At 40.2% G+C, this 259,029-nt stretch overlaps 2 protein-coding genes across 3 annotated transcripts; one reads left to right on the forward strand and one right to left on the reverse strand.

Moving 5' to 3' along the window:
- Positions 1-27,463: 27,463 nt before the first annotated feature.
- On the reverse strand, positions 27,464-34,968 carry mrpl53 (mitochondrial ribosomal protein L53). The gene is made up of 3 exons (XM_062980232.1): positions 34,813-34,968; positions 32,443-32,555; positions 27,464-28,879 (listed from the first exon to the last, which is right to left on the reverse strand). The coding sequence occupies exons 1-3, from the start codon at positions 34,911-34,913 to the stop codon at positions 28,749-28,751; spliced, it is 345 nt and encodes a 114-aa protein (XP_062836302.1). The 5' UTR covers positions 34,914-34,968; the 3' UTR covers positions 27,464-28,748.
- Positions 34,969-95,807: 60,839 nt separating this feature from the next.
- Positions 95,808-232,489, forward strand: pag1 (phosphoprotein membrane anchor with glycosphingolipid microdomains 1). Of its 2 annotated transcripts, none has more exons than XM_062980234.1 (7): positions 95,808-96,167; positions 210,326-210,530; positions 216,231-216,282; positions 217,371-217,467; positions 219,035-219,627; positions 223,111-223,170; positions 225,448-232,489. In XM_062980234.1, the coding sequence occupies exons 2-7, from the start codon at positions 210,406-210,408 to the stop codon at positions 225,796-225,798; spliced, it is 1,278 nt and encodes a 425-aa protein (XP_062836304.1). In that variant the 5' UTR covers positions 95,808-96,167; positions 210,326-210,405; the 3' UTR covers positions 225,799-232,489. The 2 variants fall into 2 exon arrangements, with proteins under 2 accessions (XP_062836304.1, XP_062836305.1); XM_062980235.1 differs by lacking the exon at positions 95,808-96,167 and adding an exon at positions 184,236-184,810.
- Positions 232,490-259,029: the final 26,540 nt, after the last annotated feature.

A 259,029-nucleotide genomic window follows, 5' to 3' on the forward strand; every position in this document is an offset into this window, starting at 1 on the left:
TGTTCCAGGAACATCATCTCCCCTGAATTAGCCGAGGGATTGGGATGCGAAAGAACGAACCTAGAATCCCCAATAGCTTTTTCGCAGTTGGACGGATCCACAGCATCGGGATCGTTAGCTAAGTACAGTGCCGAAGATGTAATGTGTAAGATAGGGAGTTGGGAAGGAAAGGTGTCATTTGTGATATCACAAATAGCCAGCTATAATGTTATACTAGGCATGCCGTGGCTGGGGCAGGCCAACCCGCAAATCAACTGGGAGGATAAGAGCATGATCTTCAGGATGAATTTGGAAGAAGGGAGCCAGGAAGTTGAGAGGGAGCCAGGGAAAAGGGGGGAGGAAGACTCTATCAGAATAGCAGAACTGGCAGATAAATTACCCCCAGAGTATCGGGATTTTGTGGACGTGTTTGATGAGAAGGAAGCAGACAATTTCCCACCGAAGCGGAGAGTTGAAGTGAAAATAGAGCTAGTCCCAGGAGCAGAGCTTCCCAAGGCAAAAATATACCCGATGTCAGCTAGGGAAAAGGAGGAACTGAGAAAATACATTGATAAAAACCTAGCGAGGGGTTTCATAGAGCCTTCAAATTCCCCTCTAGGGGCGCCTGTGTTGTTCAGGCGGAAAAAGGACCAAACGCTGAGGCTCTGCATTGACTACAGGGGCCTAAATGCAATCAGTACTGTAAATAAATACCCCCTACCCTTAGTGAAGGACTTGATCGCCCAGTTATCGGAAGGACAGATATTCACTAAATTGGACTTAATTGAGGCCTACCATAAATTGCAGATCAAACCAGAGGACAGGTGGAAGACGGCCTTCTCCTGCGCATTCGGATTATTCAATTATCGTGTGCTCCCCTTCGGTTTGTGCGGGGGAGGGGCCGCGTTCATGCAATTAATCAACGAAGTATTGCATCCATTGTTGTACAAGGGAGTCTTTATTTTTTTAGATGACATATTGATAATGTCTCGAACTAAGGAGCAACACGTAGAACTAGTCAGGGAAGTCCTACAAAAGTTGAGGGAAGCGAAACTGTATGCGAAGCTTGCCAAGTGCGAGTTCAATAAAGACCAGATAGACTTTCTGGGGTATAGGATTTCCTCCCAGGGAGTGGCGATGGACCCTGCGAAGGTGGAAGACGTGAGGGGGTGGGAAGCCCCCAAAACACGGAAGCAGCTGCAATCCTTCCTAGGGTTCGCAAACTTCTATAGAACATTTATCAAGGACTTTGCGCGCCTCACTTTGCCATTAACGGATTTGTTAAAAACTAAAGGCAGGGGAGAAACAGCCAAAGTGAAGGCCCCAGGGGCCAAACTGACATGGACAATAGAATGCCAGGAAGCTTTCGAAGCCCTTAAAAAGCGTTTTACTGAGGAACCTGTCCTACAGCACCCTGATATGTCTAAGGCCTTTGTACTACATTGCGATGCGTCAGACCGGGCATATGGGGCAGTTCTGCTGCAGAAAGACGAGGGGGGGAACCTGAAGCCATGTGGCTATCTGTCAAAAAAGTTTAGCGATACAGAAAAAAACTGGCCGATTTGGGAGAGAGAAGCCTTAGCGATTCTAAAAGCACTAGAGTGCTGGAGACACTTTCTGGAAGGAAGTGGAACACCGTTTGAGGTGTGGACTGATCATAGAAATTTACAGTATCTGAGATCCCCTCGTAAACTATCAGCGAAGCAAATTAGATGGGCCCAATATTTCAGCCGTTTTGATTTCAGACTCAGATTCTTCCAGGGGAAACATAACATACTCGCTGACGCTCTCTCTCGGATGCCTCAGCACGGGGGAGGAATTCAGGAATCTGAAGGGAGCCTGTTCCTAGATAAGCAGTGGGGCCTGGCAGTACTAACTCGAGCACAAGCGGCCAAAGAAAACAAACGTACTGCCATTTCCACGGGGGGAGGAGAAATATGGGAGGAAGAGTTGAAGCGAGCGTATGGAATGGACAAATGGTTACAAACTAACAAAGAAAAGGGAGAATTGTGTGGGGATTTGGTGTTTGTAAATAAGAAATTGTATATTCCTGAATGTTTAAGACGAGAAATGTTAAGGAAGTGCCACGATAACAAGGGTGCGGGTCATCTAGGCCCCACCAGGACTATTAAACTGTTGGCCAAACAATGCTGGTGGCCCGGAATGAGGAAAGACGCCAGGGGGTACGTCACGCAGTGTGAATTATGTGCAGAGGGAAAAACACCACCGGGGAAGCCCCAGGGGCTATTGCAGAAGGTGGTGGAGCCCATGAGGCCATGGGAATGCGTGGCCATGGATTTTGTAGGCGAACTACCCCCCAGCAGAGGCCACAGATACATTTGGACAATATTGGACCTATTCTCAAAACAGGCACACTTTGTGGCCCTGCCAAAACTCCCCTCAGCTGAAAAACTTGCTGATTTGTATGTGAAGCATGTATATCGCCTACATGGGTGTCCCGACAAAATAATTAGCGACCGGGGAGTCCAATTTACTGCAAAATTTTGGGGAAAATTCTTACAGCTGTTAGGAGCAGAAAGGAACCTGAGCTCGGCTTTTCATCCCGCAACCAACGGGGGAGTCGAACGCACCCAACAAACACTGTGCCAATTCTTGAGGATGTACACCAATTATAGACAGGATGATTGGGCGGACCTTCTACCGTTTGCTGAGATGGCTTTTGACGGGGCCGTACATTCGGCCACAGGTCGTGCCCCATTCGAAATAGTATACGGACAGGAGGTGGCACCTTTCCCCAGGCTACCCGAGTGGAAGGAAGGAGAGGGCCAGACCGACAAGGAATGGCCGGCCAAAATTAAGCAAGGGTGGCAGACCGTGGTGGAGGCATTGCGGGAAACACAAAAGAAGTACAAGCTCTTTGCAGATCGTAGGCGCCGAGAGGGGGACAAATTGGGCGAAGGGGATCTGGTTTGGCTGAGCACAAAAAACCTGAAATTGGGGTTCCCATCTAAAAAATTGGCTCCACGCTATATAGGGCCGTTCAGGGTAGCAAAAAGAATAAACGAAGTGACCTATGAGCTGAGGCTACCCAAGGACCTAGGAAAGGTACACCCGGTATTCCATTGCAGCCTGTTAAAAAAGTATAAAGGAACTCTGGACAGCGGAGAACAATAGTTGTGTTTAATCTTTTCCTTCCAGGACGAAGGGGAGGAGGACGCCATGTCAGAACCCTGCTACTAGAGCCTGGATGTGGCTCTGAGTTTCAGGGTCACTGACATTGATAAGACACCTGCGGCTCAGGACTCGGAGAAGAAACGGCTGCTGGACTTGGCGGGGAATTTGCGCGGGGTTTTGCTGAGCGGGAAGAGACTTTTCAAATGAGGGGGAGGGTATATAAAGGATGGTTGGCCGGAGCCTCCCATTCTTGGCTTTTTTGATGTTCATGTTTCCTACAGTAAAAGTTACACTGAAATGTTTGGATCTTTCATATATGCAAAACATCCAAGTGAATAAAGTTTGTTGTGTCGCACTTACTCAATGATACAATTAATACGAGTCACTAGGGCAGGGCAGGGTGCACACATGTTATGAAAGGTGATCGTGGGTGGGGATAACACAACATCCTCTCCCCCATTACTTTTAATTGCCTTCAGTCACATTCTCTGGTACCAGCCACAGATGGATCTGTGGGTGACAACAGCCACTCCTAATTCAAATTCTGCTCCACTTTCCAATTCTTCCCTAGCCCTGTTGCTTGTCTTATTGCTAAGATCCAGAAATCTGTTCTTTTTGTTGTGCTTTCAAGTCATTTCCGATCTATAGCAGCAACTCTAAGGCAAATGTATCGCAGAGTTGTCTTGGCAGGTTTTGTTCAGAAGAGGGTTGCCATTCCCTTTCTCTGAGGCTGAGGGTGCAACTTACCCAAGATCACCCAGTGGGTTTTAAGCCTAAGCTGGGATTCAAACTCTGTTCTCAAAGTCGTAAGTGACTCTGTACCATAGAATGAATGCCAATTTGATACCTATGTAACTGCCATGGTTCAATGCTATGGAATCCTGGGAGTTATAGTTAGATGAGAAACCACATTCTTTGGCAGAAAAAGACTAAAGACCTTATAAAACTACAAGACCCAGGATTCCAGAACACAAAGCCATGGCACCTGAAGTGATGTCAAACTGCATGAATTCTACAGTGTAGATGCACCTGAAGTCTGACCCCCCCCCACACACACACACACTTTAACTGTCAAAGCCCAATGGCATGGAATCATGGGATTTGCAGTTTGATGAGGCAGCAGCACTTTTTAGCAGAGACGGCTTGCAAAATGAGAACTCCCAGGATTCCACAGCATTGAGCCATGACAATTCAAGTGCTGTCAAACTGCATTAATTCTACAGTATAGACACACCCGTAGTCCAATGCTCAAATCATACAAAATAGGTCAGAATTGGTAAGTGCATGATCTCGCTATGGATCTCCTGAATTGAGCATCCCCTGTCCCAAGCTCAAATAATGCAGTGCCAGTTTGGCTTTTATATTTCTCTCTGCTGTCCTTTCTGCATCTGGGACGTCAGGTGGATAGCCATCTGTTGAGGGTGCTTTGAATGCGATTTCCTGCTTCTTGGCAGGGGGTTGGACTGGATGGCCCATGAGGTTTATTCCAACTCTACTATTCTATGATTCTAGGTAATATTTTTGTCTGGACTGGGATGCATTGGGATGCGGGGCCCTCAGTTCTCTTCTCCCCCCTCCCAATCATCCAGATATCCATTTTGACCAGAAGGTAGTCAAGCATAATAAATAGTGCCATTGAATCCAGCTGTCTTGCACACTATTGACCTCAGGGTGCCTATACACTGTAGAATAAATGCTGTTTGACACCACCTTAACGGCCATGGCTCAGTGCTATGGAAGCCTAGGAACAGCAGTCTCTGGCAGAGAAGGCTAAAGACCTTGTGAAATTGCAACTCCCATAATTCCATAGCAATGAACCACGGTAGTTAAAGCTATGTCAAAAGCGATGTCTTTATTTACTGTCCTGATTTTAGTAGGCTGTTAGGAATTATGGGAGTCCAAACACCTGGAGGGCCAAAGTTTGCCCATGCCTGCTCTGTAAATAGTACTATGGCTGGGATACAGGCCAGTCTTCTGGATAAATTGATGATTCAATGGAAAGCAACTGCATGGCAATTCTTTCTTATAACACCCATCCAAGTAATTAACTTTTGGATTAAAGATGCATAGAATCTAAATTAAGAAATTGTGTAATAATATTAATATTGTTTATTTTACTGAGTGTTTTAAATGAGTATGTGTTTTATTATGTGTTTTAGTTGTAACCTGCCTTGAGCTGTGAGGAGCGGCAGGTAAGAAATAAAATAATTGTTATTATTGCTTCATTAATATTGCTTTCTGACCATGTGTATCTGTGTCCCAAATATAAATATTTATCTAATAATAGGGCTATCCTGTAACATAGCTGCAATATTGGCTAAATGCTTCCTTTTGCAATTTTGCACTGGATGATATAATTCATTTAAAGCTCATTCACATGCCCTTTTCACTCCACCCTCCAGGCACGTAGAAGCAGGAGCCTGCTTTACATTCCTGAATCCATCACCACCCAGGTGATAAATTACTTGAATGAGCAGAATGAGTCTGTCTTTGCAGATTGACATTTATGTGCTTGTATGCTATATGGTAGTGGCTGCCTATACAGCAAACTGATCCACATATTGCTTGTGTTTTAACATAGTCACCATGTGCTGAGAGATGGTATGCACAGGCCTTTGAAAATATAAAAAATGCTAGGAAGGACCAGTTCCATTTTTTGATACCAAGTACTGATAGCTCACTGTGTGAGTGGGGAAAGGCCTCATTTTGCCATTTAATTCAAGGTAAACCTGTTGAGACCATGGGCTGCAATGATTCTTTTGGGTTTATGAGTCTAATCCACTCTTTGAAAGTATCTAAGCAAGACGCTACATCTTGTGAAAGTGAATTCCAAAAAGTGATATACTTTTGCCAGGAGTGGGAATCATGTTACTTTGCAGATGTTGATAGTTTACAGAATCAAGCTGATCTAACCAGCATAGCCACTGCTGGGAATCATCATCCAAGAACATTTGATTCCAGCTTCTGCATTAGGTGAAGTGTTTTCTTCTGCCTCTCCTGCCTACTGTCAATCAAATTTATTGTTTTGCATCTAGTATTTGGGGGGAGGGGTAAAGGAAGAGTCTGCCTATCTATCTTTTTTTTAAAAAAAATTAATTGTAGACACAATTGAGAAACACAAACCTCGATAATGAAATTCCATTTAAATTTTCACTCAATATAATTTATCTTATTTACTCAACCTTACCAATCCCAATTCCACACTTATCAACCACTTGTGTCCCACAGTTTTTTCCCCCGCCTCCCCCTTTGCCCCCCATCCAGAGAACAGTGGTATCTTCAATTCCAGCATTATTTGGATTGATCAATCCTGAAGAGAGTGTGATTTAGTTTTTTATATTTTCATTTTCCTTTCACTCTAGCTATCAGAGTACCCCATTTCATGTCCCAGTTCTTCTTACAGCATCCTGTTGTGTATTTCATTCGAGCCATTTTTAATTCCCGTTTTTCCTGCTCTTTCCAGCCCAAGGCTACTGTTGCTTGTTTTATTATATATGCCCATTTGTGCTGCCCTTGCCCTCGATTTTCTGAATAAAAAATCCCTTTTATTCAACTCCACTTTTTGCCTTATTAGTTCTTCCATCTCTTTATTTTATTATAATTTTTTATATCTTGTCACAGTCACATCACATCTACATAAAAGAGCCAGTTTTGCCGCATTTGTGCCAACATAATTTTGACGATGATTTAGTTATATGGGCTAATTTAAGTGGGGTTCTATAGCATTTGGTCAATGTTTTCCGTTTTGTCTTCTAGTCCTAATATGTTGAATTAATCCAGTGTTCAATGTCTGACTCATTGCTGTCTAAATCCTCTTTCCATATCTCGACAAATGTTTCAGTTTATATTATTTTTTCATTATTTTCTTATGTACGAAATCCATCAAACCTTTCTTCTTCTCTAATTTCCATTTTAATATCTGATCGAAATCTGTTTCTGGGCTTTCCTTTTTCCTTCACTCTATTATCCTTTGTTTCAACTCATTCCATAACAGTCAGTTACTTTGTCCGCACTGGTCTTTTATCATATCCCATTCTTCAATTGTCCCATCTGGATTTAAGAGGTCACCCATCAACCTCATTCCACTTTGCTTTACATTTTTTATCACTTTGCTGAATATCTTTTTATTATCTAATATCCCTATTGGGAGTGTATCTATTTTATTTATAGGGAATTTATTTTACCATTTCCCCCCACATTCCATGGAGGAGATAATTGGACCCCCTTTGATTTCTTTTGAAACCTTATTGTCTACCCTACTCTTCAAACACAGGCAATGGTCACAACCATTTATCATTTTCTCTATTCTGACCCATCTTTTTGAATCATCAGGGCCTAATTCTACCAATCTCATTAGTTGACAGGTTTCAAAATAACAGTCTGTCTATCCATTTATTCATCTGACTGTCTATCCATCGAATACCCATATCTCTTCTAAAGAGCTCAAAGTGGCATATATGGCTCTTCTTCCCATTTTTGCCTTCACAACAGCTTTGTGAAATAAGAGAAATCATGACTGGCCTAAAATCACTTGTGCTTGCTTCAAGTAGGCATTTGAATCCATCCTCCAGCACTTTAACAAATATTGCACAGGTTTCTCTTTTTTCAACACAGTGCATAAATGATTTTGGACTGTTGTTGCTGCTGTTGTGTGCTTTCAAGTCATTTCTATACCCCAGCTTCAGGCGGCATACCTCTATAGACATGAAGCAGGGTTAGCATAAAAGACAAAATTGGACCTCTCCTCATTCCTGGTAGAGATACTGAACTGAATGGCAACTGACTCACCCTTCAGTGGAAGACAAGATCAGTGTCCTCCAGCAGACCAGAGGGGAGCAGGTTTATGGGATGGGTTGAGTGTTCAAAGCACGCTGCACATAGCTCTGTTGCTTCACCTCATTCCACCACTCCCTATTCCTCAACATTTGCCACCTAAAGTGTCTGCCTCCCTCTCTGTAATAGTATGGGTGGCCTTGTAAGAGACTGTCCCAATGGGCAAGGCTGCAGTTTTAGATCTAAATGTAATTTCTACTCTCAACTAGAGTAGACCCTTTCAGTCAGTGGGATTTATGTTACTGTTCAATACTTGCTGTTATTGTCTTCAGGTCATTTCAAAATTATGGCAACCGTAGGGTGAACCAACAACAAGGCTTTTGGGGGTTGAGAATATGACTCATCCAAAGTCACCCAGTGGATTTCCATGGAAAAGCACAGAATTGAATCCTGGTTTCCGGAGCCATAATACCTATTCATTCATTCTAGGTAGGACTAACAATTGGCTTAGACCTTAGTCTTTTCTTCTCTTTATGAAAATCTCCCAATTGCTTTGTTAGGAAGGTGGTCCAAATTCTTTGATCATTTAGACTGCAGATTTAACAATACTGGATTCTTGCTGCACATAATATTTCAAAATTGTTAGTAGCATAACATTTATATTACTTCCTTGCCTAACAATGAACAGTATGAAAATGTCTTTATCACAACCTTCACACACTCAGTTCCACTGAACAATCCACCATAACCTTAAGTTAGTCACCACTAACTGATATCATGTGTGTGTGAATATACAATGTTACGACTTTAGGCCCAATAAAAGAGAAGAAATTTTAAAAGAAGAGACATTAATAAAGAGAGTTTTTATAGTTAAGTCCCAAATGAGAGTACAGAAATACAACTAGTTGTTCTAATACATACTCTTTTTTAAAAGGTTATATCAGTCCTCATCTCCACCAGGTCTTAGTCAACCATCCAGCTATCTCCAAACACTATGCATTATAAAGGAGATAGATACTAAGGACATATTGTTGCTATAGTTACTGGCAAAATTGAAGCTAATCATGAATGGAGGCTTATGTAGGATGATAGATGGCATCATCATACCCTATTTAAATAGTGCTGGGACTTCAACCTTGTTAGCCTTGGTTCCCCAGTATCATTGCTGAATATCCACCAAGCTACCCTGTTCTGCAGCATGGTAGAGTAACACATGACCTTTAAAATGGTACAGGATTGTAATTTCCATCAGCTTTAGCCTTTTCTACCAATAAAGAAGATTTTTTTAAAATCAGGAATGGGGAAATATTTCTGTCTCCAGATATTTGGATTTGCAAATCTGATCAACCTCACCCAGTATCACCAATTGGAATAGGTTACTGGACTGTAGACCAAAACATCTGGATAGACAAAAGTTCTCTACCTCCATTTAAAAATTTGGTTGGATAGTGTGTGTGTGTGTGTGTGTGTAGATTTCCATGCTCTTCATGTTCCTAACAAGGCATCTTCATTTACTGCCATGGATTCTAGCTGTATTTATGTTAAATAGCTTCTGAATAATGTGGATATTTGAACCTTTTGACTCTCCTTCCCTCCCTCCCAGCTTCCTTTTAATTAGTCTCATCACTCTTGAGAAATTTCCTCTTTTGAAATGTCATGCAATTGCTTTGGACATCCTTGGCAGTTTTCCATAGATCTACATGCCAATATTTAATAGCACTGTCATTGCTTTCCTCAGTAGGATAACTTTAGGCAACATATGTGCCCTGCCCTCACTATTGTTGTTTCATTTGTTGTGCGCCTTCAAGCCATTTACATCTTATGGAGACTTTAAGGTGAGCCTATCAGGGAGTTTTCCTGACAAGATTTCTTCAAGGGGGATGCCATTGGTTTTATCTGAGGTTGAGAAAGTGTGACTTGATCAAGGTCACCCAGTGGATACTGAGTGGGAATTCAAACCCTAGTCTCCCAAATCCTTGTTTGAAATATAAACCTGGCTTCTGCCATTACTGCTATCACTATTTAATTTCTGATGCTATGGTAGTTTCTCTTTAAAACAGGGCTCACATGTAGCTTTTAAAAGTGGTATCATGCAATAAGAAGTGTGATTCCTACTTTAAATAAATCAGGTTTTTCCTACTGAATCTCCAGCAACTTCAGCAAGAGCAGAAACGTGAAATCCCTCCATTAAATTGTCACTGACATTGTCCAACTCTGATTTTAGCTATCTCATCTATTCGTTGTGAGCAATACGTGTATTTTCCATGTGTCAAAGGAAGTAGACTTAGCCTATGAAAGCTTCTGCTCTCTTAGTCTCCAAGTTACTACAAGATCCCTTTGCATGGAAGCATTTTTCATTGACACTATATAACATTTTGGATGACTTCCTGTCCATTTTACAACAATATTTACCTGAGAAATGAGGTAGATAATAGATACCACTTAGTGTCTCCAGCAGGCATTTCTGGAAAGCTGCCAAGGACATAGCTTTGCTGAACCTGCATCCTTTTTTCTGGAAGTCCAAATGAACCCAAATAAATGCCACTACAATTATTTGCCCCTCTGGAGCAATGCTCAGGGGTGTAATGCAGTCAGCTCACAATGATGCATAAAGGGAGGCTCCTTCAATGCTTACTGCCCCATTTTCTCACAGTAGGCTGTGCACACCCATTCTTTAATAAGATCAGTATAGAAAGTTCCATCAGCATGGAAAACCCCACCAGCATGGCCTCAGTCAGGTTTTCATCAGGCTATGGGCTTAATCAATATTTGATAGCACTCATGGGCCAAATATTCTATACCTTTCACATTCTTCTAGTCCAGGGGTTCACAAACTTTTAAAGCCACTGAGCCCTTTTTGAAGGAAAGGTTTCCTGTGAATCTCCAAGAAACCTTTGGACACTGGGGCTGCACTGCATGTCAAAATTTGACAGATGGGCCGGCCAGTGGCAGATGGATGGAGAATGTTTGTGTGAACTAATTGAAAAAACATGAAAAAATTCCTATGCAAACTGCATATATCTCATTTGTAGTGCAAAAAAGAAAGAAAGAAAAATACAATATTTAAAATGATGAACAATTTTAACCAACATAAGCTTAACTGTATTTCAGTGGAAGACCCAAGGGGCCACCCAGAACAACCTGCTTCTGCTTTGCAGGAAAATCCCAGTCAAGCGGCACCTGGGAGGCCTCATAGGCCATGCTGCTGGCAGTGTGACAGAGGCCTTGTGCTTCCTAGGCCGAGGGAGTGGGTTGTGTGTGTGGAGCCCCTGCAGAGCCCCTGACTGTGCTTTGCAGAGCCCTAATGGCTCTGCGGAACACAATTTGAGAACCACTGTTTTAGCATATGAGACTCTCATTTCTTGTAATATAGCATGCAAACATGGATATGTTAGGAAGCATCAAATCACAAACACACAGAGCATATATTCTCAGCACTTGAAGGACAATATGAAATAATCATAGGGCACCTGGCATAGGAAAAGGTGTCTCCACTGAAGCTTCATCACCAATCCTTGTTTCCACAACAAGCCATATTTTTCAAAATCCAATTCTCACAGGGGCAGAAAGTGGGGTGGAATCTTCTGAACACTTAGCAAAACAAACACTACAGAAATGTTAACCCCCATGCTATCCAAAGCATTATATATATGGCTGGAGTTACACTTTAAAAATGTACCTGTTCTGACTTAAAAGCAAATTCAACTTAAGAACAAACCTACAGAACCTCTCATTCGTAACTTGGGGACCACTTGTAACTCCCCCAAGTCCTGCTGCAATACCCCAATACTAGATCATACTGTTTATTGTGTATGCTTTCTGGTTGCTTTTCGTTTGTTTCCTGATTGCTTAATGAAACATAGTTTCCAGGCTAAAGATGTTTTCTTGATTTTGAAACAATTGGACTCTTTAACCCTAATTCTTGTTACATTTGGCATACATCTGGTATTCCAAATAAAGAAGCATTAAAAAAAAACAGAAGAAGGCTCCATTCAAACAAACAGCCCGGAAGAGTAGGTTATAGGCGTATATGCACCATAATTCTTCAGCCAACATGACAATTGTTGAGGGATGCTGGGAGTTGAAGTAATTTTTTTCCAAGCTCTGAACATGACAAAGTAGGAAAGTTACTTTTTTATGACAGCTGCCTCGTATTTCCATATACTGCAATCTAAACACAAGTTTTGCCTTTATTTGCCTATTCACACACACACAGTCTGCCAATAAAATCTTTCCTTAGGCATTTCACTCAATGCATCTGAAGTAGACTCAAGTCTATGAAAGCGTATGCTACCAAATTCTTTTTCTTGGCTAGTCTCTGATGCTACAAAATGCCTTTGCATAAGGTAGCCTAGAATTTGGGAAATAGATAAGAAGTAAGAAAATTAACTGGGAAACCACTGCAGAGAATGTCTCACAGCTAGCCCGTTGTCATAGGATGATTATGGGAATAAAATAGGGTCTGGGAAACGTGTCACCTTGAGTTAACTGGCAGAAAAACAGGCTATAAATGCACCAGATGAAATAAATATATGGTATGAATCTTATATGGATTTTGTTATTCTTATCTTTTAAAAATTTAGAATATTTTGCATGATGAAATACTAAAACAATTTCATTGATGTATGTGTGCATGTGCTCACGTACACACCAAGGAAGTTAGACTGATAAGGCTATAAGCAAATACCCCTATTTCCAATCTTCAAGGTTTAAACTCACCTTCTTAGCCTTGCAAATAAACACAGAAACTCACAAAACATTATCAAATGGTTTCCTGAACCTATGTAGAAAATGAGCTTCAGCATTATTTTGGCAACCTATTTATTTCCTTTGGTTAGGCTGTTAATTGCACAGCTGAAGCACAAACACATAAACTGGCCTTTTTTCTAAACCATTACAATGGTAGGCGTGGTAATGCCACTATTTACACAGTATTCATTTAAACCAGATTTGAACCACTATAATTGTAATGCATCCCTTCAAGGGTTCCTAAGAATTAATTCAAACGTTGGGTGTTAATGCTAATTATTTACAAGAATATTTTAAAGGCAAATTTACAAAACAAGGGTTCTAATGACTGCCTTTGAATAAATCATAATTATTAAATGTGTACAAGTTTGAAGTCTAGATTAGAGGAGGCCAAATGGCTGCCTTGAAGTGCCAAGTGGCCCTCGAAGCTCTTACTACCGCAGTTGTTTTTGCAGTTTTCAGTATTCTCCACTTGCCCCTTTTCTGCCCAAAATTTATGGATTACTTCGCCTAGAAAGTTATAGAAGCAATCCACCTTTTAAAACAGATTGTGTGTTGAGTAAAAGATTCCACTCTTTGAACTTTTACAAAAACATTCACGGTACATTTTTCAAAATTAGAACTATCCTCTCATCACTTTCGGGTTTTAGAGGTGGGAGCAGAATTTCTGGCTCTTGCAATAGATAGTGGTTTGAATGTTGGGCTATCAATCTGGGAGTCTAGGATTTGAATTCTCAATTAGATGGATGATTCTGGCTAATTCACACTGCCCCAGCCTTAGAGAAAGGCTGTTCTGAATAAATCCTGTCAGAAAACCCCTACAATAAAATTGTCACAGCATGAAGGTAAAATAAACATCCCCAAGAGTGTCCCACAAACAGGAATTTGCACAGTTGCTGATACCAGACTAGACAAGAGCACAACACAGTACTTGCCTAAAATTTTAGAGATAAAATTCAGTTTCTGGATAAAAGCTAGGTGCTTTGAAAGAAAGGCTCCTAGTGCTACCATACAAAAGACATTGTGTACCCTTCTCTTCACTTTCCTCCTTGCTGTATTTGTTCCTGGAAAGAAAGAGGAATGGAAAAAACAAAGACCAAACAACACATTTGCAAATGGAAGACAGCTATTTCTTTCTATATGTTCCGACTGCCCCAATTTGGCAAGAACAGTCTCTCTCTATTAATCCTTTGCCATCCCACTTTTTCAACTGCATTAAAATGTCCTGGGTTTTTTTCTCTTCCTTTTTTTCATTTGTCCTCAGTTTACTTCATTTGCTGTAAGCTGAGTTCAAAGTGCAGAAAAAATGTTTTCACCCCTGGTCATTCTCTAAGGTTCCTTGGACACGTTTCCTAGTTTTCATTTGTGAAATGTTCGGAAGGTATACATTTCTGGGAACACACACAATTAAAACAATGAAGGAAAACTGCAGGATAAACAATTTATCTGGAAGCACTTGAAGTTTCCCAAGTCAACCCATCTTTTTAAAGGTTACTTTCCTGGATTCACTTCCAATTTGACATCAATCATTTGTTTGGCAGTCACTCTTCATGTATTTCTAGAGTAGGATATGGTGTTATCAAACATTGTTTAAACAGCATAAAAAGAAGTGAGGGAGGCAGAGAAAAAAAGAAAGGCAGCCACACCTTTAAAACTAACTGGTTTTGATTTTAGCATGAGCTTTCCTGGATATAAACACACTTTTTTAGATATAGTATCATTTTAATTAAGGCCTCGGGTATAAAGCGTGGGATACATTTTTAAAAAATCAGAGAGTTTTTTTTTCATTTTCAAAAAGTAGGACAAAGGATGTAATTTGCATTTTTCTGTATCCCACAGTTCGGTAATGTAAACTGTAAGAAGCTAATCAGAGTTTGGAAACATCAGGTTTTTAAGATTTACCAGTGGCCATGCTGGCTAGTGGATTTCAGGGATTGTAGTCCTAAAGACAATGTTCCAGGTTTTGCATACAAAACAAGATGGAGGTTCACAGTAAGGACATTTTATGGTTTTGATCCTTAGCAGATGCCAGAATTGTGAAATAAAAAAGTAAGAGTAGAAAAGGCGTTTCCCTTACATTCGACACTTGTCACATTCAGGAAAGTCCATGGAGTATAGCTAGCCGGTGGCAAGGATGAATCGGAACATGAACACCTGACATTTCTTGCCAGTCCACTTCTAAAAAGGGTGTGAAGGCTTGCAATAATCTCTTATTATTATTATACTTCATAATGAGAAGCATTTCACATTAAAAACAGTCATTAAAGTTCCTTTTTATGAGCCTAAAGATTTAAATTGGGAGGCGCTGGTATGAACTTCTAATCTGATAAGGGTTTGTGGAGCACAGTCAGAAGACTTAACTACAAACAAGATGTCTATGATTTGAATCTTGCAGCTCCCATGAATTCACTTAAGAATCTTAGGCAAGTTTCTCACTTTCAGCTTCAGTTCCTTCACATGCAACGTAAGAGATGATAATGGTTTAACTTAAAATGTTGTCCTTTTTAAATAGATAAATCAACAATGAGTATGAAACACCTCTTTATACTATATAAATTTGGAGCAATATTTCTCTCCTTCCCGTTCCTTCTAGTTTTCCCGCACATAACAAGATCATCCTTTTTATTTATTAGAATCAGAGTTGGAAAGAACACCAAGGCTTATCCAGTCCAACACCTTTCTGTGTAGGAGTGCACAATCAAAGCACTCTTGGAAGACGGCCACCCAGCTTCTGTTTAAAAACTTCATTTATATCTGCTAGTCCATCTTCAACTTAGGTTTCTACACACTCCTGCAAAAATTATTCATGTCTGGCACAGGAAAACCAACAGTGTATGCATTGTTTGTCTAAAGATGTACAGTAGTAATAGATGTACAGTACAGCAACAGGTCTTAACATGAAACGTGAGATTTTTTGTCTCCATTTCCTTATTTCTTTGGGTTTGCTGTAAATTACAAGTCACAGAGTCTTTGGGTTTGCAATTAATTATCAGAGTCACAGACACTGTATGACATGAACCAGAAAAACTAGGCCTTTGGTTAATACAAGCTTTGACAACACAAGTTACTGTCAGCAAAATAAGAAAAATCTTGTTTAGGCAATTCTGAAATCAGGAAGTAACCTTGCTTTACTTGAAGCAATGAGACAAGAGTCTTTTGTGATCATTGTAATCATTCCCACTGATAGTTAATTCAAGAGGGTCAAATGTCACCTTGGAAGCAAAATTGCTGATATGAGTTAAGTTAGTATTGACTTAAGATGACCCTATTAATAAGATACATGCAAGAGGTCCTGGTAGTAAAATGGGGTGTTGAAACATAAAAGTATAATCTTCTACAGATTCCCATATACTTGTAAAATAACAGAAAATGTTTGAAGACCCCCCAAACATGACAACTATATATTCCAGGATTCATGGCATGTTGATGGTAGTTGCATTGATAAAGAAAATAATTTTGGACTAAGAAATTATCCTGTCTTGATTAAGAATATTTAAAATAACTTTCTATCTTTTGTTAGCCATGTGAAAGCTGATACGCTGTGCTTACGCATTGTTAGATTCTAGAGCTTTCCATTATGTTCTTCCTGGAGATAATACTTAAAGAAGCAACTCAACTTGTCTAGAAAAGGGCAAATAAAATGATCAAAGGTCTGAAAGCCAAGCCCTATAAGGAGTGTTTAGTTTGAAGCTATATGTATGCTTAGAGAAAAAAGGGTTGAGAGGAGACTTGAAAGCCATATTTAAATATTTGGAAGGCTGTAATGTTGACAAGCTTGTTTTCTAAAGACAAGGACACAGAGCAATAGATTCAAATTGCAGAAAAAGAGATTCCACCTAAGAACTTCCTGGTGGTAAGAGCTGTTTGGCAATTAACTATGCTCTCTTGGAATGTGGTGAAGTCTGCTTCTCTGGGGTGTTTTAAGTAGAGGCTGGATTGCCATCTGTTGGGAGTGCTTTGATTGTGTGTTCCTGACCAGCCAGCGGTTGGACTCTTTCAATTCTATGATTCTAGGTCAATTAGTCCTCTTTGGGTTGGATATCTCAAAATGGCTATAGCCATGTCTGTATTTACTGGAAAACATGGTTTAAAGAGCTCTGAAGGTACACCAATGAAATCCAGGGGGCCCTTCCACACAGCCATATAATCCAGAATATCAAGGCAGATAATCCACAGTATCTGCTTTGAACTGGGTTATCCGAGTCCACCCTGCCATAGAATCCAGTTTATTTATTTATTTATATACAGCATTTATATTCCGCCCTTCTCACCCCGAAGGGGACTCAGGGCAGATCACATTACACATATAGGCAAACATTCAATGCCTTTTAACATAGAACAAAGACAAACAAACATAGGCTCCGAGCGGCCTTGAACTCATGACCTCCTGGTCAGAGTGATTCATTGCAGTTAATTGCAGCTGGCTTGCTCTCCTGCCTGCGCCACAGCCCGGGCCAGTTCAATGTGGATTGTATACAGCTGTGTGGGCCTGGGAGTCCTTTGACAAGTCCCAGGTGCAATAGGGCCACAACTTAATGGCAGTGTTGCTTTGCTGGTTCCATGGCCCAAGTCTAATGTGACCTCACCAGAATTGTGATACCACCAGCAAGCCACTGGGAGAGGGCTTCCTGCTGTCAGTGATACAGTAGTTGGGCCATTAATGGTGTGGACATGGCCCAAGCCAGCTGCCAACCTCTCCAAAACTGTGAGGTCACTCCAGGAGCTTACAGGAAGCTATAGGAATACATGCTACAGCTTCCTAGAAGCTCTGGAGAGAATCTTAGGTTTCTTTGATGTGGGTTAATGGCTGGATGCAGTAGATGTGGTGTGCATCTGAACCATGTATCATATGGATTCATTGCAGCAACTGGGTGGTAAGCCTACATTATTTTGGCCATGTAGACACAATCTATGACAGCCAAGAAGAACCAAGTCACACATTATAGGTGGTCCTCTTGATAGCTTTCAAATAAGAACAGTTAGGACTTTGATGTCCTTTTTTCATGAAATAATTTGGCCGATTTACTACCAAAGCATCTTCAAAACATTAAACTTGAATCTTTTGTATTATTCTTTGTTTTCACAGTAAGTAGAAAGAAGTTTACACAGCTGCATTTAAAAATACTAGGTGCTGCTGAGAAAATATGTGCTCCATTTTCTATCCAGGTCAGTCAAATCACTTGGATTTCAAACTATTTGGGTTACAGTTCTAAGTACACACTTCCAAGGAGTCCTAGAGATCTCAGTAGGACTTCCTTCTGAGTAAATACACATAAGGGATCAGTTTGTTCCCGAGTACAGCCTATTTTAAGTACATAATAATTTACAGAAGGTTGTGGAAATAAAACTAGACTGTTGAACCATTTGTAAATGACTGTGAGATATCTTTTAAAAAACCCACTCCAAATTATGAGGGTTCTGAACCCAGCAAGGTCTGTGAAGTAAATTGAGTTCAGTATTATTTCCAAGATAGTCATTCAAGCATTAGTCTCCTGAATCTTTATTACGAGCTTTGTGTCAGTTTTTTTCAAAACAAGTTGTTAAGCACACATAGGTTTGAAAACAGTATCTGATATATATGCACACACACACACATGTCAGAACCCTGCTACTAGAGCCTGGATGTGGCTCTGAGTTTCAGGGTCACTGACATTGATAAGACACCTGCGGCTCAGGACTCGGAGAAGAAACGGCTGCTGGACTTGGCGGGGAATTTGCGCGGGGTTTTGCTGAGCGGGAAGAGACTTTTCAAATGAGGGGGAGGGTATATAAAGGATGGTTGGCCGGAGCCTCCCATTCTTGGCTTTTTTGATGTTCATGTTTCCTACAGTAAAAGTTTCTGGTGATATCACAGAGAGTCTCGTGTGTTCATTCAGGAGCGGCTGTGGTGAGCTGACACTAAGCCAAGAATACGGACACCATCCCGCTGTAGCGGTGAGGTGTAACATGCAAGTGGAGGATGAAGAGCTCTTGGGCGCAGGAGGAGGAAGGTCGGAAAGGGCCACTCCCGAGCCGGACGCTGAGTTCCACCAGCTGGCGGCCCTGGCGTCATCCACCGCTTATGCCCAGCCAAATGGGGTAACCCAGAGGCGTGGAGTGGTGCGGGGAGACAGCACCGGAGGAGAGGAAGGTTCACCTTCCCCAGGCCCACAAAGGATGGTGTTTCTGGAGGAGAGGATGTCGGCGATGGAGACCACCCTGGCAGTGATGTCGAGGGCGATGGAGCGCCTGGCGTTTTTGGCGGAGCCAGAGAGAGGAAGGGAAATTCGGGCTGGCTCAATGTGGGACGTGAGCGTGGGAAGCAGCCAGGGCTTTGCAGACCTCCCAGCACCGAAGGGAAGGGAAATGCGAAAGGAGCCCGGCGCCCGGCCCAAGACCCAAACAAGCCTGACGCGGGTGGAGGAGAGCGACGACAAAGGGGAAAAACCTCCGAGAATCCCAGCTACGCTCCCAGCTGAGACCCTGGTGCCCCTGGCGAATGCCGGGCGTGGCACAGGGCCAAGAGAAGCAGCAGCGGGGCCCACTGGTCCGCAAGGGGGCTTGCGACGGGCGGAGAATTGGGGATTGCCACCACAGGGACCCCTACCGAGACGAGAGGAACTAAGGATCGAGTTTGGGGGAGAGTCCTCTGAACTGGATTTTTTCCTGACAACGGTGAGGGGCTATATGGAGGATAATGCTCACACTTTTAGAACGGAATCCAGCCGGATACGGGCCATTGGTGCAGTGTTGAAGAGGGGAGCGGCCAGCTGGTACGTTCAGCTGCACGCGCGGCGCGACCCATGTCTGGGGTCACTCCGACGCTTTATGGGGGCCCTGGAGACCCGTTTCCGAGATCCACTGGAGCAGATCCGGGCGAGGGAGAAGTTGAAGACCGTCTCCCAGGGGCAGAGGTCGGTATCTGAGTATGCGGAGGAGTTCCAATGCCTCGCCGAAAAGGTGCCGGAATGGTCTGCAGTAACAAAGATAGAACTCTTCAAAGAGGGTCTCAGGCGGGAGATCCTCTCCTGGGCGGTGCATCGTGATGAGCCTGACACACTGCGCGGATGGATTCAGCTGGCGGGGCGCGTCGAGACATCGCTGGCCCAGGCGAGGAGGCACCGAGGAGGGCTACAGCAGCGGCCGCAGATGAAAGAGGGGAGCCGGAAGGAGGGATCAACCCCAGCCGGGAGGAGAACGGAGCCGACAGGGAACGTGAGCGCCAGCAGGAGTGGCTGCTTCGTGTGCGGCCGGTTGGGCCACAGGGCTGCCGAGTGCTGGCAGAGAAAAGGGGAAGGCGGAGGCCAGCCCAAACCAAGAGCCGTGGCAGGAAAACGCGCCGAGGAAGAACCACCGATGAGGCACCACTCGGGGGGGTTGGTAAGTCAGGACAAAGCTATGATAGTGGTCCCCATTCAGCTTGAAAATGGCAGCAAACAAGCAACCTGCAAAGCATTTGTGGATTGTGGATGTTCCAGGAACATCATCTCCCCTGAATTAGCCGAGGGATTGGGATGCGAAAGAACGAACCTAGAATCCCCAATAGCTTTTTCGCAGTTGGACGGATCCACAGCATCGGGATCGTTAGCTAAGTACAGTGCCGAAGATGTAAAGTGTAAGATAGGGAGTTGGGAAGGAAAGGTGTCATTTGTGATATCACAAATAGCCAGCTATAATGTTATACTAGGCATGCCGTGGCTGGGGCAGGCCAACCCGCAAATCAACTGGGAGGATAAGAGCATGATCTTCAGGATGAATTTGGAAGAAGGGAGCCAGGAAGTTGAGAGGGAGCCAGGGAAAAGGGGGGAGGAAGACTCTATCAGAATAGCAGAACTGGCAGATAAATTACCCCCAGAGTATCGGGATTTTGTGGACGTGTTTGATGAGAAGGAAGCAGACAATTTCCCACCGAAGCGGAGAGTTGAAGTGAAAATAGAGCTAGTCCCAGGAGCAGAGCTTCCCAAGGCAAAAATATACCCGATGTCAGCTAGGGAAAAGGAGGAACTGAGAAAATACATTGATAAAAACCTAGCGAGGGGTTTCATAGAGCCTTCAAATTCCCCTCTAGGGGCGCCTGTGTTGTTCAGGCGGAAAAAGGACCAAACGCTGAGGCTCTGCATTGACTACAGGGGCCTAAATGCAATCAGTACTGTAAATAAATACCCCCTACCCTTAGTGAAGGACTTGATCGCCCAGTTATCGGAAGGACAGATATTCACTAAATTGGACTTAATTGAGGCCTACCATAAATTGCAGATCAAACCAGAGGACAGGTGGAAGACGGCCTTCTCCTGCGCATTCGGATTATTCAATTATCGTGTGCTCCCCTTCGGTTTGTGCGGGGGAGGGGCCGCGTTCATGCAATTAATCAACGAAGTATTGCATCCATTGTTGTACAAGGGAGTCTTTATTTTTTTAGATGACATATTGATAATGTCTCGAACTAAGGAGCAACACGTAGAACTAGTCAGGGAAGTCCTACAAAAGTTGAGGGAAGCGAAACTGTATGCGAAGCTTGCCAAGTGCGAGTTCAATAAAGACCAGATAGACTTTCTGGGGTATAGGATTTCCTCCCAGGGAGTGGCGATGGACCCTGCGAAGGTGGAAGACGTGAGGGGGTGGGAAGCCCCCAAAACACGGAAGCAGCTGCAATCCTTCCTAGGGTTCGCAAACTTCTATAGAACATTTATCAAGGACTTTGCGCGCCTCACTTTGCCATTAACGGATTTGTTAAAAACTAAAGGCAGGGGAGAAACAGCCAAAGTGAAGGCCCCAGGGGCCAAACTGACATGGACAATAGAATGCCAGGAAGCTTTCGAAGCCCTTAAAAAGCGTTTTACTGAGGAACCTGTCCTACAGCACCCTGATATGTCTAAGGCCTTTGTACTACATTGCGATGCGTCAGACCGGGCATATGGGGCAGTTCTGCTGCAGAAAGACGAGGGGGGGAACCTGAAGCCATGTGGCTATCTGTCAAAAAAGTTTAGCGATACAGAAAAAAACTGGCCGATTTGGGAGAGAGAAGCCTTAGCGATTCTAAAAGCACTAGAGTGCTGGAGACACTTTCTGGAAGGAAGTGGAACACCGTTTGAGGTGTGGACTGATCATAGAAATTTACAGTATCTGAGATCCCCTCGTAAACTATCAGCGAAGCAAATTAGATGGGCCCAATATTTCAGCCGTTTTGATTTCAGACTCAGATTCTTCCAGGGGAAACATAACATACTCGCTGACGCTCTCTCTCGGATGCCTCAGCACGGGGGAGGAATTCAGGAATCTGAAGGGAGCCTGTTCCTAGATAAGCAGTGGGGCCTGGCAGTACTAACTCGAGCACAAGCGGCCAAAGAAAACAAACGTACTGCCATTTCCACGGGGGGAGGAGAAATATGGGAGGAAGAGTTGAAGCGAGCGTATGGAATGGACAAATGGTTACAAACTAACAAAGAAAAGGGAGAATTGTGTGGGGATTTGGTGTTTGTAAATAAGAAATTGTATATTCCTGAATGTTTAAGACGAGAAATGTTAAGGAAGTGCCACGATAACAAGGGTGCGGGTCATCTAGGCCCCACCAGGACTATTAAACTGTTGGCCAAACAATGCTGGTGGCCCGGAATGAGGAAAGACGCCAGGGGGTACGTCACGCAGTGTGAATTATGTGCAGAGGGAAAAACACCACCGGGGAAGCCCCAGGGGCTATTGCAGAAGGTGGTGGAGCCCATGAGGCCATGGGAATGCGTGGCCATGGATTTTGTAGGCGAACTACCCCCCAGCAGAGGCCACAGATACATTTGGACAATATTGGACCTATTCTCAAAACAGGCACACTTTGTGGCCCTGCCAAAACTCCCCTCAGCTGAAAAACTTGCTGATTTGTATGTGAAGCATGTATATCGCCTACATGGGTGTCCCGACAAAATAATTAGCGACCGGGGAGTCCAATTTACTGCAAAATTTTGGGGAAAATTCTTACAGCTGTTAGGAGCAGAAAGGAACCTGAGCTCGGCTTTTCATCCCGCAACCAACGGGGGAGTCGAACGCACCCAACAAACACTGTGCCAATTCTTGAGGATGTACACCAATTATAGACAGGACGATTGGGCGGACCTTCTACCGTTTGCTGAGATGGCTTTTAACGGGGCCGCACATTCGGCCACAGGTCGTGCCCCATTCGAAATAGTATACGGACAGGAGGTGGCACCTTTCCCCAGGCTACCCGAGTGGAAGGAAGGAGAGGGCCAGACCGACAAGGAATGGCCGGCCAAAATTAAGCAAGGGTGGCAGACCGTGGTGGAGGCATTGCGGGAAACACAAAAGAAGTACAAGCTCTTTGCAGATCGTAGGCGCCGAGAGGGGGACAAATTGGGCGAAGGGGATCTGGTTTGGCTGAGCACAAAAAACCTGAAATTGGGGTTCCCATCTAAAAAATTGGCTCCACGCTATATAGGGCCGTTCAGGGTGGCGAAAAGAATAAACGAAGTGACCTATCAGCTGAGGCTACCCAAGGACCTAGGAAAGGTACACCCGGTATTCCATTGCAGCCTGTTAAAAAAGTATAAAGGAACTCTGGACAGCGGAGAACAATAGTTGTGTTTAATCTTTTCCTTCCAGGACGAAGGGGAGGAGGACGCCATGTCAGAACCCTGCTACTAGAGCCTGGATGTGGCTCTGAGTTTCAGGGTCACTGACATTGATAAGACACCTGCGGCTCAGGACTCGGAGAAGAAACGGCTGCTGGACTTGGCGGGGAATTTGCGCGGGGTTTTGCTGAGCGGGAAGAGACTTTTCAAATGAGGGGGAGGGTATATAAAGGATGGTTGGCCGGAGCCTCCCATTCTTGGCTTTTTTGATGTTCATGTTTCCTACAGTAAAAGTTTCTGGTGATATCACAGAGAGTCTCGTGTGTTCATTCAGGAGCGGCTGTGGTGAGCTGACACACACACACACACACACACACACACACACACACACACGAGGGTTGAATGAAAAGTAATGCCTCCACCTTCATAACTCCTCAACAGATGGCAGTACTGCAGGTACTGGCTTGTTCAGTAGACTCTCCTTTATAGTTCCATTTGGCGGAAAGCCTTAGCATTGAATGGTTGTGTAGTTAAACTGTGAAGTATTCAACCCTGCGCAGACGGTCAGTCAATACGACTTAAGCATAGTGCAGTCAGTCACTGAATTCTTGACAGCAGAAGGTGTCATCCCAAAGGAGATTCATCAGAGAATGCAAGCTGTTTATGGTGATTGTGTTGATGTGAGTACTGTGTGTCATTGGGCAAGTAAGTTTAAAGATATTGAGGTGGGAACATCTGACTTGTGTGAAAAACAAAGAGTTGGCTCTTCCGATAGCCAAGCAAAGCAATAATGTGACCCACATGTTCTTGTGAAATGCTGATTAAGCTTGAAATTTCTCTCTTAAGTGATACGACGATCATCCTGAATCAATCTGTCAACTTTTTGCTTGTGAAACTCAGTGGTTGCTGTCACAGGACGTCCAACTCTTTGTTTGTCATGCAAGTCAGATGTTCCCACCTGAACATCTTTAAACTTACTCGCCCAACAACGCACAGTACTCACATCAACAAAATCACCATAAACAGCTTGCATTCTCTGATTAATCTTTGGGGTGACACCTTCTGCTGTCAAGAATTCAGTGACTGCACGTTGCTTAAGTCACATTGACCGACCGTCTGCACAGGGTTCGATACTTCGCAGTTTAACACAACCATTCAATGCTAAGGCTTTCGCCAAATGGAACGGTAGAGGAGGGTCTACTGAACAAGCCAGTACCTGCCGCATACCAGTACTGCCATCTGTTGAGGAGTTACGAAGGTGGAGGCATTACTTTTCATTCAACCCTCGTGTGTATGTGTGTGTGTATTTCTATATATATATATTTCTATCTATCTATCTATCTATCTATCTATCTATCTCGCAGTCTGGGGGAGGCAGTGTAACTGCACCATAGGACAAAACCCATCTTTTCCTTTCCAGTAATGTGGAAGTGTTCCAAATGCTGCAATTGGTGAGAAATATAGGATATGGCTTTACATCAAATCAGACCATTGGGCCATCCAAGTTCAGTACTAGCTATCACCAGAGGCATAGAAAGTGACAAGTGATTCTCAAACTTTGGTCCTTCAGTTAATTTGGACTTCATCTCTCAGAAGCTCCTCTAGTCAGGATGTCCAATGATTAGGAATTCTGGGACTTGAAGTTCAAAACACCTGGAACATCAGTTTGGGAACCATTGACTATGGCAGCATTCCCGAAACATGGGTCTTCCAGATGTTCTACAACTCAGATCCAAGAATTACAGACTCCTGGCTGGGGCTTCTGGGAAGCTGAAGTCCAAGGCAGTTGGAGGACCATAGTTTGGAAACCTGTGGTTTAGACCTCAGGAAGCCTCAAGGACTATAGGCCCCAGATGACCTAGCTAAAGCAGTAAGGATAGCTGGGAGATGTAATCCAACCACACCAATAGCATCACCCTTTTGTCCATCACTGATGGCTCTCGAGACAGAATTTCTGCCCCTCAGGGATTAAACTTGGGTCACTTTAGATATAAAACATGTACTTCTCCTGCACACTCTGACATATAAAATGGTGGGCTCTTGTTAATTTATCCCATTAAGATAATACTTTCCCTCAATGGAATTAGGAAGGAGTAAAGGAGCTAGCTATACACAGCTAATGGCCAAATTTGTTTCTGCTCCTGCTTTCTGTTAATATTACTTTGCCCCTTCTACATCCAGAGTTAAGAGAACTCCAGTCTATTGAATACTGGCCATACTGGATGGAGGATCCAGGGAGTTATAGCTCAAAACAATTTTTCTAAATGTTAGCAGGAGGCCGTTTTCTTTCAGTATTTTGAGACCAGCCTCGACAGTCCCAGACATAAGACACAAACACCAAACCACAAGGCCATTTAATACTGGGAGAATAACTGATGTCTTAGAGCTTCATACTAAACCAGCATTGCGTCTGTTGTCGACCGCGTTTCTGGGGGATCGGGCCCCTTAAGGAGAGAGCCGATCCGGTCCTGAGAGAACGGACCTTGGCGGAGCCAATAGGAGAATATGAGCCGCAATACAACCTGGAGCCGAAATGAAGAAAGTCCGCCAAAGTTGAAGGAAAATCCGCCAAGGAGTCTTTATTGAGCGATTCAGCTGAAAAGGACACTAGTAGCGATCATTCAGTCTACTAGCGTATCATCCATTCAAAATAAAGCCATATTTATACAATGTTTCAGTCTGACAGCCCCTTGAATTTCCCGCCCCGCTCCCCCCGCCCATCTGATTGCGGATAGGCTAGAAGGTCGAACGAGGCGGGCTTTCGTTTCCCGCCTTGCTCTGCTGGCCCATTGGAGAGCCGCTTTTTTGTCCCCACTCGGGCCAATCAGAGAGGAGAAGGCGGGAGTTATTGAAACAATGAAATGACTGAGCAGGAAGGATCGGATTAGTCCTTGTCCGGCCGAATTCTAAAGGGATTAATGACAGTCATCAGGGGTTCCTGTCATGTACACTGATTTCAGATATGCCTTGAGGTGTCAAGGGGGGGAGTAAGGATGGGTGGCAATGGGCTCAGCAGGGCGTCTTCCTGAGACGTCCTGGTTTTCCCTTTGGAGGAGATATGACAATGTTTGCCTTGAGGGCGAATCACCTTTTATTCGGCGACTCAAGTCCTATATTGTCCATGCAATCTGATTCTGATTAGGTTATGTGGCAGCGGATTAACCTTTTGTTTTGGGGAAGGTAAACCTGGGTCATAGAAGCTGGGGTTCATGTTGGGGTCAAAATATTTCCCATTTGATTTCATGAATTGACAATTATATGAAATAAAATGAAAAATAAAATAAAGTTGGAGCGTAAACCCAGCTGGGAAAAACACATATTTTCTGGGGATCCCAAAGAGTACAAATACATATAGGCAGATGGATAGATTTCAAGGAAGTAAGGGAGAAACCATAGAGGTGGGTTACATTGCATAAAGGGGAATCATGGATGATATAAACAATTGAAAACATTTGATAAGAACGAGGTTTACAACATCTAGGGAACCCAATATGGAAAGTCATAGAAGTGGAGTTCTAGCAGCATGATTTCACAATTCATGAAGTTAGCCCAACGATTAGAAATTCATACAACAGTGGGTCATGAGGGTGTCCAGGTACATACACGAGGAAAAGAGTTCATCTGTTGGTGGAAGGAATTCGTAGAGATGGCATGGGGAAGAGGCACATGTGGGTTGCAGTCTTTGGAAGTATAAGATTTCATAAGTTCAGGGGTAGGTCTGGGGAAGAGTGTTCTTCTCCTTCATAAAATTATGAAGGTATGAATGAAACGTGGAGGGCACCCGTCCGGGCACCCCCTGGCAGCTGTAGAGAGGGTGAGGGTCCTTGGAGAACTATGTCTCCCCAGCGGGAGAGCGATCCCCCCATCCCCAGTTCACAGAAAGGGGCTAGGGATCTCCTAGAACCATTCCGCGGATCGCGGGGAGAGGAAAGTCCGGGATAAGGCTGGAGGAGAGCAGTCCGGCTTGAAAAGAGCAGTCGGTCCCGTTTGACAGTCAGCTGATGAGGTGCCGAAAACTGGACCGATTTCGGTTCCGTTGGTGGTCTTCGAGTCAGGAGCCTTAGAAAGGGTTAGGACTAAAAGAGGAGCGTTCTAGGGGTAATTTTGATAAAGATATGAGCCAATTTGTATCGTCCGCCGTATTAATCTATGGCGGAGAAACCTCAGCCGGAGTTAAAGGGACGGGTTAGTGTGAGAGAGAGAGAGAGAGATTTCATGCAAAGGAAGGAGTCAGAGAAAGACACAAAATAACCAGATAGAGAGTGTTACTGTTAAAATAAATGCTACTTTTATTGGGGGATTTGTTACATAGTTCAGGGAAGGGGAAAGTGAAGAAGAAAAAAAAATCTTTTAATAATAGTCTGCTGCGGTCCCGTTCCGTTCCTTTGGTGATGGATCTGCGGAACCCTCCGCTGCGGGTTCAAATTAATTTGAAAGCCGGGGTTTCGGTCATCACGTCTGGCTCAAAAAATACATAGCTTTGTCCTATTATATAAACCCTTAATGTTTGATTCCTTTTCCCCACAAACAGAGTAATTAGATCTCCTGTGGGAATAAAAAAGGACCCTCCTGGGCCTATAATAAAGGGGAGGGCTTAAAAGTATAGTAAAATTGCTCCTTAAACTCTGAAGGGTAAAAAAAGAATAATCAGGGCCTTGGAGCCACAAAATGACCCCTGAAGAACTGTGAATTGCCCACAAACCACACTTTCCTTACCCTTACATCTGATGAAGAGCTGGGCATTGTTAGAAAACAAAGTAGAAAATAAAGCTGCCACTATTGCACTTTATTGTTATGTGCCTTCAAGGCAACTCTGACTTATGCCAACCCTGTCACATCACATTTTATACAGCATTTTTTATAATTTTGTACATGAAACAAAGTGTGTGCACATTGAACATGAAACAAAATCAAGGTGTCACTTTTGGATTTTGGAAAATTTTGTAATTTTGGATAAGGGGTGCTTAACTTGTATGGTCAATTAAACAAACAAATGCTCATATTTGGGGACAATCAGATTTAATTGTAGGACAGAGCCCTTGATTAAATTAATTTTCTTAAGGGTACTCAAAATAAAGAAGTTACCAAACACTTACATAACAAAGCAACAAACTGAAACCATGTGATAGCTACAGTTGTAATCTTTAAACTAAATTTGTCAAGATCAAACAAAGGCCACTGGTTCTAAAGCATATAATCCGAGGGTTTTTTTAATGACATTGTGAAATTCTGGTAGAAATAAACTAGTTTTCTATTAGGCTTTCATCTGTAGCCTAAATTAATAAACTCTTAACATTTGTGAGCACAAAAGAGTTAATCAACTCGCTGGGCTCTTTCCCCACCTGAAACCAGTATCAGATGTTTGAACAATAACTACATTCATTTTAGCTTTAACCAACATTTCAAAGAAATCATGGTGTTATGAGTCAGACCTTTCTAGCTTCTGTCTTTATTCACCCCAAGTTTCCTTCAGTCATTGGCAAAGTCCTTTCCATCATCCAGAAAGAGGAAGTTACAAAACAGTTTCCATGTATTGGTGTTATGCCTCCTAACTATTCATTTGTTAGCTTTCTTTTGGGACTTCTCTTGTAACACAAGTTCCTTAGCAGTACATCGAGAGTTGAATGCCTGCAACATTTCTCGGGTTGTTAGGTTGGCTCCTTTCATAATCAGTCTGTCACCGTCAGCTGTAAAGAAAACATAATAATTTACCCCACAAAAGGATAAAAGTGAAGCAATATCTGTTTTTACAATTGTACAGATTTGTGCACTTGAACTATTTTCAATATTTTATGATCATTGTAATATTGGTATGGTTTTCTAAAGCTGCCATAAGTATATTTGTGACTCCCAGTCATTCTTTCATCATACTTTTCAAAATAAAAAAAAAACAGAGTGAGAGATTGTGTGTGCACACAATGCACTTCAGCAATGTTATCATGAGTAAATATTAGCAGTCTCTTGTGCCGCATTCAAGTAGTTGCACGTGCCTGATATTAAGACAATAAGGAATTTGTCGGTTTGAACAATATCAGTTTCTGGTTTGTACTGATCATGCAAACAAGTACAGTCAGCCCTCCACATTTGCTGAGGTTAAGGGTACAGAACCCCCATTAAAGTGAAAAAAAATCAAATAAAGAAATTGCTATTGTTTTTACTCAAAGGAACACCTCTCTAGTAATTTCTAGGGTGGGCATGGGCAAACCTGGGTCCTCCAGGTATTTTGGACTTCAACTCCCACAACTCCCATAATTGTGGAGGTTGAAGTCCAAAACACCTGGAGGGCCGAAGTTTGACCATGCCTGTTTTAGGTCTTTCAGCATGACTCTATGACCAACGTCCACTGGAAGCTGACCACAGAATTGTGCTGGAAGACTTAAAGATTCCTAATGAGAACATTTTAATCAAACCTGTGAATAACAGTATGTAACAAAATTTGAAAAAAAAATCTGTTCCTGGTTTGAAAGTGTTTTCTGTTTAATTGTGTAGTACTTTGAAAGTAGTTGTTATACTCCAGAAACTTCATTTTTGTGGCTGCCACAAACAATGTTGAATTGGTTGAGATTCTATGGGATATTCATTGAAAAACCATAGCAAATGTGCTGCAGGATGTCCCGCAAAAACAATGTTTTTTGCAATTTAATAAACTTTTCCCATGTTTTTATGATAGACTCAAATAGGAAATGACATTTATAACCCAGGAACAAAAACTGTGTTACATATTGTAATCAAATCCGCACAAGTCAAAACCACAAATGCAAAAGGATTCTCAATCTGTAGGTCCCCAAGTGTTTTGGCCTACAACTCCCAGAAATCCTAGCCAGTTTACCAGCTGTTAGTATTTCTGGGAGTTGGAGGCCAAAACATCTGGGGACCCATAGGTTGAGAACCACTGGTATATATCAATCACATTTAAGATGTAGAACTCAAGAATACAGATAGGAGCAAAATTAAACTAAACAATTCAAGGTTGATTTTATTCAGTATGTATCAGACTTACAAATTTCTGATATCATGAAAGCTGTTTTGTGCCTTCAAGTCACCTGTTGACTTACGACAACCCCATGAATTTCATAGAGTTTTCTTGGGGGTGAGAAGTGAAAGATAGAAATGCTGTAATAAATAAATAAATAAAGATGCCTTTGCCCATTCCTTCCTCTGAAACATATCCTACAGTACTTGGAATTCATTGGTGTCTCCCATGCAACTCTGGGAGCCTCCAAGATGTTAACTCTGTTCAGCCTCCAAGAATAGATGGGAGCTGGTGCCTTTAGGGCAGAGATGTTGAACTAATAGCCCTCCATTTTTCAGACTCCAGTTCTTAAAAGTCCTAGCCAGCTTGTCAAATGGCCAGGAATTCTGGTTACAGAATGGAGCTGGAGCTGAAGTCCAAAACACTTGGAAGGCCAAAAGTTTGACACTACTTTAGGGTATTTAGGCCTTCTCATGGAATATACAGACATTCAACTACAATGACAACAGAATGCCTATTCACAGTGTCATTTCTATAGACAGACAAGCAGCCCATGAACCTTCTATCCTGCTGAACTCAGCAGGATCTATTTTTTAAATAAGGACATACAAAATTACAAGCACAGACACACCTACTTATTACAAACACAATGGACTAAATCTATTTGCTAACAAAGACCGCTGAATCAATTAGATATACCATACATAATTGTTGATTTGCTAACTGGAACTAGTAATGGGACAACCTGCACTGCATCCTGACATCACCACAACATGTGCCTCTCATCCAAATACTTGTTTAAAAAGATCTGCAGCCACATCCTAAATCTCCAACTATGGTAGCTTCAATTATATTGGCTTCTTTAAAGTTGCAAAGTGCCATCTAGTGGTATTAAATGAGATAGACACAAGAAATCCCAATCCCAGCTTCAATCTTTCAGATCTTTCCTTTTGACATGACAGGGCAGACAATGCAGAAAGGGACAAAAGGCAGATTGGAACATTGTTACACAACACAAAAGAGTGAGTTTGTGCAACAAATCCCTGCTAAATGAAAGAAAAGGAGGCTGTAACCAAGAGGAAGAAAGTTTTTGGGTTTTTTTGTGTCAGAGTTGCTTCTGGAGTGAGAAAATTGGCCATCTGCAAGAACGTTGCCCAGGGGACGCCCAGATGTTTTTTGATGTTTTACCATCCTTGTGGGAGGCTTCTCTCATGTCCCCGCATGGAGCTGGAGCTGATAGAGGGAACTCATCCGTGCTCTCCCCGGGTGGGATTTGAACCTGGCAGCCTTCAGGTCAGCAACCCAACCTTCAAGTCACAAGGCTTTTGTCCCTTAGGCCACCAGAGGCTCCAATGACAATTTAAGTGGCACTTAATTTAGTCATGACTAATTGGATGTATCATGGAATTCAAGTACAGTAATGAAAAACAGTAGATCCTGCAGTTCAGTGGCTGAAAGCAGTCATCTCTATAATACTGGTGTGCTACAGAAAGAGCACAAAGAGCTAAAGTCACACTAATGAGTGAGATCTTTTATTTCTTAATGTTTGAAAGAGTTAGTGGCCACCTGGAGGGCTAGAGAATGATTCTGGGTAAGATGGGCAACTTCATGCAGTCAGTCTTGCATGTCTGGGCCACAAATGAACTGCCACACACATTCTACTGCCTGTTAGAGAATGACCACTTCCAATTTGTTCGGAAAAAAAACTAGCGAAAGGAGGAATTTTGGTGTAAAGAAAAACTGTAACTTTGACTACATCTATTGTCAGCCATGGGGCCCCTGGTGGCACAGTCTGTTAAAGCGCTGAGCTGCTGAACTTGCGGACCAAAAGGTGCCAGATTCAAATCCCGGGAGCGGAATAAGTGCCCGCTGTTAGCCCCAGCTCCTGCCAACCTAGCAGTTCGAAAACATGCAAATGTGAGTAGATCAATAGGGCGGAAAAGTAACGGTGCTCCATGCAGTCATGCTGGCAACATGACCTTGGAGGTGTCTACGGACAATGCCGGGTCTTTGGCTTAGAAATTGAGATGAGCACCAACCCCCAGAGTCGGTCACGACTGGACTTAACGTCAGGGGAAAACCTTTACCTTTACCTATTGTCAGCCATTCACTTCTAAAATGTAGTATCTGTTCTCAGAGCATGTGGCTTTGTCTGAAGATTGTGCTTTTTTGTGTGGTCACATTGCTGACTTTAAAATGGGTGACTAGTGCCGCAAAAATGGTTTGGTAGTCAGACCACCCCTGGACTTGGGTTACAAAACAGGGTTATTTTCTTACCAAATGTGACGTCAATTACTGGTTCTGATCCATCGTGTTTTATGTCTGTTTTCACATCACAGTTGACATTAGATGTGTATGCTTTCTTTACATGCAGGCACTGAAGGAAATTTCTGTAAAGAGTTTTTGGAAATACAGATCAATTTCATCAATTACCTTGCTTACCAACTATGCTCTATAATATTTTGATAGAAATGCAAAATATAAATACAGAGGTTTTTATTCTAAAGATGGTATATAAAAAGAAATTGGTTATTGATCACTGGCGTACATCAAAGAACAGACCCAACAAAGCTTGAAACACAATGAATTAAGGTCAACAATAAGGAAGATGTTAAAATATAATAAATTAGACCTCTGTTTAACGCATGGAAATAGGAAATACAATTATCATCTCCACTTTCTATTTTTATATGCAAGTAAGAAACACTTTATGAGGCATTAATCTTGTTTAAAGCGAGTCAATAGATTGGTTTTACTTATTTATATGATGCTTTTACATTCCACCATTTAGCTAAAAAGGATTCCAGAAAAGGCTACAATGATAAGATAAATGATTATTTTAACAGTTGTTAAGTGTATTAAGGAATTTGAATTGGCTGGTTTGCTTAATTCTATTTTAATAATTGTATGTTGTGGATTTTCAATTGCACTGTTTTTAAAATGTTGTGAGCTGCTTTGCGTCTCAATTAAGAGATAAATGCAGGATATAAATAAACATCATCTTCATCATCACACAGCTAAAGCTGGTACTGCACAAGCATTTTAACAAGGAAAATTGAAGGGGGTGCTATGATTTTTATGTTTTAATGAATTTTAACTGTGAATTTTAATACTGTTGTGTTTATTTCTGTAAAAACATTCTTTTTAAAGAAAGCTTTCAGATGATGGATTTATTGATATATATTATGGCATTCAGATAGCTTTTAGGAACCTTTGGTTTTAGGATTTTATAGTTTTATGCTCATATGCAGGTTTTAATGTTTTTCAGCATCGTTGAATATCTGATTTTTATGTATTGCTTTTAATGTTTGGATTGCTTGGGTTACTGTGAGTTTTCTGAGCTGTATGGCCATGTTCCAGAACATTCTTTCCTGACGTTTCACCCACATCTATAGCAGGCATCCTCAGAGGTTGTGAGGTTGTATTATTTGTATTTTATAAATGCTGTTAGCCGCTTTGGGCCCTTGAGTGGGGAAAGGCAGGATAAAAAAATGCCTAAATGCAAAAACAATAACAATTTATAGTGGGTTACAGCACGACTAAAACACATGATCATCATAAACATTATATAAAATACACACATTAAAATGAATTTCTATAAAATACATATATTCAAATCTACAGAACAAAGATTAAAATATAGTGAGCATAAGGCTGCAGCATAAAGTATCACAATTTCCCTTACACACTTATAGTTAAAGTGTGGCCCAGAACACACTTTAAAACAGCCTTTTGTATAGTAGGGTTTCTGTGTATTTAACTTGTGAGGTTCTTTACCACCAAAAGACTCATTGGAAGAAAAGGCTGCATCCACATCTGTTCAATTATTGCCTGCCCTGAAGCTATTAAAAGCCCCTCTATTTTGCTTTGGTCAGACCTCACCTGAACTCACATTGTGTGCAGTTCTGGGCACCATGATTCAAGTGAGATATTGACAAGTTGGAAGGTGTCTAAAATGATCAGAGGTCTAGAGACCATGAATCCCAATGAAAAACGTCTTAAAGAGCTGGGTATGTTTAGTGTGCAGAAGAGAAGGCTGAGAGGAGACTTGATTGTCATGTTTACATTTCTGAAAGGTTGTCACAAGGAAGAGGGAGCAGACTTGTTTTCTGTGGCCCTTGAAACTAGGACTCGGAGCAAAGGGTTCAAATGACAGGAAAGGAGATTCCAATTGAATATGAGGAAGAACTTCCTAACTGTAAGAGCTGTTCAGCATTGGAACTCTCTGCCTCAGAGTGTAGTGGAGACTTTTAAACCAGTGGTTCTCTACCTTTGGGCTTCCAGGTATTTTGGACTTCAACTCCCAGAAGTCCCAGCCAGCTTACCAGCTGTTGGGAACCACTGCCAGAGGCTGGATGGCCATCTGTCAGGGGTGCTTTGTGCTTTTCCTGCGTGACAGGGGGTTGGACTAGATGGCCCATGTGGTCTCTTTCAACTCTATTATTCTATGAACTAACCAGCAGTATGAGGCCTAGGAACATTTCAGGATTAATTAGACGTCTATCCTCCATTAATGAGGAATCAAAGCACTACGCCACGCTGGCTTCAATGGAGAGCGAAGGCCTCCCCTCCTCGCAAAAGAGATGGCTCCCCGTAAGGCCTCTTTTGTCTGTTCTCTATGACCTGGGACCAACTCCTCCCCCTCACCTGGTGCTCTCCACATTGGCCTCGAAGGGGCAGAAGCGGACGAGGACGCTCTTCACCTGCTTCAGCGACACCCCCGCCCTCTTTGGCAGCACGAACGCCATTTTCGGCCTCCCCTGACTGAAAAAAGAGAAAGTGGCTCGGAAAACTACAATTCCCAGAAACCCTTGCGCCGCCGCCGTGATTCAACCCTTGCACCGCCTCTCTCTCGCGGGCCTCTGGGAAATGTAGTCAAATCTTCAAAGTCCACAGTTAACCCTTTTCCTTTTATGGCTGCAACTGCACTGGGCAAACTTGGGCCCTCCAGGTGTTTCGGTCTTCAACTCCCACCGTTCCTAACAGCCGGTAGCAGAGAAGCCATTGAAATCCACAAAGTAAAGGTAAGGTTTTCCCCTGACATTAAGTCCAGTTGTGTCCGACTCTGGGCGTTGATGCTCATCTCCATTTATAAGGCGAAAAGCCGGCGTTGTCCGTAGACCCCTCCAAGGTCATGTGGCTGGCATGACTTCATGGCGCGGCCTTACCATCCCGCCAGAGCGGTACCTACTGATGTACTCACATTTGCATGTTTTCGAACTGCTAGGTTGGCAGAAGCTGGGGCTAACAGAGGGAGCTCACCCTGCTCCCCGGATTCGAACTGCCAGCCTTTCGGCCAGCAAGTTTAGCAGCTCCGCGGTTTAATCCGCGGAGCCAATGAGGGTTCCACAAGCATGTGGACAATTTCAACAGAAAGGAGGAAACCATGAAAATGAACAAAATCTGGCTACCTGTATTTAAAAAAAACCTCTAAAATCAGGACATTAAATAAATAACAATACTCAGAAACAGGCAAGAATTCCAGACTAGAAACAATCAAGGCCAGCTAATCAAGGGCCGGGCTGTGGCGTAGGCTGGTTAGTAGCCAGTTGCAACAAATCACTCTGAGTCCCCTTCGGGGTGAGAAGGGCGGAATATAAATACTGTAAATAAATAAATAATAAATAATTCAACAAGGGATTCCCCCAGGCAGGAAGCAGCCAAGCTGTAAAGCTGTAAGGCCATTCAGTGCTAATCAAGGTGATCAATTGCAACATTCTCACTTGCTTCAAACAGACAAGGGTTCTTTCTCCCGCCCTGGACATTATTTCACAGATATATAAACCCACTTGCCTAGTTTCCAAGACTTCACAACCTCAAAGGATGCCTGCCACATATGAGGGCAAAACTTCAGGAGAGAATGCTTCTGGAACATGACTATGCAGCTCAGAAAACTCACAGCAACCTAGTGATTCCGGCCATGAAAGCCTTCGACAACACGTGGTTTCCTTTTAACATACATACATAACTCTGTGGGGTTTTTCTGTTTGCTTTTAAGACTGAAATTGAACCTTAGTAGTGCTAGAAGACAGAGTTATAAGGGTGTGCAGAAGTATGATTAGGGGACCATGGAATGGCAAATCGGCACAATTGCACTAATGAAAAGACAATATTGAATGTGCTCAACCTGATACATATCCACTATCTATGCTGGCATCCTGTAGTGCAATAGAAGGTTGGTGTGATCAAGTCCTAAGACTGGGCCTTTGTTTCAACAGTATTGCTCAAATTGCAGCAGGTGTGAATGCCATACTAAGTAATTTCTGAAAAGGTTTTGGGTCCATTCGTTTGGGATCTAGATCTAGACCAGGCATGGGCAAATTTGGGCCCTCCAGGTGTTTTGGACTGCAACTCCCACAATTCCTAACAGCCTACCGGCTGTTAGGAATTGTGGGAGTTGACGTCCAAAACACCTGGAGGGCCCAAATTTGCCCATGCCTGCTTTACACAGTTTGAAAATATTTGAGACTGATAGCAATTAGCCAGACGCATGGAAGAGTTTTGCCACAAGATGGCAGAAGACACGCTTTGAAAAATAGTTTGCCAAGCTCCTGAAGAGTCTTGGGCCACATTGAGGGCGGCATATGTTCCCTTGGACCAGAGCCTACCTTCATCAGATGTGTGAAATGCCCTCGAGGCCATGATAGCAACCGTATGCCGCAGTAAATCTGTTGTTCCTTCAGATGCCATAACATTTATTTTATAACAAGTTAACATTGCTACACTGTAGAACTTCGTAAAACTTTTTTTTCTGCCCAATCGAGACCGAGAACAAATAGCCTATTATGATTATATCGTATTGCATGATCCCTTTGCGAAGCTCCTGATGTGGCACAAGATGATGGCAGGGCCAAAGAAAATAATAAAAACCCTTCCCACACAATCAACAAGACAGAAAACTAGCCAATTTTTTGTTCTTTTTTTTTTAAAAAAAAAGTTGGTTTTCATTCCTACATTCAATAAATAAGTAATCATAAAGAAGGGGAATAATTTAAATAGTTAAAATGGTACAATACCAACTAAGTTGGGAAGTGCTAATCTTTGTTTTCTTTTTTCTTTGTAAAATAGGATGTAAAAGAAGCCAGGCTCCTGCTGCTTTCATAGTTTTACAGAAGTGGGAATTTCAACATATTGTTTGTATGGCAAGCTATAACTTCTGAAATATCCTCTTTTCTGCTCAGCTATTAAAGGCACAGTACCCTTGTCTTCCTTTTTGGACCTGGCCACTCGGATCAATATTCCCAACAGTCATTACACAGGGCAGGTGAAGACAGAGGTGGGAAACCTTTTGTCCTCAAGGTGTTGTAGGACTACATTGTCCATCTTCCTTGTCTGGGCTGAACACTGCACAGAGAGACAGATATTCAGTAACTCTGTGCAAAACCAGTATACCAAATATTTAGAAGTATGACTTCTAAAACCCTTTGGAATTCACCAAACTGGTCAAAACTGATGGGAGTTCTGTGGTAAACACCTGTAGAGCTGATGTTTCCCCACCCCTTGTTAAAGTACTAATAGTTCTGGCCTGGGTGGCTGTGCATATTTCGGGCTGTATGGGCGTGTTCCAGAAGTATTATCTCCTGACGTTTCGCCCACATCTACGGCAGGCATCCTCAGAGGTTGTGAGGTTTATTGGAAACTAGGCAACTGGAGTTTATCTATTTGCGGAATGTCCAGAGTGGGAGAAAGAGCTCTTGTCAGTTTGAGGCAAATGTGGATGTTGCAATTAGCCACATTGATTAACATTGAATGGCCTTGCATCTTCAAAGCCTGACTGCTTCCTGCCTAGGGGAATCCTTTGTTGGGAGGTGTTAACTGGCCCTGATTGTTTCCTGTCTGGAATTCCCCTATCTTCTGAGTGTTGCTCTTTATTTACTGTCCTGGTAGCCAGATTTTGTTCATTTTCATGGTTTCCTCCATTCTGTTGAAATTGTACACATACTTGTGGATTTCAATGGCTTCTTTCTGTAGTCTGACATGGTAGTTGATAGAGTGCTCCAGCAAACTTTAAAATCAGAACAGTAAATAAAGAGCAACACTTAAAAAAGGAATTCCAGACATGAAACAATCAGGGCCAGCTAACACCTCCCAACAAAGGATTCCCTCAGGCAGGAAGCACCCAGGCTTTGAAGCTGCAAGACCATTCAATGCTAATCAAGGTGGCCAATTATATCATTCACACTTACCTCAAACAGACAAGTGTTCTTTCTCCCATCCTGGATCTTCCAGAGATATATAAATCCCACTTGCCTAGTTTCCAACAGACCTCCAACCCCTGAGGATGCCTGACATACATGTGGGCGAAACGTCAGGTGAGAATGTTTTTGGAACATGGCCATACAGCCCTGAAAATTCACAGCAGCCCAGTGAATCTGGCCATGAAAGCCTTCTACAACACTAATAGTTTTGCTTTTTCTGAGGACAGAATGGGCTCCTTTGGAGCCACAACTCCAACCTGCCTTTAACAACTTGGTCAGTGCTAGCAGCTAGTGGACATCATCATCTTCCAAAATGTTTGGTAGTCCAAACTTGCACTTAAATTCTCAGAAGCTCTGGACAATTGTAAGTGTTTATGGGACATATAGACCATAAACTGTTCCCTATAAGCAGAGGAAAATTGCTACAAACTACTGCTTTTTTAAACTATAAGTCCCAATCCCAAATAGGGTCCCTTAGCTCAATTTTGGGGTCACAAAAATTGGCAACGTTAAAACCTTTCCAAATGGCACCCATTTACGTAACTCTGTTAGCAACAATGAACAGTGTTTACAGCTGAAGCAGAAAATGCTTCATCTGTACTTCACAGAAAAGAAAATCATCCTGTTTAGCAAACTGCATGTGCTGGTCTATTATCAGTAAACATTTGATTTTTTTTTCACACCTGTGTTATATACTTGTATACCTGTCATCACATAAAAATGAATGGAAAGGGTTTAAGAAGTCCTGCTATAAACAACACACCTATTTAAAGAGAGAGGAACAGGTTAATTCCTTGAACTCTTGCAACACAGATGGGCAAAGTGCATCCCAGGTTTTATTTGCAACCCGTGACTCTTCCAGGGTCCCTGACTATACTTCTGGTAGAAAAGGGGAGGGTGGAATAGAGTTGAATTGTGTCTCCTTAAACTCCCCCATGAGACACAATTCATCTTTTAAATAAATCTGAGGACCTAAATACTCTAAGGTACCAGATCCCACCTGATCTTGGAAGCTAAATACGATCACCCTGGCTACCAGTGAACAGCAGGTATTATCCTATTTACTCAAATCTAATGCTTATCTTATTTGGCTAATTTACCTCTTCAAAATTGGGGTGTGTGATATAGTAATCTTAGTGCTGACTGAGCCAAAGCAAAGGGGGAAGCTGCCTCAGGAGCTCCAACTTGAATGAGGTCGCCTCAAATTTTACTGCCAGGGTTCAGTTCTATGCAATCCCTGTAGTTTGGTGAGGCATCAGCATTCTTTGGCAAAGAAGGCTCGAGAACTTGTAAAAATACAGCCCCTATGGTTCCATAACATTGAACCAAGGCATCTACAGCAAAGATGCATCTACAGCAAAGATGCATACTTCACAACCTCTGAGGATGCCTGCCATAAATGTGGGCGAAACGTCAGAAGAGAATACTTCTGGAACATGGCCATACAGCCCGAAAAACACACAACAACACCATGCATCCCCAGGTTATCCTTTCCATTGCTGGAAGTTTTGGTGTTCTAACATTTTTGTTTTTAAAGAAGGAATTCTAAGCATGCAGCAACTGTAATGCACACCTTTTGGGGCCAAATTACAAAGAGTGCATTTTTCCACTGCACATTGCATTTGGGAGGAAATACTTTTTTTTTTGGTTTCAGGGATTTGAAAATTAAAGTGCACATTAGATTCGCATATATACGGGTACATTTCAAAAGAGGAAACTGGCAAAGCCACCTTTGACGATTTCGCACCCAAGAAATCCCTACAAAGTCCATGAAGTCAGCAGGCAGAGGGCTGCTTTGCTGTATTTTTAAAAATACTTTTTAAACATTAACAAACATTTTTTGAAAAAATGATGTTTCTTTTTCATGTCCTGGCATTTTTTCTAGTTTGTGCAACCCACAGAAGGTCACAGGAGCAAATAATTGGCTTCTGGGCTCTGCAGTTTCTCACTGTCTTACACTGATAAATCATTGCTTTGTTTAACATAACATTTTTACTCAGCAGTCAGCTCACTGGGATGACTTCCAGGTGATCGCGGCAGCACTGCAGTCTAAGAAGAGAATCAATAACAACGGTGCTGGTGGAAAATCTGATTCCAACCAAGGTCATTGCAGAATGATGTGAGCTCAAAAATGTTCCCTTTTAATAGAAAAATAACTGTCAAAATTACTCAAAGAGCATGTAATTCAAAAAAGGAGCTCATCCTGGGTCTGATTTGGATTGCAAAATGGGCTGGGACGTATCAGCTTTTGTCTCTGTCAGCCAATTTGTCAGTCTGCATTTGTGCAATAGTGTTATGTGCCATAGATTGTAGCGGGAAGGGCATGTGATGGTTGTAGCAGCACCAATGTTGTAATACTTGTCATGACATCAGCCCCATCTACACTGTTTCAAACTGGTATTGAGGGAAAGTTGTTTCACTATACAGATTATTACATAAGAAATCCTGGAACTTGAGTCCGAACGGTGAATACACAAACCACTATGCGCATTAAGGTCTTTATTTTGTGTTCATTGTAGGATATTTTTTTTTTTGCTGGCCACCACAGTTTGAAGCTAGCGTCAAAATGCATTAAATGTTCAGTGTAGATGGGGCCACTTTTATGTCATTCTTACTGCTTTCCATAGGTCAGCTGCATCAAAACCCAAAATAGGCAGAAATAGTAAATCTGGCAGAAAGTTTACATTGTATATTCAGATGTCCTTCCTTTGAATTAAACTGAATGGTGCCGATAAATGTGTAGGTTATACAAATATCAATACACATATACATTATCCAATTTAGGCAGTCCTCAAGTTATGAAAAAAATAGGTTCTGTAGGCTTGTTCTTAAATTAAATTTGTTTGTAAGTTGGAACAGGTACATTTTAAAGTATAACTCCAGCTATATATATAATCTGCTTTGATAATCTGGATTGAATGGCAGTGTAGAAGGGGCCTAAGGCTGTATCTACACTACCATATAATCCAGGTTATCACATTATGCTTTGAACTGGATTGTATGAGTCTACGGCTGGATCTATACTGCCTTATATCCCAGGATCTGATCCCAGATTATCTGATTTTAACTGAATTATATGTGTCTACACTGCCAGATAATCTGGGATCAGATCCTGGGATATAGGGAAGTGTAGGCCCCTTCTACTCTGCCATATAATCCAGATTATCAAAGCACATAATCCACATTATTTGCCATATAACTGGATTATATGTTTACACTGCCATATAATCCAGCTCAAAGCAGATAATCTGGATTTATATGGCAGTGTAGAAATAGCCATAGATCCATCTTTAGTGGAACCTAAATTACAGAAAGAACTCTGTCCTTTGCATTCTCAGGGTATCTTTCCTTTGTATCTCTGAGACTTTTTTCTTGGCATTGCTCCCTTGCTTTCCCCCCTTTTCCTTGCTACTCTTAAGCAAAGAGACATGTTTTGGTGTATATGTTTAGGAGCATTTTTAAAAAATGATGATTCTGCTTCATGTTTACCTCAAGCCTTCATTTTTCATTTCACTCAATCGTTGCTCCTGGAATGTATCGTGTCACAGATACTATTGCTGTCAAACAGTGTTAACAAACATTACAAACTTGTGCTGTTTCATTTGATACTATGTTTTTCCGACCTTGTATGGTCCTTCTCTGAATTAGATATACAGTAGAGTCTCACTTATCCAACAGAAACAGGCCGGCAGAATGTTGGATAAGCGAATATGTTGGATAATAAGGAGGCATTAAGGAAAAGCCTATTAAACATCAAATTAGGTTATAATTTTACAAATTAAGCACCAAAACATCATGTTATACAACAAATTTGACAGAAAAAGTAGTTCAATACGCAGTAATGCTATGTAGTAATTACTGTATTTACTAATTTAGCACCAAAATATCACAATGTATTAAAAATATTGACTACAAAAATGCGTTGGATAATCCAGAACGTTGGATAAGCGAGTGTTGGATAAGTGAGACTCTACTGTACCTTGTCTTGGAATCCTGCAAAGAAATGTGGTGAAATGTGGTTCCATTGCTTAGTTTTGAAAGATCTTCAGCTGGCTTTGGAAAATATAAGACTGTTCATGCACAAGGTCAACTGTTTATTCTCTTGAAGAGGCAAAATGGAAGAGAAGAAATAGCCCCCAAATAAACATTAGGTACAAACTATAACCACCAAGACAAAAACAAGGGGCCTAAGATAATTCTCTTCCATGGAAATCCACTGGATGACCTTTGACAAGTCACACTATCTCAGCTTTAGAGAAAGGAAATTGCAAATCCTACGCTGAACAAATCTTGCAAAAAAAAAATCATGAAAGTTTATCATAAAGGTCACCATCAGAAGCAACATGAAGGCATACAACAGGCGCATAACATCAGAAGCAACTCAAAGGCACACAACAAAAAATTTCAGAAAACAGGACTGTTCTTTTTCTTTAATGATATAAAACACATTAAAATCTTTGTGATAATGCATCCACCATACAGCTGACACCAGAATCCTACACTTGCATACTAAGAAGAAAGGCCCTTTGAATTCAATTCAGGGGTTATCCATGGAAGGAGGCAAAATGAGGGCATTGCCTTCAATTACATTTACAGTTGGAATATTAAGAAAACAGAATGGCCTCAGATTATTTACATAACTAAAGACATTAAAACATTTCAACATTTTCTATACTCCTGACTCAGTCATGAATGAGAATGGAAACTTCAGCCAAGAAATCAGAAGAAGACTAGGACTTGAAGGAGCAGCAATGAAGGAACTAGACAAGATCTTGGAGTATAAAGATATGTAATTGACTACTAAAGTTAGCATTGTCTGTGTCGCTTCTCCAATTTCTATGTACAGTTCTGGAAGCTGACAATGAAGAATGCTACTTTACTATTATACTATAGGTGATCACTTGTGGCTGAGTATGATTGTCTTCCAAGGGCAGAGTCTTGGTGTTGGGTCCGTAAGTGAATACCTATTCTGGATCCGCATGGACTTTCTCAATGAGGACATAGATTTTGAGATGGAAGGTGGTTCCAACAAGGGTTTGTTTGACTTGCTTTCCTCTTGGCACGTTTCTCCTGGTGCTGGAAATGGATTCTATGGATATCCTGGATTAAAAGACAAATGAGTCCCAGAGCAAAAAAAAGCCTGAACTCTTCCTAGAAGTCAAAAGGACTAAACTGAGACTGTTGTACTTTGGCCATATAATCAGAAGATGATATGGGTAGAAAAGACAATACTTTTCAAGGTAGAAGACAATAGGAAAAGAGGGGGACTGCACTCAATGTGAATGGACTCAATAAAGAAGCAAGACCTGAGCAGGACTTTGAGGATAAGTGTGAATTAGAGGTCTCTCATTCATAGGGTGACCATAAATTGAAGTCCACTTGATGGCAGTTTATAAGTTCTCAATTCATGATTTTGTCTCTAAAAAAAGAAGTCCTACGCTTTTAACAACATTTCTCTTTTTATGAATAAATATTATGGAATGAATAAAAAATCAAACCCAGAATGTTTGTATGGAAAATTTAAAAAGTAAATTGGAAAGACACAAACTATCACAATCACAACTTGTAACAAATCCACTATTGTACATCTTTCTTAACTGGGTTTATTTTCCTAAAGAATATCTAACAAAGTGGCTTTGAGGCTCTTTATTATCACTAAAATAAATAATTTGATTTGAGCTATTGAGATCTCAGGCAAAGGAACTGAAAATCAATGTAACATGCTTCTAAGCAAATGTGTTTTAGGGCTAGGGCATTAAGTTGTATTTCACAGGCTATTTTATTGGCATGTCAAGCACATGCTTTTCGATGCTGCTTATAGAACTTGAGAAGTCTGCATTTAAGCCATTATAATGAAGCAAAACCTTAATTGTATTTCTTAGATCAGGTTTCATGCTTGGAAAAAGAAATAAATATACTTAAAGGTGGAAATAAATAAAATGAACCAAATTATGTTAGACAGGAATGGGTACACTTGAGCTCATTCGAAAGCTAACATTTATTAAAACAGGCAGCTCCCGTGTTAAGAGAAATCTAGCCCAGAGGTATGATGTAACAAAAACTTCAGCCCATCATGATGTTACTAGCTTCCACCCATTTTCAAAAATCATATTTCTTGCAATCAAAGTGTGGAGGACAATATTGGGTCAAAGAACGGGACACTTTTGCCAATGATAGGTCTTATAAAACTGAGTTATCCTTTATTGTCATTCGATAATGCTAAGTTTAATTCTTATACCCTGTGTGTTCTTATTATTGCAATCCATTTTTTCTGTCCTCCAAGAGCTTTCAAGGTTCAGTCAGTACCCATAAACTTCACAAGTGACAGCATGTTCCATCGTATTAGAAATCTCAGCAATTTAAATTGAAATTAAGCATTCTAGAGTCTCTTTTTGAGCCCCAAATCATATTTACTATTTACTACTATTGTTTGGATAAAATATTATGCGACCAGAAATCATGTGTAACAACTGCTGCATAATATTTATTTTCCCAATTGTGCTACTTCTTGTACACTAAAACAGAGTAATACTTCCATCCCACTTATGGCTTGTACTTATGATTCTCAATCGTACGCTAATGTGTGTTACTCATTATAATGTCTTTTGTTCAAACATCTATTTTTCCACTTAAGATAGTGCTTATTAAGCAACCATTTTATCCTCATAACAATATAGGAAGACAGGTTAAATTCATCTTTAGACTGGATGGGGACATGAAACGGGGATGCATCTACACTGTGGAATTAATGCAGTTTGACATTACATGTACAACCATGACTCAATGCTATGGGGTACTGGGATTTGCGGTTTGATGAGGCACCAGCAATCTTTGGTGAGAAGGTTAAAGACTTTGTAAAACTATAACACTCATGATTCATAGCACTGAGCCATGGCAGTTAAAGTGGTGTCAAAGTGCATTCACTCACCCTAATATAAGACTATGCCCCTTTCTACACTTCCATATAATCCAGATTATCAAAGCAGATAATCCAGTTCAAAGCAGATAGTCTGGATTTTATATGACCGTGTAGAAGGGGCCTGGGTACACTGGTTTTAGGGACCTGCAACTTCAGGCAACAAAATCAGTCATTTTACATGGAAGCCCTACTCTGTAAATGTGACAGTAATTGTGCCTGGTAAGTGTACTGGTGTTCATGCATTTAAATTTGTTATTCATATGCTACAGACAAACATCCTAAAGCACCAATTTACCAAAGAGTTGGTAAACAATGTCTTTAAGTATTAATGCGACATTTTCCCTGTATATTATAAGCAACAAATTACATTTATTTGGATTGTGCTTAATTTTGGGGCTGTATGTTTTGTTATTTTGCACTCCCTCCTGCTTTTTTGTTTCTCTCCCATATTGGCTAGATTGAAATAAGCTGGGTAGGAGCTGACTGAAACTCAAAAGCACTCCATGTGACAGAGTTTGTTCTTGGTTACCTGTGATGCAAAAAAAGCTTCCAAAGGCGCAGATTGCATTTGCTCTTGTTTACTACAGTGACTTTTTGCCTACAAAAACTTCATGGGACCTTGCCAATTTTATGTTGCATAGTTTCCCTTCTGAAGTACATGTTTCCTCTATAGCCTGTCATCTCTTTAGGCTGTCATCCATAATCTCAAGACATAATGAGGGCTCGCTATTGCTTTTAAACTATTTCTGTAGATAACCTAGAACACTTAACAATAAACACAGTGTTATGTGTAGTTCTCTTTCGCACGAGTCTCATTTCCTTCCAGGGAGGTGAGGGGTTGGATGCAAGAAAACTGTGTGTTCTGGAAACAGATATATTTATTTCTAATAAGAAAGTTTTCTCCAGCTCCTGAGCACCTCTGGTGTAGGAGGTGCTGCTTTTTTCTCCAGGAAATGGTCCATCAGAACCACTGCTTCATAAACAGAAGGTCTTGACCCCAAATGGGGTTCCCTTAGCTCAATGTTGTGGTCACAAAAAATTGACAACAGTAAAAAGTTTATGAATGCTACCAATTTACATGAATTTGTTAGCATGAGGAAGAAAAATTCTGACAGGACGAACTGAGGCAAGCAAAAGGAAAGCTTATGGACTTTAATAGAAGATGGAAAAAAAGTCTTAACACCAACAACAGATCTTTCAGAGAAACCAAAAACACAGACTGAGGCTGGATGGCCATGTGTCGGGGGTGCTTTGAATGTGATTTTCCTGCTTGTTGGCAGGGGATTAGACTGGATGGCCCGTGAGGTCTCTTCCAACTCTATGATTCTATGAAACCAGTCCCTCTCCCCTTGATGGAGCTCAGAGAATGGAAAACCGTGGACTCATAAGAAATAAAATAAGTGTTGCTTTTAAAAAACTATAGCAATGAGTATGAATGATTTTCCTTTAGGAAGCCCTTTGTTTTGCCTTTGTAGTTCCTGATTGTGTCGTCTTTGACATGTACGAGAGTGTGTAAACAGGTACCAGGCACGAGATAAGAAAAAAAGAGCCAGTCATAAATAAGGTATCCAATTAGCAGGTAGATTTTTATTTATAGTAACCTAGAGCTCATTTTAATATTACAAATCATTCACAGGGAGAAAATTTAAGTACAATACCCCCCCCCCCATACACACGCATATTGATTATTAAAGGATATGAAATACACATGGGCAAAAATATATGAGCTTTTAGCAATGATGTACCATGATAATAAATGCAAATAGAGATGGCTATTTTTGTTTGTTTTCATAAGAAATTATATAAGCACTTAGCTAATGTTGTGCTAGCTTTGTACTAACTTTGAAAAAATATTACCTAGCATTTTCCCTCTAAGCAGAGAGAAATAAGAGAGCTGAATCTGCACTCTGGTTTATTTTCATTGGGCTAAGCATACCAGGCAAAAGAACCGCACATGATTTTTGACATAACTCTCTGCATGAAGCGAAGAACAAAGAAAGTGACTGATGGTGCCACATACAAACATAAAATGTAAAAGGAGACACAAAGTAGAGAAACAACTAAAGATGGAGTGGTAAGATTTAGAAACAGACATCAAGAGATGCATAGCCTCAGGGCTGTGCTACAACCCCTCACACTTTGAGAAAACCAAAACAGACTGCATCTGACACATGGTATCATCTCTATGAGTCCGCCTAGACTTTGAGCTTGTCTACACTGACAAAAACAAACACAAAATATTTTTGTACTGCACTTTCCCAATCTCCAGCGACCCTATTAATGCCACATAATTCACATACTGATAGCTGACCACACATTTACTCCTGTTGAATTCATCTCACTATTAGAGAGCTGTGCACATTTAGAGCCCTTCATATTATTTTCATTTGCATAGCTGTGGCCAGTGGCCACTCTAATTTTTCCCCATCGAGCATGAGAGCTGGAGGTATTGTATGTCAAAAGGAAGTGCAGTGATATCAATATACTGTTATATACATGTGCCCCTTGCTAAAAAAAAAAGTTGACTTAAAATTTAAGATTCAACTTGTGAAAGAGCCACATCCTGGTAGGAATTGCCAGTTTCCACCAACGTGTTCCATCTGCAACTAAGGCTTCCATATAATGCAGTCTGAAAAACTGTTTATATAATAGGTTTATATAATTTAAAAACTATTATATGGCAGTGTAAGTGGGGTCTAACTTCTCCTTCCTAGTAAAAGGTAAAGGTTTCCCCTGACGTTAAGTCCAGTCATGTCCGACTCTGGAGGTTGGTGCTCATCTCCATTTCTAAGTCAAAGAGCCGGCGTTGTCCGTAGACACCTCCAAGGTCATGTGGCAGGCATGACTGCATGGAACGCCGTTACCTTCCCGCCGGAGCGGTTCCTAACGATCTACTCACATTGGCATGTTTTTGAACCGTTAGGTTGGCAGAACCTGGAGCTAACAGCAGGCACTCACTCCGCTCCCGGGGTTTGAACCTGGGACCTTTCGGTCTGGAAGTTCAGCAGCTTAGCGCTTTAACACACTGCGCCACCGGAGGTTCCTTCCTACTCCATAGCAATGTGATACTGCCTTGGTGCGTGTGTGTGATGCTTCCTGGAAAACTGCAGGGCTAAAGGGGTTTTTTTTGTTATCAAAAACTAGACCCCATAATGACGAACTCCATAGTCTATGGCCCCATAAGGATGAATTAGGGAATCCACATAAACTTCACTCCCAGTTTCATATTGATTTTCATTCAACCCCTGGAATGTTGCAGAGGCATACTCAGGGCATACTGACATCCTATTTAACACAATCCCCCCACAATGCTCTAAGGAGATACATGGAAGATACAATGGCTTAGCAAAGAGCCTTTGGGGGTTTTCCTGTTTTTCCTGACATATTTTGATTTCTTCCTGGGAATATTTCCCCATTTCTGTGATCAAATTGGACCCCTCCCCTGGGGTTTCGATTTAAATAGCCAACACCCATAGCACCATTTTGTTTACTTGACCAGCACCAATTGTATGTTCACAATTCCAGTATGTCAGATCTTTGGAGCGCTGTTTCTGGTGACATCCTCTTTGGCCATTGAGTATAAAGCCTGTGATTTTGCTTTTGTTTCATCTGTGCCCCATCAGGCCTCCTGGAAGCTTGACACACCAGGCTCTGAACCTACAGTTTTTGCAGAAGCTGAAATCACATAACACTTTGAACCATATTAAAGCTGAAAGCACTGGATTACAATCGAACAGGCAAGAACATCGTGCGTCAGGTTCACAGCACCTATGAAAACAACAATTTAGCACAAACCAATATGGTATAATTTTTATAAAGGAAGACATTCCCACCCAAGAAATGTATATGTATGTACTTGTGTGTGATTCCTCTCTGCTGGAAAACAGAGCTGTGTAAAGTAAAGCAACACTTACATAAACCCAAGTGAGGCATTAAATCTACTCTTGTTAGGATTAGCAAATAAGTTTGGACCAAGATTGTAAAATGGGCAAACCTTTTACTCAGCAGTGACATTGTTACATTGGTAATTAGGAAACAATAAATCTGGAATCTCAGCAATGCAAAAAAGAATGAAGAGCATGCTATGAATGTCATCATTGTTATAATGAGGATTTATCCAGAAGTTATAGGCATGTAGTGAAGTGTTCAGCTGATGTGGAAATTGAGAACGAACTCAGAATTATGCAACATCTCTCATGATTTGTGAGAAATTATGAGCTAATAAACCAGTTTAGGAAATTGCAGCATACTTTAATGGGGGGGGGGGGTGAAGATGTTCTATTTTTGTGTGTTTTTAACACACTTGCCTAAATAAGTTCCCCTGAATCAATGGTCGCTTCATACATCAACACTTTCATTTTCATCACTGCCACCACCACGTTTATTTATACCCAACCTTTCCCTCAGTCCGGAATGCAAGGCAGTTTATAGAAATTAAAACGGATACAGCTAAAAAGTTTACATCACACAAGTTTGCAGTATAAATAAATAAAATAATCTATAAAATTAAAAGCAGTTAAATCCATAAACATTAAAAAGAAGAACAGCATAACACAACATAAACAAGACAGCTCATGAATGCCCTTTTGAACTTGAGCAGGCCTGCCAAAATTAAAAGATGTTTGCCTACCCATAAAAGGATAGCAAGGAGGGTGCCAATTTAATCTCTCCAGGGAGGGAATTCCAGAACCTAAGAGCTACTCCATTGATTTAGCAGTTCTGCTATATTTCAGGTTCACAACTGGATTTATGTCACTGTATTACTCATTTGTACAGTTTGGACAAAAACCTCACTTTTGTGCAGAATACATGACCCTGGCTGAGTGACAAAATCTCTGCCCCAGAAAAACCCCATGAGAAGTCTTACTTTGTTGTCTGAACAATTTGAAGGCACACAACAACACTAAATGTTCATTTCAAAATCTATCTGATTCCTACTTGGTGTTTATATGTTTTTGAATGTGATACATATGCTTGTTTGTTTGTTTTTTAGTTTGTTTAGGAGTAGTTTGGAGCCTCCGGTAGCGCAATGGGTTAAACTCTTGTTCTGGCAGAACTGCTGACTTGAAGGCTGGGTTGCTTACCTGAAGGTTGCCGGTTTGAATCCAGAGAGAGTGTGGATGAGTTCCCTCTGTCAGCTCTAGCTCCCCATGCGGGGACATGAGTGAAGCCTCTCTCAAGGATGGTAAAAACATCAAAATATCTAGGAGTCTCCTGGGCAACATCCTTGCAGACGGCCAATTCTCTCACACCAGAAGCAACTTAGTTTCTCAAGTCGCTCCTGACATAAAAAAAGGAATAGTTTTTAAAAGTCCACAATTGGTGAAATAGATAGAAAATGTCTTTCTCTGCACATAATTTGACAACCGCATTATGATGAATATAGTTGCCAAATTGGGAATATGGGGATACCAAGTCACCTTGTCTGTCTCCCGAGGAATCTATATAACGACCAAGTAGCAACAGTCAGAACAGACCATGGAACAACAGACTGGTTCAAGATTAGGAAAGGAATATGGCAGGGCTGTATAATATCTCCCTACCTATTCAACTTGTATGCAGAATATATCATGCAACGTGTGGGGCTTGATGAATCCAAGGCTAGAAGAAACACCAACAATCATAGATATGCAGATGATACCACTTTGATGGCCAAAAGCTAGGAGGAGCCGAGGAGTCTTATCACCAAGGTGAAAGAAGAAAGTGCAAAAGCTGGGTTGCAGTTTAACATCAAGAAAACCAAGATGATGGCAACTACACCTATTGATAACTGGCAAATAGAAGGAGAAAACGTGGAGGCAGTGACAGACTTTGTATTTCTAGACATGAAGATTACTGCAGGCACAGACTGCAGGCAGGAAATTAGAAGACATTTACTTCTTGGGAGGAGAGCAATGACCAACATCGATAAAATAGTGAAGAATAGAGAAATCACACTGGTAATGAAAGTCTGCATAATTAAAGCAATGGTATTCCCCATAGTAACCTATGGATGTGAGAGCTGGACCATAAGGCAACCTGAGCGAAGGAAGATAGATGCTTTTGAACTTTGGTGCTGGAGGAAATTTCTGAGAGTGCCTTGGACCGCAAGAAGATCCAACCAGTCCATACTCCAGGAAAGAATGCCCAGCTGCTCACTGGACGGAGAGATATTAGAGGCAAAAATGAAGTACTTTAGCCACATAATGAGAAGACAGGAACGCTTGGAGAAGAGGATGATGCTGGGCAAAATGGAAAGGAAAAGGAAGAATGGTTCACCAAGGGCAAGATGGATAAAAGGTATCCTTGAAGGGACTGGCTTGACCCCGAAGGACTGGGGGTGTCGACGGCTAACTGGGAGCTCTGGCGTGGGCTGGTTCATGAGGTCACGAAGAGTCAGAAGCGACTGAATGAATAAACAACAACAACATTACGAGGAATAAAGTCTTGTATATTACCTTCTGCACAGAACCTTTAAAATGTTTGCTTTTCTATTATTAATGGAGAATTTCCCTATTAATGGGATAAATATAACTAGCATAGTTCCTTTAAAATAAGAACAATTTATATATTTTGCAATTTCATTTAAAATTTTCTATACTAGTTTGGACAAACATTGGATTGAGTCCCCTGTTATTGAAATTCAGATTCAGCAAATGATTTCATAAGAAGTAATCATAGCTGGAATGCCATGTGCCTGTCTCCCCACCTGGTACCATCCGTTCCAGACTTCACCAACTTAATTATGTGTAACTGTGATTTTAAAAATCATGCACAATCTGGATAGTCTGTTGGTAAAAAATGCCCATGCATTGCTGTGTGCTTGAACAGAATCGCAGAAATGTTTTCTGCTTTTGTGGCTGAAATGGAAGAGTCTTAAGCATGGCTGTTACCTGGGACAAAACCAAATGTTGATCTGATAGTCACAAAAAACTTTCTTTTTTGCTAAATGCACTTCATGCCAACTGGCACTTCATGCCAACTAAAGGCCTGTTTCTGGGGGTTTCCCAGCTTTCCAGAGCTAGTTTTGGGGTCACTCCTAGGTGAGACTGCAGCACAAAGGAGGAATTGACATCATTCTACAAGGTCATTCTTGTAGTTTGGTTTGATCCACAGCAAAAGTTTCCCCACTGGATCAAAAACTCATTTCTTTATTATATGTGTTATAAGCAAAAACAAAACAACTGACTAGAATGAGGGACAGGACCATGGGGATAGCAAGCTGAGAATTAAATCTAGCTCACAGTTTGATGTTGGGATTGAAACAATAAAAGACTATCTCCCAAGAAGAGAAAACTGCAATCTCAGGAGCGTTCAGATGGTTAAATAAACAATCTGGGGATAATACAGTCAATGGAGAAAAGAAGGGCTTCCAATTGTTGGCTGGATAATAAAAAGATCTCTGAGGCCCCTTCCACACAGTTGTATAAATCCACATTGAACTGGAATATATGACAGTGTGGACTCAGATAACCCAGTTCAAAGCAGATACTGTGGATTATCTGTTTTGATATTTGGGATTATATGGCTCTATGGAAGGGCCCTGAGTGGCAAATCCTATAAGTAAAGGTAAAGGTTTCCCCTGACGTTAAGTCCAGTCATGTCTGACTCTGGGGTGTGGTGCTCATCTCAATTTCTAAGCCGAAGAGCCGGCGCTGTCCGTAGACACCTCCAAGGTCATGTGGCCGGCATGACTGCATGGAGTGCCGTTACCTTTCCCCCGGAGCAGTACCTATTGATCTACTCACGTTGGCATGTTTTCGAACTGCTAGGTTGGCAGGAGCTGGAGCTAACAGCGGCCGCTCCCGCTGCTCCCGGGGCTTGAACCTGGGACCTTTCAGTCTGCAGCTCAGTGCTTTAACGCACTTTGCCACCGGGGCTCCAATCCTATAGCCTTGCTAAATCCTATAGCCTTGCTAAAAGAAATTAACTTTTCCGCAACCAGCTTGATTTAAAAATTCTGAGAGCTGACAATCAAAAAATTTTTTTCAGATTGAACTAAATGTCCAAAGATCATATTTTAGAGCAGGGGTCCCCAGACTAAGGCCCGGGTGCCGGGTGCGGCCCATCAAAGCTATTTATCCGGCCCCCACGGCACAAGGGCAGAAGTGGGTTGGGCTAAATGACCCAAGGGGTCTCTTCTTCTCTTCCAACCCTTATTATTATTATTATTATTATTATTATTATTATTATTATTATTATTATTATCATTGAGGCTGGGTGTCCATCTGTCAGGGATGCTTTGCTTGTGCTTTCGGTGCACAAAGGCAGAAGGGGATTGGACTCAATGGCCCAAGGGGTCTCTTCCAACCCTCTTTATTATTATTATTAACATTGAGGCTGGGTGGCCATCTGTCAGGGATGCTTTGCTTGTGCTTTCGGTGCACAGAGGCAGAAGGGGGTTGGACTCAATGGCCCAAAGGTCTCTTCCAACCCTATTTGTTATTATTGTTGTTGTTGTTATTATTATTAATTATTAATTATTATTAATTATTATTGCTTGGTGGCTAACTATAGTCCGGCCCTCCAACGGTCTGAAGGATCGTGAACTGGCCCCCCGTTTTAAAAGTTTGGGACCCCTGTTTTAGAGACTAACTAAATTTTAAAATGATGTGTATTTCCTAAAAAATGTCTGATTTATCAGTCATGTCTATAAACCTTCATATGACAAATGACAAAACAAAGTGTGCTTAATGTTAGATACGTGTCTTAAATTCTATAACAAAAGCATACCTTTTTAACCTTCTGAGGAATATCTCTTCTAAATGCATGCTAAGGGTATAGTCTGATTTTAATATTTACAGTTATCTTGCTGAAGATTTAAAACAGTGCGACACATCCTATTTATGCAGGCCAAAATCCCATTGGCTTTTTTAGCTGCTGTGCCAACAATGTGATGTGACCACTTAAAAAGGCAATGGGATTTTGACCTGCATAAATAGGAGCCCTGCTGGCGAAGTGTGTTAAAGCACTGAGCTGCTGAACTACCAGACCGAAAGGTCCCAGGTTCAAATCCCTGGAGCAGAGTGAGCGCCCACTGTTAGCTCCAGCTTCTGCCAACCTAGCAGTTCGAAAACATGCCAATGATCAATAGGTCTGGCGGGAAGGTAACAGCGCTCCATGCAGTCATGCCGGCCACATGACCTTGGAGGTGTTTATGGACAATGCCAACTCTTCGGCTTAGAAATGGAGATGAGCACCAACCCCCAGAGTAAGACATGACTGGACTTAACATCAGGGGAAACCTTTACCTTAAATAGGAGTATAGTATTCTGGGACGTCATGCTACCCCTTTATTCTGCCTTGGTCAGACCACACCTGGAATACTGGGTCCAATTCTGGGCACCGCAATTTAAGGGAGATATTGACAAGCTGGAATGTGCCTAGAGGAGGGCGACTGAAATGATCAAAGTTCTGGAGAACAAGCCCTATGAGGAGCGGCTTAACGAACTGTGCATGTTTAGCTTGCAGAAGAGATGGCTGAGAGGAGACATGATAGCCATGTATAACTATGTGAGGGAAAGTCATAGGGAGGAGGGAGCAAGCTTGTTTTCTGCTTCTTTGGAGACTAGGACGCGGAACAATGGCTTCAAACTACAGGAAAGGAGATTCCACCTGAACATTAGGAAGAACTTCCTAACTGTGAAAGCTGTTCAGCAGTGGAATCCTCTGCCCCGGAGTGTGGTGGAGGCTCCTTTTTTTGGAGGCTTTTAAGCAGAGGTTGGATGGCCATCTGTCAAGGGTACTTTTAATGTGATTTTCCTGCTTCTTGTCAAGAGGTTTGGACTGGATGGCGCACGAGGTCTCTTCCACCTCTATGATTTGATGATTCTATGTGAAGGGAGCACCCACAGATTGACAGCCTCAACACTGACCTGCATTGCTTCAGCAATAATATTGCATAATGTCCCTTCTCTGGATTGGAAGTGAAACAGTTAACCACTTTATCTTGAACTTGAAGCTTTCAGTTTGTTCAAGGTTAAATCCTCTTTTCTTTCCTTTGGGATTAAAAGGAGATTTCAGATCTCTCAAGCATGCGATGTCTGTCTTTAGACAAAAACTGACTTTGCTTTTTCAGGGTTAATGCTTGAGGGTGAGTTTTTCCTCATATGCATTAGATGAAACAGATATTGCTACTAACCGCATATCTTAAAATCTTCCAAGTGTATGCTGTTTTTTCTTGTTCTTAAAAGTCCCAGGTGACTACAATGAACATCTAAGGAGTACATCTTTATAGAAGATACGGAGAGGACACTTGAACTGTCAGCTTCTCCAATGGCAGTTCCAAAGTACTGGGTACCCCTACACTGTAGAATTAATGTAGTTTGGCACCACATTAATTGCAAAAGCCCTGTGCCATGAAATTATGGGAGTTGTAGTTTGGTGAATATCATCTGTGGTTGAAGTAATAAAGGCGTATTCTCACAAAGGGAAAAACTATAATCTCAGTCTTTGACAGAGAAAGCTAAAGACTTTGTAAAACTACAACTCTCATGGAATCATATCAGTGAGGCATTTCAGTTAAAGAAGTGTCAAACTACATTAATTCTACCGTGTAGAGATACACCCATTGTTTCATCCCAAAGAACTACTCACATTGCTTGGCTGAAATTACTGGAGTGTTGTGTGGTTTCCAGCTATATGGCTGTGTTCTAGCAGCATTTTCTCCTGATGTTTCACCTGCATCTGTGGCTGGCACCTTCAGAAGATCCTCTAAAGATGCCATCCACAGATGCAGGTGAAATGTCAGGATAAAATGCTACTAGAACATGACCATACAGCCCAGAAACCACTCAACACTTCATAGATCTAGTAATTATATGCAAAACAGACATCTTGGAAAATCAGTGAAAATATTTCAGATTTGTTTTGATATTATCATTGCTTAGCTGCTACAAATAGTATTTAAACATGATTATAAGCTCCTTTCAAGAGAGACTGGAAACTAATCATAATACTAATATTAAAGGCATTAAAGGACATGATCCTTCCATTTTCAGAACATGCTGAAAATTAAGTTAAATGTTTTCTAAAAAGCAAGCAGCAGTAATAAGCAATATAAAACTATGAGAATTTTAATTTCTGTTGTGCTCTGATTACTCTTTCTTTAAAGAAGGAAGGAAGGAAGGAGCGTTCGGTGGTGCAGCTGGTTAAAACACTGAGCTGCTGAACTTGCTGACCGAAAGATCGCAGTTCGAACCCGGGGAGTGGGGTGAGCTCCTGTTGTTAGCCTCAGCTTCTGCCAACCTAGCAGTTTGAAAACATGAACATGTGAGTAGATCAATAGGTCCCATGCCGGCCACATGACCTTGAAGGTGTCTACGGACAACGCCGGCTTTTCGGCTTAGAAATGGAGATGGGCACCACGGCCAGAGTCGGACACAACTGGACTTAATGTCAGGGGAAAACCTTTACCTTTACTAAAGAAGGAATATGCAAGGTAATTTTTGAAAACAAATCTAATAAGTGAATTAAACTATTGTATAATATTTGTATAACATTGTATATTTTCAAATATATTTTTCTATATATTTAAAAAGTATTATAACCCCCCCCCCCCCGCCCTCAGGTGCATTTAGAAATCTTCCAATCACACCTCCAGGTTTTAAGAAATTAGGGTCTATCTATTTACTGCATCTACCCAATCTTGTGTCCATTTTCATCCAAATGCCTGAGTAAATTCTACATTGATACAATAAGGAGTCACCAGCAAAAAGGGTCATGGAGAAGAGCCATTGGTGTAATACAATGGACCCTTGAGAAGAGCTTCTTCAGCGTTTCTCCAAAGTCAGTCATAACCCAGCTGTTGCCATCTGCCAACGAGAGAGTTTGGCAGGAACATTTTTCAAGTGTCTGCCAAAAGCCAATCTGTTGGAGAGAGAGAAAGAAGGAAGAAGAGAATTGAAGCCATCATGAATACTCTCAGACCACATTTCTATAAAGGAGGAGAAAGTTTATGTAAATAGTAATTTTAGTTACATTTTTTCATCTTATGTCATGTGAGAGTTTCAAAACAGCAAGAAGGGACAGTCAAAATTCATGATATGCAACGTTGACAATCAGGAAGTGTCTATTAATAACTCTGTGTTCTTTATAACTACCAAGTGAGAGTATTGATGTCAGTTAACTTAGCCATGTGTTTCTCAGTAGAATTAACCTATTGCCCACATTCTCCAAACACAAGCTATTTTGTGATCTATTTTCTGACAGTCCCTATTTGGTTTCTTTCCTCTTCCCCCTTTCTTTTTCACTTCTATTTTTTAAAGAATGCATAGGGAATCTTGAATCCATTCTAATCATACTAAAAAAGACTTGCCAACTCTGAGTAACAGAATTTCAGATTTTGTTAACCAAACATGTTCCCTTTTATCATCTCTACGTCCCAAAATACAGGATTTTGATATCAAGTTCAGTCTACCTAAGGGCCAAGCTTCCTAATCTGAAAACTAACATTATTTGAAGTATTAAATTACTTTCAGATTGTGTGCATAAGGTATATATAAAACATCAGTGAATTTTGTGTTTAGACTTGGGTCTCATCTCCTTATAGGTGTTCCAAAAACAGATATCCCAAACACTCCTGGAGCCAACCATTTCAGATTTATTTATCTTAACAGAAGCAAACTGAGGGTAACAAGTTGTAATGTTGTTGAAAACACAAAGTTTTAAAAAACTTGGCATTATACTAAATGTCCTTTGATCAATAAGCTGGCCACTTGGAGTGCCTCTGGTGTTGCTATAAGAAGGTCCTCCATGGTGCATGTGGCAGGGCTCAGGCTACATTGTAATAGGTGGTCTGTGGTTTGCTCTTCTCCACACTCGCATGTCATGGAATTTGTAGTACCATTTCTTAAGATTGGCTCTGCATCTTGTGGTGCCAGAGCGCAGTCTGTTCCGCACTTTCCAAGTCGCCCAGTCTTTACCCGGCGTCAGCCACTGATTGAGGTTTGGTTTTAGCCTGCCACTTTTGGACTCTCGCTTGCTGAGGTGTTCCTGCAAGTATCTCTGTAGATCTGAAAAAACTATTTCTTGATTTAAGAATAAGAGATTTCAGATAAGAGATGCTCAACTTCTTATAAGGGACACCTGGTTACTTTAGTGAATAAATGGTGCGGGGGTGGGGAGCACATATAGTTAAATTATATTTTGCCCTTTTTCTAGCAAAGAAAAGTAAGAGAGGAAAAGGGAGAAAGTCAGCAGTGCTATTAAAGTTTCATGATGCAGCTATCCCAGGCCACAGATTTTTGGTATCATGAAAACATATCCAATTGTTATTTCTTACTATTGTGTCTTTATTACTATGTATGAGTGGAAAGGTGCTCCTTTCATGTGGATGTAGGCAGTTTTCAGGGGCTTTAAGAGCCAATTCTAAAACCAGGGATTCAAGAAATCAGCTGCACAGAGCTGGCAGACTTTCTTCCCAACAGAAGTGACAATATGTTGTCGAAGATGTTGTTGAAGGCTTTCATGGCTAGAAACCTCTGAGGATGTCTGCCACAGATGTGGGCGAAACGTCAGGAGAGAATGCTTCTGGAACATGGCCATACAGCCTGGAAAACATACAACAACCCTGTTGTCAAAGGCTTTCATGGCTGGAAACACTGGGTTGCTGTGAGTTTTCCAGGCTGTATGGCCATGTTCGAGAAGCATTCTCTCCTGACATTTCACCCACATCTATGGAAGGCATCCTCAAAGTTTGTGAGGTCTATTGGAAACTAGGCAAGTGGGGTTGATATATCTATGGAATGTTCAGGGTGGGAGAAAAAATGCTTGTCTGCCTTGTCTGAATGTTGTAATTGGCCATCTTGATTAGCATTGAATAGCCTGGCAGCTTCAAAGCCTGGCTGCTTCCTGCCTAGAGGAATCCTTTGTTGGGAGGTGATCAGCTGGCCCTGATTGTTTCATGCCTGGAATTCCCCTGTTTTCAGAGTGTTGTTCTTTATTTACTGTCCTGATTTTAGAGAGTTTTTTTAAATATTGCTAACTAGATTTTGTTCATTTTCATGGTTTTCTCCTTTCTGTTGAAATTGCCCACATGCTTGTGGATTTCAGTGGCTTCTCTGTGTGGTCTGACATGGTGATTGTTGGAGTGGTCCAGCATTTCTGTGTTCTCAAATAATGTGCTGTGTCCAGGTTGGTTCATCAAGCGCTCTGCTATGGCTGGCTTCTCTGGTCGAATTAGTGTGCAGTGTCAACCGTATAATGTGCAGCTGTGGACAAGTCTACATAGGGACCAGAAAATGCAGCACCCAAATATGAATCAAGGAACATGAAAGGCACTGCAAACTGGAAAACTCACAACAACCCAGTAATGACAATGTTTTCTCCCTTTTGCCTCAAAGACATTGTTAAATCCTACAAAAAAGTGCAATCATCAGGATAATGGATTGCTGCACAAATATACGGTAGCAACAGGTTTCCAGACAATAGTGGGAAAAGTGACTTTGTTTCTATGCTAAAATTTAAAGGGGGGGGGGGGGAGCGGAAGAGATTGCATATTTTCTTACTTTCCCCAACATTTCTAGTTTTGCCCTCCTCGTGTTGGGGAGCTAAGAAAACATTATTTCTCACAGCTTCAAAAGTCACTTTTTGGGCTTAATAAGGTTATCATGCAATAACTTTTAGGATTAACAAGGCCTTAGATATTATTGGGAGGGGGGAAGGGTCAATTGCAGGTAGTGTTGACACTTGTGATCAGACTGACGGGGATTTTGAGAACTGCAGTTCAAAAAAGTAACTTCTCCCAGCTCTGTTAATACAGCCTATTGCTGGGCTTCTACTACACTGGCAGGTAGTTTTGAATAAAACTGTCTTATTTAACAAATTGGAGGGTACGTGTGTGTGCCTGGTTCCCATGAAAATATCTCTATTTAGTGTGGATTACTATTAACCATAAGCCAAAACGTTTCCACTCTTGAGTTCCAATTGCGGAAGAGAAACTGGGTGTTTAAACCCACTGATCTTGAAACAAATTGCTTCCTTCCCCCACCCTTTCTTTATATATTAGTGCTGGCTGCAGCTTGACATCCCATTTAACAGTAGCTTTGACTTATTTATAGCATTTCTTTGCATATTTAAACGGGGCTTTCCATATGGTGCAACTACAGGCACCAAACAGTGTGGCAATTAAGTGACAATGAGATTGATAGTTACAATGGCTCCCAGATAAGACAGAGACTACTTAATGATCTGAAATGCTTTGAAATATGGAGCCCAGCATTCAAATGCTGAAGCCATTGTCATTTCCCAGTGTGTTTAATCATCTGAAACCTCAGAATATTTGCTGTGCGCTTCTTAAAATGCAATTTATGTACACCGTGTTGGTGGTAACCCTGAATAATCAGCAATATTCTTCCAGATGCACAGTATCCCGTATGCCTAACAGAGCATGATCTACAGGCTGCATTTGCATCTTAATTCAAGCAAGCTCTTGTTGGAAATAGCAGCTTTTATGTACAACTTACATGTTTCTGTTTCTGCACAGAACAGCTTCCTTCAAAGCAAAAGAAGTCTCATCTTGCAAATGATGATGAGCTATTGATACTGCATTGTTTAGACAAAATGCAGTAGTTTTGCTTGCCAAGAAAGCTTATACACTTGGTATTATATAATAATTGCATGCTTGTAAATGGAAATTTCTATCTCTTGCATTAAATGAATACTGCATGCTTGTGAGGGGAGAGTGTTATACAATTTTGTAAAGGAACCTTGGTCTAAATCCAGTTTCTTGTCCAAACTATAGAAGAGCCTACTGGATAAATGAGATTTATACAAGTATCCATTTATCATTCACAATTTAATTCATAGCGCCTATTCAAGTTGGAAGTAGCTATTGGGGTTAAGCTCTCGATTCATAACTTGTTTCTGAAATTCTGCCTGGGAGTTTGGTTAGAAAACAGTGCCATATCTGTTTTATCCTTTTAGCTAAATCTATATTGTTGTAAGGCAGTGGATGTTCATGTTGAATGCCAGCCTTCATCTAAGCTGTCAGGTGAGCCTGGGGTTGGGCCTGTTCAGCCTGTGATAGTACCTGACCCGTCTGATGAATCTGGGCTGGGGCCTAGGATTTCCATGCAGCCAGAGGTAAATGATTCTGTACAGCCAGAGTTAGACGAGGCTGCTGTTCCTGGGGATTCTGGGAGCAGGCATACAATGGTTTCAAGCAGGCAGCTTGAACCGCATTCCTTGGGAGAATCAAGGTCGAGTTATCCCTTGGCAGATGGGCTGTAAGCCTTGAGTCTTGGTCCAGTTCTTGTTCTTGATCCTGGGTTTTGGATTATCATGTCATGTTCCTGAAAGCATTGCATTTTGAATCTCTTGTTCCAGTTCAAGATCCTGTTTTTTGTTCCAGTTCATGATCCTGTTCCTTGGACTCATTTCGATTACCTTGATTGAAGTTTATTCATGTGTTTGGACTTCTATGGACCCTTACTTCAAGATTCTCAAGTGCCTTGTACCTTGTGGACTAAAACCTTGTTTTATTGACTTTGAAACTTTGATTTGCTAATGCTTTCAAATTATCTTCAATAAACAGCTTGTATTGCTTATAGCCCGGGGCTCCAGTGTGGTTTTAAGGTGTCTCTGCAGCATAGGGGTGTAACAGTTAAATGGTTCCAGAAAACTTCTCCATTACTATTGGTAGTTTGGACTTGATAACTATAGTGACCAGAAACTGTTACTCATCAGCAGTTGCATTGCATCAGTTAAAGGTTAAACCATTTTGACCCCATTCATTGTTGTATTTTTGAGAATATCTTCTCCTTTCCCACTTCAGTCTGCAAAAAAAAAAAAAGTAACACTTCATTTGCAGCTTATTTCTTCCAAACTCTGATCACATCTAGTCATAGTGGATTGCGGCTTATTAAAAAGAGGCTTATTATAAGAAACCATCTTATAACAGGGTGTTCCATGGCTTGTTGTGACATGAAACGATAATGTGGAAATAATCACTTGAAGTTAGGAAATGTCATAGCCAGAGTGTTACACAGTCAACCACATGCCTTTGAATTTTGTTTTTCCTGTGTGTCTAATAAACCTTCTCCTCCAGTTTGCCCCACAATTTTCACTGGGATCCTTTCCTTCTCTATAAGTTATCAAGACATTAGATAAAAGAAATATAAGTACAATTATGTACTTATGTACAGTGTAATGCATGATAAGTCCTCTATTCTGGCTGATCCTTGATAAAATGTCATGACTTCTGTTTCAGAAAATCCTTAAGAGTGCACAACAGCAGCTGTGATGCTTTTTAATGCCTCCTAAAAGAGGAAATGTGATTAAATTGCTCCTTGTAGATTTATCACCTTGCCACCGCATAATTAGACATTCAAACTTGGGTCCTTTAAAGCATTTTATTCTCTATTCATGCTAAAAATAGAACGCAGCTCCAAAAGAAATGTACAGCCTGCCAAATCGTATTCACTGCTGAATGGTGAGTTCTAATCAGGACTGATCATTCTTCCACAGCAGTTAATGTTAATGTTTTGTAAGCTGCTCAGAAATTATGAAATGAGACAAGAGATACATTTTTCAAGATTAAAAAAAAGTCTTGATTGGTGGATGATCTCACAACAAACCCACATGGCTACTATTATTCCCGTATTACAAAAAGGGAAGAGAAATTGAGGTTAGGAGTACAGGGCTTACCCAAAGTTGCACAATAAGTACAATTCTATGCAGTATAAACCAATAGACACTTAATGCCTGTACAAAAGTCAGTCTACCACTACAGTTTCCACAGCATCCAATGCTTGAGGTGATCACTTTACAAATCTTTATGGTACAGGAAGCTCTGCACAAAAAGGAATAAGGTAAATGTAAAGGTTTCTCCCGACATTAATCTAGTTGTGTTCAACACTGTGGGCTCGTGCTCATCTCCATTTCTAAGCTGAAGAGCCAACATTGTCCGTAGACACCTCCAAGGTCATGTGCTCGGCATGATTGCATGGAGGACCGTTACCTTCCACTGGAGTGGTACCTATTGATCTACTCACATTTGCATGTTTTTGAACTGCTAGATTGGCAGAAGCTGGGGCTAACAGCAGGAGCTCACCCCGCTCCCCGGATTCAAACCGCCAACCTTTTGGTCAGCAAGTTCAACAGCTCAGCAGTTTAATCCACTGTGCCACCAGGGGCTCTACAAAAAATAATGTACACATGTATATGCATCTTTAGGTACTCTGGGGGAAGTCAAAGAAGACTAGTATTTATTTAATGTATGTGAAATGGATAGGGAAGTTGTACAGTTTCTTAAAATTTTTGTCTGGTTCTAGAATGATTTTTAAAGTGAAGTTTTGAGACTTAGAATTGAGTTTTAGGAGCAGCTTAGGGAGCTGGATATGTTTAGCTTGGAGAAGAAATGATAGAAAGGGGATACCAGGCTTGTTTTCTGCTGCTCTAGAGGCTAGGACACAGAGCAACGGATTCAAATTGCAGAAAGGGAAATTCAACCTCAATGTTAGGAAATACTTCCAGTAAAAGTTGTTCAGCAGTAGAATAAACTGCCTTAGAGTACAGTGGAGTCTCCTTCTTTCTAGGTTTTGAAAGAATGCTATATGATCATCTGTTGGGACTGTTTGGTTGTATGTTCCTGCATGGCAGAATGGGGTTGAACTGGATGGCCTTTGGGGTCTCTTCCAGTTCTATGATTCTATACTGTGACTCCTGGCTCTGGCCAACAATAGAGTCATTTCGGCACCAGGTGAAAACATAGCTTTGTATTGCAACATTTGGGACTGAGCAGATTTCATCTCATTTAATTGTGTACATTTACAAATCTTTTAACTGTCTTTTAATTTTTGTTCAACATGATAAACGGTTTATGTTTTTAGATTCTTCAAATATGTGTTACTGTTTTAAATTGTTCTAAATTGATTTCATTGTATAGCAGCCGAGATCTTTGGACAAAAGAGTGAATAAAAATATTTTAATAAAGTCATTCAGTTAATAAATGTTAGAAACCCTTAACTTCCTAGAAAAGATGACTTCCTACCAAAATTTATTTGTCTGCTTGGCTTCTCCTTCAGTGACTTTGGAAAGTCGTATTCAGCCTGTAAAACTGAGATTAACACAGTTCCCATTCAGATATATAGCCACTGACCTACTTTTTAGGTAGCTTGTTGAAGGTGGTACAAAATCCTTCTGGCATTTCAGGGTAACAAAGTGTCACAATGGCAATGCCTTCATTTTCAAAATACTTAGCACAGAATCTGCCACAGAGACCTTTACAAACATTTCTAAATTACTGATGGCTGGGCCATCCTTTTCTTACAGAAGAAACGGATGCTGAAGCAAAGCGCCGGTGGGCTTGTCATTTTTCATCTGTCGGCATGAAGGATTATTTCCTGAGATGCAATGTAGCCAGAATGAGGGGGAGCACAGCTCCAGCCATTTTTGAGTTGGTCCTAATAAATCAGGCATTTACTGTTAACAGCTGATTTTGGGGATTTATAGATGGACAGAGAGATCCAAATTTTGAAGTACATTATTGAAAAATGGTCATTGTTAACCCCAATAAGCAAGAAAAATAACTTTGCATGATAAAAAGCAACTGCTTAATTCAGTCTTTTTTTCACACCACAGTAATAGGCTTTCCCTGTATTACTCTTTATGAGGCCATGTGGTAGCACTATGTGTTAAAGTGCTGAGCTGCTGAACTTGCTGACCAAAAGGTGCCAGGTTCAAATCCCGAGAGCAAAATGAGCGCCTGCTGTTAGCCCCAACTCCTGCCAACCTAGCAGTTCGAAAACATGCAAATGTGAGTAGATCAATAGGTACCGCTCCGGCGGGAATGTAACGGCACTTCATGCAGTCATGACCTTGGAGGTGTCTATGGACAATGCCGGCTCTTCGGCTTAGAAATGAAGATGAGCACCAACCCCCAGAATTGGTCACAACTGGACTTAACGTCAGGGGAAACCTTTACCTTTACCTTAAGGAAAGAGAGAAGGAGCTGAACCATGCTAGTGTATTGTACTATGACTGGAGAAATAGATAAGATTTAGTGTCTTTGGGCACATCACACACTCTCAGCTTTGGAGAAATACAATGGCAAACCTCTTCTGAACAAAATTTGCCCCCAAAAGTATGAAAGGGTTGTTTTAGGGCCACCATTGTAGGTAATGACTTGAAGGCACATAACAAAAACAAATACCACTGCCTGGATTTGTAGCTGTCATAAAATCATAAAGTCATAGAATCACAGAGTTGAAAGAGACCACATGGGCCATCTAATCCAACCCCCTGCCATGCAGGAAAAGCACAATCAAAGTATCCCTGACAGATGGCCATCCAGCCTCTGTTTAAAAGTTTCCAAGAAAGGAGCTTCCACCACACTCAGAGGCAGAGAGTTCCACTGTTCAACAGCTCATACAGTTAAGAAGTTATTTCTAATGTTCAGGTGGAATCTCCTTTCATAGAATCATAGAATAGTAGAGTTGGAAGAGACCTCATGGGCCATCTAGTCCAACCCCCCGCTAAGAAGCAGGAAATCGCATTCAAAGCACCCCTGACAGATGGCCATCCAGCCTCTGCTTAAAAGCTTCCAAAGAAGGAGCCTCCACCACAGTCTGGGGGAGAGAGTTCCACTGCCGAACAGCTCTCACAGTGAGGAAGTTCTTCCTGATGTTCAGGTGGAATCTCCTTTCTTGTAGTTTGAAGCCATTGTTCCGTGTCCTAGTCTGCAGGGCAGCAGAAAACAAGCTTGCTCCCTCCTCCCTATGACTTCCCCTCACGTATTTGTACATGGCTATCATGTCTCCTCTCAGCCTTCTTTTCTGCAGGCTAAACATGCCCAGCTCTTTAAGCCTCTCCTCATAGGGCTTGTTCTCCAGACCCTTAATCATTTTAGTCGCCCTCCTCTGGACGCTTTCCAGCTTGTCAACATCTCCCTTCATCTGCGGTGCCCAAAATTGGACACAGTATTCCAGGTGTGGTCTGACCAAGGCAGAATAGAGGGGGAGCATGACTTCCATGGATCTAGACGCTATTCCCCTATTGATGCAGGCCAAAATCCCATTGGCTTTTTTAGCTGCCGCATCACATTGTAGGCTCATGTTTAACTTGTTGTCCACGAGGACTCCAAGGTCTTTTTCGCACACACTGCTGTCAAGCCAGGCATCCCCCATTCTGTATCTTTGATTTCCATTTTTTCTGCCGAAGTGAAGTATCTTGCATTTGTCCCTGTTGAACTTCATTTTGTTAGTTTCGGCCCATCTCTCTAGTCTGTCAAGATCATTTTGAATTCTGCTCCTGTCTTCTGGGGTGTTACCTATCCCTCCCAGTTTTGTGTCGTCTGCAAACTTGATGATCGTGCCTTCCAACCCTTCGTCTAAGTCGTTAATAAAGATGTTGAACAGAACCGGGCCCAGGACGGAGCCCTGCGGCACTCCACTTGTCACTTCTTTCCATGATGAAGACGACGCATTGGTGAGCACCCTTTGGGTTCGTTCGCTTAGCCAATTACAGATCCACCTAACCGTAGTTTTGTCTAGCCCACATTTAACTAGTTTGTTTGCCAGTTCCTGTAATTTGAACCCATTGCTTCTAGTCCTAGTTTCAAAGGCAACAGAAAACAAGTTTGCTCCCTCTTCCTTATGATAACCTTTCACATATTAATACATGGCTATAATGTCTCCTCTCAACCTTCTCTTTTGCAGGCTAAACATACCCAGTTCTTTAAGACGCTCCTTATAGGGCATGGTCTCCAGACCTTTGATCATTTTAGTTGTCCTCCTCTGGACACCTTCCAGCTTGTCAATATCTGTTTTGAACTATGGTGCCTAGAATTGGACACAGTATTCCTGGTGAGGTCTAACCAACACAGAATACAAAAGCACCATGACTTCCCTCAATCTAGAAACTATACTCCTTTTTGATGCAGCTCAAAATACGATTAGTTTTTTTAGCTGCTTCATCATACTGTTGGCTCATGTTCCACTTGTTGTCCACAAAGACTCCAAGATCTTTCTCACATGGACTGTTGTCGAGCCAGGCATCACCCATCTTGTATCTTTGCATTTCAATTTTTTTTCTGCCTAAGTGTAGTATCTTACATTTGTCCTTGTTGCAATTCATTTTGTTACAGTTGTTTTGGCACAGCTCTCCTTGGGAGCATAGCTGTGGAGATGTGTATAATATGTTCCCACACTTCAAAATTACCACTGTACCACGGAGTCTTTTCTAAGAGCACGTGACACTAATTAGCTTGTCAATCAAGATGCAGCAAGATGACATTTCTGGTCCCTTCCCACCAGCAGAAATAAAGAATTGTGACAGGGACCCTGTTGCTACATATCATAGCAAGGAGAGGGCTGGAAATATCATCCTCTTTGTAACCCAACACGCAGCTCAAAATACTCATTCTTGTGATGCAATTGCTTACTATTATGGTAGGCTTTTGCAGGGTATATACGATTGTGGCACTATGTACCACTGCTAAATACAAAGTAGTTATGAATCCAAAATTCTAGATAACACATCTGTAACAGCTATAGAAGATGCCAGCTCATGTCTGCAATTTGATACAATTCTGCTTTGGGGGCTTGCAGCTACCCTATATACTCGGCTATAAGACAAAAATTTTAAGCTTAGAACTTGCTATGAAAATCTGGGCTGGTTTATCCACAGGTCCAGTGGCATCACTAGCAAAGTGTGGGGTGTGTTTGGTGACACCATCAGAGGGAATGATTTCACTTATCATCCCCTGCCTAAATGAGAACCCATGTAACTTTATGTGGGATGACTGCCCTCTTTTTTTCTCCTTTTTTCACTGTGACCCATCCATAATCTTGCAGAGTTTCTGGCCCAGGAAGCAAGGGGCAGGGATAGCATCCAGGAGAATGGTGGGACTTGACGTCCCAGAGGCTGAGCCTCAGAGTTGGTAGCCTTGGTGGGTATCATGCTCCAACTCAGCTGAATCAGTGAAAGGGACACTGCTGTTCGAGGCAGAGGGATGGTGGTGGGGTTAGCCTCCAGGGAAAGATGGGTCACCATGCACGTGTGGCATCCATGACTGTTATGTGTCTACCCAGCATCTTCTCTTCTTTTTCTCCCCTCCATACCCCTCTCTGTATTCCTGTCACCAGCACCTTTCCCACCACCATCCAGATCTTCAGACATGCCTCAGTCTGGACCCAGAAAATGCCTACTTTTCCTAGGGTTCTCAACCCAGTGTTGAGGAATTATGGGAGTTATAGTCCAAAACATTTGAAAAACCATCTTGACTTACTGAATTTGGTCTTGCTTTTGGGGTCTTTAAAAAATTTTTTTGCAGATGCAGCTTCTGATTGCTTTGCACACCTACTTTTTTCTACACAAATATACCAGGTTGAAATCTCAAAAGCTCAAGCTGGGGTGAAAAAAAATATTCGATTTTGTATATTTCATCAATTTACAGTCATGTCTATACAGTATAACTATTTCTTTTACCCATGAGCCAGCTAGACTGGAAACTGGTTTTGTTGTATCTATGCTGAACCGCTTTGGACAGAGTCTTTTTCTTCTTCTTCAGGCTGTCATTAGTAACATTTTCTGTTTTCAAGTGTCAAATATGGAAGGAATAGCTGGTAATATCTTTCCCCACATATAAGCTCCAGAGAGCCAGGTAAAATACTCTTCAGAATATCATCATCATCAGATCTGTGACTACACAAACAAGCAGATTACTAGAGAGTCTGCAAGCTATCTCCGGCATTTGTGATTGCTTGACAGATCAGAACTGGGTGCAGCCTGTCTGCTTATAATGGATTGCTATTTATCATTCCCTGCTAACAATAAAAAGAATTGTATCTTTAGCCTGTCTATAAAGAAGTGTTACTTCCTTCAGCTGCCAGACAAGAGCCAGGTCTTTAACCTCAGCATATGAGAGACCCAGAAGCAGGAAAGATAATAGTAGCACTGGGGCCTTTTCCTTTGATGTTTCTTTTTTCTTTCTTTTAGCAGAAAGTTACGTTGGAACATGAATGGCCACAATCAGTTTGGGTTCATTTCACTTGGCAGGTGGGCTACTAATATTTAAAAAATCTGAAACAGGAATTCTGAAGATCTATTTTTAATCCATTCCTCGGGCAGACTTTGATGTGTTTCCAACTGCTCTGGCTACACAGCTATAATGGACTCAAATCACAGCCGTTTCCCTCTTGTTAAAAGTAAAACCAAAACAAACCCACACACATATAATACATGATCAACCCAGAATCTCTGCATGCAAAGCAGTTTTCTTGGATTTGTGGTAAACAGCAACAGAAAATGTATACATAGAATTACGTGCTTGGTTCACATAGTATATCTGTGGTGTATCTAAAAATGGAGTATAGGAAAGCAAAAAAAAAAAAAACTTCAATAAATAAAACATTTCAGAAGAAGTTTTGCTGCCTCTAATATAGTTGTTCCTTCACATTTGTGATTTTGATTTTCTGTAGGAGGTTGTGCAGTTTCTGGACTGTTTTTTGAAGGAATCTCTAAGTACTCCAATGCTATACTGTGTTGAGTTTCCAGTGAAAATTGACCATAGAGTTGTGCTGGAAGACCTAGACATTTAAACAGAGCAGTGGTTCCCAACCTGTGGTCCGTAGACCACCAGTGATCACCAAGAACTAAAATATGGTCCACAGCCTCAATGTTATTACACCGTTGCAATGAGAGCAACTGGAGTTTTAACATGTATCTCATATAAAACTTCATTGCTTAAATAAGGAAGTTCAGATGTCTTTTGTATCAACTGTAGTGGCTATATCACAGTTAACTTCACTGGCATTGCAAATTCTGTCATGTCCTTTACAAGTTACAAAATAAGAGATGATTTCACCTGTCCACAAATGTATGAACCCCAAGCTTAAACGAAAGCTTTCTCACTCATCAAAGTTGTTGGCAGTAGGACTGATGTAATCCTGAAGATGTTCCACAACAGGAAATTGGAGAAAGACACTGAGAATCTGAAACAAAAAGCAGAAACAGGCCTCTCAATAATGAGACTAAAAGCAACAGCTCTATCAAAAGATCGTTCAAGGGATCACTCTCAGTCAATCTTGAGAATTTGACAGAAGTACATACTTGTGAAAATACCAAACACTGCAAGGAATATTAGACCTTCTTCCACTGAGCAACACTTCCCAATGTGAGAACAATTCATCAAAGCTATATAATTGAGAACTGATAAAAGGGTAGTGTATCCCTTTTCCAAAATATTTGGAACCAGAGGTCCATCTTGGAGATGGAACCCAAGTCTAAACATACCCCATTCATTTATGTTTCATATACACCATATAATGGAGCCCCCGATGGCGCAGGGGATTAACCACTGAGCTGCTGAACTTGCTGACCAAAAGGTTGGTGGTTTGAATCCAGGGAGTGGGGTGAACTTCTGCTGTTAGCCCCAGCTTCTGACAACCTAGCAGTTCAAAACATGCAAATGTGAATAGATCAACAGGTACTGCTCTGGCAGGAAGGTAACAGCACTCTATGCAGTCATGCTGGCAACATGTCCTTGGAGGCGTCTACAGACAACTCTGACTCTTTGGCTTAGAAATGAATATGAGCACCAACCCCCAGAGTCGGACACAACTAGACTTAATGTCAGGGAAAAACTTTTACCTTTACCTATATACCATATATGAATGTGATTTTATACAATATTTTAAATAATTTTCTACATGAAACAAAGTTTGTGTAGATTGAACATTCACTATCACATTAACCTATGTGAATTATTTTAGAACTTGGAGTCTTTTGGAATACTTCAAAAGGATGCATCTGTAAACATGTGGTAATCTAAGATGATATAAAATATAAATAATGGCTACCAGAAATCATAACTTGAAAAATTTATGTTTTTAATTACATGAGGATTCCGGGTGTTTTAGTTCAAATAGTAAATTCTCAAGATCTCTACTAGTTTTTAAGTAGGCAATTATTCAGCATATTATACATATTTCAGAAGTAATAAAAAGAAAGTCACTAAATATTCAGCAGCAGAAATATCTGCACTACTGATCACTATGCAATGACTGAAAACAGAAGCCTATTACAATCTTTCTGTAAATATTAGAGCTGCTGTTATTCCAAATTAAAAGACATTATGATTTCACAGATAGAAGCACTTTAAATGTTCATGAAACCTAGATATGATTCAGAGGCAAGGGAGAAAAAACTGAAAAGCAGAACATTGCCATCAGAGTATCAAAGAATCAGGCTTCATAAACATTTCAGACAACAAAGAGAATCGCTTAGCTGTATCTGATTGCAGGATATTTTCACAGAACATCACAATCCGAAATGAGAATTTTTAGTTTTGAAAACAAATGCCTCAGCATCTACTTAACAGATATCATCTCATTTAGGAAGATAAAACAACACCATGGTCATATCATCCATCAGATGTTATTAATCTTCCTTGTAACACATTACAATATGACCCTCGTATATCCAAGGGAGCTGTTCCTGAACTTACCATGGAAACAGGAAACCATGAATAATAGTGAAATGAATGCATTCAATCAGAAATTACCTAAATCTTGTTATAGGATCTAGAAAATTCTTAGGGGGTACATATTTTATCAGATAGGTGGAATTGCAAATACTACAGATTTGAGGGTCATACTGTATAGCAGTTCCTATTGGTAATCTAGACACCTTTAGCCACATGTGTCAAAAGCCTCCAGGCTGAATCCGTCTCTTTATGTCATTTTATGTGGCTCTCCAGATGCTGGACTAAAACCCCTGCATTCCTAATCATTAGACATTATTATGAGAGCAGATGGGAGTTGTGATACAATAACATCTGGAAAGAGACCCATCACTTTTCTGTTTGTTCTGTTTAGTCAGTAGAGTGGGGTTTGGATTTAGATACAAGGCTTATGGCTATGATATCTGGCTTTAAAATGTTCTTTAACCTTTCAGCAACCTCAGGGCCACAAGTGCTTTTTTTCATGTCAGGAGTGACTAGAGAAACTGCAAGTCGCTTCTAGTGTGAGAGAATTGGCCATCTGCAAGGACATTGCCCAGGGGACACCCAGATGTTTTGATGTTTTTACCGTCCTTGTGGGAGGCTTCTCTCATGTCCCTGCATGGGGAGCTGGAGCTGAAAGAGGGAGCTCATCCATGCTCTCCCCGAATTTGAATTGGCAACCTTCTGGTCAGCAACCCAACCTTCAGGTTGGCAGTCCTGCCGGCACAAGGGTTTAACCCATTTCACCATCGAGGCCTCCTTGCCACATGTGCTATTGAGTTACAATTCCCATTATCCCCAGTCCACATGGCAAATAATAAAAAGTGATAAGAGTTGTCATTCAATAACATCTGAAGACCAAAATTGGGTAAAAACTAAAGAGCGCCAGCCACTATGTAAAAAATATTTTAGTCGGCCCTCTGTATCCACAGATTCTCCATCCATGGATTCAATGGCCCTTTGAAGGCAGCCATAAGGCTGATGTGTCCCCTGATGAAAAGGCGTTTGCTACACCTGCCTTAAGCCTCCCTGAAGTGTTAAAATGCTCATGTGGTAATTCACTCATAACATTACATAGGAAAAACTTTCCAAACACAGTTGCTTCTATGGAATGTAAATATCCTTACAGGCATATGGAGAAATTATTCCAGCAACAAATAAAGAAGAACACGAAACATCAAAGCTGAAGGAAAAAGAAAACTACATAGCATTAAATATTAAACTGAAGACTTTTTGTTTGTTTGTTTTCCCAGTTGTTTTCCTGATTCAACAGTTATTCCGATGAATTCAATAAAATGTTTTATTTCTTTATTGTTTTTATCACTGATTTAAGTGACTTCAATAAAATGTTTATTATTTGATTTTACATCATAATGTTGTAAACAACATCAGTTTTTTAAAAAAAAAAATGAAAAGCAATATAAATTTTACTCTAAATATTGCATGAGTATATGAAGGGGATACATGGCTCAATATGTATAAAGGGACCTTGCAGTGATTTTTGATGTTAAACTGAATTTGATCCAGTAATGCGATATTTAGAAAAGCAAGTAAAGGTGATTTTAGCCTGCATTAATAGAAGCATAGTTTCCAAGTCAAAGGAATGAAGCAGCCTGTTTTTCAAAAATCAGAACCTCCCTCCCAAAAGACAGACTCAACATGAATTTCAAAAAAAAATAGTTGAGCTCTCTAAAAATTATCAATCAGATATGCAATAAATGATTATTAATTCACTATCACTTTTAAAGTATTCAGATTGTTACTAGTTTCAGCTGGATGTCTACTGTGACAACAAGAATTGTTTTAACATACTATCTTTTGTTTTCATTGTTTGTATCAAGCAATCAAAACTAATACCAATCTGCCTGCCCATTGTTGAACCTAATATGTCTTTTAAAAAACCTGTTCTGGAGCCTCTGGCAAGCTTTAAGAAACAGAATGCATCTACAGTGTAGAATTAATGCAGTTTGATACCACTTGAACTATGATGGCTCAGTGCTATAGAATCATGGGAGTAATTTTACAAGTCCTTGTAAAATTACTCTCTACCAAGGAGTGCTAGTGCTTCACTAGCAGACATTTGGTAACTGACTGGTGCCTACTAAGGAAGGAGATTTTCATAGCAAAGGGCTTCACTTCCCCCTCTCACTTGGGTGTTTTAAAACAGTTTTAATTTAAAAGTTATTTTGACATGATAGTTTGTTTAAATGTGTTTGAAAAATGTGTATCGTGTTTTTAGTTACATCTATTTTTAAAGTACTTTATTCACATTATTATAAGATTTTTTCATAAAATAATAAAATACAGTTTTCAAGGATTTCAATGTTTGAACTACCCAGATGTCCCTTGTGCATGGCGTGTTTCCTGGGACATTTAAAGTAGAGTAAATTAAGTCCATTTAGTGAAAGGCAGGGCTTGGATTCCCAGCTAGAGAAGATCATCACCAAACTACAAGCCTCAGGATTCCCTTGTACTCGAAGAAGAATGATAGCACTTTAACAATGTTGTAGGAGCCCCCAGATGGCGTAATGGACTAAGTGACTTGAAGGTTGGGTTGCTGACCTGAAAGCTGCCAGGTTCGAATCCCACCTGGGGAGAGTGCGGATGAGCTCCTTCTATCAGCTCCAGCTCCATGCGGGGACATGAGAGAAGCCTCCCACAAGGATGGTAAAAACATCAAAACATCTGGGCGTCCCCTGGGCAACGTCCTTGCAGACGGCCAATTCTCTCACTCCAGAAGCAACTCAAGTTGCTCCTGACACGAAAAAAACAAACAAAAAAACAATGTTGTGTGAGAAAGCCTATATCCCCAGGCAAGGTCAGTTTTACAGCAAAAATATTAAATTTGGCTATCTTATAATGCTAAGCCAAAATGAGACAAAGGATTAACCATGACTGGTTCAAAGTGCCAGTCTTGTCTGACAGAATTTATGTTGCACATGTCACAGCCAGACATAATGCAGTTTGTCACTGATTTAGGAAATGAATTGCTCTGGATGCTGCAATTCAGTTTTCTTTTGGATTGGTTTTTTTTTTTAACCGTTGCAAGGGAGCCATATGAGGTTATGCAATTTGCCAGCGGCAAATTCATTCTGGTACACTGACTCGATGAAGCATTACTCTCTCCCTCTTAACAATTTATGCAACTTTGACAAGGACCATTACATTCACTAGGAATTTGCACTGTGGACATTAAAAAGCCAAAACTCAAATCCAGGTAGACTTTTGCCATGTTTATCTATTTACACATCTTGTATTGTACTAATGGATAGGAAAATTGAGAGCTTTCCCAGAAGTGCAAAGGTTACATGTCTTCATATTATCTCTTATTTCTTCTTCTTTTTTTTTTTACTAAAAACTTTGGAAATAGTAAGCTATTTCTTCAGATGAGACTGTTAGGTTACTCAGAAGATGGCATTTGAAACCACCAGGAAAAGACCATCTTCAGTGAAAAGAACATTTGATTGGAGTAACATAATTTCCAGACATAGTAATGGGGTCTGCTTATAGAGAGGAGTGGGAAGAGGCTTTAAGAGAAACTGAAGTCAAGGCTTAGAATTGGGGATTCTGGTAAGCATGCTCTGCAATCCTTTTTTAAAATGATGCTATCCAGTATTGTTTGGAGGAACGTATACCACTTGTATATGCATTACTCTCAGGAAAACTTTTTCGGGGTTTAATGGTTTGAGGAATCAGAAACATTAGCTTCCACCACCAGTTGCCTTCTATCTTCTATGGGTTTTTCTCTAGCTCCAAATCAAAGCAAAAAAAAAAAAGTGCGAAAATTCAAGGTACAGCCTACTTAGTAACTGCACCTATATTTGCAATCTCAATCTGTGTAATACAATTTTTTCTGTCTTGAAGTAAAAGGCGAAAACACCATTGTGTTTCTATGCAAATTTCTGATTATGTTCAACTAGCAAATTTAATGTCAGTACAAGGCAACAAGCCCCTGATATAACAAGACACCTCTTCTTTTTACTCCTGAACCAGGAGGAATTTCTCACATCTTATCCAAACAGGCATTTTAAATGATGTTTTCTGAAGTTATATTGGACTTATCTGCAGGTTGTTCCTACTTTAATGCTGTTGTTTATATCGGTTTAATTGATTTGACATTTATTATATATTTATTATTTTTGAACCTCCTTTGAATGTTCCCATTATGGGCTATAAAACAAAATATAAATATTTAAATAAATACATTCAAGTTGAAAATGGCACTACAAGGAAAATAATAAGAATGTCTCTTTGTATTATTACAAATGACTCCAATACTAACTCACTCTGTCAGTAGTATATTAGTATAAATATCTCTGTGCTTTGATAGGGTAATGAAGACATGAATATTTTACCTTTGTGTGTGAATTAATGTGATATTACTATTTCATCAGCTTTGAAAAAAGTGACTTGGAAATCTGTCCTCTGTTTTGGGAGCTCTGTTGTGTCTTCAAAAAAAGGAACACATCTGGGGGCTGTGACCTCAAATAACAGTGCACAAAAAGACACACATGCCTCTTTTAAAATGCAGCGAACAGCTGTTCTCATTTAACAAGGCTAGTCTGTGTGCTTAGTCTGTCCAATACTATCATGCAGGGACATGATATATGGGATTTCTGGTGCTGGATTCATGGCCGTAAGAAAGAAAGTGTACTTTAAATACACTTTGGAAAAGCCCTTAGTATGAACTCTGGAAAAGTTCTTATTATGAACTCAGTTTCTTTTATAGTCACAGAAATCACACATAAGATCTGATTTGGAATAACTCTCTTCATTATATGCAAAAACTACACATTCTGCTGCTTCAAAATAGTGGAAATTAAGCACAAGTTGAAAATGGCTCAACTAGCAGAATATTCATGAACAGCTTTTGTGCAAGATGGGCCATATGGTAGACTTCTGCACCTTCTACGGATATAAACATACGCGTCCCTACCTCTTGAGCAATGCATGTTGTCAGTCTGCTTCCAACAAAAGACTCAGAAAATTGTTCCAGTCTGTTCCTACATAGTGTCATTTGATAGCCAATGGTGTAAAAATCCTTAGGCATTTCTTAATTTAGTCCTATGTTACCTATGAAGAAGTAAAATTATCTATTGTTAAACTATGTAGAACTGGATAACTCAGTTGCTGGGAGAGGTGCGGTTTAGGAGGCAATGACAGGATGATGGGAGATATAGTTCACCCATAATCAAAGAGCACTATAAAACCCACTGATGATGGATCTGGACCAAACTTGGCACACATACCCATTGTGACCAACTTTAAATGCTGGCTTGGTTTAGGGAAAATGACAGATGATGATGGGAATTGTAGTTTACCCACACCCTTCTGAATTTCTAATGGGACCATTCATACAATCCAAAATCATATAAAGAACATTTCTATTGTTTGCTCTGACAAAATCCCTAACCTGGGCATCACCGGGTACCTAAGTTAGTGTTTAAATCTTTGAAAGGCTGTAATAAGGAAGAGGGAGGAGGCTTTTTTATCTACCCTGGAGACTAGGACTCAGAGCAATGGGTTCAAATTACAAAAAAGGAGATTCTACCTAAACATTAGGAAGAACTTCCTGACTGTAAGAGCTGTTCAACAGTGGAACTCTCTGCCTCGGAGTGTGGTGGAGGCTCCTTCCTTGGAGGCTTTTAAACATAGGCTGGGTGGCCATCTGTTGGGGGTGCTGTCCCTTTCTGCCTGGCAGTGGGTTGGATTGGATGGTGCATCTTCCAACTCTATGATGCTATGATTTCTATTTTCTGAACTTTGTTTCACAAAGGTAGGATACAACAGAATAGCACATTCAACAAACATACACATCATGTTCACAGAAGCATCAATTAACATGTGAACAAAGAAATCCAGCACTAAAAAAAACTTAACTGATCTCTTAAAAGCCTGCCAAAGAGCGATGTTTCATAAACTAATGAGCTGCCAGGACCTGACCATCCTTCCACTGGAAGGCATATCATAAAGTCTGTGTCTCTCCTGAAAAAGTTCTTCTTGTAATAGATACCTACTATACACTATTTGTTTATAATGGAACTCAAATGTTGTATAGAGATGAAACGAGAAGTACATAGAAGAATGCAGTCTTATGGATTTCTTGGACTTTAAAGAATGAAACAGCACCCTCAATTGTGGTGCAATATATCCTAAACATAGGAGCTCAGCAAAAAATAACATAAGAACTAAATGGCTTTGTTGTGGTCCTATAAGCCATTGCAATTGGATGGCAAAACCTCACCTGGGAGCACCTGCAGAATCAATTGCAGAGGCCTTTTGAAATTGCATTTTCCCAGACTTCAAATGCAAGCTTGTAATATGACTTTGATTAACAGTTAGAAAGATAAATTGCTGCCTGTGTAAAAAGGGAAGCAAGCAAGGGAAAGGGAAAGGGATAGAAATAAATTGAACCTTGGAGAAAACCTTGGAACTTTCTGGTGTCTGAAATGAAAACCTTGATATCCACAAGAAGAGGAGAAAAGGCACCATTAAATACAGTAGGTTATCTGAATCATTTCCAGGGACTGTATCCCCTTATCAGTAACTGGCAGCCATGTGAACCTAGACACACTGAAGTTTGCCCATTCACTTCACTATAATTCAATAATATAGGGTGCAATTATCTGTGATTTTTTGTATCTGTGCTTGATCCCAGAACCTTATACAGCTGGCCCATTGTACAGCCAGAACTCTGACCCAATGCAAGATTGTGGCATGCCATCACTAAATGTGATGTCTACACTGTTATTTTATTTTATTGTTATTTTATTTTTAATTAGTGTTGAGTTAAATGACATATAGTGCATTTGCAATTACAAGTGCCTTATGCCTGAATAAAGTTATATTATCATGAGGTCATTTAAATATGGTGCTGGAAGACAGTTCCATGGATACCAAAAACTGCCAAAACAACAATAAATGAGTCCTACAACTAATAAGCCTGTACTTTCCCTACAAACCAAAATAAACAAACTGACACTATTTTAGTTTGGACATATCATGAGAGGACATGGCTCATTAGAAAAGCCAATAATACTTGGTAGGCAGTAAAGAAAGAGAAAAACCACATTACAGATGAACAACACAATCAAGTAAGCCATAGCCAAGAGTTTGCAGGACATAAGCAAGATATTTTGTAGGTCTATCATTTTTAAGCCAATTTGGCAGCTATTATTATGAAGCGATAGGGCTGTCCATGGTGTTAGGAGATAGAACGCTGAGTTCTGTTCAATCCTTTAAAGTTTAAGGCCTAAACCAGTGGTTCTCAACTTGGGGTCCCCAGATGTTTTTGGCCTACAACTCCCAGAAATCCCAGCCAGTTTACCAGCTGTTAGGATTTCTGGGAGTTGAAGGCCAAAAACATCTGGGGACCCCAGGTTGAGAACCACTGGCCTAAACCCAATTGCTTGAGTCTAGAGTAGACTCATTGAATCAGTGGGTTTTATATAATTGCTAACTTGCCATTTAGCAATGGATTCAGTGACTTTGCTCTAGCTGGGCAGTTTAGCTGGCCCCTCCCTGCTGTTTATATGCCGGTAGATATCTTTTTATTTAGAGAGGCATTTGGTTTTTAATATATTGCAGCAGATGGAGCTTTTAATGGGGGCGTTGTGTTTCAATCCTATCATGTTTAAACATGTTTTTAAATTTGCTTTTAACTTGTTTTTTTAACTTGTGTGCTTTAAATAGAGGTTTGGTTTAATTGCATTTTAACTTAGGTGTTAATGAGTGCTGGAATCCTATTTCATCTTTTATTTAGTGAATTCCAAAGATCTGCAGCGGGGTTGATGTGCATAGTTTGCAATGCGCAACAGACACATTACTAGCTCTGCTATGAAGCAATGTAACTGCAGCCCTCACCTTTAAATGGGGACGTTACTAAACTGACCACTTTGATCCCCACCCCCCATAAATCCACTTACAAAGATGTAACTCTCATCTAGATTTTCAGCTAGTGTTTTGGGGTTTTTTCTTTTAGTTGTACTGTATTTTTAAATGGTTGTCAGCCACCTTGAATCCTAGGAGACAGGCAGAATGTAAATAAAATAGCTGGTGCTGACAACTGGATTAGGCATTGATATTACACTATGTAACAAAATTTGAAAAATGTTCCTGGTTAGAAAGTGTTATTCCCATTTAATGGTGTGTTACTTAGTTTGAAAGTAGATTTTATACCAGAAATAATTTTCCCATCTAGTCCTCATTTAATAAATTTTCTAATTAAAATATTATTGGGGGGGGGGGGTCTCATCAAATGCTGAAATGCAGAGAAATGACATCCATAACATTCAAACCATCTACTTTGGGCATTTTTCAAACAGAGGTTGAATGGTCATCTGTTTATTCTTGTCTGGCAGGGGCTAAACTGGAGGTTACTTGGGTCTCTTCCAGTTCTGTGATTCAACTAAACTAGTGACCTGATTTTAAAAATATGGAAGATTAGTTTTGCAGGATTTGTTTTTGACAAACCCATGCTGGATCCTATTGATCACTACATTGTCATTGAGATAATTACAGACTCCTATATTATCCTTCCTAACATTTTTCCTGGTATTGAGGTCAAGCTGACTGATCTGTGGCTTCCTGGATTTTTTCTTCCCCCTCCCCCCCCCCTTTTTTTTTTTGAAGCCAGGGACAATGTTTTATTTTCTCCAATACTCTGGCATCTCACCTGTTCTTCAAGATTTCTCAAATGACAGCAAGTGGCTCAATGAATACATCAGCTAGTTCCTACAGTGCTTGGAGATGTAGTTTGTCTGGTCCTGCAGATTTGAACTCGTTTAGGTCAACTTGGTGATTCCAGACTGGGTTGCAAATCAGTCTTGCTTTGCAATCCACATCCCTTGCCAAGGTCTCTGCTGCTGCATGAAAAAATATTTTTGTGGAAAAATAAAACAAATCAATGTTCAGTAAAATGGAAAGGTAAAGGGTTTCCCCTGACATTAAGTCTAGTTGTGTCCAACTCTGGGGGTTGGTGCTCATCTCCATTTCTAAGCCAAAGATCTGGTGTTGTCCGTAGACACCTCCAAGATTATGTGTCCATAACTGCATGGACGGCAATTCCAGATTTTTAATCTTTGAAAGATTGCATGTATGACAATCCCAGATTTTCACTCTTTGAAAGATTGAAATGCCTATCCCAGAGCTTACACACTGGCAGTGAGAGCTTTTGCATTGAGCAACAACCACTACTAGAATGTGGGCCCCATCTATGGTTAAGACCCGGTCTTTAGCTCTGTCCATTCAGATATATGAGAGAACAGATTACAATTGTCATTGGTAAGTCGTTTGCATTTGCTCAAAGGCAGCGTGTTCATTTTAATGCAGGTTGCCACACGAAACAGTTAAGACTTTTTAAAAATGCTGACTTTTGTTGGCATGTTTAATCTGAAATGCAAAGGATTTATAGACTTAAATCAATTTATCATAGCTTCAGATAATATATTTTTATTTGGCTTTTGCTCAGCCTGAACTTTTAAGAGCTAGAAATTCAAATAAACTAATGATAAAGCAGACCCATGTTCTCCTTGGGGGCTCTTCAATAACTGCCCTTGTTTCAGATTTGCCACATTAACTTTCCCCCCTCCTATGAACCTGATACGATACAGCTTTGTTTTCTCATTTCTCTTTGATTGGAATTGACTATATATCTCCTTTATAAAAGTTGAACTAGCTGCTTCCTTTTTGCCTTTCTTTGCACTATAAAAGATCTCGGGCTAATTAAGGCACTCATCCTGAAAAAATGCTATTTAAACTTTATGGCCAGGTGCAGTCAGATTGAATTGGCAGTAGTGAAACAGCCATATAACTGCGAAGTTGGATTGCTACTGAGACTTTATATATCTATAATCTAGGGGTGTATCCCTCTAGATATTGACTGCAGTTTGTATTAGGTCTAGCCAACATAACCAATAGTGAAAAATGCTGAGAGTTGTAGTCCATCATCTGGGGGACTACACTTTTCAGCCTCTAACTTAAATAATATTAGATTGGAGTATGACTGAAGAGTATATCCAAAGCAAATAGATACCACTACTGCAGTGATCTAGTCATCCCATTGAAGATAAGGAAGGATGGGTCTGAACCCTCCTTAAATGGACCTGAGAAACCTCCTACATGCTGCCTTGATATAAATACAATAAACAAATCACTGCTCTATTTACTCCATTTCCTAGCAACCAAAACGCTAGCTATCTATCTATCCAGCTATCTATCTATCTATCTATCTATCTATCTATCTATCTATCTATCTATCTATCTATCTACACACACACACACACACACACACACACACACATAAACACAATGTAACATGGGAATGATTATAGTTTATGATTCCTCCTCTGCTTTATTAACTTAATGTAGATGGCAAATAATGGATTAGGCTAGGAAGCCATTACAACTTGCTTCATTCCCCATTTTATGCAATCTAAGTAGATGGCAAAGAATAGCATTGGATGGTTAGCCATAGGTTTCTGCTTTCCAAGGATGGGCATAAGATTCCCTGCTGTTTAGGATGCAGCAGTGAGGGGCAGCATGGTGTAGCTGCTGGAGCACTGAACTACATCAGGAAGACATTTGAATCCTCCTTCGGCCATGGAAACCCATTTGGGCAAGTTACTCTCTCTTTAAAGAGAACCAAAGACCAACCCCTTCTGAACAAATCTTGCAGTGAAAACCATCTGATAGGGTTATCATTTGAGGGCATACAACAACAAAGTGAGAAATGTGGATTTTGTTTTTGACCACAGATTCCCAACAATGGATTTTTATAAACCCAAATAGGCGGCCGCACTGGCACAGCAGGTTAAACCTCTGAGCTGCTTAACTTGCTGTCCAAAAGATCAGCAGTTTGAATCTATGTGGTGGGGTGAGCTCCCGTCATTAGCCCCAGCTTCTGCCAACCTAGCAATAAAAAAACATGCAAATGTGAATGGATCAATAGATACCGTTCTAGTGGGAAGGTAATGCCGCTCCATGCAGTCATACCCAGCACATGAGCTAGGAGGTGTCTACGGACAACGCTGGGTCTTTGGCTTAGAAATGGAGATGAGCACCAACCCCCAGAGTCAAACCCTTACATTTAAATGAAGGAACAAGAGATATTTCCATGGTGATAAAAACTATGGCAGTAGTTTCTCCATCTTAATTCTAATTCAAAGGAGAATTGGGTCATAGAATCATAGAACAGTAGAGTTGGAAGAGACCTCATGGGCCATCTAGTCCAACCCCCCGCTAAGAAGCAGGAAATCACATTCAAAGCACCCCCGACAGATGGCCATCCAGCCTCTGCTTAAAAGCTTCCAAAGAAGGAGCCTCCACCACAGTCTGGGGGAGAGAGTTCCACTGCCGAACAGCCCTCACAGTGAGGAAGTTCTTCCTGATGTTCAGGTGGAATCTCCTTTCCTGTAGTTTGAAGCCATTGTTCCGTGTCCTAGTCTGCAGGGCAGCAGAAAATAGGCTTGCTCCCTCCTCCCTATGACTTCCCCTCACGTATTTGTACATGGCTATCATGTCTCCTCTCAGCCTTCTCTTCTGCAGGCTAAACATGCCCAGCTCTTTAAGCCTCTCCTCATAGGGCTTGTTCTCCAGACCTTTAATCATTTTAGTCGCCCTCCTCTGGACGCTTTCCAGCTTGTCAACATCTCCCTTCATCTGTGGTGCCCAAAATTGGACACAGTATTCCAGGTGTGGTCTGACCAAGGCAGAATAGAGGGGGAGCATGACTTCCCTGGATCTAGACGCTATTCCCCTATTGATGCAGGCCAAAATCCCATTGGCTTTTTTAGCTGCCGCATCACATTGTTGGCTCACGAGGACTCCAAGGTCTTTTTCGCACACACTGCTGTCAAGCCAGGCGTCCCCCATTCTGTATCTTTGATTTCCATTTTTTCTGCCGAAGTGAAGTATCTTGCATTTGTCCCTGTTGAACTTCTTTTTGTTAGTTTCGGCCCATCTCTCTAAATCGTTTTGAATTCTGCTCTTGTCTTCTGGAGTGTTAGCTATCCCTCCCAGTTTTGTGTCGTCTGCAAACTTGATGATCGTGCCTTCTAACCCTTCGTCTAAGTCGTTAATAAAGATGTTGAACAGAACCGGGCCCAGGACGGAGCCCTGCGGCACTCCACTTGTCACTTCTTTCCATGATGAAGATGACGCATTGGTGAGCACCCTTTGGGTTCGTTCGCTTAGCCAATTGCAGATCCACCTAACCGTAGTTTTGTCTAGCCCACATTTTACTAGTTTGTTTGCCAGAAGGTCGTGGGGGACTTTGTCGAAGGCCTTACTGAAATCCAGGTACGCTACATCCACAGCATTCCCTGTATCGACCCAACTCGTAACTCTATCGAAAAAAGAGATCAGATTAGTCTGGCATGACTTGTTTTTGGTAAATCCGTGTTGACTATTAGCAATGACCGCATTTGTTTCTAAGTGTTTGCAGACCACTTCCTTAATGATCTTTTCCAGAATCTTGCCTGGTATTGATGTGAGGCTGACCGGACAGTAATTGTTTGGGTCGTTCTTTTTTCCCTTCTTGAAGATAGGGACCACATTTGCCCTCCTCCAATCTGCTGGGACTTCTCCTGTTCTCCAAGAACTCTCGAAGATGATTACCAGTGGTTCTGAAATAACTTCCGCTAGTTCCTTCAATACTCTTGGATGTAGCTGATCTGGCCCTGGCGACTTGAATTCGTTTAGAGTGGCCAGGTGTTCCTGGACAACTTGTTTCCCTATTTGGGATTGGATTTCCCCCAATCCTTCGTCCATTCCATGTTGCTGAGGTTGAAGATGGCTTTCTTTTTGTGAGAAGACCGAGGCAAAGAAGGCATTAAGCAGTTCTGCCTTTTCCCTATCCCCTGTCGCCATCACCCCATCTTCTCCTTGCAGTGGCCCTATCGCCTCCTTTTCCTTCCTTTTTCTACCAACGTAAGCAAAAAAACCTTTTTTGTTGTTTTTTATGTCCCTGGCAAGCCTGAGCTCATTTTGCGCTTTAGCCTTGCGAACCTTTTCCCTACAGGTGTTGGCTATACATTTGAATTCTTCTTTGGTGGTTTCTCCCCTTTTCCACTTCTTGTGCATGTCACTTTTGAGCTTTAGCTCAGTTAGAAGTTCTTTGGACATCCATTCTGGCTTCTTTGCATTTGTCTTGTTTTTCTTCTTTGTTGGTACTGTTTGCATTTGCGCCTTGAGTATTTCACTTTTGAAAAACTCCCATCCATCCTTAACTCCCTTGTTTTTTAATATTGGCGTCCATGGAATGCCGCTCAGTAATTCCTTCATTTTTTGGAAGTCAGCTCTCTTAAAGTCCAGAATGCGTGTTTGACTTGTCTTAGTTTCAGCATTCCTTTGTATTGCAAACTGCAGGAGCACATGGTCACTTGCCCCTAAGGATCCAACCACTTCAACTGTATTGATCAGGTCTTCCACATTTGTTAAGATTAGATCAAGAGTTGCTGATCCCCTTGTTGCCTCTTCTACCTTCTGGACCATAAAATTGTCTGCAAGGCAAGTGAGGAATTTGTTGGACTTTGTACTCTTGCCCGAGTTTGTTTTCCAGCAGATATCGGGATAGTTGAAATCGTCCATGACTACTATATCTCTTCTTTGTGCCTGCTTGGTCAGCTGTTGACAGAAAGCTTCATCAAGTCCTTCATCCTGACTCGGAGGTCTGTAGTAGACACCCACGACAAGGTCTTTTTGAGTCCCGGTTCCCTTGATTCTTATCCAGATGCTTTCAAGCTGGTTTCCCAGATTACAGTCTTGCATTTCTTCTGCAACGTAACTGTTTTTGACATATAAAGCTACTCCCCCTCCTCTCCCCTTTGTTCTATTTCTGTGAAAGAGGTTATAGCCCTCAATGGTTAAATTCCAGTGATGGGAGTCATCCCACCAGGTTTCAGTGATGCCTATGACATCGTATGTGTGGTGCTGTGCTAAGAGTTGGAGTTCGTCTTGCTTATTTCCCATGCTCTGAGCATTAGTGTAAAGACATGTAAGCCCCTGTGACCTCCCCTTGAGCTGTTTATTTGGGATTATTGAGCTCTCTGTACTTGGTCCTTGCTGTGTTTGTGCAGCCCTCCGTTTAGCCTTTTGGCGGTTCCCTGTAGTCGTGGGTAATATAGTGTTCGCCAGGCTGTTGTTCCCCTCCCCCAGTGGATCTAGTTTAAAGTGTGCCTGATGAGGTTTGTGGGTCTGTGTGCAAAAAGATGTTTTCCTACTTGTGTGAGATGCACCCCATCACTTGCCAGTAGTCCATCCTCTTGGAAGAGTAGACCATGGTCAAGGAAGCCAAAATGCTCCTCTTGACACCATTTTCTGAGCCAGTTATTGACCTGTACTATTTTTCCGGCCCTTGTAGAGCCATGTCCTACAACGGGGAGAAGGGATGAAAAGATCACATGTACATTATACAGTTTTAGCTTTGTTCCCAGAGCTCGAAAATCATTTGTGATCTTTTGAAAAGTATGCCTAGCGGTGTCATTGGTACCTACATGAATCAACATAAGGTGGGGAGGGTGATGGGGCTTTAGGAGCCTGCTGAGCCTCTGAGTGATATGGTGTATTTTTGCCCCCGGGAGGCAGCATGTTTCTCGAGCTATCCCATCCGGTCTGGAAATGATGGCTTCCGTTCCTCTAAGGAGGGAGTCACCTACTACCAAGACCTGTTTCCTTTGAGGATTGACAGGGTCCCTTTTATGCAAGACAGTGTGTATGTCCCCTGAAGAGTGTTCCTGTTGAAGTGAGTCATGTAGGTGTAAAGTGTTGTCCTCCTCCTCAACATCCCCAGTGTATTCATCAATGACAATCCATTGAGATACATCCGAGAGCCCATTACTCTCCCATACAACAAAGATGGACCACAACAATAAGGTAAATGCTAATCTTAAAATTATATAAAATCTTAATCCTAGTCTCTCTTTTTAGTTGAGCGTACATTCCCTTAGTATGATACAGTGTCTACTGGAAGCAGATGGGACAACCCAAGTGCATCAGTGACCAACATCAGCTCCTATAAAGGAATGTTGCTATTACAACTTTAGACAAAATACCATTAAGACTGCAATCCTGCACCCTCATATGGTACATAAAATAAACCAGACCAGTGGGTTCTCAACCTTTTTTGACCAGGGACCATTTGACCAAGGACCACTTTGACCAGGGACCACTCTCCAACATTGGTACCAAAAGGCTTATGAATCAGTTTTTGGTCAACTCTAAATTTGGTTTGGTTGTTTGGGGTGCTGATTCAGCAAATTACATTGGATAGACCACATCAGCTCAAGTTTCTGACACAGAACATATACATCCAGTAGTCACCATTTGCTCACCCACAGAAAACCATATTTGATAATCTAAAGCTGAAGTGGTCTATCCAATGCAATTTTCTGAATCAGCACTGGAAGTTGCAGTCCAAATAGTATATTTCTGGAGCTCTGGTATCAAGCCAAAGGGAAAGTAATTATCAGCCATAAGGCAGCAATGATGCTCAAAATACACACATGAAAACTGAAGAACCATTTAAAATGTACATATGTATATGCATGATTAATTCTACAATATAAATAGATTTTATAAATTAGATGTGGTTGCTCATATACTGATGTTCTGATAAAACAGAATGCAGTAAGCTTGAAGCAAGCATGGGTTTTACATAAAATTATTTTTTATTGAGACACAATCGAACCATTATCTGACAGTCCATCAAACTGGACAGTTTTGCATAGGTATAACAGATTTTCCCCTTTACTTGGAAAGAAGTGCCCAATTAAAAGAGACTATTTTAGTAATGCTCCTTACGATACAGTACCATGAAAATCGGCCTTGAAGTTTAACTTTCATTAAAATGGAGTATAATGGACAATTGTTATTTTAGTTTAAAAAATTTATATCCTGCCTATTCTCTAAAGATTTGTGGGGGCTCACAACACATACATATTTAATAGTTAGAACATCCCGCTACACTATAAAAAACCAAGCGGAGGCAGAAAAAGAAACCATATGCATAGTGAACTGGAATTAAAGTTTCAAAAAACAGATTAATTAAAATAGCAAGTAAAATTACACACAAAAGACCTTCCTGAAAAATAACTTTTCAGTGTTGTTAATGTGTTTAGTTCCTAATATGTTTCCTCCTGTGGGATCCTGAGATTTATAGTCTGGTGAGGAACTGGAATGCTCTGGCTGATCATTCTAAATGCTGTTGCCTACATTGCAATTGCCAGGATCCCATAGGAAAAACTGAAGCAGTAAAGTGGAATTATAGCAATAATTGTGTAGTGTGAACAGGAAAGTAGGCATGGTGTAGTGGTTTGAGCATTGGACTATTATACTTTAGACCAGGTTCATGTCCTTGCTTGGCCATAGAAACATCTTGGTTGACCATGGTTATGTAAGTCACATTCTCAATCTCAGAGGAAGGCAAACCGAATTACTCTTGCCAAGAAAACCTCAAAACTAAGAGAGCTGGAGGGCATGGTATAGAATTATATCCATAATTGCCCACCAAACAGTTATCCAAACTTATTTTATGTGTCAATGGCTAATGGTAAATTTATCATTTTTGAAGGTCTGGGAATTACTCTCTTTTACCTATGAGGGAGAAAAATTGCATGAAAACGGATCTCTCTCAGCCACAGGCAACCTATATAGATAGGCTCATGCTAGGTTCTTAAATCCCATGGCTGATCACTAAGAGATAAGATGATAACATACATTTTTAAATAAACCTAAGCACTTTTAATAACAGCTGGCATCATTCCAACCACAGCATTTCAATTTGTTTCGGCTGTAAAATGTTTGAGAGATTAACTAGCTTTAGACTCAGAAGACTGGCTTCACCATAAATATTTTGATCTCCACTAAAAATGGAGAGGAAGGGTGCGCTCACAGAATCAGTGCAGTTGACTACACATTACCCACCCATGACTCAATAATATGGAATCCTGGAAGGTGCACATTGAGTTTTTTGTGCGTGTCAGGAGCGACTTGAGAAACTGCAAGTCACTTCTGGTGTGAGAGAATTTACCATCTGCAAGGATGTTGCCTAAGGGATGCCCGGATGTTTGATGTTTTACCATCCTTGTGGAAAGCTTCTCTCATGTCCCTGCATGGGGAGCTGGAGCTGATAGAAGGAGCTCATCAGTGCTCTCCCCAGATTTGAACCAGCAATCTTCAGGTCAGCAGTCCTGCCAGCACAAGAGTTTAACCCATTGTACCACCCTTGCAATCTTTGCAAGTTGGTGAGGCACTAGAACTATAGAGCAGAAAACGCTAAACACCTTGTAAAACTACAACCCCCATGATTCCGTAGCAATTAGCATGTAAAGTGGTATCAAACTGCATTAATTCTACAGTGCAGATTCACCTAAAAATGTGTGTCCCCCTTCCTAAAATGGAGCACTATTTGATTTAAATTTAGTACAAGATCTATGGGATAAAAGTGTTAGATCATTATGATGACTGTAACATTAGGACCAGGATGTTTGAATCTTAATGAAAGGACCGGAATATGTGACCATCCAAATGCTGCTGGATTGTGTCTTTCATTCTTTACCATCGGCTATGTGGAGTATCACAAATGGGAAATGCAGTCTCACAAAATCCATAGAACAACAAGTGAAAATGTGTCATGCTTTTGTATATAGGCAGTCCCCGAGTTACAAACATCCAACTTGCATATGACTCCTAGTTATAAACAACAGGAAGTTGCCACCTTGACCACACTTTGGTGCTGCTTGGCTACTTGTTGGAAGGTATGCTATCCCGGCCATTCCCTTACTCTTGCTTCCTTTCCTTTTACACAGGCAGCCATTTATCTTTCTAGCTGTTAATCAAAGTCATATTACAAGCTTGCATTTGAAGTCTGGGAAAATGCAATTTCAAAAGCCCTCTGCAATTGATTCTACAGGTGCTCCCAGGTGAGGGTTTTGCCATCCAATTGCAATTCCTTATAAGACCACAATAAAGTCATTTAGTTCTTGTTTTATTTTTTGCTGAGCTCTTATGTTTAGGATATATTGCACCACAATTGAAGGTGCTGTTTCGATCTTTAAAGTCCAAGAAATCTTTAAGATTACATTTGTCCATGTACAGGCAGTCCCTGAGTAACTTACATATGACATACAGTCAGGGCTGGCTCTAGGTAATTTTCAAGTGTAAGCAAACTGTATTTTTGGCGGCCCCCTCCCAACCAATCACTGAAAAATAAAAGGCAGAAGGTAGAGGTGAATAGTACATGTGTGTGTGTGTGTGTTTATATATTTATATATATACAGCACATATGGTCCCTGCATATGTGTTTGTATGTGTGTGTGTGTGTATTTTATATATACAGTAGAGTTTCACTTATCCAACATTCTGGATTATCCAACACAGTCTGCCTTTTAGTAGTCAATGTTTTTGTAATCAATGTTTTCAATGCATTGTGATATTTTGGTGCCAAATTCGTAAATACAGTAATTACTACATAGCATTACTGCGCATGGAACTACTTTTTCTGTCAAATTTGTTGTATAACATGATGTTTTGGTGCTTAATTTTTTAAACCATAACCTATTTTGATGTTTAATAGGCTTTTCCTTAATCCCTCCTTATTATCCAACATGTTGGCTTATCCAACATTCTGCCGGCCCATTTATGTTGGATAAGTAAGACTCTACTGTACATAGACATACACACAATGTGGAGAATATGTGGCAAAGTAGATAGACCTTCTCGGGAGCAAGGCATAATAATAATAACAATAATAATAATAATAATAATAATAATAATAATAATAATAATATCATCCCAACAAAGGATTCCCCCAGGCAGGAAGCAGCCAAGCTTTGAAGCTGAAAGGCTATTCAATGCTAATCAAGGTGGGCAATTGAAACATCCACACCTGCCACCAACAGACAAGAGTTCTTTCTTTCTCTTTCTCTCTCCCCTGGACCTTCTATTTAGCTGGTTGTGAGCCTTTTATTTTATCAGTTTTAAACTTATTATGCAATGCTTTTGACACGGAATTTTAAAAATGACTCTACCGGAGTGTATTGCTAATCAGCATTGGCAATATACTCCGGATTTCTCCCAGGGTTCGATGCCTTAGCAGGGGGAAGGAAATCTTTTCCCTGCTAAGGCCTCAAGCCCTGGGAGAAATCCGCAGCGTACAGCTAAACCCGGAGCAAAACCCCTTAACAAGTAATTAAATAATAATTAAAATACCCATCGAGTGGCGGTAAAGGCGGAAAGGCAAGGCTCCTCCAAGACTTGTACAGGGAGAGGGAGAAACCAGGAGAGGCTCAGTCTTGTGCAGCAGAAAAGTGGTGGGAAAGGCAAGGCTCCAAGGATAATGTGTTCTTAGCAGGAAGGGGATGGACTGCATAGGGCCAGGCTGTGGCGCAGGCTGTTGAGCAACCAGCTGCAGCCAGCTGCAATGAATCACTCTGACCAGGAGGTCATGAGTTCGAAGCCAGCTCAGAGCCCCGTGTTTGTCTTGTCTTTGTTCTATGTTAAAGCATTGAATGTTTGCCTTATATGTGCCCTGAGTCGGAGTGAGAGGGGTCGAGAAGGAGGAGGAGGAGGCAGCGGTGGCCAAATTAGGTGCTTATCCCGGGCCCACAGGAGCCCACGCCGCATGGGGCTGTGAAAGGACCAAGCCCAGGCTGGAGGGAAGGATGGAGGAGGGGAGGGGTCCGGGCTCTTCTTTCACCATGGCACAGTCTCCCTCTGTCCCTCCGGCGGGTGAGGCCCTGACCCTCCGGAGGGGAAGCATCCTCTGTGATGTCTGCGCAGAGCCTCCTCAACAGCGTCTTCTCCTGTTCCTCAGCCCTTCCAGCCACGAAGAGCCTCTCCAAGCAGAGGCTCCGCCAGACCCGCAGCCTGGACCCGGCAGTGTTCTCCCGTGGCCGAGGAGGAAGCCCTTACTTGGCGGAGTGCCTGGTGACGACAACAACATCCTGGTCCCCTCGCGCCCGCCCGCTTTGCCCCCGGGGGCCTGTGCCTCGCTCTCCATGCCCAGCATCAGCTGCCACTTCGAGTATGAGGCAGCAGGTGCGGGGGCCCCACACGGGAAGCGGCACACGGCCTGGGAGCTGCCCTTCCTCGGCTGGTGTGTCCTCTGCCTCCGCCCTAAGCGGCATGGCTTCCACTACTGCGTACTTTGCGTATGCATTGAGCCACCCCTGCATACAGTTACGAACAGGGATGAGACATCAGGAAGTGAGAGAAATCTACCCTTTGAAAGATAAATCCACACCTGAAAGAGTTATCATGGGGGGAAAAAAGTCCTCACTGGAGCTTTTCCCCAATCCTTGTTTCCATAACAAGCCAATTTTTTCAAAATCCAATTATCACAGGGAAAGAAAGTGAAATCTTCTGAATAAGGGCACAGACAGCAAAAGAAATCCCACAGGGGTCTTAACTCTTCCCTATGCTATCCAAAAATAGATAGACATGGCTGGAGTTACACTTTAAAATGTACCTGTTCTGACTTACATATAAGACTGTCCGTATTGTCTATCTGTCACCTGTCTACATTGTGTCGCTCATATTGAAAGTATTTTTCCACATTACAATCTGAAGCATCTCTATTTGATCCTGTGCTCTAAAGACAGGCCTCAATCCATATGGTTGCCATACAATTCATGTAATGGATGCACTATGGCTGAATGAAAAAAGCACTCCTGGATTTTAATCATCTCAGTGTAAAGATACCATCACATTTAATTAAAAATATGTGACCTGGGATTATTGCATGGACACAATAAACCCTTCAATAGCCTTCAGCAGCCTTGCCCCACTGACCCAGTAAATGGCTCTGCTGTCCACAATGATATTGTTGCTAGGTTAAAAATGTGACACTCTTGAATGTGCAATGTGTGCGCACATGTCTGCCAGAGGAATCTAATTGTTCTAATACAGTAATATAAGAGTGTCCACAAAAAGATAGATACTATTTCATTGCTAGTACCGTGTTTCCCCGAAAATAAGACCTCCCCAAAGAATAAGACCTAGCAGGGTTTTGGGGGGATTGCCAACTATAAGGCCTCCCCTGAAAGTAAGACCTAGCAACTAAGGCTGCAGCAGAGTTCCATTGGGAAGCATGGCTGCAGGGCAGAACCAGCACTCATTCATGCACCGGAGGGAGGGAGGGAAAGTGCTTGCTTTCTGTGCCTCCCTGGCTGGCCTTTCCTTGCCTGTCCCCCAGCCGAGGCTTGAAGAACCTTCCATGGCTGCTGCCGTTTCTTCCTTCCTTCCTTCCGTCTCCCTCCTGGCCATGCTGCCTTGCTTCCCAGAGGCTTCTGATTGGCTCCTGGAGCCCGGGCAAGGGAGGGTGGGAGGGAAGGAAGGAAGAGGGCTTTCCACTTGTCCCCAAGGCTTCGCTCCTTAAAGGTACAGGACGCATTGGGATTCTCCTCTCATCTTCCTATCCTATGCCATGAAACTGATTATTTTATACTATTATTCTATTGCCATATTATTATCATCATATTCTATTATTATTATATCATTATATTATTATTCTATTATTATTCTATTATATTTTCATATTATTATATTATTATTCTGTTATTATTAAATTCCATTTTATATTACCCTATTAATATATTTTATATCATTATATTCTATACTATTATTCTATTATATTATCATATTATTATTTTATTATTATTAGCATATTCTGTTATTATTATTATATTCCATTTTATATTATCCTATTAATATATTTTATATCATTCTATTCCATTCTATTATTCTATTATATTATCCTATTATTATTATATTATTATGCTATTCTGTTATTATATCCCATTATTATATTATCCTATTAATACCATATTATCATTTTCTGTTATTATATCCCATTATTATATTATCCTATTAATACCATATTATTATCATTTTCTGTTATGATTATATCCTATATTATATTATCTCATTAATATATTGTATATCATATTATTATTATATTATCATATTATTATTATAGTATATTATATTATTCATCATTCATGACTACATTGAAACTAGAATAGAGAGAAATCAGTGTGGAAACCTTGTGAAACCTAAATTGCAAGAGGTACCATAGATTGTTGTACATGTAAATAATGGTAGTAACTAGAAATTCTTGATAGGATTCATAGTTTGTCTGGTTATGCTGGTTTGTGATGACAACTACTTTACAGTATATAATAAATGTTCATTTTGTTGTTATAAATGTGAGCTCTTCTTCATGGAAAAATAAGACATCCCCTGAAAATAAGACCTAGTGCATCTTTGGGAGCAAAAATTAATATAAGACCCTGTCTTATTTTCGGGGAAACATGGTAGTAGTTATGGTGATTATTTGATGGCTAAGTAGATACACTTTATGTGTTGTTGTCGAAGGCTTTCATGGCCGGAATCACAGGTTTGTTGTGTGTTTTCTGGGCTGTATGGCCATGTTCCAGACACATTCTCTCCTGACGTTTTGCCCACATCTATGGCAGGTTATGAGGTATATTGGAAAAAACTAAACAAGGAAGGTTTATATATCTGTGGAAGGTCCAGGGTGGGAGAAGGAACTCTTGTCTGTTGGAGGCCAGTGTGAATTAATCACCTTGATTAGCATTAATGGCCTTGCCAGAATCATGTCCTGGCTGCTTCCTGCCTGGGGGAATCTTTTGTTCTGAGGTGTTTGCTACTTCTGATTGATTCATGCTTGGAATTCCTCTGTTTTCAGAGTGTTGTTCCTTATTTACTGTTCTGATTTTAGAGTTTTTAAAATACTGGTAGCCATTTTTTAGTTCATTTTTGTGGTTTCCTCCTTTCTGTTGAAATTGTCCACATGATTGTGGATTTCAATGGCTTCTCTGTGTAGTCTGTCATGATAGTTGTTAGAATGGTCAAGCATTTCTGTGTTCTCAAATAATATGCTGTGTCCAGATTGGTTCATCAAGTGTTCTGCTATGGCTGACTTCTCTGGTTGAGTTAGTCTGCAGTGCCTTTCATGTTCCTTGATTCGTGTCTGGGCAATGCTGCGTTTGGTGGTCCCTATGTAGACACAGCTGCATGGTATACAGTAGACTCCTGCAGAGGTGAGAAGATCCCTGTTGTCCTTCGCTGAACGTAGCATTTGTTGGATTTTCTTAGTGGGTCTGTAGATAGTTTGTAGGTTGTGTTTTGTCATCAGCTTGCCTATGCGGTTAGCGGTTCCCTTGATGTATGGTAAGAACACTTTTCCTCTGGGTGGATCATACTCTTTACTCTCATGGCTTGTTCTTTACTCTCATCACCTTGATTAGGTAAAGGTTTTCCCCTGACATTAAGTCCAGTCGTGACCGACTCTGCGGGTTGGTGCTCATCTCCATTTCTAAGCCGAAGAGCCGCCGTTGTCCGTAGACACCTCCAAGGTCATGTGGCCGGCATGACTGCATGGAGCGCCGTTACCTTCTCGCCGGAGCAGTACCTATTTATATACTCACATTTACATGTTTTCGAACTGCTAGGTTGGCAGGAGCTGGGGCGAACAGCAGGTGCTCATTCCGCTCCCCGGGATTTGAACCTGGGACCTTTTGCAGGTTTGCTGCAGGTTCAGCAGCTCAGCGCTTTAACACACTGTGCCACCAGGGGCCCCTTGATTAATCATCGCCTTGATTAGCAGGGGTATTCCTGGCAAGGATACAATCAGGGCCAGCTAACACCTGCCAACAAAGGATTTCCCCAGGCCTTGAAGCTGCTAATCAAGGTGATTAATTGCAACATCCACACTTGCCTCAAGCAGACAAGAGTTCTTTCTCCCACCCTGGACCTTCCTCAGATGTATAAACCCCACTAGCCTAGTTTCCAATATACCTCCCGACCTCTGAGGATGCCTTCCATAGATGTGGGCGAAACGTTAGGAGAGAATGCTTCTGGAACATGGCCATACATCCAGTGAAAACTCACAGCATCCTAGTGATCCCGGCCATGAAAGCCTTCGACAACATCTCGACACCTCTGCCCCTCTTGGCTTCCTCCTTTGCCTGCCTCCCAGCTTCGCCCGTGGCGTGGAGCCTTTTCGGGAGCTGCTGCTGCTGCACATGCGCAGTGCCGGCCCTGCTGGCGCGCTGTCCTCTGCTGCTCCGCTCCTGCTCCTCCTCTCAGTGCTGCTGGTGCTGCTTTCGGTGCGGCAGCAGAAGCAGCAGCTGCCGGTCTTTGCCTCTCTCTTCTTTCCCTTTCTCTCTCTCTCTTTCTCTGGGCGAGTTGCGGGCTGGCCTGCCTCCTTGCTCCCCCGCAAGCATCCTCTCGTGATCCCCTCTCAGACGGGGCGGAGGAGAGGGAGCCACGGGCCAAGCGGCGCCTTTCGGGCTCCCCTCTCTCGATCTCTCTTGCCAGCCGCCACCGCACGCTGCAGCACCCGCCGCGGCCTCTAGAGGGCGCGCTGCCTGAAGCCCGCGGGGACAGACTGGTCAGCCAAGGGGTCTTTCTCTCCCACCAGCCTCTCTTTGGGCGCTCTCTGGTAAGTGATGAATGGAGAACTACATTTCTCGGGGGGGGGGGGGGGTTGGGGGGGTCCTGGATTGTATGCCCCTGAAGCCTCAAACGAATGAGTCCCTGGGGTGAGAGCAGGGCATGTGGGGGCAGTAGTGAAGGCACAGTACTCTGCACATGCTCAGAGGCACTGCTCTTGTTTATCCCCTCAATTAGACAAGTATGACATTGAAAATGGAAAGTAAGACCTTGGAACTGGGAGTGAATGGGAGGGATTGATGGGAACTTTACATTTCTGAGTGTGTGTGCCTCAAGCAGACAGGAGTTCTTTCTCCCACCCTGGACCTTCCTCAGATGTATAAACCCCACTAGCCTAGTTTCCAATATACTTCCCAACCTCTGAGGATGCCTTCCATAGATGTGGTCGAAACGTCAGGAGAGAATGCTTCTGGAACATGGTCCTGGGTTGTATGCCCCTGAAGCCTCAAACGAATGAGTCCCTGGGGTGAGAGCAGGGCATTGTGGGGGCAGCAGTGAAGGCACAGTACTCTGCACATGCTCAGAGGCATTGCTCTTATTTATCCCCTCTATTAGACAGGTATGACATTGAAAATGGAAAGTAAGACCTTGGAACTGGGAGAGAATGGGAGGAATTGATGGGAACTTTACATTTCTAAGTGCGTGTGCCTCCTCATGTTGCCAACTTAGGGCAAACCCCACGAATGCCATAGGGTTTCCTATAGGGAATACTCAGAGGTGGCATTTCCATTTCCTTTTGTCCCCAAAATACAGCACCGGTCTCCCATCCAGGTAACAACCAGGTCTGACCCTGCTCAGCTTCCAAGGTCAGGCCTTCAGGGTCAGCTGTTAATACAGGTCTGCAACGTGGGGGAGGGCAGGACAAATATTATCGACTAAAGGCCCTTTAAAAACCCCTTTTAATGAATTGGTTAGTCTGGTGGGTGGTTTATGGGAGTGTTTTTGCAATCAGGGTCGAGAGATTACAGTTTTAAGCTGAAATCCAAAGTACGTGCAGTATTTTAGATATAAGTACAGTGCATCTGGAGCCCCCAATGGCACAGCGGATTAAACCGCTGAACTGCTGAACTTGCTGATGAAAAGGTCGGCGGTTCAAATCCAGGAAGTGGGGTGAGCTCCCACTGTTAGCCCCAGCTTCTGCCAACCTAGCAGTTCGAAAAGATGCAAATGTAAGTAGATCAATAGGTACCGCTCTGGCAGGAAGGTAACAGTACTCCATCCAGTCATGCCAACCACATGACCTTGGAGGCGTCTACGGACAATGCTGGCTCTTCGGCTTAGGAATGGTGATGAACACCAACCCCCAAGTTGGACTCAACTAGACTTAATGTCAGGGGAAAACCTTTACTTACAGTCCATCTATGTTGTAGAATTAATGCAGTTTGTGCCTTTTTAAGTGGAATAGCCCAATGCTGTGGAAACCTGGGATCTGTAGTTTGACAAGGTTTTTTGGCCTCTGCCAGAGAGTTCTGGTGCCTCATCAAACTATAAATCTCAGGATTCCATAACATTGAACCATGGAAGTTAAAGTGGGGTCAAACTGCATTGATTTTACAATGCAGATGCACTCTAAGGCTCCAGTAAGTGTGTACAGGGTTGCAGCATTATAAATAGTAATAAATCTCCAAGGGGACTTGGGCGGCTCACAGAAGCACTCCAAGTGCAGCATATGAACAATAAAAAGTATATGCACAATGACATAAGTGTAAAAACAGCAACACACATACAATCCCACTAATAAAATTGTAAGAATTATAAATGTATAATAATTTCCTAAAATGCAGTAGAACCTGTAAATAAAGCTGGCAAATCAAAGTGTGGAGTGGCACAATCGGTGGGTCATCAAACTGACCATAGATTACTCAGGGTTAAAGGCATTCCTTGGAAGAAAGCTGCATTGAAGTAACAGTGATTACTCCTAAAGAGATGTGTTTATCCTTAAGTTTATGGTGCTATTTAATTGACACCAGCTTGTACGTAGTTGTGATGATAGTTTACAAGGCTGTGTGGTTTGGGCTGATGCTTCTGCTCAGCTATGTAGCTCCTTGGGTGGCCTTGGAAAAATCCTAGGATAAATGAGATAAGACTTATTAAAAACACTTGAGACTCTGAGTGTGGTATAATAATATAACTTTCCTGTGAGAAGGGCTGCAATGGGAAGGGCACAAGGGAGAGAGAAATTTTATGGCCGGGAGACTGTAATGCACATTTGGCATATTGCAAAAATCGTTTAAAGCTCGCCAGCTGTAAACAACTTAATCTCGAGGTTTCTGTTTTGTTTTAGGTTAGCAGCGGGTTTTATAGAAATGTTCTGAAATCAGGGACTGGCATATTTAGTAAGCATGCATTTGTTGTGGTTGTATGCCTCCAAGTCATTTCCCAACTTCAGCATAAATACCGTAGCAGTCTGGAAACAGCTGCAAATGAGACCGGGATGGTAATGGCAGCTGATGGATAGCAGGTGGCATTTGGGGTTATAATCATATGCAATCCCATTGTAATGAGAAGTGTGCCTGGGTGAATGGTTTGCCATTGGTTGATGATAGTTGAAGGGAATTTGATCTATAGTGAATTTTTTTGGGGGAAATTGGACGGGGGATTAAAACACAATGGGTGAAATCCCATACACAAATCCTAGAAAGTGGCAAATTGGAGGGGAAAAGGGAGGATATAGCGAAGGTAGGAGTGCATACCGTAGGTGCCATTCACTCTACTATTGAAGAGCTGTGCGATTATTCAATTGTAGATTATTTGGTCATAGGTCAAGTGGCTCCTAATGGATTGCAGCCAAGTCTATTTCATCAGTTGTAGATGAGCTGTCTTTGAGTTGGGTGGTTTCTGACATTGGAAATTTCTTCCAGGTGTGCACATCAGTGGCAACTAAAACTCATTAATTCCAGATACAGTTCCTTCCAAGCAAACATGCCCATGATTTCCATTTATTTCTCTTTCTTCTCTCTCTTTTACACACACCTGGAAGAAAAGAAATAGCAGGAAGATGTTAGTTTGACTTTGAGATTAGTGTGCCTGCAACTGAGATTATGCAGACTGTATGCAGACTTGAGTTTGGGATTTAGCCTACAAAACAGTGGATTGGAAGCATCCTACCCACAGTTATTGGTGTTCTGTTTGTACTGAATTTGGATTTATTTGTGATTTGGTAGTAAATTCACTGAGTTAACAGAGTGGGTCTTCAATGTCTAGGGAGCCAGATAATATTAAAAAACATTAGAATGGCCTTAGGGCCATTCCCTACACCTCTGGTATCATTGATAATCTTGGATGACAGAATATTTACATCTTCTACCTCCAACCTTTTTTTAATCAAACAAGCACAATGCAGATATGTGCTGTTTCCTCTGACTTTTTAAAATATATGCTTTGACAACTGGGTGGAAATTAATAGAAAATATTAAGTGTGGCCCATTATTCTTACTGATTTTCCTTAAATTTGCCTAAATTTGAAAGATTTCATTCAGTTTGATTTAGAAGTACCTTTGTTTAGGAGGTTTTTTAATCATGTCAGAAGCGACTTGAGAATATACTGCAAGTCGCTTCTGGTGTGAGAAGATTGGCAGTCTACAGAGACCTTGTCCAGAGAATGCCCAGATGTGTTACTGGGAGGCTTCTTTCATGTCCCCAAAAGCTAGAGCTGACAGACGGAAGCTCACTCCGTCTCGCAGATTCAAACAAGCAACCTTCAGGTCAGCAACTCAACCTTCAGGTCAGCAGTTCAGCCGGCACAAGTTCAGCAGTTGTGCCACCACGGCTCCATTTTGTTTAGAAGTACAAAGTAAAAGGGGATTGCATTGGTCTTGCAAGCCATGGTTTATGTTGTCCATAGTTAGACAGTATGCAGTAGACTCTCAGTTAACTGACACCTATGGGGATTAGTAGATTCCAGATAAGTATAGTTTCTGCTTGCTTAAGAGTTACTATTAAAAATAGGCCTAATGAATACTATACTTCATAAGATACCATACCATAAACTGTATTGACTTGATATTAATATGAAGGCAAATAATGTAACAAAGTTTTACTTTGTTATAACAAAACTGACTTTACTGTTTTCTAAAAAATTGATTTTATTTTAATCTTTATTTAAAGTATTATTTCTTAAAAAAAAAACCCTGTCGATTTCTTTAGAGTTCCAGTTGCTTGAGTTCCAGTTGGCTGAGAGTCTATTGTATTTGTACCAAATAGACAATGGTTATGATTTTTTAAGCTTCTATTTTCGTCATGATAAGTAAATTTCCCAGGGATCACACTGTAGTTGTTTATTATTATTTTTTAAATAGTCTTTCGAATAAGCACATGGTAATATGCATGGTTCTGCTTGTCTTGCATTGGCCCCATTTTTACCTGTAAAGCTATATATCAGTGGTTCTCAACCTGTGGGTCCCCAGGTGTTTTGGCCTAAAACTCCCAGAAATCCCAACCAGTTTACCAGCTGTTAGGATTTCTGGGAACTGAAGGCCAAAACATCTTGGGATCCCAGGTTGGGAACCACTGATATATATGGATGTCAGACCATTTCTGTGGCCCTTGGCTGCCACTGAATCAGATACTGTTGATGCAATCTGCTCCACTGAAAAAGGCCACTTAGGTGGTATCATTTTTACAAGGTATCATTTTTTCTCTCTACATTTTGGTTTCTGCAGCGATGGGAATGAAGTATACACTCTGACCAGCAATTTCATAGGGCTTTGTGGTGCAGGAGGATGCTATGAATGAACTGCTGCAGCTGTCATCAAATTTACAAAGGCTGTGAAGTTGAGGAAGAAGTTGGGGGTATTAGGACCTGAAAGGTTATGGAAAAGTTGTGTCTCCCCTCTAACACCACAAAATTGGCCAAGCTTCCTCTAGTTACTACAATAAACTATCAGTAGACCTTTGCTCACCATGGTAAACTATGACTTTATTCACTGTACACTTGAGGTCTTAACTAGGAAAAAAGCTTCCCCTAAGGCATGTGTATTAACCATAGTTAAATATTGAGCATCTGTCCAACCTTATGGCCTGACTGCAAGATATTTTTGTCATATGTTGATCATCATATACTGGAATCCTTTCCATATGGAGGCATTTGAGTTTTCCCTTTGCAACTGCCATCTCCAAAATGCCTCTCTCACGGTTGATCCTCCCCATGTAAGGCTGCCTGCTATTGAAAGATTTTTTGCTGCTCTTCTCATGTAGAAGCAGAATTTCTTTCTTTTCAGATAGGAGGGCAAGCATGGATGCGAATATTCCCATGGTGCATAACCTTCGCTGTTATTTGAGGAAGAAAGCCCTGGCAAGTTATGCAACAGAAAAGCTTTTCAGCTCCACAAAACTAATAGACTTATGGGAATAATCTCTACACACAGTCAGTGGTTATAAGGAGTTGAACTGTCATGCTAAAGATCTTTAACCTTTTATTCGGATCCGTCACCCAGAGATCTGGGTTTAAGTATGGTTAAATATCATCAGTGGTACTGAAGGCTTGAGCTGATTAAATTTGTAAAAAGAGTTGGTGTATAGTTAAAGCCAAGGAGCTGAACAAAAGTGCTAGAAAATACAATAGGAAGTGTGTAAATGTATAGTTATAGAATGCATTTTTCAAACAGTTTGGACTTTTCTGTTTTTAAATTTTTATTCCATCTGAACTGTTTCTACTAAGTAACAGCAAAAGGCCCTTTAGTCCAATTTAATTATTTTTGTACTCACGGGATTTTGCCTGTGCAAAGTAATTTCAGGACAAAAAGACTTAGAGCCAATCCAGATATGCTGGTACAGACAGACCCCAAGCTACAAACAAGATAGGTTCTGTAGGTTTGTTTTTAAGTTGAACTTGTATATAAGTTGGAATAGGTACATTTAAAGTGTAACTCCAGCCAAATATATAAACATAATATTTAGCATTGGATAGCACAGGGAAAGGTTAACACCCCTGTGGTGTTTGTTTTGCTGTCTGTGCCCCTGTTCAGAAGATTTCACCTCACTTTCTGTCCCTGTGACAATTGGATTTTGAATAATTTGGCTTGTTGTGGAAACAAGGACTGGGGATAAAGTTTCAGTGGAGATACCTTTTCCCCATGATTATAACTCTTCCAGGAATGGATTTCCCTTCAGAGGAGCAGATCTCAGCCTCATTCTGAACAAGGAGTCATTTGTACATTATACCTGTATGGTCTTTTCATCAAACTATATTACTGTAAATGTGTATGAGTATCAGATCATGTGTATTACTGAACATTTTTAGCAGTACAAGTACTGAAACTGAGATGCTGAACTTGCTGACTGAAAGGTCGGCAGTTTGAATCTGGAGAGCGAGGTGAGCTCCCACTGTTAGCCCCAGCTTCTGCCAACCTAGCAATTCAAAAACAAGCAAATGTGAGTAGATGAATAGGTACCACTCCAGTGGGAAGGCAGTGGCGCTCCATGCAGTCATGCCCACCACATGACCTTGGAGGTGTCTATGGACAATGCCAGTTCTTCGGCTTAGAAATGGAGATGAGCACCAACCCCCAGAGTCAGACACAACTAGACGTAATGTCAGAAAACCTTTACTTTACCTTACTTTAATTGATGGTTCTTGGATGCTGGTCCTTTACACATTTAAATATTCAACTGTGATAAATCCTGGGCATAAATCCCTTGAATAAGGACTTTATCACACATGAAGGCAAATTAGCAATGAAGCAAAACCATCACCTTTAGAGATAGACCCAATTGCATGGCATCATACAGATCCTGTTGCTAGTCTGTCTGTTTCCTGTTGATCCACGTTCCCATTATTATCCTGGTACAATCCTAGCTGGAATTGAAAGAAACGTTTTAAAAAATCAAATAAAGGTGGGAGTTACGAGGCCATGCAGATATATGGCCACAGATTGGGTGAATCGGTACAGTTGTGCAAATCTAAAGAGAGATGATAGCAAGGGTGCACATCCTGTTACGTTGCTGATACTAGTGATTGCTTGACTTCTGTGGAATAGCAGCTCTATGTGATAATGCCAGAGTCTAAAGATCATACTTTATGTTGCTTTATTTTATAAACTCATGCACTTCCAAAAAAACTTGATATTTTACTGAGATCATAGTTTTTAGTCATTTTAAGGAAGCAATTTATAACACATAAGTTCTAGGGGTAGGGAATATGTTACCTTCAACACCTTGAATGCAATTTCCATTGCACCAAGCTAAAAAAGCCAATGATAAGAATTAATGGGAAGTGTAGTGGAAAAAGAACTCCATGTGTTTTCCATTACTGTTTTAAGCATCCTAATTCTAAATATTCCTCCCATCATATCATTCTGCAACTTTTATGTACTATAAGTCTGAATACGGAAATTAAGCCATAATAATGACAAGTTCTGCTAAAAAATATCTCAAGGTTCATTCTAATCCCTACAATGCTCATAAATGGTTTCCTCTAATTCCTTTTGTAAAAATATCATTGAATGCCACATTAATCTTCAGTCTGGTCTTAATGCATTTCAAAACTCAGAGCAATGGATAAATCTAATTGCAAGAAATTTTAATGACAATATGGAGGCAGGAGAAATGTGTAGTTCATGCATCAGTCTCCCAAAGACTCCATTATGTGCCTTAAGCTCCATATTGCACCATCCCTTAAAATGATTTTAATTTGGTAGACGGCACCATCTGGAGTCTGCTTTTTAAGAAGAAAATACTTAATAATCTAAAGCAGAAATTACCGAAAGAGCCATGGTTTTGTCTTCTTCCAACAAGGAACTTATCCGTCATAGGATGACATTCAGCTGCTCAGGGGTTCTCACCATTCACATAAGGCAGTGTTAAATAAATGTAGACACCTGAACTTTGGCAAGGTCTCAGGGAAAACTTCTATTCATGAGTCATTTTGTAAAAGTTGCAAGATAATTCTTATCTTTAGGACATAGAAAATAAAATGACTGGCAAAATCATTTCTTTTTGTCAGAAGAATGCAGATGGTCAGTAGATATCATAAACATTAAAATGCAATAGAATCCTAGAATCATAGAATCGTAGAGTTGGAAGAGACCTCATGGGCCATCCAGTCCAACCCTCTGCAAGAAGCAGGAAAATCTCATTCAAAGCACCCCTGACAGATAATAAGAGGATTTTCTTGGATATTTTATGTAGCAATATATAACTTTTGACTTCTAGTGTGCAAAAATCTATCAACAGCAAGCAGGCATACAGTGTTCCCTCGCTACTTCACGGTTTACTTTTTGCTCTCTCGCTGTTTTGCAAGGGTATTTTTTTGTGGTCCAAGGCACTCTCAGAATGCTTTGGACCTTAATGCTATCCAATCAAAAGTGGTATCTATTTATCAAATTAACCAATTAAACAACACAAAGAAACTCACTGAGGACTAGTCTGCAGCAGCGCCTGCCTTTTGCACATGCTCTCTCGCCCCGTCCCCTCTTCCGAGAAGGCTTCACTGGCTCCCCGGGAATCCTAGAAGTTGCAGGTTTACAGCCTTTTCTGTACATCTATTTTATATATAGAAGAGATGTTGAAGTATTTCCTAGACATGGGATAGAGCTAACTAGATAAAATCCTTCTTAGCCAATTAACTGTTCACTTCAAATGGTTAAGTAATTGATATTGCACATAATGTAGATTCTTAATGGAGGCTCTTTTGGAAGGATCTGAAAGAAATCAAAATTTAAAATGAAAATTATGTTCTTGCAAGCACATGAAACTTACATTTTAATAAACCAGAACTGCTTGGGTGACTGTAAAATCACATGTGGGAATCAAACTAAGCAGATTTTATCTTGGAATTCTACGAATAGTAGCTTGTTTACTCCTGCTTTTATCCAGGGAGGTAAATTATAATAGGGATCTGTAGAAAGAAGTCAATTGATGTAATTCTTTAGCCTACAAACACAGATGTATCCATACTATATTAAGGATAATAGTGATCTGAGGATTCACCAAGGATATATACCTTTGATAGTAGTTTGAACAGCCCACAGCAAAGGCACTTTGAAATCAAAGGGAAATGCCATATCAATGAAATGAAAATGATGCACACAGAGGCTGCTGATTAAATGCTTCAGCTTTGCCTAGATGCTAAATGCATTGGACAGAACAGTTCAACTCAGATGTTACACTTTAGTAGAGTACCATAATATGTATAAAAATAACAAGGCTGTATGACCTGGCTCCAATTTCATTTCCCTCATATAATCTAGGTCCCATGATTTATATAACTTTTGATCCACTTTAACTGCCTTAGTTCCATTGTGTGGAATCTGATGAACCATTAAAGCACACTATCTGAGATTTCTGAATCCCCCTTCAGAAACTGCAAATCTCCATTCTAAGAATCCAATAGAGCAGTGGTTCTCAGCCTGTGGGTCTCCAGGAGTTTTGGCCTACAACTCCCAGAAATCATAGCCAGTTTACCAAAGGTTAGGATTTCTGGGAGTTGAAGGCCAAAACATCTGGGGACCCACAGGTTGAGAACCACTGTATTAGAGCCTTTGCAGCATCAGAAGCTGCTACATAAATCCCTACCCTCCTGCCTCATATTCCTTGCTATTGAAAACTGCTATATGTAGGCATGGAAACAAACAGCAGAAATATGTGCACTCAGATTGCATTTTCATGATTGTACTATAACAACTAGAAGTTCCCACCTCTATTGGATGGTGAATCCTCACTGGATTATAGACTGAATTTTTAAGGAGCTATCCAAAGTGCTGAACCCACTCACCAGAATAAGTTCTATATCTTGTTTAGGTCCTTCAAAATATAGACATAATGATAATTCTTTATTATCCAACTCTCCCTATGGATCAATAAAACCTAGAGTGGAATTACCATCTACTGATGCAGAAGCCACCAAACATCACTGTAATCATATTTCATCTTAAAGAGGTCTGTGACCATTCCTTTCTGGTGGCTTGACTGAATGCAGTGCTGAAATATCATATTTCCCATTTCATCATGGTTAGAAATAGAGTAAGCTGCTTTCTAAAAAAAATCATAATGATTGGCCCATATGGCTCAGTCCTGTCACCTCTGAATGAAATTAGCTCTTTAGGGTTTCAGGCAAAATTATTTTCAATACCTGCCTAGAGATCCTTGGCATTTGCTAGTGGTCTCACATTCAATTACATATCAGGCTTGGCTATTGAAATGGGATCAGATCAAGTATAGATACAGACTTCCTAATGAATAGGCATCCTAAATCATAGTCTGAACATCACTAGACAGTACTGGCAATGATTGTTTCCTGGCTCAGACACAACGAGAAATTATGGCTAATAAAGACTTCTGCTCTATGTTCAGGTATCACGTTAAGAAAAGAGAGAAGTACTGTGTGTAGAGGCAGCATCTTCGTTTCTATGTTGATTTACTAAATTGAAATACTGCTATCTGATCTGGGCCACACCTTTTATCAACAGCTGGTGCTTGCCCCCCTCTTGAGATGGAGTGGTTCTTTAAAGCTATATTTCCTTCTATTTGTGAAGGTAGAATTATTATCGTAGCACAAATATGGCATGCACACACTTCAGTTTGATTTAACAGGGTTGTCCTAAAGATCTAGCTCTAGGAGAGGCAATGACATTGATTTCAAGTGAGCACTATCTGTATCACAGTCTCAGCAGGGGGGAGCTATAAGAAAGCCTGAAAGGCAAAACCGTGGTGTTGGTTTACACAGTGGAAGCAAAAGCCATTTTGAATCTTCCTTTTCTCCTTCAGTCCATTGCACAATGCAGAAGGCGAAAATCTCAAGTCCCAGACATTGCTTGCAGTCTGTTCCACTGATTAATCAGGATGGAAATGTTAATCTGCTATCAAAGCTTCAGTCAATTAATTATATTGGTTTAAGTGTGCAGACTTAGGGATGTGTAACAAACCAGTTCATGCAGGTTTCCTGACTGACTGTGTGGGCTGAAACCACTGTTTCTATTTTTAATGTGAGAAATTAGTTGAGAAATATCAGTGGAAACCTAATCCAGACAGAATGGATGCAATTTGATCCAGGACGCATGTCATCTTATATGAGGTGGTTTGTCCTTTGCTGGATGAATTGCATTGTTGCATAGCTTTGAAATACTCCTTTATCCCTCGCTTTTCCTGGATGTTGACATGGTGATAGATGCTAGAGTGAAGCCTTTTACTAGAGAAGATAGAGCCAGCTTCATTTTTTAAAAAATGTATAATTTACTTTCATACCCCATCATTGAAATGCATTTGTGGAGCTGCCTGTCAGGGCAGCCCAGAAACTTCAGCAGTGCCAAAATAGAGTGGCCAGCATGTGTATAACTATAGTAACAACAAATCAGAGTGATATATTACTTGTCACAACTGCATGACAATGTGAACCATTGTCATATCTGAGAGATAATTCATCATTTGGAAACATGTGCAAAAGTATAAATTCTCATGATCTGTAGTGAGCCAGTCATGTTATAATATGAATACAATGCTACCATTCAGCATGGAACTTGCAACTTAAGTTAAAATTACTTAGAAAAATGGAACTAGGTTAGAATCAGTTACGGTTTCATCCAGATTTAATCATTCTTAAAGTACACCATTGTGTACACACACATGTGGAGTTTCCCCGTTCATCCAGAGGCTGCTTTGCAAAGAAACTGAACTAGAAGTGAAAATGGTTTTAAAGTTTTGGTGCAGATGTAGATGTGACTCCCTGATGAGGCATATAATTCATTGGATGACTTTATCATTTATATATTTATTTACTATACTTTTACCCCGCCCTTCTTACCTCGGAGGGGACTCGGGGCGGCTTAACAACATGGCCAATAATTTAGTGCTGTTTAAAACAATTACAAAGAAATTACAGAAAAGTCATTTAGAATACATATTAAATTACAATAAAACACAGTTAAAACTATTAATATCACGTGATCCAAAAGCAAGGTCCGTTCCATTCCATTGGTCAAAATTCCGAGTCTTTTATGTCTGTTGCTGCACCAGGTTTTGAAAAGCTTGGTCAAAGAGCCATGTCTTTACTTTCTTGCGGAAGATCAAGAGGGAGGGGGCTGATCTGATTTCCCTGGGGAGGGAGCTCCATAATCACGGGACCACCACTGTACATAAATGTACATAATTATAAGAATAAAAAAATTGCATAACTGGGAGCCCACCCCTTGATATTGCCAGAACTACTCTTAGGTCTAGTTCATGGGGGTGATCCTGACTTGATAATCTTAACTTTAGTCTGTGTAGATAGTTTATGACATAGCCAATGATAGCTTCCATCAACCAAGTCAGCATTGCTGATAGTGAGAAAAATTGGGATTTTGTGGTTTGGCATCACTTAGAGTCTATCTGTGCTGTCAAATTAATGTAGTTTGAGACTACTTTAATTGTCAAGACTTGATGTTATGGAATTGTGAAAGCTATATTTTGGTGAGGCACCAGCACACTTTGGCAAACAAAGCTAAACACGACACCTCCATTAGTTCCATAGCACTGAGCAATGGCAGTTAAAGTGGTGTCGAACTGCATTAACTCTAAGTTATCTTTGGTACACCTTGCTCCTGTATTAGTGTTGAAATTAAGATCAATGTCAGCTGTCTTGGTGACATTTTGTGAGATTCAGTAACTAAGAATAAAAAATAAGGCCTTTTTTGTGCCATTGCACCCAATCTGTAATACTTTGCCAACTGAAATTAATCTGGGTATTTCTTTTTGTCTCTTAACACAAATTTAAGACATTTTTATATTGATGTTTTTTGAACATGTGACATATAGTTTAATGCTCCTCTCTGTCTCTGTCAGCAATCTTTTGCTTTTTAAGCGTTTATTCTGGGTTATTTATTGATTTTAGAATTAACTTATATGTCATTGAGTAATTTCATTTACTCATAGTTAAGAGTAACCAGTGTCTAGATTCAGTTGCTTTAGCTGTGTTCTAGCATTGTAAGTTACAGCGTAAACAGCCTCTTCACTCGTATGTCAAACACACTTTATTTTTCTGTGAAATGTGAAATAAGCGGAAGAGAATCTATGCTACGGTTTGTGGTTTCTTCTGTAATCCATCTTGTCTTTATGGTTATGTGGTTAAGATGCATGTTTTTCCAATTGATTCCAAAGTGATTCAGTTACATGAGTAAGTAGTTTATATTTTGCTGTCCTTTATCTAAGGGCATGGTGAAATTCAAAAGTATTCCTTGTCTTTAGACTTTTCTCTTGCTGTGTTCCCTTTCCACTATAACATAATGTAACTATTCACAGATTGGGTTGTTGTATGTCTTTCGGGCTGTGTGGCCATGTTCCAGAAGCATTCTCTCCTGACGTTTCGCCCACATCTATGGCAGGCATCCTCAGAGGTTGTGAGGTATGGAGAAAACTAAGCAAAGAGGTTAATATATATCTGTGGAAAGTCTAGGGTGAGAGAGGTCAGTGTGAATGTGTGTAGTTAATCACTTAAATTAGCATTGAAAAGCTTATCTGCTGTCTTCTTCCTGCCTCTGGGGCATCCTTTGTTTAGAGTCGTTAACTGCCCTTGGTTGATTCATGTCTGGAAACCCTCTGTTTTCAGAGTATTGCTTTTTATTTACTGTTCTGATTTTTGAGTTTTGTAATACTGGTAGCCAGATTTTGTTCATTTTCATGGTTTCTTCCTTTCTGTTGAAGTTGTCCACATGCTTGTGGATTTCAATGGCTTCTCTGTGTAGTCTGACATGATAGTTGTTAGAATGGTCCAGCATTTTTGTGTTCTCAAATAGTATTCTGTGTCCAGGCTGGTTCATCAAATGCTCTGCTATGGCTGATTTCTCTGGTTGAATTAGTCTGCAGTGCCTTTCATGTTCTTTGACTCTTGTTTGGGCGCTGCGTTTGGTGGTCCCTATGTAGACTTGTCCACAGCTGCATGGTATCCGGTAGACTCCTGCAGAAGAGAGAGGATCCCTCTTGTCCTTCGCTGACCGTAGCATTTGTTGGATTTTCTTCGTGGGTCTGTAGATAGTTTGTAGGTTGTGCTTCTTCATCAGCTTCCCTATGCGGTCAGTAGTTCCCTTGATGTATGGTAAGAACACCTTTCCTCTGGGTGGATCTTTGTCTTGACTCTCATGGCTTGTTCTTGGCCTTGCAGCTCTTCTGATGTCTGTGGTGGAGTATCCATTGGCCTGTAGAGCCCAGTTTAGGTGGTTGAGTTCACCTTGGAGGAGGTGAGGTTCGCAGATTCTTTGTGCACGGTCTGTCACAGATTAGTTTTGTCTTTTGATCAACCATGCCATAATTAAGGATGCTTAACTAATGAAACGTTTTAAAAATAATCAGTAGGTGTTAATTTATGTCTATTGTTACCACAGTTTGAGAATGGAAGAACCACTTCAACTCCTTCAAAATATGCTCTTTTAAATTACGTATATGAGCTGTCATTTTTATTCTTGAGGAACAACACAGATTGCCTTAAGCATTTAACGGCTAGGAATTTAAGGCAAGGAATGCAATCCTGATCCAGACATAGTTAGGATTAGGCACTAACTTTTGTGTATTTACTCAAATCTAATGCTCACCTTTTTTGGCTACATAGCCTTGCTAAAATTAGGGTGCAGATTAGATTCATGTCACACTGCTGAGCCAAAGCAGAACGGGAAGGTGCTCCAGAAGCTGCATCTGGAGCTCTTATTTGAGGGACCTCATCTCTCATTTAATGGCCATGTCTCAATGCTATGCAAACCTGGGATTTTTAGTTTGGTGAGGCACGGGCATTTTTTGACATAGAAGGCTCAAGGCCTCATCAAACTACAACCCCCAGGATTCCATAGCCTTGAACCAAGTCAATTAAAGTGGGTTTATTCTGCAACATAAAGGCACTCCAAGGTTTTGCTTTCCATTGCTGGAAACCTTGGTGTTCTAACACAATTGTTTGTAACAAAGGAATTCTAAGCAGGCAGCAACTGTAATGCGCATCTTTTTTTTTTTGCCCAAATTATAAAGAGCACACTTTTTGCCGCCATGCATTACATTTCAGGGTTTTGAAAATAGAGGTGCCCATTAGACTTGATGGTGCATTAGACTTGAGTAAATATGGGTATTCAGTTTTCCTGCGTTTGGATTTTATGGTGACTTTATAAAAATTAAAACAAACATAGTAAAATATTCACAGCATACAAAGGTTAAGCTATAGTAGAATTACAGTCAATAAAATAAAGTCCAGCACTTTGTTCAATGCATGTAGAGCCAACATAGTTTAATGGCTTAAGTGTTGGACTGGGACATTGGGAGTCGAAGGTTCAAATCTCCACTCAGTTATGCAAACCCACTGGGTGACCTGGGCAAGTCACTTTCTCTCAGCCTCAGAGGAAGACTGTTTCTGTTTCTGAACAAGGAACCCTGCGATAATGGGCATATTTATTCATTCATTTATGAAATATATCACCTTGTGGTGATGTAAAATAGATAAAACTATTAAACTGGGGAAATGGGGTTTGCCATTTCTGAGTTCAGTTATAATTGTTTGCTTTTTTGAGACCTTTTTGCCAATTGTAGCCCACAAAATGTTCACCATAGCACTATATCAGTTATCCACCCATGGATTATTCCCAAGCAAAATGAACAGGAGATTTTATTTTTGTCAGCCTCCCTTCCAAAGTTTTGCATACATAGTATAATATTGTAGTTTCTTTTCCATATAAATCAGCACAGTGCTGCATTTTTAGAGTCTCGGTGATGGTATATCTGAGGCATTGTCGTGAGTACCTGCATTTCAAAAAATACTGCAGGAAGTCCCTGAGTTACAAACATCCGACTGACAACTTGGGTCATAGTTAAAAATGAGGGTAACACAACAGGAAGTGAGAGAAATCTACCCCTAAGAATGGAAATTTCCTCCTGAAAGAGTTGTCACAGGGAAAAGGTGTCTCAACTGAAGCTTTATCAGCAATCTTTGTGTCCATAACAAGCCAATTTTTTTCAAAATCCAATTATCACAGGGACAGAAAGTGAGGTGAAATCTTCTGAACAGGGACACAGACAGTAAAACAAACACCACAGGGGTGTCTCCCTATGCTATACAAAGCTTATATCTATATATTTATCTATCTGGCTGGCATTACACTTAAAATGTAAAAAAAATGTATGCCACTTGCATACAAATTCAGCTTAACAACAAAGCTATAGAAATACATTCATAACTTGGGGACTGCCTGTACTTCACCTGTGCTTGATAAGGCTTAGGTAAGATGCTCTGACCTCTTAAGAAGAGTTAGGTATAATAACTACTGAAAAATACACTTTTCTTATATTTTACATCCTTAATGTTGTATCTGTTAATATACAAATTGTTTGTTCCCCCAGTAAATCATTGGGACCTACCGTGTTTCCCCGAAAATAAGACAGTGTCTTATATTAATTTTTGCTCCCAAAGATGCTCTAGGTCTTATTTTCAGGGGATGTCTTATTTTTCCATAAAGAAGAATTCACATTTATTGTTGAACAAAAAATGAACATTTATTATATACTGTAAGTAGTTGTCATCACAAACCAGCATAACCAGACAAACTGTGAATCCTATCAAGAATTTCTTGTTACTACCATTTATTTCCATGCACAACACTCTATGGCATGTACATTTACCGATCCTGCAAGCTCTGGTGTTCTGTTCGGCGGGCATGCTTCCAAAAAAACCTTTGCTAGGTCTTACTTTCGGGGGAGGCCTTATATTTAGCAATTCAGCAAAACCTCTACTAGGTCTTATTTTCTGGGGATGTCTTAGTTTAGGGGAAACAGGGTATGAATGAACAGATATGCACAATCTTGGCTTGTTCTAACTTCTGCCAGTTTTAATTTTGGACTTTGATTGTGTAGAGAATATTAAGATCATGTAATGCAGTAAGGAGCCAAAACATCTTACTGCTATTTCAAACTTGGCATCAAATGTTATCTTCCATTTAATCAGAAGGTGAACGCTGTGAAAGTCCTGTCAGTCTTCTCTTTTATAGGGGTTTCTTAGCCAAGGAATACTCAGAGGTGGTTTGCTTGTTCCTTCCCCTGAAATATAGCCTGCTATTCATTTTAGCTTTTAATGTACACCTGTAATGTTAGGCTTAGCTGTCATCAATGACAGGAGGTTTCCAAAAACGATTATCTTATATTCACAATACATGGTATATTCATATCACACTGTCCTTAGATTTATTCTATATATTAATGTGTAGTTTTAGAAATTGTAGTAAGAAAATCAGCCTCAAAACCAAGGTCATCTTCCATTAATGTGATTGATGTGCCTTTGCTCTTAATTTAAAAAGAAACCAACTTTTTGGAGAAGAGTGGTGAAAGGCAAGAGATTAGTCCATCCCAGAAAAAAACCTTTTTTTTAAAGGCACTGACCATAAGGGCACTGCTTCTGGTCTTTTTCAGTGTCTAGAGAGGTAAATGGCAGCAGTGGCCAGAGAGGTAAATGGCAGCAGTGGCCAGAGACGACCAAACCCCATAGAATGACTGTTGAATTATCCACGGGTCTAATAAAAAACCCTAAATTTGCTCTTAAAACCTGCCCTTGACTTATACATGTGTATATCAGGTAAGTTGTCTGTATAATATTAAACATGTATTTCTAATTATTGATAGTGTTACATGTATACATGCCTGTTATTTAATTCTGGAATTAGTCAATTCCATTAAGAGTTCTCTAGATCACTGCTTCTTAAACTGTGGGTCCTGACCCTAAATGGCCCTTTGCTCAATATTAGGGTTGTGAAAAAAATTGGCAATAGTAAAAGGCTTCTGAATGCCATCCATTGACACAAATCTGTTAGCAACCATGTGCAGATTTTACAGTAGAGTTTGCAGAAAATGCTTCAGCTGTACTCCACAAAAAGGAAAATCAGACTGTTTAGCAAGCGTAGCAAATGCTGATACATTATCTATAAATGTTTAATTTTTATACCTATTTTATATAACTATATACCTGGAGTCACAAATATTTCTCAGGCAGAAATGGGTCACAAATGGAAAAAGGTTAATAAGTCCTGCTCTATACCAGTACTTTTTAGCCTTTGGCCCCTAGATGCTGTGAACATCAATTCCCAGAATCACAAACCTTTGGCTGTGGTGGCATGGGCATTGTGGAACTGAAGTTCAAAATATCTGGACAGCCAGAGGTTGATAGTCATTGCTCAGTATAACATTAAATAAAACTCTAGGGAAGGAAATGGGCATAGAGGGGAACAGAAAGAGTAATGTGAATTGACTTTGATTACAATGGCTTACCATGACTTAAAGAGTTTGTTCAGTACCTATTTACTTGATCATGATTTAGTTTCTATCTGCTGCTGCTGTTGTCACAGATTGTGGTGTGTCGAACTCCAACTTGACTGGGTTTGCCTTTGCTTTGCTAATTATTATCCTTTGCTTTCGTGATGAATTATCTTTGCAATTCATTAGAAAAACCCCTTGTGTAGAATGTGCCACTTAAAATAATCTCATATCATCTCTGATAGTTAATTTATATAATTCCAAGGCTACACCACATGGAAATCCACCCACATACAGCTGTAAGCATGTAAACCCACTGCCAGAGCAGTGTTCTGTTGGTGCAAATGCTTTGAAAGGAAAGAAGGAAGGAACGTAGGTATGTGTATGTGTCAGGCATGTAGCTGGGGAGGGGGGTAGCTTGAGGGGCTTCAGCTCCCCCCTCCCCCAAAATTCTCAGGGTGGTTCGTGAGAAGGCCTTACTGGTATTATTTAAACTGTTTATTCATATCATGATCTGATCACCATGTGCACGTATATGTGTGTGTGTGGCATATATACATACATACATATGAGAAGGGCTGACTGTGATTGAGGCTATGTGGCATGGATCTTTGCCCAAATTCAACATTTCCAGTATTGGAATTCTGAGATACTTCTGTGTTGTGAAGAAAAAGTCTCTTGCCAGATTCAGAACTGCACATGTTTCTAGATGAGGGTATTACTCTGCAATTGCTCTGCTTCAAATGTACAGTTGTTAGGTAGGGAATCTTTCCAGACCCCTCCATTTGTAAACTATATTTTCCCACTAGTGCTTCTTTTCTGCTTATCAGAAAACTACCCTCATGAAGATGATGAGGTACATCATTTGATAATTGATACTAAAAGCCCTCTCTCTGCAACCATCCTGGTAGTACAGTAGAGTCTCGCTTATCCAAGCCTCGCTTATCCAAGCCTCTGGATAATCCAAGCCATTTTTGTAGTCAATGTTTTCAATATATCGTGATATTTTGGTGCTAAATTCATAAATACAGTAATTACAACATAACATTACTGCGTATTGAACTACTTTTTCTGTCAAATTTGTTGTATAACATGAAGTTTTGGTGCTTAATTTGTAAAATAACCTAATTTGATGTTTAATAGGTCTTTCCTTAATCCCTCCTTATTATCCAAGATATTCACTTATCCAAACTTCTGCTGGCCCGTTTAGCTTGGATAAGTGAGACTCTACTGTACCATTATTAGTATATGCAGTATTATTGTGGACAGGACTTTGACCTCAGGATTTATATAGCATTTCGAACACATTATCTTCTATTTGCTAAGTGTACTTTTAAAATCTTGTAGTGCCCACAACAGGCATCGCCATGGTTAACAGGTTAGGCATTGGATTGCAACTTGGGAGAAACCAGAGGCTGGATACATTTTGGAAGTTTCCTTTCTCCAGCCTCCACTTTTCTTGCCTGCTGCTTTCTGGCTTCTGTGATGGATGGTGGTAGAAAAAGCTTTCTGGATATTTCATGAGATGAGGGTATTATTTATAGAATATTTATGACCTGACATTTCTTTTTCCACACATGCATATATCTCTGAAGACCATGAGTTACCTTAAATTACCTATCTGATGAATCACCATGCATATTCTCTGATTTCGGCCTCACTAGTGAATGCAGTATCTGTATGTTTATTTTTACACACAGATGTGCTCAAGCTGAAATGATATATCATTGTACCTTTGGAAATGTTCCAGATTAGACATTCTGTCACGTTCTGTAACTAGGGTATATTGGATTATGGCACAGTTTTATGACAGCTTCAAACAGATTTAATGCAGCATACACTTTGGTGAACAAGAGCCAATTCTAGTCTGCAAGTACATACTGCAACATATCAGTTGTTCTTAAAATTGTCTCAAGATTACATTGTTTTGTGCTGTGAAGAACTAATGCAGTTGCCATTCTGTATTACTTTTTTCTGTTATTTATTCTAACCTCCCATGAACTGGTGTAGATTTTATGGCACATGTGGAATGCTAACTAAGGAAAAATAGATGTATAAGTATTCTACAAAAATACATAAGAATTAAACATAGGATGCTACTTAGAAAGAGTTAATATTTAAAGCTCTTTCTTCACTTAAGTGACATCGTAATAGCTACTGAAAAATTCTTATACAAAACCTTACACGTTTGTAAGGTTGAATTTATCTCTATAAATGGAGACAGTAAGGGAAGGCATAAATTTGGTCCAGGAATGAAATGTCACCATGACAATCTAATCTAGGCACAAAATAGGCACATTGATTTATTTCAGGCAACTAGAAAGCTTTTATTTGTTTATTTATCACATACATACAAGCAACCATAGATTCCTCAGGGCTTACCCATGAAATCTTTTGTCTTTCTGGAAAGCAAAACAAAGGGGGAAAGTGGCCCATTAGGCTTGCCAGATGAAATGCAGGACCTCAATACTCCAGAGGCGGCATATCCTGTCTGACTTTGGAAGCTAAGCAGCATCAGCTCTGGTTAATACTTAGATGGGACACCACCAATTAATACCAGGTGTTATAGGCCATATTTCAGAGAAAGGAAATGGCAAAGCCATCTCAGTATTTCTGCGTGTACATGTACCCTATGTAATTCATAGGGTAGCCATAAGTCAGCAGACTATTCTGAAGACTATTCTTTGCTAACTATTTTCCTGATCATGCATCACACAGGGTTGAGTGGTAAAGGAAAAATGAATGAGAAAATAAGATAATTGCAATGTGCACAGAAAATTGCCATTGTGTTCTAGAACAGTGGTTCTCAACTTGGGGTCCCCAGATGTTTTTGGCTGTCAAATCCCAGAAATACTAACAGCTGGTAAACTCATTGGGATTTCTGGGAGTTGTAGGCCAAAAACATACAGGGACCCCAGATTGAGAACCACTGACACGGTTTTAAATAGGCACATCTTATATCGATGATGAATATAAGCATTCATAAATTCCCTTCCTCCATACCTACCAACCAGCAAGAAGTACTTGATAGAATCTAAAAAGACAGAAATTATACAGTAGCTCTGTATTTGTTGGAATCAAAAAGTAAGATCGGCAGCATTGAATAACATTTTTGAAAAGTTTTTGCTGCTTCTATATAGAAGAAGTAGTTGTGGCAAATTTATTTCAACATAAGAGATGACAAATAATAGATGTGTCTTATGTTTCCTGACACAACATTGTGGTGGTTTTCTGTACATTGTGGTTGGTCAAAATGTGGATGGATTACCACCTACTCCATTAATTTTTCTTGTCCATACTTTCAGTGACCTTTTTGCAAGCTTTATGTGGCTAGGGATGCACACTGGGCCCTCCACTTTCATGGAATACTATAGAGATGTAGGACTCCCAACAAAGCGGAAAAAACATGAACAAAACACTTTTTAAAACCTGAAACAGCACATTTCTAGGAATCTTCAGGTCTCCCATGGCAGGTCTTTGGTAAGTGTCTGCCTAAAGTTAAGCATTGAATCACCCTGTAGGGTCTCAAGATTTCTACAGAGAACATATTCATCAAATCCACCAATAAGCAAATCCACAAATGTTGAGGGCAGAATGTAGTTCATTTTATTCTCATGATATGTCAAAGAAATGGCCCATCAGGGAAGCAACTTGATTTTTGCTAAACCCATCTGGATGATGATGTATCAGTCTGCTACATTATTGCAGTGGCTGTTTCATTTCTATTGTGCAGGGAGCTTTTAACGGGAATATAGAAGAATAATACATCAAAACTATCACTGCTCATCGCACAGACCAGCTTATCTGTTAAATCCAAAACCAGTCTAATGGGAAATGTTACATGTTGCAACCAAGTCATATTATAAATATATGGCTTGGGGGGGGGGGGGATCGCTAAGCCTCAATTTCAGGGAATTCTAATGCAGATGTTATTTCACAATGCCCAAAGGGTTTCTCCTTCCATTGTATTGCAAAAGCTATGAAACAAAGAGAGGGACTGCATCAAGATTTTTTTTAAGCTTTACAATTTTGAGTGCTGAAATAGCTCATTTTATAAGCGGAGTTGGCTTGAGTGCATTAAATTGATAAATGTGATGGACATCATTCTGCCATTATGTTTCTTTGTCATTTGAGTGTGTCTAGGGACCAAATGACACATTACACAGATAACTCATAAGTATCTCATGACATATGTTTTAACAAAAAAGAGGTTTTTCTGAAGCTACTATTAGGAGAGGAAGGACTATTAAGTAGGGTGCTTAATACTCTAGTTATTGCCCCCCTTCAGTATTTTTGCTTTTAGGGGAAAGGATATTGGAAATTTTACCTTTTAGTCTGCAGAAAAGAGAACTTCTGAGTTTAGGTAATCCTGAATGGAAAAATAGCCGGCTAAAGCATGGAAGTAATGAGCTACAAGTAATGCAGACCACCGAGACAACAAGGCACTAGACTACCTGCTGTGATGAATTTGCACAGCACTTTGCCTATAAAATTGCTCAGATTTGTTCTAACTTGAATGTTACAATGTAGTTCCAGTGGATGCAACCATGGTCCTTTCTGTAGTACCAATGTTTCCTTTTTAATACTTAAAGCCCAATGTTGAGATCCTTGGGAAGATTTGTATTGCCATGTGCGAACTCTTGCCAGCGTTGTGTTTGTTCAAGTCATTTTCAACTTATGGCAATCCTAAAGTGAACCTAGAACAGGGTTTCCTTAGTAATAATCATTCACATGGTGTTTAACTGTACCTTCTTCTGAACGTGAGAAAGAGTGACTTTGCTCAGTGGGTTACCATAACTGGTCTCCAGAATAAGTATAACCCACTATACTATGCTGAAAACCCTTTCCTTTCTTTAATCATAAAAATAACAAGGTATAGATTGCAACAAGTGATGGGATAAGTGTACAGTTCTGCTCTACAGCAAGATAAAGTTCAGTATGCCTAAAAGAGGCAGTTGTTAAAACATGCATTTATTGATTTAAAATTTTCAATTTTAATATATTAGATAATTATTGGCTAGTGTCCATATTCAGTTTTGGAGGAAAGTATTAAACCAGTGGTTCTCAATCTGTGGGTCCACAAATGTTTTGGCTTTCAACTCCCAGAAATCCTGACCGCTGATAAACTGGCTGAGATTTCTGGAAGTTGTAGGCCAAAACACCTGGGGACCCACAGATTGAGAACAACTGTATTAGACCATCCCAACTCCCCAAGATCATGGATTAAAAAATTCTATTAATCCATTTTAGACTGGTGTCAAGCCTGGTTATGAGGCAGAAACAGCTTTGATTGCCTTAGTGAACAATCATCATTGGAAACTGGAGTGTTCTTGCTGATTCTTCTGGACCTGTCTGTAGTTTCTGACACCATCAACCTGGTATATTTCTGGGATTTTCCTGGGATTTGATTTGGAGGCTCCTCTTTATAATGGTCACATTCCCTTCTCAGAAAGTGGTGTTGGGTAATTCTTGTTTGAGTCCTTGGCCCTCAAACTGTGGGTTCTCAAAGGGTTCCACTTTGTTGCCTATACTATTCAACATACACAAGAAACTCCTGGATCTGTCCAGAGGTTTGAGGTTCAATGACATCAATATTCTAGTGTTAGCCAATTCTACTTCTTTCCACCAAATTCTGGAAAAATCCCTTTGGCTGTAAACCAGCATCTATAATCAAGAATGGATTATATGAATGTGAGCTAATTGAGAGTTAACAAGTTAAGGCAAAGGCATCCCTCATCAGTTGAAAGAGGGATCAGGGAATAAGAAAATTGTTTGTGTTCTTTCTGACAGGTGGGATAAAACAAACCTACCTTTTTTTTAAAAGGAAGAAAAGAAAGCTTGTGGAATGACAGCTCATTGTATTCCACTGCTGGGTGAATTTTTCTTTACAACCTGACTTAAAAAAGAACAACACTCCAAGGCCCTGTAATCTCTTTTTTAAAAAAATCTGGAAAACATCTTGGTTCCAGAATGCCCCATACATTTACTCAATAAAAATCTGCCCTCCACCATTACTTCAAAATTACTTCCAACAATTTGAGCTCCCCCCCACCCACATGGTTTTAAAAATAAGGAAATGGGGTATCCAGTGGGGATACAGTGGTCCTCTTAAAATCTTTTGGATGTATGGGAGAGCACCGCAAGTTATAGCAATTGTCAACCTCTCAAAATAGATAATTCTATTATAGAAGAACCAGTGTTATGTTGGTGTAAACTATGTATATTCAATGTATATTTTTACACCATAAGAGACGTGTGCTTTGGGTTTAAGATCAGCTCTGAGACACTAGCTGGACCCTGTCCAGTCCATGCTGTATGAGGGAGAGTAGAGCACAGCTTAATGGAAAAGTGTTTTGGTTTAATAGCTGACTTGTAGAAAACATGGTGCATATGAACATTAGGGGGGGGGGGACCTTATCTAGTTAATCTCCTGGTCTAAAAAAGATTGTATACGTATAGCGTATTTCCTAGAGGAGACTATGGTTATGTAAGGCTTGTGAAAGCATGTCAAAAATTCAAACACATTTGCAAGCATTTGTTGTAGAAGTTCACTTGTCAGGGATGCTTTCTTAAATATATGCCTAGCCCTTTGATGCATTTTACTCCCTTTGAGCAAAATAACGTTGCAATTGAATTTGACCATGGCTCAACCTAGCCTTTTCATCTCTGCTTCTTATGCCCCATGCTGTGATCTCCTGCCTATAGAGGAGAGCATGCTGATTATGTGACCTTATCAATGTCACATCCTTCCCTTCTGATGCATGATTTTTTAAAACTCCTTTGGCCGGTATAAGGACTTTGGTTCTGAAAGATTGCATCAAGATTTTTATGCATTTTCCTCTTAAATGATAGCAGAAAGATTTTTGTGGTTGCCTAAGAGATGTGTTATTCTAATATGGATTCTGTTATTTTCATGTGTGCATATAGGCACTTAGTGTGGCACTCCTGGATGTGTGGACTTGCTATTCTCCAACCCACAGCTGTGATTGCTCAAAGAGTATTATATGAGAGGGAGATATTTCTTCATTCTGCAGAGAGAATAATAAATCTATATACATTTACAGCCATGGGGTTGCTTGTCTCTTTAAAAGAAAGGCAACTGTCCAGAATTAAAAGATCTCTGGGTAGTAATAGCTAAGTGGATATGGATACAGATGGACTCAACCAGTATCACAATGTTTTACAATACCTTGCTAATTTTGCTCACAATCTGCTATGTTAGGAGAGATGTTTGTTCCCAACCACAATAGCACTGAGTGTGTTTCCCCTGAGAGTTGTGGCATATCTTTGAGTTCACATCATTCATGTGTGAAAGATGAAATAATTATTTTGTCCGCAGAAGAGTAGGATTTCAGAAAATCCTGTCACTTTCACTGAGTTATTTTGTTCTGATGCCCATAGAGTGAGGATATGTGAGTCCTAGTAAACAACTCAAGTGGTGTTTCATGTATGTCAGAGCTGAATAGAAGCTGTTTGTTAAGTAAAATTGTGTATTTAAAAATTCTTTGAATTGCACTGTAATGATTATAGTAGCTCTCTCTTGCTCTCTCCAGTGTCTTGTTTTTGAATGTCTGCAGAAAAGAAAGTACAAGTAATGCAATTTAATGCAGAGTTTTGTGTTTGAACTGCATCAAGCAACAACAAGGGGAGAATGTTCTCCACCGCTCCATCTGGCTTAGGAGTTTTACATTAGTTCTCTGTGATCAGCTTTTCAGCAGATGGGTAGTACACGGAGGAGTTACCAAATGCCTTTGACAGAAAGGACCAAAATAATTACTGTTTGCTGTCACTCAGACACCTATTCCTTTCAGGATGACAGGTGATGGTGTTGGTAGGTGTGAAGCAGCTGGATTCCCCATGGCCAAATAAAATTGAGGCCTTTCGCAAAGTTGGAAGGTTTAACATGTTTCTTTCACACGACATTGAACCATTTGAGAAGGGTTTGTATTAAAAGAGCACCTTTAATCTTTTGGAAATTTATATCAGTTCCGTTTATAACAAATATGCATGAAGTGGAAACAGAATTTTAATGTGAGAATAAAAAAACACTGTCAACAGTGTAGGGGTGTCTTTATTTTTAACTATATAGCATGCAAAAATCAGAAATACACTAATTGTGGTATGCAAATCAGTGACATTTGGTTTAGAAAAATATATGGAACACGGATTTTGACATAATAGTTAATCTAATCTCTCCCTCATCGCTCTGTGCTATAATTAACAGGACTTCAAGGTGAGTTATTTGGATAAATCACATCTTCTCTTGTGTTTCAGTAGGTGTGATGAGTCATGGGCCATGTAGTCCCGTTTCTGGCACTGTTGTGCCAGATGAGGAGGAGAACTTGGGTTTTTTGCCGTTTCAGTCAGAATTGGAACTTTCCCAGCCAGAATTGGAAACCTTGCACCTGCAAGAGATTTGTCTTCCAGAAGTCTGTCAAACAAGCCCTGAGCCTAAATCTCCTACGTTTTCTCGCCATGATTTTTGTAAACAACAGAGAGGAGTCGATCAGGCGTCTCGCAGGAGTGCTAGGATAGCTGCTAAGCATTCAGCTGATTAAGCCTGCTTCCCATGGGAAACTTTAGGGAGTCATGCATCTGGACTCAGAAAATAGCTTTCGTTTCTGGTTCTCCAGAGAACTGCTCTTGGGCGGGAAAACGGGACCCTATTTAGGTGTTTTACCCACAAGGGGATCTTGCGGAGTCAATTCGTCAGCAACCGGAGTAGCGTGTGTGGACAGCTACTCCGCTTCCAAGCCTCCGTTCCTGTCGCCAAGCCTTCGTTCCCAGCTTTGTTTACTCCACGAATCCTGCCTTGCTTTCTAAGACTCAGCCTCGTCTTGTTTCCCGGATTTTGCCAAGAAATTACCACGGACCTTGTTCTTGTTCCTTGTTTCCTTGTTGCCTTGAATCAAGCCTCGTTTTTCCAAGAATCAAGTTACTTCCTAGCCTCGCTCCAGTTTCATGGACTAAAAGACCTTGTCATCTCCCCTCACTTTGCCTGGCAAAGTGAGTGTTTCGGTTATTGGATTACAACTTTGGACCTTAATATTTCATATTGGACATTGTTTCTTTGGACTAATTTTGACCTTTCCTGAAAGGTCTATTTCTGGACTATTTCATACACTTGCTTTTATTAACTTTATATATTCCTTCAATAAAGATATTAGTTAGATTCTGGCCTCTGTGTATGGTTATTGGTGCTCTGCAGCCTGGGTCGTGACAGTTTGACTCCGCCACCCTAAGCACCAATTAACCTAGGCCAGTATGTCTACCGGAACCGTGCCGGGTGGCCAGCCACTTAGCTACACCATCGACAAGGACGAAGTGGACCGCATCCGTGACAAGCTCAATGCGCAGGATGGGGAAATAAGGGGTTTGAAGGAGCGCGGAATCCGTCTCCCGGCCATGGCGTTGCCAACCAAGTTTTCTGGAGAAGCTTCTAAGGTTCATGTTTTCCGTCGCCAATGCCAGGCTTATCTAGAGGCCCGTGCTGCCGAGTTTCCCCAAGAAGACATCAAGGTGGCGTGGATTTACAGTCTCTTGGACGGGCCAGCGGCCAACTGGGCGACGGCACTGTTCGACCAAGTCTCCCCACATCTAAGGTCAGCGCAACATTTCTTGGACCACCTTAAGGCGACCTGGGGAATCGAGGACAATTTGGAGGCAGCCGGCCACAAACTCCGGCGCCTCTCCCAAGGGGACAGACCCTTGTCCCAGTACATAGCCGAGTTCCGAGTGCTGGCCCACAACACCGGCTGGAACGATGTAGCCCTCAGAGGACAATTTCGGGAGGGTCTCAACATTGAGATGCTGGAAGAAATCTCCAAGGTGGATCCTCCCCACTCTCTTGAAGCACTCATTGATCAATGTTTACGAGCTGAAGTCATGCTTGCCAACAGAAAACAATGGGTCTGAGGCCAGAGTGGTAGAGCTGGGGTGAAACCTCCCGCTCCCACCGGCGTCCAGCCGCGTCCAGTATGGAGACCCCCGCCACCAGCCCCATACCCCAGAGGGAGCGAGGAGGTGCCGATGCAGTTGGGCAATGTGCGTCCCAGATTAGATGCCGCCGAGAAGGCCTGCCGCCAATGCCTAAATCTCTGTTGGTACTGCGGAAACGGGGGCCACTTCGCCAGAGAGTGCCCAGCCAAAGGGAAGCCCGCCGCCCGTCTGGCGGTGGCGTCCTCCACGGAGACGAAGACGTCTGAGGCGGCTGGCGCACAGCCGGCGGGGGAAGCCAGCGACCGGGCGTAGAGAGGCTCGCCAACCCGGTCAAAAAACCCACTCAAGAGCCGCCAACCGGGGTCCTATTTCTTCTAGTGGTCACCTTGTGGTCAGCAAAAAAAGGGCCCGTCATGGTCCATGCCATGATAGACTCAGGAGCCACAAACAATTTCATTGATAGAGAGTATGCCGACTCTCTGGGATTACAATATCATGACTTCAAGAACGCCCGTGTGGTGCAAGCCATCGATGGCCGCCCCCTCAAGACGGGTCCCGTAAGCCAGTGGTCGGAACCCACCAGAATGTGGATAAGGGAACATATGGAAGAGATTTCCTTCTTTGTTACCGAGGTTCCCCATTTCCCTGTGATTTTGGGAATTCCATGGCTGACACTTCACGACCCAAGCATCTCCTGGTCCAACAGAGAACTGCAGTTTGCTTCAAAATATTGCCAAAACCATTGCCTTGTAGCCAAGGTCTGCCATGCCACAGACACTGAACCCATTATCACCTTGCCCAAGAAGTACTCAGAATATTGGGATGTATTCAATGAAAAAGAAGCCGAGAGATTACCCCCACATAGACCTTATGACTGTGCCATTGACTTGGTGGAGGGGGCCCCGATCCCGCGAGGACATCTCTACTCCCTGACTGAACCGGAGCAAGAAGCTCTCAGGGAGTTCATAGAGTCAAACCTTCGCAAGGGATTCATCAGACCCTCTCAATCCCCAGCCGCTTCCCCAGTGATGTTTGTGAAAAAGAAGTCAGGGGACTTACGCTTGGTGGTGGACTATAGAGCATTGAACAATATCACTAAGCGGAACAGCTATCCCCTGCCCTTGATCTCGGACCTACTAGACCGACTTCGAGGAGCCAAGGTCTACACCAAGCTGGATCTTCGGGGGGCTTATAATCTAGTTCGCATCAGAGAAGGGGACGAGTGGAAGACCGCCTTCCAGACTAAATTCGGATTATTCGAGTCCCGAGTTATGAATTATGGTTTATGTGGAGCTCCCGCAACGTTCCAGCATTTTGTCAATGACATCTTTCAGGATTATCTAGATCGGTTCTTGATCATCTACCTGGACGATTTTTTGGTGTTTTCTAGATCACAATCAGAACATGAGAACCACGTCAGAATGGTGTTACAACGCTTGCGGGATCATGGACTTTATGCCAAGCTGGAAAAATGCGCTTTTGATCTACAAGAGGTAGATTTCCTGGGGTACCGCGTCTCGCCACTAGGGCTCTCCATGGACCCGGCAAAGGTTTCAGCAGTATTGGAATGGCGGGCGCCAACCAACAAGAAAGAGGTGCAACGATTCTTGGGGTTCGCGAACTACTACCGCAAGTTCATTCCAGACTTTGCCCGCTGGTCTGACCCAATCACCAGCTGCATCCGTGGGAAACAGCCTTTCCGCTGGACAGATCAAGCAGAGAAAGGGTTCCAGCAACTAAAGAAATTATTCACGTCCCAGCCAATCCTTCAGCATCCAGATCCTGAAACCCCTTTTGACGTGCAGGCGGACGCCTCCGATGTGGCAATTGGGGCTGTACTCCTACAACCAGTGGGAGATCATCTTCATCCTTGTGCCTTTTATTCCCGTCAATTGACCGCACCAGAGAGAAATTACACCATTTGGGAAAAGGAACTATTGGCCATAAAGGCAGCCTTTGAAACTTGGAGACATTGGTTAGAAGGGGCCAAATTTCCCATTGAAGTCCATACTGATCATCGGAATCTAGAGCATCTAAGAACTGCCCGCAAGCTAAATCAGAGGCAACAACGCTGGGCTTTATTCTTTGAACGTTTTAACTTCCAAATTCATTATGTAACCCCAGCCCAGACCAAGCAAGCAGATGCTCTGTCACGGAAACCGGAATACGCTGCAGGGCGCAAGGAGACCTTGGAGTCCCAGCTGCTACAACCCGAGAACTTTGCCACGCTCACAGTGGGAAACACCAAATCCACTCCCATTGAATCAACTCCCTCTACTCCAGGGCCCCTTTGTGCTCAGGAAATCAGGGCTAGTCAGCAAGCAGACGCCTGGGCACAGGACCAACTTCGTCAAGGACTACATTTTCCCTTTTCGCTTAGGGATGGGCTACTTTGCTATAGAAATCATGTTTACATCCCCCCAGGACCGGGCAGGGAAAAAGCACTTCGTCTGTGTCATGACTGCAAGCCAGCAGGGCATTTCGGACTATTTAAAACCATGCATTTGATCCTAAGAGATTTCTGGTGGCCCAAGATCCGCAAGGATGTGGAAAAATATGTCAATACCTGCCCAGTATGCCAGCGCTCCAAGACAAGAAGGGAAAAGCCCTCAGGGCTTCTGCATCCCCTCCCTACCCCATCCCACCCATGGGAAATAATCTCTGCGGATTTTATCACTGATCTACCACCTTCCTGTGGATTCACCACGATCCTAGTGGTGGTGGACCTTTTCACCAAGTTAGCCCATTTCATTCCCTGTGATGGCCTTCCCACGGCCAAAGAGACTGCAGATCTATTCCTCCAACATGTTTTCAGATTGCATGGATTGCCCAAGAGTTTGGTCACAGACCGTGGGTCCCAATTCACCTCTCGTTTCTGGAAAGCACTACAAAAACTATTGGGCATAGACTCTCGTTTATCTTCGGCTCATCATCCCCAAACAGATGGGCAAACTGAGCGCACCAATGCCACTTTGGAACAATACCTTCGCTGTTATGTGAACTACCAGCAGGACAATTGGGCTTCCCTGTTATCGCTGTCAGAGTTTGCCTACAACAATGGGGTCCAGGGTTCTACTAAAGAAACCCTGTTCTTTGCAAACTACGGCTTCCATCCACGTTTCTTTCCCCCTGTCATTGAAACCTCAGAAGTTCCCGCAGCAGAGGACTGGCTGCAGGAACTCACAGCGGTGCAACAACTCTTGCTCCAGCAACTAGACCAAGCCAAGGAGGACTATAAACGTCACGCGGACAAACATTGCCAGCCGGGCCCCGAAATCAAGGTAGGAGACCGGGTTCTTCTGTCCACTCGCTTTTTGCCCTCCCATCGCCCTTGCCGGAAGTTAGATGCCCGTTTCATTGGTCCCTATCCAGTGGTGGCGCAACTTAACCCCGTGACTTTCAAACTCCAACTTCCACGCTCTATGCGCATTCATCCAGTGTTCCATCGCTCCCTGCTCCTTCCGGCGGATGGTGTGCGCCCTGATACAGACCGGCCGGCCCCCCCTCCTGTTTTGGTGGATGGGGAGGAGGAGTTCGAGGTTCAGGACATTTTGGATTCTCGCTTTCACCGCCGCCGCCTACAATATCTCATTGACTGGGTGGGTTTTGGCCCCGAGGAACGCTCTTGGGAAGACGCTTCCACAGTCCATGCCCCCGATTTAACCCGCCGCTTCCATCAGACCTATCCCGCCAAGCCGCGGCCTCGCGCCTCGGGGAGAGAGTCCCAGTTTGAGAGGGGGCTTGAGGAGGGGGATAGTGTGATGAGTCATGGGCCATGTAGTCCCGTTTCTGGCACTGTTGTGCCAGATGAGGAGGAGAACTTGGGTTTTTCGCCGTTTCAGTCAGAATTGGAACTTTCCCAGCCAGAATTGGAAACCTTGCACCTGCAAGAGATTTGTCTTCCAGAAGTCTGTCAAACAAGCCCTGAGCCTAAATCTCCTACGTTTTCTCGCCATGATTTTTGTAAACAACAGAGAGGAGTCGATCAGGCGTCTCGCAGGAGTGCTAGGATAGCTGCTAAGCATTCAGCTGATTAAGCCTGCTTCCCATGGGAAACTTTAGGGAGTCATGCATCTGGACTCAGAAAATAGCTTTCGTTTCTGGTTCTCCAGAGAACTGCTCTTGGGCGGGAAAACGGGACCCTATTTAGGTGTTTTACCCACAAGGGGATCTTGCGGAGTCAATTCGTCAGCAACCGGAGTAGCGTGTGTGGACAGCTACTCCGCTTCCAAGCCTCCGTTCCTGTCGCCAAGCCTTCGTTCCCAGCTTTGTTTACTCCACGAATCCTGCCTTGCTTTCTAAGACTCAGCCTCGTCTTGTTTCCCAGATTTTGCCAAGAAATTACCACGGACCTTGTTCTTGTTCCTTGTTTCCTTGTTGCCTTGAATCAAGCCTCGTTTTTCCAAGAATCAAGTTACTTCCTAGCCTCGCTCCAGTTTCATGGACTAAAAGACCTTGTCATCTCCCCTCACTTTGCCTGGCAAAGTGAGTGTTTCGGTTATTGGATTACAACTTTGGACCTTAATATTTCATATTGGACATTGTTTCTTTGGACTAATTTTGACCTTTCCTGAAAGGTCTATTTCTGGACTATTTCATACACTTGCTTTTATTAACTTTATATATTCCTTCAATAAAGATATTAGTTAGATTCTGGCCTCTGTGTATGGTTATTGGTGCTCTGCAGCCTGGGTCGTGACAGTAGGACAAGTTGTGGTGAAAACATCTGCATTTTTGTTCCCCCCCCCCTTACTAATTGCCACTAATTCACATACCAGGTTTTGTGGGAATTTCTTCCTCTTACCAGGATAAGATAATACTATATCATTTCGGCATCAGAATGACTTACAAAGCCCCCCTCCCAGTAATTATTCATGCAACTGTCTTTTGTTTTCTCTTGAGGTCAGTCTGAATTTACTGCAGTCTGGGATGTAGACATTTAGAATTTATGGCGGCACCAGTTCTGAGCAATTAAGCTCAATAATAACATAACTTATATTGAAGATTTTGTATCTGTGACTTAATACTCCTCTATGTGCTTTCTTAAGTCTCTCCTCTAGTAGAACCCAAAAGTGAACCAAGCAAAAGTACTTATGATCTTCTAGAACAGAGGTCCTCAAACTTTTTAAGTGGAGGGCCGATTCATGGTCCCTCAGATTGTTGAGGGGCCGAATTATCATTTGAAAAAAAAAAATGAACAAATTCCTATGCTCACTGCACATGTCTTATTTGTAGTGCAAAAAATAGGCCTCCGATGGCCTAGGGGATAAAAGCCTCGTGGCCTGAAAGTTGGGTTGCTGACCTGAAGGCTGCCAGGTTTGAATCCCACCCGGGGAGAGTGCGGATGAGCTCCCTCTATCAGCTCCAGCTCCATGTGGGGACATGAGAGAAGCCTCCCACAAGAATGGTAAAAACATCAAAACATCCGGGCAATGTCCCCTGGGCAACGTCCTTGCAGACGGCCAATTCTCTCACTCCAGAAGCAACTCCGGTTGCTCCTGACACGAAAAAAAGTGCAAAAAAAAAAACCAGCAACAATTACTTATTTATTTATTTATTACATTTATACCCCACCCTCTCTCACCCCGAAGGGGACTCAGAGCGGCTTAAAATATTTCATTTACAATATTGGTAAATGAAAAAACAATACAATATTTAAAAATAAAAATAATTTTAGCCAACATACTGTAAACTTATCTGGATTTCAGTGGGAAGTGTGGGCCTGCTTCTGGCCAATGAGATAATCAAGTAGGATTGTTGTTGTGCCTTCAAGTCATTTCAGACTTTGGGCAAGTCTAAGTCTAAAACTGAGGGCGGGGGCCAGGTAAATGGCCTTGGAGGGCCGCATCCGGCCCCCGGGCCTTAGTTTGGGGACCCCTGTTCTAGAAAATGTCCCCTATCACTTAAATTATAGAATAAACAACTAAAGACAAATTATGTTGCTTTGTATTTAACATGATTATCTCCAGCAAACATATTATTTACAAATGCTTCAGTCTGCATATTCCAATTGCCCCAGTTTGATAGGAACGTTCCTGATTACTCCTCGGTCATCCCAGTTCAGTTGCTTTTAAAATGTCCCAGTACTTCTCTCCACATTCCGTTTTCTATTTCATTCTAAGCTTACTTCAGTAGCTACAAACTGAGTTTGAAATGTCGAAATAAAGGCAGTCACCGGGTTACAAATAAGGTTATGTAGGTTTATTCTTAAGTTGAATTTGCTTGTAAGTTGGAAAAGGTACATTTTTGAAAGGAAAGTCCAGCCAACAGTAAATAGTTCTTTAAAAGTTTTGGATAGCATAGGGAAGGGTTTACACCTTATAATATTTGTTTTTCTGTCTGTGCCCTTGTTTAGAAGATTTCACCTCACTTTCTGTCCCTGTGACAATTGGATTTTGAAACAAAACTGGGTTGTTGTGGAAACAAGGATTGGTGAGCAAGCTTCAGTTGAGATGCCATTTCCCCAGGATAATAACTCTTCCAGGAGTGAATTCCCCTTCTGAGGAACAGATTTCTCTCACTTCCCGTTGTCTCATCCCTTTGGTAACTAGGAGTCAAATGTAATCAGATATTTGTAACTCGGGAACTGCTTGTAGTTAGAACTCAATGAACCTACTGGGTTGGGACGGAGGGAGAGGAAGGACAGGAGACACCACCATGTTGTCCTTCCCAGTCGGTTTACACAAAAGCAAACTGCATATGTTCAGTATGGCCTTTGTCATGTATAACTCTTACCTCCTTGACTACCTTCTGATATTGCTTGACCACACATGTCTCAATTTTCATCTGTGAAATGTTGAAGGATAAGTTAGACCTAATTTTTTTTACTGTGCCATAATACAATCTAAAACTATTACAGAAAATTCAGCCAGTTTTAATCCAGTGATGCATGCAATTCACTAGTGTACTGGGTTCATTGAGGGAGGGGAATTTACCGAGGAAATATTATTCATAGATGTCTTGATATCTACATTTGGTGCATGGAAGTATGTCCCACTAAAGGTGGCTGAATATCTTTCCAGAAATTATGTAGAATTAAGAAAGCCAGTATATATTTTGTTCTGAGGAGAGTTTAAGCTTCCATTTTTTCATGTTACCCACCTGCCCTTCCACAATGCCATAAGGCAAACTGTTTTTGAGTGTCAGAGAGTTGTTGGAATGGGATGGGGCACATTTGCATTGCTATCACTTCAACTGATAGAAAGGCAAATGTGGAAGTCCTGAATGATCATCTGGATTAGTGTGATATTGGATGTAACCAACCAAATGCAGGCTTTCTTTCCAAATGAGAGAAATGTTCTGTTGGTCAGCAAAAATCAGTTTGTCACTCTGTTGTTGTTTGGTCCTATATGTCCATTATTCATTTATGACCCCCCTTCCAATGGAGGAGTGTTTGGGTTTTTAAAAATCATCATAATCATTAGCTATCACTCATGTCCGAGTATGATTGCCTTCCAAGTGTAGGGTCTTGGTGGTGGGTCCATAGGTGACTGTAGAGACCTATACCTGACCTGCATGTTCTCCTGCAGTGAGGGCATCAATTTCCAGGTGGGAGGTTGTCCTGGACCGGGTTGGCTTGACACGTCTTCCTCTTGACACATTTCTCTCGTTCGTCCTCTATTTGCCCTCCTTTTAAACGATTTCTTCATGGTTTTTCTTCCTCCTTGCCTGAAGGGAAATTTATAAAGGCTTGGGGCTTTATAATTGCATCATACTTCTGTTAAGGAGACCATGACCTATGCATTTCCATGGATTTTCATCTAGACCTCATTTAAAGCTTTCAGCTTGCTAATTGAAAAATGAAATTAGCACGTGGTTTTGTTATCAGAAACAGAAAAGCATTATTGATGAAAAGAGCCTTTTGTCGCCCATAGGGAGCTTAGAAGAAATCACATTACACTGCAGTGTAATGAATGCCCCATATTTTCTTTTGATATTTCAGGCAGGATTTCAATAAAATATGCTGAGTGTAAGAATGGCAATTATTATTACATTTTGCTGTATAGATATCGGATTCTAAATTTGATCTGGTTGAAGTCAGCAGCCAAAAGGTGATTACAGCATTTGATGACTGAGATCTTGGGAGAGTTGTTTGTTTCCATTTAATTCTGTTTCTAGCGGTAGCCAAATGGCTCCATAAAAAGCTATGAGCAGAACATATGTGGAAATTAGCCAGATAAAGTAAGACGTTATACTTTGTAGGCTATAAGCAGCCTTAGTTTCATTCGACTGCCTGAAGACACCTAGAAAGCTTTGTGAAGTGGAGAGGGGTGTGTGTTTCTGTGAGTAGCTGGCATTCTCCCAAAACATAGGCAGAAGTAACCATCTGCTTATGTATTAAGATCCATGCCAACATTTAATTTTACTGTTAAATGCACATCTAATTTATCCTATATATTCATGTATAAGTCTAAAAACTTCAGTTAAAAATTATCCCCAAAACCTGAGTCAACTTATCCATGGGTCAATGTGAGTATTGTATCTTTACTTACAAAAGAAATCATCCCCTTCTCTGAGTGGTCAAACTTGATTTCAAATGGATTTACCTTTAGAAATATGCAGAAATAATAATGGGTAGAATCTAGGAATCTTGAGCCTATGTTGGGGCATATTTGAGAAAAGGAATTGCAGTATAGTATATCTACACTACAGTTTATATTTTTGGTGCCACTTGAACTGCCATGAAGGTTGAGATCAAGTTCGATAACCAAAGTAAGGATAGAAAATATTCTTCTTTTCAAACAAATTCTTAATTGGTCCCAAGATGCTCATGTATTGCACTGAGCAGTACTGTATTCATAAAATAATTCATAGTTTTCAAGAGCTGTTAAGAGCTTCAAAGAGAGATAAATTTAAACATTGGCTTTCTTTACTTCACTCATTAAGGGTCTCTTTGTTATAAGCAGAACAACAACGTGAGTAACCAATAAATGCACTGTCCTAGATTTATTAAAGAAGGAGTTATAGACTTCATATGAACTTTGTTTAAATTTACCTCATATTTCAAATTTTTAATTGAACAATGCTTCCAAGAAGCTCTAAACAGTTGCTACTCCACCTGAAAACTCTTTTAGTAATGGAAAACTTCTGCAATCTTACCGTATTTCCACTTTAAAACTACTGAAGCATATCAGCTGCTGTTTTCTGCTTCCTTGATAACACATTTTAAAAATTGGAAAGCATGATGTTAGAGGCATTTGTCAGGCAGAAGAGTAGCACACATGAATTTTAGAATAAGTGCCTACTGTGATGTGCTCTGTTTGGAATCAAAAGGCAGTTTATTTCCTTGCAGTCTTACATATGTTTTCAGGAATGATGGTGCTTTCATCCCCTAGTTATCAAGTTGTACTGTAAACATGTCAGATTCAAAAAGGAATGCACTTAAAACAACCCAAATAGTGTTTCCATTTTGGCAGGTGACCTGAGGGAAGCCAAAAGACATCACTCACACATATAGAGACATAAACCCAAATATCTGTGGCTGGAAATCTCCTTTGTTTGATGTAAGGACAAAGGTCTTGAGCTGGACACATGGGAAAAGTATTTTAAAACATAGTGAGGATTAGAAATAACTGAAGTGGGAACAGATTAAAGAAAGCCTGTGGCTTTCAAGGAAATCTCACTCAAAAAAGGCAGGGGGGAGGAAGCAAAAGAAAATGGTCAACTCTGTCTGATAACAACACTTAAGTTAGATGAAAATATCCCATAGAAGGGTTGCTGTCATCAGTCTGAAGAGAAGATGAATACTAGCACAGGAAGGATCAAAATGGACTTTTCATAGACATTTAAGAAAGCAAAACAAAGGGGTTGAAAGGGACCATGATAATGGAGTTGGAAGCCACTTTGAGCCTCCTTTGTGAAGAGAAAAAGTGGAGTATAAATAAAAATAATAAACATATTATTCTGGGAGTTGAAGGTCAAAGCATCTGGGGATCCGGTGGCACAGCAGGTTAAACCTCTGAGCTGCTAAACTTGCTGACAGCAGTTCAAACCCAGGAACGGAGTGAGCTCCCACTGTTAGCCCCAGCTTCTGCCAACCTAGCAGTTCAAAAACATGCAAATATGAGTAGATCAATAGGTACCGCTCTGGCAGGAAGGTAACAATGCTCCATACAGTCATGCCAGCCACATGACCTTGGAGGTGTCTACAGACAATGCCAGCTGTTCGGCTTAGTAATGGAGATGAGTACCAACCCCCAGAGTCGGACACAACTAGACTTAATTTCAGGGGAAAACCTTTACCTTAATAAACCTAACAACAACAATGACAAAAAAAAACAAAACAAAACAATGGAAGCTATTTTTCCTAACCTGTTCGACCCAAGGTTTGCAATGGAGAAGGTAACTGCAGACAGTCTTCCACATTGACTAGTCTTAGGAGCACAGGACCCCCACAAAAGTAAACAGCCACAAATAAGATTATTTGTTTTTTAATCTGAGAGGAAAACTCCTGAGGAATATCTTGTTTCCGCAGGTAATCTTCTGCCTGACAGTATTGGAGGACCCAGAGATTCCTAGAGATGTATTCTCTCAAGGATAGTCGAGGTTCTCCCACATGACTTTATGATCAAGTTCAGGCAGAAGCAGCACTGGAGGATTTAGAGCAGTAGTTCTCAACCTGTGGGTCCCCAGATGTTTTGGCCTTCAACTCCCAGAAATCCTAACAACTGGTAAACTGGTTGGGATTTCTGGGAGCTATGACCAAAACACCTGGGGACCCACAGGTTGAGAACCACTGATTTAGAGAGTCCTAGAAAGAACCTTTTAATCAAATCAATGAATAATAATGTCTGCAGAAGTCAAATCTGTAAATGTGGGGAGGCCACTGTATATCATCCCTGTGAAAAATGATTTTCCAGCTGATGTGTAAATATGTCAAGCAAAGGGAAAACTCTACCATCTCTTTAAAAAGTCTTTTCCATTTTCACTTGTCTTTGTCACAGAACATTCCTCCCAATGTTTAGCCTAAATCTCCTTTTTTCCACTTTCCACCCATTAGTTCTAGACCTGCTGTCTGGAGCCACAAAAATAAGTTTGTTCCGTCTTCTGTCTTGACAGTCTATCCAATATTTGACATGTACCATTATGTTCCCATCTTGAAAGAGGCATTTTGTAGCATTGGTGATAGATTTTAGAAATGCTGAAGTGTGCTACAGTTGTTTAGAAATGAAATGAAATGAAATGGGAATCTGTCACCCTTCACATTCTGCTAATTTAGGTAGCTTCCTTCACCTTTACTTGCTGCAGGGCCAGACTGACATTAGTTTTAAATTGAGCCATTTATAATGACAGTCAGGTTATTCCAATGATGTGTACTGAAACGGAAGTCAAGAGAATTTGCAATCAATTTACTGTCCTTACTTTGTATTAAGTACTAGAAATCTATCCATCGGTTATTAGTAGAGTACTATGCAATCAGTGCTGCTATTCACCTTGAAAAATAATTATTCTTCCATAATGAGTTATAGTGCAGTGGCTGCAGGCTTTTAAAGCTATTGTTTCGAAATGCCAGAGGTTTTTTCCCCCTTGTTTTGTCATTAAAATGGCACTATAAATTTTAGACAGACTTCAGCTGAATGAAAGTCTATCGCGTGCCAGACACATATTGATTTCTTTTCTCTTAGATCAATGCCTTCCGGGGGCACCGTATTATTTATTCATAAGACAGAAAAGATGCCTGAGAGGCATTTACAAAGGTGTAAATCTGTAATCCAGATAACATTGTGGAAGGCTTTGCCAGAACCCTAAGAAAATCAGTGCAGGAAAGAGAGAGAAAATATCTTCTTCATTCTAAGCACACACTCATTTCTGCAATCATTCATTCGTATAGAGAAAGAACTGGCTATTAAAGCTTGAAACCTAACATTTGTCTCTTTCTCTAGCATTAGTATTCAAGCAAAAGAAGCTAGATAATTTTTCATCTTCGTCTCAGTTTCTGAGAACTCTTCTTTTGTTTCTGATTTTAAAAAATGGGATATTGTTTGGATGACACCCTCGAGGGAAAAATATCAGCAAATCAAGTTTTAAATTTTCCCCATCATTATTCAATTGGTCTAAATGCCTTATCAGTATGCATGTTATATACTTCCTTTGACCACAAGTATATTTCATTTCACCCTGCTGTCTGAGCATATATTCATACTGATGTCTATTATGTATAGAGTGCATGAGCTGAAATGTTTTAAAAGACATGCACAAGTATTTGCATGTTCACATTCAGTATTTTGAAAAGTTTTTGCATGGACATGAGTGACGGATGCCTCCCGCTAGCACACCCAGTTATCACACACACACACACACACACATTGTTGGGATGACAAGAGGCCACATCTTATTTATTGCTTACAGAAGAGAATCAGGCTTGGCAGACATGCATGAGTCCTGGATTTGGGTTCGGGCAGCTCTTTGCTTACCCATACCACTTAACGACGCTGGGGGTGCTGCTGTTACTGATTGGCACAATACCGGGGCACCGTCACTGTTGCACCCCTGGAAACCACTGGACCCCCCCCCCTCCAATGGGGTGGTGGTAAGCTAGCCAGATCCAGGGCCCATTCTGCACGCCATCAAGTTGTGTCAAGGAATAAAGCTAAACAGAACCATAAAACAGGAAAAAAATGCTTATGAAAGGTAGGTGGGATGGGACACCAGAAGGCGTGCTGCTCGGCGCGGCCTTGAACAGTCCTGTAAAGCTGCCTGATGCTTTGGGGGGGGGGGTTAGCTGATCGGGGGGCACACAGGGCCCCTTTTGATTCGCTGGCTGTCTGGCCGGCAGGAACTTCCCCACTGTCGAGGGCACTTCTGGGAAAGAGAAACCACCTCTAACGTCCTGGTGGGTGAGAGAATGCCCACCCTGTAATGTCTCCACCCAGTAAGTCGGGCAGAGTATATTTTTGAGCCATGGTGGCACAATGGGTTAAACCCTTGTGCCAGCTGAACTGCTGACCTGAAGGTCAGTGGTTCAAATCTGCGAGACGGGTGAACTCCCATCTGTCAGCCCCAGTTTCCCATGCGGGAAAATGAGAGAAGCCTCCCATAGGATGGTAACATGTCCCCTGGGCAACATATTTGTACATGGTGGATTCTTGGACAGCCTTCAGATAGTCAGGGCCTGCGCTGTATAGGCTTCATGGGAACAAATTGACATTTTAAATTGCAACAAGCACTTATTCAACTTGGTGAAGCCTTCCTTAGATGCAAGACTTAATAAGTCTCTCTTAAATCCCAACATCAATTTTGCTGCAATAACCACCCAAGTGTAACTTGTATTTTATTCCGTTAGGCTCTACTTAATTTATCTGCAAGTTGGTAGTTTTGACTGGAAGTGGTTGCACATACGGGATGTACACATTCTGGTCATAGATGCAGAAGCAAAGTTGTGTATGTGGTGTTGCTGTGCATGCAGATGTTGATTGCAAATGAGTATGCATTTTTCAGAGTTGCACATGCACATTTAGTTGTATATTCAGTTGAACATTTGATGTATTGGTTCAGTTGTGCAGCTTTGCTCTATAACACTAGGAACATATAGGCATACCTCTGTTTAGATAACCTTTGTTAATTTTCTCCTTTTAATGCACAGCTAGCTCCACTTTCCTTTCTAGCCTCCTATCTAACAGGATTTTTGTGGTCTGCATCTGGAAGAGCATAGTTTTTGTATTGCATTGCATTACATTTGCAGTAAAATGTGAGCAAGGAAAGAGTGGTATTCTACTGTAGCCGAACTTACTGTCGCTATGTGTTTTTATTTAAAGTACACTGTAAATGCAAAAAAAGTCTTTACAATACACCAACATGAGACCAAAAAGTAGAGATCATTGGTCACAGTGGTGCTTGAAATGAGCTTATTATTCATTCTGATTATAACCCCCCCCTTCCCGCCAAGAATAGCATAATATTGATCACATATGACTTCCAAGCTCTGTGAAAGTTCAAGGACCTGTCTAGGTGCATGGAAACTAAGTTGTAAGAGAGCACATCATATGATGTCATAGAAAATAATTATTATTTTCATGGCAGAGATGTTCAGGTGGGTAACTAATTTATACCTTCCATGCATTTTCCTGAAAGTACTCTTAAACTCACCTCGTAAATTGATTTATTTTTGCGCTGAGATCTGTCTTTACAACAGGTAGCTGCTTTATTATTATTTTTACTTATTTTTCACTGTAAGAAACATTTCTTACTGGAGAGCTGGAGAACTTGTGGCTCTTTCAGATGTTGTGAATGACTGCAATCTTGCTGGCAAAGGCGGATGAGATTTGGAGCCTAACAACATCTGGAGGATCTCACTTTCCCTAGCTTAGGTTAAGAGGATATGTAATATCTACTTTGTAGCCAAAAGTCAAATATAATTAAAAGCAAGATAAAAGGTCACATGCCTGAAACATTCCCCCAAAGATACTAGGAAGAAAGTTTCTATGTTAAAGAAAATACAAGCTTAAATCTGTCCATGGTTGTGACAGGCTCCATCACACTGTAATTTGCCTAAAACACTATATTTTCTCTTCTTTTCTAATACTTAAAAAAGAAGCCCTCATTTTTAGGGGATTTTATGGGCCACATTTACCCATTCCCCTAAACAAAAATTAGCCATTTATAAACAATTTCCTTTTTTTCCAAAGTGAATCAAATAGTTTTTATATTACACTTTGATTCTGTATTGTATACTTGTATGTATCTATTCAGATCTTAAGAAGCCAGTGGAGCAAATGCATACAAGATTATAATCTCATTATGGTTAGGTAATACTCTTATTTCTGACTAAGATGTGTACTAGAAACACATGATTGTTTATGTCCTGAAGTGGTGCATGCCAATATGCCCAGGAAGAGGAATCTCTAGTTCATCAGGTTCCTTTAATTCATCTTTCTTTCCTGTTAATGATTTAATGTCAGAAATAGCCAGCTATTTAAATTGTCAGCATTGAAGTTATTTTTATAGTTCAGGAAGGCTTTTCATGGAACAGAAGTTATGTCAGAATACTGAGTATGAAAATGGGTGCATGTTTTTAGGTCATTGTCGATAAGGATTTAAATACAGTACAAGATGTACACATACCTTCCAAGTGTCCTGGTGTTGCAGAGACAGTCCTGATTAATGTGTTGTCGAAGGCTTTCATGGCCAGAATTACAGGGTTGTTGTGTGTTTTCCGGGCTGTATGGCCATGTTCCAGAAGTATTCTCTCCTGACGTTTCGCCCATAGATGTGGGTGAAACGTCAGGAGAGAATACTTATGGAACATGGCCATACAGCCTGGAAAACACAACAACCCAGTCCTGATTAATCCTCTATCATTGAAGGTTTTCACCTGCAATTGAAATGTACCAGTTTCTCTCTCCTCACATCTTCCCCCTTGATTCTCAATTTATATTCACTGGTGCAAATTGCATTCAAAGCATAGAAGTAGCTGGTGCTCAATTAACTCGACATGGTAGAGAAGTGAATAGATTTGTTTTATGTTATGTTTCCATATGATACCATGAGTTCCACGATACTTGTGCCATGTATAGGAAGTTTGATGTCTAGAGATTCTGATTATCAGAAGTTCAATACTTAAATTTCCTTGAATTTCCTTATGGCTAGCTAACTCTGTGGTCATTATAGATGTAATCATATTGTTAACGTGTTACCTTCACAGAATCTACTGATGCTAATAGGACCTTTAGAAGCTGTTTCTAAAAATTTGTGCCAGAGTCTCCGTTCTATAAACCATGTTTGTACTTGCAAAATATATTTTTGTTTATCAGTGTTTATTGTGTCAGCTGTTCCTATTTGGTAGAAAATCTGTAGTTAAAAAGTTGAGTATTTAATTTGTAACCATTTACAGTATGTGTTTGCTCGTTGAGAATTAAGTATAAGTCTTACTAATACTTGTTTTCTGAGCAGCTAAGCTCTACTATCCCTTTAATACCATATGTTTTACTAATCTATGGTAATTGATGAGTTCTGCATCTCATATAAATCTTCCTCTGTTTTATTCAGTTTATCCCATGATTGCTATCAAATGCAAATGCAACTCTTTTCTTTGTTTCCAAATAAAACTTTCCATGTGACATGTGTGGGAACGTTTTTCCATTAGCCCTTAAAAAATCATCTTGATTCAACTTTAACTCAGACTACTTAAATCCTATACTCCAACCATTATCTCTTTGCTCCCCGATTACAGTAATTTTCTCTTCACTTTCTACCTGCACTTAATGTTTGAATGCTGTATTATTGACTATGGCAAGACAACGACAGTCTCCTTTCTTCAATATGTGGAATTAGAACTTATTATTTGCACTGTCGTCATCAGTATTTCTACCAATAAATACACTTTCAGTTGCAAAAAGGGGATCCTGGGGAGTGAGGGAGCAGGTCTGTCATTCCCAGGCTATTTTAGTTCTTCTGGTCAAGGCTGAAATTGAATGGAACGTAGTCACCTGATCACTTTGCATGTGATTCTCTTAGAGATGGCAGAGAGGTAAGCAAGACAAAGACAGTGTTATATCAAATATATGTCAAAAGTTTAGAAGTGAAGCATATTATCCTCTACAGCATTATATTGTTCCCATCACAGTTTGCTACTTTATGATGAAGTTATTTGCCATATGATGTGATGGGGACAGTTTTCTCTGAGATATACATTGACTCTGTTTCTCACCCATATGTATTAATAGGTAAAGGTAAAGGTTTTCCCCTGACGTTAAGTCCAGTCGTGATCGACTCTGGGGGTTGGTGCTCATCTCCATTTCTAAACTGAAGAGCCAGCGTTGTCCGTAGACACCTCCAAGGTCATGTGGCCAGCATGACTGCATGGAGCACCGTTACCTTCCCGCCGGAGCGGTACCTATTGATCTACTCACATTTGCATGTTTTCAAACTGCTAGGTTGGCAGGAGCTGGGGCTAACAGCAGGCGCTCATTCCACTCCCGGGATTTGAACCGGGGACCTTTTGGTCTGCAGGTTCAGCAGCTCAGTGCTTTAACACACTGCGCCACCACCAGGGGCCCATATGTATTAATACAGATTTGAAAAGTATCTGAGTGTCACGACCCAGGCTGCAGAGCACCAATAACCATACACAGAGGCCAGAATCTATCTAATATCTTTATTGAAGGAATATATAAAGTTAATAAAAACAAGTGTAGAAAATGGTCCAGAATTAGACCTTTCAGGAAAGGTCAGTATTAGTCCAAAAAAGCAATGTCCAATAAGAAATATTAAGGTCCAAAGTTGCAATCCAATAACCGAAACACTCACTTTGCCAAGCAAAGTGAGGGGAGATGACAAGGTCCTTTAGTCCATGAAACTTGAGCGAGGCTAGGACATAACTTGATACTTGAAACAAGGCTTGAACGTGGAACAAGGTAACTAAGAACAAGAGCAAGGTCCGTGGAATAACTTGATAAAATCCGTGGAACAAGGCAAGGATTGATCCTGGGAAACAAGGCAAAGTCCGTAGATAAACAAAGGCTGGGAAGCAAGGCGAAGGCTGGATAGCAAGGCAAGGCTTGAGCAGGAGCGAGGCTTGAATCGGAGCGCGCTGTCCAGACACAACTCGCTCCGTAGGCTGACGAATTGACTCCGCGAAGTTACTACGCGGGTAAAACACCTAAATAGAGTCTAACTTTCCCGCCGAAGCAGTTCTCTGGGAATCAGAACCGAAAGCTAAACTCTGAGACCAGATGTGAGACTCCCCAAAGATTCTCACGAGAAGCAGTCTTAATTGGCCACATTCTTAGCTGCAATCCTCGCACTCCTGCGCGAAGCTGATTCCAAACTTCTCTGTTGTTTACAAAACTCCCGGCGCAAGAACACGGGAGAAGTAGGCTCTGGGCTTGTTTGACATACTTCTGGGAGACAACTTTCTTGCAGGTGCAAGGTTCCCAGATCTGCCTGGGAAAGATCTGGCTGAGAAGAATCCAGTTCAGACTGGGAAGGTAAAAAACCCAAGTTTTCATCTTCATCAGGAATTACAATGTCCTGAGCAGGACTACAAGGCCCATGGGTCATCACACTATCCCCCTCCTCAAGGCCCCTCCCAAACTGGGGCCCTCTCCCCGAGGCGCGAGGTCGCGGTTTGGTGGGATAGGTCTGATGAAAGCGACGGGTTAGATCAGGAGCATGGACTGTGGAGGCGTCTTCCCAAGAGCGTTCCTCAGGGCCAAAACCCACCCAGTCAATGAGATATTGTAGGCGGCGGCGGTGAAAGCGAGAATCCAAAATGTCCTCAACCTCGAACTCCTCCTCCCCATTCATCAAAACAGGAGGGGGGGCCGGTTGGTCTGTATCAGGTCGCACACCATCCGCCGGAAGGAGCAGGGAACGGTGAAACACTGGGTGAATGCGCATTGAACGCGGAAGTTGGAGTTTGAAAGTCACGGGGTTAAGTTGCGCCACCACTGGATAGGGGCCAATGAAACGGGCATCTAACTTCCGGCAAGGGCGGTGGGAGGGCAGGAAGCGAGTGGACAGAAAAACCCGATCTCCTACCTTGATTTCGGGGCCCGGCTGGCGATGTTTGTCAGCGTGGCGTTTATAGTCCTCCTTGGCTTGGTCCAGTTGCTGGAGCAAAAGTTGTTGCACCGCTGTGAGTTCCTGCAGCCAATCCTCTGCTGCGGGAACTTCTGAAGTTTCAATGACGGGGGGGAAGAAACGTGGATGGAAGCCGTAGTTTGCAAAGAACGGCGTTTCTTTTGTAGAAGCTTGAACTCCATTGTTGTAGGCAAACTCAGACAGTGGTAACAGAGAAGCCCAATTGTCCTGTTGGTAGTTTACATAACAGCGAAGATACTGCTCCAAAGTGGCATTGGTGCGCTCCGTTTGCCCATCTGTTTGGGGATGATGAGCTGAAGATAAGCGAGAGTCTATGCCCAATAGTTTTTGTAGTGCCTTCCAAAAACGAGAGGTGAATTGAGATCCACGGTCTGTGACTAAACTCTTGGGCAATCCATGTAGTCTGAATACATGTTGAAGAAATAGTTCCGCAGTTTCTTTGGCCGTGGGGAGGCCTTCACAGGGAATGAAATGGGCTAACTTGGTGAAAAGGTCCACCACCACCAAGATCGTGGTGAATCCACAGGAAGGTGGTAGGTCAGTGATGAAATCCGCGGAAATTATTTCCCATGGGCGAGATGGGGTAGGAAGGGGGTGTAAAAGCCCTGAGGGCTTCTCCCTTCGTATCTTGGAGCGCTGGCATACTGGGCAGGTGTTGACATATTTTTCCACATCCTTGCGGATCTTGGGCCACCAAAAATCCCTTAGGATCAAATGCATGGTTTTAAATAGTCCGAAGTGTCCTGCTGGTTTGCAGTCATGACACAGACGAAGCGCTTTTTCCCTGCCCGGTCCGGGTGGGATATAAACATGATTTCTATAGCAGAGCAGCCCATCTTTAAGCGAAAAGGGAAAGTGCAGACCTTGGCGAAGTTGGTCCTGCGCCCAGGCATCTGCTTGCTGACTAGCCCTGATTTCTTGAGCACAGATGGGTCCTGGAGTAGGGGAAGTTGAACCAATGGGAATGGATTTGGTGTTCCCCACCGTGAGTGTGGCAAAGTTCTCGGGTTGTAGCAGTTGGGATTCAAAGGTCTCCTTGCGTCCTGCAGCGTATTCCGGTTTACGTGACAGGGCGTCTGCTTGCTTGGTTTGGGCTGGGGTCACATAATGGATCTGGAAGTTGAAACGTTCAAAGAATAAAGCCCAACGTTGCTGCCTCTGATTTAGTTTGCAGGCAGTTCTTAGATGTTCTAGATTACGATGATCAGTGTGGACTTCAATGGGAAATTTGGCCCCTTCTAGCCAATGTCTCCAAGTTTCAAAGGCTGCCTTTATGGCCAGTAGTTCTTTTTCCCAAATGGTGTAATTCCTCTCTGGTGTGGTTAGTTGACGAGAATAAAAGGCACAGGGATGGAGGTGATCTCCCACCGGTTGTAAGAGTACAGCCCCAATTGCCACATCAGAGGCGTCCGCTTGCACCACAAAAGGGGTTCCAGGATTTGGGTGCTGTAGAATTGGCTGGGAGGTGAATAGTTTCTTTAGTTGTTGGAACCCTTTCTCTGCTTGATCAGTCCAGCGGAAAGGCTGCTTTCCACGGATGCAGCTAGTGATGGGGTCGGACCAGCGGGCAAAATCTGGAATGAACTTGCGGTAATAGTTCGCGAACCCCAAGAAACGCTGCACCTCTTTCTTGTTAGTTGGCGCCCGCCATTCCAATACTGCTGAAACCTTGGCTGGATCCATGGAAAGCCCTAGAGGCGAGATGCGGTAACCAAGGAAATCTACCTCTTGTAGATCAAAGGCGCATTTTTCCAGCTTGGCATAAAGTCCATGATCCCGCAATCGTTGTAACACCATTTTGACGTGGTTCTCATGTTCTGATTGTGATCTAGAAAACACCAAAAAATCGTCCAGGTAGATTATCAAGAACCTGTCTAGATAGTCCTGAAAAATGTCATTGACAAAATGCTGGAACGTTGCGGGGGCTCCGCATAAACCGAAATTCATAACTCGGGACTCGAATAATCCGAATTTGGTCTGGAAGGCGGTCTTCCACTCGTCCCCTTCCCTGATGCGAACTAAGTTGTAAGCCCCCCGAAGATCCAGCTTGGTGTAAACCTTGGCTCCTCGAAGCCGATCCAGTAGATCCGAGATTAAGGGCAGGGGATAGCTGTTCCGCTTGGTGATATTGTTCAATGCTCTGTAGTCCACCACCAAGCGTAGTTCCCCTGACTTCTTCTTCACAAACATCACTGGGGAGGCGGCTGGGGATTGAGAGGGTCTGATGAATCCCTTGCGAAGGTTTGTCTCTAGGAATTCCCTGAGAGCTTCTTGCTCTGGTTCAGTCAGGGAGTAGAGATGCCCTCGCGGGATCGGGGCCCCCTCCACCAAGTCAATGGCACAGTCATAAGGTCTATGTGGGGGTAATTTTTCGGCTTCTTTCTCATTGAATACATCCCAATACTCGGAGTACTTCTTTGGCAAGGTGATGATGGGCTCGGTGTCTGTGGCGTGGCATACCTTGGCTACGAGGCAATGGTTTTGGCAGTACGGTGAAGCAAACTGCAGTTCTCTGTTGGACCAGGAGATGTTAGGGTCGTGGAGAGTCAGCCATGGAATTCCCAAAATCACAGGGAAATGGGGGACCTCGGTAACAAAGAAGGAAATCTCTTCCATATGTTCCCTTATCCACATCCTGGTGGGTTCCGACCACTGACTTACGGGGCCCGTCTTGAGGGGGCGGCCGTCTATGGCTTGCACCACACGGGCATTCTTGAAATCATGATATTGTAATCCCAGGGAGTCGGCATACTCTCTATCGATGAAATTGTTGGTAGCTCCAGAGTCTATCATGGCGTGGATCATGACGGGTCCCCTTTTTGCTGACCATAATGTGACCACGAGAAGGAACAGGACCCCGGTTGGCGGCTCTTGGATGGATTTTTTGACCGGGTTGGCGAGCCTCTCTACACCCGGTCGTTGGCTTCCCCCGCCGGCTGTGTGTCAGTCGGCTCAGACGTCTTCGTCTCCGTGGAGGACGCCGCCGCAAGACGGGCGGCAGGCTTCCCTTTGGCTGGGCACTCTCTGGCGAGGTGGCCCCCGTTCCCGCAGTACCAGCAGAGGTTTAAGCGTTGACGACGGGCCTTCTCGGCGGCATCTAGTCTGGGACGCACATTGCCCAACTGCATCGGCACCTCCTCGCCTCCTCTGGGGTATGGGGTTGGCGGTGGGGGTCTCCAGACCGGACGTGGCTGAACGCTGGCGGGAGCGGGGGGTTTTGCCCCGGCTCTACCGCCCTGGCCTTGAACCCACTGTTTCCTGTTGGCAATCATGACTTCAGCCCGTAAACATTGATCAATGAGTGCCTCGAGGGTCTGGGGAGGATCCACCTTGGAGATTTCTTCCAGCATTTCAATGTTGAGACCCTCCCGGAATTGTCCCCTGAGGGCTACATCGTTCCAGCCGGTGTTGTGGGCCAGCACTCGGAACTCGGCTATATACTGAGACATAGGTCTGTCTCCTTGGAAAAGGCGACGGAGTTTGTGACCGGCTGCCTCCAAATTGTCCTCGATTCCCCAAGTCTCCTTGAGGTGGTCCAAGAAGTGTTGCGCTGATCTTAGGTGTGGAGAGGCTTGGTCGTACAGTGCCGTCGCCCAGCTGGCCGCTGGCCCGTCTAGAAGACTGTAAAGCCATGCCACTTTGATGTCTTCTTGGGGAAACTCGGCAGCACGGGCCTCTAGATAAGCTTGACATTGGCGACGGAAGACATGAACCTTAGAAGCTTCTCCAGTAAACTTGGTTGGCAACGCCATGGCCGGAAGACGAATTCCGCGTTCCTTCAAACCCCTTATTTCTCCATCCTGTGCATTGAGCTTATCACGGATTCGGTCCACCTCATCCTTGTCGATGGTGTAGGTAATCGGCTGGCCGCTCGGCCCAGGTACGACTCCGGTAGACATTCTGGCCGAGGTTAATTGGTGCTTAGGGTGGCGGAGTCAAACTGTCACGACCCAGGCTGCAGAGCACCAATAACCATACACAGAGGCCAGAATCTATCTAATATCTTTATTGAAGGAATATATAAAGTTAATAAAAACAAGTGTAGAAAATGGTCCAGAATTAGACCTTTCAGGAAAGGTCAGTATTAGTCCAAAAAAGCAATGTCCAATAAGAAATATTAAGGTCCAAAGTTGCAATCCAATAACCGAAACACTCACTTTGCCAAGCAAAGTGAGGGGAGATGACAAGGTCCTTTAGTCCATGAAACTTGAGCGAGGCTAGGACATAACTTGATACTTGAAACAAGGCTTGAACGTGGAACAAGGTAACTAAGAACAAGAGCAAGGTCCGTGGAATAACTTGATAAAATCCGTGGAACAAGGCAAGGATTGATCCTGGGAAACAAGGCAAAGTCCGTAGATAAACAAAGGCTGGGAAGCAAGGCGAAGGCTGGATAGCAAGGCAAGGCTTGAGCAGGAGCGAGGCTTGAATCGGAGCGCGCTGTCCAGACACAACTCGCTCCGTAGGCTGACGAATTGACTCCGCGAAGTTACTACGCGGGTAAAACACCTAAATAGAGTCTAACTTTCCCGCCGAAGCAGTTCTCTGGGAATCAGAACCGAAAGCTAAACTCTGAGACCAGATGTGAGACTCCCCAAAGATTCTCACGAGAAGCAGTCTTAATTGGCCACATTCTTAGCTGCAATCCTCGCACTCCTGCGCGAAGCTGATTCCAAACTTCTCTGTTGTTTACAAAACTCCCGGCGCAAGAACACGGGAGAAGTAGGCTCTGGGCTTGTTTGACATACTTCTGGGAGACAACTTTCTTGCAGGTGCAAGGTTCCCAGATCTGCCTGGGAAAGATCTGGCTGAGAAGAATCCAGTTCAGACTGGGAAGGTAAAAAACCCAAGTTTTCATCTTCATCAGGAATTACAATGTCCTGAGCAGGACTACAAGGCCCATGGGTCATCACACTGAGCTACACTTAGCAACAGAAATCTGATCTTCATGCAGTAAACAATACAATAATTATGAAGCAAGTATAGCCAGACTGTGCCCCGAGGTACAATAGTTTACTTGTAATCATATGAATATTTCTAGCTCATAATTACATTGTGTTCCTTTTGGTGAAGTGTGTGCAAAAGGTATTATATCAGGCAAATAAAAAGGAGTTATTAATCATAGAATTATAGAGTTGGAAGAGACCTCATAGGCCATCCAGTCCAACCCCCTGCCAAGAAGCAGGAAAATCGCATTCAAAGCACCCCCGACAGATGGCCATCCAGCTTCTGCTTAAAAGCCTCCAAAGAAGGAGCCTCCACCACAGTCCTGGGCAGAGAGTTCCACTGCTGAACAGCTCTCACAGTGAGGAAGTTCTTCCTGATGTTCAGGTGGAATCTCCTCTTCTGTAGTTTGAAGCCATGGTTCCGCGTCCTAGTCTCCAGGGCAGCAGAAAACAAGCTTGAACAGGGCAGTGTACAGTCAGCCTCTTTATCCATGAATTCCATATATATGGTTTCTACCATCCACAACTTGAAAATGTTTTTTTTTTGTTCCAAAAAGCAAACCTTGATTTGCCATTTTACATAAGGGACACTATTTTGCTATACCATTTTATGCAATGGGACTTCAGCATTCATATATTTTGGTGTCCACGTGTGGTCCTGGAGTCAACTACACTAGGGACTCACTGTATTGTACTGTTTTCACCTTGTAGATGCCTCTAGTTATTTTGCTCATGAACTGTATTACAAAGCGAGTATTACCTTGTTTACAATGTCTTATTACACTTTATCACTACTCCTCATTTTTATAGGCCTTCAGTGTTCTAATAAGATCATCCCTTCTCCCTTTCCTGATCGACTTTATACTATTTATGAGCCCTGTCCAAAGTCCTGCACAAGTTTCTTTCTCTGCACATGTATTTTATGTCTAGGTTTTTAAAGCATTTGATGTGTTTTATGTTGTTTTATATTTATTTTGTCATATTGTTTTAATTAATGGGTTGTGTTTTAACCTAGGTTGATGGTGGGTTCATTCCCATGTAAGCCGCCCCGAGTCCCTTCAGGGAGATGGAGGCGGGATATAAAAATAAAGTTGTTGTTGTTGTTGTTGTTGTTGTTGTTGTTATTGTTGTTGTTGTTGTCTGAGGATCACTAACCTGTCACATGGCAGTCTGAAAGTTTGCAGTCACAGTATCTTATATAAGAAGCACAATATTTTCTCAGTCTTATATTAACAGATGGAATTTTCATATATAGTTTTGGCTGTAAAGGTTTAAATCTTACACATTGAGAGATACTCTGAGAGAGAGAGTATATATCAAAACAAAAGTCTTCCTGGATGGATAATAATGACTTTATCTATGTTAGCCCTTTTTATTTCAAGCTTAATTTATCGTAAATACATGCTTGAAGAGTTATTAAAGCATAATTAGTTCATGAAAATGAGCTACTGAGATAACGATGCCTTGGGATTTGAAATTAAACACAGAAAGATGCCTTCATGCATTTTATTAAGTACATTTCTTCCTTTCACAGAGGCATGGAAGAAGAAGGGAAATAATTAAAGTATCTTGTGGATCTCATATGTTTGTGCATGTGTAAAATAAAGGAAACTTGTATTGTATGGTTTAGTGCATGGTTGCTGCTAACAGAATGCAAAAATAATTAGCCACATATTATTCACATTGAATTATCAGGGAGCATCCAGCGCTTCAAATTATCAGCCATTTGGATAACTATATTAGATTTCCAATTATCATGGGGTGACTTGAAGGAGACAGTAACTATTTATAAATAAGGTATCTCTTACATATTGGTAACAAGAATCCAAATACTGTTAAATCATCTGAACTTCATATGTTATAACATGACCGAAGATGGAAGTAGATGGATTGGGAAAAATTCCAAAAATTCCCAACAACATTATACATGACTGCATGATAGAAAATGGAATTTAAATGCTCATACTATACTTATTTTCCATGTCTACAAAATGAAGTGCTTCAAATTGTAAGAATTCATGATAGATAGCTCTGTAATTACATTCAGATTTAACTGCTTACAGTAGAAGGCACAGAACATGAAGATGTTCCTTTGTGTATTTGTACATGTATACTGTGGAGAAACTTGCAAGTGCCTGTATAATTCAGTAAATAAAGAAGTTCCTGAGCATTATTTTTAATAGAAAATTCAGCACTAGAGGCAGTAATAACATGGAAAGAATGTGGATCATTTCTCACAGTGTATACAATAGGCTTGCTCAAATAATTCGTTTTCCCCGTTAACCGTTATTAATTCGTTATTTTTGTTTGTTTTGAAGCAATTTTGAAGCATTGGTTGTCCACACGTCTGGATATCGCGGTTTCGATTCGCGAGAGGCCGTTTTTCGTTATGTCGTCGTTTTTTTCGTTAGGAAAAAAAAGCTTTTGCAAATCACCCAAACTCCCACCATTCAGGCCCTTTCCTTTTGCCCCTCAGCAAAAGGGGCGTCACGGGCTCAGCCAATGGGAGGGGGCGAGGGGGAAGGAGGCCGAGGAGGAGGAGGAAGACGGAGGGGGGAAATGGCCGCCGCCGCCGCCTCGCCTCAGCTCAGGCCTGGTGTCTCTCTGTGAGGCGGGAAGGCGGCGGATGGAGCCGGGAATGGAGAGACCGAGAGAGACAGAGAGGGGCCCGGCGGTGAGGTTTTGACGTCTGTGCGAAGCTAGGCAAGTGGGGTTTATATATCTGTGGAAGGTCCAGGGTGGGAGAAAGAACTCTTGTCTGTGGGAGGCAAGTGTGAATGTTGCAATTGGTCACCTTGATTAGCATTGAATAGCCTTGCAGCTTCAAAGCCTGGCTGCTTCCTACCTAGGGGAATCCTTTGTTGGGAGGTATTAGCTGGCCCTGATTGTTTCCTATCTGGAATTCCCATTTTCTGGGTGTTGTTCTTTTACTGTCCTGATTTTAGCTTTTCTGTAGCTAAAAATGCATATAAAATTGATTCTATAGGGAGGATAAATGATTGGATTTCAACTCCTACAGCTTAGCTTTCTCTGCCAATAATGGTACCATATCAAACTAAACCTCCCAAGATTCTGTAGCAGTGAGCCATCTTGGATATTGTAAGGGATTTTTATTATTATTATTATTATTATTATTATTATTATTATTATTATTATTATTAGACCTTGCTCCCAGGAAGGTGCCTTCGCTGTGGCTCCCAACTTATCTATCTACCTTTCCACATATTCTCCACATTGTGTGTATGTGTATGTATATTATATATACATGAGCCCCGATGGCGAAGTGTGTTAAAGCACTGAGCTGCTGAACTTGCAGACCGAAAGGTCCCAGGTTCAAATCCCGGGAGCAGAGTGAGTGCCCGCTGTTAGCTCCAGCTTCTGCCAACCTAGCAGCTTGAAAACATGCCAATGTGAGTAGATCAATAGGTACCGCTCTGGCGGGAAGGTAATGGCACTCCATGTAGTCATGCCGGCCACATGACCTTGGAGGTGTCTATGGACAACACTGGCTCTTGGGCTTAGAAATGGAGATGAGCACCAACCCCCAGAGTCAGACATGACTGAACTTAACGTCAAGGGATACCTTTACCTTTACCTATATACACACACACACACACACACACACACACATTATGCAGGGACTATATACACAGTATATATCACACACACACCAATTTAACAAAGTTTCAGCCACAAAAACAAAGTTTCTGAAGTAGAACAATGACTTTCACAGTAAAGACAACCCAATTTAACAGGAAATAAGACTTTCAAACCAGGAACAGATTTCTGCAATTATTAAAAAATGGTTTATTATAAAAGCTATGAAAATTCGCCAAAAATCAGAGGATAAGGGAAACGTTCCAAATTTTGGTGAGCTATCAGTGTTAAATGTGTTCTACCACTGTACCAAGTTGGAAGAAGATCACTCAAAAAATGAGGGTGGGAGAGTCCTGTAAAGTCCTCTCCTTCTGTGCTGTTTTTGGGAATTGCGCATGCGCGTCCGCCATTAACGAATTAATTTAGAAAATAACGAATTTTCGTTAATTTCGAATTTTTTGGGGGGCCAAATTCGGAAATACCATCAGAAACGAAAAGCTGCCCCCCTCTAGTTTTGAAACGAGTTTAGAATCAAATTTTTCGTGGATCGATCAAGCCTAGTATACAATACATTGTAAAAAAAACTGCCTATCCAAAACTAACAATATGTACACATGAAACCCTGAGGCCATTTAAAGACAACATATTGGATATTCTAGAATCTTCTGAAAGCTTCTTCCAATTTGTACCCATGGATATTGTCATGCCCCATGAAGACCCTCACTGTTTACCCCTAGTTAAGATCTTTTTAGTTAGAGGGATTGATCTTTTATGTACAGTTTCTGCAGGGTCAGTCTAGACAGCCTCTTGCATTTAAAGCCTCTGTCACCCTGCTTCTTTAAGAATAACTTCAGGGGCTGAGCCTCAGGCAAGGCACTTCTGGTTCTTGGAAGAATCAGCCCTTTTCATGACTGGAAAGTGAAGAGAGAGGACGGCCAGAAGGTCTGCAAATAGCATATCCATTCAGAGCTCTATGAGGTGTATTCAAGTGCAGTCGGATTTGTATTCAAGTCCAATCAGAGTTGAATATTGAGACCATCTTAGAAACAGTTGAACACCATACAAGATAGAGACAATAAAAAGAAATAAAGATTCAAGAGCCGCAGTTCGGCCAGAACTGTGTCTATCTCTCAAAGACTTTACCTCTCCTCATAAAGACTTTGCAGTGAGACTCAGGAGGAGAGAAAGTAAAATTCTTGTGAGTTAATAAATTCATGTTTGATTCAACTATATAAAGGCAAGAGGCCACTATATTATTTATTTATTTATTTATTTACAGTATTTATATTCTGCCCTTCTCACCCCGAAGGGGACTCAGGGCGGATCATATTACACATATAAGGCAAACATTCAATGCCTTAACATAGAACAACTATAACCAGGAATGTAATCTAATATAAACTATAAGACAGTATTTCCTATATATGCTATAGTCATAGAACATTCAATAAACAGACAAGGATTATAGAGATTCAAAATATACTAAATGCTTCAAAATACACGTCTCTTAACCAAAATATAATGTGTTACAAACATACATACATTCATAGAAAGCAGAACTCTTATATTAAGGGTTTGTGAGTCCAATGACAACCAGAGTTCATGTTCCACATGGAGGATTGTGTAAATCACTAATTGTAAATCTAACCTATATGTCCAAGTTAATAAATCCTTTTTTAATCCAATGTTTTAAATAAATCCAAGGTTTGTCACCATCCACGACCAGTTTCGACTGTGTAGTCTTCCTCAGGTGGTAGTTTATGATGGTATGGAAAACCTAGAATAGTCCATTTTTCAATGTAGCACGTTCTTCTGTATTGATTCAACTATAGAGTCTCCAATCTGTTCCCTGCACAGCCAGTTCATTTTCCAAGTAGTAAAGATAGTGTGGGGGCAGAAAAGATGTTTTTTCTATTCTCCACTTTTCTTATGATTTCCATGTTGGTGGCCAAAATAAACTCGATTATGATTTGGAATACAGGAGTAACAGAAATACAATCTTTTAGATTTTGTGCTGCATATAATTTTTAATGTGCTCTTGAAAGTCTGTTCCAAGATTTTATGTAATGGCTGTGTTTTTCAGTCCTTTAATTAATATTGAGAAGATTGTCCCTTTTTGTTTCATTATAGGCTTCCTTTTAGCATAACTTCCAACAGGACTCAGGAAAAGTGCATTTGCTGCATGGCAGCTGGCTCTGTAGGATTTTTGATCAAATAATAGAATGCAGATAGTAGGCAGGGAGCAAAAATTGTGATTTCAACCAGATCTTCCTTTCTTAGCTATAAAATGACATATGGCAATGATAATACAGAGAAAAGGTGCAAAAATGTAAGTATTTGAAACCATCAAAGAAATAAAGATGAACATGTAGAGTTAGTCAGATGCAAGAATTATTCAGATGAATGTCCCCAATTTGTTTGCCCCAAATGACCTGTGATTCATAGTTGTGCTAATTATTGGCTGCTGCAAGTTCTTCTATTTTGTGTGTTGTACTTGCTGGGTTTTTGAAATCATTATTAAGTCTCTTCTGTTGTCACTAGCAACAGGAATTCCATTCTAGTTATATGATTATCTCTGTGCCCACAACTGTACCTTGACAATATTAGTAAGACAAGATTAGATTAGAAATTAACTCTCAGTATTCCTGGTGTCATAATTTCTTAGTTCTAAAGAATGACATTTTATGGTCTGAAATCTAGTTTTGTAGAATTGTAATGATAATGATTTTGGGATGAAAGTCAGCATATGAATCACCTCATGGCCACATTGTTGTTAGCTATCTCAATCAGATGGTGCAAATTGCTGAAAGCTTGATAGAATTCTCTGTAATTGTAAGGGTCAATCTAGTTCAACGGAAATTCAATTTATTTCTTATTGTACTCTTCTGAATTCTATTGGCTTTGGTGGAGAATGCTATTGGCTTTGGATGTTATTAGTTATTAAATGTATTTGTTTTAATCACAGACTGAGAATAGGCGAAGTAAGACAGGACATAAATGTTTTAAATGTACACTAGAAAAGAAAACCATGGCTTTCTAGTTCTGTAGATCCCTGTTGTAACATTAGTGTTAACTATTTTGTTTTAATCCTTTCTTTTATATTTGAAGTTATAATTATTCCCTTCATTTTATTGCAAGGATTCCAATTTTCAGTGGCAGCTGTTCTTCCTAAAAATATAGTACATTGAGCTCGGGAACAAATCTTCCAGACACCTGATCACCATTAAATGTGTACATTGCCAGCTTCCATTTATACACTCATTTTGTTCCTTTTGTACCTATGTCAACTTCAGTTCATAGAATCATCATAGAGTTAGAAGAGACTACATGGGCCATCTAGTCCAACCCCCTGCCAGGAAGGAAAAGCACTGTCAAAGTACCCCTGACATGTCCATCCAGCCTCTTATTAAAAGCTTCCAATGAAGGAGCTTTCACAACACTCTGAGGCAGAGTTTTTCATTGCTGAACAGCTCTTACAATCAGGAAGTTCTTCCTATTGTTCAGGTGCAATCTCCTTTCCTGTAATGTTGAACCCATTATCATCCTCCCTCTGGTTCCTTTGTCTCATCTTAATGGAAGGATTAAGGAGAAGACCAAGATCTGGGAACAAAAGAGCCTTTTCTGCAAAGGAAGCTAAATATATTACAGTCACACATGCTAAATAAAATAGGGATTTATGTTAGAGAAGTGGTTTGTTTCAAACTGACCAAGCCTTTAATTTGCAACCTATCTTTTCTGTCATACATGTGACTAGAGCATGGGTTGCATATCTTTCCCGTTGTTGTCAAATGCACATTTTCCTCTTTGTGCCTTTCATGTCTTATTCTTGCCTGTTGGGTTGTTTGCAGTGAGTGACTCTACCTCCTTTTTTAAAATACAGATATAAATCCTGGAGAGCTTTTTTTGAATGCGCAGAGTTTGGGAGTTTTTCCCATTGCATGTGGTAGTGCAGGCGACCCTCCACAGTTGTGGCTTTCACTTTTGCTGATTTGATTATTCACATATATGAATATTTGATTCCTCTAGGAATCCGTCATAAAGCTGTGCTGGAGGACCTAGAAAGAACACTTCTCTAGGCATTTTTTTAGGTTCTCCATAATGCTTCTATGGCCAACATCTAGCAGAAGTTAACCATTGCATTGTGCTGGAGCACCTAGAGATGTCCTCTCAGATAAAAAATGAGTGTTTTTAATCTGTAGTTTTTCCACTGTGCTCCTAATCCCAACAAACATGGAGCATTGACTGTATTTACCTTCCTGTTCACATTCAAGGAGGGTCTTCCATGCTGAATGTTATTCCTTGCCTTAAAACACGTAACAACTTCAATAGGAAAAGCCTTAGTGATAACAGAAGCCAAGCATTGGAATAATGAAAGCTGCTCTTTAATTCTCAATAGCACAATACTTTGGCAGTGTCATCCATTCAAGTTTAGCAGAATAAATAGGAAAACTTAGCCTGGTATATACTGCCAACATTTACAGGGAGTGAAACAGTGACCTTTACAGCGTTTGATGGAGAACCTTTAATATTGCTGGTTTGGGAAATAGACTTGGGTGTATATCATATGAAATTCTCCCTCAGCCCTCCTATAAATTTAATGAGAAAGTTCTGCTATAGTGAACTCTTGTGGTCTTTGAGCAAACAAAAACAATCAATCTGTGCCTTGTGATACTGTATCTTTGTGAGCCGCACAATTACATTTTTAGTGAAAAGGTTATATGGCATGGGGTTTTATTAGAATTCTAGTAGTAGCCTTTCAGGAGATAACCAACTAGGAAAATGAATTCATAAATATATCACTTGAAATTGAAATATATTTTCCTATCTTTCTGTGCTATACCTATGAAAAACAGGTACACTGAATAATGACTGTAGCTGCAGAATTGATTTGACAGGGTGATGGACCTTGACATTTAGCTTGGAAAAGTATTTTTAAATTATTAAAACGTGTGTTGGCTGCCCCGCAGTTGGAGATGTTCCAGCCTTCATGGTTGAATTTCTTTTCTTAAATGTGATGCATTTCCCCATTTAAACTGGCTTTTAGTAAGGAGGGTTAATGCCAGTATGATATTCCTCCTTTTTGAGTGCTCTTAATTTCCTCCCAATGGGGCTCTTGAGGATTTTGTTTTAAATGTTGCTACTCATCACCCATCATGAAGTTCTCTGGATGGAAGAGATGAAGAATTTTAGATTCACTTACAACAACTGGTTCCAGGAGAAACCATTGCTGTTAAAATCCAGTTTAATATCAACATGCCCAACTAGGTGCCCCCCACACCTGTTATATAAACAAATACCATCTTACATATTGGGTATGAAGTGCAAGTTGTAGTTTTAAATATCCACCTTCATATTTAAAGATTACTGTTAATAAAAGTGGAATCAATATAAGAAGGATACTCTTACTATTATTTCTGCTTGAGCCAGTATGGTAGTTTACTTATACAGTAGAGTCTCACTTATCCAAGCCTCGCTTATCCAAGCCTCTGGATAATCCAAGCCATTTTTGTCATCAATGTTTTCAATATATCGTGATACTTTGGTGCTAAATTCATAAATACAGTAATTACTACATAGCATTACTGCATATTGAACTACTTTTTCTGTCAAATTTGTTGTACAACATGATGTTTTGGTGCTTAATTTGTAAAATCATAACCTAATTTGATGTTTAATAGGCTTTTCCTTAATCCCTCCTTATTATCCAACATATTTGCTTATCTAACGTTCTGCCGGCCCGTTTATGTTGGATAAGTGAGACTCTACTGTATTTTGTTTTCCTATTTTTAATTATAGGTTTTCATTTGAAAAAAATAAGCTGCGGATCTCATTATGATTTCATGATCAATTTCTATAATGATTACAAACCCCTCTATTAGATGGAGTCAACATTTTGTTAGAACAGAAAAGTTTGGGATAGAAAAGGGAGATTCTAGCATTAATTTGTTTATTGGCTACTAGCTTAATAAATAAATAAAGGAATTCATTTATTTATAAGCAAGTAGAATCTGAACATGACAAATTCTCCCAATTATTGATCACATCAAGTCATTTCTGTTGGATTTTTTCAGATTTTATTAAGCTGTTAGAAAATATAATGGGTTGTTTTTGGATGTTAAAGAGTGTCAAAAGAATACCGTATTTAAGTAATCTGTAAGGCAATTCATAGCATGAGTTTGTGGTAGATTAGTAAAACCTTTTATATATTTTGCTAATAATGTTTAATTATGAATGTTGTAATCCATAGAAGGTATGCCTATACCTCTAGTTCAATGCACTATATTTCTTAATAAATCTGAAGTTTCTTAACAAATATGTCTTAGCTTGTACTCACATCCTTTTTTGGTAAGCATGTAATAATAATAATAATAATAATCAACTTTTATTTATGTCCCGCCTCCATCTTCCATAGAGACTCGGGGCAGCTTACAAGATGACACACAATGATACCATAACATGTAAGATACAATACAACGACGTATAAAATCAATAACACAATTGATAAAACCAACATTTAAAATTAATAAAAGCAACCTCTATTAAATAGAGATAGTAAAATATGGCCATAGCCATAGTTAAAAGATCCATACAACGATTCAGCATCTCAACTGTAACCCCTTAAAAGATGTAAAGTGCTAACATAATTGACAATTAGGTTGGCAATTATCTTCAAAAGCGTGGAAAGCTTGCTGAAAAAAACAAGTTTTTAACCCTGTCCTAAAGCGCTGCAGTGTGGGGGGCTTTAGTTTTGTTGGCCCTGGACTTATATTGTTAACCATTGTCATTATGGTTATTATCAAAGACTGTCAAAATAATCTTCAGGAAATTATCTCATTTTCTGAGATATGTGCTTGTGATGGGCCATATTTGTCTATATCAGTGCTCATTTTATTAATGTCTATGCGTTTCATGCAGTTTCTGCCTGGAAAGAACTATTAGTCCAACCTCTGACAAAGGCTGATTTTCTGCCTGTCAACAGTGAGAGATTTATAATGGAAAAAGATGGCCTCTTTTTGCAAATAGTTGCAAACATACAGAAAATATTGAAACCACACACATGGAGGTTGTTTAGTTTTTGCTGAATGTTGTTTTGGGGCCCTTGTCCTGATTATAAATTGTTTATAGATAAGAAATGGTTTTGCTTCAGTGTTGCTACAACTAGGTTGGACCTAAAGGATTACTGGGGAAGTAAAAATATCTACAGGTGTTCATTTCTAAGACTTCACACAGGGAATTCAACATGTTCTCATTATTCTGTTTGTTGTTGTTCTTTTATGCGGTTTTACATTTCTAGTGCACTGATAGGCAAAACAGTTTTATTATGAGCAGAAAAATGTTGATTGAGTTAACATTTTTTGAGCAGAAAACCTGCCCTGAGTTAGCCCATTGTTTCATATTGCTTGGTGTTGTCTATGCTGATTGGAAACACCTCTACAGGATTTTAAACAGGAAATGTGAGGTTGGCTGTAGGGCATGTGCTTCTTTTCTGACCTATGGCCTTTGCCTTCTTCCCACAGTGGTGGGGGAAAAAACCTTTACATTCAAACAATAACTGATAGTAGGAAGTGAAAAATACTATGTGATTCAGATTTGTAATATGGACACCTGAAATTCTAAATACTTTAGCCAATAACATGCCAAAACAAGCATTAAACACAACAATCTTTACTGCCATCTTCAGAGTAGAATGAACCTTGCAGTATCTGGCAAGTGCAATCTTTTCTTATTAAATCCTTTTACTTTTGTGTGGTTTCAGTTTGGGAACTGTAGCCCACACATTAGAAAATATGGCTTCAAGTTGGATGTACTAGGTAGCCAGGTATGATTGCTTAATGTGATATCTCATTGCATTTTATGATCATCTTTTAGCCCCTAAAAATCATGAAATGGGATAAAATTGAGTTTAAAATATTCCTAAGGACTTTCTTGCTTTTCTTATTTCCTTTCTCTTGTTTTAGAATATAAAGTTTCTTAGAACTTTAATAAAACCTTTCTCTGGTATAAACATCATTTGATCAATCTATGTTCCTGACCTTTGGTCTGTGTAATACTGCTCATATGGTACTAAACATGTAGTATATTAATACATTGCCTTTGTTCTTTAAGTCTTTCAAGTGAGGAATAGCCTGTGAAGGTGGATTATCATGGAGAGCCAAAGAATAGTGGTGAAACTAAAGGCTTTGCACATGGAGAGCTAATTGACAGTCCACTCCACAGTCACTGAAATGTAAACACAGCTACCAAAGAGTAATTGATACTTAATCCATAGCAATGTTTGTATTTCTAATGAGGTGTGACATATTTCTTTATACTCAAGGGCAAATTGCATGTAATGTACATGCAAATATCTTTAATAGAGCCTTTATGTCTTTTTAAAAAGGTAGTGCTATGCGAATATTTTAAACAGCAAAGTGGTAGTAGTGATTTTTTTTTGTTTGTGTCAGGAGCGACTTGAGAAACTGCAAGTCACTTCTGGTGTGAGAGAATTGGCCATCTGCAAAGACGTTGCCCAGGGGACGCCCAGATGTTTTGATGTTTTTACCATCCTTGTGGGAGGCTTCTCTCATGTCCCCGCATGGAGCTGGAGCTGATAGAGGGAGCTCATCCATGCTCTCCCTGGGTTGGATTCAAATCAGCAACCTTCAGGTCAGCAACCCAACCTTCAAGTCATCAGTCCTGTTGGCCCAAGGGTTTAACCCACTGCGCCATCAGGGGCTCCAATAGTAGTGATGACAGTGTAGCAGCAGACACGGAATGGATTAAATTTCCCATCACCTTCTTCAGTTAATTACTTTTAACATGGAATGGAGGGTAGAACTTGGGCTTGTTTGAGTTTGTTTACATGCATCTGCATTGTAGTGTGTATTATTTCTATATTGTACAGCAGTGTGGTACTAATATGACTATGTGGTTGTTGCTCTGTTGGATGATGAAAGATGTCATACACTTTTCTAGTTTTCTTGTGCATGTTACATCATGGGAAAGCCAAGAAAAACTGCTTCATCCATAGGGAAACAGTTTGTTTAGAAATAAATAGCTTTCTTCCTTCAGCTTCCTCTCTTTGACCTCAGGTTATATCAAATTGCTGCAAATTGATTCGAAAGCCCTGATTTTAACCCACTGGTGCAGTGGGTTAAACCCTTGTGCCAGCAGGACTGATGACTTGAAGGTTGGGTTGCTGACCTGAAGGTTGCTGGTTTGAATCCAATTCATGGATGAGCTCCCTCTATCAGCTCCAGCTCCTGTGGGGACATGAGAGAAGCCTCCCACAAGGATGGTAAAAAACATCAAAACATCCGGGGGTCCCCTGGGCAACGTCCCTGCAGATGGCCAATTCTCTCACACCAGAAGCGACTTGCAATTTCCCAAGTCGCTCCTGACATGGAAAAAACCCTCAGTTTACATCAAATTGCTGCAAAGTAGTTTGCAGTCAGTTAACATAGCAAAGGAAAAAAATAGGAAAGATGAATCTTTCCCTTCGTAGTCAGTTAGGAAAGAGCACAGTGTTGCAGAATCTCCTATCTTGTGTATTACAGTAGAGTCTCACTTATCCAAGCTAAACAGGCCGGCAGAAGCTTGGATAAGAGAATATCTTGGATAATAAGGAGGGATTAAGGAAAAGCCTATTAAACATCAAATTAGGTTATGATTTTACAAATTAAGCACCAAAACATCATGTTATACAACAAATTTGACAGAAAAAGTAGTTCAATACGCAGTAATGCTATGTTGTAATTACAGTATTTATGAATTTAGCACCAAATTATCATGATATATTGAAAACATTGACTACAAAAATGGCTTGGATTATCCAGAGGCTTGGATAAGCAAGGCTTGGATAAGTGAGACTCTACTGTATTACTTTTGCCATTTCTATTACACGCCAGTTTTGCTTGTGTTGGAGGATCTGGTACACTGAACTATGTCTTGGAGATGAAATATCTAAGGTGTGATTATTTCTAGTGGAAAAATATACCATGGTACCTAAAAAGTGCAGATATGTCGTGAACAAAAGGGTGCATAGGAGAGTGTTATTTGCATTAGAAAATCCATATGGGATAGGTAGGTAAGTAGATGGCTGCATATTTACAAATGCTGTCATTTAGTTAGAAAAACACAGTTCATTTTGCCCTAATGAGGACGCTAAACCAGGCATGGGCCAACTTCGGCCCTCCAGGTGTTTTGGACTTCAACTCCCACAATTCCTAACAGCCTCAGGCCTATTCCTTTTCCCCCTCAGCCGCTTAAGCGGCTGAGGGGGAAAAGCAATGGGCCTGAGGCTGTTAGGAATTGTGGGAGTTGAAGTCCAAAACACCTGGAGGGCCGAAGTTGGCCATTCCTGCGCTAAACAGTGTCTGCTGTTAACTGTGGAAGGCTACATCAAGGACTCTGTACTTTTCATATCCATGATTTCCTAGCTTTAAATTTGCTTTGCATCAGACAGCCCTTCAAAAGATAAGATACCCTCAGATAGAGGACTGTCTTCACATTTCAATTACAGGTTTCCTTTCTCTTAAATAGCACATGGTCATTTGGAAGCAGGAGCCTTATGGAAGAAGATCATGTTGAGGTGTCCCGTGTTGTTTTGCCCCAAGAGTATCAAGTGACCAGCTTGCCTAATCCAGTGTCAATAGAAAATGGTTCAGTGAAAAATATCACTTGACCCATTTTGTGACTCACAACAGCCTTTGAGTATCAGTTCTGTGCACAGCACAATGAGCGCATGCTTGGTTTTTTAAATGCTCTTTCATGCTGTGAAGCTTCTTTGTTGAGGATGTCTCAGGAATTACGCTATGTTTATTTGTACAATGGCATTTTAGGCCAAAAATGAGAAGGAAGCTAATGGATTTTGTTCAGAGAATAAAGCTAATGGATTTCCAATGTGCATTCAAAGCATGTAAAAGGGGATGACTTCCAAATATCTTGTCCCTTACTCAGAATGGGGAAAAATACATTTTCCAGACATATTAATGCCCACTGAAGAGTGATGCTTGTCTTCTTAAATTGACTGCATACTCTTAAAGAAATCAGCAAAATAAAAAGCTATCTTTTCAATTTTCTACAACTTTTGAAATGGATTGTCAAATAAATGCCTCTTTTAATTGCAGAAAATAATGGGAGTTTTGCCCTTTCAAATTAAAAGTGTGAAACAGGCGATTGGATAGTGACATGGAGGCAATTTTTAATGACTAGGTCATAAGATTCTAATACATTTTGTTCTTTTAATGAATTAAAGTGTATAACTGTTGCTTCTGACCACAATAATTTCAGTCTCTTAGTGCCCTCTGAAGAAGACCTAACTACATCCTTTTGTATGGTTGATGGCATGTGTGAGCTATTTATAGAATTTAAATAATCCAAGAAATTTAAGTTTATACCAAAGGTTATTCTTATTTCCATTAGAACTTCTATCTACATCAACATTTTATGCAATGACACAGATGTCAAGAATAATAAAGGAAGATTTGGAGCAAAAACAACAAAGTAGCCATAACGAAAAATAGGAAATATTGGTCTATATCTTCAAGAACCACATGGGTCTGAGTAAAAAGAGTAGACAGCAAGGAGGCCTCCTATTTTACATGCACATTTATTAATTCATGTGAAATACAATTTCTTCCTGAACCTAATTGCAAAAAAGATCCAATAACATGTTGAAATTATGCATATCTGATTGGTGCATCATCCAAGTACTACTCAGTTATTCACGACTTTAATATGACATTATAGTCTTAAAATAACTTTCCAGATCTCAGCCTGAGATGTCTATCACATTTGAGTTGTATGATATGATTTTGACCATCTTACACAATTCCCCTTAAAGTACACCTATAACTACTTAGATTTTCAAGATTTAACATCTTGTAAGCATTCCAGTGACTAGAATATATACATACCATCCTAGAATTCATGAATTTACTGTTGCAATGCTTCTTTCAGTCTAGGAAACTGTCATTTATAATCTTTTAATTAGTTTATCAGAAGAAACATAGAGGCAGATTAGTTTAGTGCTTGTTGTTACATATCATCCTGTATGTAATTGAGTAGCTAGATTGTTTTTTAAAATTACATTTTACTTCAACTCAGTTCACTGAAAGTACTTGAAATCTGGACAGATACTTTGGATTCTTCATCTTAGTATATTTATTATATGTTGTCAAAGTCTTCCATGGCTGGAATCACTAGTTGCTGTGAGTTTTTCAGACTGTATGGCCATGTTCCAGAAACATTCTCTTCTGACATTTCATCCACAATTATGACAGGCATCCCAAGAGGTTGTAACATTTAGTATAGTTTAAATTTATTATAGTTTAAAATATATGTAGTAATGTGATAATAATAAAGAATATTTGTTCGCTTTGTGTATTTAAACTAATCCTGACTGATATTAGGGTACAAGACAAGAGTAGGCACAAATTACAAGCAACACAAAAAAGCAAGGTTTTAGACCAATGGCTTGTAACTACATGAGAAGCAATGGAATCAAATTAATTTTAGAAAATGACATCTTAAGAACTCAGCAGATGGCTCACTGTAGAGAGCATTCCTAGAAATAGAGTTTAATGACACTCATGATAAATGTAAACTATATAGAACCTAAAGTTTTAAAACTTCTAAGCTCTGTATAGAATAGATGCATAAAGCCACCCTTTGGGGATTTCTGCTCTTTCCTAACACATTTCACGTTTCCAATTAGTATGCTTTTTCTTTATTATAGTAATTTGCTTCCATCAAGAGCTGTATGTAAGAACTGTAAAGTGCTAGCATTTTCTAAAAAGCTAATAGCTGCATTTAGGCTAATTTCAAATATGGATGTATTCACTTCTGAGCCTAAAAATTCATATGCATCAAATATTCTGACTGAAAAGATTGTGCTACCTGGTGTGTGTGTGGCAATTTGTATTATTCTACAATTTCTTAAAATCAATTTAGTTTTGCAGAAGTTGATAATTTTGATTCTTTGTGAAATCAGGTGCCCATTAAAACAGTTGATTGATGTAGGACTAATTTGACCACTGGATTCAAATCTGTGCTTATCCACCATCACAATCTGGCTTTTCGAAAATCATTTTGTTTCATTCTCAGTTATCTATATATATAAAAGAGTGATGGCATCACGGCGATGGACAAAACAACAAATCTACAGCCCCCCCAAACTCGAAAATTGGCAACGCAATCCATCATCCCCGCCTCCAGTAAGATACAACAAATTTACACATAAAACACTATCACAACACCAAAAAATGCCAAAACTAAGTACGCATGCGCAAAAACACCATGCTTCAACCCTTTATGGCGCTCGCGCGGCTCCAGTAAGATTTATATGACAAACACAATCACAGGGCCACAAACGGCCAAAAACTGCAACAGGCGATGTGCGCCTGCGCGCACCCCCCCATCCCTTCCCGCGCGCGCACACACACACCTCGCCTCAGAGCTGAAGGAAGGAAGGCAGGAAGGCCGATTCCTTGCTGGGCGCGGGATGGAGGAGGCCGCGCTGGGAGGCATGCGGGCCTCACGTCGCTCTCTGCCCTCTCCCCCTCAATGTCCTCCCCCCTCAGGGCCCATGGAGGGCCCCGGTTGCCGTTCAGGCCCCCTCCTCCCGCCCCTCTCCCCTCCCCCCAATGCGAGGAAGGCCCCGCGGAGCCCCCCCGCCTCACCCTCTCTCCTCCTCCTCCCTTCTCGGTTCTTCTCGGAGGTCTTCAAGCTCTTCAAGGTGAGGGGGGAAGAGGAGGGCACGGCCCTCGAGCAGGCCTGGACCTCCCCTCGAGTTGTTTGGGGCGCCAACCCCCGCCCTTCCCGGCCTCAGGGCCCTTCCTTTTCCCCCTCACCCGGTTAAACGGCTGATGGGGAAAAGGAAAGAGCCTCAGGCCAGGAAGGGTGGAAGTTGGCGCCCAAAACAAGTCAAGGGAAGGCCCAAGTTGGCCCAGGCTGAGCTTCCCCCTTTTCTGTTGTTGTTATTGTTGTTGTTGTTCTCACCCACAAATTACAACCCCTCCAATGCCTCAGAAGCCCCCCTTTTTCCCCTCTCAAACCCTATCGCCCTCACCTTTCCCTTCCCTGTAATAATTATTAATATAATAACTGATCATCAGTTAAGAATGTAATAATCACCAATAATAATACTAATTTATTATTAGTATAATACTGATAATCATTCGAGAACATAATAATTCATAATAATAGTCAGTTCTTATTATTATAACACTGACAATCATTCAACAATGTATTAACAAATCGTAATAATAGAAAATTATTATTATTATTATAGTAATAATCATTCACAAATTAATAATTATTATTATAACATTGATAATCATTCAACAATATAATAACAACTAATAATAAGTAGTTATTATTTTTATCACAATGATAATCATTCAAGACTATAATAATTATTATTGTTATAACAGAAGGCGCCTCATATAATCCACTTCTAAACAAATAATATCACATTATAAATATACACTAGAATCTCACTTATCCAACATAAACAAGCCGGCAGAACGTTGCATAAATAAATATGTTGGATAATAAGAAGGGATTCAGGAAAACCAATTACACATCGAATTAGGTCATCATTATACAAATTAAACACCAAAACATCATGTTATACAACAAATTTGACACAAAAAGTAGTTCCATGCGCAGTAATGCTATGTAGTAATTACTGTATTTGCAAATTTACCACCAAAATATCACAATACATTAAAAACACTCACTCCAAAAACATTGACTATTAAAAGGCAGACTCCATTGCATAATCCAGAACATTGCATAAACGAATGTTGGGTGAGATTCTACTGTAATATGAAATAATTACTGTGGTACAATAATACACAACAATATCATCTCAGGACAGTAAATAAAGATCAACACTCTAAAAACACAGCTATTCCATCCAGGAAACAATCAGGGCCATCTAACACCTCCCACCAAAGTATTCCCCCCTTCACACAGGAAACCACCCACACTTTGAACCTACAAGGCCATTCCGTACTCATCACTCTCTCATCTCAGCACAGTAAATAAACAACAACAGTCTGAAAACACACAAATTCCATCCAGGAAACAATCAGGACCACCTAGCACCTCCCAACAAAGCATTCCCCCCCTCTAACACACGGAACCACCCAAGCTTTGAAACTACAAGGCCATTCCGTACTCTGGGGCCAATTTGCAATATATTAATATATATAATAATACAATACATATATAATACAATACATTGTATATACATATAATACTACTAATAATATTATAATACACTACAATATAATACTAATAACAAAACAATATATATATATATATATATATATATATATATATATACTACTAATATTGTGAAATAGTCGTATATGTTATAGCGTAATATCCTATCATATGTCTTTAATGTAATAAATGAATAAATAATACTGTATAATTTTTGTTGACGGTCACAACAAAAATAAAACCCAATGTAGATTGACCAACATCACTAAAAAAAAGCCACAGCAACGCGTGGCCGGGCACAGCTAGTCCATCTATAAAACAGGAACTCCAATGACTATAATATATGGGCTGACTGTGAGGACAGGAAACAAGGTAACAATTAACTAATGGCAAATGATGGTTATACAATCAAAATGTGTAACAAACAAATGTTGATTGTATATAGGAGCAGCAAAAAAACAACCTTTATTCAAGCAACAGCAATATAAAATTGGGTTACATTTGTTTCTTTTAAACAAACGTTTTCAAAACTTCAATCAAATTCCAATCAAGTATAGATGCCTAGTTTTTAACACACCTCCACGTTGTATCTACAGTAAGACTCTAGTAAGAACCCATACCTGCACTTGTACTAGGAAAAATGGTTTTTGTAGGAATTTGTTAGGTCTTCCATCCAAGTCTATAGCAAATTATCATGGCAAGTTCCTAGAGAGGATATCTTCAATGCAATTATATGACATGTTTGAATTAGAAGTAAGGTAATGTGAAGATGTTCGGTCATATCTGTGGTTTCGGGTCTTTGGAAAATATGGGGGATCTTACTGTATATTATGTATTCACTCTTTCATTAGAATGTGACATTGTCCTTAGGCTGTATTGCTTTAACTGTTCCACAAGCACATCCACAACATGCTATGAATTGTACTCAGTGAGATTATCTATTTTTTAGTGACCAGATTGTATTGCTATGTGTGTGTGTGTGTGTTTTAATGCATCTTGTTTAAACTTCATTTCCAAATAAGATTGCAATATAATTTGTGCTTGATAATGTAAGATTCGGCACAACTGAGAGCCCACCAGGATACAGACACTGGAATGAAAGTTTTCAAGGGGCTGGCTCTGACTTCCATTTCTCCTGGCTGAGTAACGTCTGTAGGCATCAACTCTTACCTCAGAAGGTTCATTGTAGAATATCCCTCCTTTATAACAAAATGCATTAAGGATGAGAGAGTTGGTACCCTGATCCTGTTGGTTGAAGGGCTTTGCATTGCCTTTCCTCTTGACTCAAGGCAAGCTGGCACCCATCCAGATGCAGCAGTTGTGCATTTCCTGTTGAGAACAGAGAGTCCCTTGTATAAGGTGCCTCTTTGTATCCATCATGGATTGCTTTATGTTTGTGTTGCATTATTTCAAGATCCAGAAATATTTGGTCCATGAAGTAACAGTCGTAAGATGAAGATCTGTTCATGTATAAGACAGGAGATTCTCTTATTGATAAATGCAATTGTAGAACATAGGACGTTAATATTGGACGTCATGAAAACGCAGTATACGGAAAGATAAAATTATTCACTGTTAGGGAAAGTGGGGCACGTGGCTGGGGAGAAGTATGTGTGCAAAGAATTTAGGGTTCTTGGTGGTCCTCAAGCTTAATGTGACTCAATGGTGTGATACAGAACAAAAAAAATACAATGGATTTTTAGAATGTAGCAGGAGAACTACATTTCTGGATCAAAGGAAGTAATTGTGCTATTCTACTCTGATTTGATCAGACATCACTTGATTGGCTCAGGGCAGCACAGTTTAAGAAGAACATCAATAGGGAAGCAACCACAATGGCAGAAGGTCTAGAAACAAAGTCTTGTGAGGAATAGTTGAGCAAGCTGGATATGTTTGATCTAGAGAAGAAAAGGTTAAAAGGAGATATAATCAACATTTTTAATAGATAAAGAGTTGTCATATGAAAAGGAAACAAGTTTTTTCCAGATGTTTGGAGGGTTCAAATTACAAGAAGGGAGATTCCAACTAAATTTTACGAAGAGCTTCTTGATAGTTAGAACTGTTTGACAGGGAGGCAGCTTCTCTCAAAAGGTTATGGACTTCGTAGGTTTTAAAACAGAGGTTGGTTCACCACGTCCAAATCGATGTCTGCACTGGCAGAGGCTTGGAGAAGTTGAGATCCCTCCTAATTCCACGATTATTGTATGTTTACTACCAGCGATGGGAGGCATTTTTGTGGAATCTCCTGCTTCACATACTGAAAATACTTTGTATCTTAACTGAGAGACAGTGCCATCTGTTAATAAAGGCAACATGTCAGCAATTGCACCAAGTCAGCGAAGAAGAAAAGTCAGCACTTGCACCAAGATGATTCTGCATGCGGGATTTTTTTTCCTATTGGTAATTTGATGCATCAGTTGGATGGTGTGAAGGAGCAAACTGGAGCAGATGTAAATAAACATTATTTGTATTTTCTTTGACATGGTTTTGGAAAAAAAATACTTTAAGTAGCCTTTTTGTAACTCCATTGGTATTGTGGGAACTAAAACAATCCCTGAAAATCTGAAATGAAATATTCAGTGCCAGACAACTTTTATTGATCAATATAGTTAAGTATATAAATTTCCTTGTAATGACAACTGAATGCCTTTGGATTTATACTAGTGAAACATGAGCCACTATACTTTGACAATAGAGGTGTAACATTGCTAATGGATTATAAAAGCAATTTTGCCCTTTCCCTAATGGAGGTCAAAACTGTGGCTCAGACGAATCAGTTTAAAAGCCATTTCAAAGGGGGGATTTTTCCTAATGGTGTCTCTCTCTCTCAATTCCATATCATGTATGGGGGATTTATTCTGTTTTAATTCAACGATGCATCAAACAGAGGGGATATTTGCTGATGTGGGAAAGTCATATTAACACGTCAGTTATTATGAGAGTTGAGAGCTGTTTGAACTCAAAAAAGGAAATGCCAGAGAGTCACAGCTGGAATAAATATATAAATAAGGCACTGAAGGATACCAGAGAGAAAGAAGTTGTATACAGAGCTAAAAATGGATGGGGAGACCCAGGCAATGAAGGGCATGCATTTATGGGAGGAATTTACGAGGTCATAAATTTTGCCTTGGGTTATTACTGGCTCTGTGTGTTTGATGGTGCTAATATAGTGGTATGGTTAGAACCCCTCGTATTGATTTAGCTTGGACTGTTAAATAAGCTTTTGTTTTCTGACTTCTTCAATAGGGCTTTGGAATTATAAAAAGAACATAAAGTAATTGAAGGCTGGTTCCTGGAGCACTTCCCACTCCGTTTCTCTTGCTCAGTCCAGCCTCTTCGCTCTCTTTACATCTACCCCTCCTACCATGAAAGACCATTTGAAAAAAGAGGAGAAAGAAAGAAAGGCCTTGCAGTTGCCAGACAGATAACAGCCATCTCCCCAATTTCATTTTAAACACTAAAATAATCTGATAAAGTCATCTGTCATTGCAAAGGTGTACAGAAGTTTGTACTCAGAGGAAATCACCTATGTGCCCTTTAGGCATGCTGGATCTCAGTGACAGGATTTTGACAATCTAAATATGTTATAGAATCTAATAGCCGGAGGCAAGGCAACTAGGCTAGCCATCATTCCATAACACCCCCCCCAAACCAATCACTGAAAAATAAAAGCGTTGGATAAGCGAAAATGTTGGATAATAAGGAGGGATTAAGGAAAAGCCTATTAAACATCAAATTACATTAAGATTTTTACAAATTAAGCACCAAAACATCATGTTTTACAACAAATCAACAGAAAAAGCAGTCTCGACTGCGCCCCCGTATGTTTTGCGCCCGAAGCGACTGCTTAATTTGCCTCATTGTTGGACCGGCTCTGCACTGAGGCCTATATATATCAAGTCAGTCCCCAAATCCCAATTCAAGGTGTACATGGGAAGACCCAGTGTGAGGGCAATGACAAGAGGCAGAGGTGAGAAATACTTCCACCCCTTACTCCTCCCTTGCTGAAACGGTATAAAGACAGCTCTTGCGTCTTCCTTGCCTTATTTTTTTGCCATTCTTCAACAATGCCTTATTCATCAGCAGTATGGGGTAGTTTTATACACAATGGCTTTATACACGAGCTTCTCTGCAGGGAGATTGTGGTAACAATTTTTAATAGGAGCTTAATGTAAGGTAGACATTTTAAATAGCGACTTAATGAATCAGCAATATAACCCCCCCCATTGTAACCCCTCAAATAAACAGATCCTTTCCATCTCCTTCCATGTTCCTAACTTTATTCCCTGTATGCATTTTTAAAAGGAAAGTGAAATATTTGTTTGTTGCATATTCCTAAGTTTTACTTTATGAATTCATAATTTTGGTTTCAAATCTGCCCTCAACTTATACACGAGGTTGGTTCATACACTATATATGGCAACGTTGTACGTCACTGCTGAGATGGTATCTGAGAGCAGTAAGGTTACATAAAATTGTCCGGAGTGTCCTGGGTATTTAGTTGTCCATGGTGTGATGAGACGCAATTGAATGTCTCTATAAAACAGTCCGTTGTGCACAGCTGCGATTAAAATTCGGCAGATGATGATTGAGAGCCAAAAGATTTAAGCACCTCCTGCAGAGTATAGACAGGAAATCAGATACAGACCGATAATTATAGTTATAGACTGTTATTTGCAGTTATGGATATCCCCCCTCCCCCGGTGTCATCCCCACTCGCTCACTTGAGACTGCCCCGGATGATCACGTGGGTTTAGTTGGGTTTCAATAGTTACCTGTATGTGGCCTTTAGCCTAGATTTTAAATTGGTAAATGATTCAATTTTATAATGGTTTTTATTATTATTAATGAAGTTTGAAGTGTACATCCCCTCGGGTTTGACATGGATGGTACTGGAAAGCGTCCAGAGGAGGGCGACTAAAATGATTAAGGGTCTGGAGAGCAAGCCCTATGAGGAGAGGCTTAAAGAACTGGGCATGTTTAGCTTGCAGAAGAGAAGGCTGAGAGGAGACATGATAGCCATGTACAAATACGTGAAGGGAAGTCATAGGGAGGAGGGAGCAAGCTTGTTTTCTGCTGCCCTGCAGACTAGGACACGGGACAATGGCTTCAAACTACAGGAAAGGAGATTCCACCTGAACATCAGGAAGAACTTCCTCACTGTGAGAGCTATTTGACAGTGGAACTCTCTCCCCCAGGCCGTGGTGGAGGCTCCTTCTTTGGAGGCTTTTAAGCAGAGGCTGGATGGCCATCTGTCGGGGGTGCTTTGAATGCGATTTCCTGCTTCTTAGAAGGGGGTTGGACTGGATGAGACCATGAGGTCTCTTCCAACTCTACTATTCTATGATTCTATTATTCTATGGACTGGGTACCCCTGTTATGAGCTGGTCATTGACCGTAATAAAAGTTTACTTACTTCCTATATATGGTATTTACTAGTTCTAATTAATGTAGATATACTGATTCAGTAGGTTTACTCCAACTGAGTCTGGAAAGCAGATTTAAGACATAAACTGGATGTTCACTTGATATTCCAGCAACGCTTTCCCCACAAATAAGGATATGGTGTTAAGATAAGAGGATGATACAAAATTCCTAACATCTCCATCAAAATGAACTTAAAATGTAACGTTAAAGGATAACAAGAAGACAGCAGTCAGTTCTGCAAAAAAGAAAGAAAAAATAATTCATTCTGTGTTACTGTGAAGTGTTTAGAAAGTGATTTTAGAAATCACTTTTTGAGAATTGAGTTGAGATAACAGCAGTTTGTGCAGGTTGTGTTCCCACGCTGCCAGAAGATGATCTTATTTCAGGCTCAGATTCTTCCATGCTGGCCGTAGAATGATGGTTGATTTATTAGAAGCAGAAGCAGCTGCAATCCCCATTGCAAAGTTCACAGCTGGCTACAGCTGCTGCAGCAAATTTCCCTTAGAAGAATCTAATGCAACTGTTAAAAGGGGATGAAACTTCAGGGAGTTATACAATTCTGTGTTCATGTATGAAAGGAGTATGAAGGATCATCCAATAGATGGGGAATGGTGTATTCCACTCGTTAGGTATGGCATGACATCTTTCATGTACAGAGACAAGAGTCCTCACAATGAAAATCAATAAAGATATGTAAAATTAGTTTGACAAATTGTGCAAGATAAAATCCATGCTGGTAAGAGTGTAGCCTCTAGGGTCCAAAATTCCCATAATCTGTCTCCAAAACTCCATACAAATACAATACTTTATACAACTACAGTTGTTTAATCTATCATCATGAATTGAACTTTATGTCCACACACATTGCCTGCACTTTATGTCAATCCCAGTGGTCCCAACTTCGAACCTCCAGATATTGTCAGATAGTAACTCCCATCAACTTGAGCCAACATGGTCATTACTAACTCTGTACAAATAATGAAAGTTGTTCCTAAAACAGAGTTTAATAATATATCTTTTTTGGTGGGGCGAATAATTTTATCTACCCTACCGGTAAGTTTTAGTATTGTTGTTTATATTTAATGTGTTTTATTATAGTGTAACTGCGTTGAATTTTAATATGAAATAATTATATTGCCATTATTTTATGTCATACTTTTATGTTTTACAGTGTTGTGCTTTTATAACACATTTATTTTGAATACAAATGGACTGTGTTCTAATACTGCTATAGATTAATACCATTCTTTCAAGCAGTGTAAATGCAAATGGTGTACTGAAGAGCATTCAGAATCAGACATTAACCCAGAAAGCAGCAGTCCTAAAAACAAGACAGTCCTAAAAACAAAAGAGGAATATCAAAAATATAGTCCACATGAGAGCTCAGGAGGACCATATTACAACACAGAATTCCACTTCTTTCTGTCCAAAAAGAGCCAATGATCAACCCAGACAGTTGTCTGGAGGATCTGAGAAACTTCAGTCATAACAGTTTTCACGTGGGATGGGGTCAGCAGTTTGTGTCACAAAGAAAGTGAAAGCAGCAAGCAATTCAACCATTGTGGAGATGATGCAGTGAAGCCAGGAATGGGTTCATACATCAGGATAACCTTCCCGTCTCTGCACTTTGCCATATAGACTGGAAATGATCACAGAGTTCAATGGTTCTTCCCTCATCTGATAATGACTCAAGTGTTTTGTGGTCATCACACTCTGAATAAACGCAACTTGATGATGACATTCTATTGCTGACATCATTTTTCAAGCATCATGAGCCTTTAAGGTTGGACAGGCATTCCGTTCAATTAAAATTTCTATTCTATACTTGCTACAGCTGAATTTTACAGATGCAATAAATCTGTACTTAATAAAAGTCTGACATATTAAGGTGATAATTAATAAAGAAGTGGAAGATCTTGGGCACAATTTTCATTAATTCTTCCTTAGAAGACCAGTGACTATCAGACAAGAAAGAGATTTTTTAATAAAAAAAAACCCTCAGCACTTGCATCATGTACTTTATCATGTTCAAGGCTTTTGAGATGTTTTGTTTCCTGTGTCTCTGCTGCACACTAATTTCCTGTATTCTATGAAATTGATGAGCTTCTCAAAAAGAGATACTCTGTGAAGCAGTAAAAGAACAGGGATTAATTTCATTTTTCTGTGCTCTGGTAGCTATCAATGATGACTTTTGCCTTCTAGCTGTAGGTTCTCTGCCAAATTCACTCAAACAACATGATTTGCAATCAGGATTTTGTAAACAGACCGTTGTTGCTGTAATTTATTTTATATTGTGTCCTCTTGAGAGATCATTATATTTCATAGTAAAACAAAATATTTGATTTTGGGCACCTGCTGCTATCCTGTTTGTCATATACAATTGGGTATATTTATTCTAATTTTACCTTTATTTTGTTTTACTCATATCCCACATTTCTGTATTATCGGGCTGAAGTAACATAACTACAGTAACTTAAAAGCACAACACACGTTAAAAATTGTATGTTTAAATGAATTTTAAGACTAGTTTAACTATGTGTTTTCATAGAACTGACATTTGGTTGTTTTTAAAAACATTGTATAGTACTATTTTACCTAAAAGTTTACCGTTTGTTTTGTAATCTGCCTTGGACCCTTTAGCAGAAGGAAATATAAATTGTACAAAAACTCAAAAATAGTTAAACAATTCAGCTTAAAAGCATTGCAGACATATTAATTAAGATAAAATTTTAGCACTCCTGTTGAAAGAGAAACCATGCCTTCTTGACTGGGTCGATGGAGCATTAGATAATGGCTTGTTGCGGCAAGATGAAGCCACTTAAAGAGGCTGTGGTGAAGCTATTACTGAAGAAAATTCTCCAAACCCTTCCATATTGTAGAATTACTGTCAAATTGCTAGAATTACTCCAATGCCCCTGTCTTGTGTAGAATCCTAAAACAAATTACTGCCTCCCAGCTCCTGGGGTTCATAGTTGAAATAGGAGATCCATTTTGGTCTGACTTTGGCATTGGTTTTGAAGCAGAAGCAGCTTTGGTCATCTTGGTGGATAACGTACATGAGAAAATAGGTAGAGCTGTGTCCCTGTTGGATTTGCTAGAGTTCTTGGAAACTTTAAACATTGTGGTAACCTTCTGGGTCCCCTCTCTGACATGGGATTTGGGGTACTACAGGGTGGGGCATACAGATGTCCCACATTTTGAGAGCGTATAAAAATGAACAAAACTGTCTAGAAAAAATGTATGTATTTCTGGAAAATACATAGAAAAGTTTTTGTTTTAATGAGTTTAAAAAATCATATCAGACAAATGGCGGCCGTTGTTGGGAATAAATTGCTGAAGACGTTCCCAGAATTTCTCAGTCAGTCTCTGGGTCATCTCAGACAGAATGCTCTCTGCATTGTTTTCATAGAATGGTTGTTCTCATAGCATGCTTGAACAACAAAGGTTCACCTGTCCAACTCATGATAGCATTTGAAAACAGCAGAGCCTAACCTACCGAATTAGACCTATTTCACCTCTCTACCCCTAGTACAGCCCACACAGTGCCCCCTCTAAATATGGGAGATCATTATGCTCCACTCTGTATTTTACAGTGGTTCCAGTCTTTCTTCAATAGGTGGATAGATAGGTAAATGCCTCCTTTTGACCATCCAAAAATATCAAGGTGCTCATCTGGTCTGTGGCCTGCCAAGTCTCCACCTCTTCTGCAATGAATTACAGAGGTGATAGTTATCAACTTTATTGTTTGAATATATGGTATGCTTAGTTTTATTACATTTGTGATTAACCTGTATGTATTTGCAAGGTAGGCACTGCTTTTTATGCTAATTACAGAGAAAAAGATTTTCTCCTTCACTGGAGTGGCAGTAGCAGCAGAAACAGGAAAGCTTTTTGCAGAGATGGAGGAGGTGTGACTTAAGTTGCCACATCAGCATCTCCTAAAGAAAGTGATCCATTGCTAGGGGAATACAGTGTATGCAATTAACACTGAATCATTCTGGGGCTTATAAATCATTTCTTGTTCTTTGGAAGCATCTGTTCTATTCAGGAGCTTTGGTAAGCCAGAGAAGAGGGGCTGCAAGAAAGAAGGACAGGTATTGGGTAGTTTACTTAACAATATATTTTACCGGAGGGAAAACCAAAGGGGGAAAAAAATAAACTCATTTGAAATTATGGTGCTGGATAAAAGTTCTGCAGATACTAGGGACCACCAAAAAAGACCAACAAGTGGGTCAAAGTACAAATTAATCCTGAATTCTTCCTAAACATCAACATGATTAAATTGGGGCTATTATACTTTGAACATATTATGAGATGACCTAACTCAGTGGAGAAACCAATAATTCTGATGAACATGGGATAAAAGGAGGAAAATTGTGTTATGGATGGATTATTTCCACCAAGAAAGCCGTGTACATGAATTTGGAAGACCTAAGGAGGTCTCTTAATACTGTTGTTTGTTTGTTTTTTTTTTTTTTGGGGGGGGGGGAGATTGTCTCATTCCTAAGGACACATATATCAAAGTCAACTTGACAGTAAATATCAATAGCAATATGTATCATTTTTGTTGCCAGACAACATGTGGTGATGTTGATCCCTGAAATAAAGTTTTATTTACATTATTCCTATTTTACTATCACTCTAAAAATGTCAGGAAGCGCATCTATTAAACATGCAACGAGTGTGAAGATGAAAAAATCTTATAATGCAGCTAGGCTTGTCAAGTGAGTTCCATCTAGCTTTGAATTACATGCTGATTTGTACATAGTGTCTTTTCAGTTTAGAAATTGTATTGTACTTGAAACTGCCTTCATACTATTTTGTATACTTTTGCTGTAGATTAATGTTTATCATCCAGATTTCTAACGGGAGCCGGCTATAGGGAGCACACAATGCCCCTATTAAAGCAGCTCCACTGGCTGCCGATAAACTGCCGGGCCCAATTCAAGGTGCAGGTTTTGACCTATAAAGCCCTACACGGCTTGGGCCCTACCTATCTCCGTGATCGCATCTCCTCCTATGAGCCAGTGCGGACCTTGAGATCTTCCGGGGAGACTCTTCTCGCGCTCCCACCACCGTCTCAAGTGCGGCTGGTGGGGACGAGGGAACGAGCCTTCTCGGCAGTGGCCCCCCGGCTCTGGAATGCATTGCCAAAAGAGATCAGGCAATCCCCTACATTATCCAATTTCCGTAAGGAACTGAAGACCTGGTGGTGTCGGCAGGTTTTTGAGTAATTATATTGGACTACCGCTGACTTCTGAGCCTGAATATATTGCATAAGATTTCCCTTTATGGTTCCCGTCCCCTTGATCTGGTCATGTAAGTGTGATTTATTATTATAATTGTATTATTTTACTTTGTTTAATAATGTGTATTATGTTGTTATGTAATGTTTGTGTTGCTTTTATGACTGTAAACCGCCCTGAGTCCCATCCGGGAGATAGGGCGGTATATAAATAAAGTTTTATTATTATATTATTATTATCCAAATATGTCAAAATCCAATATACAGCATTCATTTGTGATATAAATGCTGCATGCCTATAAAATAAAAATAGCTTGTCCAAAATCATACCAGCAAACAATTTTTTTTATTTCTTTATACATTTTAACTACTTCTCCTTATGTTATCCTTAAGAATTGCATAAATGTGCCATTATTTTCTCTCACAGTGAAAATATTGGAAAGAATTATCTAGCATTGCACATTTATATCATATTGATGCTTTTCTGGTGGATGGGCATACTTTTAACTTCATGAATATTTAATTTCCAAAGTCCTCCATTATATCGACATCCAGTGACTTAGCATATTATTTGACATGCCTTTTAATCAGATTTGGCATGTCAGAAAAGCATTTTTATTACTGTTCCCTTGTGTTTTGAGAGCTTAGAAATTTGATTTAGCTAACGAAATATTCTGCATAATTCAAACCATGTCTGGGGACTTCTTATTACTCAGTCATGACAACATGGTAAAATGATTGGCTTTTACATTTTCCTAGCTAGATTAACTTAAATGTATTTGAAAGTCACAAGTGTGGGAGAAAGAACCTGATTGGAAATCTAATTAAGGAACAAGAATGACAGCATGAAAGACCTCCAAAGATGCTGGTCCCTTCATCTTCTTAAGTAAGGCACAAAATACTACACTTGAAATGATGTGACTGATGGAAGAAGGTGTCCAGCATCTTGACATGCTTACTAGAAATCATGAATATTTATTCTACTTTTAGCTGTATAATGTTTCTGGTTTATATACACACAGAGATACATATATTGTATATTAGCTATTTGTGGTTGGGAAAAAGTGGTTGCCCATGTATCAAAGGCTAAGTACCATGAACACCTATTCAACTTTTTCAAAAAGGAAAATTAAAATTTATGTGAAATCTCTCCCTTATTTGCTCCAGCTTTTCTCTCTTTCACCCTCCATTTGAGAACCAGGGCTTCCCAGTTCTTGGTGTTTATGCCACGTTTTTAAAGGTTTGCTTTAAACCTGTCATTAAAACTCTTTTGCTGTCCCCTGACATTCTTCTTTTTCATTATTGAGCTGAGAGTAAAGTAACTGCTTTAGGAGACGGTGATCAGGCATGTGGACAACGCGGCCAGTCCAGGAAAGTCGATGGTTGAGAATAATCACTTGGCTTCTTCCAGAATTTTGACATTTGTCCACCAGTCTGGAATTGTTCCAGAAGTTGATAGTGATGTTTGTTGACGGTCCATGTCTCGCTGGCATACAACAATCTTATTTTTCATCTTCATAGATATGATTCTACACCTTGTTGATGGGAAGCTTCCCACCAGTGTGGAAATAACATATTAGACTGATGGCAGGCTCTTTCACCTCAGCAGGCTGAAAGTAAGGTCATAAAAACTTCTGTTATAGAACTTCAGTATGCTGATAATAATATAGCCTGTGCTCATTCAGAGGAAAACCAGCAAGACACTTTAAACACCTTTGCATAACCATATAAAAAGCTTGACTTCTCACTTAATATTGAGAAAACCAAAGTGCTTTATGAGGAGACATCAACCAATCCTTCTGCGATGCCAGAAATAAAGCTTAATGGTATAATTCTAGAAAATGTTGAACATTTCTGCGACTTTGGCAGCCACCTCTCCACAAAAGTTGACATCAGTGTTGAAATACAATACCACCTGAGCTCTGTGAGTTCAGCATTTTTTTAAATTGAAGCAGAGTGTGTTCAAGGATTGAGACATTCGTATATAAACATATATTGAACAGTGAGTTATAAATTCCTTATTAATGCAAAACCAAGAGAGAGTAGAGTGAATGAATACGTAAGAAAGTGAAATTGATAAAATGGCAAATATATGGATTTGTACTTTGCTATCCAGAATATACACAGATTATAGTCAGAATCCTCTCTTACATGTTTTATAGGTGCTTTTTAGGGCAATGTGGGGTTTACATTTCCTTCCAATCTACACTGTGCCCACAGAACTGTCCCCGAATTGTGTAAAGCCACAAAACCTTTGTGTTTTAATAAATACATTTTATTTATTATGCACCTTTTCCTTTGGCTTGAGTTAGGGTACCACATGGTGAAAACCAACAGACAAAACAACACAATTAAAATGCATATATCGAAATACACATAACAAAGACTCACACCAGTACCAATAAAATGTAGATTAAAATTCACAGTTTTAAATTAGCTGGGCAGGCCTGCTGGAATTCTGATGTGGGACCTCTTCCAGCAAGTCATTCCATAGTCTTAGGGTGGCCGATAAAAAGATCCTCTGAGTGGCAGTCACCGGTTGGATTCTGGCTGGTTAGAGTAAGCATCTGCCAGAGGATCTGAGTGTTTGGGAAAGATTGTGTGGGAGAAGGTGGTCCTGTAGGTCACCTGGCCCCAAATCATGTAGGGCTTTAAATGTCAAAACCAACACTTTGTACTTTGTCCAGAAACTAATTGACAACCACTAAAGTGACTTTAATATGGGTGTAATATCTCACTCCTGGATATTGATGTAACCAGTATTTAAGATGAGCAAGCAGTATTGGACATACATCTGGCAGTTTTCCTTGCAGTCAGATGCACTTCAGCTATGGGGAAAGGCCTTGAGATCTTCTGGGGAGGCCCTTCTCTTGCTCCTGCCTCCGTCTCAGGTGTGGTTGATGGGGACGAGGGAGAGGGCCTTCTCGGTGGTGGCCCTTCAGCTCTGGAACTCCCTCCCCAGGGAGATCAGACTGGCACCTTCCTTGTCCACCTTTCATAAGGACCTTAAAATGTGGCTGTTTCGATGTGTCTTCAAATGAATAGTTCCAGTTAGATACTTAACTTGTTACAATTATTGCACTTTAGCAATGTCCCAATGTCCCCATTTTAATCTTTTAATGAGACTTCCCTGCCTTCCCTGATCGCCCCTATATTATTATCCTCAAGCCTCACGCAGAGTCCATACAAGCTCACCCCTACACATTCCGTACCATGCCCAGGTTCTATGGATCTGATATGTTCTATGTTGTTTTATGCTGTTTTATACTGTTTTTATTGTTTTATATTGGTTTTAAATTGTGATTTGTGTTTTAATGTATGTTGATGTTGGGCTTGTCCCCATGTAAGTCGCCCTCAGTCCCCTTGGGGAGATGGGAGCGGGATATAAAAATAAAGTTGTTGTTGTTGTTGTTGTTGTTGTTTTATTGTATGACACAGCAAAGAAGATAGATATGCTGGATTTCGTATCACAAAATCACAAGTCGAATACTTCCCAAGTGTCTAGGACTGTGTGATGTATTTTCGGATGATGTGCGCAAATCCCAGTAGGGTGGCCTTTTGCAGTTGGCAGATCATAATTTTGTCAATGTCTATTGTTTCCAAATGCCGGCTGACATCTTTTGGCACGGCACCCAATGTGCCAATCACCACCGTGTGCCCAATGTGCCCCCAGTGTGTTGTTGTTGTTGTTATTTATTATAAAGTAGCCAGACCTCCTTCTGTCCCACCTGCTCACCTTGAAGCATGGAGTGCTTTTATCAAGTGGCTTTGGGGATTTATAGTAGGCCAGGGATGGTATACTATTTAATGTACCATAGGTTCACATGTGATTATTTATGCCATGCTGAGTGAGTTTTGAATTTAAGCCATTTTCATTTGGTGTTAGTCTAAAGTGGTATCATAAATATATGCAGTCAATGTGAAGGGATTGGTTTACAACACTAAATAATTGAAGGCAGCACAACATTTTCATGTGGTCAAATATATTCCGAGGATACATGGATATTTCTATCATTGCGTCAATTCTATGTGTAAAATTTGCTCTCTCTATGTTTTGTCAGCCACTGAAACACTACAAGTTGCTTTTAAATCACTGAAATATAATAAAACATTGAATTTTTATAAGTCTACAGAAGTTTTATATACATTAATAATGGCCTTGTTAATAATTAAAAACACACGTCAATGTATATTAATAATGGCCTCTAGAAACACAAGAGAATTGGGATCCATTAAGATGTATTTTACTTCAATTTCATTTCTGAAAAGACTTTTTCTAATGATTTGCCTGTGCTAATTCTATCTTATGCTACATAATAGCACAACAGAGCTAGATTCAATTAAATTGACAGCCAGATCATGTTGTACAGTTCATAAGATTCATTTAACACATAGATATTCCATGTACAGAAGATAAAGGTAATTTAAAGACTTACAAACTTTGAAGAATTATGGACTTAAGGAAAAAGATTCAGCATCTTCAATTCAATTTAATTTATGAAAAAAATGTTGCCTATAATAGTACCAGTGTGCAAAATTTTGAGCATTGGACTATATCGCTGAAGACAAAGATTCAAATATCTGCTTATACATTGAAACCCACTGGGTGATTTTGTGCAAATTATACTTTCTCAGCCTCAGAGAAAGACAAAGGCAAATGCTGTCCAAACAAAGCTTGGGACAAAACCCACACAATAGGGTTGCCAGAAGTCAGAAATGACTTCAAGACAGACAACAACAATAACAACGTAATCTTTCCCCAACTTTTGTGTGTATGTTAGCAATTCATGAAACTTCACCCATTGGGAATCTATTATCAGTGAGAGGAAAGTTCAGGTGCAAGGCATTGTATATTGAGCTAAATATTTCCCTGTTACATAGGGGTTCAATGCACAAATAGCACCTTGATCCTGTATGTCACCCCCTTGAGCTGTATTTGGATATAAAGAGTCAATGTTACTCAGATGGGATTTGATCTTAGAAAAGAAGTAGCACTGCTATTTTTAAAAGTGGTCGTAAGACTTATAGTGTTATTTCCATTTACCGTTTATTGGATTGTACAAGTAGAATTCAATATACCGTATTGAGATCTGCGTGTACTGTACTTCTGGTTATTATTCTCCTCCACCCCGGGTCCATTTTTTTATAACGTGAGTTAGGCTTTTTAAAGGAAGTGAAAAGTGTGGGGCATGTAGTAAATATTCTGTTATTGGTTCTAGACTGTTGTTCAATGTTTTATAAAATTAATATATATTAAGAGAGATTTATTTTGAAAAAAATTAATGTTGCTCTCCATAAACCCAGCTGCTCAATAGTTGCTACTGCTATACCTGCAGTTTTTAAAGTTATTCTTAATTTTCCCATTTTTCACAAAAAAAAATAGAATTGCTATTTTAAAAGATGTGTTTTAAAAATACAACAATATCACTTCCACTTTCTGAAGTTTAGCCATACTTTTTGAATGATAAAAGGAATTGAAACATGGCAGTACTGTAACATGGTTATATCTAAGCTATTACAATGTAGTTAATGACAGCAGGCTAGGTGTTTGTAACTTGTTAGCTCCACTTTGTACATATGTATAAGGCTTGATCTGATAGGAATTCATTGGAGGGAGACAAAGGCCCTCCACTGAGATTATTAAATGAGTTGCCATTTAATAAACATGCCAGGCATAATTGCTACACTGACACTGCTCCTCTGGGAATCACATTGACTCTCAAGTTGTGTCTGTCCATTTTGTGGCGCTGAACAGTTGTTACCAAATGAATGTACATGAAAAGCTGGGACATAAATAAAACGCCTTTTGATCTGTTTGAAATTAAGGGCCGCTTGAAGAAGCTAGAGAATTGGCAGAAGCTGAGCTTGGAAGAGCTGTGGCTGATTTCATGCGAAATGCCTTGCTGGGTCTGGCCAAAGGTCCATCTCCTCTCTCATTCTGTCTTCAGCAATAGCCAGCCAAAGGCCCCTGGGAAACGCTCAAGTAGGACAGGATGGCAAAGAGCCACTCACTGTTTGTCTGTAGCATCTGGTGGGTCCTTCCATCAGCTTCAGGCAGGGTTTTTTTTTCCTCTGGCAAATGTAAGGGATTGCACTGGGATAATCAAGTAATAACTGCATGGGTTTAATCAAGTACAAGTGCTTTCAGGCACCATGGAAATTGCATAGCCTGCGTAGATATAGAGCATATATTGTAGGAAAAGATCAGAGCTTTTTAAACTGTGTGTCATGACACGTTAGTGTTTCGACTGTAGTGTGTAGGTGTGTCATGCAAACATAATGAGAAACCTCTGAATCTATGTGAGGTAAGCAATAAATGAAGGGTTTTCATGAAATATGTTGTGTCCCCATACATTTATTATCATAATTTATTTATGTATTTCTTTATGTATGTATGTATTTGTAAGCCACCTTGAGTCCCCCCAGGGGTTGAGAAAGGTGGGATATAAATATGGTAAATAAATAAATAAATAACCTTTGGTTTGCTAGTAAAACTAAATTACTGTGTTGCAAAATTATGCATGTCTAAAAATGTATCACTAACATGAAATGTTTGGAACGTTCTGGTACAGAGTATCCTTTAGTCAGAAGAAATACCACAAACATTGTATGGAAGAATACTCTCTTTATAGTGAGATGTTATGAATATTGGAAGAAGGACTTACCATGATTGACACACACACACTGAACATTTTTTATGCAGTTAGGTGATCTACTGCATAGAAGATTAGCCAATATATTAATTGCATAGCAAGTTTCTGTATCCTTGGAATAATTTGCATTTAATGTAAGATGAATCACTTTGATTTTAAGGTGCTAAGTGAGCCCCCAATTACCCAAAGATTTATTCATCCACTTCCATCACACAAATCCCACTTCAAACTCTTGCTCTGGTGTCTTTTCAAAGATCAAATCCATTTCAGAACAGAGAGCAGCAGAAAGATTTAGCCACATTCTGTGAGATTTTCTTCCTGTTCTTTTGTTTTGCTCTTGATAGGCTGAAGCAGATTTTCTAGAGCCATAATGGGTATTCCAGATGTTTGCTTGCACATCCAGTTAGTTGGAATGAAAGTTTAAAGCCAGCAGACACATTCCATCATTAAATATAAGATTGCAAGTGAAAAGAAAAGAAAGCATCTTTCCCACTTTGTTAGCATTTTAACAATGATGGTTGGCAAGGTGGTACAGGGCACAGTGAAATATAATAGTAATTTCCTTCCCTTTTTTCTCACCCTAGATTGCTTTGGGGAGGGGAGGAGGCAAAAAGTCCAGAGCTGTACATGAGAGGAGCGTCTTTGTGATACTATTCATTCTCTGTTCTGACAGAGAAGGCATTGTTTGCTCACTGTAATAGGCTTGGCAGCCAAATAAGGTAGGGATCTGTGCCGCGCATACAGATTCAGATTCAAAAAGTAACAGACCCGGCAAGAATCTGGAAATTCCAAGAAATGGATCACTAGGAAGGACTTTGTAGCATGCCTTTGTGTATGTGTACCCTTTTGGGCACTGTCCCCGAATGGCATGCAGAAGCCTTTTAGACTGAAGGTAATTCTCGTTGCTCTTTATAATGGTTAGTTAGTATTACTAATGGGCCATATTTGGAGTATTGTGTAAAAACAGAAATTTATATGTTACATCATTTTCAGCCTTTTATTTTGGCTCTGTAGATCTGTTCCAGTTCAACATGAGTGCCTCCCCACCATGCGTATGGTGTCTGGGATCAACATTTAATGAGAGAACTTTTGTGAGAAATAAAAGACCATTTAGGCTTCTTTCGCTGTTGCATTATAGCCAGCAGCTAATGTTTATATGCAGTGTGGGCTGAGGGTTTTGCTAATGTGAATGCATTAATGTTAAACTTCTAGCTGTGATTATACCCTGCTCTAAACACTTCCAGATCTAGTTCCTTTCGTCTTGTTCTCTAGCTAGTAACACTTACACACCATGCAATGAAGTAAGAGTGACAGCATCCCACTCCCCAAATATTATTGAACCGTATTTCTTAAGACATTTTGAGCAATGGAGTACAAAATGTTACAAATGTCTTATTTGATTCAGATTGCTTATTTTTCCTACTTTATTCTTTGATAACTTCTGTCAAATTCTATTTTTTAAAAGTAGTATGAATGTTAAAAACAGATGTACTTGCATACACTTGTCTTTGAGAGTTAGCCAAACTTGTGGCAGTTTTTTACTGCTGCTATTCCCTGAAAAATATTCAGGGATCAGGAGCCATTATAAATAAAAGAGAATTATTAACTGACAATTGAGAAGTGTCAACAAAAATTGACCTTGGAAGGAGCTAGTTCTTCATACTGACTTAACTTTTCCAAAGTTGAGAGGAAATGAAACCAGCCAAGAATGTTAAATTATGGAAACTATGTTCAGAACTGCAGAAAGAAGAAAAGAAAGTTGAGAATGAGCAGCCTGCAGTATCAAAGTGGCATCCAATTGAACACCTGGAGACTTTCATTCCAGAGAAGCCTGCTTATGCCATCTGTGGATCTACTAACAAGTTTTATTCTTATGGGGCTGTTTTCCTGTTGTATTGTAATCCCAAGGAAACAACTGTTCCAAGTGCCAAAACACACTGCTTTGAATGAGAGACAACTGCTGTTCTTTCTTATCATGTTTGAAAATGGACTGTGCCAACATCAGCTAGGAATACTGTGTTTAAGAACTACCTCTAACTGTCAAAGTTGGTAAGCAAGAACAATATTTTTTGGGTCCCTTTTAAAAAATAAATCAGTCCAATGCCTCTTTCAGACTGCTTAGAGAATGACCCTCACATTCTTGGGACAGGTACGCGCTATTTCATTTATCCACAACTGGCAGCAAATGGTATTATTAGGTCAGAGGTCCTTCATGTCTCCACACACAGTCTGGGAACATATCCCTTTCAAATATGGTGGTCATACTCAGGCCCTTAGCCAGACACAAAATTCAATGTGTGTGTGTGTGTTGAAACATTTTTTTTAGCAATTCATGAAGAGTAGGTCCATAACGCAAAATAAGTAAAATTCTATGACGCATTCTATATTTTTATATAGTATTAATTAAATCAATTTTCTATTTTAGCTAAACAGTTTCAAGTCTAAAAAAAACTGAAAATGACTCTTAATTGGTAATTTAGTGGTTACAAAAGAATATAACAAAGCCTGTTGGAAAGTGGATATTTAATGCAGTTTCAAATTGGTATTGAAAAAAGTGGTTTACCTAAAAAATCCTGGAACTGTAAGTCACAGAGCTTTCTTTTAAATACCTTTGTGAGAATTTGGTCACTGCAATTTGAAGCTGGCTTTGAAGCTGGCTTTGAATTACATTGGTCGGTGTAGATGGGGTCTTAGTGGGTGCAGGGAGTGTCGGTCACACATGGTGACCCTTCAGGGGGATGACACCAACCATGGAGAGAGAGGTCTGTAAGATGGGAGGGAAAGCATCTGAGTAATGCCAAATGGACTTCTTTGTTACCTTGGTTCACTGAAGGCTAATGGGAGGGAGCTCTGTCCTTCCCCTCTCAGCTGGATACCTTTACAGATACTCAACCTGCTCTAATCACCCCCTTTGCATGTTCTCATATGCACTCCCCACTTCCTACCATGAAGCTTCATAAACCTTCTCTCAATAGTTTGAATTTTAAAAAACAAAAAAAGTAGTTTGAAACGCACTAGCAAAAGAAATGATGTATGTGTTTGAACGTATGTTTGTGGAAAGTTCAAATTGCTCCTTTCCTGCATTTGTTGACAGAGCTCGTTTCATCAGCAGAGGCTAATCTATAGGATCTTGATGAATGTTTAATCCTACTTGGGTGTTTTAAGTCGAACTAGGGATCTAAGTTGCTTAGAGGCTCATATTGCAATGCATGTACATAATAGGTGAAATCAGAATTTCAGAAAGATTTAATTTAGGTTGCTTCCATTCTTTCTTAAAATGTGTGTGTTGTAAGAAATAATGACCCAAAAATCTACATCCATTTGAGCTGGAAATAGTTGGGCGCTTGCCACAGTTCAGCTCAGCAGTCTTTCAAAGGGTCACTGCACATCTGATTATCCCAGATTACAAAACCACTTTCCTCTTTGTGATTCTTTATATGTATTAACTGGAAGTGCAAGTGTGTTCCACTGATTTATATTACTTTTTACATGCTGAAATAGCTTTGGAAACATGGGTTGTTGAGATGCTATATAGGTTTCCCTGGCAGGATATGAACGTGAAGAGTTATCTCTGAAAATAATCAAAACAATTTTTGGAGCTTGGAGATATTTCAAACACTTTCCATGGAGATGCCAATCCTTTAATTTAAAATGTTAAGACTAGAAATCATACAGTTCTTTATTTCTGCATAAGTTCAACTGTAATTAACCCAACTTTTGCAAGAGCAGTTATATGAAAATATACTGTATATTTTAAAAATGTTAATGGTGCAATTAAGCATGACCTAGTAGGCAATACAATTTTTTTAAACATATTGGGTATTTGAATAACCAGAATTTTTTATTTTTGAAATTTATCAGTAGCTGCTGCATTTCCCATCTCATCTTATACTCGAGTCAATAAGTTTTCCAAGTTTTTTGTGATAAAAATTAGATACCTCAGTTTATATTCGAGTTGGCTTATACTCGAGTATATACAGTGTATTTCTATATAAAAAATAAACTTGCTAATGTTTACATTGGCTACATTTTATAGAGAATTTGATTAATCTTGCTTTCTGACCTTACAGAAAAATAAAAATCTGTTTCTAACATTTCTGGTTTACATCCTTCCAAAGAGTGCAAAAGGCATGACTTTGGGATTATTTTAGAATAAGAAACACATGTCATCAGCTTCCATGTTCCCTTTTTTTGTCAGAGCATATGTTTTGCTTCCCCATTGAAAGGGCATGACCATAACTGTGAGGTAAACAAACCACTTGCACTATTAACTTGCACATAGTTCATAAAGTTCAGAACTCGGTGCTGTTTCTTCCACTGTAGCATAAAATTGTACAATTCATATTGTTACATTTCTCAAATGTTCACACGAAGTTATTCTATAACTATTAGGTTGTAAAAATTAACACAGAAGCACAGTCTGGAAACTATGCCCTGCAAGGAACAACATAGAGAACTGGGTATATTTAACTTGGAAAAGTGAAAGTTAAGAGATGACATGATAGCCCTGTTTAAATATTTGAAAGAATGCCTTATTGAAAATTAATCAAACTTGATTTCTGCTGATCCAGAGGCTTGGATACAGAGCAATGGGTTTAAACTACAGAAGAAGGGATTCCACCTAAACATTAGGAAGAACTTTCTCGTGGCAAGAGCTGTTTGACAGTGGCATATGCTTCCTTGAAGTGTGGTGGAATGTCCTTCTCTGGACATTTTTAAACAGAGACTTGCAACCTCTGTTGCGAGTGCTTTAAGAATGCTTTAACTGTGTATTTCTACATGGCAGGGGGTTCACTGGATGCTCTTGTAATTTCATAGAAAATTTACTTTTCTATGATTATATGACATTTAGTTTTATATTTTTGTTGTTGTGAGCCTTCAGATTCCCTTAGACTTATGGTGACCCTGTCACAGAATATTCATGAAAATGTTTACTCTGAGGAAGTTTGCCATTGCCTTTCTCTTTAGCGGAGACATTTTGACTTACTCTTAGTCAGCAAATAGATTTCTATGTCTAAGTAGAGGATAAAACTGTGGTCTTCTGGAGTTCAAATCCAGCACCTCAACCACTGAAACCATGCTGGCTCTTCGGTAATTTTACAGTGGGTCCTACATTTAATAATTATGTCAAGTCTCCAAATTTCAGTCTTTAGTGAAAATGGCACCATTGCAGGAGAGTTTCAATGAGATTTGCTGAACCCCAAGGTTTGATGAAGTATGGAAACACTTGCTTGGAAAGAGGCTCTTTAGAGGAAACCACAGCAGAGTGAAGACTGTGAATGCTCAATAAAGACAAAATTCTGGCTAGTTTTACCAGTTAAAACTCTTCATAGGTTTCTTGAAAGGAAAAGCTCAAAGTTGGAGGATCAAGTATAAGGGGAACTCATTGGAAGATAGGACTGAATTATACCACATACAGATTTTAGGTTGAAAGCAGATTTGAATTACTACTGCAGGAAGTAAAGAGATATATACATACACACATGTTTATATATGAATATAACTTAAATATGGTGTTTTTAATGTAATATTCAATTTGGTACTGATAGTCCTTCCTCAGTGCTCCATCTTGGTTCATGCTACTGCTAAGAGTCAAAAGTGAATAACAAGCCTTACACACAGAAGAAGTGGTTCTGCTTCTTTATCAGCAAGCCACTCACTGGCTCTGACTTCTGATTCATACACATCAATAAGAGCCATTTTTGCTTTAGCTGAAATGACATCTCAAGAGATGAAGCATCGGGGCATTCTTTGCATTCCTGAAGTCTGTGACTCATTCTGGGGTGAGTGGAATGTCTGTATCATCATGCGAGACTTTTCACTTCAAAGGGGCAACAGCAATGGTAGAGAATAAGAGTGACTTAAAAGAGAGACATATTTCAATTAATAAGAAAGGAACTAAATAGATTTCATTCCATTTGTGGTTCCTAACACTCCATGAAAAGCACACTTATTTTGCTGGAACTCCTGTGGAAATTAAGGATATAGCTTTTGCTTTTACTACTAAATAGCAATGGTGTATGTTGACATCTGCCTTACCTTCCATCTGGCTGAGATTTAACAGCTACAGAATTTGGCCAGAATTCTCTTGGTGACTAGCACAAATAATTTTTCTGATATCATGTAAGGAAATGTCTGGTATACAGTTGGTTTGTCTGACTGCAAATACTGTTGGACAGTGTCCAGGTACAGCACCATCCTCTGGTGTTCATTTGTTTGTTTATTGCACATTTACACTGCTTTGGGATTCCCTTACGTTGCCACCTGGCTGACTGCATTAGGTCTTCCTCCTCATTGCCCACATTTCACTTTTGACCTCTCAAAAAGGTGACTCCTTTGTGAGTGGGGGACTCAAAAACAGCTATGCAAGGTTTAAGAAAAGATATCAGTAACCCAGAGAAGTCCTTTAAAGCTTGGATTAAATCTGGAGTGGATTCTTCATTTGTAATGTAGGGTCAGAGTTGTAGAATTGGGAGCTGTTTTGGGAGGAGTAGGAGTTAGTAGAAATGTACTAACTTGACTTCAGCTTCAAAATAAATCTTACAATATTAAATGCAGTTTGTTACATATTTTCATTGGAATTTTGGAATGTTTTGTTATTCATATATTTTAATTAGATAACTGTTATGTTCAATCAAGCTTATGTGGCTTGATGAGTCACATGGTGGTGATGACATTCCTTGTGTTACTGTCTATCTATCTTAGCTTTGGATAATATAGGAAAAGGTTAACACCCTTGTGGTATTTATTTTGCTGTCTGTGCCCCTGTTTGGAAGATTTCACCCCACTTTCTGTCCCTGTGATAATTGAATTTTGAAAAAAAATGGCTTGTTGTGGAAACAAGAATTGGTAATAAAGCTTTAGTGGAGATACATTTTCCCCATGATAACTCTTTCAGGAGTGAATTTCCCTTCCAAGGAGTAGATTTCTCTCACTTCCTGTTGTCTCGCTCGCGTTTGTAACTTCAAGTCATTTGTAAGTTGGTTGTTTGTTATTTGTGACTGCCATTATTATTACTGATTCAGATAAAGTTATTATTTCTAAAGGAGTTGGTGTAAAGAATGCAAACCTTGATCAAGGCTCAGAGAAGGTTGTGATGTGTGGGCTGTCGGATAGAATTGTTAAAAACACACGCACAATAAAGTATAGCTGTGAGAGACCAGATAGGGCTCTGATTCGACAGAGATAGGGTTTGAACTTGAGAGAGACAAGAAAAAAGCTGACACAGAGAAAGGGAACAGATGGTATAGAGACAGGAAAGAGTTGATTGTGGTATTAGGGAACTGTGATTGATTGAGTAGTTCAAGGGTTAATGTATTATTCAGTTGTGTTATAATAGAATTCCACTTATTTGTTCTAAAATGGTCTCTGGCTGTTTCTATCAAGTTACTGTATATAAAGAGTGAGATCTCTGACCCAACTCATCCACAGGTCCATATATGGGGTCATCCTGAGGCCCAAGTACCCAATCCAGGAAAGAATTAAGTGGAGATAAAGAGCAGGCTGAGTGACAAGAGCCCAAGAGTTGGAACTGCGGAAACAGCCAGGGAAGGAAATCCATCACAGTCAGGGTCAGAGTTGGAGTCAGTCAGTAGAAAAACAGAAGTCACATTTAGAATCCAAGATTTAATGTCCCAACTCCACAGCCCTGTTCACCAGTCCACTGACTTGGGAGCCACTAACTCCTATTACCCCAGCATAATGTACTGTCAGATATTTGTACTCAACCAGCTTCAAATAGATTTTCAATCTTCAGAGTTCTTTATATTCACTTCCAAACTGTTGCATTCCTAAGAAAAAGGAATCCTGAGTTTTGAAATTGTTTTTGTAGTGTAAAGAGAGATGTAAATTTGGGAAACATTGAAAAGTTGCTTCCTTTGATTATTGCATTTTCCCCTTTTTATAGACATTGCAATGCAATGTGGCTGTCATAGCAGCAAAATATTAATATTCTTTATTTAATAAAAGGATTCATTGGGTTACATTTAAAATAAGTCACACTATTTATTTATTTATTTATTTATTTATTTATTTATTAGACTTGTATACCGCTACTCCCAGTTTGGCTCGGAGCAGTTTACAGAAATAGATTAAAACAATACAATTAGCTTTAAAATAACAATAAAAACAACAATAAAAACAACAATAAAAACAGACATAGCCCCGAGTTTTTTACCCATCGAAAGCTTGTCGGAAGAGAAAGGTTTTGCAGGCTTTCCAAAAGGCAAGTAGGTCTCGGGTAGTTCGAGTTTCAACTGGCAAGGCATTCCACAATTGAGGGGCTACAATCGAGAAGGCTCTCTGCCTAGTAGAAGACAAATGATAAGTCTGTATGTTAGGGACTTCAAGCAAATTTTGGTCTTCGGACCGAAGTAATCTCTGGGGTTGGTAGGGGGATAAGCGGTCCCTCAGGTATGCCAGCCCCAAACCATGTAAGGCTTTGAAAGTTAGTACCAGTATCTTGAAAATAATCCGGTACTCAATCGGTAGCCAGTGCAGCTGTTGTAGAGTTGGGGTAATATGCCACCTCGCCGGCACCCCGGCAAGAAGACGAGCCACCGCATTTTGCACCAGCTTCAGTTTCCGGATCACTGACAGAGGAAGGCCAATGTAGAGGGCATTACAGTAGTCGAGCCTCGAGATGACCGTCGCCTGGATCACCGTAGCCAGGTCGTTCCTAGAGAGGTAGGGAGCCAGTCGCCTAGCCTGACATAGATGGAAAAACGCAGATCTGCTCACAGCAGAGACCTGGGCCCCCATTGTGAGCAGAGGGTCCAATAAGACACCAAGACTTTTTACAGAAGATGACAGATGTAGTGTCTCACCATCCAGGGTAGGCAGCTGGATCTCCCTCCCACCCGGACGGCCCAGCCAAAGGATCTCCGTCTTCGCTGGATTCACCCTCAACCTGCTGGCACGCAACCATCCAGTAATGGCCTCAAGGCACTGATGGAAACTATTGGGTATGGAGTCCGGCCAGCCGTCCATCCTTATTTCAAGAAGACCCATTGAAATAAGCAGGACTTAATTTAGTAACTATCTGGAGTCCATTTCCAGCGGATCCCTACTAAGGGTGATTATCTTTGGATCTAGTCCTTTGGGCATGCAGATTCGACAAAACAGTATATTCTGGAAACAAGTATACCTAAGAGAGAAGTAAATCATGTCAAAGGATGAGGGAAATAATTACCTTCAAAATAGCATAACCTTTCTTTTATATAAGTCCTAAAAGAAATTGCAAAAAGTTCAGATGTAAAAAAAAAATTGTTGTTAGTATGTGCCTTCAAGATGATCTATGGGAAGAAGAGGTTTGCCACTGCCTTACTCTTCGTCTGAGAGTATGACCTTTCCATAGCTGCAGAGAGTAAACCCCAGTTTCCTGGAGTCCTAATCTGACTTTCAAAGTACTACACCACACTAGCTTTCTTCTCGTGTGTGTGTGTGTACATATACATACAGTAGATATAGATACAGATATATATAATTAAATAGTGGTGTGATAGCAGTCTGTAGTTTTAAATGGATTTGAAGCTCTATAGATAGGATGCACTGTCTGTATTATATACAAATTGTGATATCAACTCTTTCAAATGCCAATATAGTACTCTGTACCATCTATGCACAAGAAAGAGGTATCAACAGGTCTAGGAAAAGCCCAAGGTGTGCAAAAGCTTTTGGAGGAACCCCTAAGATTGAGGAACTCCCTGAAGCAGCTTGCCCTGGGCTCCATGACAAACAGCTTGATGGATGCATGGTGCTGATTGACTAGCTGTTGTGGAAATAATGGGAAATGGATTGAGAGGTAATGGAATGAAGTTGCCTGAAACACAGCATGGCTGGCTGTTGGATAGGAACCTTTAACCAGAACATTTGATGCAAAAACAGTTTGTTGCCAGTCCCATTTGTACTGTACTAATCTACAGAAAGGTCACCAGATTATGGGGGGAAATGTCACTGCAATTAGCAGGATTTATTGTGTTTGCAAAGCAATTTTAAGCCTTCGTTTCCTCCGAAAATTGCTGTAATTAACTTTATGAAAACCTATTTCATTCAGCTTAATTCAAAATTATCTAGCTGAGTATTAATTTAACTTAGAATTGGAAAAGTTGTGGGATTTGTGATGTAAAGGTATTATGCGAGAATAGGTGTGTTGGATGGCAAGTATGAGTCTTAAGCAAAACATCCATAGGATATCATTTTGTGGAGATTGTGTTAGGGCTGTCATACAGCCCATTTATTTTTTACATTTCTTCTGTTTTCTCCTGTGTGGTGCTTTTTAGCGTCTTGCATTGCCAAACCATTACCGATCAGGGGTTAGAAGGATTTAGAAGCCTTCTGGAGCAAACACAGTTGTAGTAATTTCCGGTCATTTTGTTCTTGTCCATAGGTTCTTGTCCATTAAGTGTCAACTCACATCAATATTTTTCTTATTTGTATATATGTATGGGAAGTCTCAGGTATCCCTGATACATTCTCACATAAATACAAGTCAAATATCCCTTACTCAAAATGCTTGGGAACAAAAATGTTTTGGATATTGGAGTTTTTAAAATTTTAGAAAATCCGTATTTGTATTTATATGCATAAAGGGATATCTTGAAGATGGAGCTCATCTCTCAACACAAAGTTAATCCATGCTTCCTATGCACATTATATACATAGAATGTAGTTTTAGGCAATATTTTTAATAATTTTGCACATGAAAGTGTGCATACACTGAACGATCAGAAAGCAAAGCTGTCACTATTTCAGCCACCCATGTTGACAATTTTGTATCTTGGAGTTTTTAGACAAGGGATGCTCAACCTGCATCATGAATGATATTATTACTATACCAGCTTGTGAACCAGGTGGACAACTATACAGACAAAAACAGCATCATTAAAGAAAATTCTGGTTTGGTTATTGGAAAAACCTGATAAAGATTGTGCCATTAGTTGTATTCATGATCATTTGCTTCATATATTGCCTTTACTCACATTCACACATATTCAGGGCTAGTCTCTACCACTTATGTGGAGAGACCAGATCTAACCCTGAGAGGCAAGAATCACTTTTTTAAATTATGTGATATTAGTGGTTTGTTTTCTGCATCTCAGGACTGCCCCACTTTGTTGTAATTGTGTGCAGATCTCATTTTTCTACTTAAGCTCTTTTATAATCATGGAGACCTAAATGTATGTAACTATTGGATGGACTAGACTATAGATTTAAGAAGATTAATTCTAAACATTTGATTCAGATTAGCAAGAAATGTGGAGCAGGTAGTGGCAAAATAATCACAAACACATACAGAGCCAACCTGTATTTCATATACTGTACAATATGCTAAATCTAACATCAACTACTTTTATCATAAGCACTTCTTCATGTTTAAGATAGACTTCATTACACAGTCAGGGAACAGAACAGTTGATAGTTTTTTTAAAACTAAATCAGGGCCACAAATTGGGACTCTGCAGTTTAATCCTCTTATTCCTGTGAATTATTTTATTAGAGGTTAGGAAGGAATAATAGAAATGCAGAGACCATCTTTTGGGGGTTTTTTTCCTGGAAATACTTTTCTGCTGATAATAATTTTATTTGCAGCTTTTTACAGTGTAGCTTTATATTACAGACCATGAAGCAGGATTATCACAATTTTGTGATAGACGAGAATCAAATGTATATTTTATATTTTCCCATTCCTTTTGTTCACTATTATGCATACTACTAGGTGCCTGGCTTCATTTAAATGCATAATCCATTTTATGCATGTCTGAGGCTGAAGACATGGTAATGGAAGGTCTAGACAGAGCTTTAGCGATATTTTAAATAGCTGGCAGCCGAGTTATGAGTGAAGACAGATTTCCCCTGTAAAATATGTACTGTATACTCAAAGGGTGTTCTACTATGTACTTTATTATAAAAGTGAGATTTTTCAACAATAGAAGTGTAGATACTAGGGTTTTTTCTGAGGTTATTTCAGGATACACAAATCTCATAAATAATACAGCTGCCAGTGCCCAGGGTTAGAAGCTGGCATTTGGGATTTCTTCATCCTGCAAATGCAGCATTCAAAATCCATGGCCAAGTATGCGGATTTAATATGTTTTATGCTAAATTTTGTCCAAGAGAAATGTTACTGCATACAGCTCTTAATGCATTTTTAGCTTTCAAGAGCTATTGTTCTGTTTTATTATGCCAAAGCCTGTGGACATGTTCTTTGAGGGAATTGTTTGAGTTGTAATCCAAAACACTGATATTTCTGAGTTCTGGAAATAAGATGTGTTTATTTACTTATTGTTGTCCTTATTTATTTGATAGGGTTTAAGGCACAAGAACCCCATAAAAGTGCAAAAAAAAACATGAATGGAAAAAACCTTTTTTTTTTTCATCTGAAGGAATACTTCTCTAGGAAACATTAGCAAGTTCACTAAGGAACCTAGAGATTCCCTAAAAAGAACATGTGAGTCCAATCCGCAAATAAATCCACAAAAGTTAATGCTGCAAATGTGGAGGGGTGACTGTAATTGGTTAGATATGAAATACCTGAATTTAAATCCCATACCAGTCATAAATTATCCCTCCTATTTTAATGATATTTATGAAATCCTTTTTTCATGGAGGAGCGTAAAGAAATCTTCATGCTGTTACTCTATAAAACATTGTTTCCTAATAAGTCTGACACTTCTTCTGAACGAGTTAACTGCATTTGGTAGAAGCAATACCATCAGAAACTTCACATGGTGGAGAATTTAGTAGCATACAAATGTTTAATGTTTTTAAAGTTTGGACTAAAAGTCAAAATAGACTTATCATCACCAGCTGTCATGAAATTGGAACCATGGAGAAAACTGTAAGAAGGTTTATAAAAAAAAATTGCAATGCGGGAGCAACTTTAAGCCAATATCCTGTGCAAAATTACAATGTTTTGCAAAAATAAAGCCTCCCCAGTAGATACCGCATATTGCATGCTGACAAGTTACATTTTTCTATTATCTCAGAAGACATTAATTGCATATAGAGACTGATATCAGTGTGCTGCCCCCCCCCCCAATCCAATTCTTCATATTGAAGCACTTATTCTACCTTGGACCTTCCTAAGAACCCAACACAAAGGCTTCCTGGTGTTACCCATCCACACATCCCCTTTAGTTAAAGTTGAGAGCACAGGAAAAGAAGACCCCTTTAAAGCAGCATTCTGAGAAAAGTGTGCACCTTTTGCAGTATAGACCAAGATGCTCTAAACAGGCTAGACTGAGCATTTGAGACAGGTTTATTTCTGGAAAGCAGCATGATTTCTGAGTAACAGGCATTTATAAAGAGGAAAGTAAATCCGTTATCACTCACTATTCAGAACAGGCGCGTCTGGCTGAGAACTTTCAGGAAACTTAGAATAGGGGTGAAAAATACAAGGTGGTCCTAACTGTGATGAACTGTGAAGCACTTTGCACTTGTCAGGAGTGATCAAAAGAAGATCATGGCTGCAGGTGAAGTGAGGACAGTATTCCAGGGACTGGGGCTATTCTGCATTCCCAGAGTTTCACATAGATTTTCCAGATTCTGGTATGGAGCTTTAAGACCAGCCAATCAGAGCCAGCTTGGTTGACTGGCAGGAGTATGGCAAGAGGAGGCTTTTGTCATGCCCACCCCAGCCATCTAAGCTGATCCTTCTATAACACAATTAGTCAGACAGCTTGGGGGATAAATGTAGTTTTGGTCCATGCAACCATCATACCTATATGGGGGACCCTTAGAGGGCATTGCAGGTGGAAGCAACCCACAGAATCATTTCCAGTTAAGGAGCGAATGGCTCTGCCTTACTCCCAGATGGCAGGAAAACACATAGTGGCTTCTGTCTTTGTGGGTCTTTGGTTCCAGCATTATCCATTAGTGGGGTGAGTGAATGGATCTCACTGCCTGGCAAGTGGGTTGACCAGTGCTTGGATCCAGACACATGCTGTGTGCTAAGCCTATTCAGCTGTAACCAATAAACTGTGCCCTGTGCCGTTCCAACAAAATGTGCTTTGTGCTGGTTCTTGCCAAATGCAAAGCTGCATATTCGCTGCTGGGCCCACAAATGGAACTAACTGGAGAGACTCAGGGCCTGGAAGGTGAAAGCGTTGACAGATGGAACAGAAAGTGTTGGGAGAGGAAGTCTTGCAGAGAGTGCTTTTTCTTACCGCAGCATGCTCAGTGCAGATGACTAGAAAACAAAGTGCTTAATGTTGATGAAATGTGGTGGCAGCTGTTCTTCTGAACAAAGCTATAGAGTGATTGACAGATTCCAATGAAGAATCATTCCTTCATCAGAAAAGAATCTGTGTGCATAATCATTTTTTTTAAAAAAGTGATGTAGTCTTGAGTAAAATAGTGTCATTATTTTAGATTTTATGGAAAGTGAATCCTTCCTCCTCTGCAGAGAAGGGACTAATATGCACAATCAATGCGGTCTCTTCTACCTCCTCCCTCCATCTTTTGCCCCACATAAACACTTGCTTTGCATACTGCAATCTCCTGCTTGAAACTGTAAAGAACTATTACCAATCTATGTTAATAGTTCTATACCTGATAAGCCACTGACCTGATTGAGTTTAAGGCAGCTTCCTAATATGATCCTTTATCCTTTGAGCAAAATTAGAGTGAGCTTTAATTAGCTAGTATTTATACTGCACCATGTAAATTTAAAATGCTGTCGACATCTCAATTATAGTAATTACTGTGTGAATTTTTTTTGAAGCGCAGATTTGCAAACTGATTGAGAAAAGAGCAAATCTTTCCAAATATATGTTTCTTAAAATGACTTGTATAGCATGGCTCATCTCCTTTCCTCCTTCAAACACAGTCAATGTTAGACTTCCCCTACCTTCCTAGAAAGATCAGATCTGGCTGTTTTTAATCATCGGTTCTGCATGTGTGTGTTTTAGTCACAGTGGGGAAATCTGCTAGCAAAGCAGGACACACAGACTGCGAGATCGATTCTGCCTGTTCAGCAGATGGCGTGACACAATATGCTGCAGTATATGCCTGCTGAGTCCTAAAGGCAAATGTGCCATAAGTAACCTTGCCATAAGCCTGTTAGTACACAGGCAATTTTCTAATTTTAAACTCTGTAAAGCTCCCCCTTTGTTTGCTGCCTGAATGTTTATAGAGATGGCCCTACAACAGTATAGCAGATTGCTTGCTTTAATAATATGCCTAAGCCTTCGGGTCTTCTAGCAGGCCCTACTTCCATTTATCCTACATAAACTAATGATACTTGTTGCTTTGGCACATGATGAGCATTTTGTAGTGAAAATACTGGAAAGCATTGCGTAAGTGCTAGTACAGACATCTGCATGGGAATGGGGGAGTACCTTTGGCCTTTTATCACCAGACAGCATTGAAGAGGAGAAAGCTTTCATGGCTTCAAGTTATGTAGTAAGTATCTATTACTCCAGTAGCAAAAACAGTGTGTCTCCACATTCCACTTGTTGGGCAACAGGAACATGAAGGTGCTATTGGGCCCATTGTCTCAATAAGCAGTTGAATCAAATCAAAGGTCTATCTAGTCCAAGTTGTGTTCATACATGTGGACAGCCAGATCCTTATGTGAAGCTCAGAACAAGACTTTAATGTAACAAACTCTAACTCCATCCCATCACTATCTTAAAATGGTTTATGATGTCCATGACCCTCATACCAGGCAAGCAGTTCACCATGAGATCTCCACAACTTTCACAGATTATTATAATGTCTTAACAGGCTCATAAAGAAAGATATGCCCCTTCAGATAACCTGGTCCCAAGCCAGGCTTTATATATCAAAACCAGTACTTTAAACTGTGCCTGAAAACAAATTGGTAGTCAGTAGAGCTGCTGCAACAATGAATAGAAATAGAATGCTTTTCTAGACATACTTTTGATCTGATTCAGCAGGAGTCTTATATTTTTAATGAATAAGCCATATTTTCTGAGATCAGACAAAGCAACTAGCGACCAGTTTTTCCATTTTGGGCAAACAAATCAGGGCTACTGTAAATATCAGTAGTCCCTATAACAAAAAAAAATGCCACTCAGTAAAATATTTCAAGAAAAGCCAGGTACCACAAAGTTACCTTTTAAGCATAAGATAAATACAACCATGAAACTAATCACACCAGACAGGAGTATATTTTAACTGTCAAGACAGTATTGAAGCATCACTTATAAAATGGCAAGTAGTGTTCCTGCTTCAGCTTCAGCATGCATTGAGCCCTCTCTTACATGCAAGAATGTTAACAGGGATGAGCTAAATTTATGTATGTATTTCATGTTTTCCCCAAAACCTTGTATTGACAAAAAGGAGAATACAGTACTTTGGTGACAGTTATATAAATCACTCAAAAACCAGAGGTGTGTACATCTTCCATCAGAATTTTGAACATCAGGCAGTGTTTGGAGATGGCGCATCAGCCAGCGATACAGTATATGTTTTGTACAGTAGAGTCTCACTTATCCAAGCCTCGCTTATCCAAGTTTCTGGATAATCCAAGCCATTTTTGTAGTCAATGTTTTCAATATATCATGATATTTTGGTGCTAAATTCGTAAATACATTAATTACAACATAACATTACTATGGATTGAACTACTTTTTCTGTCAAATTTGTTGTATAACATGATGTTTTGGTGCTTAATTTTTAAAATCATAACATAATTTGATGTTTAATAGGCTTTTCCTTAATCCCTCCTTATTATCCAAGATATTCACTTATCCAAGCTTCTGCCGGCCCGTTTAGCTTGGATAAGTGAGACTGTACTGTATTTGGAAAGTAGCAGACGTTAGCCCTTGGATTTCCAGATAGGAAAGGGTGCAAAGCACTCCACCCAAACTCTTGTAGGTTACATTCCCTCTGCCCACTTGTACAGTGAGAGGAGACAGGTGGATTTTCTAATCTATCTATTAACTTTTTTTACACACACACACATTTAACATGATATGAGAGCCAATATGTTGTAGTTACTTGAGTATTAGACTAGGGCTCCAGAAAACCAGGGATGAAATCCCTGTTCAGTCATACTCGGGCAAGTCACGTTCTCTCAGCTTCAGAAGAAGACAATGGCAAACCCCGTCTGAATAAATTTGCCACCAAATCCCTGTGACAGAGTTGCCATGTGTCCATGCCTGCTCAAACACACAACTATTTTGAAAACTCCCCTTTTATTTTTGCCTAATTGACTAAAAGTAGAATTCATCTCCACCCTCTCATTCTGTCAGTCTGGTCAGAGGAGAACAGAAAAATAGACTCACAGCAAGATTGAGACCTAAGAATATTTGAACATACACTCATTGTTACTTTGTCATTCAGAATGTTTGCTAGTATATTTTGGAGCAGTTGTTCTCATACTTTGGTCCTTTGGGTGTTTTGAATGTCAGCTCATAGAAGCCCCACCCAGATCAGTGAAGGGTCAGACATTCTGGGAGATCCAAGTCTGAAACATCTGGAGGACCAAAAATTGAGAACTACTAGAGAAGAACAGCTATTATTCCACCTCATGCCTAATTTGAATAATGGGATCAGTATGAATCCACCATACCTAAAATATCCATGTCTACATTTGAAGGTTTTTTGGGTCTCCCTTAAATGGCCCTGTACCTAAATTCAGCCTGTCCCACCCCTGCTTCTGTGCCTCTAACATGGCAAAGACCCAAGTTTAAATCCCAAGTTAGCCATGGAACTTATTGGATTACCTTGGATCAGCCACTCTCTCTTAACCTAACCTACTTTACTGAGTTATTAAAAATGAAGAGAACATTTTCTGGCCTTAGTTTCTTGGAGAGTAGTGAGATAAGATACAATAAGCAAAACATAGAACCCAGTTCTTGCAAAGCCTCACTAAATCTCAAAACTTCCTTGCAAGATTCTTGGCTGTTATGCACATCCAAGAATCTTACGTAAATAAGGTAATCTGTGATGTCTTGTTTGGTAAAGCACACTATTGGCTGTACAAATAGAAGTCTTTAACTGCAGAGCCTGCCTAAATACCCTAAAGGTACTCACTCCTGTCCGAATTTGGAGACTAGGCAAGCTCAGTCCAGGTTAGTACTTGAATGGGAGACCGCCAACAAATACCAGGTGCTGTAAGCTAATTTCAGAAGAAAGAACTGACAAAATCACCTCCTGAGTATTCCTTGCCTAAGAAAACCTTATAAAATTCATAGGTTCACTCAAGGCAAATTGAAGGCATATAGGCAAAGAAACACATACATGTCTGGCAGGAGAAAGGTAAGTGAGTGACTACCATTTAGGCTTATCAAAATAATAAATTATAATACAAAATCTTTTAAATGTCTGTCTTTCTCTTCTTCCTTTGCACCATCCTGATGTGGTGCTTTGAACATTGGACAAGGACTCAGGAGACCAGAGTTTGAACCCCTACTCAACCATGGAAAATATCTTGGGTGTCATGCAAGTCATGCTTTCTCAGCTTCAGAGGAAGCCAAAAACAACCCCCTTCTGAACTGGTCTTGCCAAGAAAACTTCAGTATAGGTTCTCCATAAGGCCACCATAAATGGAAAATACAACAATGCCAACAATAGTAGCCCTTTCTTCTCCTTTTACCTAATGCAGTGGTTCTCAACCTGTGGGTCCCCAGATGTTTTTGGCCTAAAACTCCCAGAAATCCCAACCAGTTTCCCAGCTGTTAGGATTTCTGGGAGTTGAAGGCCAAAAACATCTGGGGACCCCAGATTGAGAACCACTGTAATTCATCTTGACTGAAGCAACCCAATTAGGTTTAGAAGGAAAAGCTTTATATTCATTAGCTGTGGAAATCTTTAAGACTATTTCTTGCAGATTATTAGATATTATAATCATATTTCTTCTGTAGCATTAAGGGGAAAGAAAACCCTCTTCCCTCAAATCATTTCGGGAATGTAATTTAGTTTTATTCACTTCAGCATCCTGGACATATTCTGCTGTTTAATATTTCCCTCTTTGCATGAGGAAAATGAGCAACAAAGTGAATAGTGCAGTGGGAAACAGAACTAAAAAGATTTAAAATTTAGTTTGCTTTATTTATTATTCCATAAGAAATACATGAGACATGGTGGAATTGCTTAACTCTCTCATAAAAATCATCAGTGTGTGGAGCGCCACAGATACTGCACAAAGGTTACTATTTTAATATTACCTTAAAATCTGTTCTGTAGAATGGCTTTGTGCATTCCCCTGCAAGTAATAAAATGTACCATAATAAGCTATTGCTTATTTTGCCAGTGTAAAGGAGTTCTTGGTTGATTTAAAATTTAGTATTTTGAAACACAACCAGATAGAATTTTGAGTGGACTTCTTTTAGAAAGTCTAGTTTCTAGTGTTGGTTCTTTTTTTCTGGCTACATTACATGTTGAATTGGGTTCCTGCTTTATGAAGATTAGGAAAAATGGGTTGAGTTTTACTGTACACTCTTATCTGCATCTGTCTTCTGTTTATCTGTCTGTCTGAAGGCATGAAGTTTATTGAATTATTTGCAGCTTAAAAATAGAATGCATATCACTTTGTCAAATAAACAATTTCTCTAGTACACAAGAAGTAATTGGAATTACAGTAAACTTTTGAGAATGTTAAGTAGTTTGTAACCCCCACAAAGGTGGAGAAACCACAAATTAAAAACTGCTATTTTTTTTTACTTCTCAAGGAATCTCTAGGTCCTCCAATATGGTTCTGTCATCAACTTCTGCTGAAGGTTGACCATAGAATATTGCTGGAGAACCTACAAATGTCTAGGCAAGCATGACTTAATGGTTAATTTCCAGCAGAAGTTGACCATTGAGTCACATTGGAGGACCTAGAGAGAATAATCAGATTCACAAATAAGTAAACCAGTAAATGTGGAGAGCTGACTGTATCGCTTTAAATTGAGCTCAATGCTGGGGGGAAAGATCTTCAGATGCTTTTTCTTGGGGGAAAAAAAGAGGTCTTACATGGAGACTTCTACATGTGTTTGAGACTGAAGGTTTCTAGAGTGTTAGGAACACTTTCAATGGTTCTACTCTTATTCAAACACTTTCCCTATAAGAATTCTATATAAGAATATAGATTGGACCCCCCTGTGGCGCAGCAGATTAAACCACTGAGCTGCTGAACTTGCTGACCGAAAGGTCGGCAGTTCGAATCTGGGGAGTGGGGTGAGCAACCGCTTTTAGCCCCAGCTTCTGTCAACCTAACAATTTGAAAATATGCAAATGTGAGTAGATCAATGGTTACTACTATGGCGGGAAGATAATGGCACTCCATGCAGTCATGCCGGCCACATGACTTTGGAGGTGTCTATAGGTAATACTGGCTCTTTGGCTTAGAAATGGAGATGAGCACCACCCTCCAGAGTTGGACATGACTAGACTTAGTGTCAGAAAAATCTTTACCTTTACTTAAGAATGAAGGTATTATTCAATTGTCTCAGGAAGCAGCCAGACAATATATTGTATTTGCTGATACATTTTTTATTGTGTCGGAAGCCACTTGAAAACATACTGCAAGTTGCTTCTGGTGTGAGAGAATTGGCGCCTGGATGTGCTAGCTGGGAGTCTACTCTCATGTGTCTGCAAGCTATAGTTGACAGACGGGAGCTCACCCCTTCTTGCCGATTTGAACCGGCAAACTTCAGGTCAGCTACCCAACCTTCAGGTCAGCAGTCCAGCCGGCATAAGGATTTTACCTATTGCGCCACGTGGCCTCTTCCAACTCTCCTTACTGGTATGTGATACACTAAGGAAAATATTTGTCAGATAAATGAATCTAGAAAGTCGATGGCATACATAGTCAAGAATGTACCAGAGCAAGAATGTGTGCCGTGAAATGCTGCTGTGAGCCAAGAAAGTAATGCTGAAACATTAGAAATCTTCCAAAAATTTTAATTAGCAAGATACAAGTATGTGCAGCCAAGTACTTTTGCAAACAACTTTTTGTAAATAGATTGAATTAGCTCTCCCTCTGCTCAGTTGGAAATGTTGAGTGTCAAAAATTTATAGTGTCATAACTAAAGAAATCCATGGAGGGAAGCTTTCATTTCTATGCTCTTTAAAATGAGCATAAACAAAAAACGAAAATCTCATCAGTACATATCCCTCCTGTGTAACTTCACATTGCCCTCTGCACCCCACCAAAGCACTGGCTACATTTTTGTGCCTTTATGGCCAATGTACAGTCTGGTGAGGTCACTGCAATGTTGAAGTTTGGGGTTTTTTTTTTCACAGGAAATACTCAGCTCCTTTACTTTTTCTTACATCTCTTACATTCACATCTTCCAAGTCAGCTTCCTGCTTTTTCATTCCCAGCAGTTTAGATCCAATAGCATGAAGTGTCTCTTGAGGCAAACTGGAGATTTTATGGAAACTCTGGACAGTCTGATGGTTGTCTTATTGAACCCGAAATACACAAGATCCAGGTGTAATTCCACCCCTGAAAACAGCATGTGAGAATGAAGCAAAAAAGAAAAGGAAACAAGAGGCTACAATGCACCAATTAGGCTATCATGCATGCAACATTCCGTTATTAGATAAGGCTGCAGTTCACGAATGCATCATTATAGGCATTAATTTCATGGCCAGTGAAGTCTGCAAGAAACAATATATCACCTTTATTATTATTTATGAAAACCTGTGCAGTTGTTCTGCAACCAATTTCGACTTCCCTTGGCATTTCCAATTGGTGAAATGTGATCCACTTCAGGTTTTTTTCCCTATTTTGAGCAGTTTTATATCTGCAGTGAATTAAGGAGTATAGCTTTCCAGACAAGACAGCTATTTAAGATCTGTCTAAAAACATCAGGTCTCTGGGTTTAAGAGACCCAGGATTGTGCACAATTTACTGAAATACAGTTGCAGTGTGTTTCATTTTTCTGCAACGCCAGGACCTTCACTCGAGTATAAGCGAAGAGGGGCTTTTACAGCCCTTAAAAAGGGCTGAAAGACTCGGCTTATACTCGAGTATATATAGTAGTGATATCGTAAATGCAGTCCCTTATATAAAAGGCAAAATCAAGGTTTGTCATTTGAATTTTTTAAAGAAAATTTCAAACCATGGATGGACACAGAATCCATGGATATGTCGGGCCTGCTGTACTTATTCTTAGTTCCCATTTCCTTGCACAAAACTTTGAAGCACAGAGACAAAAATAATGGTGCTTTAATTCTGTAATGTGATTGATCCCTTGAGGTCTGTATTTGGATGAATAACTGAACTGTTCTTCACAATCTCCTGCCAAAAATGAAAAAATAAAACTGAGACTTCAGCATTGTGCATTAATTAATTATAGTCAAAGAAAGAAAGAAAATTATTCATGACAAATGGCAGGAAAAGGCTTTTAGCTTGTCTGCCAGAAAAAGTTAGTGGGGTCAAGCAAATTTAAATGGAATGAATAGAATGTACATCAGTTTACAAAATTCAAAGGGAGAATTTTAGAATTCAGGGCAGCAAGAGGAAGAGAGTTTTGGATGCTGAAACAACTGAAGAGGTGACAAAGATAGACAGATAGAAAGACAGACAAATATACTCAGTCACACAATAGGAAAAGGCTTGTTTTCTTTGAGATATAATTTCATATTTCATGTGAAAAAAAACCCATCTGAATGGCAGTGGAGATGGAAAAAATCCAGAAAATAAACTTTGGATATTGTATTAATGGATTTGTATTTGAAAGATATATCTGCATGGCCACATCAGAGTGTGTGTGTGTGCTGTTTATATACTTGTATTCAGTTTACTTGGATGTGCTAACATGCCTAATTTGTTTGGCATCAGACATGAAGATGATAGAACAGGAAGATTTTAGAGTAGCTTCATTGCTACTGTTCACACATGTCCACTGAGCTCTGTAAATTGGATTTGAAATAACTCTGCGACATCCTAATAAAGAGAAAAGGTGTTAAACCAAGCATTGGCAGTTTATGTGCATCAGTGATTATCTCTTGTGTGCCTATTATAAGAATCATCATCGGTCCTATCTCACTTCATTCTTATCTGAGGTTTTGTGATGAAAGTCTTCTTTTCCTCTTTTCTATAAGGCTTTCTGCTGCTTTTGTGTTTAAAAAAAACTTTATTCTTTTGCAGCAGAACTTATTTGTACTTTGACAAGGCAGAAAGAGAGTAAAGTTCTCTCAATAATGGGGAATCTGGATGATAATAGCTTTGAAAGATGTGAGTTTCTGGTGACTTAGCAGTCTCTACTTGGAACAAGGAGCCCCCCCCCCCCCAAATGGTTCAGCAAGTTAAGCTGCTGAGCTGCTGAACTTGCTGACCGAAAGGTTCAAAAATGGAGAACGAGGTGAGCTCCCACTGTTAGCCCCAGGTTCTGCCAACTTAGCACATGCAAATGTGAGTAGATCAATAGGTATTGCTCTAGTGGGAAAGTAATGGTGTTTGGAGGTGTCTGCAGACAATGCCGTCTTTTAAGCTTATTTATTTATTTGTTTATTGTGTCAGAAGCGAACCGAGGGTACTAGTTGTAATGTATTTGAAAACACAAAGTTTTAAAAACTTGGCATTATACTAAATATCCTTTGACCTGTAGCTGGCCACTTTGAGTGCCTCTGGTGTTGCTGTAAGAAGGTCCTCCATAGTGCATGTGGCAGGGCTTAGACTGCATTGTAATAGGTGGTCTATAGTTTGCTCTTCTCCACACTTGCATGTCCTGGACTCCACTTTGTAGCCCCATTTCTTAAGGTTGGCTCTGCATCTCGTGGTGCCAAAGCGCAGTCTGTTCAGTGCCTTCCAAGTTGCCCAGTCTTCTACTTGCCCAGAAGGGAGTCTCTCATCCAGCATCAGCCACTGATTGAGATTCCGGGTTTTTGCCTGCCACTTTTGGACTCTTGCTTGCTCTTCATCTTAGAAATGGAGATGAGCACCAATCCCCAGAGTTGGACATGACTAGACTTCATTTCAGGGGAAACCTTTACCTTACCTACTTGGAACAAGGCTTTATTGTTGAGTTGCCCCCAAAATGCCAATTAAAATGGTGGATGTAGCAGTTTTTGTCACACTTCTTTTGCTTTTCAGTCTTGCATTTCTATTTCCTATTGCTACTTTTTTGGTCTGTGAATGACTATGTTGTGCGTATGTTCTATATACAGTACCTCCAAATCTATATGGATGAATTCTTGTTAGTTTATTATATGATATTACTTTGTTCTCAGTAACTGTGTGGACCTTTTGACAAGCGGTAAATATTCCTTCTGGAGAATTATTTATTTCCATGAAAACCAATTTCCTTTTGTACATATGATATGAGACATGACAGATATATTAATATCAAGGCCCAGATGAACACAGATTTCCTGAAAAGGCCACACAGTGCTATATCTGTATGGTTTACCATTAAAGAGTTTCTCTTTGACTCAACGCCTAAGTATTGTTAATGCAAGAAAATGATTAGTGCTTAATTAGTAACATTAACTTATAATGAAATTCTATTGAACATCCTGGGAAGTCAATGGTATAAAAACGTCTCTAGATACTCAATACTGTATACAATATAGCTTTTTATTTGCATTACATAAAATCCACTGATTTTTGCTTGAATACTAGAATCACGGTGTAATACTGCCACCCTGTGCCCAAAGCTGGAACAATTATTGGATACAAAAACCAATCAAGCAAAGACAAGAGTAATTTATTTTTATGTATTACGGTAGTTACATTTATTTCTTGCCTTCCCACTAATGATCTCAAGGTGGTGTACTTGGATTCTGCAATAACGTCCAATAATTTATTGCTATTTTTTACACTTTGATTCAGTACCCAGTCTCTTAATTTAAATCTTTTAAAATAGCGTGGTTAGTAAGCAGAACAATATGGCTTTAACAAATTAACAAATAAATCAATATGCTGTTTTGAATTAGAGATATCGGGACATCTGCATTTTAAAAATTCCCTTAGTTGCAAAGATAATTAATGCATAATAGCATGTGCTGTCAAAAGATTGTATCAGACATACTCATGCATTTCTGGTTTTTATCTATAAGAATTAAATGATTTTTATAGTTTTATACTAAAATCTAGGAGACCATGATTTGGATCTAGATCAGTGGTTCCCAACCTTTTTTTGACCAGGGGCCACTTTGACCAGGAACCACTTTGACCAGAGACCACTCTCCAACATTAGTACCAAAAGGGTTTTGATCAACTTTAGATTCAGTTTGGTTATTTGAGGTGCTGATTCAGAAAATTGCATTGGATAGACCACATCAGCTCTAGTTTCTGATACAGAACATATGCCATCCAGTCATCACCATATCCTCGCCCACAGAAAACCATATTTAATAATCTAGAGCTGATGTGATCTATCCAATTCAATTTTCAGCACCCCAAATAACCCCAGAAACAGGCCTAAAAATGAAGACACCAAGGCACCCTGCTTCCAGGCACCACATGGAAAGGCTTCGCTCACAGGGAGGGAGGAGGAAGAGAAGCAGCAGTCAGGAGGCTTGTTGTCTCGCTGTGCGTGGGTAGTCAGTCTCTCCCTTCCCAACATCCCTGTTGCCCCAGCACTATAAGAGGCTTTCACGAGACCAGTTGCTCTCACTGCAACGGTGTAGTAACAGTGAGGCCGCGGGCCATATTTTAGTTCTTGAGGACCACTGGTGGTCCATGGACCACAGGTTGAAAACCACTGATCTAGACTAAGAAAATTGCACTTAGCTGCCACTGGCTTTTTAGAACATAATTTGAGCAGTCATCCTGATATAAAGACAAAAGATTTTACCACAGAATTGTGTGCTGGATTACATCTGTAAATACGGTAATTCTGGAGCTCAGTAGCAGAGCAGTTGCATTAACAGATACTGTTTCTGAAAATACATAGAATACAGTTTTGAATAGCTACCAGGAGATCTACACATGTGGCACTTTATTCATTATGGCGTCTCTCTTTGGTTAGACCAGGTCATAAATTAAAATTGAGCTCTTATCGATTGATGATTCAAAGCAACTTAAATTTTTACCATATTTTAAATATATTAAAAGGCATAGTTTCATCTTTATTATCAAGATGCCTATTGCTGTTCATTGCCTTCATATTGGCCTTATTGTGTTGCAATCCCACGAAGGAGAGACCTCCAAGACACCTAGCCTTGATCAGGTCTTAAAAATTCAGGACTGTGGCATGTTTGGTTTAGGGGGCATCTACACTGTAGTAATAATGTAGTTTGACACCACTTTAACTGCAATTGCTTAATGCGATGGGATCCTGGGATCTGTAGTTTGGTGAAGCACCCTTCTCTTTGACAGAGAAGGCCAAAGACTTTGTGAAACTACACCTTCTATAATGTAGATGCACCCTTAGTCAATCCAGTCTTCCTCCTTTCCTGCTGTCTTCAGAATGTATTAGGCACTATCGTCTGTTTTAGTGAGACACATATTCATTCGGCTTTACTTTAATGTCTTCTTCCTTCTTCCTCTTCTTTGCAGAGAAACGCCTTAGAACACAAATGCCAAAGTCTTGTGGGAACTAAGCAACTCGGCCCTTTGCAGCACATCCTTGTTATATCATGGGACCGGACGTTGGGTTCTTCAGCACCAGTCTGCTTCATATCATCGTCTGGGGAGGCTTGGCAGCCATGACAATGCTCCTGGTTTTGATTTTCCTCATCTTCCTTTGCTCAAGTTGTGACAGGTAAGGACTTTGGCAAGAAGAGTCCAGTAAAGACAGGAGCAGAATGCTTTCCCTCAAAATGTCACACTCTAGAGCAGGCATGGGCAAACTTTGGCCCTCCGGGTGTTTTGGACTACAACTCCCATAATTCCTAACAGCCGGTAGGGAGTTGAAATCCAAAACACCTGGAGGGCTGAAGTTTTCCCATGCCTGCTCTAGACCCACATATCAACACCACTTCAGAAGGAGTGTGCCTCATGGCTTCTAGAGTCACGGGAACAGGGACCAGACCAGGACTATATAGTCAACTCTCTCCATGTATTGGGGTTAGGAGCACCAGATCCTCCTGAAATTCCAAAACTATTAATAAGGAAATTACTATTTTGTTACCTGAGAAAACACTCTCTAGGATATTTTAGGCCTTCCAGCACGATCCTATGGTCAACTTCTGCTGAAAGCTTACTATAGAATTGCACTGGAGCACCTTGGTCAGTGGTTCTCAACGTGGGTCCCCAGATGTTTTTGGCCTTCAACTCCCAGAAATCTTAACAGCTGTTAAACTGGCTGGGATTTCTGGGAGTTTTAGGCCAAAAACATCTGGGGACCCCAGGTTGAGAATCACTAACCTAGAGGCTTCTAGAAAGAACATTTAAATCAAATTCATGAATAATGAAATCTGCCAATGTCAAATCACAAATGTGGAGGGACTACTGTATACATGGACAGTAAAGTTTTCAAATGAAATTATTAAATTTGTTTGAAGTATTTACTCGTTGCTGATAAAGATAAGCCATCCTACCACTATTCAGTTCAAAAGGCCCACTTGCTTCACAGAAATCTCTCTCTGTTGGAGTCTGAATATGTGAAAGCATTTGAGCTAAAATGAAGTAGCATTAGAGCTTGGAACATTACTTGCTACAGTGTTTGAGAAATAACTCATTACTATTACACAATTTGTTGAAATCGCAAGTCTACATGGCTTGTTGTAATGGTTATTACTTCTTTATTCCTTTCCATTACTTTTTCAGAGAAAAATAATTGAACATTTCTTTGAAAGTAGCTGTAAAAATTCCCTTTAGAGGTATGCTGGATCCTTGGTACCTCCTGTGGTTTGGTTCCAGAACTCCTGTAGATACTAAAATTCACAGATACTCAGGTCTCATTATACACAATGGCATAGTAAATTGGTGCCCCTTGTATAAAAGGACATAATCAAGCTTTGGTTTTTGGATTTTTTTAAAAAAATACTTTCAATCCATGGATGTTTGAATCATTGGATACAGAATCCATGGATACAAAGGATTTACTGTAATATTTGGTAGTAATATTTGGTTCACCTTACTCACTGCTCAAATATTGCGTATTTTCATTTATTGTTGTCCCTGTTTTCATTTGTGAAATGTTAGAGAGAATGTTATATTTCCATGTACTTAAAATGAAGCTCATTCTTTAATCTATACTTTTAAATTGAGATTGGAATTAATACTCCAGTTGCCTATGTCACCAGGATGTGGCATGCATTCATTTATCTTGGATGCAGCATATATTTGCTTTGCCTTGCTGATCAGTTGAACAATAGAACCTGTGTATTTTCCATTTTAGAACCTATATTTGATCTTTTAATCTCTCTTGTTCATAGAAAACAATACGAACAAAAGTATGAAATTTATATTTAAATTGGATTTGAATATAGTGTCTCCAGAGAATTTTTACCAAAGTTTCTGGCTGACAACTATTGCCCCCTTTTGCAACTTATATCCATGAAGAAACTCAAGGGAAAAAAACAGAATATTTTTTCTAAGAATCCGTCTGTTGGGCATTTCTAACAAGCTGTGCAAATTATATTTCCAGACCTTATCTAGCAATCATTTTTTAATAATTTAGCATGTTGCTAGCCTGGCAGTGGCATCAGGATATTCATGTAGCAGGAACTTTCCCAGAAATGCAATTAAACAAAATCCCTTCCTTACACAGATGCTGTTGATATAATCATTTATGACATTTAAAAAAACAGATGCTTTGTTAGAAAAACTTCTGGGATCAAATTAGTGATTGCAAATACCAGTCATATTGGGCATGCATATATGGCATCATAGACCTGATAATTAGTCTACTTTCAATGAAATGCTATTTTTGAAAGTACAGAAATAGAAATTAGTGTGGAATTCGGCACCAAATTTCACAGGATGGTGAAATGTATTTATTCTGTTTGAGAAATGTTCTTGTTAGAGACTGGTGTGTATTTGTGCATGCACGTACCTTCAAGATACCTGGTGACTTATGGCAATCCCATGAATTTCATAGGATTTTCTTGGGCAAGGACTAATTAGAGGGGTTTGCCAGTTTCTTCCTCTGAAATATAGCCTACAGCACCTGATATTCCCATCCAAGTACTAACCAGGGCTGACCTTGATTACCTTCCAAGAGCAAATATAATCTGGTGTCTTTAAGCTGTGACCATCAATTTCTTTGAAACATCATTTTCAATGATATTTTAAAGGGATGTCATGCTCCGTATTAGTATCCCATTGAGCAAGTTTTCCAAAGATGCACCAGGAGCTAATGATCATCATCAAGACGATCTTGCTGTCACAGTTATACCACCACCACCACCACTATTACTACTACTAGTAGTAATAATAGTAATAAATTATTCTATTTGTTAACCACCAATTCTCACAGCTCAAAACGGCATAGGAAACCATTGTTCTGCCTATGCTTTCCCATTAATCAGTCCTTATTTCTAAGTCATACTTCAAACAGTGGTCAAGACTATTTGATTTTGAACAAAACACACGTATGCCTGTCTGTTATTGTTCCTACTTTTCCTGAGCCAGTAGAGTGTTCCACATGCAGAACATGTTGCAAAATGCCAAGAGCAACAGATAATTTGAAACAAACACTAAGCATTCCTTTTGATGTCTATTTGTAAGAATGTTCCAGGAGTTACACAATACCACTACAAAGGATTTCATTCCAAAAGAGCAGACAGCTATGTTATCTTTTTTTCAGGGAAAGAAAATTAGGATTTCTTTGGTACCTTCTTTGGTAAATACTAACACATTTACTGTGGAATGGTGTTTTTTAGTCAGATAGCTGTTTTAGCAGATGATGATAAATGGCATTTTGTGTGTCCATGTGCCTTCAAGTCTCCTGTCAATGTATGGCAACTCCAAGGGTTTCATAGGACTTTCTTGAACAAGAAATGCACAGAAGTGGTTTGTCACTTCCTTCCTCTGAAATATAGGCTACCATACCTGGCACTCTCATGCAAGTACTTACCAGAGCTGGCCCTGCCTTTAGGATATTTAGACTCTTTAGCAGCAGTATTTTGTGAAATTTTATGAGACAACAAATTTGTCAGTATTTAAGATGCCAGAAGACGTTTTTCCTTCTCTGGTTGTAATTTACATAGAATTTGTTTGGATATGACGGGCTGTGGCGCAGGCTTGAGAGCAGCTGCAATGAATCACTTCAATGAATCATTCTGACCAGGAGGTCATGAGTTCGAGGCCCGCTCGGAGCCTATGTTTGTCTTGTCTTTGTTCTATGTTAAAAGGCATTGAATGTTTGCCTATATGTGTAATGTGATCCGCCCTGAGTCCCCTTCGGGGTGAGAAGGGCGGAATATAAATGCTATAAATAAATAAATAAATAAATATGAATGACTGCACAATAAATATTGGGAGATAACATGTGAAAAGGATCTAGGAGTCATAATAGATCACAAACTGAACATGAATCAACAGTGTGATGTGCCAGTTAAAAACCCAATATGAATCTAGTCTGTATCAATAGGATTGCACCCCTCAGAAGGATTTGGTATGGCCCACAGAGGCTCTGCTCCTAGAGCCTTAGAGAGGAAGGTTACATTCAGCGCTACAATAGAGTAGCCATCAGAACTTGCCATTCCCTCCTTCCTTTCCGTATGCACCAAAGTTACCAAGCTAACCTGTGACAAAGGGGGCGCAACTCATTGATCCAGTCAGGATGCTGGAAGTGCTGGTCTCAGTTGGAAATGCAACTTCGGGGAGTTGTTTGACTCAGGTTGGAGTAGTGGGGAGTGAGGGTGAAATTTTAAGGAGTATGGGGCCCGGGCTGTGGCGCAAGCTGGAGAGCAGCCAGCTGAGACCAATCACTCTGACCAAGAGATCATGAGTTCGAGGCCAGCTCGGAGCCTGAATCTGTCTTGTCTTTGTTTGTCAAGGCATTGAATCTTTGCCTATATGTGTAATGTGATCCGCCATGAGTCCCCTTCGGGGTGAGAAGGGCGGAATATAAATGCTGTAAATAAATAAATAAATATTTGGGCCAGTTGGAATCTTAGGCTCCAGGTTATGTTAAAATTTAACACTAGATTCACCATTTTAGAGGGAGAAGGCGGCCCTCAGTTTTTGCCTCTGCCACTTTTCCTATCTCTTTACCTTTGTTGTCTCCTTCTCAAAACTGGTAACTCTGTACAGTTTGCTTGTGAGGAAGAAACCTGACTCCGCCACTATTCCTTGCTCTTTCGGCTGCCTCTGTCATCTCCTCCTCCGGTGGAATAAAACACCAATTTCTCACTGTTCATTTCTCTTCCTTGTGAGAAAGAAACCTAGCTTCACCATGAAGTAGTTGTGGGGTCGTCATAGCAAAGCTAAGTTTCTCCCTCAAAAAAGGACCACAACCTGCCACCGCGCTGAGGGGAGGTGGGGAAATGGAGAACAATCTGCTTTGCTGCTTTCTCTAAGGGAAAGGCACCCTCTCAGAAATCCATACTGAGGCACTAAAAACCTATCTGCAGTCCAAAGAGTTTAGCCTATTCAATTTCATCCACTTATTATGGCCAAGTTGTGCAGGCCTGGTCCAAATAGAAGGAAGTAATAATACCACTCTATTCAGCTTTGGAGACAGTATTTTCTACTGCTCCAAAGACTAGGACACTGAGCAATGGATTTAGGTAGAAAAAGCTGCTGAACTTGCAGACCGAAAGGTCCCAGGTTCAAATCCCGGGAGCGGAATGAGCGCCCGCTGTTAACCCCAGCTCCTGCCAACCTAGCAGTTCGAAAACATGCAAATGTGAGTAAATAAATAGGTAGCGCTTCAGGAGGAAGGTAATGGCGCTCCATGCAGTCATGCCGGCCACATGACCTTGGAGGTGGCTACGGACAATGCCGGCTCTTTGGCTTAGAAATGGAGATGAGCACCAACCCCCAGAGTCGGTGACGACTGGACTTAACGTCAGGGGAAAACCTTTACCTTTTAAACATTGATATGAACTGTTTTATAGTTGAATATGTCTTGTAATATGGTGGAGTCTCTGTCTTTGGATGTTGTAAACAGTAGGTGGACGACCAGTTGGAAGTGCTTTGATTTCTGCATAGCAGGGAATTGGGCTGGATTCCCCTCGTGGTCTTTTCCCATGCTAGTTTGTTACAATTATGTGTTTCCAAAATAAAGTGTCTGATTTTAAAACAAGCCTAGAATATAGGTACAAATATGGAATATGCTTCTTTTTGACTTTGTGTTATTACTTACCAACTTATGTGAGGCTAAAATAACATAAAAGAGCACCGCCTGCAGCTGAACTTGAATGCTTGAATGAGCCTTTGGTGTAAAATTGAAGTTTGGCATACATCTCTTGTATTATGTAAACATTGCCAAGATATTTAATCTTATTGCTGGACATTGACACATACTGGGACTATTTTAATCATATGCCTAAATATTATTCCATTAAAGGGAGAAGAGGCCCAAGCAGCTGAATGGCGACCATGAAAATCTGATGAATGTGGTAAAATAAATTACTTATTATTTGCAAATGGCTTTTTAAACTTCAGAATATTAGAGACAGCTTAAACATACCATCCTTGGGCACTTCTCCATGGACCATTTTAGTTTATTTTAAATTGGTATTGAAGCAGGAGATTTCGCTGTGCAGATGATTACATAGAAAATCCTGGAACTAGTTTGGGGCCCAGATGGTGATTACACAAACTACAGATGCCCATTAAGAGCTGTCTTTCATTTCCTTTTATGAGAGCTCATTGTCTAGCTGCTGCAGTTTAAAACTAGCTCCAAACTGCATTAAATTGTCAGTGTAGATAGCATCTTAGTTTCCTCTCCCTTTTCTCATGCATTGTTCACCCTTTAAGGAAAGTGGTAAAGGGCAAAAATCCCATTTTATATGTTGGTCAAGTGTGTCCTTCCAAGACTACCCATTGATTTCATAGCTGATCGGGAACAAAGCTGGTTGCATGTGCTCAAAACAAACTGTAATACAAATGTATATATATATTGGTGTGCTGGCTAGAGCTAATGGCTGTTCCAGCTCAATGTCATCTGGGAAAATGCAGTTAAACACTTGCTACAATTATAATGTGAAGGGCAGGAGTTACACATGTGTTTTATAGACATTTGGGGAGAATGTGAGATTTAGATCATACACCGAGAACTGAGGAGTTGTCTCCAGATCCCATGTTCTATCAGTAATTATGTTGTGATTGCTATTTTATTTATAAGATGCTGATTTATCATCCACATCTGGAGTCACCATTTAAATGTATTATATATCTTAGTTGATAATTTTCATTACTTCTAGATAGAAAGATAGATGTAATAATATACTAGAAGCTTTTCTGGTATCTTAAAATGGGGGTAGAGGCTCTCATTTTCAAAGTGAATTGATTTCAAGTTGAAGTAATCAAACATGTAAGAAATTGAGTTGATTATAAAGTGAAAATTACTTTAAATATTTATGACAGTCATGGATCAACATTGTCCTAACCCATAGTAGTATTTCCAAAACAATATTCAATAATAATACTTAGTAATAACTCATGCCCTGATCTGATCAAATGAAATATATATTTTGTTTTGTAGCCTTCAGATAAAGAGGCATTTAGTCACTCAGTCACAAGTCTGGCTACAGATCCACTGGCTAGTAGTGAACAGAATGGAGGACTCAGTAATGGTGATGGTAAGACTTGAATATGACTGTAGCATTTATATTATTTTCTTAATTATTTGTGTATTCATTTCAAATGATGTGCTCTCATTTCCATATGTTTACGTCTATTAGGATGAGACGTCTAGTGTATAATAACAGCAACAACAACAACAACACTTTATTTATATTCCACCCTATCTCCCCAAGGGGACTCAGGGTAGATCACAGTACACATACATGGCAAACATTCAATGCCATTTGGACAGACAAGCCAGAACAGACAGAAAGGAGGTATGCTGTATTGACATCCAGCTTTTGACACCTTGGAGGTTGTGCTCAAATCCAGCCACAGGGGGTGCTGTCGCTCCATCCTCTATGATGAAGAGCCATCAGGATTTCCTCCTTTCTTTTGGTTGCTGGGCATTTTCTGGATTTTTCTTTTATGGTGTCATAAAATGCTTCCACCACTTAGCAGTACCTAATCTCTACTTGCAGTTCTAAGCTGTTTTCAAACTGCTTAGGTAAATAGAGAGCTGGGCTGACAGTCGGGTGCTCACTCCAACCCGGGGCTTCGAACTGGCAACCTTTCAGTTGGTCGATCTTATTGCTGCTAGTGATTTACCAGCTGTGCTAAAGCTGCTAGTCCAACATATCTGTAGGCAATCAACTTTAGAAAGGCTGACAATAAGAATTAAAATTGCATTATCTGGTGGTAATGGCAACCAATTCATTGTGGTCCAATTGGTCTCTGGAATAACTTTTCAGAATAAAGATTCCATGATTGAAAAGGCTTTCTAAACTCATTCTTAATTAATGGAAGAAGCAGGTTCATCTCTTCTACAATATATTTATTAAATAAAACAAAGAAGCTATATCCCTACATCTGATATTCTTCTTGTTTTTCCAATGTATTTCTCAGTCATTGTAGCATTAAGGCTAGTGCAAGGCCCTAACCAAAATAACTTCTAAACTACTGTGTATAAAGTTAGCCACTAGGTCTTGATAGGTGAATGTAAGTCACAATACCTTTGAAATGCTACAGCACCTGAAGACAGAGAAACCATTATTTAGGTAATGAATCATTGTCTTTGGATAATTTTATGCACACTTCTTGCCAAGTGGTGTTGTATTTAAAGTGAAAGTCTGAGGGCAATTAAAATGTCTAGAAAGGGGTGTTTCTTCAGTCGTGCCATCTCTCTGTTTCCAAGGGTTCTTTTTGACAAGAAAATCACTACTTGTAGTCGATCAAGACATTATCTAATACCTACTTCAAAGAGATCAGAATTTGTAAATACAACCGCTTTGAAATAAGCTTATATATTTTTTAAACTTCCAGCTTTGGGTACTATCTTCAGATTGTAAGAATAGCAAACCGGGCAGTACCACTACGTAGTAGTCCAATTAGCAAAGCCTGTCTTGCATCCATTTTGTCCTATTGGATTTTCTCATCCCCCCCCCTTTTTTTTTCTTTCCCTGATGTGGTATTTGATTTTGGCAACAGAAAAAAATGTTCTTTTATGATAGCCATGCGTTGGCCATGTAGTCCTATAGTTCTGTTTAGCTACTTATTCTATACATGTATATATTTTTCTCCTAGTTCTTTCTGAAGATAGCACAACTGCTTGTATCCAGCCTTATGAAGAAGTACAGACTTCTGTCACAGACCTGTTGGAACCACAAGACAGTCTGGGGAGGTCTTTGAAGTGCCATCAGAGCAGGGAGCTACCCAGGATTCCTCCAAATAATGCCATAGAAACTATTTTGTCTACCAGAAATACAGAAAATGATCAGGGTCTGGGAATGGAGGGCCCTTACGAAGTGCTGAAAGACAGCTCCTCCCAAGAAAACATAGTTGAAGACTGTTTGTATGAAACTGTGAAGGAAATTAAAGAGCTGGGAGCAACATCCGGCACAGAGAAGTGCAAACCAAAAACTGCAGTGCTTGTTAATGGAAGTCTAGACCATGTTCTGGCACACAAGGTTGAATCAGCAGAGTATGCCTCAGTTGACAGAAATAAAAAAAGCCGCCAGAGTGCTAATTCAGAGAGTCCTCTTAGCAACACTCCAGACGTGGAGGATGAACCACCGCCTCCAGTCCCCCTGAAACTCCTTGATGAAAATGAAAATGTGCAGGAGAAGGAGGCCGAGGAGGAGAAAGAGGCAACTGAAGGGCCCAGTGACCCTGACAAGGTACATCTTCTCTTCATTATTAAAAAGTTGAGACTTGTTCCCAGTGTTTACATGTCTGCAATAGCAAATCCTTTCTGTCATTAGTGGATAGAAATAATGGTGGTAGAAATTTTCTGGCCACTTCTTCTGACTAAAATAAGAATGCATTTATAAACACGGACAACAGGTACACCTATGTGCTTTAACTGTGTGTTAGATACACACAAGGGATATGCATGAGATAGTATTCTAATAGCTACTGTAGGGAAGGAAATTGTATGCATTTGGTGGCTGTTCCAAGAGTATTAAAAAATTAATGAGTTCTAAAATGTTTGCAGACATTTGCATAATGATTATTTTTCCATCGTTGTCAGTACAGAATGATTTATCACTTCCCAACAAGTTGTTAATGAATCTATCTTTCCCCCTCAAATGCTATTGTTCAAGAGCGGAACCAACTCACGCAAGTGTCATCAGTAGCTGGCCACAAAACACAAAAAATTGAGAGAGAAAGAATCTTTGACACAAATCTCATGACTTTACTGATTAAAAATTAAACTCTCTGAACACTGGAGAGCTGTTCCTAGTCAGTGCAAAGATATGGAGCTAGATGGAAATTCATAGATTAATTCACACACACACAGATAGAGATAGGGAAGACTAGTTTTTGTATTAATACTAATGTGTATTAATAAATATAAGACATTTGCTGCAGCCCTTGCTCAGTAGAGTTTGCATGCTACTTGTTTCAGGTTCAGGTATCTTCAAGTATATCTGAAAAGCGGTCCATTTGAAAACCCAGAGAGCCTATATTGAGCCAGATGGACCAATGAGTTATCTGTGTTCCTGTTTTATATTGTGTTTGAAGAAAAAATGTACCACAATTGCCCTTTTGAATTTATTTATTTATTTACAGAATTAATATTCCACCCTTCTCACCACAAAAGGGACTCAGGGTGGATTACAATGCACATATACATGGCAAACATTCAATGCCATTCTTAGACATACCACATATACAGACAGACAATAGAGGCTATTTAACATTTTCCATTTTCCAGCTTCATGAGGGTATACTTGATTCCAGCCACAGGGGGAGCTCCCGCTTCATCATCCACTTGTGACACCAAGACCTTTTTGATGGTAGCACTTCCTCATTGTTCTTTGCATACCGCCGGCAGTTTTATGGTATCATAAATTAAGTTAAATTTGCCTCCCCGCATTAAGTGGTACATAGAATTCTTTACTTACAGACACAACTGTTTTTGAGCTGCTTAGGTGGGCAGTAAGCTAGGCTATTAACAGTCGGGAGCTTAACCTGAATTCGAGCTTTGAACCAGTAACCTCTCGGTCAGTGGTGATTTATTGCTGCTGGCTACTAACCAGCTGCACCACAGCCCGGCCTTTTGAAGAAGCATTAGGGCTGATATCCTTCTATGACTTGTGCATGTATAAATCCCATTTTGAACTGATCAGAGAAGGCAATTCAATTTCCCCTGTACTCTGTCCAAATCTTCCCACAGCCCAACAATAGCAAACCTCCCAAGAGGTGTCCATTCTGGTTTTATGTACCATTATGAATCAGAGGGAGAGATGGTTCAGACCACATATATCTGGCTGCTTGGAGCTCCTGAAGTATGAGGGAAAGGAAAAATGTGTGCATATTGTAGGAGAGTGTACCCTTATTTCTCCTACCCACCCACATGAGCTGAGATTGATTAATTTTATTCCTAGGTCTGAACCCCACCTTCCTCTCCCCACTGTTATGCAATAATAAAAGCCCCCTCTCTACCTTATTATGGGGCATAACAGCTGCAAAGGAAAACATGGATTGACATCTATGGAGCTATGCATAGGTGTAGGATCTCAACCATCTGTGCTATACATATCGATTACAGTGACGGTTGCCAAATAATTTTAGGATTATAATTGGGTTAAGTGATTTGAAACACCAATCATTACATCTGATTCACAGCGCAATTTCAGGTATGCCTACCCAAAATTAAGTTTTGCTAAGTTCAGTGCCATATAAAATTCAGACAATTCAGACAATCTGCTTCAAATTGGATTATATGGCAGTGTAGACTCATATAATCCAGCAAAAAGCAGATAATGTGGATTAATAATAACAACAACAACAACAACAACACTTTATATCTCCCAAAGAGAACTCAATGCCGTTTGGACAGATAGGACAAAAAGGAGGTATGTTGTGTTTGAAGTCCAGCTTTGGTACCTTAGAGGTTGTGCTTGGATTCTGCCACAGGGGGTGCTGTTGCTCCATTCTCTATGACAGCCGTCAGGACTTCCTCCTTCCTTTCAGTCACCGGCATTTTATGGTGTCGTTCCTAATTTCTCTACTTACAGCTCAGCTGTTTTTGAACTGCTTTGGTAAACAATGAGCAGGGCTTGACAGTCAGGTGCTCACCCTGACGGGGCTTCGAACTGGCCACATTTCAGTTGGTAGATCTTATTACTGCTGGTGATTTTCCAGCTGTGCTGAAACCCAATCCCTTTGATAATCTGGATTATATGGCAGTGTAGACGGTGCCTTACTCTCAGATAAGTGTACATAGGAACACATGTTGAATCAAATTGCATAGGTACCTTAAGTTGTAGCTCCCCTTCCTAAAGCACACACTTGTTTGCACAATCTGAATCAGTCCCCACCCCAAATATTGGGATTGAGTTTGGCTTACCTGTACATTGTTAAGTAGGAGAAAAGAAGGTATTTATTTTTACATGATCCCTGTTTTGTAGTTTGACTCTTGAGTCTATAATGTAAAGAAACTAAAAAATAGACATTGAGTCACTTTTTTGTAAAAAAAAAAAAAAAAACACCCTTGAATTATGACGTTTTTTATTGGAATATCAAATGTCCACATCATTTAGAATATCTGGCTTACCTCAAAGTACGCTGTATCAAAATCTACACCTTCCCGGGTTCACGTTGATGAAATGCCCTCTCCTGCTCCTAGAGAGTATTGGGGGACATTTAAGTGCAATTTTTTGTAGTTGGAGTGTGGTAGGGTTCCCTGCTCTTAAGAAAATTTCTATAAATCTAGGGAAAATAACTGCAGTGAACAATTAAACATTCATGACAGTTCTGTCTTTGTGTTGTCAAGCAGAGCAACATTGGACCAAGGAAAAAACTTGAAATTATAAAACTGATTGAGCAATTTAGTAGTGACTTGTATGTTGTTCTAGAATTCTTTATATTAACCATTGCAAATCAGTTGATATTTTGTTCACATACATAGTTTTCTACTGACCATTCACATATCAGTAAAAGCTCAAACATCCTAGGAACCCTGCCATTTCACCCACCGTTATGCACAGATAACAAAGGCTTTGTCGTGTCCCAAAGCTCTGCTTAACTGTAGGCAAATAATATGTGAAACTGCATTGTCAGCTTTTACTAATGTGGAAATAGATAGTTATACAAGTAACTATTTAGTAATATTTATTCTTGTTAATAAGAATTGTTTTCCTCTATTTTTTCAGAGGCTTAGTTCATTGTCTTACAAATCTCGAGAAGATGACCCATCACTTACAGAAGAAGAGGTGGGTTGTTCTTTGAGTGAATTATAGAATGATTTATTTTAATCAAAACAATGTTTGATAACTGTAGACAAATCTGTAGAGGAAAATATAACCACAAATACAAATGCTTAAATGCAATTGTTAATGGCAAATAAAATAACACAATTGAATAACTGGAGTTTATCTAGATTTTGATTTACTCTTTTGTAGGACTGTAATAGACTTTTCTAGGATCCTCCTTTATATATTTTTCTCATCATACGAAAACAGGTTATTAATTATTCTACAAGAGCAACTGACAATGTGTTGTCGAAGGCTTTCATGGTCAGAATCACTGGGTTGCTGTGAATTTTTTTAGCTGTATGGCCAAGTTATGGATGCATCCTCTCCTGACATTTTGCCCACACCTGTGGCAGGCAGCTGGAGTTTATATATCTCTAGAATGTTTGGGGTGGGAGAAAGAACTCTTGTCTGCTTGAATGTTGTAATTAGTCACCTTGATTAGCATTGAATACCCTTGCAATGGTAAAATCTGGCTGCTTTCTGCCTGGGGGAATTTGTCAGGCTACACAAAAAACCATTGAAATACACAAGCATGTGGACAATTTCAACAGAAAGGAGAAAACAATGAAAATGAACAAAATCTGGCTACCAGTATTAAAAAAACTCTAAAATCAGGACAGTACATAAAGAACAACACTCAGAAGACAGGATAATTCCAGACAAGAAACCATCAGGGCCAGTTAACACCTTCCAACAGAGGATTCCCCCAGGCAGGAAACAGCCAGGCTTTGAAGCTGCAAGGGTATTAAATGTGAATCAAGCTGGTCAGTTGCAACATTCACACTTGCTTCAGGCAGACGAGAGTATTTTCTCCCACCCTCAACATTCCACAGATATATAGACTCCACTTGCCTAGTTTCCAACAAACCTCACAACTTCTGAGGATGCTTGCCATAGATGTGAGCCAAACGCCAGGAGAGAATGCTTCTGGTACATGGCCATACAGCTTGGAAAACTCACAGCAACCCAGCAACTGACAACGTTTTATTAAAATAGCTATAAAATGAAAGTCCTTGGGCATTTTTCTAAGCCCTGGCATTCTTAATATAAACCTTTTATGTTACAAATAATGGTTTGGGGTAGGCAGATGAACTGTGAAGTGGGAGAAAGAAAAGAGGGCTGTCAGGTAGTACTTTGTCCATTTAGGCCAAAGAAAAATATTCAAGCCAAGGTCAGAACCCTTGGAGTCACATAGACAAACACATTCCAGTTAAAATCCTCTTGGTGCTTGAAATGGGCATAGCTTCACTAGCATATGTGGTGGTGGCAGGAGGAAAGGTGGCATGGGTACAACACTCATGATGAAAGTAAAGCCCTGGGTAAATTGTCTGCTTAGAGCAGGTATATTTTTGTCTATCTTTTCTGTTTGACCTTCAAGAAAATTCATTATCTGGCATAGTGGACCAACAGAATTTGGACGTCCATGTGCATGTTGCTTTTTTTCTTTTTTAAAGCACAGAATGTAGTACAAAAATAGTCCACTGCAGTGTCTGGAGAACTTGCAGAGTGATTTAGAGTCAAACAATGCTCACTGCAGGAAGGCTGCCCAAAGTAGCTCACCTGAGTTCCCTAACTGTAACATTTAAAATGGTTTTACCAAAGGATAGCCATCCTGTAGAGCAGTGGTTCTCAACCTGTGGGTCCCCAGGTGTTTTGGCCTACAACTCCCAGAAATCCCAGCCAGTTTACCAGCTGTTAAAATTTCTGGGAGTTGAAGGCCAAATCATTTGGGGACCCACAGGTTGAGAACCACTGCTATAGAGAGTCTTTACAATCTTGTGTTTGACAGCAAAACATACAAGTGCTTGTTCAGCAGCATGATATCTGTAACGTGAATTCCAGTTCATAGAAACAAGTGAGTGCGAACAGCGTGAAAGGCTTTCTCTCCCACTAGGGAGAGCAATTGTTTTCTTTTGCAGCTTGGTTCAAGTATAGTAACAGTAGTCTAATAAACCATGTGTGAGAATAAGTAGGTTCACTGTGTGCAGTTTCCCCCTGTCCCTATCCATCTCTCATATGATGTAATAGAAATGTTACAGAGTTTGTTAAACCACTCAACCTTCTGCATCCAACTTGAAAACTTGATTATGAACTAGTCAACTATGTTTTCGCATTGTTACATATGAAGTGCTTGTAAATTGTACAACAGTGAATTATAAAGCAGTCGTATGAGGAAAAGTTATGCTATTTTTATTAACTTAATTTATTTTTCCTTTCCCACCCATCTTGTTCTAGATTTCAGCAATGTACTCCTCTGTAAATAAACCAGGGTTGGCCACCAGAGACTTGGAGCCTGCATACACCTGTATTCCAGAAATTGCACCTCAAAAATCGCCCTCTATTTGCAGTGGCCTCTATGCTAGTGTGAAAGACTTGGAAAATACCCCAAACATAACTACCTTTCCTCAGTCAGGAGAAAGACTAAATGGGGAATTAGAGCCAGACTATGAAGCGATTCAGACTGTACATCATGATGAAGACAGAAATGGTTTGATTCCACACAGCAGCCAATCGACCCTCTCACAAGAGAATGACTATGAGAGCATTGGAGACTTGCAGCAACACAAAGACGTCACAAGACTTTAGTGGTGTCAAACACAAGGCTATGGGAATGGACTTTATCAGCATCAGGAGTTCAAAGGGGGGATTACCTCATGTCTTTATCACTTTTAAACAGGTGAACAAATGAAATTGTGTCCATGGGGGAGCATTTATATGAAGGCAGCTGATACAAAATCTCAAAATAGGGTGTCCAGTTTGTGATGACTGCTTCACATGTGGCAAATGATCTTATATATGTGACCTCTTGAAAGGGATACTGTTCCATTTATAAGACAAAGACATGTGAAGTAGAAGATAAGCATTTAGAAAAATACTATTTACGTATTTGGCCAAGGCGAACAATGTTGATTACATCAGAATTAAAGTTGGAAAAAAAACAGCATTAGGTTAAGTGCCATGCTTGACACTTGATTTTACTTGGGGCTGGGAATCATGTGGTTCTCCGGATAATGCAGGATTGCATGTGCCATCACTCTTATCTAGCATAGCCACTGAATGCTGAGTTGCAGTCCTACTACATCAGGAGTTCTGTGTGATTCATATCCATGTTCTATATAGAATAATGGTCTGGAGGGAGCATGCATATTCATGCTGTCACTTGAATCAATTGTCTTCAAAACATTACTTTGTCATCCATTTGAAACACATAATTATATTGGATTTGGGAGCTGTAAGCTGTCTTTTGCTGCAAGCCTACATGGCTCAGGATAGTGTAGTAATTCCCAATGTAGAACTATGCTGTTCTTTTTGGACCTACCATGGAGCTGCTGAGACCCCTCACCCAAGGCTGTTCATGCCCAGAAGAGAGTGCATTCGCTGTGTCCCGATAGCTAGACATTCAGCAATGCCATCATCCACTGAGGTCTGCTAAATCTCAGCAGCTTTCCACAACTGGTTACAAGGACATAGCTAGACACTTTTGTAATCTACATTGCTTTCCACCAGCCACAGAACTATACTAGGGGGATTGTGACGGCTAGTATGTACAGTATTGTTTGACTGCAACTTAAAGGTACACAAGCAAAGAGTCGATTTTCAGTGATATGTTTAATACAACTGTGGGGTTTCGGGCATTGTTAGCGAACATGCGAACCTGACTTTATTAAACACTTTTACCTTTGCCTTGCCCTGAAAAAAAATGGGAGACATTGCTACTGTAGAGAAAGAACATTGTGTTTGCGAGAGATCTGCAAGTCAGCTTCTATGTTTGGAGACAGTTTACATTTGCTCTGTTGCAGTCTGCTACAATCTTAACTGATAAAACTCATACTATTTTAATGAATTGTGCAATCCATTCTTCATCCCACTTAGTAATATTCAATTTTTCTTAACTGAGAAAAGAAGAATTGTCACCATTATTATTTTTAAAAAGGAAAATTAGGATTTAATACCATGTATCTGCTACCTTTTACATATAATCACTTTTGCTTTGGGTACTTACTAGATTACACACAAGCTGCAACATTGTGTATTGGATGCACTTTGCACTTAAGGTATTTCAAGAACATTTAAGAAATAAAATTTTAGATAAATAATAAGTGAAAGATCATAGGTGTAAGGAGTCTTCAGTGTTATGATGAGGTGGTCATGTTGGGGAATACTAGTATTCAAGATACCGCAGTCTAAAGCAGGTTATAAACATGAAGTTGCTTAATTAAGATGAAAAATTAGGCTTACACAGGAAAAAATTCCTAACAGACTCAGTTATGGTTTCAGTTTTGTTTTGTTTTGTTTTTTATTCTCCAAATCGCTCCCGGCAACACTAACACTCACCAAGCCAACTTCATGTTGGAAGCAAGCAACTTTTAGCTAGTTGCTGGCATTGAACCTCCTTCTTTATTTCCAGGCAGAAATTTCAGAAAGCTTTTAGTCAGCAACCATAGCAACACAAAGTAACTAGCCTTTTTCTGCAGACCACAGCGATAGGCAATTTTATATGAGTTCATTGTGTTGGTGCAGAAGCTTTGTAAACAGTTTCCTCTATATCCAGGCAGGAAAAAAATCATATGGCCATGAGAAAATGTGCTTTGGAGTGGCATGCATAGAGACAAACATAGACAAATGGGGGTCAAGGTCCAAAATGTCACAGCTTGCCTTCTGATCTTGTTTATAACTCTTAAGTTATGTGCCTTGAAGTCAGCTATGACTTATGGCAACCCACTCATAGGGTTTTCCTGACAAGATTCATTCAGAAGAAGATTGCTATCACTTCCCTCATAGGCTGAGAGAATGTAAATGTAACTTGCCTAAGATCAACCATTGAGTTTCAAACCCTTTTCTCCCAAGGGTCTAACACTAGTCCAACACTCTGCTATTCCACATACCAGTAACAGCCATCTAACTATAGCCATGCATGTATATATATGGTAGGGAGGATGGAGAAAATGCATATTCTCCCAAACTGTTCAGCTGGCAAAGGATTCAGTGTTAAAGGGCTTGCTGCATGTATGCTAGCATTTTAGTACCAACTATTGTAATATGTGAGTGAGAGTCAAGTATCTCCAAACATTCAAAAGCCTGTGATTGACATGCTATAAGAAGCTGGGCAAAGCATGAAGTAGCTCTTGCTATTTAGGGCAATTGTGTATTTTTATTCTCTGCATTGTTTCTGGTTTCTGGACGCATTGCAGCTGACTTTCAGCCTTATCCTGTGCATTCATTTAAGTTGTTGTCTGAACACCAATGATAACAACTGCCATATGATAATTTGATCACCTTGTAACAGGAATTGAGTGCCTCTCAATTAAGGCAGCTTGCCATTTAATTGATGTCAATGGAGGTTTGCTTTACATTACAGCCTTCAACTGGAACCCATTTAAAATGTTCTTCATCTCCAATATGGCATTTTTAGGCACTTTGTGTGGAATAATATATAATATAATATCAGATATAAACACAGTTTTTAGTGCTTTAAAGGGCTCTGTGACTGAAAAAAGTTAGACAGTCCCCATCCAATCAAGGAATGGAAAACATCCCACAGTGTGGGAGAGATTGTTCCCACTGGGTATCATTCATAGTATTACCAAGTACTCCTAGTGTTGGATATGGCAACATATCTATCCTGTGCTTGGAATCCAAGGACAAAGCCGCCCTAAGTGTGGATTCTCTCCTATTTGGGGATTTCTCCATGTGGCAGTTGTAACATTTAGGCTAACCTTTAAATTCAGATTGTGAAACAGTAGCACATCAGCCCTTATTGGGAGAATGGTAATCTGGGCAGTGTCATTCAACTGACTGCCATCGCTTTCTAAACAGATATACGTGCTCGTACATCTAGGATTTGAAGTTTCCAGATGAAATTGAGAAAACCTTAAGAAGAAATATATTGGAGTGCTTTACTGCTGGTGTATTTTTTTAAACTGACCATGAAAAAATTATCTACTAGAATCTGCATTGTTTGCAGATTGTGTTTTGTTGCATGTTTCATTTGGCCAGTTTGTCCACAACACCCATGTTGACAGAACCTGCTAGAGGAGGTGTACTGACATATGGATTTGCCTCCATCAACCATTGATTTAGATGGCACAGGATTGCCAGTCAAACCAATATGTGAGCATAGATGTTGGATCTCAGAACTGGTCAGGGTCTAATGTTGTGTGGAGTGCAAATGATGAGGATCATTTCTGTCAGAACAATAGACTTGCCCACACAGTTCTGCAGTTCTTGCTGTTGGGATTGGGTGATGATCCACCCTTTTGAATAACACAGTCACACATGTCAGTATGCTGCAGGTATAGTAAAACCAAGATTCATCATTCTTTTTTTTTTAGTTAGATATACTCTGATGGCAGCTAGATGTGTGTTACCCATCATGTTTCCTCAGGGCATAAAATGCTGTGCCTTTAGAAATCCACTTTCAGTGAAGTATTCTGGACAGCTTCTAACAATGGTAGCTAGCTACATCAAAGTTCATGTGGTGCTTTCTCTTAAACTCCATTAATATTGGTGCTTTATTACATATTTTGAATGGTTACCTTCATTTTGTATGTTCCTGAAGGCAAATGTGTATATTTTGTTAGAAAATTTTGAATAGTTGTCTTAGCCAGTTGCTGCAATATAAGAAAACAAAGTGAAGAATCTTGTGGTGCCTATAAAACTAGTAGATGTTATTTGATATTAACTATTGTGGACTCCAGCCTACATCATGATTCCATGCTTCTTAGTTTAATGTTCATTTTTATGTTTTAGTTGTGTGTTTTTTAAACTGTAAGTGGCTCAGGTTTTGGAGAAAAGTGGGAAAATGATGACTGACGATGATTTGATGAAAGGAGCTGGTGTCCAGGAAAGCTTATACCAAATAAGGAGTATTAGTTTTAAGTGCTAAAAGGTTCTTCATTGGTTTAATAGAAAGTAAGGATGATAATTTCATTCACAAATTCTGCATAACTTGAGATTTAAATCCTCTCAATACACTTGTGCAACTCAAGCACCAAATAAGGCAAATGTTTTGTAGTAAAATGCTTAAACTGAACTTCTCCACTGGGTGTTAAGTTGTTATATATTGTCTAAGTATTCTGTTGTTATCCCATATTCTATGAACATATCAATTTTGTGAAACAGAATGTTTTAAAAGAAAAAGGTTATTCTAGAAGGCACTTCCACTGATCTTTGATTTTGAATCAATGCATTTTATAATTTCTTCTGTTTCGTCATATCTATATAAAGTTTTTGCAGGACTCACTGATTGCCTAGGCTTGAATACATGGTGATTTCGCAATCTACCTAAGCAGTATTTAGCTTCATTTTCCACATGATTCAAAATTATACAGAAACATTTCAAATATCTTGTAGCAGGAATGAAAAAGGCCTGAATCAGCTACCACCAAGTAAGATGGAGCTACAGTTTTACTTGGTAGAAGGCACTACGTTGACAGGCTAGCAGGTGGAAAAACTGACTCACTTTCACATAATTAACCAGCAAATATTACGAATTTAATGAATTGCACTGATCTAGTTAATATTTAAATAAATGTGTATAAATATGAACAACTTGCCTGCTATATCTAAAGATAGTAAATGCAATTGTAAACAATACCTAATAAAACATCACCCACATGATTTAAGATTTGAAGATTACAATTTGTTTTCCACAAGGAGCAAACTATCTTAAAAATATGAACAACCCTTGCACTTCAAGTGGAATTGTCTGAATGCTAAATTGGTAGCCTTTTCCACCTTCAAACGGTACACCATGCCATGTAGTTGTCCTACCTACTGTATGATCCCTTATATCTTGATATACAGGTATGGTATGTGTGTGTCTCTCTCTTCAAGTTGTGAGTCATCTTACAGTGACCCCATATTTTGTAAGGTTTTCTTGGGGAATTACATTGGAGAATTAATGCAGTTTGGAATCACTTTATCCACCATGACTTAATGCTGTGATATCATGAAAGGTTTAGTTGTAATAAAGTCTTCAGCCTTCTTTGCCAAAGAGTCTTGGGACCTCACCAAACTCCCAGGATTCCAAAGCACTGAGCCAAAACAGTTCAAGTGGGGTCAAACTGCATTAATCCTATAATGTAGATGCACTCTTAGGCAAGAAATATCAGAGGTGGTTTTGCCAGGACCTTCCACTAAAATATAACTTACAGCATCCGTATTCCATGTCTGTTTCACATCCAAGTGCTAACCAGAGCTACTCTGCTATATATAGAGCAATACTATACAGTCCTCTTTTTGACTTGATGGTGGTTAATAACAACCACTCCCACATCCACTTGCCCAAGGATGTACTGCATTTTAAACCTTTTAGTTCTGTTTAATACATTTTAGCCTGTTTAAAAAGATTTATTGGTTTAAATGACTTTAACTCGTTCGCATGGATTTTGCTTGTATGCCACCCAAAAATCTTTTGATACAGGCTGAGACAGAAACATTTTAATGAAAAGGAATAAGATTCTCTTTTCTGCTGCAGTCTTCTTTCTGAAGTTCCCCAGTCTCACAGGGTTCCCTGTCTGGAACCAAAAACAGGATGAAAAATCTGTTGGGGAGGGAGGGTGCAAGTCCGCTCTAATTTACTCTCCCCCAAAGCATTTTCTCATCTCAAAATCTGCCAGTGCTTTGTTTTCTTTTCTTCCACTTGCAGAGGTCTGCAGGCATTTTTAAACTCCTCAGAGACATGCTGTATGTTTCTTCTCCACTTGCGGTTCTGTGCTGGATGTGATGTATGAACATTTGGTTCTGTATTTCAAAATATCATGATATAGTTCTCTCCGCCAGACAACATGAGGTACTGTTAATTGTTTTTGCACTTTTATTTATATTACAATCAAAGACAGAAGCTGAGAATTGAATATACTTCGGGCATGAGCTTTTGTTTGCTCCTTTAAAAAATAGACCTTTCCAAAATTGTCATCATGTTGACAGAAAATATTTGAATTTTTGTATTCAAAAGTAGGAGAGGGCAGCAACCATAGAAAAAGGGGGAATGGGAGCTCAAAGCTCACTTGGATCAGGCTGGAGGTACAAATGTGGGATCTAAGAAAATGCTGGAATTGTAAATCCTATAATGCTTCACTACTGGCTTTCTGATTGGGGGGGGGGGGGGGATATCCAAACCTGTTGTCCAGATCTGATTTAAAGGACACCAAAGCTGCAAAATCCCCAGCTGCTATGAGCTTTCACTCCCAGCTTCCAATATGACGTTGCTTGCTCACTTACACACCACATATTATTTTAATTCAGCTGGTTAATAAAGTATACAGTATTGTCATTTATTGAGTCTGACTCGTCTCTCTTCTCCCTTTGCCTGCTTTTTTCTTCTGAGCTGCTGCTTTCTTTGAAGTGCAGTTGATGGCAACTATCAAGCTTTGTTTGCTGTTGTGTGGTTCAAGTGGTCTCTAACTTAGGGTGACCCTAAGGTGGACCTATCACAGGGTTTCCTTGGTGATATTTTAATAATAATAATAATAATAATAATAATAATAATAATAATAACAACAACAACAACAACAACAACAACAACAACAACAACAACTTTATTCTTATATCCCACCCCATCTCCCCGAAAGGAGTCGGGGCTGCTCACATGGGGACCAAGCCCAGAATACAACATAAAATACAACAGCAGAATGCATTTAAAACATATAAACATATAAAATCAAAAGGCATATAAAATACAATAAAAACATACAACTGACCAATAGCCAGACGCAGTGAGCATATTCAAGATTGGAAGTAACGCAGTAGAATTTATACATGCACAATATCTTGCAACCTCGTAGAGCTGGACCAGAATAAAGTGGAATGGCTGGGTATAGGTGGAGGTAAAGGACACCATCAATTCTGTTGAATCAGTGAAACACACATCGAAATAGCCAGGTTTTCAGCTCTTTCTGGAATGTGGCCAGCATGGAAGCTAGTCTAATTTCTCTTGGGAAGGATTTCCGGAGCCGGGGGGCTACTGCTAAGAAGGCCCTCTCTCTCGTCCCCACCAGCCGTGTTGGGACAGCGGTGGGAGCGAGAGGAGGGCCTCCCCTGCAGATCTCAGGGATAGTGCAGGTTTGTAGTAGGAAATACATTCATAAAGATAAGCCAGACCTGAACCATTTAGGGCTTTATAGGTGATAACCAACACCTTGAATTGGCACCGGAAACTTATCAGTAGTCAGTGGAGCTGTTTTAATAGGAAGGTTGTCCGCTCTCTATAATTCGCTCCTGTTAACCTTGCCGCCGACCATTGTACCAATTGGAGTTTCTGGGCCGTCTTCAAGAGCAGCCCCATGTAGATTGCGTTGCAGTAATCCAATCTAGAGGTAGCTGAGGTATGGACCACAGTGGCCAAATCAGGCTTCTTGAGGTATGGTCTCAGTTGTCGCACAAGCTTTAACTGTGCAAAGGTCCTCCCAGCCCCCACCGACAGGGAAGAGGAGGTGTTGCCTTTCCTGTCTTCTGAGGCTGAGAGAGTTGACTTGCCCAAGATCCCTCAGTCAGTTTCCAAGACTAAATGAGAATTTAAACTCAAATCTTCAGAGTTGTGATCTAACACTAAACCTACTACACCCTTACCAGAGCTCATCTAGGATTGTAAGGCAAGGTAAAACCTGATCCACAATCCTTGCCTGAATCATTTGCCTTTCATGGAGTTAATGGAGCAGTTTAGAATCAAAACACACAAACAACACATCATTTTAATGTTAGATACAATGTGAACCTACCATATTCCAAATTGTCAAAGTTGCCCCAATTTTTCAAATGTCCCACTTTATCTCTTCTGTACTTTCCCCCATTGCTCACATCATGCTTTTATTGCTGCAAATTGAACACAAATACAGGAATAGTTCATCCTCAATTAACTCAGTGCAGAGAGAGGAAGTGAAATCTTGCCCAGTAGGCTCGAGCAAAAGCAAACTGCTTCTGCCAATTCCAGTTTATGTGTTTCTCCTCAATAACTTTTGACATCTTAATCTCATTCTAATGTTGCTGGGCCACACATGCTCCAATTTTCCACTGTGACATGTTAGAAGGTATGATTGCCTAAGTTGAACAATTAACTCTCTTGCAAATTCGCTTGTGTGTCCTGAGGCCATATACAAATGTGTCCTATGAGAAGTCAAAACATGTAGCTCAGCAGGAACTCCCCAAGGATGTCATGTAAATGTCTGCCTTAACACCACCTACCTGATTCTTTTAACTGGAAATGCTAGAGACCTATGTGTTCTTCTGAATTGGGATGTAAATCTTCGCTTATTTTGTTCTTGATACAAGAATAACAAATGTTATTCTCCCTATTGAGTGATATTACAAAAAGGTGTTGCAAATATGTGTTTATTGCATTTTTTGGCCTTTTTGAAACATTGTTTTTGCTCCAAAATTGCTTTTCACAATGGGCACTGTTTCTATTACAAATGATGAGTTTTTGTAAATAAAAACTAAATGTTTTGCACACTTTTCCTGCAAAAGTCCAAATAATACACAAGAAAAATCTTATGTTGGCTGTTCCTTTTTTTTTGGTAGGGGAGGGAAGTGATCAAAGATTATAAAAATTTCAAAAATAATTTTCATGTCTGTTTCTGACCCCAGTATCATTCCTTATGAAAAAGAGAAAATAGTAGCTGTAGAACAAGCCTATTTATTATAGCTGGTTGTGAACAGTTTCCAAGGACAACATTTTCTAGAAACAGATCACTTTATTTATGTAGCAGTTGTAGCTTATTAATGGTTTCACCATAAACCAATCACATACAAAATAAATGCTATATAAAAGTACAATACGAAGTACTGCATAAAATTAATGACATAGAGACCTCGCATACTAAAAAACTCAATACACTTAAAACAGTATACTATTAAAATACTTTAATATAAATAACAATATCATAATTAGATTAGATAAAATTATATAAGAGCATCCCTAGAGCAGGTAATTGCAATGCCAGTGATAAATCTTCCCTGCATTTTCATTGCATCAGACAAGAGATAACCTTTTCTGAAACGTCATTACAACATAAGATAGAATCGCTCCCATGAATTTGGTTCTTGGTTTAGAATATAATGAGCAGAAGATAAAATGATGTGGCAAATCCTCAATTTCTCAGGCCCCAAATGCACAAATAGAGGGGTATGATAATATCTACCTTTAGATAATATCAGCCAGGCTTTGAAGCTGAAAGGCTTTTCAATGCTAATCAAGGTGATGAATTGCAATATTTACACTTGCCTCCAACAGACAAGAGTTCTTTCTCCCACCCTGGACCTTCCACAGATATATAAACCTCACTTGCTTAGTTTCCAACAGACCTCAAACCTCTGAGGATGCCTGCCATTGATGTGGGTGAAACGTCAGAAGAGAATGTTTCTGGATCATGGCCATACAGTCCAGATAACTCACAGCAACCCAGTGATTCTGGCCATGAAAGTCTTCGACAACACAATATCTACCATTGATCATAGTTGTTTTGATGATTAAGGGATGCAAAAGCTTGCTTAAGTTTTAGAAATGTGAGCTTTGACAGGTAAACACTGTAGCATTGGCCTGAAGAAAGGCTTAAAAGGAGATGGCTAGGTTGGAGGTTTGCCTATTTAAAATCCCCATTCCTTATGTCCTTGATAATTGCATGGAAGAAAACCACATTTTACTGTGCTATTGAAGAGGAGCCATGTTGGTAATCTCCTCCTTTCTTACACCTGTGAAAGTTACACACCCTATATACTCACATATAAGTCTAGACCAGGCATGGGCAAACTTGGCCCTTCCGAGTGTTTTGGACTTCAACTCCCACAATTCCTAACAGCCTCAGGCCTCTTCCTTTTCCCCCTCAGTGGCTTAAGCCACTGAGGGGGAAAAGGAAGAGGCCTGAGGCTGTTAAGAATTGTGGGAGTTGAAGTCCAAAACACCTGGAGGGGCCAAGTTTGCCCAAGCCTGGTCTAGACATTTAAATTTTTAAAAATCTGAGCCAGCTTATCTATGGTGCAATGTGAATACCATACATTAATTCTCAGCAAAATGATGGTGGTGGGCAGGACGGTCGGTCCCCTGACTTGGCATTGCTGCTTTTCCCTCTCTGTGGAATGACCCGTAATTTATCCACTGGTCATAACAAAGTCCATAATGTTAGCTCCAAAGTCTGCTCCTGACTTATACATGAGGTCAACTTATACATACATGATAAACCTAATAACAGATCAACTCCAAAAACAACACTAGCTAACAGCTGGACGTAGCCCACTCCAGTCCTTTAGTAACAATTACTTGCTTTATTGGGACCTGCATGTTGCCCATAAATTAAAGCAACTTTACATGTTTTGGGGGGATACCACCACATTTGTCCCTGCAGAAGAGAAAAGAGAAGAGACAAAAGCCTCTGTAGCAATATCCAGTCAAAGGTCATCTCTGAGCTCACTCTTAGTTCACAGCGTGATTCACAATGTATGTAGGGTCATGACCTAGCAGGAATAAAGTAGTTTGGTTACAGACCTGGAAGTCTCTCCTTTCATCCTAGACAAAGTGTTCCAGTCTTTGGGTGGCAAAGGAGAAAGCTGAAAAACATGCTTGTCGGATCTGCTTCGAGAAGCAACAAAAATAGATTCACTGGTCAACATTCAGAGCTTTGCCACTCCATGTTAATTTTCAAGATTTTTATGTTTGTTTCCAGACATCAACCAAACCTAACAGAGTCACTGAACAAGGAAATGAGCTTGTGCACTAGAAGTTTGAGGGGTGGGAGTCCTGAAATACTCTTAACAATACAATCCTAAGTAAAATAACATGGGTGATTGATTGCATCACTTCTCCCAGAAGGCATTGCAGACAGGACTTAGAAGAGTTATTTTTGGGGAATACAATTTCCAGAATCTCCTAGCTTGCATGACAATTCCCAAAAATAATTCTTGAAACTCTGATTGGAATGTGGAAAGGAATTTTACAGTTTTCTGTAAAATTCTAAGAAATAAAAAGTGGGTAGGTGTGCTTTAATAGAAACAATAACGCTATTATCCTTCCTATTTAATCATCCTAAGGCCTCATGTTAACTGTCAACAAGAAGTGTCCCTTGTGTGAGTTCAGCTCCACTCTTTTAGGTTGTTAATAATACCTTTGCAAAGAGATGCTTTGGAAATAATGACCCATCTTTTCCATTAAAAGCTGCTATGCCTCATAGGTATGGTTCAGGATAAAAGATACATTGTGTCTGTTTATTTTAAATTCTGTGTGTTATACTGTAGCTTTTTCTTCAAGGCTTTCTCTTCAAAGTTCAGCAACCTGTTTTATTGAAAATAAGGTTTATAATGGTGTTTTGAACTGAAGTGTGAATCAAGCCCTATCTGAATACTTTCTGGGCTTCCTGCATGCATTGACTATCATCCTTTATGATTGATAGGACAGAAAAGCATGTCCAAATGAATGGGATACCAGCTTCCACCATTGAAATGAATGGTTATGCACATACACTCAAGGGTTTCACTATACAAACCTGAACTTTTGGCACTGTCAACAAAACACAGCTTATGAATGTAACCTATGCTAAACTGCATCTGCTATGAATTGAAATCACTAATAATGTTTACTACTATGGCAACTTCACATATAATGCACAAGGTTTTTAAAAATAAAAAGACAGCCTGTTGGGTTTTTATATTCTATGTTATGTTTTATATATTGCACTAGCAGGCTGTAGTTGTCTCATTTTCAGAAATTACATTGCACAAATAGCTACTTTTGTATAATTCTATAATTCTAGGTCGTCTTCTACTTTTAAAATAAATCAGCATCATGACTAAGGCATAGTTATATCTGTGGGTAAACTGTAATGAACTTACCCTCTACATTTCTTGATGTATACATATTCTGATGTAATTTAGAAATCCTATTTTACTAATATTGTTCATTAAATATTCCAAGCAGCTTGACATTGGGTTTCTGAAAACTTGAGTAGGCAATTATATTTACTGACTATAAATATAATCCACTCTTATGGTGCTTAAAGAAAGCTTTGTTTAAGAAATATAGACTTAGAAGCTTTAACAGGAACTTTATTTATTTATCACAGTACCTTTTTCCTGCTTAATAGCTGAACAATTTTTTTCCACATTCGCTATTTCACAAAAGCATATCAAGCAGCAAATGTCTTGGAAATCGTTAGTGATCCATTGAACAAAGTACAAAGTTAGCCACGTGTTAATATCATCAAGGTTTTGTACTGAGAGGAAAGAAATATCTTTTTAAAAACCCACCCCAAACCCATTAAATTGTCTGGATTAAAATAAAATACTTCACAGAACACAATTGTTATTTTCTCAGCATTGTTTTTTTTTTAAAAAAAAAATGTTTCCTTCCACTCATCTCTATTTGTCATAGAAAAAAATCATCATATTTTACAAAAGTCTAAGTCTGTGTTTATGTTAATAAAACCAGCTCTTTCGAAATGCTGCATGCATAACTGTAGACTAGAGTTGCCAAGTTTTCAAAATCCTTTACCCCAATGCAGAGCATGAACACCAGGATGCACTGAAACTTTCTCCATCTCTCAATCTGGCTAAACAGCTTTTGTATTCTCTCTTCCAGGGAAAACTGGCAGCAGTGAAAAAGAGGTGCTCCAATCCTCTCCCATACTTTATGTGACGTTATGTGATATTTTGATCAGCGCAGACATGCATCAACTATCACTATGAGGAAAAATGAAAGAGACTACCTCAGGTGGCAACAGAGTTCTGCTCCAGCTGTAATCCAGCTCAAGCACATAATCCATAAAATGGGAGCTCTCCAATTATACAGGAACAGTCTTTCAGGTTGTCCCTCTTGAATGAAGCTTTAAAAGAGATTAAGAAAAAATATTTCTATTGCCCATGGATTAGAAGAGAAGGTGGCCAAACTGTAGGAATACAAAATTTTAAAGACATTTTGCCTGATCATTTAAACATCCAGTTCAGTGTCAATCTAGTAATCTGCCTAGTAAAATCAAATCCCACTCCAAAAGAGTTTTCCACTGCCAATTTCTGCAAAACTAGGACATGGCAATGTCTTGTATGTATTAATGAATGTTTCCATGTGTATGGAGAGATTTTTTATTTTGCTGTTTGCAAATAATGCTTTAGAGATAATTAAATTTTTCTATTACACTGGTGTAAACTGAGTAATAGAAATTTAATTCTTTTGCTTCAAATAGAAGCTAAATGATTTCCAAAACCAATTAACAAATATTTTCTCTCAAAAGCAGGTGCACATTATGAGCATTGCAGTGCCTACTTGACTTAATTAAACCTAATCCTAAAAATCAGGCACATACATAAAACAAAACTGCATCCATAAAAGCAAGTACATCGTAACTGCAGCTACCGATGCTTGAATGCCATCAAATTATGTTCTTGTACGTCAGTGAAACTTTCTGCAATTTAAAACACATGGATGCAATGTTTCACAAAATTGTGTTTATATACAAACAATTAGGGAACTGAAGAAAAACAAATATCTGTCAAAACTACAACTGGTTTTCCGCCAATGTCTGGGATTACCAGAACTAGCTGGAAATCATGTTGCTACAAAAATGTGCTTAATTTTAAACTTCGGGTCCTTAACTTGCTTCTGAAACTTTGTTTCATCCAGATGCTGCCAACCATTGTTTACGTGCAGAGCTTGGAAAACATTCCCTTCCAAAGTATTTTATATTTGAAGTTGTAGCTCCCACCCATAAGTAACTCTTTCAATCTCCACATGTATGTTAATTTAATGTGGAGGACACTGTCTGGCAAATCCTTAAAGGTGGCTGCAAATTTCCATTCTCTCAATTTGATAATTTGGAAGAAACCCTCCTTTCTGCTTAAACCAAATAACTGCAGGGCAGCACCAACTGGAGTTGTCTATTGAGAGAGGGGGGCTAGTTAGTTTTTCATATGACAGATCTTAACTTGATCCAAAGCTCTCTGTAGCCTAACAAACAGAAACCAGCTTCTGGACCATACATGAGGGGGAAAGGAGGACAAGAAGGGGAGCTATAAATACTCAACAGGCAGCTAGATATATAAGGAGCAATGAAAAAGTGCTAAACAGCAACTACTAGTCCTGCAGTTTTGAAATCATGCTTTTTATGAGAGAAGAAGGAATGGCACTATCAGTTGTGTTTCGAATTTGTACCAGGGTTGAGATGCAAATGCTGGGATGATAGTGATCAATAGTTCAAGGAAAAGAGGCCAGATGCTCTACTGGGCTAATGCAAATCCCTGCCTGTGAGTGTTAATAGTTCTTGGGATCCTTGCCATTATCTCTTCTGGACTAGAAAGTACAAATATAGATGAAGCGGAAGATATCTATTCAAAACTTCAGCTGACAGCCACTTCATAAGTTACGAGGTCATAAGCTAGAAGTATCATCTCATAACTGCAAGGGAATCCAAATTTACCTTTGTTAACAACCTAGCATACCTACTTTTCAGTATGGCAGCATCCCTCCTGAAAGGTTTCGGAAGCACTGCAGATGTGGGTGCTGAAAAATGATGTCTGCAGCATTATCTTGTTCACAAGGAGCATCAAGAACAGGCAGTTGGAAGATCTCTCAGAAAATATCAACAGTCTTTCTGACCAAGAAATGGCCATAACGCCTCAGAAATCCTTCAACTGGGACAATGACAGAGTGAAAAGGAAAGGGTTTTTGGGTGGGGTGGAATTCTCAAATGTAACCATGATGATGAAGCACCATAATCACATTTACATACATCCGATGAAGCAGGATCTGGGACCTCTAGAAGATCTCAGGATGTTTCCCCAGATGTCCCCAATATCTTTCTTTCCTAAATGTTTTGAATCTCAATATACTCGTACGAAGAAAAAACTCTCCCTAAATGCCTGCCCAAGAATTGAGAATAGTAGAGTTAATATGATGAGAGAGGACAAAGAAGAGGGCCTTCTCTTGTGACACCTTCTCTTTGGAGGCTTGGCTAGCACCAGTGTCAGGGATTTTTTCCCCAGTGCCTTTATGGCTTTTTACTGAAGCTTTTTGTGGATGACTTACTTGAAATCTTAAAGGAAGCATATTTTGTTATATCTTGAAATCTAAACAGGATCTGCTTTGGTTAGTACTTGGATTGGAGAACACTAATGAATACCAGGATCTGCAGACTAAGTTTCATGAGATGAAAATGGCAAAACTACCTCTAAGGCCCCATCTACACCGCTATGTAAAATCCAGATTATCTGCTTTAAACTGGATTATATAGAATCATAGAATTGTAGAGTTGGAAGAGACCTCATGGGCCATCCAGTCCAACCCCCTGTCAAGAAGCAGGAAAATTGCATTCAAAGCACCCCCAATAGATGGCCATCCAGCCTCTGCTTAAATGCCTCCAAAGAAGGAGCCTCCACCACACTCTGGGGCAGAGAGTTCCACTACTGAACAGCTCTCACATTTAGGAAATTCTTCCAAATGTTCAGGTGGAATCTCCTTTCCTGTAGTTTGAAGCCATTGTTCCACGTCCGAGGCTCCAGGGCAGCAGAAAACGAGCTTGCTCCCTCCTCCCTATGACTTCCCCTCACATATACATGGCCATCATGTCTCCTCTCAGCTTTCCTTTATGCAGGCTAAACATGCCCAACTCTTTAAGGCACTCCTCATAGGGCTTTTTCTCCAGACCCTTGATAATTTAGTCACCCTCCTCTAGACACATTCCAGTGTAGACTCATATAATCCAGTTCAAAGCAGATAAACTGGATATTATATGGCCGTGTAGAAAGGGCCTTAGTGTTCCTTGCCTAAGAAAATCCATGAGGTCTCCATAAGTCAATAGGCAGCTTGAACACACTTATTCTTTTTGCTTTTTAAAGGTATTTGAAGTCACGTTTTTATCTTGTTTAAAAATCTTCATTATTTTTAATCTGGAATTAAATTATTTTATCTATATATTTGCCTCTCTGCATTCACACAATAAAAGGGTGGAATAAAAGTATTTTAATAATATAATAAATAATATTTCCTCACTTGGAAATGCAGTGAAATTTTCATTACATGTTTAGCAGTTTCCTGAACAATTTCTGGCTTTGGGGCATGACTTTCTTTCAAAATCACAAGTAACTTTAAGTATCTATATATATAAAAGAGTGATGACATCACGGCAATTCACAAAACAACAAAAGTACAGGCCCCCCAACCTCAAAATTTGACAACACAACCTATAATCCACGCCTCAAGGTTGATACAACAAAAAGAAAAGAAAAATAAAGTCCTAATTAGAGGGAGAGCAATAATTTTTTTGATCCAATGGCTGCCAGTTTAGAGGGCTAATCTCTGCCCACTTGGTTGCCTAGCAACCATGGGACAGCCAGGTTTCAGTTAGGGGACAGGCAGATTTAGGCCTCACTTAGACTTCTTCCACAGATTATCTAATTTGCACTGGATTATATGGCAGTGTAGACTCAAGGCCCTTCCACACAGCTATATAACCTATTTATAATCTTATATTATCTGCTTTGCACTGGATTATCTTGACTCCGCACTACCATATAATCCACTTCAGTGTGCATTTTATACAGCTGTGAAGAAGGGGCCTCAGATAATCCAGTTCTAAGCAGATAATATAAGATTAGAAATATACAGTAGAGTCTCACTTATCCAACGTAAACAGGCCGGCAGGATAAGTGAATATGTTGGATAATAAGAAGGGATTCAGGAAAAGCCAATTAAACATCAAATTAGGTAATCGTTATACAAATTAAGCACCAAAACATCATATTATACAACAAATTTGACATAAAAAGTAGTTCCATGCGCAGTAATGCTATGTAGTATTTACAGTAGAGTCTCACTTATCCAACACTCGCTTATCCAATGTTCTGGATTATCCAACGCATTTTTGTAGTCAATGCTTTCAATATATCGTGATATTTTGGTGCTAAATTCATAAATACAGTAATTACTATATAGCATTACTGTGTACTGAACTACTTTTTCTGACAAATTTGTTGTCTAACATGATGTTTTGGTGCTTAATTTGTAAAATCATAACTTAATTTGATGTTATCCTTAATTCCTCATTATCCAACATATTCGCTTATCCAACGTTCTGCCGGCCCGTTTATGTTGGATAAGTGAGACTCTACTGTACTGTATTTACAAATTTACCACTAAAATATCACAATATCACAATGAATTTAAAACACTGACTACAAAAACATTGATTATGAAAAGGCAGACTGCATTGGATAATCCAGAACATTGTATAAGCGAATGTTGGATAAGTGAGATTCTTCTTTAATATGAAATAATTACTGGGATAGAATAATGCAGAACAATATAATCTCTAAAACCAGGACAGTAAATAAACAGGGGAATTCCACACAGGAAACAATCAGGGCCAGCTAACACCTCCCAACAAAGTATTCCCATCATCAAAATCTGGCAAATCCTGTTTTCTCAGGGCCACAGACAGTAGAAGCACATAAAATATCGCAAACAACATCACTCTGAAAACAAGGGTATTCCAGACAGGAAACAATCAGGGCCAGCTAACACCTCCCAACAAAGTATTCCCATCATCAAAGTCTGGAAAATCCTCTGTTTTCTCAGGGCCACAGACAGTAGAAGCACATAAAATATCGCAAACAACACCACTCTGAAAACAAGGGAATTCCAGACAGGAAACAATCAGGGCCAGCTAACACCTCCCAACAAAAAATTCACTCAGGGAGGAAACAGCCAGGCTTTAAAGCTGCAAGGCCATTACATCCTAATCATTTTTCCTAATTGCAGCATTCATACTTGCCTCCAACAAACAAAAAAAACCAATCAGAAATATTGTATATTCACAACCTTTAGGAAATAATATCCCCTGATGGCGCAGCGTGTTAAAGCGCTGAGCTGCTGAACTTCTGGACCGAAAGGCCACAGGTTTGAATTGGGGGAGCGGAGAGAGCCCCCACTGTTAGCTCCAGCTTCTGCCAACCCAGAAGTTCGAAAACATGCAAATGTGAGTGCATCAATAGGTACTGCTCCAGCAGGAAGGTAACGCCGCTCCATGTAGTCATCCCACATGACCTTGGAGGAGTCTACGGACAACGCCGGCTCTTCGGCTTAGAAATGGAGATGAGCACCAACCTCCAGAGTAAGACACGACTGGACTTAATGTCAGGAGAAAACCTTTACCCTTTACCTTAACTACCACCAATTCCTCAATACTTTATTTCCCATACCACCAGACTTCGCCACAGCAACGCGTGGCCGGGCACAGCTAGTTGGTTATAATTTCACCATTGATTTTAAATAGGATTCAGTATGAATTTATTAGGATCAAAATTAAAAAAAAATGGACCACAAGGGTGCTCACAATTAGATGTGCATATACTTGGGTACAGTAGAGTATATCAATAAAACCTTTTTTAAAAAAATTAGTTTTACAAGCCATGGCACTGCATATCTTCTAACCTGAGCCATCTACTATTTTAGTCTGCATTTCTTCATGGGATTGCATGAAAAGGCAGCTTAAGAGCCCTGTATTGTGTTTGTTCCAGTTGTGCCAAAGTGTATGCCATCTGTTTGGCTCCTTCAAATAAAAGTTTTATTGTACGGGTGAAGCTCTAAACTGTTGTTCCCTTTTAACAAATTCACTTGGCATTTGACAAAAAAGGAGGGGAGTAAATTCTTGGAGCTTGCATAATGAAAGGAACCTGGACAAAAACCAGCCTCTCTCTTCTGAATTAGCCAGAATGGGGTATTTGAAGGATCTGGTGTATTAAAAAGAATTAAAATACTCTGGTCTGGTTCCTTCCCACCTGTCACTTTATGTGTGATTTTTCATACCCAAGAACGAATTGTCCAGTATTCTTTAGGATAGGTTTGCATGTGGCCAAGGCAGGGCAGTGTTGGATGGCCTGGGTTAGAGATATCTTTTTCCTTCTTGTCTGGTTGATACAAGAGATTGTTTAATAGACATTTAAAGGCAAGAAAGGTAAGTTGGGCAGGTCATTTTTAAAATTCAGTTAGATAAGGGTGGAAGCCTGATAGAAGGATGACTGGTTAACAAAAACATTGTTAACAAAAGTGGAATTGGCACAAGATCTAGTCATGAATCCCAGTTTTATTTTTCATTCAGAGAGGATGAAAGATATCTAAGAATATTATGGTAAACTCAATTTTCATAGCTATTCCCAGAGTGAAAATGATGTGAACAGAACAATCTAGCTGTGGTTATTTACACTCTGTTAACATCCAAATTAACTTAATCTTACATGCTCTATGCAGGACTGAGTTAAAAACATGCAAAAAAAATTACAATTAATTTAAAATAAGGTTGTCTGTCTAGCTGCTAATAGAACTGGGTTCTTGGACACATTATATCTACTTTGTAACAGATTTGACTGTTACTCGTTGATTTTCAAGCCAAATTCAAGATGATGTCAAAATCCTAAACAGCAAGGCTAAGGCACCTATACACTTCATTGTATTGTCAGCCTTGTATTCCCACCAAGACCTGAATCCAGAGCTGGTTCCAAATAATGTAAAAGGTAAAGATAAAGGTTTCCCCCTGACGTTAAGTCCAGTCATGTCTGACTCTGGGGGTTGGTGCTCATCTCCATTTCTAAGCCGAAGAGCCGGTGTTGTCTGTAGACACCTCCAAGGTCATGTGGCCGGCATGACTGCATGGCACACCATTACCTTCCCACCGGAGCGGTACCTATTGATCTACTCACATTGGCATGTTTTCGAACTGCTAGGTTGGCAGAAGCTGGAGCTAACAGCAGGCGCTCACTCCACTCCATTCAATGTAGACCCATTGAATCACTAAAACGTATGTCAGTTTTGACTTACCATGTTCCCTGTGATTCAATGAAGTTGCACTACTCATACTAGCAACTGGATCTGTGCCATAGTTTTCTGTATGTTTACTAGGGGCACAAGGCAGTGGTGCCTTTTGAGAGGTTCACCAAGACTGCTTCACATTCTGGCCACAGTTCTTTGGACCTGCTGACATTTCCGAACACTCTTCAAAGGAGGCCCAAGTAGAGCACATTACAATAATCCATACAAGATGTAACTAAGGGCATATTTTGAATTAGATATACATGGCGGCACCAAAACCTTTTAAGTGCTTAGGGTCTGCCACTATCCTAAATTATTTTGTTAGTTGTGGTGTGGAAAAGACTGAATATGAGCTCTTTGCAGTCTGATACTAAAAACAAATTAACTAACCAAAACCTGGAACAAATGCCATACCCTCAAGACAGTCAGTTTTGAGTGTACATCTTTTCTTACTTGCTTCAGTTGACAAGGTCTCCAAAATTGAGTAAAAACCCTGTGATAATTTTCAAGCAGCCCTGCACCAAACATCAAGCCAGGTAATAGTCTGTATTACTGAACCTGCTCATCTTAAGCAAAGGCCCTTCTAGTCAGGCCCTCTATCCCAGGATCTGATCCCAGGTTTTTGGTTTATCCAAGATTATCTGGCAGTGCAGATTCATATAATCCAGTTTAAAACCTGGGATCAGATCCTGGGATATAGGGCCTGTCTGGAAGGGCCCCTAGTCTTATTGATCTCTTGCAAGAATGCTAAGACCTAAACAATAAAGTAAGATGCACCGTGCCTGTTTGTTTTTTTCCATCAGAGTAGTAGGGGCTGCATTATACCATCACTATCTAAGAGCGATCAAAGTAAATTCATGTCTGTTATTTCCTAGCCATTCAGAAGATACATGGAAGTCTGCCTACCCACTACATCCTGTATAAATATAATCACTGGAGTACTTCAAGCATTAATGCACACTAAGTGATTTTTCTATTCACAGAAATCTGGCGGTAACAGCCACTACTGACATAAGATTTCTGCACATCATTTCTGCACAAATCCAAAAGACAATGCCTTTCAGTATAATCAGCCTACCTATTCCAGTGCCAATCATCTAGTTTGCAATAATCATTCAAAGGGGAAAAAACCATGTCATAAGTATAATATATATGGACTGTAATGAAGCTTTCCCTTGTTAAAAATGTTTGATTATGGAATGAAGCATGGAAATGGTGCAGAAATCTACTAGCATGAGAAAGTATGATGTAGCAATTTGTGCCATATGGAAGAATTTTCGTACGATAGTTAGTGAAAAGGGATAGATGCTCAACTTCAACCCACCCAAATGGGGGATATTAAAACCCTATCAATAACACAGCCAATGAAATTCTAACATTGGCCAAATAACTTATTTTTATTTTTTCATGAAAGCCAAATTAAGAATACTGTATGAAGTCATTGTCACAAATAACTCCTGAGTTTACTAGAGCAGCTGTACTTAGCAAGTTGGCACCTACAAATCAACTAATCTCCATGACCAGGCGGAGATTAAAAGGCAACCAGAGAACTGCTCTCTGTGAATCACAATAAAGAATCTGCTGTATTCAAAAGTTACAGCTTTGTGGATGCATGCCAATGAAATACCAATGTTCCAAAATGAAAAGATGCCAGCTGGAAAACCAAGAGCCTTCATAGTAGAATAAATGTACAAAATCTCTGTGGGAATTGTTCCTTTCAAATCAATCAAAGTGATGAATTGTCTGTTAAACTAACCCAGATTACAATCAACACTTTTAGTAAATATGTGTATGTGTATGTGTGTGTGTGTGTGTGTATCTATATATACACACATACATAGCCAGAATGAACCAGGAGCACTATCATCTCTATCCACATAATTCGGGAGTCTCTTCTACAGAAGACTAAGCCCTTTCCACACCAAGCTTCAATTCAGGTAAATGCGCCATTCCTGTGACACATCCAAGATAAATTTAACAGCCCTATCCTGTGAAAAGCTTAAAATGCAGACAATACTGATGTATGCAAAAATAAATGGAATCTACCATAATTTTTTCCAGGGCTACTATTAGTATTTTGAGGGCTCAGGGCACTATAAGTGGATTAGAACCCATGTCCTATCCATAATATCTTGGTAGGAAGTACTCTTTATGAATATAGTAAAATAAAAACAAAAACCGTTCTTGTCCCATATGTCTCCCTCCTTCACTTCCTCACTCACACCCACAGTTTTCATCACCTATCCCATTATCTGGATACATTTTAATCTGGTTTCAGGCTCAGCTATGGAACAGAGACAGCTTTGCTTGCCTTGGTGGATGACCTATGAAGAGAGCTAGACAAGGTTCTCCTGGAACTCTTAGCAGCTTTCAATACAATTGACCATGGTATCCTTCTGGGTCGTCTTGTTGGGATGGGACTGGGAGGTGCTGTCTTACAGTGGCTCCAGTCCTTCCTGGAGGGCTGTTCCCCGGTGGTGGTGGTAGGAGACTCCTGTTTGAACCCCCAGCTGTTAACCTGTGGGATTCCTGAAGGTTCCATTCTATCCCCCATGCTGTTTGACATATACATGAAACCGCTGGGAGAGGTAATCTGGAGTTTTGGAGTATGGTATCATCTATATGCGGACGACACCCAGCTCTACTACTTTTTGCCACTTAATGCCAAGGAAGCTGTCTTGACCCTAAACCAGTGCCTGTCATCAGTAAGGGACTGGATGAGGGCAAAAAAATTGAAACTTAATTCAGGCAAGACAGAGCTACTCCTAGTTGGTCAGAAGGTAGACCAGGGAATAGCAATTCAGCCTGTGCTGGATGGGGTCATACTCCACTTGAAGTCACAGGTTCGCAGTTTGGGGGGGGGGGTCCTCCTGGCCTCTGCACTGAACCTGGAGACCCAGGTATCTGCAGTGTCCAGGAGGGCCTTGTGTGCCAACTGTGCCCATCTGGATTACTATATGCCTTAGTTACATCCCGTCTGGATTACTGTAACATGCTCTACATGGGGCTGCCTCTGAAGAGCGCTCAGAAACTTCAGATGGTCCAACAAGCTGCAGCCAGGTTGCTCACTGGGGCTGGCTACAGGAAGCAGACAACCCCCCTGTTGCTGCAGCTCCACTGGCTACCAGTCTGTTACTGGGCACAATTCAAAGTGCTAGTTATGACCTTTAAAGCCCTAGACAGTTCAGGTCCAGGCTATTTGGCCAGCCGCATCCCCTTGTACAAATCTGCCCAGGCTCTGAGATCTTTTGGAGAGGCCCTTCTCTCAGTCCCACAGCCATCTCAAGCTCAATTGAAGTGAACAAGAGAGCAGGCCTTCTCGGTGGCTGTCCCTCAACTCTGGAACTCCATGCCTGGGGAAGCCAGGATGGCCCTCTCCCCACTGTCCTTCTGGTGTCAGACTAAAACCTTTTTATTCAAGCAGGTTTATAAAGATGACAGTTTTTAAGATCAATTAAGGGGGTGCTGTGGTTTTAAATTTTGAACGTGTTTTAATGGTTTATAACTGGGAAAATTTTAATACTGATTATATTTAATCCTGTTTTAATGTTCATATATTTGTATATTTTTAAATTGTTATGCTGTTGCTTTTATGTTAAGCCAATTTGATTTCCATTTGGGGGAGATAAAGCGGGGTATAACTAAATATAATAACAATAATAACTAGCTATGGCATGCATTTAGTTTCCCTTTCACAGTTATCCACATATTGCATCCAGCAGGTGTAAATCCTCACAATTAGACTTGACCTATGCAACATAGGAAATCTGGATAATGTCCAATGAGGGCAGCTGATACTAGACAGGCATAAAAACCCATATAATAACAATAAATAATAATAAAACTTTATTTATATCGCACCACTATCTCTTAAGAGGGACTCGGGGTGGCTCACAAAACAATCAATATTTCCTGTGAGTTTAATCCTGGCTGTCTTCACAATGTTCCTTCACATTTGGTAAGGCATTAATTTGTTTTAGCCTCATGTTAAGAAAGGTTGAGGCATTCCTGACCTTCTGGAGCAACCTCTTGGCTTTTCCGCATTTTGGGCAGTAGGATCGGGTCGAATCAAACTAGTCTGCACAGGGAAAAGGGGGCAAATTTTGCCTATGTCATTCAATTCCTTTTTCTATGGACAGCTCTACCAATGTCACATGCAGCTGTGTCTCAGAGTGGCAATGGTGACAAAGATAGTAAGGTGACAGCCCAGTGAGGCTGATGTGGTTTGGTCAGGCTGAAGTCCAATCTGCCATGGGTTTGAGTGCATATCATCACCTCTAGGGATAGTTTGGAGGATTTCTGCTTTGGAATAGCCCCAGATTAACCAGCCAGTGTAGATAAGGCCTAACTCAGCGTATTATCAAGTAATTAAACATATCCTCCCACATGAGCTTACCAGGCTATCATCAGGGAAGGCTCTTCTTTACCACTGTCACAAGAACCACAGTGACTACTTCCATTCTATGGAACTGCCTTCATAGGGAAGCTAGACTGGATTCCTCCTTACTGTTCTTCTGTCAACAAGTGAAGGCTTTTATTTTATATATATATATATATATATATATATATATATATATATATATATATATATATATATATATATATATATAAAAACTGTTTGGAAGGAAATGCCTTTTTATCATGCTCTGTGCATTTCCCCCTAAAACAAGTAGGTGTGCGGTAGGCACACCATCCTAGGAGATGCCCCTTGCACCGCAACAACTTTTAATGGATTGATAATAGTTTACTAATAGGAAGCAGAAGGTCTACAAAGAATATCTGTATCTGTTTTAGATTTCCTTAAGTTCCAGTTCTGGGAAAAAGGAGAGGTCAGGATGAAGATGGTGATTAATTGTGTTTATTATTATTAGGAGCTCCAGCAAGTACAAGAAAACATCTGCCCATTTTGAAGATAATAACATTTCAGCACATCCTCAGGAGCCAAGCAGGGGTTAAAAAGATATGTTTCATTCCTATTTAATAAATATGTGTATGATTAAATATTTTACTTTAATACACACGTAATTGCACATACCTACAATATAAGTGTATGGCTTATCAAAGCATATATACAACCTAAAATACAAAATACGTACAAGCAATACAAGCCATTAAGAGCAAAAAGAAAAACAAAACACTACAGCTGAATTAAAGATCAGGGTCATTCATAGACACATATAAACAAAACCTTAGCAGACACTGAAAATAAGCATTTGATTGTGCTTGCCTAATTTTGACAGGCCACAAGTTCAAGAGGATGGGCATAATTACACTGACCTAGCTCCCAGTGATAGTGACTTGTAAACAGAAAATATTCTTAATTTTAAAAATTCATGAACAGACCTCAGTGCTGCCTACAACAATTAAAACAACAGGCTTTTAGACAGAGCATAACATCAATGGAAGAGGAAAAGTAAATCTATACATCTTTAAAACTTTTTGTGAGTCTAGAGGAGACAGACCTTTGAGATGTAAATTATGTAGCAATAGTGTGTATAAAGTGGTATGCTGCATTTCATTTTTAAAAATCTTTTATTAGCAATTATGTTTTAAATGTGCTTTTACCTATGTTGTTTTTAAAATATCATAGTTAATTCCTTTCCAACTTTTGTAAAATAGGATTTTCATTTAACCTTTTTAAAAACTCATTTAAGCTACATTGGATCCCACCCTAGGAAAAAAAGTAGGGCATAGATGGGTAGGAAAATAAATAATTAAATATGTGTAAATTAATTCAATTGTTCTGATAATGGAGTCTCCAGTGGATGTGTCCAGGGGAGGGTGACTAAAATGATCAACAAGCCCTATGAGGAGTGGCTTAAAGAGCTGGCCATGTTTAGCATGCAGAAGAGAAGGCTGAGAGGAGACGTGATGAGGGCCAGGTGTAAATATGTGGGGGGAAGTCATAGGGAGAAGGGAGCAAGCTTGTTTTCTGCTGCTCTGGAGACTAGGATGCGGAACAATGGCTTCAAACTACAGGAAAGGAGATTCCACCTGAACATTAGGAAGAATTTCCTAACTGGGAGAGATGTTCAGCAGTGGAACTCTCTGCCCCTGAGTGTGGTGGAGGCTCCTTCTTTGGAGGCATTTAAGCAGAGGCTGGATGTCCATCTGTCAGGGGTGCTTTGAATGTGATTTTCCTGCTTCTTGGCACTTCTAGAATCATGATTCTATGATTCTATTCTATTATTTTAATTCTAGAACTGCACTTTTTTGTGTATCAGTTGGACTGTTAGCTACCCCTGAGCATGGAATAACATTATATATTTTACAAATATATAAGCCAAACAGAATAGACCTGAAAAGGAAGTCTTTGATGCCAAGAACTTGCATTACATTTCCCCCATGGACTCATTCACAATCCTTTTGCCATGTAACACAATGCAAAATTTGGGCATAACCACATTCTCTAAGGGGCCAGTCTGAAAAGAAGAAGACATTTATGTTATTTATGTTAATGAGAAAAGCCTTCCTGTACTTGGTGACATACTTTGGTCTTTCCCTCCAATTTAAATTTACTTCGAAGAGATGCATATTATTTGCCGGAGGTACCTCAAAGCATATTTAAAAACTGTTAACACTGGTTTAAAAAAAAGGTAAGTATACTCTGCACTCACTCAATTGGTCTTATCTACTTCTGCCCTTCATTCTTATGTGGCAACCTGGCTAGACTAATAGTCCTAGGAAACAATGGTTATAAATACCTACTAAAACATCACACATCTGGTAAAGGCGATTCCTTTGGAGAGATATTTAATATCCTCTAATATGGATAGCAATCTGACCTGCCATGTCTGCCTTTCAACTCTGTGATTTAGGGCGGTGCTATCCAAATTGGTGATCCCTGAGTAATGTAGAGAGCCAGGATGGGGTTATGGTTTCAGCGTCAGACTATGATCCCTGCTCGGTCATGAAAACCCATTGGATGACCTTGGGTAAGTCACATTCTCTCAGCTTCAGAGGAAGCAGGGGTAAATCCCCTCTGAACAAAACTTGCAAAGAAAATCCCATGATAGGTTCATCTAAGGCTGGATCTACACTGTCATGTAATCCAGTTTCTGAATTCTGATTATCATCTTTGAAATGGATTATATGAGCCTACACTGCCATGTAATCCACTTTAAAGCAGATAATCTGGATTATATAGCCGTGTAGATGGGGCCTTAGGATTGCCACAAGTCAGAAACAACCTCAACACACTATTGTGTTTATTTAATTGTTTTGTTGCTTTGGGATGGTGGGATGGTGAGGCCATTACCTCCAATAAGAATGATCAAATTTCCAGCATTCCATATAGTGAGAAACTGAAAATTACTGATAACTACACATCTTCTATTTGCCCTGTTCACATTCTTCTGGCAATCTTGCCTTTTTTGTTTCTTTGGATACCTATACTGTACCTCTGAATATTCAACTGAAGTCGTATGTTACTACAGTGCTAGAAAATTGGGACTGAAGGAACATTTCATTGGAGGAGTACAACACCCTTATTGTCCTTCCTGCTTCTATACCTTCACCTCTGATAAAGCTGGTTCTTTATCAGATAAATTTGGTCTTGCAGTCTCAGGCTGCATCTAGGTAAAGATAAAGGTTTCCCCTGACGTTAAGTCCAGTCGTATCCGACTCTGGGGGTTGGTGCTTATCTCCATTTCTAAGCTGAAGAGCCGGTGATGTCCGTAGACACCTCCAAGGTCATGTGGCCGGCATGACTGCATGGAATGTTTTCGAACTGCTAGGTTGGCAGAAGCTGGAGCTAACAGCGGGCGCTCACTCCGCTCCCCGGGTTTGAACCTGGGACCTTTCGGTCTGCAAGTTAAGCAGCTCAGCGCTTTAACACACTGAGCCACCGGAGGCTCCAGGCTGCATCTACACTGTAGAATTAATGCAGTTTAGCACCACTTTAACTGCCAGGGCTGAATGTTATGAAATCTTGGAAGTTGTGATTTGGCGAGGTACCAGCACCTTTGGCAGAGAAAGCTTGTGAAACTACAACTCCCATGATTCCATAGCATTGAGCCATAGCAGTTAAAGTGGTGTCAAACTGCATTAAATCCACCATGTAGATGTATCCTAAGAAGTAAGTGTCACTGACCTCATGAAATTTGCTTCTAATCAATCATGGTTGGATTATCATATTTCAATCACCTTTGCCTAAACAAAAATTCAAAAAGGAACAAACGATATTTAACAACCCTGATATTAATCAATATTGTAATGCTTCCAGTTTCCACGTGTGGTTATAGGACTTAGTTATATGTCTGCATACCAGTATGCCTCAATTATGATGCATTTACACCATAAAAGCTTTTATGGCTGAGAAGGCAGACATAACACATTGCACTATTTTGAATGTATTTGCCGAAAGCTCAGAGTCTCCATGTCAACACCGTTCATTCTCTATCCAAGCAGCTACCTTTCCTTCCTCTCTGCCCTCCCATTCATACCCTTTTTTGGGGGAAGGGGGGATGTGTTGTTATGGAACAGAAAGCTCGCTCCCAGCTGTGGCGCCAAAATCTGGTGCACACTGCAAAAGTAACTGACAGCTCAGATGTGTAGCTTAGTGGAGGCCTGGAGTCTTTGGGCCAATGAGAGGCTGGCTTTTTAACAGAGCCACACATGTTTACAGACTGCATTCTGCCGGTAGGAGGAATGGTCGGATGCAAAAGATGTCATGGACTCATGGCAGGAGCCTTGGATGTATTTTTCCCCCCCAGATAACACAGTCCAATATTTCCTGTTCAGATGGCTGCCTGTAATACAATGGTGTGAATGACTCTTTTAACCAGAAAAAGGTACTCCTCCTTAACCTCTTTGAGCTGTAATAGTTATGTTCCATGAACAGGACCTTTCAGAGCAGAAAATTCAGAGCTTAGAAATGTGTAAATTCAGAAAATTCAGAGTTTAGGATTTTGTAGAAGGAAAAAACTACAGTAGTTACAATACTACACACTTTAAAATTTGCCAGGGCTCCATATCCCCCTGCAACAACTTCCCTAAAGAAATGTTTAATGAGTAAATATTCTTCATCACACCCTCAAAATAATGACTTTTCCAACCAGTATGTTGTTTTGGGGAGGAAATAAATGTGCTAAAAGTAACATGTTGCTTTGGCAAAAAACATGTTACTTTAGCAAATGTATTTTTCCCCACAATAGCAACTCCCCCCCCCCAAAAAAAACAACAACTTAAAGGTAACATTGGGGTCTTCCTAATGGAGTAAATGTTGCTGGAAGTTGTGGCATTTGTTGCTGTAGTTCTCAGTTTCGTTTTAAATATCCTAATGACATTTCTGCTCTCCTGAAACTATTTCTTGGCAATTTCTTGCACTAGCTACAACTTTTTCCCTCCTTCAAATTGGTTTCTTTTTAATTCTCAGACTTATTGAACACAAATTAAGCTCCTTGCTTCTTTCTTTTTGAAAAATTTAAACAAGAAGTTACACTGCATCAGTGACTGAGTGAAATGATATTGTTGCACAATAGTGCTTCCCTGTTTCCTCGAAAATAAGACATCCCCAAAAAATAAGACCTAGCAGAGGTTTTGCTGAATTGCTAAATATAAGACCTCCCCCGAAAGTAAGACCTAGCAAAGGTTTTGTTTGGAAGCATGCCTGGCGCTCGCCAAACAAAACACCAGAACTTGCAGGATCGGTAAATGTACATACCAGTTGTACATGGAAATAATGGTAATAATATATTAAAATTTTATATTATTTATATTTATGTAGTAACAAGAAATTCTTGACAGGATTCATAGTTTGTCTGGTTTGATTATGTTGGTTTGTGATGACAATTACTGTACAGTATATAATAAATGTTCATTTTTTTTGTTCGACAATAAATGTGAATTCTTCTTCATAGAAAAATAAGACATCCCCTGAAAATAAGACCTAGCACATCTTTGGGAGCAAAAACTAATATAAGACACTGTCTTATTTTCGGGGAAACACGGTATAACTTTTTTTTTGCGGGGGGGGGGGAGACAAATGATGTTGTTGTTGTTGTTGTTGTTGTTGTTGTTGTTGTTCACACCACAGAGGTACCTATGTAAACTACGTACATCCAATTTATAAATATAATGAAATGAGGGAGTGCAGAAGCAACAATAACCAACAAAACCTAGCCAAGCCAAGAGGACTATCTTTTTTATGAGTCACCCTTCCTTTAGACCAATCTGGGAGAGCTCGTTACTAGTTATAATGTGTTACTTCCATGTTTTGAGAAGATTCCAATTTTCTAATCCAAGGCAGAGCATTAAGATCTTTATGAAAAATGTAATAGGAGAGCCAATTAGAATTGAATTTCTGACATATCAGTAGCAATCCCTGTCAAATACAGTGGCCGTTGGGTATTCACTGTCAAGTCCCATTATGTACAATTGTGTAATAAGATTGCCAATATGTTTCTGTCAAGGTGAAGGTAAGGATATTTAAAACTCTAGATAGCCTGGGATAATCATACTATATCTAGTAGTCACATCTGCTTGAAGACTGATTCTGATGGAGAGGTCCCATCCTTTGTCCCACCAGTGGGAAGTATGTACCACAGAAGGCATGAAATAGGGCCTGAGATATTGCACCATATAGAGCAGGATATAAGCATTTTAATACACAAACAAACAATAAATAAATTGTACAGATAGCCAGGGTCTTGGGAAGTATGGAAGTTGTAAGGCACTTGGGTGGGGATATCTGTTCTTGACAGAAAACATCTTCAGAGCATGGTGGTCTGTTCTAGTATGGAAACTACTTCTGTGTTAAAATAAGCAGCATATTTTTCAGCTCCTACTGTTTTAGACTGGACCACTGAAAAGCTGCATGCATAGTTGAACTACTAGTTAATTTGTTCATATAGCTGCATGTAGTGTGCATGCCACAAAACAGTTTAGTGGATCTTGGGCTTGGAGGGACATAGGTGCTCCCGTTTTGCTTGAGTTTTGCTGCAACATTCACAGTAAATATATGGGTAATTTTTCTAGCATAATATATTGTTGGAGCCCCCACTGGTGCAGTGGGTTAAACCGCTGAGCTGCTGAACTTGCTAACTGAAAAGTCAGCAGTTTGAATCTAGGGAGCGGGGTGAGCTTCTGCTGTTAGCCCCAGCTTCTACCAACCCAGCAGTTCAAAAATGTGAGTAGATCAATAGGTACTGCGCTGGTGGGAAGATAATGGCACTCCATGCAGTCATGCTGGCCACATGATCTTGGAGGCATCTACGGACCTTTGGCTTAGAAATGGAGATGAGCACCATCCTCGAGAGTTGGACACGACTAAACTTAGTATCAGGGGAAAACATTTACCTTTACCTCATATATTGTTGTGAGCCATCTCCAATGAAATGCAAGCTGTTTTAGGGTAGCTTGGTCTAAAAATAATCAATTAAAACTAATTAAGCTTTATAGAAACATTTTTCCTGGTGGAGATAAACTTACTGGTATGGATCATCATAACTGCTTGTGTTGCTTTTGCCAGGAAAATGATATGTGGCTATGGGCATTGTCATGGCAAGAACCTCACTTTAGATTTTAACACACTTGTATCACATGAAGGATTGTGAAACAGCTGAAGAATCCCTGTTTTTTAGTATAAGCCAAAATATTTGCTCAAAGGCTCCCAGTTATTTTATACATGATTAGACATTTGAATTCAAACATTTGAAATGTTGTCAATAATTTCCTGAGGCTGCCAGTTATAACAAGAATATTGCTCATTTTTCCATACAAGAGCAATTGCCAAAGTGAGAACATTAGGAAACAAAAATACTTGCTTGGTCTTGAAGGCATGGTCTGATGGATAAGCTGCCAGATCAGACAGGTGAAAGAGCCCCTGTGATCAGTGAAGGAAAAAAAAAGGAACAATCATGCTTACAATACTAAACTCATTTCGATTTGCAGGTCACTGATTCCCAAATGGAGTGGGGTCCCAAGGCTTTGCAAAACAAGTTTCCTCCCTGTTTGCATTCACTGCTGAGTTCCCAAGGGGCTGAAGGATGATGGACTGACAACAATAGTGACATCTGTATGGTTGTTTCTCAAGCTTTTGTTTTGGTACTATAGAGCTGGAGTGCAAGCACATGGGAGCAGGCTTTGAAAAAGAGAGAACAGCGTGCCTTCAATAATCACTGCCAGCATTGCTCCTTTTAAGCAGGCCGTGTCTCTGAACCAGCAGATTTAACTTCAGCCTACAGTGAAGCCAATATGTTTAAGGATCTTGGTGGATGCTTAAGCACATTGGCTTAAATGTGACATTAAATGTTACTCCCGAACAAATATTTAATCTTGGATTATATAATAATAATAATAATAATAATAATAATAATAATGACCTTATTTGTATTTCGCCCTATGAAGGAAAAGCCAGGCGTCCCCTGGGCAACGTCCTTGCAGACTGCCAATTCTCTCACTCCAGAAGCAACTCCGGTTGCTCCTGACACGAAAAAAAAAATTATCCAGTTTCTTCAATACTCGTTTGAAACTTCATTTAACTGTCTGCGTAGATGTGGTCTGTTTGGCTTCTGGAAAAAAAATTCTGGCTTGATTAGCCCTTGGACCCATTTATTTGACTTTTTGAAAGTGCCTGGTGTCCATAGAACTTTCCCTCAGCACCAGATTTCACCGAATGTGGTGCTTTTTCTGCCAGGTTTCTCCACTGTCCAGCACTCACATACTACAGTATAGATGATCTTGACTGTCAACTGCATATCTTGACACTTGAGGATCTTAGGTACTTCCTACAAAGCTAGCTTTCTGTTCCAGTCTTCCAATTTCTTTCCTGGTTATATGGCCATGTTCTGGAAGCATTCTCTCCTGATGTTTTGCCCACATCTATGGCAGGCATCCTCAGAGGTTGTGAGCAAGGGAGGTGTATATATCTGTCAGGGCCATAGTGAGAGAGAAAATTTCAGGAGGGGGTTGAAGCTTTTTTTAGCGAATCATGAAGAGTAATAATAATAATAATAATTTATTTTTCTATCCCACCTCCCAGGCCTGTAGCCGGGGGTGGGGGTGGGGGGTGGGGGTTAGGGGTTCAACCCCCCACC

This window comes from Anolis carolinensis, chromosome 4 (assembly GCF_035594765.1).
Source record: "Anolis carolinensis isolate JA03-04 chromosome 4, rAnoCar3.1.pri, whole genome shotgun sequence".
In the NCBI taxonomy this organism is placed as follows: domain Eukaryota; kingdom Metazoa; phylum Chordata; class Lepidosauria; order Squamata; family Dactyloidae; genus Anolis; species Anolis carolinensis.

What these genes read in the sequence shown, in the direction of transcription:
- pag1 (XM_062980234.1), top strand. Translation starts at nt 210,406, where the DNA reads ATGGGACCGGACGTTGGGTTCTTCAGCACCAGTCTGCTTCATATCATC. An exon ending in CTTTGCTCAAGTTGTGACAG is followed by an intron (nt 210,531 to 216,230) that starts GTAAGGACTTTG and finishes ATTCCATTAAAG; the next exon opens with GGAGAAGAGGCCCAAGCAGC. An exon ending in CATCACTTACAGAAGAAGAG is followed by an intron (nt 223,171 to 225,447) that starts GTGGGTTGTTCT and finishes ATCTTGTTCTAG; the next exon opens with ATTTCAGCAATGTACTCCTC.
- mrpl53 (XM_062980232.1), bottom strand. Translation starts at nt 34,913, where the DNA reads ATGGCGTTCGTGCTGCCAAAGAGGGCGGGGGTGTCGCTGAAGCAGGTG. An exon ending in GCCAATGTGGAGAGCACCAG is followed by an intron (nt 32,556 to 34,812) that starts GTGAGGGGGAGG and finishes AACTCTTTACAG; the next exon opens with AAATTTCCTTCAGTGCCTGC. An exon ending in AGTAATTGACGTCACATTTG is followed by an intron (nt 28,880 to 32,442) that starts GTAAGAAAATAA and finishes TTTTCTTTACAG; the next exon opens with CTGACGGTGACAGACTGATT.